The sequence below is a fragment of the Vidua chalybeata genome, chromosome 8 (genome assembly GCF_026979565.1).
Source record: "Vidua chalybeata isolate OUT-0048 chromosome 8, bVidCha1 merged haplotype, whole genome shotgun sequence".
Taxonomy (NCBI): domain Eukaryota; kingdom Metazoa; phylum Chordata; class Aves; order Passeriformes; family Viduidae; genus Vidua; species Vidua chalybeata.
This window is the reverse complement of record NC_071537.1, coordinates 13,254,302-13,521,916: the sequence shown is the minus strand read 5'-3', so window position 1 is coordinate 13,521,916 and position 267,615 is coordinate 13,254,302. Positions and strand designations below refer to the sequence as shown.

Here is a 267,615-nt window from a genome sequence, read left to right as displayed (position 1 = left end):
TAGGATCTGTGACTCATTTGGTACCTGCATAATGAAGCAGCAAATCAGACTAGTATGAAGAGCTGGATGTGATGTACTAGGATCCTGTAGACACATTCAAATGGGCTCTGCTCTTTTTTTGTGTCATCCTTCTGAACCTGACATGGGTCTCTGAAAAACCATAGCTTTCAGCATGCTCTGTGCTGTGTGATTGGATGTGGATAATGTGCTGTGAGTGGTGTCTGGGGTCTGGCCCTCCTTGGGGAAGGAAGTGTGTGAACCCTACTTGGTTAAGTTTGGGTGTCCTGGATAGGTAGAGGAGAGGTTTTTATCACAAACTAAGAGCACTCCTAGGGTGAGCCACTCAGCATGGTGCTTTGTTAGAACTTAGTACGTTCATTTCCACTGTCAAGAGGCTGTTCTTCCCTTGTGATGCACAAGAATTGGAGGAATATGTTTGCTGGAGACCCATACTCTAAGGAATTGTCTTGGTTTGAAAGCAGCCTCATCAGGGGAGCTATGTTAGGAGCCCAAGAGCAGCTCACTTGAAGGTAAGGGGTAGGCTTGTGTAGTGACTGTTCAAGTATGAACTGGGACGGAACAACATTCAGAAATCTAAGCAAGGGCATGGCTGTTGGAGGAGTTGGTAAAACAGCACTGTTGGGGTTGTCCCTTTGCAGTGAGGCTTGCAATGGTCCATGTTTGTGCCTTCACAGAAGGGTGGGCAGCTGCTGCTCCTTAGCTGGCCAGTGGCCCATCCACTGCTTCCCCTCCCTGCCAGGCAACTGGAGGCAGCTGCATGTTGGTTCCTGCCCTCTGCACAGCCCTGCCACATTGTGGATGACTGGCACTAAGGAAGAAGCTGCGTGTCTTCCTCTTTACCCTGTTTCATAGGCTGTGCCCACTCAGGTCCAAACACTGATGCTGTTTGCAGAGATACCAAAGTCACCAGAGCATCCTTCTGACTGCATGGAGGAGCCACATAACTGCACAGGAGGGAGCTGCTTCCAAGCACATCCCAGGCAAGTAACGGGTGTGAGGAGAGAGTTCTTGTTTTCCAAACATTACTGCCTTCAGCAATGGTGGCAGATGGGGAATTCCCAAGGTGTCATGTTGGATGGGGGCAGGGCTGCTGGTTGTGGATGTGGTGTGCTTCCTTTGCATACTATAGCTTCCCACAATTCATAGAAGGATCATTCCATCCCTGGAAATGTTCCAGGCCAGGTTGGATGGGGCTTTGAGCAGTCTGTTCCAGTGGAAGGTGTCCCTGCCCATGACAGGGAGGTTAGAACTAAATGATCTTTAAGGTCCTTTCCAACACAAACCATTCTATGGTTTTATGAAATGTCTGCATAAATCAGCAGGCCAGGCAGCAGACAGGTCAACTGCCCTGCCATCTTCCTGGGCTTACAGAGATTCCTCCAAATGTCTCTATTAACAACAACAACATTTTTATTAGATAAGGCAAAATAAATACCATGAAGCTGTGCCAGAGAGCTGCCCCTCACCTCAACCTCTTAGCAGCCACTGCCTACTGGGTCTTACAGTCTCCATCCCCACTGTTAGCTGCCTTTATCTTCTTCAGCTCCTTCTGCAGCTGTTCTTCTGCAGCCAGGATCTCCTTTGGCTTCTGGTACTGTAGGACACAGAGAAATGCCCTTAGCACTCCTGAACTCCTGTTCAGCCTCTGCTCCAAGCAGACCAACTGCAACCTGTTGCTGCCAGCCCAGCAAGGGCCCTCCTGCCAAGGGAGGCCTTGTCATTACCAGCAGCCTCTGAAGCCCATTTAGAGAGGTGGTGCCATCAAGCCAAAGACATTTGCCAAGTTCTGGAGTGTCTTTTACAATGCAAGTAAAACTTTCCAGTTAGGTGTGGAATCCTGGCCCCCACCAACCCCTCTGGAATATCCTGGCAAGCAGATCCTTGCTGTGCTCACTGATCATATGCTCACAAGTGTTGTTTTTATATATATATATATATAAATATATATATATATATATAATATGTTTGGTTTGGTTTTTTTTTTTTAATGCAGAGAGAAGTAAGAGTTGCAGTTCTTCTGTCTTCCCCTCAGAGGCCTCTCACCCAGCTGCAGCTTAGTGGTGGATGCAGGTGCTTTTTGTAAGGTTTGGCCAGCATCAAACAGAAGCTCAGGAGGACTCAAGGTGCTCCTCCTGGCCCATTTCCTCTGCATGTGCAGCCCAGATCTACTGCCAGGTTTCTCATGGAGGGTGTGCCCTCTGTGTAGCTGACTTCTGCATTGAATAAGGCAAACACCTGTTGCTCAAAAGCATCTGTCTGCTCCTTGCAACAAAAAGTGTGTGTCCATGTTGCTAGTCTCTTGCTTCCACCATGTGTGTGGAAGTATTTCCTCTCTGACACAAAGCAACAGGTGATTATTTTTTTATTATTCTGTTTTAAGACTCCAAGACCTCCAAGTGCAGCAGATCCTTGGGCTTTTATGCTCTGAGACAAGAGAAACTTAGTGTCACTGAGAGTGGAGACTTGCTCAGGCCTGAGGGAGGGAATACATGGTAAACAGGGCATGATAGACACTCTTCCATCTGCATGTCACCTTGAACAGCAAGCAGGGCCTCTCCTGCCACTAGGGATCTCTAGGCTAGTGTCAGCATGCCCAGTGTAATCTGAAACTCCCACCGACTGTGTGACAGAGAAGGAGCTGTATGGGTGACCCTCAGCTCTGCCTCATTTCCCCACGTGTAAGAACTTTAGCTTCTTTGTGGACATAAAGAGTGCTGATCTGCATGGTTAAAACCTCACCGTGATGATCAGAGTGTTGTTGGCATGGGTGAAGCTCAGGGCAGCTGCATCCAAGGGGAGGTGGTATCGGTCCAGATCAGGAATAGAGAACTTTTTATAGTACCTACAAATGAGAGAGGAGACAGAAATAAGGAAGGTGGGGTTTCTGTTCTGACACCAGGAGTGCTGAGACACAGACTGCTGGTCTACAAAGTGTACATGAGGACAACAGACCTCTCAGGGTTGGCAGAAGGCCCTTATCCATGTTGTGTGCCTGCTGGTGCCCCCAGGTTAGCAGGAGCACTAGAAACAAACTTCCAAACTGCAAACCAGAGCTGGCAAAGTCCTGAAGAGCTTTGGTGTGTGACAGCAGGCTTGGTCCCTCCAGCTTGCCTGTATGTGTAGTGCCAGCTATGGTTAGCCTACTCAGCCCTACCAAGGTGTTCCTTGTCTTTTTCCCTGCTCATGGTCTCTCTAAAGTAACAGCTTCCTTTAGCTTTTGTCAAAATAGCTGTCAAAGCTCTTGTGCCATATGACTTACTGTGATGCAATCCTTCCTAAACCCCTCTTTTTAACTTCTTGCTCTATTTTCTAGGTAGCTTCTTGCTTTGGTGGCACGGTGGTGCTCATACATACCCCAGGCACAGATCTCCAGGTGTAACTGCCCACAATCACCTGAGCCTCTGCTCTGCAGCATCTCCATGCAGCATCTCCTGCATGGTGGCTGTGGTGCTCCTCTGCACTTACAGCTCTCCTAGTTGTTCCTTCCCTGGTTTATATCTCAGTCTTCCAATAACCTCTCACATCTAAGCAGAGTACAGAGAGGTTTTTCCAGCTAAGAGATTTCCTAAGACTTTGGAGCCAGAACCCTGTAGACCTGTGTCTGTGTTTGCCTGAGATCTTCTGTGCTTGGCATTGCTTGCCCTGCATCTACTGCTTCTCTCTGGGGCTGCACCAAATACACTGGCTTGTGGTCCTATGCCCACCCAGAGGCATGGCTGGATTCTTAGTCTCTTCCAATACTATTGTGGGCAAGCCTCTCCAAGGAATTGGCCTGTAGCTGGTACTGAGGTGCGTGGAGCAGAGTGGGAATAGGCAGTGGCTGCTATCAGGAGGGGTGGTTCTCAATTCAGCTGTCTATGTGTGAGGCTTGGCCTCTCTAGCTACCTCTGCCCAAACTGCAGTTTATTTTCCAAGTCACGGTGAAAACAGCTACAAAGGGCAAATGGCTTTCCCGGTGCAGTGGGAGGAATGTACACGGCTTGTTACCGCAGGGCTCAAACCGTTCTGTGTTGTCACTGCTGTCGGTATTTGGAAAAGGTGGCAGACATGGATAATAAGGGAGATGTCAAAGGTTAAACAGCAGAGATTAGATGAACACAAAGACATGTTAAGGAAGTGTTAACTTCTTACCGATTAGACAAAAAAAAAAAGCAGTACACAGAAAAAACCCACTGTTTCAAAGGGCCTTGGGAGTCATCAATGAAACAGCAGCATTCTGCTGCCCCAGGACTAAGGAGAAGAGGAGAAGAATGGCTTTGGCTGGCCTTAAACTAAAATCTGTGACAAGATCAAAGGAAACCAGATCTGCCTTACCAACCCCTCCTCCTCCTAACATTACCACTGCCTCTCACTACAATAATTGAATCAGGTTTGGCGTTTGGGGAGGTGGCTTTCTAGGTTTGTTTTTAGAGTTCAGTTTAATGGATTTATTTTACAGCAAGAGGTTTTAAGCAAATCCCACTTGAGCAGCCCTTGCCGTGGCCAGAGGGAACAGAGCGACTGGTGGAAGTGAAGAGCTCCTGTCTGGGCTGGGGAGGTAGCTGATGGGTGGTTATCCCAGCCGATGCAGGCTGATTCTCTGCCCTCTCCTCTCACCCCATGGCCAAGGGGCAGTATTACACTCTAAGCCCCAAGTCCTGGCCCGAGATCCAGTTTGTATGTGAAATTACCTCTGTTATTTTCCTACTGGAAACCCACTTTCTGTAGCCCGTAGGGAAAACTGCTACTGGTATGCCGAGAATTTAGAGCTGAGCTACTCAGTAGTGACTTGGCAGCCCATCCTGCTACTTGTGCCTCTGGCTGGCGGTCAGCACAGCTCTGTTGCTCAGAAGCAGCATGGCTGACTTCCAAGGGTTGGAGAGGCTCCGAGGCTTCCTTTCTCTTCCATAGTGATGTGTGCTCTCTCTGTGGATTCCATGCTGTTGTTGCTATCTTGGAATTAGTTGCTGAGTGGTGCCTTGCCCTGGCCAAGACCCAGGAGAAATGATCTAAGATATCCTGGAGCCTGTACTAAGTGTGCTAGTGCTGGTGTCTGTCCCTGCTCCCTACTGACAGCAACGTCATTCTTGTCCTCAGTGAAGTGGCTTTCAGCTTTAATTCTAAAAGTCCTTAACTGTCAGACACAGGCCATGAGTTGCTCTTGGGTCCTCTGGCACTAGTCTGTGAGAGAACAAGTGTCAGCTGCTCATGGAAGACTCTCCTGAGAGTGGTACAAAAAAGCCAGAAGTCAGGTAGGGCATAGGTAAAGCCTCAGTGCTACATCATAACCTTATGGCACCTATGCAGGAAGTTTCCACATACACACCACTATCAGTAGGACTGCGAGTAGATAAGCATGTCTGTGACGGTATGTGGTTGGATTTAGGATCAAGTACTCCATTCCTGTCCTAGCTCCACGGATATCCATGTGTGACCGATGGGAATCTCATTCTTTTGCTACATGGGTCTCCCTACTAAAGCACCACTATTCTGTGAATCCCTCTGTGTGTATTTAGGCCAACATCTTTCTGTATTAGAGCTGTAATTGCTTGCTGTTTCTATGGGTTAACTTCCTTCTTCCCAGCCTTCCGGTTTTGAGCCCCCAGGTATGCTGATGTGCAGAGCTCCAGCAGCATTTTGCCGGGAGACTCGCGGGTGCCGCATCTCGAAGCCCTCGGCAGCAGAGGGGCCGCAGTTCTGTGCCGACAGCACCACCTACAGCCACTTCCATCACCTTCCCTTGTGCTCCCAAGGCTCGTTCCCGGTGCACTCCCCAATACTACAGCTCATCTTGGCTTATCTGAGGCTGTAGATGCTTTGGGACACAGTGTGCGTTTCATTCCATGTGAGATGCCATATATTGACACACTACAAGATGTGGCTTTAACAGCATTTTCCATTTTCTTCCTCCCATCTCAAATCTCTCTTGGTGGAACACTGTGGCACTTCCTTCCCAGATTCAGTCTGTCTTTTTTGCTTGCTACCTCCAGATCACATCACTATCAGACATGTTTATGCAGGGAGATCTGTTTGGGTGCCCACGACTTTGCTATCCATGTTGAATCCTGCAGCATTCTGAGATGCAGTGACTAAATCGGAGGGAGAAAATGGAATGTTCTAGCTTCAAGAGGCCTGCAAGACTCTTACTTTATTTTTCTAAGAAAATGACATCTGACAGTAAGAACAGCGCAAGCACCACCCTACAGGAGCCAAGATGAGTTTGCAATGGCCAGTGCAGAGTTTGTGGGGCCCTACTTGTAAATGTGTCTGAGGCAGTTGGGAGTGGAAACTGGGCAGCAGGAGACATGTGCTGCAAGGTGAGGCCCCTCAGCCCTTGCACACAGGGAACAGAAGAGGGGACAGCCCCCTGTGCAATCACTAGCCTGCTCCCTGTGCCAGCCCACCCCAAGGGACTGTCAGCACCAGCAGTGCTGTCCTTACTGACTTCTTGTTGGTGGTCCGGATGACGCAGCAGCGCTGCTCCTCCTCCACGGAGACACTGTAGACCTCTTTGGGGTAGGGAAGGTTACGGATCCGCCACTGGAAGCTGCTCAGGGTATCCTTCCTCATGAAGATAGGCTACAGCAAACAAGTACCTTTAGCAAGGCCTCTCCAGCTGTCTCCTCTCCTCCCTGTCTCCTTCCTGTACTACCTTGTGAGACTCCACATGGGAACAGCTTTTCTTTCACACTGGAGCATTAAGGAGTAACTCAAGAAGCTGCCTGAGCACCACTTTCCTACAGCTAGGGCTGTTCTGCTGTGTCTCAGGGCACTGCTTGAGGGACACTGAAAGTGAACAGTGAGGAAGCCTTGCAGTACAGGGTTACAGGGGCCTCTTCCTCACAGACAACCAAATACTGAGCTCTGCCTGCTCTAGGAACCTGCTGGACTCAGTCCTAGCTCTGCCCCAATTTGTGGTGCAGAGCTGTGCTTGTGTTTCAGAAGCACAGCTTCTGAAAAGATAATGAGAGACTAAAACAGCTGCGCCCTCAGCTAGAGGGGTGTGAAGATGAACCAAACTGTGCTCTATTAGGGAGCAGCCTGCTATGCACTGCCTGTGCCTTTCATTGCTATCACCTTTGTTTTCTATCCTCTGACTATACTCCACTGGCATTCCTGTCACCCTGCTCTTTCAAGACAGGATAGTAGTTGGCCAACACAACAGTACAGTTTCTTTACTTAAGGAAACTACAAATCTCTTGAAGACTCCTAAAAAACCTAAGCTGTGCCTTCTTTCTACTCAGCCCTGCAGTTTTGGGGTGATTTGTAGCAGAGTGCTGGGTGCATTAAGGCTGTCTCTTGGTGACCTGTGCTCTACCAACTACTGTTGTAAGCACAAGACAAAAGTAGTTTTAGATGCAGACCCTTACATACATTTGAACTGCTCTCTGTTATAAGCTCTGACTCCAGTGCTCCCAGGAGTGGCGAGGTTGGCTCTCCCACTTCCACCTGCCACTTGCCGGTGCCCCCAAGGGTGTTCTTCTCTCGCCATTTTCTACCTGAGGAAGAGAGAAGAAGGGTTTTCATTCTTCTGCTCTCTAAGAACTCCAGCAACTGACTGAGATGATATGAATATATGTATCTTAATTCCAGTAATTTTGACTTTGGTGTGAGTTGATCTGCTAGTTGGCCTATTCCTAGGTCAGAAATTCTGTGCTGAATGCCTTTTTTGCTACTTGGTGCTGAAGCCATGGTGGGGTTGCGACAGGTGCTGCGCTGCAGCTGATGTGGTTTTGGACAAGAGTTATAAACAACACTTTGTTTGCGGTAACAAAAGCCACCAAAAAGCATATTTCAGCCCTTCATGTGGTACAGACTTGGTGCCTGGCAACTGTGATGGCAATCCCATCTAGTCCATCCATGTTGTGACAGATGGGATGTTTGGGGGAAATCCTGGGCTAAAGCAAGGTCTGCTATGCCATAAAAGTCAGAGAACCCTGGCTGCAAACTGGACCCTACTTCTGTCCCTACAAAATTCTGCTACAGACATGACTGTCTCCCAGAATAGGCAGGGATGATTTGTTCCTGACCAGGTGGTCCATCTCAACACCCCAGCCCTGAGGGTACAGACCCACTGCCCTGCAGAGCACCACTTACTTATTAACTGGCCAGTCTTAATGTCGTACTCTTCGGCCATCTCCTTCCCATCCTCGAACAAGTAGTGGATCTTCCGCTTCCCTAGAGGCAAGGCAGGTGTGAGAAGAAACAGGATACACCTACCCCTGGGTGTAGGGCTGTGTCCCACTGTCTGGGGCCCTATCCCATTGTCCGGGACCCCGTTCCCATTGCCCGCGTTGATGGCCGTGTGTCCTTCCCTGGGGCCCTGCCCGGGGTGCGGGGCTGTGCCCAGGCGCGCTCCCCTCCGCGCCCGCTCGCTGCAGGGCCACCCCACATCCCGCGGCGGGGGCAGTCGAGGGCTATCCCGACCCTCGCCCGCGGTTACCGTCCTGCACCAGCGCCGTCTTGCCGGCCGCCCGCAGCCGCTCCAGCCAGCTCGGCACCGCCATGGCGGCCGCGCCGTCGCCGCGGTAACGCGGAAACTTCCGCCCGCCGCCCGGATGCGCTTCCGGCCCGGCCGAGCTGAGCGCGGCCCTGCCCGGCCGCGGCCCCGCGCTCGTTCGGGGCCCTTCCCCTCTCCGGCTGTCCCCCCTCGGCTTCTGCCTTCCCTCAGCTCCCCCGGGCACAGCCGCGAGGTCTGGGGGGGGGGTCGTTCTTGCCCCGGAGGTTGTGGGTGCTGCCAGCCCCGAGCTGGTGGCCTTGAAACCTTGGCGGCCTGAGGAGGCTGGCAAGGCAGGTTTGGTGCCCGGCGCGTGCGTTGTGGTTTATGGGAGTTAAAATACAGCCTGCAGAAACACGCTTCCGAGCCCTGGAACGTACTTGGGCACCCAGAACCTTGGCGGGCTTTTGGTGTGGGCTTTTTCTCTATCTAATAGAAAGGATTACTGTTTCCAGAGGGCTTTTTTTTTTTTGGTCAAAACGCCCTGAAAACTGAAGCGTTTCAGCGAAGGTGAGTTTTAGAAATGTAGCAGGATTTCTGTTCCCATGAAGCTGAACTCTTCCTCACAGAAGTGAGGGCTTGAGTCGAGCTCTCGGTTGGTCTTCAGAGGATTATGTTTAGTGCTCAGATGAGAAGGGGACTATAGCAGGAAGCCATGGCCCGATGGGACCATTTTCAGCTTTTCTGGGTTTGGTAGGATAGGTTTGTGGTGGACTGTATGTGAGAGCTGTAAGAGAAACAGTGCTGCACAGAGAGAAACCAAGCTGGTGTTTACTCAGCACTGCAGCCACATGGAAGGGGCTTATTTGGGCTATAAAAAACTGAGCTTCCTTGTTCCTGGTAGTTCAAGCTCCAAAGTTTGCATTTGTGAGGCTTATCATGGTAAAGCTACAGTTGTACCCACATTGAACTTGGCTAGTTAATCTTCAGTAATTTGCTATTTCCAGATGAAGCCAAGTTGGGAGTTTTCCTCTTGTGGCTGTGTGAAACCCTTGGTGTCAATCAGTGTTTTGTCTCATAGGTGACTGGATTTCAGCCCTGGCAAGAGAAGTGTTTCCCTCTTGGGAATGTGCTTAAGAAATACCTGGAAAATAAAGTTGCTTCTTTAGGCTGAACAGATAGGAGCTCTAAAATGTTAAAATAGTTGAATGTTTTCCATTGTAAGAACCCAGCTGTAGAGGCTTCTAAGACATTCAGGTAGGGTTAACTTAAGTGACTTTCTGACTTTGGTTTTTCTGACCTTGTGGGCTGCATTTCTTGATTCTGGTTGCCTCCCCTCAGGGTTAGCATTTTTGAAAGGCAACAACAAAGAACTTCAAAACAACAAAGACAGTGAGCAACGTGAGTGAATCTGGAGTTGTGGTTAGGTAAGATCTAAGCAAACTTGCTGTTTCTTATTTGTATGTAGCAATTCCTGCTAACCTTCCCACCGGGCCTATGGAACCACGAGGGATTGTCAAAGCCTTTCCCAAGAGGAAGAAGATGAGGGATGACTCGGAGAAAAGCATCCCTCCAAAAATCCCGAAAGAGGAAGGAACAGAGATACCTGAGGGTAAGCCCTGTGTCCCTGTGATGCAGGATACAATACTTATACCCAGCGTGTTAATTGCAAGTGCTGTTCCCCAAAGGCTTTTTCTGGCTCTCAGTGTGTTTTCTATAGTGGTCATAGCCAGCTTGGTTTGGTGTGTCCAGCTGGAGCCCCCCAAAGACTGCCTGCCAGGGCTGGTGCCATCAAGTCCCGTGTGAGAGATGTAGCCCTGCTGGGTTGGAGCACTTTCACTGTGTCCCTGCCCCTGTGCTTTCCTCAGCAGAGTGGCTGAAACCAGTCATCGCCTACGTGTTGCAAGCCGGCATTGGCCAGACCAGGGCTGAGATCTTCCACAGGCAGATTGTCCAGAACGGGGGTGTCGTTCACAGCCAGCTCTCCTCGGAGGTGACACACGTCATTGTGGCTGAGGACATGGACTGTGAGCGCGCCTTTCGGCTCCTCAGATTAACCAAGCTGCGCCCGGGGCTGCAGCTGGTGAAGGCAGCCTGGCTTAGTGCTTGCATTAGAGACCAGAAGCTGCTGAGTACTGCTGGCTATGGTGTCTTTATCCCTCGCAGGTATGCAAATGCAGCACTGCCATTCCTCCTTGCATTTCCTCTATCCTAAACTGAACAGCACTACAATTTGACCTCTGCTCAAAATCTTGGACTGCAACTCCTTGCAGCTCCTGTGAGCATAATTTAAAGTTCTGTGTGGTAGCAAAACATATACCAGGGCCCAGAAGTACCACCAAAAGTCCTGTCACTTGCCACAGGTGCTAAAGGCACCTCTTCCTAATCCATCAGTGATAACAAGATGTCTCTTACAAATACGGAGAATTAAATACTGTTTCTTACTTATTGCAGATGAAAGGTAGAGAGAAATTTGAAACTAGGCACAAGAGGAAATTAAGAATGGAGCAGCAGGCACAGATTAGGATCAGAATGTTTTGGCTATGTTTTGGAGAGAGAGTCTAAGAGTGAGGTAGGTAGGAGTGGAAGTTGCAGGTCAGCAAGGTAAATGTTAACTGGGGAGTTGAGCTAAAACCAGAGTAATTAATCTGTGATCTGAGAGAGTACAATTCATGTGGGTTGTTTGGTCCATCCCAAAACATGCAGAAGGATTTCTTGGTCAAGCTTCCTTCTCCTGTACTGAGACATCTGGTCCATGGCAGGTACCTGGAGGAGGAGAAATTCCAGAAAGAACAGCTACAGATCCTGGACAGAGAAAAAATCCAGCCCACAGCAGAGGAGGGAGCAGTGAAACCGAGTACTGAATCCCAGGCAGAGGATTCCTCACAGCGAGGCTTGGGCACCCTCGGGCAGCAGCAACTGACTGAGGTGAGACTTTCCTGCACAGATCAATCTCCTTGTGAGCAGATCCTGCATGCTGCTTTTCCTGGCTAAGAGCATCCCTGTAGGATACCATGTGAGATTTTCTTAGCAAAGGGAGGGTGTTTGGATTTCCAGTGAGCCAGACTCAGCCTGTGGACATGGCTACTGCTTCTCTTTGTCCTTTTTTGGTGTTAAGAATATAAACAGCACCCCTAAATTGTTAAATCAGGACATTTCCAGCTGAAACAGTCCTGGTTCTCTGATAAGGCCAAGGCTCACTATGGTGATACTCACTTATGTCCTTTTGAGGAATATTCCCTGTCTGAGAATATCTTTTTTTCAGGAAGTTGTCTCTGATACTTCATCCCATGTTCCTGCCTGAACCATAAGGACCACTTCTCCACTCCTTGGCAAACACCCTGTTCAGACACATGTTTGTACAGTGGATCAGGTTGCTACCAGGAGGATCGTGGAGGTGTCCTTAAAATACCTGTGTTGGGTTATTAGTGGCTTCTGCTGTGAGTCAGCTTCTCTGGCCTCCTGTTAGCTTTCCTGCCTTTCTCTGTATTTTTGCTCAAATTTGCTGAATTCTTCTTGGGCATTCGTGTCATTCAGATCTATCTGTAGCAAAGTTACCTCAAACATCCCCTGCAGCTGCCTTGTATTGCTGGCATCTGTTTTGCAACACAGTCCAAAATTTTGTTGCCCAAAGCCTGCAATGACTCTCTACCTGGCAGCTCCCCGAGGGCACAAAAGCCACATTTGTAGACATTTCAGTAAAATCCCTTGTCCCAAGCTTAGATCTGTGTGACTTGGGGAGGAGTAGGATATGCTTTAAAGACAATACCAACCGCTTGAGACCCAGCTACAACAATAAAGCTGAAACTTAGTTTAGAAGCAGCTTTTAAACACAGAGTCTTTTCTAGCTTGGGTGGATGTTTTTTTCGCTAGGAGATGGTGGGTGTCAGTGGTTCATACTAAACAGAGACTAATCTGGGAGTTCTGCCTTTGGATGTAAGCTCCTGTGAGGAAATCCTGTTACAGTCAGACTAGCAACCACTTTTTGACTGGCATCCAGATGCAGTAGTTGTCTGCAAGGCAGCCTCTGTAAGCAGTGTCAGTTACTCTCTGTGAACCCAGAGCTGTCACCCCAGGCTGCCTGTCTCCCTCTCAAGTAGCCTGTTGCTACTAGTTGGTTTTGCACATGTGGTTGTAAAGAGTCCATCAGCTTTGCTGATGAAGTGTAGTCAGGGGTTTAAGGGCTGTTTCACCTCTGTGACACTGCTGGCCAAGAGGATGGGAATTGCTTCCAGCTCCAGCTGCAGGGTTGTCTGTGTTGTGAATGGATAACGTGCTCCTTTATATGCTTTTAAGGGGCTTACTGACTTATCTGAGCCTTCTGAGGCTTTGCTGCCCTTAGAGAGAACAGCATCTCAAGGGAGTAGCATTTCAAGACAAACTGATTAAGTCTATCAAATCTTCAATCTTACCCAGTTTTCAGAGTTATAAAACTAAACTGCAAAACACATCCCATCTATGTGTCTCCAGACCTCCTGCCTCCTCAGCCAGCAGAACCAGAGGTTGTAAGGATGTGGCTCTTACTTAGGCTCACACTGTGCCGAAACTCATAACAGAGCATGGTGTGCCGGATGTAATTGCTGGACTGATCCCAAACAACCCTGCATCATTCAGAGTTACTTCCACAACTCAGAAGCTCTTGGATCTTCATAGACTCCCTGTTTATAAATCAGGGGAGATGGGACTCTAGTGAGCAAAGTAGTCTGCAAAGCCTCTGTGCAGCTTTCCACTTCTATCCCCTTTTCTTCATTACCTGAAGCCGAGGCTCATTGTTTCTTAAGTCTACACAGAGGCATCTTAATTCTGAGGGTATCAGCAAATGCACACATTGGTTCTTTCTTCTGTCACTGAGGAATGTGAGGTCCTTTGTGTCATTCCTTCCTCCCCCTTTTCTCTTGCAGATAGCCATGGGGAAAATTAGGGGGTTTAAATTTACTACTTTTGTTAAGATTTTGTGTCTGTAAACTGAAAACAAAGTTCAGTGCCTATCTGCTGTCATCTACATCATGGGGTAGAAGTTGCTGAGTCTGAATGTGAGAGGTGTGCCTATGCTGCCACCAGACGAGCTAAAGGTTTCCCAGTGGGAACAGGGAGTCAGCATCTCTGCTAGCCAGGGATTTTGGCATTGTCATACCTTGCTGCTGGCAGCAGTTGCTCACTTAGTGTCTTACCTCAGTTAGGGGCTTGGCTGTAAGAGGGGACTGTGTGCTTGAATCACAGGTAGACAGCAGTATAGTCTCCTGTGCAGTGTGAGATGTGCATGTGTAGCTTGAGGTGTGAGGAACTGTGGTGTGCATATAACCAGCCACTTCTAGAGGTGGCATTTGGAGCGTGGCATGCCCAGGAGGGAGGGTGGTTAGTGCTCTGGCTTCCTAATCTCAGAAGTAGCTCGTACCAAAGGGACATATGAGGCATGCACTTATTCTCACATGGCTGCTTTTTGATCTTTCCCTAAAGAAATACTCTGATGATGAAGACAGTGAAGGAGAAGATGCTGGTGTTACCCAGGGAGACCTGGAAGCATTGATTTCTGGCCACTACCCTGTGAAATCATCAGAGGAGATTAGTGACAGCTCTTACACAGTGGCCCAGCCTCCCAGCAAGTGGGTTTGTGCCCAGTCTTCCAACACCAAGAAGGAAAATCACAACCAATGCATCACAGAGAAGCTGGAAGTGCTGGCAAAGGCTTATTCTGTCCAGGGGGACAAGTGGAGAGCTCTGGGCTACTCCAAAGCAATCAATGCACTCAAGAGCTACCATAAACCAGTCACCTCCTACCAGGTAAAACACCTCCCCAGGGGGGTGGAGCAGGGAGAAGACCTTCAATGGAAGTTGTATAGCAAGTGCAAGTTGAGATTTATTGACCACACACAGTGTTTGCAGAACCATAGAAAAATGGAATCTGAGCCTTTTAGGGCCAAATCTGGACACTCTCAAGATAAATGCCTTCCTTAGACACAATGCAGGGATCATTTTCATCTTCCTTTTCATCAACAGCAACTGGCCACTGAAATTGGTAATATGTAAAACAAAATGGATATGAGTCTTAGGGGCTGTGGCAGTCCAGCAGTTCAGTGTGTTCGTGTTTCAGTCCCATTCTGCAGGCTTGTCCTTTTCCACTTGAACTGATCAGCCAAGGTAAGCCTGGGCTAGAGAGGAGACCATCAGGCAGGACTAGTCCTACCACTTACCCTTTACTCATCAAATGAATAACCAGGCTCTGAGTCAGTAGCAGCTCCCCAGCTTGTCTATGATCTTTGCTTTTCCAGTAGCAGCTCGGGTTTCTTTCTAGGAAGCCTGTAAAATCCCTGGGATTGGGAAGAGGATGGCAGAGAAGATCCTGGAGATCTTGGAGAGTGGGCACCTGCGCAAGCTGGATCACATCAGTGAGAGTGTGCCTGTGCTGGAGTTATTTTCCAACATCTGGGGAGCAGGGGTCAAGACAGCTCAGATGTGGTACCAGCAGGTAAGTTCAGTGCCTTACACAAGAGGCTTTCAGGTCATGGTTTGAAGACTGCTGCTGAGTGTAGGAGAATTACTTTCACAAATAGGTTTTAATTGTTAATACCTACAGGTAAGATTTAAATCTGGGTTTTTTTGGGAGGAACTATGAGGTTGGGTCCCATTGTGTCTCAGCACCCAGCTGAGACTTTAGTTGTGCTGGGGCAGGTAAAGGACAAAGATGTGGAGAAGAGGAATGGGATATATGCTGCTTCTGCTCTAGCATCACTTCTTGGAGCTCATGTCACACTGGTCATGGCAATGATGTTGCTGAGAGCCAGGCTTGAATCAGGGCATCTTGGCCATGAGAGCTCCTGATGCAATTGCTGGCTTTTGACCTGTAGCTGTCAGAGTAGCCATCCATCTTGTCTGGAAGTTACAAGAATCAGGTTGAAATAATTGTGCCAACAGGAGCAGCCCAGCCCACTGTGTGGGTTCCTTCTTTAAAAGCAGTTTGTCTTCTGAGCATGAGCTAATGAAGCCTGGTTTCCTGTAGTGTTTGGTTTGTGACTGGATTCTTGACTGTCTTAAAAATACATTTGTGTTCATGCTGTCAGCTTTCCCTCATTGGGATGTTGTGGGTGTTGTTCCTTTACCTGCATTACTTGTTTGTTTTCCTTTAGGGTGTAGGGACACTATGCCTTAAGAGCAGTAGCCTTCTGTGAGAGGAGGTGGAGATTAGAGGTGTGCATGGATAGTGCAATTGCCTAAATGCCTTCTTTTAGGAACCAGGCCTTGAAGTGTTCTCTACATGTGATCTCAGAAGCTGTGACTTGGCCTGAACTTGAGACAGGCTAAATACAGTCTTCCCAAATCTTGGTGGAAAGTATGTGAAGAGCAAAGTCTTGGTAGATGTCTGAATGTCAGCACATGGTCTGCACTAGGGTTTCAGGACACTGGATGACATCCGCACCAAGGCTACTCTGACCAGCCAGCAGGCTGTGGGGCTGAAGCACTACACGGATTTCCTGGAGCGCATGCCTCGGGAGGAAGCTGCGGAAATAGAGCAGACCGTGAGTAGCTTGGCTCCAGGCCCTCAGAGTGCAGTACCTGCTGGGACATGACAGGAAGGTACACGCTGTGAAAATAGCCCTCGTGTTATAGCTGAGCTCTTCAGCCTCTCCTCTGAGTGGGGTCAGTGCTTGGGGGACCCTTTTTGGGCATGGGCACACAAGGCTCCTACCTTGCCCCATAAGAAGGTTCAGTCTGAGTGCCTGGCAAGGAGGAGGATACTTCACAGGGATCAGTCCTACGCACTGCTTTGAAGAAGGCTGCATGTGGCATGGTGAGATAAGCAGGTTCCTAGCTCTGCTTTCTTGCCTCTCATCATGTCTGGAATGGTTGCTTTCAGCTGAGGTGTCCCTGGTGCTGCTTCTTCAAAGGAAGCTGTGAGCACCTTGTGATCTAGTTGTCAGTTAGAGAACAGAGAGTGGATATCCTTGGTGGAAGCAGCAAGGATATCCAGGGGGATCCAGGCTGCAAATGAGTGCTGCTTGCTGTTGGATGCTGTGGCACTCCATGACTACGGGGTGCTAAGCCAATGTATCCTAATGTGAGCAGAGAGCCTGGAGGACACGCTGTCATTGCTACCCCTGTGCTCTCCAGTCACCATGGAAGCACCAGCCAGTGTGACCCTGTCACTCGGCCACAGGGCCTGGCCATGAAGAATACCTTCCTGCCAGGCTCCTGCTGGGGTGTCAGTACTGTGTGCCGGATTAGCCATTTTGGTGGTGAGTGGTCCCTTTCCCAGGCAGGCTGGGCTGAGGAGCTGGCTCTTGGGAGTGGGTCTATTGTTATCTTGATGGGATTACTGTGCTTCCCTCCATACACAGGCGCACACCTCTGATCCAGGCCCTGGAGAGAGAATGAGGGATTAGTCACTGTCTGTGCTGCCTGTCACAGTGAGATCTGAGGAGCTTTTAGGCTCTCGGGTGGGGCTGGGAGTTTTCTAGAAATCTTCATTTAAAGCCAGAAGGGGGGCAAAAACACCAGAGGAGGGCTTGCTCCGCATGAGAAAGGCTTGTGGCTTCTTGGAGCACCTTTGGGGCAAAGGTTAATGGGTTTATCTCTTGCTAATGAAGGATGATCCCCAAGAGTGACAAGGGGCTGTGGGCACGGACACTGCCTTGCTGAACCCCAGCCTCTGTGATGGCCCCATCACTAGAAATTGCTGAGCCCCTCATTATTTGCTGCCAGCAGGGTGATTGGCACAATCAGGCCAAGAATACTTTAGGCCTGTCAGGGACTTGGGAGCCTTTCTTAAACATGTAATGAATGAAGCTGTCAGAGTTAGCACTGTCTGCACAAAACAGGAGCTGGGGTCCAGCTTGGAGAAGACTGTAATAGGGGAAGTTCTTATTATGTGTTTGAAGACTGGCAGCAGCATTTTGGCAGCCCTTTGGTCTAAAATGCTGGGACAATTGTGCTTTTTCTGGGTCAGGAAGCCCAGCTCTCCTGGAGAGGCAGAGCTCCTTCCAGGAGTGAACTCCAAGGGGTACGCACAGATTTCCTGCTGTGTTGGATCCTGCTGGAGAGACTTCACGAGCCCATCCCTGTTTTTTGAAACAGGGCCTGTGACTATCACCTGTTGAACTGATTTGCTTTGTGGGCAGAGCTAGTGAGCCTTGTGCTTGTAGGACAGCTGAAAAACCTCTTATCTCATGCTGTCTCAGAAACTGAAGGCTCTGAAAGCTTGTGCAGTACTTTGCCCCTTCATATTCCTGCTTGTCCCAACCCAGTGCTCCCAAGAGCTGATGGCCAGTCACTATATGGTGTGGCATTGTGCAGGATGTTTGCAGGACTGGGTGGAGGCTTCTCTGGCTCACTCCTTCCCTGATAGCAGGCCAGCCTTCTTCGTGGAGTAGTGTGCCATGCCTGCCAAGTGTATGCAGACTCTAGAAATGCAGGACAGGCCTCAAGGCAGGCATGAGATCCTTTGCTGACATGATGGAAAGGGCATGAAGAGGCTGGCCTCTGACTCCTCATCCCTCTTTCTCGAAGGTCAGACAAGCTGCCCTGGCCCTGAAGCCTGGCCTCGTGTGTGTTGCCTGTGGCTCCTACCGTCGGGGGAAGGCCACCTGTGGAGATGTGGATGTGCTGGTCACTCACCCAGATGGGCAGTCTCACCGTGGGGTGTTCAGCAAACTGCTCAACAGCCTCCGCAGGAGCGGTAAGAGGGCGAGGAAGCTGCTCTTAGAATGGCCAAGGCAAGGAGGCAATGAGGTGGATGGCATTCATTGAAGGATAGGTGATCACTTCTCCCAAGGGTGGGACATCTTGTTAGTGTTTAAAATTACTGTCCCTGGACCTGGCTCAACTGTAGCTTTAAGGAGGGAATATTGCTGCAGCTCACTGTGTTATACCTGGGGTCCCACAGCATGTTACGAGACATCTCTGCTGCTCTCTGGGCAGTGGGGAGTTCAGCATGGAGGTGTCTGTCTACCACTGAGCTCCCCTTGGCCTGTTCTCTCTTCCCAGGCTTCCTTACAGATGACCTGGTGAGTCAGGAGGACAACGGTGATCAGCAGAAGTACCTGGGCGTGTGCCGCCTGCCCGGGCCGGCGCAGCGTCACCGCCGGCTGGACATCATCGTGGTGCCGTACCGCGAGTTCGCCTGTGCCCTGCTTTACTTCACGGGCTCGGCTCACTTCAACCGCTCCATGCGCGCCCTGGCCAAGACCAAGGGCATGAGCCTGTCGGAGCACGCGCTCAGCTCGGCCGTGGTGCGAGGCCCTGGGGGTGCCAAGGTGGCATCTGGCCATACTCTGCCCACGCCCACAGAGAGAGATGTCTTCATTCAGCTGGGGCTGCCTTACCGGGAGCCCTCCGAACGGGACTGGTGATGCCTGGCTGTCACCCTGGGCTTGCTGTTGTGCTGCTGTTTTGAAGGATTTGATTTCCCCAGTGGTGGCAAGGCTCTGTGGTGCCTGCAGGCTGAGGAACATATCCCAGCAAACTGGGGTTTCTTGCAAGCTTGAGGCCTGGCTGCTGGTCAGAGTTCTGTGGCTTCCTCAGCAGAGGCTGTGTGCTGGAACCACACTGGAAATGCTCTCTTGGTGTGGTTACAAAAGGGCTCACTGCCCATCAGCTACCCTGATCCTGCTCTCCCCAACTTTGGAAGATTGGGCTGCAGAACCTTGTGATCCAGCCCCTGACGGTGCTTAGGAACAAAGGAAGTGGGATGCATCTTTCTCTGTATCTAAGCACTGACACTCTGAAATTTCTGTTCTGAGCTGTGAATGAAGGTAGCAGAGGTCTAGTTTAGTTCTGTGACAGGCCTTCCTCCGCACTACTGCTGGCAGCTGCTACTGCAGGAGTCTCAAGGGTTAAGTGTGCTGCTGCTGTGTCCTTCTCTCTGAGCTGATGTGCCCTTTGATGGGTTCCATTGCACAGGGCCAGGCTGCTGTTACTGCCACCAGCTTTCCCTGGTACCAGCTAAGCCTTGAAAGAGACATAGGGACCTGAGGTGCTGTACCTACTTGCTCCCAGCTTTGTGTTCTTAGAATCCTCAGATTTACTCAGAGCCCTGGTCTGGCCCAAGACCTCCTTTCTTGGTGCAGGAGATGAGCAGAGCTCACAGCTTGTGGAGCTGTGCTCAGGAGGGATTTGAATGTAATGTCACTGAATGTAACCCAGCAGCGCTGCGTTTCTGTCTGTCGGAGGAATGGAGACAGAGAGAAACACAAGGAGATAGTTAAGTTCTAATTGGGGCAAAGCAAAACCTTTTCCCCTTTTTTGTGTGGAAGCCATGGAGTCATCTGGTCTTTGATCAGGGAAAGTGTGTGTTTGTGTATACATGTACGTGTGGCTGGTCCCACGAGTTCCATGGGAGTGCATTTTATTTCTCAGGAAACATCGACTACTTTATATTGTGGAGATGAATTTCCCAGAGACATTGAGTGCTCTGTCTGTTACAGGTATTGCAGTGGTAGCTGTACCTGGCAGAGGTGCTATGGTGGGCATTTCTGTGCCGGGACCCCGGGGCTCTTGCTCCCTTGTGGGAGATCTGGCCCCATCACAGACAGTGACAAAGCTGCATGTTTGCTGCTAGGGCAGGCACAAACCAGGTGGGTTTGCACAGTTCCTGTGGCTTCTGGGCACCAACAGGGCTGGGGCTTTGCTGGGGTGGCCCACACCCCATCAGTGGCATTTGTCAACCCAGCCTTTCTGCTGGATGCCTGAGGGAAATGAATGTCTTTTGGCATGTCTTGGTGCTTTGAAATTTGAAGTGTAATAAATAAATTCCTTCTCTCTTTTCCCTTGGTGTATCTGTCTTTTTACTCTTTGCACTGTGACTGTTGGGACTTTCTCATGTGGCTTACCAGGAGCTCCTCCTGTGGTGGTCCATTTCTCTGGTTTCAGTGGAGGTGGAGAACACACAGTGGAGATACCATACTGTTGGACCAGCACTTCTGGCTCTCAGGGCAGGGAGCTGCTGGCCACCATCCTCCCATACCATCCTCTGTCCTGGCATCCAGCTGACCATGTGGCTGAGCTGGGATTGGCTGTTCCTTGACTCAGAATTCTTGAGCTCTGGGCCTTGGTTTGAGCTCTTTCTTCAGGTGTGGAGTCAGGAAAAGATTGCTGTCAGGTTTTCCATATGCATCAAACAGTAGGGCATGTGAGAGTTGGTTGCTGCTCTGTCTCCTGTTCTCTGCCTGGAACACACTCAGAGTCCTGAGCATGGAAATGCTTTGGTTATCCAAGCGGAATCTGAACATCATCCTAGAAGCCAGGCGTGCACATGGAGATGAGCAGCAGGAATGACTGGCTCGAAAAGGAGATGGAGAAGCTGGAGAAGGACAAGGGCTGCTGAGGCAGAAGCAGCCAGAACTGAGTTGAGTTACCCAGGAGCAGAAGGGAGGCAGCCTCAAACCAGGGGCTTGTCAGGTCCAGGGAGAACACTTTGACCTCAGGAGGGCTGTGCAGCCTAGGGACCACCCCTCAGGGAAAGGGGTCCCCATCCTTACAGTCAGACAGCTTTGGCTGGGCAGCACCACATCTGGCCTTGTCCAGGGCTGGGGATAGTCCTGTCCCACAGGGAGGTTAGGTGGGGAGGCTGCCTTATGTCTGACAGGCCACAGGCCTTTTTCTGCCTGGGCTGAGGCAGAGAGCACAATGCAGGGCTGCTCAGCTTTGTGCCTTGATGAGCACAGGTTTGCCTCCAGCTCTGGATGCCAGGGCAAGCTCTTCCTGGAGGGCTGTGGCTGCTGCATGGTGGGGCCATGAGCTGAAGACATCAGTAGTGGTATGGGAAATAGGCACTGCTGGCCCCCAACTCCTTTGTCACTCCTCCTCCAGGGCTGCAGTTCACAGCCAGGTAGCAAAGGGGTGCTGTAGCAGCACCTGACCCTGCTGTTTGTCCTGCTTTTATTTAGGGAGAGGCTGGACATGGGGCTGTGTGGGGCCAGGGCTCCACAGGAGCAAGACTTCATGCCCAACCCCCTGGGAAATGCCGGGGAGGGTGGCCCTAGTACATGTGTCATGTAGAGGCCACTGGGGCAGAAATCCCACCAGTCCCCTGCTCTGTGAGGGAATAAGCCTGATGTCTGTCAGTCCTCTCCCACCCCACAAATCCCTGCCCAGGAGCTTTGGAGGGGGCAGAGGGCCCTCATGTGGCTAACTGTAGCCAAGTGGGCCACGGATGGATAAGGACCATTTCTCTTGGGTGTATCTCTGGGCAGGAGATAGGGGGCAGGAGGTAAAGGAGCACAAGGAACTTGTCCAGAGCAGCTGGAGGGTGACATGCTTCTCCCTCATCCTGGTTCAAGGGGAGAAACATGAGAGGCTGGGCCGTGCCACTGTGAGTCAGCCCTGCCCTGGGCAGAGGGGACAGAGCTGCCCCATACATGCTCCTCTCTATACCTCTAATCCCTGCCCTTGCAGCAGGTCCTCACCACCTTCTTATCACAGCCCACCTCCTGCCTCTTCTAAACCACAGCATGCCCCTCTTGGGAAGAAGGTACAAGGGATGGGAGCCCTGGACTGTCTGGGAAAAGGTGGGTGCTGAGTCACCAGGATCAGTGCAGGCAGGGAGAGCAAACATGGTTTTAGGCATCTCTAACGAGGTCTTGCCTAGTTTCTGCTTCCCAGGAAGGGGCTTCAGCTATTCCCCCCTCCCCAGCATACCCCCTTCCGCTCTCCCTGGCTGTGAGTCTGATCATCCTGAAAATTAAAAATAAAACAAAATGCAGCAGCACTTAGAGAATGAGTGGAAAGTCATGGAGCTGGGACAGGCCCTCAGGTTTGCTGCAGAGCCCCTTGCTCTCATCCTGCAATCCCTATACCCTGAAAGTGAGTCTAGATTGGGGTCTCAGGCAATTCCTGTCCCCCCAGCAAGCATCTCCCTGCCTTCCTCATTGAAAAGGAAGAAAAGCTCTGGAAAAGAAAAAGCTCTGGGCATTAGGCAGCCCTTCCCACCCTGCTCCCTACCCTGTGAGAAGGACACCCATTCTTAGCTGTCCTGCTCATCCTGGTGCAGGGATGGGAGGGGGCTGGGGGAAAGGGGTGCAGGGAGGGTAGTTTGGCCTCCAACTCTGGCACTTTGTGTTCATGAGTAAATATTTGCTAATGGCAGCATGGCTGGGCGAATGTAGGGGAGCTGCTGCTCCCCCCGTCGGAGCAGGCAGGGAAATGAATATGAATTTATCATGATTAGGTGAACTCAGCAGGGAGAGCGGGAGAGAGAGGGCTAGGCAGGGAGGGGGCGGGCGAAGATGGATCTGTGCAATAAAATTAAATAAGGACACCAAATAGAGTCACTTCTCACACACTCGCCCGCCCTCCCGTGTGCAGGGCCTCTCCTGCCTCCCGTGCTTCTCTGGCTTTGCTGATTTCTCTCTTTCCTCGAATTTATGAGGCCAATTATGAAGATGAGGTTGGAAGTTCTCAGAAGTTCACTAAATGCAAAGTGTGGTCCCTGCTGTTCCCATCAAATTAATTAACCAAGTGCTATTGATGGCCAGGGTGACGTTGGCGTGGTGCGGATCAGGAGGGAAGGGCTGCTGGGGTGTAGCTGAGGAAGCCTGGTTGGAGAAGGCCTGGAGGGCAGAGCACCCTGCGGGGCATCCTCAGGGCCAGTGGGTGCAGAGTGAGCCCTGCCTGGGCAGCCAGTGGGCAACAGGAGCAAGGAACGCAGCAGGGCATGCATCAGGTCCCAGTGTGATGGTTTGTATTGCAGTCCCTGTTTCCAGCAGTTTCCTCTGTCTGGAGTAAGATTCAGCTGGGTGATGGCAGAGCTGCCCTGATGGGAACATGGCATGGATACATGGCAGGATGCTGAGCCATGTTCTGTAGAGGATACCATGTCTCCTGTGTCTGCAGGAGCAAAGCCAGGAATCAGTGCTCTCTCAGTCATCCCCCCATCTCGTGAAGGGATTGCAACCCCAGTCCCATGCGAGTGGTCTGCACAGGGGCTTCATGCTTGGTAGACAAATAACTTTCCCTATGGCTCAGCAGTGATAGTGCAGCTGGGACAGGCCTACTGCCACCTTCCCTTGCTCCCTGAGTCCCAGCAGCCCTCCCTGCCTCAGTTTCCCTGCCTTGGCTATAGGAAACAGCCTGTCTTGTAGGATCTCATGACCAGAATGTCCTGATTCTACACAGCCCCTTGGCCATCCCTAACCTCTGTGTGAAGCCACCCAAGACTGTGCAGGGCTCAGGGTGCCAGTGAGTGCCTTTGCCATGGGGCCAGCAGCCATGTGCCTAGGTCACACGGGCTCTTGTGCCTGGCTGTGTCAGTGTCATGTCACCCCCTTCCAGGGAATGTGTTTTGGGGGGCTGTCTCCAACATGACACCCGTGCCTGCCCTCTCCCATGGTTCACTCACTGCAGGGAAGGTGCTGCAGGGCTGCTGCAGCATGGGGGTTGTGAGTCCACAGTCTGCTCAGGTTCAGGTCAGACGCTGGGCACAGGGCTCCTCCTTTGCCTACCTGGGGGAAGTTCACTCAGAGGAGTTTGTAGTTGCTCAGGCTGAATCTCAGCACTGGCTGAGCTACAGCAAAATGCTTGTGGTTGTAAAAGGATTCCCCCATGCTGAGGCCCTGGCTGAAACTCAGGATGTCTCTGCAGGCCACATGGGCACTCTGGGCTTCAGTTTCCCTCCTTGCATTTCCTGAGGCTGTTTTTCCTTTGGGCAGGGTCTGTTTTTCTCTGGGTGCAAGTAGCATCCCAGTTCCTGAGCATCCTTGGTAGCATTCAGTGGCTGTGAGTTGTGGCCAAGTAAAGGGTCAGTCCTCACCCCCTAACCAGCCCTTTTTCACACCAAATACGTGTGCCATAAGGCTCTGTGCTTGCACCATGCTGGCATAGGGACTTTCCTCCGTAGTGCCGTGGACTGCTGACTTCAATCCTTTTGCAGTTACTGGCCAAGCAAATGAGCTTGTTCAAGGGGTGAAAGAAGCAGTTCATGTCCTTAGACCAGGGATCTCACAGAGGCAGAAGAGCGCAGAAGGCCAGATCCAAGCATCCCTGCCTGAGTCCAGCTCCTGGCATGGCTCTGGCTGCATGTCTCCACCATTCCAGCTCCTGCTTCTCTTCGCTGGCTTCACTCCTGTGCTGGTGATCAATGGGCTCTGGTTGGGCTGGAAAACAGCACAAACACAGGCATTTACAAACCCGCTGTCTCTCCAACAGGGCCATAACTCAGGTTCCCCGTCACCCTGGGGAATGGGAGGCAGCAGCTCCTGCTTTGGTGGCAGCAGCAGCACCGACATTTTTCCTCTCGTGGTAAATGTCTTACTTGGGGGTAATTTACCAGCTTATGTCAAGTTTTAAAAAGAAACAGACTGGCTGCTGAGCAGCTCCTGACACTTGCAGTGTGCATGGCATGAACACACGTCTACCCAGAGAAAAGAAATCACCTAAGCTGAAAGGACCTGTTTGCAAATGCCTGCACTTTGGAGCTGCAGTCTCGGCGTGGGGTCCCTGGTGTCTAGCACTGAGGCCACAGTCATCCCTCCATGGGATCTCCAGGGTCTGCAGCCACCTAGTGGTTCTGACAAGGCTGCCCACCCGCACCGGGGGCTGCCTGGGGCTGTGTCCACGTCTCCCGCAGCGTGCTGGGAGCATCCTCTGCCCACACCCCTTCTCCAGGTGAGCGGATCGGGGGCTTGTGGGAGATGCTGGTGCCGGTGCCCTGGAGTCCGTGGCTGAAGACCTTGCTGGGGACCTAGGGCGGCTGAGATGCTGCTCCGGCCGGCTCGATCAGCCGCCGTCCTCGCCGGCAGCAGAGGGAGCTGGAGGACCGGGGATGGCAGCACGGGCAGGCAGAAGGAGGCTGGACCGGGCTGGACTGGGCTGGGCTCTATTGGGTTGGGCTGGGCAGCTCAGGGAGCCCCATGGCGGGAGAGAAACTCCTCTTCACCCAGATCCTCCCCTAGCAGGGCAGCGGGAGGTGCCGCAGCCTGCAGACTGTCCCCTCAGCACCGTGGTGTCACCTCTCAGACACATGGCCCCTGTGAGTGCTCAGCTCTGTGGTGGACACCTCCTGAGCTGGCCCTCAATCCCCTATCTGGGCTTTTAGAGTCTCAGCCCTGCTGTTTCATTCTGGGGAGCCATGTAGCCTCTCTCTGTGGCACAGCCCCTTGTCCCCTCCCTGTGACACAGTGCTTCTCATCACCCTGAGGATCTGCTGGTGGGACAGCAAGGTCCCCAGGGAGCCTGGCTGGATGTGATGGAAGTAAGGCTTCCATCCCAGGGCCGAGGTAGTAAGATCCTACAGCATGTGGTGGGCACTTGTCACTGCTGTCCCCAAGTCTCCTTGCCCATAGGGAGCTGATTTATGTCTGGGCCAGCCTGCACTGACCTCCTGCTTGGGCTCAGGCATTATAATTAATGGCAGGTCAGTGGAGCTACAGCTAAAGTGAAGTGGCTGGTGTGGGTCAGGGAGGGGGGATGCAGAACAGGGGCCACTGAGGATCCCAGTTCCAATAGTGCAGCTGCCCAGAGCAGTGAACAGCAGGGGTGAAGCAGGTGTAGCTCCCAGAATACCCCCTCCACCCTATCCCCCTGCTCCTGAGCTCTCTTTCTGACCATACTTTCCTTCTGTTTTAACCACAGGATGTTCTGGGTCAGTGGTATCAAGCCAGGAGAAGTGGATCCTTGTTGGGGGGAAACTGAAGCACACATGGACTGATGGTTTCATGAACATCAACTGTAGAGCCAGGGAGGCCACCAGGTATCTGAGCCCAGCTCCTGCCCAGGACTCAGGGTGAGGAACCAGGAGGACCTGATACAGGTACTGCAGAGGGCAGTGCCACAGTTGGTGGCCTGAAATGTCCCCTTTGGTCTGTTGCTCTCACCTTCTGCTTGATCCATGAGCCTTAGGGTGCAGAAATCTCCTGTGGCGGGTACACCCCTCCCATTCCCTCGTGACAGGTTTACCTCCAGGTCCCAGAGCCCCGGTGTGAATGGGCCCTGTGTCACTCAGCCCCACCTCAGCATACTCCCTGTGTGTTTTGGCAGTAAGCCCTGTTTGTTTTCCCAGCTGGAGTGGATGACCAGCCCAGCATCCAGCCAGGCTATGGGAGCTGAGCTTTGGGGACAGCTATATCAGCTGCCGCCCCAGTCCTTGCCTGCACCAACTGCTGAGGTGAGACCTGAACATGGCTGTAAACCTGGATATTCATGTACCCACCAGGCAGCTGTTCCACATCCTAGGATGATGCCAGCCCAACGTGCCAGCCTAGGTGGTCTAAGCTGGTTGAGGGGAGCCCTTGGGGGTGCAATAAAAGACACCCAATCCACTCCTGGCCATACACTGAGCTCCCCTCTGTCCAGCAGTAAGGGACAACATTTTTGCCGACACCCTGCCTTTGCTGTCTGCTTGGGAAGGGGGAGAACAGCAAAACATATCTGAGTAAGGCATTTAGGACTTTCCCAAGGATAAGCTGTATCTGCCTGCCTGTGCTGGGACCGGCTCATTTTTGGTGAACAGTACAGCCAAGGGCTGGGCTGTGCAGGCTGCCAACCCCCTGGCTGGGCAGGCAAGGCTCTGTGAGCTTCTCCTGGCACTGCCTGGCCATCCCGCAGTCCTGTCATGCTCCTGCTGCTGGTCACAAACTGAAGGGTGTGCTGGTGTCCAGATTGACACTTGTGCTTTCCAACTGGTAGCACACATTTCTGCTCCCATTTCTCAGCCAAGGAGTATTACTGACTTTGCAAGGCTGCAGTGAGAGCTCCCATCCTTCTAAGCAGCCCCTCCCCAAAAAGTTTGTCAAGTCCTCCACACGACCCTATTGTAGGTTGTTTTTGCAATGTTACAGGGATGATTTATCATTTTTAGGGTCCTTCTTAGGGCTAAGCTGGGTTCAGACAGCAGCAGCTTGAGGCCGATGCTTAAGCATCACCCTTGAGCACTGGCCTCTGACAGGTCCAGGTGCAGCATCCAAAACAAAGCTCATCCCAGCTGGGGAAGCAAGTCCCTTGGTTAAACCTGCTGCAAAAACAGAAACTTGGTGCATTCCCAGCTGGCTCTCAGCAAAGGTGATTTGTTTAAATAATTTCCATGGCCTCTGCACTTACTTTTGCTGCTGGATCCAGGAGAGCAGGTTTAATCTAGGCTGCTAGGCAGCACCAGAGGCTGAGTTTCATCCAGAAGAAGCTATTGGAAGACTTTGTTCAGCTCTCACTCTGAATAGGTCTAAAATTGGATCTGAGATACAAAAGTTGATGAGCAACAGCTACTTTGAGTCTGGCTTCAGATTAGCAGCTTTTACAACAGAGCTGGGATGCTCCCACTGACAATGGTTGCCATTTGGGATCAGTTTTGCTCCAGCAATATTTCAAGTTTGTCAAAGTCCCTTTGAAGGCCTGGGCAGATGAAAGGAGCATGAGGAGCTGTAATAAGTGTAAGCCTTAAAAAACTTCCTGAAATGACCAAGGACATGGTCCCCTAAATCCCCTAGGACATGGCAGGAATCATTCAGAGATCTTTCCTGAAGAAACCTAGCTCTCCATTGAAAAGGAAAAGTACTTTCAAAAGCATGTTCAGAGCAGCGCAATGTGGTTCCCAGGCAGGGAGTAGCCTCTGTCCCAGCCTCGTTCTCCATCACCCAAGGATAGTGACATTCCCTGAGAGGTTCCTGTGCCACTTGCTCCCCATACCTTGCTGTGTCCTGCCTGGAATTATTAAGATGTATGGCACAAAGCCAAATAAATGGAGAACCTGAGCCTACAGACTGCCTGGCATGAGGTAAATACGTGCTGGATCTGGCCAGGACCTGCAGCAGGAGATGCTGCTCTGTGCTGTCCTGTGGGGTGTAGAGTGTGTTTGAGGCTGCATCCCCTTGGCACCACCCTCATCAAGTCTGGTGAGGGCTGGAGGTTGCCCAGACCTTCCCTGCATGTAGAAAAGATGGGAAAACTCATTTGGTGTGGCCCCTCAGCACATCTGCAAGGTGCAATCAGGGATAGGTCCAGCCACACAGAAGGGCCCCGGTGGCAGTGCCACTGCTTCTCTCTCAGGAGCTGGACTGGTGGTGCTGTTGGGTGTCTCTAAGCCCACAAATCTGACTTACATCTGTGAGTGCTCTTCAGATCTCCAGGGAGAGGACAGGGAATCAGTTGTCACTTCCACATCTCTTTCTCCCAGTGAAAGCACCCAAGGAGGCTGGGAATGTGGGGTGGGCAGAGGTGGAGAGGGGGACCAGACCTACCTCCTTGCTGGGGAGCTGGGAGGGGGTGAGGGGTGTGCAGGCAGCTAGGTGACAGTGGGGAGGTGTGGGGACAGTGGGGAAAGTGCCTGCCTGCACAATCTGGGCCCCCCATCCAGGTCGTGGGGTGTTTATCCCCACTCTGCACCCCTGCCAGGGGCTGACTCCTCCTTTCCCCCAGCAGGTGCTTCCACCTCACGGGCAGCTGTGGTCGTGTCCTTATCACCAAGGACACTGCCATCGGAGTGCTCAGTGAGTGTGGACACACAGAACTCCTGGAAGGACTGACCTCCCTCACACAGCTTCTTTCTCCCATTCCTGTCCACAAGCAAGTCGCTGCTTCCCATGAGCATCCCATGGACCTCTGTTCAGCCCCGTCAATGGCCACCTCCTCTATGTCCCCACAGGACCCGGTGATCAGTATTGGTGTCCCTGCTCCACAGCGCTGAGCCTCTTCCCAGGGTGACACTGTCCCGCCCGTCCCCTCTGCCGCGCAGCGCTCCCCCCGCCACTTCACATGCTGCAGCAGATGGTGGAGGTGACATTTGTCTCCGAGTGACGCATTTGACGGTGGCCGTGTCCCCCCTCCTCCCTTCGCGCTGGATGGGGGAACCTTGAGCCCACCTGGCAGAGGCAAGATGGGCAGGCACAGGCTGAGGGATTCCCCAGCCCCCACCTGTCCTGCGCCCCCCCAGACATCTGCACTTCTTGTCCATCTGCGTCCCCACCAAAGCCCTCTCCCAAGGCTCTGGGGCACCGGGGCAGCTGGGGGACATCGTCCCTGAGGGCGAATGCCCATCACCGTGGGGCGTTTGAGGGGGGGACTAGGTGGGAGCCGGGCACCAGGGACTCCTGTTCATTCTCCGTTTTCTGCCTTAATTAGAACCCGGAGAGACCAGGCGAAATCGCATTAGCGCGGGGCCCCGGTGCGCTGAGCCATCCATCTTTTTTTATTACAGCGTAATGGGGCTGCTCGCGAGGCGCCGTGCGATTTGTCACAGGCCTCGTTCCCTGATAACGGGCATTTGTCATCACTTTCTTCCCGTGTTAATGTCATCATCGGCGAGCTGACAGGCAGACCCGTTGAGGGAGCGCTGGCGACAGACCACATCCGTCAACCTAATATTTCCATGGCTGTGGGGATCAGCCGGGCTGCGAACACACATTAAAGTGCTTATGAGGGGAGGAAAAAAAAAAAAAGGGGGTTTTCATTAATTAAAATGTTAGTGTGAGCGTGTGAGCGTGTGTGCGGGTGGCACTGCGTGGGGATGGGGAGGCCGCGGCGCGGAGGGCGCGGGGCGGGGCGGGTGCGGCGCGGTGGCCTTTTAACAGAGCTCGCATCAGCTCCTGAAACCCATTTAAAAGATATTTGGGACTGGGGAATCAGCGGTGAGCACGGTGGAAAGGTCATTGTTAATAAGGGAGAGCACATGGGAGCACGTGGGGAGGGCGCAGGCATGGCCAGTGGAGGATGGAGGAGATTGTCTTCCCCCTGGAGCGGGGGCGTGTTTGTCCCACCGGGAATAGTTGAGCCACTTCTGTCATGAAGTGAGTGGCCTCAAATCTACATGGCAGAAGGATGAGATAGGGGGAAGGAAATCCTGCAGTGGGGTTGCTCCATAGCTGGCCAAGGGCAGGAGTGGGGTGTGGGATGGGCTGTGGGGCTGCAGCCCTGCAAACAGGGGTTTGGGACAGGGCTCTGCAGCTGCAAGACGGGCTTGTGACAGAAGTCTAGAGGGTCAAACCTGAGATGTCCCCCCTAAACAACCAGTGAGGAGACCTGCCCTGGTCCTGAGGCCATTTAGTGACAAGGGGGCTCAGGTCCCCACCTCAGAATGTATGGCTGTTGCCATGGAAATGGGTGGTGGTGACTGGGAGGAGCGAGTTGTGGTATCTTGGGTTTTCCTGGCAGTGGGAGTTTGTTTTCTGGACTTTTCTGGGGTTCCTGTGTCATATAGAACAGGAAGGCTTGGTGGGCCATTTTTTTTTCTTTCTTTTTTTTTTTTTTTTTCTTTCTTTCTTTAATTATCTTTTATGGGGTTTTTGAAGATTTGGGGATGGGCATCTAAGTCAGATCTACCCAGCTCCCATGATGTACTGGTACAACCCCAATTTGCACTGCAAAATACGACTGCAGGGGCTCTTACACAAATGAGACCAAAGATGCTGCTTCCTCTGCTCAAATCCCATCCTCAGGTTCCCTGGGAAAATCCCCTGATGTTCCTGACCTGTGGCTGGACACAGTACTAGAAGAACAGGCATGGCAGGGCGCAGGCAGGTGTGGGCAGCACTGAAACCCTGCTGAGTGCAGACAGGGGGTCACAGCTTGAAAATGTGGCTGCACAGAGCCTTCGCCCCCATGTCCCCCATCCCAGGGATGGTCAGGGGCAGACTGTGAAGAGAAACATGTCCCATAGCCCAGGAAAGCTCATGACTCTTTCTTTCATTGTTTTTCTTCTCTTCTGTCTTGCCTCATTCCAGTCACAGGCTCTGTGCCCGGGAAAGTCAGATTTGGGATGAGGTGTGGGGTGTTTTTAGAGATCTGGGTCCTTTAAGTGTGTGCACATGAACACACACACCTACACACAAGTCATTTCTGTAAGTGCACCCCAACCTTTCGCTCACTGGTGAGCACTGAGGATAGGTAGATGTGGGAGGGGGTAGTTTTCTCCAGGTGCTAGTGGGGAAACTGAGGTACAGAGCAAGGATTTGCAGTCCTCATCCACGCTGTGGATCATCCACATCAAACGGGCCATCCCATCACCCGCAACATCCAACAAGTCTGCAGACATCAGGGAAAAGGTGTGCAGGAAATTTTCTTAGGACTGCCCAGCAGTGCTCAGGCTCCCAACCCTGTGACACCCCCAACACCCCCGGCAGCAAACCCTGCCACCAAACCTCCCTCCACTCCAGCTCCCCCCCATAAATCACTGCCCTGCATTGGCCGAGGACCTTTTAAAAAGGATTTATTAGGGGGGATTTAAGCACAGGCAGCGATACGGTTTCATAAATCGAAAGGCAATAGCGCTCATCGTTACCGGTCCGCTCGGGGGGGGCACCCTGCTCCCCCCGTTCCCACGGCCCTGGAACAGCTCCTCCCCGGCACCGCTGCCTCCGCCGCTCCCCTTCCTCCCCGTCTGTGGAGACCGCGAGTGTGGAAAATCCCCAGACAGGGAGTGTAAATGCTTGTTCTTTGTAAATGAAGAACATAATTAACATTAAATTAAGGTAATACAAATGAAGACAACACAGAGCCTGACAGGATGAGTGTTTGGGGAGGCAGTAGAGAGAAGTGATTCATATTTTTAATTTACTGTACAAATAGACTAGCAGGGCTGGGGGGAAAAGGGCCATCCAAGTGGAGTGGGGATTTTTTTTTTCCCACTGTTGTTTTGCTGTGCTTTAAGCACACAATGACTATTAAAGTCAACTGCCCATATAATAGGACATCTCCTACATGACTGCTCTCCGAGAGGCAGCTTGCTGTAGCAATAAATTCTGGGAGTGCCATCTGCTGGTGTGCACCCTCCGCCGGGCACCCTCGCTCTGGCCACCCAGCCCGGACTAGTCCTGGCACCCCACAGTTGCTGCAGAGACCTGCAGAGCATCAGCCACGGGCCTGCAGGCATCCATACAGAATTATTCTATTTCTCATAGGGTAAGAAACACTTTCCCCCACCCAATTGTAAATATTTTTCATTATATATATTTTTTTTTCTGAAGTTGAGTGGGTATTGTTGATGCCGGGAAAATATTTTAGGTTTTTAAAAGATACGAATCACTGTTCTCTACCCCTCTGAAGTGCTGGGTTTCAGCTGAGTGCCTGTTACCCAGAACATAGAAAAAAACCCCACCCATTTTAGATTTTTACCTGCAGAAAGACTGTTGATCAGAGTCCATGAGAACTGCAGGCTGGACCTGGCACTGCACTTTAGGGAGATGAGATGTGGTCTCAGCCTGGGGAGGCCCTACTGAGGGATGGCTTTCAGCCACGAGGGAGCCAGGTTTACCATAGCACAAAAGTGTTCATGGGGCTGTGATACCTGGAATGGACACACCTACACTGCCTCTGTGTCCTTGTTGACTCCCTGGGAAACTCCTGAAACCACCAGGGAAAAGAAAAACAAAAGAAGGCACCAAGAGGACCCATTCCTTAAAGAAATCACCCTTCCCAGGCAGAAGGTGCCCTGGGATGGTGCTGAAAGATTCCTCTGCTATGTCAAAACAGGAGAGGAATTTTCACTGTTGGGTGGGGGGGAGGCTGTCCTAATTTTGGGCATGTAATCTTTTCCCTCTGGGTGACGTGTATCCTGGCAGTTATTATGTGAGCAGTGCCTATGGGTCCAGGGCAGCCACTTGGCCAACTTGCCCTTGAAAACTTCCAGGGATAGGGCACCCACTACTTCTCTGGGCAATCTGTTCCAATGCTTCACCACTCTCACAGTCAAGAATTTCTCTCTAATATCTAATCTAAACCTGCTTTTTGTCAGTTTAAACAATTCTCCCTTGTCCTATCGCTACCTGCCCTTCTACCACATCCCTTCCCAATTTCTTGCAGCCCTTTATCCAGTGAAACCTCCCCAGAGCCTTCTCTTCTCCTGGCTAAACAACCTCAGCCATCTCAGCCTGTCTTCATAGGAGAGGTGCTCCAGCACTCTGAGCATCTTCATGGCCTCCTCTGGACTTGTTTGAGCAGGTCCATGTCCTTCCTTTGCTGATGACCCCAGAGGTGGACACAGTATTCCAGCTGGGAATCACTGGAGTGTGCTAGAGGGACAGAATCCCTTGACCTGTTGGTCAGACCTCTTGTGATGCAGCCCAGGCCATGATTGGCTTCCTGGGATGCAGGCATGGATTGCAGGGTCATGTCAAGCCTCTCATCCACCTCCAAGTCCCTGAATCAGTCCCTGAACCCCTCAAATACATCCAGGGCCCATTTGCAAACCAAGCCGACCCAGAAAATGCTCCCTGTGTCCAGCACCCTTCTCCCGTGGCTGCTAACCTGGAAGCCTGGACAATCTTAGTGAGACAAGAGGCAGGGACAAATTGTGCACCAGCCTCTGTGGGGCAACAGGGTGCTGCCCCAGCACTGCTTTGTCCACATGGAATACGAGAGGAGGTGGAGCACAAAGGAACCTACCTCAGTTAAAACTGGTCCCTGATGGAGCTCTGCAGTCAGGTGAGATTTGTGGGGAGTAAAGGCATCCCCATTGCGGTGACAGGGACAGTTTGCTGTTAGAACACCTGGTGAAACCAGTGCAAGAAGGGTTCAGCCTCAAAGGCTTGGTGGATCCCCAGGATCCATCCTCCTGGAGCCCATCTCTGCTGGAGCCATAGGGACTGAGGGCACTGCCAGGGTGTGAGTGCTCCATGGCTTGTCTGACCACGCTTTGTGGCCACTTCCACTTCACCAATCCCCAGTGATTGCACAGGGACACCAGGGTGTGTCCAGCAAGCCTTAATCAGCTTTCCAGCTGGATGTGACCATTCACCTTGAACGAGCTGAGCTCAAGCCTAGAGAGCTTCTCTGGAGGATCTGCAGATATCCAGTGATGGGCCATGACTGTTTCCTTGAGGATCACCATTCAAAGCATCTGGAGAGTTCGAACCAGCGTCTTCTCTCCTGTTCCACATGGTCCAGGGCTGAGCCCAGCCCTCCATGTGAATACCTCAGCACTTGAACCCACCCAGCCTTTAGCACTGGGCACACCAGGAGAAGGCACTTGTGAGAGAGCCACTTTCATCTTCATTTCTGCAAACCTTAAGAGGATCAGCAGCATTTCCAGCTGTCTAAGTAATTTCTCAGACTCTTCTTTGCACCTTCTCCAGTTTTTGAAGGTCTACTCAGACACTACTAGAGAATACAGCCTTATCCTCACCAGACAGAACCAGTGCTTTTGAAGGCCTCAGTCCAGGGAGCTGGATTTCGATGTGGGGAAGCAGCTTTGGACAAGGAAAAACAGCTCAGAGCTCACCCAGCCATCCTTCCTGAGGAGCCTGCAGTGGAGCAGCTGGGAATGCCTCTCCAGCCAGACAAGCAGAGAGGAAGCCCAAATCCCTCTTTTGCAAGGGTAAAAGGTCAGTGGCATGGGGCAGTTTGAACTACAACCCCCCCAAAAAATCTTGTCTCAATAGCCTCAGAAAAAACTGATGAGTTGCCAGTGTTCCATGAGCATGGGGGTTCCTCACCCTAGGCCCTGATGGAAAAGATGAACATGTCTTTAGACATGGTACCCTCAAACAAGTCCCCAGGAACAAATGCATTCAGAAGGCACCATAAAATTTTTCCAGTGACCCCCAGTCCATGGAAAGAGGGCACTTCTGGCTCTGGTGGGGTCTGAAACCCTGACAGAAATGGGTCCTGACCCCACATTTCCCAGGTCTGCCCCATCTCACTGGCCATTTAGAGCAGTCCTTGGCCATAAGGCAACAATCTGACTCTTTAGCTATGCCAGGACCCCAGAAATGGGGGGCTGGTCCCAGGGGGGCCATTGCTTCACACAGGGAGGGCAGGGGGCATCCTCCAAGCTGCCCCACATGCTGGGTGGGAGAGATAGATAAATACCAGAATAAATAAATACAAGTGGCAAAGAGGCCTGAAATGATGCTGTCGTTTGCTGGGAATGAGAGACACAAGTGTAATTTAGGTTTTGATATTATCAAAGTCTCGCTGCTCTAAAACAGCAGGGCACTCAGTGCCTCATTAATAAAGGATAAACTTGGAGTCTATTTACAATGCACTTTTTGGGGTTATTTACACTCCATTATACATATGTAATGCTGCACATATTTACCGCTCTGTTCTGCTGCAGAGAGCAGCGAGTCGGGAGGGAGGCGGAGTGGGAAGCGCCTGGTGCTGCGGAGCCCTGACCCTGCTCTCACTGATGTCCTTTAAACGGCTCAAGATGCATGAGAGCCCCAGGCTGGTGGCTGAGGATGGAAGGGATAGGACCAGGCACTGGGGACCCAGTATGGCCCAGTCCCTGTTCCCACACACACCCAGAGGCGCCCTGAGGCTTTGCCGAGGGATGCAGGAAGGGTGGGCTCCTCACTAAGTGACCACAAACACCGAACACCAAGCTGTGGACCTGCCACAGAGAGGGAAACTGGATTTAAAAAAAAAAAAGAAAAAAAAAAAAAAAAAAAAAAGGATAAATTATTTGCAACAAAATGATGTTTGTGTTGGCATGAGAGTGTTTTGGCCACACAGCCTTTCCCACCATCTTACCTCTCACCAGAACAAAACGTAATTTTCCTGCAAATGGCAGCTTCTGGAGGGTCTGGGAACCCCATGGTCTGCCATGGTATTTCTGGGAGCTTCTGTGGGGAGGGTCCTGGGACACAGGACAGCTTCTCCCTCCCAACACAGCCCCAGGATTTAGGGCAAGGCATGAGAGAGGTCGTGCTTGGAGAGCACCTTGGAGTCACAGCAATTCATGGGGTGCAGTAAGGGGATGAGGGTGTATCCTGGATCCTTTTGTCCCCCAGGGAGTTTGGGAGTGTGCAGAGTTCCCATGGGAGCACTCTGTGGGGCCAGCACACGAGGCCAGGCATCAAGAGCTTCCGGCAGCCTGTGGAGGGGCACAGTGGCTGGACAGTCACCCCCAGCTCAGAGTTGCTCTATGTCCCTTCTGCAACAGTCTCCAGCTTTGCATGACCAACTTGGGGTGAGATGCAAGAGCCTGGGAACCATCCTGACCACCCTTCCTAGAAAATGTGGGGTGACTTTGACCTTTCCAGCCAGGGGGGAGAAGGACAAGCCCCTCTTCTCATTTTGCTCTTCCCTGGTGCTGGGAAGCCCATTCCAGTGCACTCCTGCTTGCTGCCATTCCAGGCTAAACTTGCCAAACAATGCTCTTTATTAAACAGCTCATGCCAGAAGCCCTTGCCAAGGCCCCACAGCCAGGAGCAATGAGAACTCCCTGCTTCAGGAGGTCCCCTTGTCTCTGTGGGAGCATCTCTTCCAGCATGGGGATCATGCCCAGCAGTCAGTGCAACCTTGGTGCATCAATGGGGCTCCTCCTGGGTCCAGACTGGGCCATGGAGAGTTGTCCTTGGAAACTCAGAGATGACCAGGTTGGAATAAATTGGCCCCCACATCCTTCCCCAGCCCTGAGCCTCCTCCACCATCCCCACCCCCAGCCCACTCAGATCAGGGCAGGCTGGAGCCTGAGCTCTCCAGGGAGCTGCTCTCCAAAGTCCCGTAGCCATCGAGCTTCATCATCCCAATGAGGTGGGCTGGCACGGAGAGGACGGAGCGGCGCATGGCAAAGATGTGGCTGATCTCCATGAAGGTTTTGTTCTTGGTCTCAGGGATGACAAGGTAGACGTACAGGGCCACCAGCAGGCAGACACCACAGAAAACCAGGTAGCAAAAGGCACCAGCTGACATCTGGGGACAAGAGCAGGATGAGACAGAGAACCAAGCACTCCCAAACTGGGCATGGCATGAGGCAGTGTCCCCTCCCATCACCCTTCCCTGGGCTGGCTCTGCCCAGCACTGAGCTGAGCCAAGAGCACAGGCATCCCTGCCTCAGCACCCCATCCTGGGAGAGCAGCAGGGCTGTGTCCGTTCCCTCCATCTCCCCGGGCCCCTCTGAACTGGTACCTGCAAGAAGGGGAAGATGAAGCCGATGGTGAAGTTGCAGAGCCAGTTGAGAGAGCCCCCCACAATGTAGGCAGCCGGGCGGTGTGACTGCATGAAGAGCTCAGCTGTCATCAGGAAGGGAACACCAGCTACAGAGGGAGGGGACAGATCAAGGGTATGGAGGACAGGGTGACTCAGGTATCTCTGGGGTCAACAGGTTCTGCCCACCTCAGTCCTGTGGCCATAGGCTGGAGCCCAGCAAGACTCATGGTTCAAACTGGTGGTGCTGGGAGAGCTGGAGGAGACAGGGAGTGTGGTGGAACAGTGTCCTACCCTTGGTCTCCCTTGGGATTTGTCTTGGGGGGGTGATGTCCCCCCTGGGACAAGGGCCATACCACACTGGCACATTGCTGGGTGCTGAGGCCAGTTCCCCAAATTGCATGACTGGAAAGTTTCAGACTGAGTCAAAATAAAGGTGGAACATTTCATGTGGATCCTTGTTTTCCAAAAATGTTTCTAAATGCTGATATATTAAAGCTCATAGAGATCACAGGCATAGAGAAACATCTTCCTGGCAGCCTCCATAATGCCCTTTCCAGACCCCCTTGATCAAAACAGTTTAGAAAACTTCCCTCTATCAATCAGCTTCTGTTGCCACAGTGCCTGATTCAGGGAGGAAAGAAACAACCACTTTTCTGAGCATCAGAATCTCCTGCATGACACAGAAATGCCATTTCCAACCTGCTTTTCCCATGCATAGTGGAAAAACCCAGAATGTATAGAAGTGGTTTCCCAAGCCAATTTGTAAGTGGTCTGGAAACTGGACACAGGGTGTGGCTATTTCTTCTAGAAGGACTTAGCTTCTCCAGCCAAGTGTCATTGAGCCAGAAGTCCTGGGTCCCAGGACTGTCCCTGTATTGCGGGGAAGGAGCCGAGGTCCAGAATACATTCCAAGACACACAGGAATCTGGCAAGGGATTGTTTATGATATGGTGACATGCCTGGGATCCCAACTGCCTGAAACAGGGCTGGCTGGACCTCTTTATAAATGCAGGGAAAAGATAAACCAAAAAACAAGTGTAAGAAGTGAGGGAGGAGTGGAGCCCCTGACGGACTCTTACTCACAGCTCACTCAGAACAGAGATAATATATATTTTTTGTTTTAAAACTCCTATTCATCATTGTTTGTGAACAATGAGCCATTAAAATCCTAATTAAAGATGTAATTACAGTGAATAAAGTCTGGGCTGAGGATGAATTATAGATCTGTTAAGAGCTCTGCTAATACATAACTGGGTAAACCAGTCCAGGTTTCACTCCTGGCTGTTGGAGCCTGCACTCGAATAGGGACAGGATGTTTCTCACCAGCTGCACTGTGATAGGAGTGGTGACACCTCCACAGAGGTCTGGGGAAGGCTGCCAGGGCTTTCACTCTGCTTCCTCCTGGAGTATGACCCAGGAGGAAGCAGAGGAGGAGGAGGTAGTGCCCTGGGGATATGTGGGGCTGGAGGGGTTTGTGGTGGGGTTTCACTTGGAGGTACAGCATCATAAACCAGGGCCTGACCATGGGGATGAGGCCAAGGCTCAGGTCCCGTCACCTGCCTGCAAGCCCTGCTGGTCTCCTGGAGCCCCCATTCCCATCCCACTGCTCCCCACTCCCGCAGCCCCAGACCCACCTGGTCCCATGCAGAAGCCAGCGATGATGCCGACCACGCAGGCAACGCTGACGTAGCGCATCCAGGGCAGGGCGGCCTGCGAGGGGACACCGGGCTGGGGAGGCTGCTGGGGGCTGGCCCTGAGCCTCGCACCCAGCATCCCTGCGACACGGCTTCAGGCCTGCCCTTGGCTGGGTGGCGGCTCTTGGGGACAGTGGCCACACAGGACGCACTGGTGAGATGCAGACAAGTAATTGTGGTTTGGGGTAAAGCTGGTGAGGGTCAGCCTCAGCCCAGCTCAGCAGCTCATGATGTTGCAGTGTCCCCAGAGCCATGGGAGCATCCTCAGGAAGCAGACAGCAGGAGAAGGACCCTTCACCTGCCCTGGCATATCACAGCTGCCTCCCTGGGAACAACTATTTCTGAAAAAAAGCTACCAGAAGCAGCAGGATTTTTCTCATAGGGATTTGTGTTTTCTTTTTTTTGTTGTTGTTCTTGGTGCTAAATTTACCTTCTCTTTAACTTTGCAGGGAAAGCATGACTTGGAAGAGCCAGCTCACCTCTCGTTTCTATGCACGCTCCTTCCTCCAGGATTCTACCCATCCCTCCACCACTGATAATGGCCCAGGGGGTGGCAGTGGCCAGGCCCTACCTGCAGCAGCAGGGAGATGGTGATGCCAGCTGAGCAGACACCCATGGCACAGAAGCCGGTGATGATGAGGGGCCGCCGGCCCACCCTCTCGATGGTGAAGCACTGCCAAGAGAGAGCAGAGACTGACAGGGTGTTGGGGAGCTCCAAGGTGGATGGGACCACCCCTGAACCCCAGATCCAGCTGTAGGTGGGAGAATGCTCCTGGTGGCATCTGGGGATCAGGGGCAACCCCAGCTCAGAGTTCCAGGGTTGGGCCTGGGGCATGGAAAGCACCAGGGGTGAGCATGCATGGGGCAGGAGATGGGTCCCATAGAGCAGGGGTTAGGGTGCAGGGTTGGGGCTGGCTGGGGTGACCCGCAAGCCACATTGGCATCAGTGCCAGGTGGAGGTGCTGGAGGCGTTTGTGGGGGAGTGGGCACAGCAGAGTGTGGGCAGGCAGTGCAGCGGCAGTGGGAGCAGGCAGGGTATTGACAGCAGAACAAATGCCTGTAATTTTATAACCAATCTCAGCATGTCCATCAGGGGCCATTTGCGGGGCTGCTCCCAAGCAATCTGGCTCTATGCTGGGAGGCTGCTGGGGGGCTGGGACACACCCACAGAAAGGGAAGGGGAGTAGGGGGTACCCTTCAGAGAGGCAGGGGACCCCGCTCTCCTCTGGATTGGGTTATGGGAGCGGGGAGCAGCCCCCCACTCATTCCCTCTTTTCTGGGAGCAGCCACCCCCATCCATCTCTGTAACTGTCAGGGAGTGGATTTAGTGCTGGGTGGCTTGGGCTGGCCCTGGGTGACACTTGCAGATGGGACAAGGGCCATAAATCTGCCTGGCCCAGTGCTAACTCTCCAGCTAAATGAGGGCTGTCTGGGGGGGGGGGCAGGGCTGCTAGCCTGGGGCCAGGCCAGTGCTTGGCTGGGGGTGGGGGGAAATGGGGACATGTGACTCTGCTAACAGAGGGACAATGAAAGTAAGAGCCAGAAGAAACTTCTAGTCCCCACCATCATCTCCAACCTTCTCTGCCATATCTACCCAACCTCCCTGCTACTCTAAAATTATCTCACCACTCCTAGATGTGACTCCTAAATTGAGCCTGTCTCATCCCATCTCCTATCCCCATTTTCATGCCAAATCCTTTGCCCCTCAGAAAAGGGGCTGTGCTGTGGCACAGATAATATTTGGGGGTCTACTCTGTGCCCCCTGTTTGATGGTGCTGGGAGCTGGCAAGAGGGCTCTGGCATGGAGGGGCTGTGTCCATCTGATTGTCCCTCACTCACCCCAATCAGCCCGGCAACAACCTCAATGGCGCCGGTGCCCATGGTGGTGTAGGGGATCTGGGACGCGGGGATCCCGGCGTTCTCGAAAATGGTGTTGGTGTAAAACCAGATCTGCCGAGGAGGGGATACAGCATGAGCTGGGGCATGGAGCCACGGGGCACTCGAGGAAATGAGCTGCCAGGTCTCAGTTCAGTGTCTGCACAGCCGTGTCCCAGGGCAAGGACCACGTTGGGCTTACAGCATCGATCCCTGAGAGCTGCATGCCGGCGTTCACCACCGCCACCGAGAGCGTCTGCCAGTGCACGGAGCGGTCCCGCAGCAGCTGCCAGACAGACACCACCTCCATGGAGGAGAGCGACCGCTGCTCCTCCTTCATCTCCTCGATCACATCCTGTACATCGGGGCTCCCCAGGAACTGGTGCAGTGCTGTGGGGAGAGTGGGGGCATGGACACGTGTCCCCAGCACAGGGTGGATGCTCACAGGTATGGCACCAGGTAGGGGCTTGGCTCTCCAGCAGCCCCATATGGGAAATCCATCCATAGGAAATGGGGAAAAGCATCACACAACAGTGCTGGGTGCCGTGGAAATGCTGTGGCACAACCAGGTGGGACAGAAGGGCTGAATCAACAGGACTGTGGTGGGCTGTCAGGTATGGATATGCAAGAATGCCATGAGGAAGCACCTTGGTCTTGGAAGACCTTGGAGAAGCACCCAGATCACCCAGCACCTTCCGGAGCCAGTCTGCCCAAGGATGTCCCCTCACCTTTGGTGGCCCCACAGATGTCATTTCTCTCTATCAGCAGGTACCGAGGGCTCTCAGGGAAGCAGTGCAGCAGCAGGAGCTGGAGGGAGGCAGGAACAACCACCACTGACAGGAAAAGGGGCCAGAACCTGTCCTGAGAGGAGTTGAAATGGGATATGTCAAGGGGAGGGCAGAACAGCGTCCAGCATGTGTGGGCTGGGGTATTGTGCTCACCTTGCCCAGCAGTTCCGGCAGGCCCAGGACCTGGGCAGAGAAAACCCCCAGGCAGATGAAGATGCTGGGCATGAGGCCCAAGAATCCCCGCAGGTTCTTGGGAGCGATTTCTCCCAGGTAGAGAGGCACCACACTGAGACAGATACCTGGGGGGCACAGGAGGGACTGGGATGGCAGAGGCAGTGGGGAGAAGGGTTCCTAGCCAGAGCCTAGGTCTATCTCCTCCCATGTCCAGCATCATACACAGTGGGGACCCCATGGCGTTGGAGGTGGCCCTGGCTGTACCAGAGAGAGAGCTGTACCCTCCACAGAGCCTGTGGGGAATACAAAGCCTTCTCCATCCCCCCAGGAATGGCTGTAGGGGACTGAGCCGTGAGGAAGGGGCTGTGCACAGCCCAGGAAGCACCCACCTGAGTGGAGCCCCGTGATGGAGCGGCCGATGATCACCATCTCAGGGGATCCCAGCTCCCGGCTGAAGCCCATGAAGCCGCCGGCCAGGAGGACGAGGAGAGCGCTGCGGCTCAGAGCACCATTCCTGGCAGGCACAAGCAGCGGGGCAGCTCCTCCAGTCCCACCCCACCTCTGAACCACCCTGGCCCATGGTGTGACCCCCTTACCTGCCGTACCGCTCCACCAGCACCCCCACCAGCAGGGAGCCCACCAGCCCGCCCAGGGCGAAGATGGAGACAGTCAGGGCATAGAGGAGGGTCAGGGGGGCAGGGCCCAGCCCGTGTCCGTACCGCTGGGACCACGTGGCGTTGTAGAAAGCCTTTATGTGCTGCAGGGCAGAGACACACGCAGGTACCAGATTGTTGGCAGAAAGGGGAAGACAATGGAAGGGATATTGTCTATAGGGATAATATCAAGGGTTTAACAACATTAAAGGAGATGCAGGGCAGAACACGTTTGGGGATGACTGGGATGTGCTGGTCTGGCTGCTCAGCAAGCCTCAGCACCTGAGAGGCCTAAGAATGACTTAGAGATACCAAAGAGAGCACTCAAGATTGAGCAGGGAGGTTGTGGCCAGCTTTCCAGGCCCTGCTTTCCCAAGGGGACCAGTGTGGAGTACATGAACACGGACTCTGATGTCTTTCCCATGCCATTCCTCTCTGGGTAACTGCTCAAGTAAAATGCCAGTGTTTTGATGTGGGGCTGCTGGACAGCTGTCCCTCCACCCTCCAGGGGAGGGATGCAGAGCCATTTTCCCTGCTCCCAGAGAGGTTGCCCATCCCTTACCTCTGCTGGTGAGTTCACCACAGCAAGGTTGTAGCCATAGAGCATGGAGGAGCCAAAGGATACCAGAAGGGTGACAGACAGCAGGGGGAAGGTGAGATGCTGGGAAAGAGGAGGAAGGATCAGCACAGTCCTGGCTAGCAGAGCCAGGAGCCAAGGTGTCATGAACTGCCCCTTTTCCAGCAGGGATGACCCTGGCCCAGAGCAAAGACCCCAATGCAATGGAATCCTCTGTTGAGCACTCCTTCATGCCAGCCCAGCACCCAGCTCAGCTGATCCAGCTTCCCCGTGGCTGGTCTTGTGGCTGTGGTGTGAGGGTTTTGCTGTGGTGGTGACCCAGCCTGGGTAACCTGGGCACCCCTGTCCCCTGCTGGGAGGGGAAGCAGATGGAAAGAGGAAGGTGGAAAAAGGAGGGATATCCATCCCCCTACCTCAATGGAGCAGCTGAGTGGTGCTGCTGTGAGTGGCCCAACACCACTGAAATGTTCCCGTGGAAGGTCCCAGCACACCCCAAAACGCCACATGGACCCACCTCCTAAACCTTCACCCCCTCCAACACCTTTGTCTCCCGCTCCTGCTGGGGGTCCTCACTGCGGGAAGCCGGTGGCTGCGGAGGAACAGCTACCCTGCAGCTGTGAGCCAGCCCACCCCAGGATGGGGGTGCTCAGGAGCATTCAGAGCACCCCCAGCTGCCGGGACAGCCCTGGGCGCTGCAATGAATGCCCGGAGCGATGAATGTCCCCGGAGCGACGGGGCTTGCAGGGTGCGGACATGGGACGAGCCTGCGTCCCCCAGGAGCAGCCCCGCTCCCCAGCACCGCAGCCCGACCCTCCTCGCAACGCCCCCCGCACGGTAGCCGGATTCGTAGCACCGAGCAGCTCCCGGCTCACGCACAGCAAATCCCCCCTAATCCCATCAGGAATCCTAAACCGGGAAAAAAGGGAGGGGGATGTCAGGCCGAGGGGTGTCCGACCAGGGGCTAGAGTGGGACAGGGACCCCGTAAGGCAGAGTGGAAGCAGGGATGGGGCAGCCCTCCCGGCCCGCAGGGAGCTCACCCCAGTGATGTCCCCGCCGGGCCGCGGGGTCCCTTTCCCGAGCGGCGGCGCGAGGCTGCAGGCGGAGCGCGGGGAGGGAGGAGAAGGAGAGGGGGAGGAAGGCAGTCCGGCGGCCCCGCTGGTCTCTCCCATTTTTAGATAGAAGAAGGAGGAGGTGAGGGAAGGGAAGGGAAGGCAGGGCAGGGCAGCCCGGGCGCCCCGGGGCTCATTGGAGGCGCCTGAGCGGCCGGAGGAGGAGTCCGGGAGCCTCTCCCCTGGCCGGGGGCAGGGGCAGCACCGCCGGACTGCTCAGCCCGCTGAGGGGTCACGGCCCAGCCTGGGGGCAGCGGAACCACTGACAGGATGCTCTGACACCTTTGAGAGCTCTCGCATGTCCCCTCTAAACGCGAGTGACCCCGGGAACCGTAAGTGGGGCAACACCACTGCACCATCCCCGAGGCTGGCGGCGAGGGGGCGGCCCCACATCACCCCGATCACCTCTGGCCCCTCTCCCACCGTGGGGTAGATGTGCCCCATCCCCTGCGCTCGGGAAGAGGCTGGTAGCCCACGGCCATGGCTCGAGGCAGCTGCCTTCCCCGGACACGGAGGGACACAGCCCCCAGCCCCAGAGAGGAGAGAATCCGCTCATGGCAGCTCAGAGGAATCCAATTTTGCTGCGGCCAGGAGCTGCCTCCCCTGCTGCTAATGAAGTGCCTTTAATTAGCAGCCTAATAGCAAGCTCTTAATTTGCCGAACAGCCAGTTGAAAGGATGGGACCCCACTAAGCCACGGCTGGCAACAGCTCCAAGGGCTTAAAAGGGACAGGTCCTGACAGGCTGGCCCCACTCAGGCCGGTCCCGCGGGACCAGGAGAGCAGAGCAAGCTGGGAGAGTATCATGGGCACCCCCAGGCCTGCCGTGCCAGCCCAAACCGGGCTGTCTGGGCTGTGGGAGAGTCCAGGCACCACATTCTCCCACTGAGGATGTTCCAGCTCTGGTGTCCCCCCTGCACATGAGCTTCCAGCTCTTCCTGAAAGCATTGGGCCCTCTCCCCCAGCCTGTGTCCTGCAGCCATGCTCCAACTCTGGTCATTCAGGTACATGGCTCATCTCTGGGAGCAGCACGTGGAGGGTTAATGTGGTCTCTGGAAAGAGCACTGGGAAGAGGAAACAGCAGCAGCCATCTCTCCCAGCAAGTACCCACCAAAAAACCCTCCTGGAACTTCCCAGCTTCTCTGCACTGAAGCCCATACCCGTCCCCAAGCCCCGTGCTCATCCCTGCAGCCACAGCCCCTCCTCCTGCCACACAGCCTGATGCTGGGCACCAAGCAGGGACATCTTCAGGACGCAGCCCCAAGCCAGGGGATGGCTGCTGCCTTGATTTAGGGAGTAAATATGGGTTATGGTCACTGGTTCCCAGCAGTGGCTGGGATGCTGGGAGTAAAGGCTTAGCAGCAGATGTAGAGGTGAGAAACTCGTGGTGGGGCAAGAAGGGGGAGGAGGAGAGCCTGGAGTGCCAATTAAGGCTCGCCAGAGGGCTGGGTTAATTGGAGACACTCCTGTGACCCAGGGATTGTAGCACAGGATAGACAAGGGCTACTGTGAAACAGCCATTGCTCTGAGCTGCAAGGGAGTTTGTCTCCACATTTTACAGGCGTTCCTCCCCTGCCTCCATGCCAGGTGTCCCTGGCTAAAACATTCCCCGGAGCTGGGAAAGTGGCTGTGAGTCCATAAACCACCCTGATCCCCACCCATCATCACTCCCAGAGCTCCTGTCCCACTCGTGCCTCGGTGCTGCTCCAGACTCCAGGCACAGCACTGGGGCTGTCCCTGTCGCAGCACTCCATGTCACGGGATGCTCACACATCTCCTTTCCTCAAGGCATCTGACACAGTGTCTGAGGCACACAAACAAACCCATGAGAACTGGGAGAGGCAGAGCAGCAGGTGTAGCTGGTCCCAGCACACATCCTACAGAGTGATGGCATTTGCTGAGGCCAGGAGGATGGAGAAGCAGTTGGGACACCTGAGGGCTTCCCCTGAGCTGACAGCTCCCCACTGGGAGGTCTGTCCTCTTTTTCAAGATGAGATAGAAATCCCTTGGAAAGGATGTGATCCCAGAGCTGGTTCTCAGGGTTTACCCAGCACCATCTAGTCCAAACTAGATAAATTCTGAAAGGAAGCAATAAGCAGCTCATGCAAAGACAAAAACATGCATTGCTTAGCAGCCACTGACCCCTTTCCCTGTGCTGGAGGAGAGGGAACTCAGTAGCACGGGCTGGGTAGGCAGAGCTGCTCACAGACATCAGCACCATTCTGGAGGTCAGAGCAGTTTGCCAGGGCTGCCCTTTGGGAATTGACACTGTAAAAACAGAGATGGTCTGGCAGCCTCCCCACCTCACTGCCCCTTGGAGGAGAAGCCTTCCTTGATCCACCTTGGTAAATGCCAGCAGCGTGCTTGGGGCATGGCACAAGGGGTTTTGGATACATCAGCTGTGTGATGTTAACCAGGGGCTTGAGTTTCTTCAAACCACAGGGGGCTCCACAAGGAAGTCAGTGCTGTCCCTGGTGAAAGCACTGCTCAGGCTGCTGTTTTCACCTTGTTGCACTGGAAAGCCCATCTGACCATTCTCCATCTGCAGGCAGGCTATTTACCTGGACAGGTGAGACCTTTCCAGCCCAGGTTTCCCTGGTCATATTCCTTATCCAACTTCAGTGGTCCCCAGCTGATCAGCCTTACAGCTCAGCAAACTCTCTGCAGGTTTGGAGAGTTCTAGCAGCTTCTGCCAGCCAGGTACATGTCAGCAAATAATTTTGGAGAGAAAGCTCAGGATGGAAAGATAACATGGATGTGAAACACATAAAAGAGTATCTCTCTTGGGGATATAATGAATGTGTCTGAGCTCTTTTAGGGTAAAGCAAAGTGGCTGGTGCTCACAGACTGCACTGATCCATGCTGGGCATGGATCAGCTGGCAAAGGAGTCAGGCTGAGATCTCTAATGGCTGCAGCCCACTGCATGGGAAAGCATGCAGCAGCTTAGTTTTCCTCTCTTATCTACTCCTCCAGCAGCCCTTCCTGGGACAGGGTCATGGGCAGTGTGTATGTGCTGGCTGCAGAGCAGCTCAAGCACTTGGAAAAGCAGAGCTACTCAGAGCTCTCAAGACCAGGAGTGGCATCTTATTCCCACAAAACACTGAATCATTTCTACATCCTGGGCACTGATGTGTGCCATTGCACAGGAAGCTGTGCCACACACTGCCTTGGAACAAAAGGGATCGGGACACTGCCAGAGCCCAGGACAGACAGACAGCTCACCCACAGAAATCCACGGCAGCATTACAGCACGTCTGCCTGCTCAGGGCCTTTTGTTTCCTTGGCCATGCTGCCTTCTCTCCTGAGAGCTCATCATCCTCTTCAAACCACCAACTGCTAAACTCATCCTAAACAGTTATTTTAAGAATTACATTCTTTCTAGCCTAGCTAATCTAAAGTGGCCAATTCCCCCTTTCCAAAAAGCACCATACTATACTCCTGAAAGCATGTATGTAAGACAACAATAAAAAACCACCAAACAAGAGAAGATTTCATTTTAAAGCTGTAGGTTGATCAAACGCTGTTAATTTGAAGCTATGGCAAACATTACTTTCCTCCTTCATTTGAAGTGGAAATAAGGCACACATTTTTAAACAGAAAGGGTAATTAACCACTGAATCTATTTAAGATAAGCTGTTCATTCTTTTCCAGTGGAAATTTACAACTGAGATTGCTTTTCTTTCTCAAAGACTCTCTTTAGTACTTGAGTTTTTGGATTCTAGTCCAGATTTCCTGAGAGAAGTTTTCCAGCTGATGTCCTGCAGGACAGCACTGTCCTAGTCCTAGAAATCAGGAATAAAGATGCTGATTTTCATCTTTAAACATCAAGGAGAAGGGGAAGGACTATCTAAGAAACATCTAGAAATAACCCACAAGGAGAACCTGTTTCTCATGGGAGTGGGCAGTATGTGTGTTTGGGTACACACACACAACTGGGAGTGTAGGTATGGAAGGGGTCTCATTTGTGTGTGCTGGCACTCACAGGTTGTTGAAATCAAGCTGCATTCTGTTACAGACCAATCCAAAACAATGGATGTAGCCTACCACTGCAACTCCTCTTCCAAGTCTATTATTGGATGGGAGGAATTAGCAGAGAGGGAACAGAAAAGGTTGAAGTGGTATAAATGCATATATTACATATTATATATAAATATGTATATAAAATATTTATTATATATGTGTGCACATACGCACATACATATCAACACCAAAGCCTTGCCAAATAAAGCACGGGGCTGCTGGGAACCCTGTCACAAAGAGAGATGGAGATTGGAAGTGACAAGAATCCTGCTCCCAGCGCTTCAGAAAAGCAGGAGCCTTCACAATCTCCAGTCCCCCGCTGGCTCCCCAGAATGGAGCCAGCAGGGAGAGAGATGTCGAGAGTGCAGGGATTTGTTTGTTTTCTGACCACCCCTGGAGTCAGGATCTTAAAACTGCAGTGGCCTTTGTTTTAAAAGGGGTTGTTAAGTAAAATGGAAAGATCCAAGGCTGCTATCCAAGGAGCACTTTTAAGAGGAAGGTATTCTGAGGGCGAGGGTGCTTGCGTTCTGATTTGGGCGAGCAGTAAGCGTGGAAGCATCCCCAGCCATAGAACTGCGTGGCGGTGCTGTGATATGTCAATTACTCACTCATTATTGAACAGCAGGATTCTGATTAGCTTATAAAACAAATTTGTGCTTCTCCTACCAGGATCTTGCAACAGTACCCAGAAAAACACAAAGTCTTCACAGATTTTCCCCCACACTTTTTTAATGGGCAGGATGGCTCTGACTCTTCTCTATCAGTCACATCCACTCTCTGGCTCACAGGGCAGACTCATCTGCCCCAGCCAGAGGCCATTAACTATGAATGGAGAGAGTGTTAATTAAAAAGTATGCTGTGGTTTTAGGAGTAAATGTTTTTTTTTTTTTTTCTGACTGCCAGGGCAGTCTTTTATGCTGCATTTGTCAATGAGCAGCAGCTCTGAGATGGGACTGGGTACTGCAGGCTCTGTGTCCTGTGAAGCTGCATCCACCTCAGGCTCAGGGCAAAGCTGTCCACCTTTCACCCCCAGCACTTCCAGGTGTTCACACTGCAGATGTTGTGTACAGTACATATGTAGCAGAAGTATGACTCACACACATGGGCTCAAGGAAGATACAGGATTGGTATTTTGACAGCATCTTTCCCCCCAAAAGGAAAACAGGAGAGATTCACAGCTTAATCTTTGTATTTAAGTTATTTTCTGAACAGTTAAAAAAAAAAAAAAAACACACTGTTACCATGATCCTAGCTCAAGTGAACATTAGTACATTAACTACACATCACCGTAACATAATCACAAAATTCAAAGCACTCATTACTTAAGAATCCAGATAACAAATATAGCAGAGTAACAAACAGAAAACTCTGGAGAAACCATGTTCTTTCTCACCTCTCCACTTCCACAGCCACCCCAGCCTGAGTAGGCTGGAGTGATGCAGCACAGGCTGGCCTGGGAGGCATGCAGCTCTCCTAAAAGCAGTGATGGAAAATGACGGGAAGAAACAGAACAACACACTTTGCTGAGGTCCACACTATTGTTCTGCCATGCTAAAACTGGGGCTAGGCTCAGCCCTGCAGTGCCTCGCATGATAAAGACATAGTAGCCAAAGCAAAGTTTTACTCAAAAGCAGCTCCAGATTTTCACACTGAATTGCCCAAAAATTTTCATATTAGCTCCTTGTAAAAGCCACTGCAAACAGCCCACTGACCTGCCTCCTGTACGTGGAGTTTTGCTCAGATGTAAACCAGTGCTCCAGTGCCAGGAGGTTAAAACACTTTGCCTGTGAAGGCAAGAAACTGCTCGTTGTGCAGGTATGAGCACAGCTGCTCTGTGATCAAGACTTGTATTTCATGCTGATTTTCTGGCCACAGCTGCACTTGAGCAGAAATCAAGGTATCTCTTAGGGTAAAAGACTATTTAAAAAAGGAACTTATTTAGAAGCTGTCTATAGTATCTAAAGGGCTTGCTGCACATCCATGTACATCAGAATCCCTCTGATTTTGAGAGTATTATCTTAACATCCCTAAGGATCAACCAGTGTTGCCAACTCCCATGGGTTATCTGCTGACAAGATACGTGGAAGCCCAGCGATCTTTGGGAACAAGCACAAAGTCATGGGAAGAGTTTTCTGACCAGTCAAAGGATGATCTATTCCGGCAGTGTGCCAAGGCACCCCTGAGGATTTGCTTTGGGGATTTTGCCCATTAGTTTGGCTACACATCATCTTTAAAAAAAATGGGGCAAGGGGGGAATAAAGGGGAAGCCAAATGCTCAGTCTCAGCAGGCAGCCATTCCTCTCAACCCCCTACTGGGATTTTGGAGAAGGAACACACCCAAGGGACCTGCTGCTCCCATCTCTGAATTAAAAGCGGGGGCAGAAAGACTGTAATCCTCTCATGCCAATCAATCCAGTTTCCAGCAGGATAGAGGATTTTCATATGGAGACCTCCTTTGAGGACAGCTGGGTCTCTTGCTGCTTCCCCCCTCCTTCTGGGAAGCTGCTGCTTATCCTTTTGGGGGGAACAGTAGGGCAAAGCTCAGCATATCAAATGCATCATGCATGCCACTTGGAGACCCTGGCAAAGCTCATTCTTGGCAAGCAAAGTTTAGACCATCCCTTTCTCCTTATGTCTCCACTGCATCCTAAAAGGGGCATCAGCTGGCAAGTTCAACAGTTGGAGGCCTTACTTGATCACCTCCTGATGACTTCTGATAATGGAAAACCCCAATTTTTCACAGCCAACTACACAAGCTAAAAGATCTATTTTCAGCACTGTCCCCACTTCTGTAGAGATCCATCTCCATCCCCACATACGCCTAGTTTTCAACCACTTGGGTCATCTCCTCCTTTTCTTCCCACAGTTAAGAGCAAGCCTGCTGTAGGAAGGCTGGATATTCCTTCTTGTTCCCTTCTCTAGCAAAGGAGAGCTGCTAGTATTTGTGATTTATTAAATGCAAATATTGCCTTTTCCCAGTGAATTAAGGAATAATAAGCCACAAAAGGCAGATATAAAATCATGTTAAAGAAAGCTAACGAAGTTAGGCAACAGCCCAACCTAATGAGGTGCTTCCCATTGGAGGTGGGATGCCAAAAAACTCAGAACCAAGCCTGGAGCTCTGCTCAGACTGAGGAAGGGACATGTGGAAGGGGCAGATACACATACCTGGGAGTGGAGAAATGTGCATGATACTCTCCAGCTTTTTCAGTGTCCAAAAAAAAAAAAAAAAGAAAAAGAAAAAAAGGATCCTTTGGAGCAAGAGGTGGGTAGATAGAGCATGGTGGTCCAAGTCAGCTTCCAGTTTAGAAACAAGTGTAAAGCATTTCAATGTTTCTGATGATCACAGACTTCTCAACTTGTCATCTGAATTCTTCTGTTCCAACACTGGATGTGTCTGTCCTTGAATGTTAACAGGGAGCAGAGGGAGCTGCTCCAGGAGACATTTGTAGAATTATCTCACTGCAATCTCCTTCATGCCATTTTCTATTTGCATATTTGAAAGCAAGCTGTGTTCCTCTGAGGACAAAAAATATTTGCAGCAAAACTGTGCCCTATTGCACGCAGGAGTCACACGCAGGAGATGGTGTGGCCACAACAGATTGTCCCACATCTCCAGTACTTTCCATCCCATAATCCAAGGCGGAAGGCTAGCACGAGCTTCCTACTTGTGGGAGAAGTGACGAACCCTAAGCAGCAGAGGTATTTCATTTCAAAGCAATGTGCAACACTTAAAGCCCACAGACACTTCCAGCCATTTTTTATCTCCTTTCAGCAGGCATATTCTAGTTCTTTTCATTAGAAACTCTGCAATTACTCCAATCTGGTTGAGGGATTATCCATCCTGTTCATGCTGAAACCTCTCTCTTACATGCACTCTTGAACACTCACACACACATGCACACATATCCTAAGGGAAGGGAAGGGAAGGGAGTTTGAAAAAGCCACTTTCTTCTGACATTGGGAGATCTACTTACCAGATTGCTCCTCCCTGCGTGCACAATAAACACCACCAAATGTCAGGCTGTGGCAGTTTCAAGTTCAAGTTAGATCAGTTAACTTCAGTTTCCTTCTTAGCTATCAGAAAATTTGTACAACTTGTGGAGTGGGGTAGGAATCCTTACCCTTCTGCAGTCCTGTTTGAAGTACCTACACACAGTCCTTTCCTGAGGGTGACACACCTTTCTTACCACATGCCAAAAATGGATTCCAGCAGTTGCCTGCTAAATGTACCTTAAAGAGCTCTATACAGCAGAGTACAAAGTATGGTACCACTTGAAAACCCAAAAGAATAGCAGCATAGAGCAGCAGGGCTATGACAACCAAGGACAATTTGCAGTGGTGGTGTCTCTTGTGTTTGGCCAGCCAGCCTGCCAGTTCTCCCAAATTCTCTCAAACAGTGAAAAATACAACACATCCTTGAAGGTGTTGGCCACAAAGATGTAATTAAACTATTAGGAAGTTCTGCAGCCTTCAGCAGCTGGAGTAACAGATCATTGTTTTCTACAGTAACAGAAATGGAAAAGACAGAGCATGACAAAACTGAGGAAAATAATTAATAAATCCTCACCCAAGGTCATGTAAACCCCTGCTGATATGCAGCCATGCTGCAGACCTTGTAATACCTGAACTTAGAGGGACTCTTAAAATAGTATTAACACTTGGAACTTGAATTCAACAAAGTTTGGGATGTGAACTTTGATTCTCTCTGCTCCATTGCCACTTTGGCTTTGGGACTGCAGTATTCATGATATGTAGAGCTGCCTGAAAGCAAAAACAGCCTTCCTGGACTTAAAATGAGTTGTGGATAAACACTGTGACTCAGAACTTATTTATGACTCTGCAGAGGTAAGTCACTCTGTCACTGTTACCTGAACAGAGTTGTTAACCTGTTGGACTCTTTTACAGTAATAGTTCAAACAGAAAAGAGTAGTGTCATCACATGCTCTGAGATGCTTAACACTGCTGCCTATATGCTTCAGGAAATGTACTAGGTACTACTACCCAAGAACCAACTTTGCCCTCCTTCCTAACTCCATTGCCTTCTTGTCTGTCCTAGCTATCACCTAAATTATTCAAGCCCTCTGGACTGCTCTCTGGGGACTCTTGGACCAGCTCTTTGCTAGATTTCGCTGGTGGAAAAAGCGCATCCCAAGCAATTAGAAACAATGCAGCAGCTTCCTCAGCAAAGTGAAGCTGATGAGAAAAGCTTACAAAAAAAATCCCATCTGCCAACTTCAGAGGGTGTTAACAAAGCCAGTTAGCAGGCAGCCCTCCAGCCCAGAGACAAAGGACTTCAATTTCCTACTGTGGGATTAGAGCAACTTCCCACTAAAGCAGTGGAGATTCTTCCAGACCTACAGCAGAAGATCTGGGCCTAAACCTGGAATGGCCAGGGACTGATTTACAGAGTCATTTCTGATCTAAATGCAGGCCAGCTGCAATTTGTTCCAGCTCTGTGAAGAGAGCTGTTTACCCCCAGACCTCCGTCTAGCTCAGAGACATGCACAATTGTTTCTCATGTACCTACTCTTCAGGGCTATTTTTGTCTTCTAAACAATGACAATTTGCAGAAGTCTCAGCCAGAAAGCAAAGGCCCATCTCAGCTATCAGCAAAAGGACTAATCAGCCTGTGTCCCTAAACTGCAATGCAGTACATAGGTTATAGAAGCAGACCAAAAAACTCCTCAATCCCTTCTAGCAAAGCCACTTCCAGAAATGCTGCAGAACTGGCCTAAAGTCATTGCTAAATGCAATGATTGTCCTCATGGCCAACTCTTTACTCAACCACCATCTCCAGGGTGTGCATTTGGTCATTCAAGTGAGGCAAAGTCTTATAGTCATGGCCAGAATGTTTGTGTAGTGTGTCCACTCTAGGGTGGCTCTTGAGAGCTCCATGAAATTTTTAACAGCTCCCTCTTCCAGTACCCATCTACAGCCTCTCTGAGGGAGAAGGAATGGAAAGATAGGAGCAATGTCCAGATTTCCTTCTCAGCCCAGCCTCAAACTTTCTCCAGTTTACAGAATGATTCATAAGCCATCAGAAACATTCTGTCTTCAGGGAGAACAGCAGTAGGAAGATGGTACAGACAATCCCTTTGCTAGTGAAATACTGTCCTGGGCCAACAGTTCACCTGGGGTGGGAGTGGACAGGATCTCAGTCCCAGTCCATCATGCTTGGGACTTTGGCAGGAGAGAGTTTAACTTCTCATTGACTAGCATTCCCCAGCAAAGCTGATGTTAAGGGGAGACTACAATACACATCCAGCTTCCAAAGGGTTAGCATAGCAGGCAGGAGAGGAAAGAGATGGATTTGGCTCATAATAGTCAAATTTCAAGGGTCCTCTCTCCACAAAAAATAAGTCTGCAGTCAGAACAGCCAAAAGCCGCAGGGAAGCTGGGGTTGGGGGGATGATGGTCGGGCTGTTATAAGTGTTTCTGCTGCTCTTCAGAGCTGAATGCTTTTTCAAAGGCCTAGCAATGGATTTTGATTTCAGCCTGAGAGTAGCAGCCTCCCCACCCACCCACCCACCCTGAAGTGCCTCTCAGCAAGATGCACTGTGGCTGTAAGTCTTCTGCTTAACAGCAAAGCAACACATTCTGGCAACATATTAAATATATTCATAGGACATTGGTGACTGGGCTTGGAAAGGAATCAAATAGGGTAAAGGGAAGAGTGAACACGAAGAGGGAATGAGGGAAGAAAGGGATGGAAAGGTTTAAAAATGTTAACTGTTCATGAAAGATAAAGTCATCTTCTGATATAGCAGCACTTTAGCAGTCAGCCGCGCTGAGTAGACCCTGTCTGAGATCAACCGCATGCCAACTTTGTTCCAGAAACAAGTCTGAGAGCCTCTCTCTTCAGCAAGTATTGGTTACGTGGATAGTTCTTTTGTCCTGGCATTTAAATACTGCAGCTTAAATGAGTCCTGGGAACAAAAAACAGAACAAACCAAACAAATCCCATTCATACTAAGCCTTTTAATGATTTAAAATAACATCTGATTGACCAGAGTGTTTGAGAAAATCAAGATCTGACAGGTCTAGAGCATCACTGTTCCGTTACCAAACAGGATACAGGATATTCCCCCTCAACAGAGCACTTTCATGAGGAAATGTCACTGTGGACACCCCTTTGCAGGAGCCTGTCAGCTCTTCTGCATTCTTCTCTCTTATGCTTACTGCTATTAACAGTAATTGTGCATGTACCCACCCACACAGGCAATCATGTTATGCCACTTCACTCATATGCATCAAATTCACTCTACAGCTGACCCAAACATATGAAACATTTTGTACTCCCCACACTGTGCTGGCCAAGACAAAAGGTGATGAGCAAATCAACCAGGCTCTGATATGAATAATTTAACATCCATGCTATGCCAGAGAGAACAAGGGCTAGGTCCTATCCAGAAATTATTTTGCACATTGATGCATCTCGATTTAATTTGCCTCGGCTTGTGCTTGTGCCTCAGTGTCTCCTCCCCTAGCCAAACTGTAATCTTCAATCAGCTTGCTGCAGAGTGAGGAGAATGGTCATCCCTTCAGAGGGAGGTTCTTGGCAAAACCCTCCTGCCTGGTGACAACTGCCCAGGGTCAGGCCATCTGCATCCTCTTGTTAGGCAGCAGCTGCTCTACTCGCTCTGCAGAAACCCTTCTTCCTTCTGGACAGCAGTATAACTGATTTAATTATTGATGATGATGGACAGAGGAGGAGAAGTTCTTCAGGGGAAGTCATAGGCACCACATGTCACAAATACAAAAATAATGTCCCTATTCTAAGGTACCAGAATCATTCCTGTCCTTTTACAGGACACTGTAATTACTGTATAACCAAGATGACAAAAACTGATAGACCTAGCCAGTTATTCAAACAGCAGGCTCACACTACATCCAGTGTCACCTCTGAGCCTCACCTTATTTTTAAAGATTTTTTTTTTTTACCTGTGTGAGTGTGAGGTACAGTGTAGTGTTATTTATCTGGAGATGTAGGTGTATGTTCTGGATGGGGAACGAGTGGATTCTGCCTGGGCAGCTGGGTCATTCAGAAAATCCCAGATGAGGATGGTGTCATCATGTGAGCTGCTGACAATCTGGAACTCATCAAACTGAAGTCGAAAGACTCTTCCAGAATGCTCCTGAAATGCCAGTGAGAGACAGATCATGTTACTTTGCAAACTAGCTGGCACCTGGGATGGAGTGGGGAAGATAAACTTGGGCTTGATTTTAGTGTTATATTAATTTGTCAGTAAACCCCATGTGACACACTGTGCATCACCATCACAGAGCATAAATTAAACCCTCTCTCAAAGAAAAGGGTTTGCCATATCTGAGTACTTGACTTGCAGAAAGTTTATGTTACAGTTGTCCCACTACTCCTTAAATCCCAATATTAGACACACACTGTGCAGAACAAACCAAACTCCCTCCCCATGTAATTCCATCTGGTGAGGCTGACAGGTGCACTGCCTTTCCTATTCCAGGACAAAACTCCTTCCTGAAATTACAGCATTCCCAGGTACAGTATAGGTTAGAGGGTAAGAGATGAGAATTTTGCATTCAAGACTTGGCATCATTGTCACTGCTGAAGAGGGAACAGCTTAACACTGGAGGACACTAAGGAGCCTGTTGTAAAGTCCAGAGACACAGCAGTAATTCCTCCTAAGCAGTTCTAAAAATATGATCTAGAAAGGGCATTTTTTATAGGCAGTTTGCATTCTGTTCTGAGGCTGAGTGGAAATGGCATGACGATTTGGCAAGAGTTCAGACCATAATTAACAGGAGGTAATTGCAAGATCCTGGATATCACAGAGCAAATCCACTCTGCTTTCCCTTACGTGTTGCCTATTTTCTCTTGGTGCTCATGACACTCCAAGAGCAGTGGCCTCTTCCTTGGTCATCAGGGAACAGAAACTGTGCAGTGATGGTGAGCCCTGTCTCTTCCATGAACACACATTTCTCTTTAGTGCTCACACATTGTAAGGGGCTTCTGAGGGTCAGGAAGAAAACATGTCTTAAAATACTTTAATACTGAAACTACAGGTTTCTCAAACATTTAGGCAAAAGAGAATTGCTAGTTACTAAAGGGGAAGTCTTTGTCTTCTAGCACAAGACTACAAAAATACAGCTCAGTTTAAAAAGAACAACAGATGCTTTAAAGTGAATTTCTGCATCTTTAAATCAAAATTATCTAAAAATAAATGCAAATGTAAGCCAGATTCTAAGATAAAGTTTTAGAATTTATAATCAATGGAACCTTTTTGATCTTCTAACTGAAACTTGAGTTTGTTTTATAAACACCTTATGAGTTTCTGTCTTCCCACCCATTCTTAAGGGAAGTGTTTTTCCAGATTTTGTGTTATGGCAGTAAAGAAGTTCTTCCAAAAAGTATCATTACAACAGTCAGATCCACTGATGGATTATTCACAGAGATGGTGGGGAGGGGAGAGAGAGAGAGAGAGAGAGAGACAGTGAGAGAGACAGAGAGACAGAGAGGTACTTTCAAAAGTTCTTTTCAAAACTCTCTTTTTGATCCCTGGCACTGTGGTCTAAGTAAGGCTGCCCTACCTGGACTGTTTATGTCATGAGGAAAGCTGAACCGTGAGCTTATTCTGATCATGGAAAGCTTCTGTCAAATTCATGTGGCCACTGTTCCAGCTAATGGAAGACAAAACTGGAAGGGACCTGGCATGCAATGAACATTTGTTATCTGTGCACTTTCCTCCTACTGTTTGAAAATTGAACACAAGCAGCAGGAGACTCATGATGTTCATTGTGCAGCCAGGTTTAATTTTGGAGGATGAGGGAAGAGGAAAAAAACACCAAAGCATGGGTAAGCAGGTATAAGGACACCCTGTTGTCATAAAAGTCCTAAAAGCACAGCAACAGCTTCCTCTGCTCCCCACCCTGCTTTTGGCCCCCTCCATTGCTATCAAACAGGGATTTATGAGTATCCATGTGTTGAGATTCCTACAGTGTTTCCATCCCACCGCTTCTGATTTATAATATAATTAGCTGGGGCACTTTGGCTGTCCACTGCTGGAAAATGCAGAGGAAATCACACCAGTTAAATTAAGGCTACAGGTTACCAGGCACACATTTGTCTCAGGCTGGAGCAGAAACACTACTAATACCAAGTCTTAAGTCTTAGACTCTCAGGATATGAGCTCATGGGCAGAGTTGTTCCATAGCTTGGAACTGGGTGACCAATGACAAAGGGCTTTTCTGTATTTCAGCCATGAAACTAATTTGCACTTCTATTTGGCTAACAAGAAGGTTTTTCAATAGCACCTGCAGGCATCCAAAGCTCTCATGGACTCTGATCCCATAGCTGATGGTCCAAATAGATGATTGGAAAAAGGTAGCATGACTTAATGATCTTACTGCCTGTCAGCTGAGTCCAGTAACCTCACAGCCTGCACCAAATGTGATGTAAAGTACTTCAGTGAAATCTACAACAGGAGCAATTCAGGTGGTTGATGAGCATGCAGAAGGTCAGCCAGCACAGCTCAGCTGGTGAGAAGTAACCACACTTTTAGAGAATCAGACAGCCTTGATATGATCTTGTTTTAGAGCACAGGCTACAGTCATGAGCCACAGCAGGACAAGTTCTAACATATACCTATTGAAACACTGCCCAAACACTTTCAACCTAACATATAAAAACACATAGTACTTATTTTTGGTACTGAGATTTTGGTACTGGTTTTTTATGAGATTTTGGTACTGGTTGAAATCTTGCTTTATCCTCAGCAACAGTGCCATTTTTTTGGGTTTGAATGTGGTGGAAAAACACTCATTAGAACCACCTCAAGGCCTTGGCTGTCCTGGCATTTTTCTCACAACTTTCCCACATTATTCTAAGACCAAGCAGAGCCATTTTTAAACATGACTGTGAATGTTGTTAACACTCACATAATGACATTTTAACACCATCATTGACCTGCACTAGAAACCAGTGGACAGCATGAAAAGAGAGTTGCTGTTTAAGCATAAGGTGATTTCACTGTCTGTTTCTGTCTTGCTTTTTCTTTAAGCACCCAAAAAGCAGTTAAAAAGAATCCCAAGAGTGTTTTTGTTCCTGTTCCTCAAATTTGGAACGCACTATTTTCAAGAAATTTCATGCCAATAATTCAGAGAATTTACTACTACATCATCAGGTACACACAGATTAATGTAAACCCACTAGCATATGGATTCCAAGAATGAATTAAAAAACTGATTCAGTCATTAAATTCAAATCAGAGAATAAAATTGTTGAAAAGTCCAGAGTGGAGTGAAAAGTTCAGAGATTCTAACTTTTAATGCTTGCAATTAATAGCTTGCAAAATTAGAAGAAGTTGGACACCCAAAAAAGCCAGACCCCTAGAAATTATTTCAAGATCATGCAGACTGGGGCTAAACGGACTTGAGTTTTCACAGCTCAAGACAGCTCTGAACAAGCACACTTTCTTCAACACATCTATCTAAAGCTCTTACCACAAGGGTTCGCAAGCAGAGGGTCCCTGCTGGAGCACGGGGATCCAAAGCAGCCACAAGATCCCAAACTTTAATTTTCCTAGTGGTGAAAAAAATAGACAAACACCATGGCTCCATTAAAGAGAAAAGAGCAAGCACTCAGAAAAAAAATAACTGTTAGTACAACTTAGCTAATACATCAGTGTAAGGAAAATTACAGCAATCCTTCTGCTCTTGAGACCTAGTTCTTGCATTTCCCCTTTGTAAAGCTTATAGAACTTAATGGGAGGCAAAAATATGCTGTCAGTAAAGTAAAACACACAAAAAGCAGGTGGTAATAACAAACAGAAACACATGGGAGTGCAGACAACTAGTCTGTAATGGCAAATGGTCCTGCAGACAACCACAGATTGGAAAGATTGTTCTTAAAAGTGGTTGAGCTGGAAGAAGTTTCAGGTTGAGTCAGTCAGATATTCTCACCAAGCACAAGAACTGGACCACACACATCAAATCACATGGACTTATTTCAAAAGAAGAATGAAAGTTATGCTGTGTAACATGGTCCTCATTTACTGGCCATGAAAAGGTCCTCTTAGTATGACAGACAGAGAGTCCGATATTTATATGGGAGATGCACGAAGTGGGATGGGAGACACTGAGACACACAGGAAGATGCAAAGCATTGACTGCACTGATAACCTCACCCATCATATGCCCCACTGACTATCCTCTTGTTATCAAAGCGTATGCATCTCACCAACTCTTCATGGCCTTCCAGTACTCGTAAACATGCCCCACACTCAATATCCCACAGCCTGGAAGAGAGTATAAAGAAGCATTAAGAATTTTTTATTACCTTAGCATTGCAGTGCAACATTTGGTCTTTGCTTGTAGTTAATGGAAACTTGGAAATAAAGATTATGATGGAACAACAAAGAAACAAACCACACTCATCACTCCTTTTCCCACAGTTAAATGGACACATGATTTTCCACATGACCCTATGATGTTACAGTAACACACAGGAGATGAGTCACAAACCAGTTGTGTCTAATATCTACAGCTCTAGTAACACAGGATATCTCCCAGTTATCTTCACAGTGATTCTTCAATCTGTGAAGTTGATCTTTCAGGAATCTGTGAAGGGCCTAACAGTTTTCACTTGATTACAGCACACCAGTCAAGGTCAGAGCAAGCAACTCCATGACAAAGGTCAGCCAAAGGCACTCTGGCTGGTAGAGAGCATTACATCTCTCAAGGACTGTAAACAGGACGGACAATGCCAGACATTAACTGGTGCAGAAAGGTCTGAAGAGCAATCTTGCGCCAGGAACTTTTGTGCCATGTGTTTCCATTCCTTGCCATTGATCCTGAAATTGCCAGCAGCTCTGGGAGGCTGCATCACACTAACTCAGGCCTATATTTTCAGGTCTCAGTCTGAGGTTTTACCTGGACGGGATTACAAGAGGTGATCATGTCCCTTGTCACATGGCAAATGAGCTTTCATGTACAAAGGGGATAACTGCTATTAAGAGTAGGGTCTCTTAGCAGAGTTGGTGCCAAAGATCCTTCTCAGAATTGATAAGTTTCTCTAACTTCTACTTCTTTAAACAATCAAAGAAACAAACAGTAAAAGAGCTAAACTTAAGGTTTGAGAACTAACTAAAAAAAAAAAAATCACTACAATTTTGTACGCAGTCAAAAACATTACCACTGCTCTTCCCTATAACTTTGGGAGAACTTCTGGAAATAGAGGGAGGTCTGCAATTATCTCAGCCTTTAATTCACTTGAAAGCTGAGCGGGAGATGTACAGAAGGCAGGTGAGTCTGAATCCCCACCTCTTAGAGAGAATGCTGTTGTCTAAACAGATTGGCATCAGATCCTTATGTGTACACACCCTAGAAATAGACACATGAAGACCAACCACTCATTAAAAACTTAACCCAAGATGATATTATCTAAATTTATTTTCTTGCCCTAAATTCTCTGGTTCCTTTTTTTTCTACACCTTTTGTCTGTAGCAATTGGGAACTTTGGCCCTAGAAGCCAAGATACTGAAGTGATTGGATTAAACTTGATGGACCAGTTTCTGCTAGATGGAAATTAGCACAATGATAGTAATGTCTATGTAGCTGTTGGATTAAACTTGATGGACCAGTTTCTGCTAGATGGAAATTAGCACAATGATAGTAATGTCTATGTAGCTGTGTCCTCTTATACAGGTAGAATTTCTGGCTTAAATCAAAACCTAAATAATTTTTCTATGTCTCAGGTACTTCATATGTCCTTTACGTTTGCAGTTGCAAAACTAGAAATCACAAAGTCATCTTCTCGAAAAACGTTTCCCTGCAACTGAGGAATAATGGGCTTTTAAGTTCTGTACTGAATCTGTACTGTTCTGTTCTTATGCTGTACTGAAGTCCAGCATACAATATCTGGTACTGGATTAAAATCAAACCTACAAAGCAGCAAGCCATCCACAAAGATGACTTAGGAATCTTTTTCATAATCGTCCTTCCACTGACTTGTGCCCTCTGCTAATGGCTGGGAGAAAACTGTCTTTTAGCATTGGGTAAGTCTTTTGCCTTGCTCACACTGCTGCTAAACTTGACTTCCATTAAGATTCACTGTTAACATTCCTGAAATTCTAGCACAGTTTATCTGTTAAGTACGGATTTTGTCCAATGCAAGCATAAAAGTAACTGTATTCCTGTTTAGCATTATCACTATCTTAACATTTATTTTTATTAGCATTGCATTTTTAGATCCTTCCCTAACTGCTGTAGTATTTAACTATTTCTTGCTCTACTTCTTTGGCCAAGTTGGCCAAGTTTCACAGTACAACAGCAGAGGCTTATTTTTTCTATTTGAAGTGCAGTTCTCAGCAGTGGTGCTGCTCTTACACAATGCCTGAAATACTTCTTCACTTGATTAAGAGACGGAAGTTTTAGCTCTCCTGGTCATGCTCTCAGACAGCCCTGTACTAAAATTTGGAACAGTGACCTGGTCATGTCAACCAAAGGACCACTGTTTTTCTACAGAATGCAGAGCAGGGAGAGGCAGCATGTTGCAAACCAAGTCCACAGGCAAACAATAGCACAGATAATTCTCACTGACAAAAAATTATTACTGACATGTGAAGGGTTCCTGCTTACACTGTCCAGCTTTCAGGTTTCATCAAAAGGCAGACAATTATTTTAAAAAATGACAAAGGGAAAAGGAGGTTGCTGTTATTCCCATTTCCATGACAGAGCCATTTTTCTGTATCACATAAACTAATATTCAAGCTTGTTCCATACATCCTGAAATTAGTGGGACATTCCTCTGCCAGCAGCTGCAGGATGTAGGGAGAAATTCTGGCTTGTGATACCAGAAAGAGTTAAATCTCAGACTGCAACCAGGGCAGCTGGAGAAGTGCAAAAGGCAGCAAACTGAACTTCATGCTCTAAACCAGCTGTTCCAAACTTAACCAGGTGCCAAGTACCACAAGAAGAGTTTGGCGAGAGCCCAGGAGGATTTCTGCAGAGGATTAAATGCCTCTTACTGCAAATTTGACCCCTTTAACTAGACACATAGCCCAATTAAAATATCACAAGAGGACATCGTAGGAAGTGGTACTTGCCAGCTCCTTCATACACCAGAACTGTCAGAGGAAATTCAACTTGTTGATTAGTATGGGACTCTTGAGATGTAGAGGATGAAAGACAACACAGTAAAACAGGCTTCTAATATCTCTTTCCAGTAGTTCCCAATGTTCTATACTAAAGAAAGCATATTTCAAAGTTGACAAGGGTACAGAGCACTTCAGTTGCCTAACCTCAGCATGTCCCAGGGCACCAGAGACAGCGTGCTTGCACAGAACCCTGCGATGGGGAGTTTGTCTCTCACCTGATGGTATTATCGGAAGAGCCGCTCACTACTAGCCTGTCTCTGTACTGCAGACATGCAATGCCTCGTTTGTGGCCATTTAAGGTGCGCACAAATTCGCAGGTACTAGTGTTCCATACCTGTGACAGGAAGGGGGGAGGGAACCACACAGAGACAATATTATTATGAAGAGACTAACAATAGATGGTGTCTGTATGATAAATAGATGCATCCAGAATGCTCTTAATGAAGATGCTACCATTAAGACTGGGAAAATCACCCCTCTGATGTCCTGTGATTATAGTCTGCAACCGATAGCAGGTTGGGTCACTGTACACAGAAGATTTTTGCCACACGGTATCAAATTAGCTTCCAGGTTTAGCATTCTTGGGCTATGATTTTGTTTACATGATATAGATTATCCTGAGGTTTAATGCTGCAGACTGGGATCACAGCAGTAACACTTAAGTGTCTCCTAACCACTCACTTTCACTTTTGTCCCCATGCTGCCCTCTAACAACTGTTTAAATGACTGAACAGGTTAGAGAAGTGGTCAAGTTGAAAAAGAACACAGAAAAAATGTTCTTTTTAACTGCATCTGTACATGAAACTGATTTGCCATAGGTTCTGTAAGTGAGTTGTGCCAGCTCAACTGAAGAGGGACAAGTGCAAATGAGCAGGAGGAAGAACACTGCTCCTGAAGTGCCAGGGGCCATCTTCCCTGTCTGGTCACTGTTCTTTGTTAATAAATACCCCAGAGCAGCAAATAAAAAGCCTCTGAAACACCTCACCTTTATAGTTCTGTCACCTGATGCCGATACAATGTACTTGTCATCAAAGTCCACTACGTTGACGGCAGCTCGGTGCCCTACGAGCACCCTCCTCAGGGTGATGTCTGTTGGGGAGGCCATGTCCCACACGGCGATGGAGCGGTCCTTGGAACACGTCACCATCATGCCGTTGTTGAAGCGGAGGTGCAGCACGGCCTCGCAGTGGTGGATCAGGGTATTCAGCATCTCGCCTGCATTCACGTCCCACACTCTGCAGGTTCAGATTTCAAACCAGAGAGAAGAGAGTTAACAACCTGCACTGTGAATTTTCTGCAGAGTGAGAGAGGGACAGGGAGAGGTAATTGACTCTCTAGCGATATTAGAGAAGCAAACATCACAAGTTATATCTACATCTATTAAATAGTTAATTAAAAAATGTATTAGATAAACCTGTTGATTATGTGTACATTGAGACAGTCCAGCAGCCAAAAAGCCTGCAATGCAGTTAACACCATAAGAATAATGCACCCAGGAAAAAAACATTATTTAATTAAGAGAATTTAATGCTGAGGAAAGGTAGAAGACTGATGGCCTTAAAGACTGGTGTTTCCTGGCCAGCCTATTATACACTTCATTTCCAGCCAATGTGAAGAAGTAAGATCCCTGACAGGCTTCATTTTTGACCTCTCTCACAGGACTATCAGCTCAAGTGGTAATTTATACAGAAGCAGAAGACAAGACAATTCTTTTCAAACAAATACAAGTAATTGTCACAAGTTGCATCATGATTTGCATATACCCTGTGGTGCATCTGGTACACAGCTACATTCCAAGAATGCGCTGAATACCCAAATTAAGACATAGCATTTATGTCAATTTAATGTTATTGGAACCAACTGTTTCAACTGAAAGATAATTTAAGATGCAAGTTAGACAAAAGCTTCAAATAGAACTTTTAGTACTTGGAATGAAAATTTTAAGCCTTAAAAATATTTATTTTGGGCTATTCCATTGGCAAACTTCTTTTACCCTCCATGAAGAGATTTCTTTTGGCACTATCACACCTATATCCCAGATACACTATATGAAAGCAGAAAATGGCTGTATCATCAGGCACATCAGATCTTGCAGAAGTTAAAACTTCCCGCTGCCAATAAGGCAAGATGTGAGAAAGACTTTTAATGTCTTATTTTGTAACTTAAGAAAACTAACATGCATCAACTTATAAACTCTAAATGAGAAAGAAAACCACATTCCAATTAGAAAATGCAAAGGAGAAAATTCTAAAGACCTGAGCCATTAACATATGAACAGTTTGCAGACAGGGTTGCCAAACTGAACAGGAGCTGGAGACCCACTGACTTCTTTGGACAAGTGCATCCCTGAGATCTCAGAAGCATTAAGAGCCCATCTGTACTGTCTATTGGATGAAGCCTCTCTTCCTGAGGAGACCCAGGGATAAAAGTGATGCATCCTATGTGCCTCTGGGGTCTGCACAAACATTTATAGATACAGTGGGAGACAAAGTATTCCTGGGCAAGTAGCCAGTCTGCAATTTGGCCTGCCTGGCCTGATACGGAAAATGACAGTGCTTGTTACAGAAATCAGCCTCTCCGTTTGCGATCTGTTTAGCCCAGTGCAGTTCCCACATCACCTCCAGGCGGGCAGCGTTGCCTATGAACGACATTCCTATGAATGGATTCCTATGAATGGATTCCTATGAATGACAGAACCCCAAAACCTAGCAGAACTGCAAGACTGCATGCATCACATGTCAGGAATTCAATTTAATTAGCTTAATAATACTACTATTAGTCTAACAACAGTAGTTTACACAAGCACCGAGGACCTTGCAGCCATCTGAATACATGCTAATAGCTCCAGAAAAGGCCACCAAGGCAGCTTTTTGCTGTCTAAGTTCACTACATGAGCAGTGCTTGTACTTTGACAAAAAGGGAGTATATAACAACATGGAGAAGTCAGACCTGCCCCTTCACATCCAAGTTCATATTGCAATTCATTAACTCATATGTGCCTCTATTTACACTACAGGTCTTACACTCTCTGGTATCCTCTAATATGACTAGTGGACTTCACAAATGCCCAACATGCACCAGAAGTGCTACCTTGAGGTGTCCAGCCTTTTACTGGAGACTTGAAGGAAAGCAAGGTTAGAAAGATTTAATGAAAAGAAACATCATGCTGAAATTTAATTTAAAGTCATACATATTTTGTTAAAATTAAATTACAATGGGCAACTAAACCTCCAAACTTGCTTTGAAAACTTCAAATCTTAAAAAGTTATTCTCAAAGAGAATTTATAACATTCTCAGGGAGTGTCAAAACACGCAAAACCTTGGTGAAATGCCAGATGGCCTTCCTAAGTCGTCTTGACCTTGAATGGCCTTGGCTTAGATTCTCTTTTCTCCCTGACAGCGAGTTTCATGGACATCTGATAAGGACAGCACAATGCTGGACAAATATGCTGAACTACTTCAGGGAACTGCTTGAACAGCACACATTTAAGAAGAAATCACTTCAGCAGCTTGCAAAGCTAAAATCTTAAGAGGCAAACAGAAAGGTCCAAATCATGAGCACACACCTGACTGTTGAGTCTGAAGATCCAGTAATGATCACTCGTTCATCATACTGGAGGCACAGGACAGAACCTGTGTGTCCGGTGAGAATTCGCTTGCATTCCAATGTATTCTTATCCCAGATCTAAGACAGCAAACATTCAAAACTGGACAGTTCAGTAAGGTTTTCATCTTTCAGCACTTAGTGGTTTGACTAGACTGTTTTTTACTACAGCACATCTTCCATAGTGCACTTAGGACATCTTTAGTGGCATCTGCAGAGTCTTCTACAGGCTCTTTGGTGCAATACGTTGACATCTTTGATATTACTGGCTTTACTACGAATATTGGTTTTACCTTTCTCACTAGGATACAGGGCCCAGTAATTACATAGCCTGTAATTACTGCTGGACAGAAACTCTGCTGGTGAAGCCTGTCTGTCTGAAAACAGGGTCTCTCTAGCCAGATAAAAGAGTAGCTGCTGTGCAGGTGGGAGATGGGGGAAGGGGAAGGAGAAGGCTGGGTTACTAACAAGAGACTGGGTAGGTGTCACTAAAATTAGGACACTATTATTTATGGCATAGGCACTCCAAGCCATTAGTAGGCCATGATGGAGCATTCTCACCTTAATAGTATTGTCTCGTAGGCCGCTTACTATCTTCTGATCATCATACTGTAAACAATAAACCCCTTTGCTTGTCTCACTTCGGCAGTGGATCCTCTGTAAACTGTGCCTTCCACACCGCCAGTTCGACTCTATTGTCTTGAGGAGAGACAGGAGACAAATGAGATGCAGGGGGAAAAGAAAAGCACAGAACTATCTCCCCTTTTTTTGTTTGGCTGAGAAGGCAGCAGACGCTTTTCTTTATGCTTTTTCCTGCAATCAGGCCCATACAATGACATAACTGCTTTGTAGAATACATATAATAAAAAACCAATTGAACAGACAAATGCTTGGAAAACATATTGTGGCTAAACTGGTCTGTGTTGTTGGGAATGGTGAGGAATAAGTAACTAAAAGCCTTTTTCTATCTCTAACCTTTAGCCCCTTGTGACTCAACAGCTGAATAACTGAAGAGAAAGTCTCAGTTGAGCTCTAAATGCGTTTACAAACTTGTCACAACAGTGCCCGAGCACTGCTTCTGCCCTTAGGAAACAACCAGAACATGCCATTTTGTTCACACTAAATGCAAGGCAAACATGCTCAGCTGCTTCCTGTTTTCCTGAGTCTTAGGATTGCAGACTTCAGAAATGCACTTTCTCCCTGCCTGAGTTCTTGATATCTTCCTGTAACAGCCTATTAGGTTTCATTGCACCAAGACGAGCTAAGTACCATGGAACAGAGAAAACCAAGATATGCTACTGTGATATCTGATATGCAAGGTGTGGAGACTCCACCTACAAACAGCTCACTGAACAATCCAACTCATCCTCTGCCTAAAGGAGCAGAAGGATCTTTTATAACTATCCCAGATCTACAAACTCCAGACAAATACAGACATGTCAGATTTAATGAAATATTACACTGCAACGGAATATACCCATAATTTCAGCATCATGAATACATCAGGAACATTTGAAAAAAAAACAAAACTAAAAAACCAACAGTGAAACACCACCATATCTGGCAGCTGTTTCTTACCTCTATGTCTTGTATAATTTTGGGGTAAAGTGCTCTGTAGAAGGAGTTGGGTGGTGCAGTTCCATCAGGAGGTTTATTTTTAAATAGATATTGCCCCCTGGAAGACAAAGAATGTTTCCATTGAACACAAATCATCTTTCAGCATTTTGGAGAAAGGTCCTCCTGGCATTTTACAAATGGATAACCACTGCTGACAGATTCACAGTCAAACTTAATTTACTAAGATGGGATGGTTCCTTGTTTGTTTGCCCTGCAACATGTCAGTCCTGCATTTTAACACTGGAATGCCCAAGAAAAATCTGTGTCTAGTATCTCGGGGAAGGGAAATAAATTCTCTTTTGGAGAATGGACATGGGCCCATTCAGCTCAGTAAGGGTTGACAGCAGTTCATGCTTGCAATACTCACAAACATTATCAGAGGTCACTTTTAAAATAAAGCATGCAAAGCTTTATTTTAAAACGAAAGAAGTCAAGGAACCCTCAAATTCACTATGCATTCAAGGCTAGCTTTTATCTATATTAGCAGGAACAGTATCAGTTTGGGTACATGGACATTTTACTGCTACTACTCTGTGTTGGTAAGCAACACCTCATCTGTGGTGCCTCCCTCATCTCAACACTGATTTGGAATACTCATATCCCAAGCTAGAGTTTTGTTACCAAAAAAATCTGTAAACGGCAATCACTGCCTGCTGCGTAAAAAACTTTAATTCCTCATCCTGAAGTTAAGAAGCCACCAAACACGGTGTGGAAGCTAGTAAACCCCACCATGGGCGTACTAACTGCTGCTCTGTCTGGCAACATGCCTCAAAAAATGGAGAGAGGCACAAATGCCTCCGAGTGCAATCCTGGCATCCGAGGCAGAGAGTTTACACTGGGCCAGCTCTCCACTTCTCTCTCCCTTGCTCCATTACAGCATAATTAATTGTTCAATACTTCCTTGTGCATTTCCCATCCTTTCCATGCAGTACACCTCAAAACTCATTTCAGAGAGTGTACATTAGCCGCCCTGATACACTTGAACTAGAGAGATCAAAACAATGAACCAAAATCTTTGGGTTGTAAGGCAATACCAAACTACAGGACTGGACAAGCAAAATGACAAATGCTCAGGAAAATAACTTTTGATACTTCCTTAAATCAAGAATTCGAAGTACAACTCGAGAGAAAGGTGCTTTCATGTTTAGACAGTGGAATTACCTGTTTCTTCAACAGACATGCATATGGGACCAAACACATGAAGATGGCACACATGGATGCAGACAAGCTACTAACTAGACAGATGCCTATTTACTGCGATCCAGCCTGGAAGTGCATTCATGAAAATTAGTATTACTGGCCAAGGAAGACAAAAACTTCTTTCAAGATGCACAGAATACCTCAGAGACATCCTGGAAGACTTGGGGCAGGTCTAGAAAAACCTGTGTACAAGCCTATGTGCCTAAAAACATTTTTATTCTTTCTAACTTTACTAGCTAATGTAACACAAAGTCTGGTTGCTACCTGTAAGTTGTGCCCTGCTGCATGTATAGTCAGTTGTTTACTGTTCAGCTGAAGGATTGCTTGGAATTTCCATGGCATCCCAGTAGTTGTTGTGCTGTGGCTCTGGGATAAAAGGAACTATTGTTTGCAGGTTTTGATGACCAGCCAATTCAATCAGATGGACACAAGCATGCCCAGATTTTGGCTTTCTGTTTTATATTTCTCTAAATCTGTGTAACCCTTACTGCTCCCTGACAATCTGCCAGCGAAGGCTGCCATGCTGCAGAACGGGTGGGGTGGGTTCAGTTGTAAATCATGAGCTGCAAATGCTGAAATCAGGCAGCTCATGTGCAAATTGAGGAGCTGTAAGCAAATAACACCAGCCATCATTCTGAACTGTCCAGTTAGTAATATCCTTGTGCCATGCACATAGATAGCACTGATTACAAGCTATGAAGTTCTATATGGCAGAGATGCAATTGCACGGGGTATTTCCTGTCTGCACCTCCTAACCACACAGTACTATCTGTTCATCACAGAGATAATCAGAGGACAATCTGAAAGACTTGGGCACAACTTGCTCTTGTATCAAAGTAACCTCCAGCACATAGCACAAACCTGAAGAAGAGGTACAGTAACAGGGTGACTGTCCTTGAGATGAAAAGCAAAATTTTGCACCTGTCTTTTAGAAATGTCATGTGTCTGTATGACCAGTATTTGGTGCTAATGTTATTTCTAGTGTGTGGAGGGAGCAAACCCCAGTGATGCCTCAGCAGAAGACACCCAGCTGATTACACCATACTCCCAAGAATGGAGTAGAGTAATTGGGAAGGGTCTAAAGAGAGAAAACTGAAAATAATAAGAGGACAAGACAACACATCATTATGGTTGGCTAGGGCAGCTAAAACATAGGAAATATGGCCATCTTCCAACATGAAAAAGATTACTGCAAAAAGAAGAATGAGAAACTGTCCTGTTTAATTTGCAGGTTAAATGTAACAAGTCAAACTGTAGCTAGGAAGACAGCCTAGATATCAGGAAAACCTCTCAAACACTGAAGTTAGAAAGAGTAAAAAAGTAAAACCATTGAATTTCTTTTCCCAGGCATTGCCTGGGGAATCTCCATCAGTAGAGGATTTTAAGAACAAATTAAGATGAAGATTTGGGATGACTTAAGAAAAACCTGTCTCTTCCTATGGAAAACAAAAAGGACAAAATGACCTCTCAAGCTCCTCTTAGGACTTACTGTGACCTCAACAGTAGGGAGAAAAAATGGAAGTCCTGGTGAGAATAAGGCACTAAAAGAAATGCAAAAGTTACCACTGCCATACTTGTGTTTATTTTACACTCTTTAGAAACACTGCACTATCGGAAGCAGATCAAAGTAGTATTTATTTTTAAAGAATGTCTCATAAACCTGATTTACTTGCTTTTACTTCCTGAGACAAACAGTATAACAAAATTAACCATAAACCAGGCGTCTTTGTTTGCAACTCTGTATCTTTTTCTTTTTAATAGCAACCAAAATGCCTGAGCTGTCACTTTTATCTTGTTTATGAAATATTCATACCCAGTTTCCCTTCTGCCAACATCCTAGGGACACCCTTGGAAAAGAAAATTATGTATTAAAGGGTGTACCCCTGAGAGAGAAAGTTCTAATGAAATGTTAGCAGAGCAGCTTCAAACTTGAGTGAGACCTACATTGTAGTAAGGCTATTCCAGATGATTATTAACTAATCTATCTGCATTTCTAAAGTCCCCTATTCTCCATGGTACCTACTCTCAGCTTCCAGTTTGAAAATTAAACAGATATCTAATAGTGAAAATCTGCTGAGGAAAACAAACAGACCTATCAGGAAAGAACTAATTCATAGCACATGCTCCCCCACTGCCACTCCTGAAAAAGCTCTTCTGCTCTGAACTGCTGACCGGTTTAGGGTTCCCCTGAGGCACACACAGCTTCTTAATTTGAACTGAAAGACAGCTGGGTGTAAAAATCTCAGTCTGTATATCTCACTTGTCACAGTGGGGTAAGAGCATGATCAGAAGAGGAAGTTGAGGAAAAAATCCCCCACGCTGCCACATCGCCAAATGTGGCAACTAACTCCCCAATGGCTGATTTCCCATGTAAGTAACTGTCAGGTTTGGAAGCAACATGATGTTTCAGTGCTGAATAATCCTCTTCAAATATGGTTTGAAACACACAACCCCTGCTGTCCTGAATGGGGGCAAAAGAGGTGAAGATTCAGTTTCCTTACCATCCTCTCCTCTCTGACAAACCCCTCCACAGGGAGTCTGTCCTGACCATTCTCTCAATAAGCTTCTTCCACAGCATCCCATCTGACGTCACCCGGTACCACTCCTTGCACACCAGCTCAGCAGCACACAAAGATTTGGCATCCAGGTATGACAGAATGTTCTCAGCAATGTGATCCAATCCCCGAGCTGGGGGAGAACAACAACAACAGAAAAACATTATTTGCTGGCCAGACAACTCCCCCTGCTAGTACAAAGATACATTCTCCTTCCATCTCCTCTTCTGCATGCGGATCTGGACAAAATGCACAGAAGAGCATTTGAGGCTAAGTTCAGGAGTGAGCAGTGTTATCCAACTTCCTTTGGATATAGCACAACAAGTCATTAAAAATAATAAAGAATCCAAGAAGTCATTCCAATCTACTTCGATGCGTTTTAGCACTAGGGGGATATTCTATGGATGGCATTTCCAACTCAGCAACGCAGCCCCCAAAATCTCTCTATATTAGGACCATTTCTCATCTCACTGCTACAGCTGTTCTCATGTTGCAGTGGCTCAAAAGCTGTTTTTGCTAAAGCAGTAGCTTTTAAATGTAATGAAGAAAAAAATATATATTCCCAATGTGTGCCCTGAAGAGTAGTGGTACCTTTAGACAGGGGGGAGGGAAGGATATGCAGATGCACAGGGACGTCAAGAGGGAAGGAGAGGCTGTGTAAGGAGAAAGTGAAGCAGGTTTGCTAGTTTCATTTATTTTAGTGGGTGAAGGAAAAATACGACCAAAATAGTATCATTTGCAAATATTTCCCAGTGTGAATACCAGGACTGGCTTTACTTCAGCATGACTGGAATGAAATGTAAAGCAATTGCCTGGCAAGCAGCTCAATGTAATGTCTACGTAGTGAAGATTATGCTATGTTTCTTAACTGGATGTCAGTAAAAATGTGCCCTTACCAACTCAAATTTAATCACAATCAAGACTTCAGGAAAACAAGATGCCTTTTAAATGAGAAAGCTTACAGCTTCTCTTGAAGGCTCTTTAATTCACAAGTGAGACACACCACCAAGAGATTATCTCACTTCACAGGTTAAATTTCCTACGCTTTGTTAAAATTTAGACCACATCATCCCTCAGGCATAATGTTCAGTCCAACCAAAAATGAAGCATGGCAGATTGGTATTACATGCATCTTCCCTCTGGTTCACATCTGGGACAAAGTTAAATACATGTTTTCTTGCTTTTAAAACAACAGCCTCGAAGACCAGGCCCTGCTTGTGAGAGGGTAGGAAAAGGCAGTAAGTACATTTTTACAGTCACATGTCTGGACTTTTGCAAACCCAAACTGGATGCAACCAGCTGACTTTGATTAGAGTTCATGACACAAAAATGGCCCAACCTTTTTTTCCTTAATGAAAAGATCTCAAAAGTATCTCCCACTGCATGAAAATGAGACAATTCAGCATGCATCCTCCTGCTGCTTTCAAATATTCTAAACTTAGAATACACTTTGGGTCAGACATTCTGCTCAGCATTTTATGCTTCAATCTTTATGTAGAAAAAGCATGTGAATGATACCAGGCACAACCAGAGAGTGGAGAAAGAGGTCTGACATTTCTTATCTTTAGAGATGCAAAATTAAATGTCAACCTGCAAAATAAAAGCATCATCAGCCTTTATTATGTACTTAATCTGAAAAGGTATGTACAACCACTATTAAAAAAAAAAAGCGTTTGCAAATTTAGATTGACTCCACAGCAAATTGTGGAAAGAGGGAGACAACAGTTTAGTGAATGTGAACAGGAATTTGCAGGAATTCCACATCTGGCAGGATAGACATGGACATCCTGTTGCCCTGTTCCTGAAGCTTTGTGTGGAAATGACAGATTTCCCAGTCTGTGCTGCTTCCAGTGGCCTCACAGACATTTACAGTCTCACCAGGACACTTACAAATGCCTGCCTCCATGGAATCCTTACAGTTGGCTTTAAGTCAGCAGTGTCACCCGATGAATTAATTTTATATATGGGGAACAACTGGTGGTTTTAGGAAGCAGGGCTACACTGCAACACCTGGGCACAGTAATCTTCACCCATGTGCCCCTTCTATTTCATCAGGGGCTGCACTTTAGATCTTGGCTGCAATAAGTCATCCTTTGCCATTGATACTAGACCCTTTGCAGCAAAAGAATACTAATGCTCTGGCCTCTCCTCCTCACATTTATGACAAGTGGATAGGCAGAGCTATTCTGGCCTAGTTGCAAACTCAATTTTATTATTTTGTTTCTTAGGAACAGCACAACTCACTGAGGCATGTATCTAACAAAGCATTGCTTCCTTAAAAATGGAAAACTCTGCTCACAGAAGATTTTGCTAAATGGATGTGAAACACAATTAGCCCTCCAACCCTCTGAACCAACAAGAATGTTTCAGCTATTTCACACGTGAAATACTTATCAAAATGACTTTCCTCATAAAAAATGTTAAATAGCTTGAAAATGCTAAGCAGAAATCTTATTTTTTCAGAAACTGAACAAATTTCGTTAAGTACACAGTTAAGCTGTATTTTTCAAACAATCGTAATTCTGTTCAAAGCACTGGGAAAATAATCTGAGCCAACTTTACTGTATATTAGTAACACACGCCCATGATCTAAAATTACCTTAAATTCTGGTCATTCCTTGGGACTGTGCTAGGAGGACAGAGATAAGATGCCTCATGACTTTGAAGTAAGCTTTATTGTTTTATTCACTCAAGGGGGAGAGCAGGAGAGAGAATGAAGTAGTAAAAATGAAACCAGAGCACTAAACACTTGAGAATTTCAGAAAACTAAAAAATACTTACAGAGTTTAGGGGTTTTTTTTCATTATATGACTTAATTTAGAATTTTAGGTTCATCACTTTTTCCTAGGCAGTTCCTTACCTTCCTCCCTTCCCACTCCCTTCACTAGAACCTGGTTATACTCAGGACATCCTGCACAGAATGCAGAGTATGTACCAGTGTAATTCCTTGCTATTAATTTTCTCCCTCAGAGCGATATTCACTAGGACATTTGCACTTTGTAAATATGCAAAGTGATGCACATACATTACACACACATTTCCCCCAACTATTAAAATACTCACATATTAGCTGCTTGGTTCCCATTTATTCTGCATTCTGATAGAGTAAAATCAGCTGCTTCCTGGGCAACTGTGACTAGACTAGTAACAAATATGGTATGGCTGGGAAATTTGGAATGTGTCTACAAGTATGTATAGCACCTCCCCAAAATTCTCAGAAAAAGTGCTGTAAGAAGAAATTAACCAAGTGCAGTGAGATGTGTTGATTTCATGGGGTGCTTTCATGAGGCTCTTTGGAGAAAAACCTGGAAAAACTGTGTAAGCACCTACATGTATACTTCCACTTTAGAAGTGGAGAAACCAATGCAGTTTCCAAACACTTCTATTTTTCTGAAATAGAGCAGCTCCACAAGTTAGAATGCTGCTCTAAGTACAAGAAGATTATTGCCATTGGACTACTAAAAACTAACATAAAGCAGGTACTTAGCATAACTAAGATTTTTTTTTAATGCTACAACAGCCATTTGATTACTGGGCACAATGAGCTTAAAATCTAATGAGTGTACCTATTTAACTTCCTAGCAAAACTCCTGCAGTGCCTTTATGCTTTATACAATTCACAGTTAAACATACTTTTTTTCCATCTTTTAAGGGTAAAATTTATATTTCATGTTGAGAAATCCCTTCTGAAGAATGATCAAATGACTGGATTGATCAAATTGCCAAAAGTTCAGCACTTCTCCAAAGGTATACACAGAATAAGCTTTTGGCAAGAAACACCTCTCTTCAATTGGCTGTTTAGAGACAACAGCTGTACCACTTCTTGCTCAGGTCCCTCTCAAACTAAGGACCTATGGCATGGGAATGCTAATCTATTAAGAATCTATCTATTTATGTATCTACAGAGGTATGATCTAATGGTCTGAAAAAATATGAGCTAAAGAGCCAGGAATTTCTGTTTGGTTCTGAAACTCTATTGCTGTTTATATCTGATCTCTCACCACCTTAGTTTTTCCCATCTATAAGACAGGGCTGATAGAAAACTGCATGCACACTCTACTTTTTGTGTGCATTTTATGAGATTTGCCCATCTGAGAATAGCTGGGATAATATTTTCAATGGAAAGCACTAAAAAGGTGCAAAAACCAGAACACTTCCATGTTTTGCTCTTGTGCCCTCCATTTTCTATTAGCAATTAACACATAATCAAAGCAATGGCTTCAGGAAGTTATTTCAGTAGGAAAGAGAGACAAATATCTAAATAAGAAAAGGGAAAACCTCAGCTGAGCAACCAGAAAGAGTAGTAGTTTTAATTTTAAAAATTTTCGTTATTCATGCATCATTGTGGGCATTAAGAGCACAACTACATGGTCCGTGACTTGGGATAACTACCCATACAATACACAGATTAGCTACCATTTACTCCTAGATAAAACATGACAGTGTTAGATCATGCCTTGAGTTACAGCAGGAACACAAATTAAAATATTACGACATTTCATACTGGTATAAAGCTTTTCATTCAAAAACTATTATCTGTTTTGCAAACTGACCCTACAAGAGACCTCTCCAGCAGGGTAGGGTGGAACAGAACAGTTTTTTGAAAGACAGGGATCAAGCTCCCTCTGCCTGCAGAAATACCTGGCAGTGCAGTGATGAAGTCCCTCTGTAACATGGGTTTGAGGTATGAGTTTATGTGTCCGTGCTGGTAGTGACACATCTGGGAGATGAGGTGCTCCACAAACTCCACCTGGTCAGACTCGGACCATTGTTCGAAGTACTTGACGCAGAGCTCCTTCTCCTTCTCATAGCTCGCAGACAGTTTTCTTTGCTTGGGCACAATCATACTGGAAGTGCCATTGGCAAGTTTTGTCTGTAAACAGGAAGGAGAGGAACAACCCAAATAACACATATGAGAAGAAACACAAGCAGTTGTACAATTTCTTTTAGGGGGCAGACAACAGAATGCAAAAAGCACTCTGACACATGAAAGCTGTCAGACCACACATCCCGGCTGGTGCCGTCAGCCCAAGCGCAGCCTGCGGGACAATGCACTGGCTCGTGCCAGAGCTGCACACAAAGGACTCTGGTCAGATGGGAAACCTTCAGCAACAGTTTAACATAAACAATTTTATTTAACATGTTGACAGTAAAATGCATTTGGATTCCTAATGTACACATACCAGTTACTTCAATGCACCTACAGCAAATTGCATTTGTACTCTGGTGTTTTTTTTCTTCTGAAGAATGGATTGCTGCTAAAATTCATAGGGAATGCATAAAATGGATGAAAAAAACTGAATTATACCTCGAGAGCAAAGTCAGCTAAAATACACCCTGACATTTGGTAAATAGTTCTTTCACAGAGTAAAAATATTTTCAACTTTCTGATCACTGTTAATATCTTGTCAGAAGGAGTCAGCTTAAAGAAGAGTTTCAGGAACAAAACAAAACACTGACATTTCAATTTACTACTTGATAGTAAGATATAAATTCTGCTTTCTAAATGATTTAACTGTAAGAAAAGTGTGCATTTTGCATTGCAAGTGTATCCTTTGTCAAATTAAGATGAACCATTTGCTGGGAAATTGTTTTTTCTTATGCTGGTCAAATAGTTTCTATTTCCTGCTGAAAACATGTGATTTTCTGTCTTTCATTGCAACAGTTTAACACCAGACAGCATTATAATAAGAGTAGATATTATTACATTGTTTTTATTGTCAAAATACACACAGAAGTTCTTCATTAATTATGAAATAATTAAAAATAACATACAGATATAAAAACATATAAAACACTGAGGAAGGGATGCCATATTTTTGTTCTATGATGATAATTCCAAGCATCAACCTTGCCAGGGGCCCTTATTAAATTGAAGGGGAAAAAATGAATCCCTAAATCTCTCTGCAAAAATATCTAATGAACTAAAAGAATGGCAATGATTAATCGACTTTACAGGAAAAGGAAGAACAACAAAAAAGCCTCTTTTCACCAAGTGCCAAAACAGCAGACTATATAGAGACCATAAAATTTAGTTACCAGTAGTAGATTTGGAATGCAGAAGTTTCTCATTTCTTGGGAATAATACCTCCCAATCCCAACAGGAATCCTGACTTCAGAACACCAAGATTTCATAATTTGAAAATCTACTTAACTGATCACCGTACACATTTCATTTTCTTATAGATAATGCACCTAAATACTCTTTTCAACATTTCTAGAGGGCTGGACCTTCCTTTGGTAGAAAAAGACAGTAAAGAGCTGTGATTTTTAACAAGCAGCTTTTTTCTATTTCTGGATTATAGTTTGACTTTAGTTTCTTTGAGAACACAGAACATGGTGATCACACCCTAAGTGCTCCATTCTGCAGCTCAATGTTTTCAGGTTTATCCCTGCTCCTCCCTGAAAATGTGTGGCTGTGGCTGTGCATGGCTGTGTCCAGCAAGATCGTGCAAGACAAGGACAGCGAGTTACAATTTCATTCAATCCTCACATGGACAGCACTGACTGCAAACAAGTCACAGAGCCAGTACTGAGCAGCAGGAAAGAAAAACTCTCTCTTGGGCTGAGAGATATCACTAAAGAGACCGTGGGCATCAAATACTGTGTGTGAAAGACTAGACATTTTCTAGCAAAGTCCACAGCAGTTAAGGGCCTGGCAAAAGATGATTATCAGTGGAGTGGACTGAACACCTGTGTTAAGGGATTCTGGTCATTTTTGCTGCAGTTAAACTGCCTGCAATACAGGCATCCCAGTAAAAATGCTGGATTAAGACAGTGGGGAGATGTTGTAACCTACAAGTTTGATCTCATTTCATTTTTCATTTTTTTTTTGCTGTGCATCTTACAAAAACAGGTTGTCTCTACAAAGCATTTTTTAAAAACCTATCCAAGTGTCTTTTAATTTGAGAGACTCTGAAGTCTGCCTGAGAATCTGACTCTGCTGAGCCTGAGTGGAGCATACAGCTGTTGTGCAAAGCTGATGAAGGTGCAGCTCCTTTCACAGGGTGGCACCACGTTCTGGCCTTTCCTTGCCTTCTGAACACCCTTCTCCCAGCAGCCTTCAACTCCCCAGTTACTTCTAAAACATTGGTTTGTGGTATCAAACAGAAGTTGCAACATCTGCAAATACAAGTCATGGCTTATGTGTGTACAAAGTGATGGCTTAGATGGGACAAAACAATTCATTCTGCCTGAACACAGGCTTCTTGGATAGGAATAATGAGTAAATTAAAGAATCTATTGACCAACACTTTTAACAGCTCTGGAAGTGAAACTGCAGAGTTATAAAGTGATTCTGCTAAGAAAAGCACGTTACAGTGTTTACGTCCAAATTAGTCGACATGAGAACACCATATTTTTTAGGTTCATACTTCAGCTGCATTCTTGTAATGTTAGCTTGAGACCTGGTTTGCATCTTTGCCTGCTCTGGTTTCGCACCAAAAGGAGTGAGCAGAAGCCCAGAGGTGTGCCCAGCAGGTCCTATGGTTTCTGCCAGCAGGGGACCAAGCATGAACACACCAGTTCTGCAGAGCAGAGACAGGTAAACAGATAGGGATCTCAAATCACTCAAACTATAGTTTAGAACAACAGTTCCAGAATTTTAATTTAAAGATTCCTGAAAATTATCTGGCAGTTCAGTGAAAAAGGCCTATTACAAAATAAAGCATTAACAAAACAACATCATCAAGCATCTGTATTATTGAATCATCTACAGCCTCTTCCCTCTCTTGATACAATAATCAGGCCTCACCTGAAAAAGAAAAACCTGTTCCACTTGCCATCCACACTGCTAGGGTAAATATCCATCCAAATGCACTGTATACAATCACATTTTCTATGAGCTTCACTTCCAAAAATGGCAAAGAAGAATGAGCACTGGTAGTTCATCATCTGGGAGGAAATTTGGGTATAACTACTAAGTTTGAACAGATGAAACTTTACCAACTCCCTTTTCACAAAGGCCTGTATGTGAGGGCTGAGAGGTGCCCCAGCTGGCTCTGGGCACCACGACTCATCTGCAGGAATGGCAGCGGTGTCCTCTGACAATGCTGAGCTGAGCTCATAAGCTGTGCCAGGAAACCCAGGGGATTGAGTGCCTCAGGTTGGTACTAGCTCAGGGATCTACGTACTATGCTCCAGTGCAGCCCGTAATTACAAGACCATTTCTCCAAATGGCTACATTTAACACAAAGCACATTTGTATGCCCAGTGAAGTAGAAGAGGACTAATATATGAAAGGACTTTAATCTAAATAATGGCTTGCAACTGTAAGAAGGTGTAATATTTCAACACAGATAAATAAAGACTGGATAAATCTACTGCTTTGCATATAAAACAAACCAGCTATGGTAAATCACAGCTGTAGCCCATATATGACAACCAAGGTTACTTTTGGTTTTGTTCAGTACAGGGAACCAAGGAGCCTCCTAAAGCACAGAAAAAACCAAAACCAAGCAACTTCCCTGACTGTAGTACAGTAATAGTGTTTACCCACCAATACAAGTGATCACAACTTTTATACACTTCTTTAAAAAACTACATCCTCTAGTCATTGCAGAGGACTTTGTTCAGGCACCTTTCACTGGGTAGATGAATTCATGTTTTGTGTTTCTCAATTCAAGAAGACATCTCTTCAAGTCAAGGAGAAACTGTCTCCTAGAATATTAAGAATGGCTTAAATGATCCCAGCAAGGTTTGGGACCTTCTGAACCTTCAAGACATCTTCATGCTGAAGCTCTGAAAATACTGAGAGCTTAGACCACCACTGCAAATTTCAGTTTCTCCCTAGATAAAAGGAAAGGTCTTCTCTTCCACATTCCAGTACCAACAGGTCATACTGGGCTTCTTTCTGTCCTTCCTGGACTCACTGGGACTACAGGCTCTGACACAGACAAATGTCCTTTACTGCTTCTCTGCAACTGCAGCATTTCACTTCCAATTGCTTGCACTGCCCGTTGTGGCTAAGTCACTGATCTAGACAGAGCCACCTTAACAGGAATTTTGGATGGGTCTTAGTGAAGGGGAGGAAAAAAGAGGACATAATGTTTAATTATAAGAAATGATTGAAATAGGCACAGACATACCCCGGGTGCCTCTGCACTGCAGCAAGCTCTAAACTTGTTATCGTTAATGGTTTAAATTTCACTGTGCTAATCATTTCAGGACACAAGCCTTTCTTGATAATCTAATGAATTATTCCAACATCCTTCAGCAAAAAAAATCCTCCATGACAGCACTAATTACAAGACGTTTTCCCAGTGCTTATGTAAAATATGACAGAGCAGCAGCTTAGGGAATTGCAGAAAACTGCTTCTAATTTCCACTGAGAAACTGACAAACACCTCTCTTTCATCTCTCCCAGCTCTCAAGTAAGATTTAACTTTCTCATTTAGTTAATTACCGAGTGAGGATCATCATTTTCCCGGATCGGAGCGGCACAGAGCCTTTATCGTGTTAACTTGTGAACTTGATCGATGGCTGCTGCTAAAACTTAATAACTTCACCCCCTGGCAAATTGTAAGATAAATATAATAGGAGAAACTCTGACAGTAAAAACCTGCCAGAAATGAGCGCTGTGTTTATGTTTCTTTGCAGGCAGCAAAAAAACAACCGACAGCTTATTACTGGGTGCGTGTTACTTATATTTAAAAGACTCCAGGCAGTTAACTTTCTGCATACTGTTCAAACTTTACTCACAAGATAAAAGACACTGGGGAAAAAAAACCTAAGCAATGGAATGACAAAGAAAGGAACCATGGAGGTGTATGTCCAGGGGCCAGAGAAGGTGGGGAAAGACAGGAACTTCACAATGGAAGCAAAGCCATGCTTGCCTCTATATCCTGAATATTCTTCAAGATTGACCACATTAAAAATGCCCACAACTATGAATCCAAACATGAAACTATTTTCAACAGCAAAAAAAGCTCAGGAATTCTGGATAAAGTTAGAAGCATGTGGGAAAAGCAGAGGGATTGAAAAGTACCAGCATGGCTATGGGATGATTTGGATTGATGCTCTTAACCAGAGAAGCTCAGCCCAGCTGACTTTACCAGTTACTTTGTGGCCATGGAATTGCCTGCTACTGCCCATGATGAAGTAGCACTCAATGCCACAACAATGTAACCACAGCAATACAGCAAAAATGGTGAGAGGGGGCTGAGGTATGCCAGCCCTCCATGCTAAAGGCAGAGATAGTTATTTGAGAATCCAGACAAAGGATGTTTTTTGCATGGCCTAAAGGCAGTAACACAATAATTAAGAGGATACAGGTTCCGTTTCTATGACTGGCTTCTTCTTTTTTAGGCTTGCAATTACCAAATGCTGCAGAACTGACTCCTAGACTGCCAAGGTGAAGCAAAGAGGAAAGAAGCTCCTTTGCAGCTCCTCACTGGCAGCTCCCTATAAAAGAACTCCTTTGCTTTGAGAATTGAGGGGTGGTGAGGGGATTGTCTCACCATAAAAAACATGATCTCATGAGCCATAGCACCCGAGAGACATGAGTAGGGCAGCCAGCTCCTCATTTTTCTCCTTTGCAGGATGAACCTACTTTTCCAGTGTTTGAGTTGACAGCAAGGCTACAATACTAGGTCATTAAACAACTCACTCCATTTACTTTTATTTTAAAAGCTCAGTTTAGAATCTACCCATTTCTGCCTGCCTCCATCTCACATAACAGCCTCTGTGAGGTTAACCATGGGTTTAGCTCATATATGGACTTACTCGCTCAGTACTGAATTACTTTCCACGCTGCAAAGCTCACTGAAACATTCTGAAAAACGAACATAACCCAGAAGTAGATGATCATCAATCACATCTGAGAGTCAAAAAGAAAGCACCCTGAAAGAAACCACAGCATCTCTACTGTTTATTTTCAAGAGAAAATTCAAAACACACATACTGAAATTAACAGCACCCAAGGAACTAGCAATTTTGCTTCTCTGGAGCTTTAGGCTGCTTGGCCACATCTGGTTTCTAATCACACTGCAGAAAAGCTTTGTAAGAAAGGATACATCTAGATGAAAGATCACTGGAATTACGCTGGACACAGCAGCCCAACCTGCTGCACTTTCTGAAGTCCTGAGAGGGCAATAGTTTTCAGAGGTACCATCTAAGTACCTATGATATGGTGTCAGCCTGGAGGGCACCTGGCTAAGGATATTACCTCAGATACAGAAGAGAGGGAAAAGGCTGATTTTGTTCAAGGCTAGGAAAAGCTGCAGGCACCAGAGAAGTAATGTGGGGAGTCTCTCTTCGGACTGGGGAGACAGGACTGAGCCATGGGCACTTGAACATAGGCTACACAAAGAGCAGCAATAATACCTTGCTGGACAAGATGCTCCCCTCCCACACTGCTACACAGTAAACAGCAACAGGGAGGAGATTAAAAAACTATTCTTTTAAGCTAATACTTAATGTTTCAGACAGGCTAATAAAGTTTAATTGTCTGGAATCTCATAGCTCTTACTGTAAACTTTCCTTCGATATAGGTCTCCCACCTAGATTTTAAGTGTTGACAAAAACCTCCAAAATAAAATTTCTCTGATGCCAGCAATGAATGTGAATTGGGAGTCCCTTTCCTCCTCCTCATCTCCAAGTTGTCTTTGCAAATAGCAAGCACTGATGAGAAATCTGCTTGCATCAGCACAGCTCTGGCATATGTTACTTTCCCAAACTATGATCCCTGACCAAATGCCTATCTAGACATATGGGGGGGAGGGCAGGCACCATCACTCTTAAAGAGAGAGATTTCAGAGCACACCTTTTACTAGCTGTAAAGTGATCATACACAAATTTCAAGGCAGACACTCCAGTAACAACGAATCTCTTCCAGGGGAAAACACCAAAGGAAATGATTTCTTCCTTGGCATGGCTACCAGAGCCAGAGTTGAATAGCTGGGACCATTACATGTTATTACTGTTAATGGAGGGAAGGAATATGCACATTATGACTTGGAGAACCAGTCTACTAAAGTCATCAGGTAATGGCCAGTAGCAGCAAAGCACTCATTTATGTCAGGGAGAGGCAAAAGTAAACAATGCTCTAAGCAGCAGTTTCACAGTTTTCTGGAACAGTTGCTTCTGTTTTTAAAACACTCAAGCATGATCTACTGCTTGAATGAAGTAACTCTTTATGAGTGTTACTGTTGATTTCCTTCTTGCTTCACGTGCTCCCTTAACTGAGAGAGAATGACAGCCAGGAACAGGTAGATGGACTCAAGTGATTCAAAACATAGCTGAAGTAACAGTGAAGACTGATACCACCGTGAACAACACAAAGAGAGAGAGAATGATTGTAAAAACCTGTTATCTGCTCTCAATAACACTATTGAGATTTTCAAACCATTTGGTTCTGCCTATGTAAAGCTTTTAGCACCAAAAAACACAAGCCCTCCAAGATGGCTTACTCAGTAGTATTTTCCATGAGTTTTTCCTTTGGGATGCATTTTGCTACCAACAACAAAGAGGGCATATGCACACCAAACTACTTGGCCGAGGCAATGTGAGAGATTTAGAACTGGAAGTCAGGAATACACATGCTGGGTATCGTATAATATTTCCCAGCTATAGGAGTATAGATATTTCCAGGCATACTGGAGAGATGTAACAAACAAAAACCCAGCAGCATTCTGAAGAAGCACAAGATTCATGTATGTGCTCTGCTCCCATTGCAAATGTACTCCTTGGATCTGCTGGAGGAATTAGCTACATGAGCACTCCCTAACCTATTTCAGTCAAAATAAGCTTGTTAGCAGAGACCTGCTATTTAAACTGTCTACGCTAAAACACCTCATCTTAACTGAGAGCAGGTTGCAGTTTTGCTGACAGATCCTGGAGGGCAGCAACTTGCAGCAGACAGGCAAAGGCTGCATTGTATTCTTTTCCACCAGTACAGCCAGATCTAGAAGAAGACATCTCAGCAACTCACACTGGCTAATACCAATACTACTGCTGTTAGCAGCTACCACAGAGGCAGTTGTCAGAGGACAAATCCATTAAATATTCTTGTACAATGCTAAGTTAAAGTTGGTCAGTGGTCTGCAGCCAAAATCTTGAGATTTTGCCTTGTAGCCTCCTGTAACCTCTACAAGGTCATCCAATAATCCTCTCTTGCTAATGAGCACTGTCTTCTCAAGATGAGCTCTTCTGCTCAACTTTCAGTCAAACCTTACCTTCCTGGCAAACTGGGGTGATTCCCATGGAGGACCCCTAGGATTGCTAAGGAAGATGGATGTGTTTCACCCAGAGAATACCGGGGGCTATCCACCAGCCTTCCACTACCTAAATGGAAGTTCAGAGGAAAGAGACAGAATCTTTCCAACATGTATAATGACAGGAAGAGGGGCAACAGCAACAGGCTGTAGCAAGCAAAGTTCTAGACATTAAAAGGAAGACAATAAAAATATAGGTGTACAAAGTTCCAAGCAAAATGGACTGGTTGTAAAGTAATCCTCCTCTGAATAAGCAGCTGGACCTCCAGAGGTCCATCCTACCTTGAAGTTTTCTTTGACTTTATATCTTAAGATTGTGTTGGTCCATTCTTTCATTGGTACCTGGCAAAAGATTTATGACCTGAGGAACAGACTCCAAAAATCCATGCAAAAGACAATGAATTCTGTATCTTCAGAAATTGCATTAAGTTGGGTTAGGCCAATTGCTGCTGCTATGTGAAAGCATGTGACAGAAGGAAGGCAGAAACCAGTACCCTCTGCTACAGCAAGTGACCAGGTCTAACCATAACAGCACTTCAGAAAGGCATATGCAGCTCCACAGCTGAGCAGACTTTATCCCTATCAGCTGACACTCCAATTGCATAACTCAGAAGCCCAAGTCACAGACTATTCCACTAGGGATCCCTTCTTGGCTCAGTGTTTAGCTGCCAATAATCTTTCAAAAAATACCTCAAATTAAAGGAGAGAGGAAGCCTTCCATTACTCTTCTCCCTATAGTAGACTCAATCAAAGTGGCTGCATTTGAATGTAGTATATAAACAATATAAATCCCACAGTAAATTGTGGCAAAACAGATCTGCTAGCCTCACTTGGTCCTTCAGTATACTGTATTTTCCACATAATGTTCCTCGACTGAAAGCCATAATTCTGCTATTCCTTTTAGTGAGTTTGTTAATAAAAAATGAAAATAGCATCAATTCACCTATATTTTCCTTTCTACAAATAAAAACCAAGTTTTCTCTTCTTTTTTTTCATCCCATTCTGAGAGTTACTTTCCTGTCATATCAAGAATGTTACCAGTGTGAAGTATATGATGTGAGAAATCTTTCCCATCCTCATGCACTGATGCATCCCATTTCTAAATTTATCTAACAACCACCACCATTTTCTGTAACTTCTACTATAATAATTGGCTAAACATCTAAGAACCTATTACCTGCTGAGTAAAGTAGCTTCTACTTCCAACAGTTTAAAATGTATTCTCTTTTAAATACCATTAGGTGTTCTATGGTGAGAATTTTTCTCCTTTGTGAAAGGAAAAGACCATTAGACTTTAGCACTCACTATTTGCTAAACATCTCAGTGATACCTCTCACTTGTTTTCTGTATTTTCAGGTAGCTCACAATAGCTGTATTAAATCTAATAATAGTACATTCACAAACATACTATTTGCATCTCCTCATCTAGGAAGAGCAATTTGGGCTCATGACTTGAAAAATCATATGCAACTTCCTGCTACAAAATAAAATTAAAACGTCCAAAAAAGTCAACATTTCCTACCACAGCCCAAACTCTGAGATGCACCATTGACAGCCAGTTCCTCGATCGAGGGGTTAGAGCTCCCTCTAGCACTTTCCACACAGAAAAGCCATAGATGCTAAACTGTGACTATCTGATCTCACTCAAAGCAGTCTTGGGTAGTGTTGTTTGTAATTTTTACTTGATTAACTTTTTTTTTGTCACATGCATAATTAAACAGAATTAAACATAATCCACTAGTTTATCTAAAATTCAAGAGAAACAAGTGTCACTAGAAATTCCCTCTATAGCTGATTAAAAATACTCAGACTGCTGTAATTAACTGATCTCTATTTTAAAATGTAATTTAGGACAAGCTGAAGGATTATCATGTCAGCTGTGTGTACAATGTGAGAAGTAGGAAGAACTAAATGAAAAAGTTGTTGAACATTTTCAATTTTATGGCATAAAAAAGTTCTGCTATCTCACCCCCTTTTGGCTGACGAACACCTCAATGCAGCTGACTGTAGTTGTGAATTATGTGTTTCTATTTCACATTAAATATTGAGTAATGCCGCTTAAGTAAAACTAAAAAGCTGCAACAATTCTGAGCTCTGCACAATGCTGAAGACAGAGAAACATCTCACGACAGAGAGAGTGTCAGGCCTTTTCAATCATAGGTTATTACTTATTAATTCTTGATAAACTGAAAGCTGGCAGTACAAATGTAAAAATGAGAAAGGGAAACGGGAGCCAAGTCTTTTGAGTTTTATTCCTAACTCTCCCAATCCCTTCCTATGCTGCCATGGGCAAGTCGCTCCATTTCAGAAGTCTATCAGTTGAATAGATGTGTCCCAACACACTTCACACAAATATAAAGCACTGCTTAATGCTGGGAATGAAGCCTCAGCACCAAAGGTGGTCTTTGAGGGCAATGTCACAAAGTGACACCACACCGTACAAGTGTAAACGTCCTCTCAAGTGTCAGCAAACAAATCTGTCATGTAAAAGCTAAACAAAACAGACTCATTAGTAAAGGTATGGTCTCACTTCACCAGTTAGAAAAAATGCAGCAGTACTAATTGTTTCCACAGCCTTCCAAAGCAGAACCAAAAGGTGAGTGTGTTATGAAAAAAATTTCACGTTGAGTTTTCTCAAACTGAAACACCCAGATACCACTCCAAAATCAATACAGACACAGCAACAACTCACATCCTGAAGGTAAAGGCCCTGGGGAGGATATGCTTCAGGTAAGTTTCTTTAGTCATCACAGCAATTCTGACGTGTAACCACTGGGGGACTTTAGAACATTGCCTGGGTTTAGAAGTTTGTGATTTTAATATTTGTATGTGACAGAGATGAGGAAATACAGTAGGATGTGCTAGGCTATCCACAGCTATGTTTTTATGTCTCTGACAAGTCCAATAAGAAAGACTAGAAGTAACTAGACCCGAGTAGATGACAGAAGCACCTGACCAAAACTTCCCAACATCGCCTGCCAATGTCCCTCAGTCCCATCTGACAGCTGTCCTTGCCATTTTGGGCCCGAACTCTGTACACAGTCCTGATGCTGCACCCAAATCCTGACACACACACCTTCCTTCTGCAATACAGATGGCATCCAAGGCCGTTCCTTTTTTCCCCTTAAGAGGACTTGGAGAAAAGCACTGGCAACAACTTCTCTCTCCCCACAGCTCTTGCATGTGGCAGGAAAGGATTATAGTGTGACATCTGACCTGTCCAGCAGCAGTGAAAGGACATCTCAAGTGAAAGCAAGATCTCTGCAGTTGCAGATCTGTTGGTTGGGCTGGTGACCTTCAGCTAGGTGTCTCTTGGGCTGACACCACAATCCATCTGTTCTCCCCCCACCTCCACAGAGCTGTGGCTTAGGTCTGAATGAGACAGGTAAAAGGTGGTGCTAACCACACAGCAGGAAGGCAGCAGCAGCAGTTCCCCCCACATACACAATCAAGTACTGAAACTTTTGAGATCTGCGATCATGTCTGTATATTAAGAGCAATATATCCCCCTTCCTTTTAGGAAAACAGTTTGCAGCTGTTTTTATGTCTTTGTTACATCAAGACTACATAACTTGAGGTGGACCTTGGTGCTATCTTCGGAGATATAGGCAGGCAACAGCTAGGGCAAAATGTAGCCCTTCTTAGGTAAAGCACGTGCTGGCTTCATTTCACGGCGCAGTCTGAGACCTCAGATTGTAGGCAGATGTTCTGTAGATGCAAAACCCAGGAGAAGCAGGTACCTGGCAGTGATGCTTACCTGGGAGTAATGAATTCAATATTGACTATTCTGCTGTGAGCAGAAGATTGGACCTCCTGAGGTCTTTTCCAACCTAATTGACTCTGTATTTCTAACCTCACTATCAAAGTTCATATACATTTAACAGGCTTTTGGACAGTTACAACTGTTGGATGTTGATGTATTTAATTTATCATTAGCAAAATCTGGAACTCTTTTAAAAAGATGCTGTATAGAGAATTGTTTTTTAATAAGACTTTCCAACTCTAGGGTTCACAAGCCTTCGCTGTTCATGTTTTGCAACCACTAAAGACTAGGTTCTTCAAGAGTACTGCAGATATACCTGCCCTCTGGCTTTACAAGTTGAGAGCAAGGAGTATTCATCTGTTCAGACATCCAATACTGACTTTCAATTACATCCATCCAACTATTTAATTTTTTTCAAAAACTATATATTTTTTATGACATTTGTGTTCTCTAGGAACTTTAGCTGATACTCTCCACAAATTACTAAATTCCAAACATATCTTCTCTTACGACCTGAACCAGTTTCAAACCTCAGGTTTTACAATTAATTAACTGCCTGTGAAGTCTAATCATCTGCAGTCTTCTAAATCGAACCTTGAAATACTCCTATTACAACCCACCTCAGAACTATTTGGGCTGACAGTTCTAAATCAAAATGGCAGGAGAACAACCTGATTCGGCTCTGTAGTTCACACCATTTTGTAAAATACAGAGACTTGAAAGAAAACAATAAATGCACATAATTGGCATTAATTAAGAACATTTTTATTACCTACAATCAAAGACCTAAAAGGAAGGTTTACTTGTCAGAGAGGGAGCTTTCTTTGCTGAGAAATTACAAGTCTTAGTTAATTAAACATCTAATTTTTTGTTGCATAGTTGTTAAGTGTTTTTCACTTTTATTTTCTTCTAAATGAATGTTAGTCTAAACAAAAGCAGTTGTTTAAAGTGAGAGAAGTGAGGTCAGAAAAAAACAATGCTGAAATATTTCAGTCTTGTTTTAACTGAATTCTCAGTTTGTTGTCACTTTTACAAAGGTTTAATTTTGTATAGAGAAGCAACAGGAGTTTTTCAGACTTTAATGTTATGAGAAGACAGTTGAATCTGAACCTGTGCACACACATTTAGGATAGACCTATTGTATTTCACAAATTCAGGGCATCAGGAAGGCAAGTTTGCCTGTTGGGCACAGGCAAACAGCCTAGTTACATGAGTGGTAAGGACTACATGCCTGTTAAGATTCATTATTATGGTAAAATTTTAAAATTGCAGCTACTTAGAATACTATTTTCAGGACTGTGAGCACAACTACTTTGCTGCTCATTTTTAATTTTCCTCAACAGTAAAGTTCAGCAATGTATACAGTGACTACTGCTGTCTCCCTCCAAGCTGCAGCCTCAACTAAGCCATCGGTTACAAGCAACAAGGGACTGCCTGCCTTGCTGAAGTTACCTTAGGTATGAGCTTCCACAGGCAGACTAATTCAAATCTATTTTTGTAAATTACAGATTGCGTTAAATATACATGAAGGAAAATATGGAACAGTTGCTTTTACTGCACAACATGAGTTATTTCCCATTACAAGTTCCCTCCGAGAAAACTATAAATTTTAAAATCTGCCAATTAGTGGCAGTGACTACTGATGATTCTGTATTCCAGTCAAGCAGTAGTATTTGCTGAGTACTGCACAGGGCAGAACAACATTCCAGGAAAATCAAGGGACCATGATACCTGATAATAACAAGCTGGAGGATGCAGTGATTAGTCCAAGGTGTCTCCTTCATTTAGAAGGATGCAGGCTGTGTCACTGCATCAGCCAGAAGGATTAAATCTTTACATGTATGTAAGACTGCCAATACCTGAAGTACAGTTCAGGGCAATAATTTGACAACTTTTGCCTAAGAGAAAATGATCAGAAAAGTAAACATAAATAAATTCTTCCTAGAAAACTAAGTCCTCAACCACAAATGCTCAAAAATATTTTCCATTTCTTAAATCATACAACTCCCTAAGGACCATTCAGTTTGTCCTAATAAAACAAAGTGGGTATGACAGCTCTCTAAAAACTATATGTGGATAAACATCAAAAATGGAACAAGAACTATTAAAACAAAAGGAAGAAACAAAGAACCAGTGATACAAAGTCTACAATTCTAGCTGGGGATTTCCAGTCATTAGAACAACTGGGTTCTGGAAAAATATTCTGATGGAAACAGTGGAAAAAAAGACTTCAGACCAGACCATAAGTGACTGTAAGATGAAACTTTGTAAGTTCACTAAAGGGACAAAGTAGTATCTACAAGAGGCTGGAACCAGTGATCTGCAAGGTCCCCGAAGGTGGAATCATAAAGTCATGAAGGTTGGAAAATACTTCCAAGTCTATCTGTTAACATTGCCAAGTCCACCACTAAACTAAATGCCACATATACAAGTCTTTTGAATACCTCCAGGTCTGTGACTCAGCTTCCCTGGGCAGCTTGTTCCAATGCTCCACAAAACTTTCAATGAAAAACATTTTTATAATAGCCAATCTAAACCTTCCCTGCACAACTTGAAGCCATTTCCTCTTGTCCTGTTGCTTGTTACTTGGGAGAAGAAGCTGACTCTCACTTTTTTACACCCTCCTCTCAGTTGTAGAGAACAATAAGGTGCCCCTGACACTCCTTTTCTCCAGGCTAAACACCCGCAGCTCCCTCAGCCACTCCTCACAGGACTTGTGCTCCAGACCCTTCACTAGCTCTGCTGCCATTCTCTGGACTTGCTCCAGCACCTCAGTATTTTTCTTGTAGTAAGGGGTGCAAAACTGAACATGGAATTTCAGGTGCAGCCTCACCAGTTCTGAGTACAGGGGGATGATCAGTGTCCTGGTCCTGCCGGCCACCCTACTTCTGATACAAGCCAGGATACCACTGGCCTTCTTGGCCACCTGGGCAACTGCTGGCTCATGATCAGCTGCTGTTGACCAGTACCCATGGGTCCTTTTCTGCTGGGCAGTTTTCAGCCATGCTGCCCCAGCCTGCAGCTCTGTGTGGGGTTGTTGCGATCCAAGTGCAGGACCTGGCACTACACTTTCCTCGATCTCATAGTTGGCCAGTCCAGATCCCTCTGCAGAGCCGTCCTACCTTCAAGAAGACCAACACTCCACCCAATTAAGTGTTGTCTGTCAATTTACTGAGGATACACTTAATCCCTTTGTCCATATTGTTAATAAAGATACTAAACAGAACTGGCCCCAGTATTGAGCCCTGGGGAGCACTACTGGTAACTGGTGACCAGCTGCACTTGACTCCATTCACCACCACTCTTTGGGCTTGGCCAGTTTCTCCTGGAGAATGTTGCAGGACACAACGCCAAAGGCTTTACTGAAGTCTAGGTAGACACATTTACAGCCTTTCCCTTACCACAGATCAGGCTGGACAAGCAGGACTTGCCCCTCATAAGCCCACGATGACTGGGCCTGATCACCTGTTTGTCCCATATGTGCCACACATGTGATAGCACTGAAGATGATCTGTTCCGAGCACCGAGGTTAGACTCATGTGCCTGTATTTCCCTGGATCCTCCTTCCAGCCCTTCTGGTGTAACAAGGCTGGTAATGTCTTGTTCTGCAAGAGACATTCATCACTTCACAGCTCAGAGCATACCTGAAAAGGCACAGATGCAAAGTTGCCGATTGTCAGCTAAGCAAACTGACTTAGAATGAGTAGAGAACACTGACGGGACTGCGCACTCCACTTCATTAATACACAAAGATGGGGCTTCATTCCTTTCTCATGAACGACTGGAAGAGCTGCCAATTTTCAGTTTGGCATGTGCCCAGTGAGTTTGAGCCTATCTGAGATTTATGAAATGTACAATCTACACCTTTCCACCATGTGCTGAACTGCTGAGTTGCACATGACACACAGGAACAGTACTTATTCTGGTGAAGTTTTATCCATCCATCTTGCCTCTGGGAAACTCTCAGGTAACTTCAGATTGCCCTGAGGCCATATGCACTGTGCTTGTCACTGGTTTCACAGGATATCCCTCATGGTGTCTGATACATTTATAACAAATGTATTACATGGAAACAAAGACTATCTTGTTTCATACCTTCACTGCCTCCAGGTAAACTCCCACAGGATTTGGTACAAACCTTTAAGCTCTTCACTCACGTGATGTCTGGATGTCAGATGAAGATCCAGATGTGAGTAATGCAAGTGACCTTAGAGTCCCTGATATGGAGGCAATTTTGCTGGAGGAGTTTCCTTCAAGTCACTTACTGGGAAGATCAGGCCAAGATCTCCTGGGCAGCAAGATGTTGCAACTATGAAGTCCATTTTCTCCAGGGCCAATTGTCTATTGTTTCCACAATTAGAGAAAAGTTACTTGGTTTATTTCAATATTGTTGCTGTCTTGTGCCTTTAACTGATCAGTTATGTGGGTATAGACTGCAGTGGCTATCCGAAAACTCGTAAGATTGCAAAGAGCAAAAGCTCCAGACAGGTGCCAGCTGGATCCCAGTATGACTCCAAATCAACTCTTACAACCATCAAAACCTCTCCTGCCAGGTGATAGTGATTTACTTTGAGAGAAAGGAGATGGAGGCAAGTGTCTGACCTCCACAAGAATTACTTATGTTGAGTCACTTGAGGTCCTACATAAGATGAAAAGTTCTTTAGTGCAGTATCAGGAAACCCTGAAAGAAAATGTGTCTCCACCTGAGGACAGGATTTGAAGCATATTGATCTGATTTTTCATATTAGAAGAGATTCCACCTGTCAGTACTTGATCCAAAGAAGCTACTATTGTAGTAAGTGCCCAGAAATAGAGGTAATTACATATCTGGAAGTAAACTGAGGGTAAGACATCAGGTTGTCCTATGAGAACTGCTTTACTCTATTAAGCATTACTGTAGGATACGAGACTGCAGACTCAACAGTGCTGCTCCCATTTCCCAACTTATAACTTATCTATGCAATGCATGAATTCACATTTCTCTGACCACCTTCATGGGAACGACAAGATATATTTCAGGAACTAGTACTTTAAAATATGCATTAATTTCATTAGTACAGCTAAGGTTTTACAATCTCTTTAAAGACAAATTACATTCTGGAACAGATTATATAAGTAACTGTTTAGCTAACAAAAAACCTTAATAAGAAAACTTACAAAGTTATTTATCTTAAAATAAATGTTACCCTTGTGTTTTAAAGTTATTAATAAAATGAGTTTAATGTACTTACACTTTATAGAACAGATACTATGTTCCACTACCCAAGAAATAAAATTACTATGTATCACACATTGACTCATACTGCTTATATGAGAAGGGAGAGTTAAAATCACGTGAAAATTTTGAATCTCAAATTTTAAAGTGTTTCACCCATAATAAATACTACTGCATTAAGAAAAAGAAGAATTTCTGTGGAAGAGTATTACTATATGTAAAGGAGTATAAAAACCAGAAAATAATATAGCTACAAAAAACATACAAAATCTTCTGATATATGAAATTTGCTGTTATTTTTCAACATGCAAAAGTCAGGCTAAATTGAGTCTGAAAATTGTAACTCTGTTTAACACAGTTTTTATAGAAAATTTTAAAAAGAGAGGAATTTAAAAAAATGTTGCTGATATTCTGTCAACAGCCAGTACGGTTTGCTAGCCCTCAGAGAGGAAAGAAAGAAATTATAATTGGATTAAGTAAAATATAGAAATTCAACATTGATAAAAATATACACTTGTAAAACCCAGCCAAGAGCTAGAATGAATTATTTTACTAGGTTAAAAAAGAATTAATATTGGCTCTATGTTCATTTTAACATATATATAAACATTAACAATCCCAAGGCTGCCTATTAGTTCACAAATGGCATATTTACAGTATTTATGATATTATACCCCATGTTGGGACATCCCATTACAGAGTCATGGTGGTAAGCTCCATACTTAAGGTGGATTCTGCAATACATTGCATCTTTCCAGTTATTCTCCTGCAGTATGATTACTTTGGGGCAAGAATTTACCACTTGGTTTTTGCCCACAGGGGAATCTCTTTGGAAGCTGACAAACTGATTTAAGCAGCTGTGGAATAATTTACTGGGTCTTGAGTTTTATTAAAGAAGAACAAAAAGCTTTGAGAGCTTTTGGTGTTTTATGCCACAAGAAGAAGAATGTTTGGCTTAGTTACTGTCCACTTTCTCTTTGACTTTCCTCTTGCCTCCATCAAGGATCGTATTTGACTGCCATTTGAATGCAACCATTGGTAAGTGCATCTTTCCCAAGATGCATGTCTATAACACAGCCCTTTAAAAATGCACATGGTCCTGTCCTGGGGAGAGAGAAGATGCCACAACGACAGAGCCCAAATCAACATTAGGTGTATATAAACAAAAACTGTGATTAAATACAGAACATGCTTCAACTGATACCATGTTTCTAGATTCCCAAAAGTCTAATGAGGAAATGTTAAGCAGCATATCCTTCTACAGATGAAAGAACTGAGACAGAAAAGCAGATTATGGCAAAGACAAAAGATATCTCAAAATCTGGGGTCATAATTCCTAATCTAATATTCCTCCTGTGAGACCTCATTGCTTACTACAAATAAACGACTTCCTTCCTAAATTTCAGTTGTTAAAATAACTTTTGAACTTCTCTGCAAAAAAGGCATGCTGTGAGTCCAACACTCACCCCAAGAAACACTGGAAGGATTAAGGTTTGTGAAGCACTGAAAGTGTAGGGGAAACCCCCAGGAGGCAGTCCCTATTTCTGTATTCTGACCAGGACTTGAAAGGCATGCAATAAATACAGCCTGGGGCACAGAACAAGCAATACGAATAAAATAAAATATTGAACAGCTGTTTGTTAAGTGAATACAGTTCATCCCACACACCAATTTTTTTTTCTGCCTTAGGCTGCAGGGAGTGGGAGGCTGAAATAAAATGTTACTTTGAAGGGTTAAATAGGGAAAAAGTTGCAGAAAATTGGAACTGTTTCTTACAAATGAAAATATTAAGACAACCTTTACAAGCAGAACTGCAAGCCCCACTCATTATTATATTAGAAGTACAACTGGTTAGATAGTACAAAAAGTCTGTATTTTACCAGGTTAACTTATGTGTGGAGATGCAGTGTCTTTCAGCTTATAAAAGCTATGTGGACACCACCAAACTCATACAAAGCCCTCATTTTATAAAGAGGGGTGAGAAGGAAAGAGATTACATCGCTCTTATAAAACTAGGAATGTTCCAAATACTACAGTGAGCAAAGATGGTGAGATCTGCCTGGAACTGAACCCCAAAGGAGCCAAGCTCACCCACAGCAGCTTTCCTCCCCAGCTCACTGCTGCCCACCCAAAGCAGGCAGCACGAAGTTGCCGGTGGGTGTGAGCTCACAGCTCACACAACCAGCCTGTACGGCTTGCTGGGTGCAGGGTGCTGACTTCTGCCTTCTTTTGCAAACGGACAAGAGTTTATTTGTTTTTCAGCATCAGAAAGTGGAGTACCTAAAAGTAAAGAGAGCCTGTGTTCTGACTGGAAAAATGAAAGGAAAGCAGCACAGCTGCTGCGCACAGTGTGATGGAGCCTCACTCTTCTACCACTACAACTTCTATGGGTATTACGGGGAAGGAGAAAAGAATTGCCTGAAAACAACAATACAGAGAGAGCAAGGAAGGAAGAGCAGGAACTGTGATAATCAGAAGTAGCTGCATTCCCACTGCAAATATAAATATTCTTTTCTAACACTTCTTATTTTCCTTTCCAGATATTGCTCCATAGTATCACTTCCCCCCCCCCCCATTATTTTTCTCCCTTTACAAAAATGAAGATTTTCCTAAGACTGGTATTCAGAAGTGACAGCCATTAACTCTAGTGTCTGTTTTTAGAATGCACTTGAGAAAACTGTGATTTTCTCAAACCACCAGGAAAAAAATCAAGCTGATTTTAGCAATTACAGCAGTCAAATATTTTTAATTATAATTTCTTGTTGTTAAGTGAATAAACAAAAAATACTGGGACAAAAAAAAAAAAAAACCAAAAAAAACAACACATTGGAAAAAACCCAACAAGAAGGAACATTAGGAAATCAACCCAGTATTTGATGTCTCCTCTTTTTTTTTGCTGCTGAAAGCCACATGGCACACAGTATTTTTAACTGAGGAGTCTTGTTTCAAATATATGCTGAGGAATCTTATTTCAAACATATACTAAATAAGGAGAGGAGTATTAAAACAGGCAGTCCCTTACTCTAATTTTATCCATCTCCCTCCTCTTCTTTCCTTGATGCAGTGAAACTTTAACACCAAACCCTGTCTCTCTCTCTCTCTCTCTCTTTTTTTGTAAACAGTGATCAACATTTTCCTAAATGACCCCTTGAAACGACCTACTTCGAAACTACTCATTAGTAACAGCCACGTTTGCAATATTAACCTGGATGTGGCTGTTTATTAAGATCTTTTAAGGGGGTTAGAATGAAGACACACTGCTGGTGTACAGGGAGCACAGAAGGGGTAATTTAAAACCCATGTTTTTCCTCCCCCTCGCCGAAAACATGCCCAACACTGTGCAGCTGTGCTGCCAGCTTCATCACTCCCTCCATCTCCACTCTTGCTAATTAAAAGGTTGATCACAGAACAATGCTCTTCTCATTAATTTCAGCTTTCTGATTGGGCAGGATTCCCACTCGCTCCGCCTGATCTTTTCCACACTGCTGAAGTTAATGTGACAGGAGCCCGAAGATGGATTACCCGCTGCCATATTGCCCATCACCTCCAATCAGCAGCTATCGGGGTAAACTGATTGTTCTAATTTGCTCTCATTATTTTTACAATATCAGGAGAAAATAAAGCACACAGCTCACTGTCAAAGCCGTGAAAATCAGCCATTAGTTAAACCCAGACACTGAGTGGCTTTATTAGAAGCACTGCAGTTTATTGATTCAGCTTCGGTAAACTAAGATAATCCTCTTTAAACACACTTTGTAAGGTGCACTTATGTAGCAAGAAAATATTTATTAGGATACTTTTGGAAATGCTCACTGTCTCAGCCTGTTGGTTTGATACACTGGCAGACAACAAAGATTAAGAACAATGGAAACTTGACTTCCACATAAAGAAGGGCAAAATATGCAGCATTATCTGCATGGCAGCCTGCATGCACATCTCAGCTACTCTTCTACAGTTTAAATAAAAATCATCTCAGGACTACTATGGCAGGTGAATATGTAAATACACCCCATAATCACACAAAATACATTACAACTATAATGGCAGACATGGTACAGGCATGATTGTATGAACTGTATGTACAAGGTCAGCGATTTAGTATTGGGTTTGGTTTTCTGTAGGTTTTTTTTTTTTTTTTTTTTTTTTTGGCTAAGCAAAAGAACCTGCATAGCCCAGCATCAAAACACAGGGTCTGAGAGAAGAAAGTCCAAAGAAAAGAAACTCTTTTGTATGGCTGGGAGCTATTTTTTACCCTACGCAAAGGCATTATGCTGCCACAATTTGGGAACATGTTCAGAAATGTCACTCCACACTAAAGCCTCACTGGATCCCAGAGCTAAGAAATTAATAAAGTATTGTTAGCAGTATGAAGTCAAGAATTTTTACACCACAGCAGTGTTTAGAAAACGCTGAAAATTCTGGATTTCTGACTGTCTCTATGTTGTATATAAAGGGTCCTACATTATTTTGCCTGCTGCCTTATGTGCATCTTAGTGAAGGGAAATGCTAAATAATGGGATTAACAGAAATATGATACCTTAAATCTTGCTAAACATAAACCCTTAACTGGTGCCTACGATGCTCTAACTGGCAATGTACTCCAAGAGTGACAGGCAGAGCACAGCAGACTGATTTTACTTTTAAATAATATCTAAATTAGATTAGTTCTTTGTGTAGATCTGCATGAACCAGAGGGGACATTCATCATTGTGCCAAAAAAGTTAAATTCACTGGGGTACGCTCAAAGTGAATGGTTCTAGACCTACGTTTTATCTCTCAGATGCATCATCAAGATGCTGTGCCAATATGCATGAAGCCAGCTAGGAGCTGCAAGAAAGACAACGGGAGGGTAACTGGGTAGTAGAAAAGGTTTAATTTTTTTCCTTTGTTGATTATGAATTGCTTGGGACAGGATCTGTGGTTTCTCTGTCTTGTAAGCACAGAGCCTCCCTTTCAAGAATTGAGCTTCTTTTTTAATATTTAAATGGCTTAAATATGAAGAAGGGTATTCTCCTCCCCCTTGCTCCAAACCAGATGTAATTCTAGCTCCCCCTCCTCCCCCTGATGTAATTTAAAATGCTGCAATTTTCATTGCTGCTTTTTAATATTTTTAAATCCTCATCAGCTAGAGCCATGCATTTGGGGTTTGATTTTTCCTCCCTCCTAGAAAAGCCACCTCCTAGCTTTGTTTGGTATCTCTTTTGACCCTTGCTAATGGTGTTCTCTTGGAGGGGCGTGCCATGCTTTTCCTCTTAAAATTCCTGCACTGAAAGACTGCACCACACCACACTCCACAAAACGTGCTGATGGCACAAATTACAAGCCCCCAGCCGAACACTCCAGCCCCCACCATTCGGGCAGATTTATGTGGGCTCTTGCCGACGTTATTACAAGTCAGAGTTTATTGGGAAATTGTTACATTATGCGGAGTGTCTAACAAATTGCTTATGCTGCTATAATTGGATTACAACAGCCGCTTGCTCCCACCGGTAAGATTAGGCAAGTAGGACTCCTGCCGATCTCTGAGCGTTAGCAGTAATTTTATTTGCCTTGCCTCTCTCTTTCCTAACAACATGCCTCTTTCCCTGCCAGCTGTCTGCTGAAAAGGCACAGGCTTGTTCCTTGGCCCTAACAATGCAATTACAGCCCTGCAGATCGCACTGTTTGTGCATTAAGTACAGAGCCAAAACGAGGCGAATTGATCGTTTGACTTTTGGAGGAGCCATGTGATCTCTGCGTGCGGGTGATCCGGCATGCACCAGTGGGCAGTGCTGCAGTGCGCGTCTCACGATGAACCCGCTCCTCGCTACCTCCCCTCCCCTCCCCTGCCTGCTCCCAACAGCAAAGATGTTGCAGCCCTCCCCACCTTAATCCCCATCAGGCTATAAAAACTGCCTCATTTTTGGGTGCTCTCTTGCTAGGCTGAACTCAGAACTCACTCAGCCTTCTGAAATGTGATACTTGGCCACATCAGTGGCTTCCCTGCAGTGGGCTACACTAGGAAACTGTTATTACAGCATTTCATGCCACAAGCTTTAGCACAAGAATTGGACATATTTTCAAACAACTATTTAAATTCTTGTATTTGAAAAATACTAAAAAGACATCTAATGTCATGTATTCTGTACCATCTGAGGGTGCTGTCACTGCAGGTGACTACTTAAAAAGCAATGCTTCCTATGTCTGCCACCATTTATCACCAAAGCCACCAATGACTTGGATTCCAAACTGTTTCACATTTCCAACATGAAGGATCCTAAAGTAATTTGCAAATACAAGTCCAGTTTGGTTGTAACACTTATCCTGATAAACACTTCTTACAAGCTTGATGTGATGGATCTGGAATGAAGACCTCAAGGCTGTAATACTTTATGCAGAGTACCCATCACCAAACCAGCAAACACACAGCAAGGAACAACAGCATGTGATACTACACATAATATAGTCGCAGAGGAATTTTGACTAAGGATGCCAGGTCAAGTTCTACATTTTAAAAGACTTCTATTACATCTTCACTGTCTGTACACTGAGAGGATTCCAAGATTATTTCATTTAGAAGAGACCCTGCAGTTCTCCAGCTCAGCCTCCTGCTCAAAGCAGGGTGCTTTATGAGGTCAGATCAGGTAGCTCATGACTCTTGTAAACCTCCAAGGATGGAGGCTGAAGAGCCTCCACAAGTAACCTGCTCCAGCTTGACTGTCATCACCACAAGAAAACTCTTCCTTGAAACCACTCAAACATAAGATGGAGTTTCTAACATCTATGGGGGGACCTTCCAGTTGATTTACTGAACTCAATTTGAAATGTAATGCAATTTGCTTTACCAAGATTCCAAACCATGGGGTCCAAAAAGTAGAAACATCTCCACTGAGTTGACCAAACTTTGAAAACTTTTCTTCATATCAAGATTTTGCCTATCCCCTGCCTGACCATCCTTACTGCAGAGCTTGGAGAACTGATCTCCATAATATGCTTAAGAGACCCTCAGCTACAAAGCAATGTATGAGTTAGCTTTTATATTGCTGTTTCTTCAAAGTCTCTGTTGCATTTAAAAAAAACCCCAGTGTAATTCTTTTTTAATTTGTGGTTTCATTGACATACAAAGTCATTTTGGGTGGTAAGAGAAGCAGAAATGACAACCACTCCATGATGTTTTTGCAACTGAAGACTAAAGAAGCCTGTTTACACATAGTTTAACACTCAAAAGAAACTCTGAACAGCTGAAATGCCTTATAAATAGCTCAGACCCAGAGGAAGTGCAAACGTCTGCATTGTGAATTGTAGATCTTAATTACAGACAATGGCTGGTACAGCAAGTAGCACAGAAAAAAAAAGTGAAACAGTTGCACTGTTCATGGTTGGCAATAATTCTTCAGGAAAATATTTACTATCAATCAGTTATGAGAAAAGGGACTCTGCGCTCATAAAACAGCACGTTGCTTCTCATACCAGGACCATTTTGCTTCAGCATAATCTGAATTTAAACAGCTTGTTTCCTGCGGATATAATTTTGGAAATAAATAAAACAAGTCTATCAAAATCTGGAGAATGTGTATGGTGGGGTGGAGTGGGGGGAGCAGGAATATCACATTTTTTTCTCCATCATTTGCAAAGAGGTTATTAGACCAAGATGAAACTAAAGCATAAAGATTGTCTTGACCTAAAAAAAGATAGATGGACCTAGAAAGGAAGATAAAAATAGTCTTATTTGTGACAGGAAGATCATCATTAGGGCAAAGCTTTTAGATAAAACTCCAATGCCATTTTCTACTTGTGCTGTCTGAGAATTCCCTTTCAAAGCACCTTTTGCATGTTAAGTACTCCCAGCAATGTCCCTGCAATGCCTGCCATTCACACAATTCTCATTACAGAGAGAATATCTCCAACAGAAGGGTAAAATGGCATGCTTACATCTCTATCAGCCAGTGGCTGAGGTAGTGTTTATCCAGTTTGCAACAACCTCAGAAACTGCTGTTCCTTCCTGAGAAAGGTATAGCCAAGACACAGTAGAGGATACTTTATTGAGGGATTTGGGGCTGGAAGCATGTCCACTGACAGTCCCTCTGCATCATTACACAGAAGCTAACACACTTTCTTATTAAAACAGTAGAACAAATATCTGGAAACTGAGCATTGCTAGCCAAATAATATTTGTTCATTATTAAATTGCTCTAGTTTCAATCTCAGGGACTGGAAAGGCTTCAAAATCACTAGAAAACAATGCATTATCTGAAGATGCACTGAGTCAGTGGTATATCACAGCAGAACTCTGAGCTGGTAGTGCTATTCATGCAAAGTAAATGTAGACACACACTCTGGAAAAAAAGAGCCATCAATCTGTGACATAAAGGGACTTGAGAGTACAAGAGGGACATCTTCAGATCAATTTGTCCTACTGCCAACTGGAACATCCAGCCTGGAACCCTAAACGCTTCTTTATTAAAGAGTGGTTGTGGCTGCTCCTTTAAATTCATATAAAAATTCCAGACTTAATGTTATTATTGTGCAGACTATGTTTGTTCTAAAAATTCAAAAGTAGCGATGCAGAAAGAACTGACAAAGAAAAGATTTCAATTACCAGCTACTATCACCACTCCTTGCTTTAGCTGAATCACCCTTGAGTGTAAAATGTGTAGCAATAGCTAAATAATAAGATGAATCTTTGAAAGGAAATTTCACATAACATGCTGGAAGTGCCAAGGCCTGTTCTGTGTTTCCAGAATTAAGCACAATAGAGCTCCGTCCCACCTTCAGAAGTATGATGAACACCAAAGATTCCCTAAAAGACAGAAAATGCTTAAAAGACCCTGAGAAGTCCCTTAGTTTGCCAGGACCTTAAAAAACAAGACCAGTTTTCACATGTGAGTAGCAAGCGGTGGTCTGAAAGACAAGTCTGATTTTTCAAGGGTGGTATGTGTGACTATATTTTTCTTCTTCCAGTTTTACTTAGATCAAGGTAGAGGCAGAGAACCTCTCCCAGGTGCTCTTGCTGAGTCCAGAACTAAGTAGAAACCTGGGAATGCTGCATGCCATTTTGAAGGTGTCTCGTCAGTGCTGTCTCTCACAGGGATGCCATAGGGTGCCTGTCTCTGGCACAAGTAGGAAAGAATTCAATGTGCAAAATGAAACTGAGAATGCTCCTTTGTACAGGAGATACAGATGAACTGGAACAAACTGCAGGAGTTAACAAACAGTAAGACCTATCTAATGAATGGAGGAAATGGGTATTGACTGAAGAACTCTGAGATCAGCTATACACCAATCTCCTGTTGGGAAAGAAAAGAGCACTTGGAATCAAAAGGGTATTGCTAGGATCCAGGGTAATGCAAAATCTAACGAACTCGACGCAAACAGCAAAACGCAGACCTAACACACCCCACAAAGGTGTGAAAAGGCATGACCTCTGTTTGAAAACAGGACTGTATACAATCCATCCAAGCAAATACTCAGCCAAGGAGACTGGAGACACACCAGAGCATCCCTCACCACACATCAAACAGAAAGTGTGAAGGTCACCACAGAAAGATTTCCTGGGTACAAAACAGAAGAGAAACTTGTTTGCACACCCAGGAGCATCAAAAGAATCCTAGTGACATGCCAGATGCCAGGGGACTTTTAACTATGTCCCTCTCTAATTGAGGATGAAGCACACACCAACACCATTATCTGCCTGAAGATACTGGCTTACAAAATATGGAACAAACAATAGGAACAGATGCTCATTTGGCCAGATTTCAATAAGCCTCATTAAAATCAAACACCCTGTCCTTGGAGCCCAGGTTCATGCTACATTTCTACCTTATTTAAGCACCTAGCACCAATTCCTGAGGGAGTTGTCCACTTGTGGTTGCACACCAGTAGCATCATTAAAAGAAACTTTCTTGCAGAGATTTTTTAGTATCTAAAGAAACAGAAAGAAGGCGTTTTAATACATATATATATGCCTGTGTGTGTACATACACATGTAAAAACACAATTAGAGATTGCATTTCCTTTTAGAAGACACTGGCTTGAATATACATCAGATTTGTTTATCACTCAAAGGCAAGGGGCAAAAAGATGCCAAAAAATAACAGAAAAACTCTGGCAGATGCAAGAGAAATTATGTTACAAATCACACATATGAAATCTGTCCATCACAATGTGTAATTTTTAATTTAAGATCCCAGCTATTCAGTCAAAACATACACACACTTGAAACAATTTCTAATGCTCCTTATTTGCTTTTACCCCAACAAGGAAGTCCTATCAATGGAGTTTCAGAGGACAAATACCAGAAAAGAAGGGCTAAGAACAAGACACAAAGATTCATCAGAATATTATATTCTAGCGTTATTTTAAAATGTCTGAATAAAACTAGTTAATTCATAGGCTTGCAAAAGGCACAGAGCACCTGGCTGCAGAGTCAGCATGACACTGTACACAAAACCAGACAGACAAGGTTTCCTAATAAACACAAACTTCCTTGAGTGATCAAAATACTGTGGCCCTATGATGCTTTCCACACCTGAATATGTGTATCTGTTTTTTCCTCCTCCTGTTTTAGGAAGAATGTCAGTTGTTATGTTGGTAGTTTACAGTGGATGTCCTGTCCAGAAGCAATCGTTCTCAAGAGTTTAACAAATGGGCAGTGCTCCAGTCCGAGAGAAGATACCTCAATATTGGTATGTGTGGCTGCAAGGATAACTGCATTTCATTCTTTGAACAAACTTTTAGAAATGTCAAGCACACAATCAATAAATGCCATTAATACAGTCTTAACAGAGCACAACTATCTTTTCTACAAGTAGGTGCAGAATCAGAAATTTAGTTTTCAGAAAAACCATTGTGTCTTGCAGACTGACTGACACATCTGACAAGCAGCTGATAATGCAGATGGTGGATCCTAGTCAGGGCTGATACTGCACTGCAGAATCAGAAAAAATATATAAATAGTGATTTCCAAAGTAACCCTTTCTGTGTTTCACTGCAAGTTAAAAAAAAAAAAATTGAACCCCCTATAATACATTTGTAAAAGTGCTGCAGATAATGAAAATTGTAGCAATTCCAGTATCTACCTCCCTGACAAAACATTTTAAAGTCCAAGGCTATAAAATACATCAATCATGGAAGATAAAACTCGCTGTGGGCATGTGGTAGGAGAAGGCCTCTGAACTCTCTAAATCCCACTTAAGCCCTTCACCTAGGGAACATTTAACAGTTGTGCCATTTGCCTATGCCATCACTGAACCATCTGCATTTAGATAGCTGGATTTATAAATGCTTTGAAACTTCTGGAATTTGAAAGACAAGCTTTCTTAGAACCAACTTCATTTGGTTTGTAGATAAGAAGGCAAAGGAAAGGAGTACAACAGCCAGGCAAGGTAGTACTAGAGGAATTATACCCCCAGAAAAGTCCTTATGTTTTTTTAGAGAAAGATATATATATATAAATAAATAAATCTATTTATTTATTTATATATGGTTTTCCATACATATACGATGGCAGACTGTCCAAGAGTATATATACATATATACTGCCCTACAGCATATAGAGACATGATACTTTTAAAACATACACTTTTTTTATCTCCAGGATGATGTCTCAAATTCATCCTCAATAGCATGAAACAAGTCTTGCTGTTCCTGCCTTAAGCCCTACCCACACCAAAACCTGCTGAAAACATAACTTTTGGAGAGCTTATTAGGACATGAAGTTGTTAAAGAATGTGATTTTATTTAAAAGAGGCACCACTTAAAATTAGCTGTACTTCTTGCACACCCTTGCTCCTTAGTGAGGCAATCAGGTCAAACAGGACACTGTAGAGTAGATGGGGTTGAATGGGTTTACTCCCATGAGCTTGCTGTGCACTGCTTTATGGCACTGGAACAATGCTCTGTGATGAGACAACTCAGCCAGAGCTGCTCTGCTTAAAGAGTTTCACCTAGTCTGTATCATAAAACACCTTAGGAAGCAATGTGCAAGACCAGTCATGTTAAGAATGGAAGTGCTGGTATCAAACCTTATACCAGGAATTTGTACCAGAACTGGTAGCTTCTCTCAGAAGTGCTTCTCCAGTGAAAGGTAACTGGCATGTCAAACACAGTTTATGAGTGCTAAGCCACCTGCAAGCACCATTACAAACTTCTATGGTAGCCAATTCCCTGACTAGAGTCAAAAGTAATGGGACATCCAAATTTCACCAGCAAAACCCCAGCAAAGATTTAGCTGGGAAATTATCTTAAAGGTCAGTACAAAAGTGGCCCCTGAAGGGACAAGGCACCTTTAACAACCAATCAAAGTATGAAAGAAATGCACTTCAAGAAGATCAAGGAATAATAACTGAAAGAGAAAACAGGCTTTTGAGTGGTCAGGTTTGTGGTGACAGAGGAGCAGCAAAATGCCAGCTGGTTTCAGTAACAGATGGCTGCATGCACTGATCTGTCCTGCATGCCCATTCTAAACTTCCTTTCAGTGGAAATACAAAGCTTACACAAGACTAAACGCATCCTTTATGCAGCTCTTCCACACATCATAATGGCTCAAATGTCCTCCATTCACAAACAGACCAAGCTGTACATTGTTTTACTCTAGTTATGCTGAATTCTAAGAAAAGAGGGTGGCTAATGGCACCTCATCCTTTCCAATCACATCTACTTTAATTGTCAAGAAATTACTTTTCTGTGACAGGCTAATAAATTAATTTTCTTACCATTCTGACTGTAATATCTCCCTTGTCCTTTTCCTTTAAGTAGAGTGTTTACTGTATTTTAATTGAAGAGTCTTTTTGTACCTCCATTCTGGTAGCTAAGAAAGGGAACCATGATACACAGAGCTCTCATGCAGTATTTCTAATATGTATCTGGACATTTGTCATTTGAAGTTGCCACAGCTAATTACATGGCCAGCATAGGTCCTCCCACTGGAAAAGCCTATTACTTGTATGGCAAAATGAACCCTTCAATCCTACATAGCTCAGGACTCAAGTAATCATTTCCAGCAGAGAAAAACAGCAAAACAGGATCCTACACTGAAGGACAGAAAAGCCTACCCAGTACTTACTCTTTGTTTAAATATTTTTTCCTAACTGTAATATTTAACAAGAACTTTTTGTTGACTACCAATGAACAATTTGCTAAAAATCCCTCAAAACCAAAGCCGTTCTCTTACTTACTTTGGCCACACAATTTTCAGTCTTCATAGCAGTGCTTCCCAGACATACTGTTTCCTGGTTTAAGCACAGTCTGGCACAGCTGTTGTAGGTCTGCAGAAAGATTAAAATGGTTATGAATAGAAGAACACAATTTTCTTTCAGGCACGACATTTTTGGCACAGAAACCTACACTAACTCTACTACTCTACTACATTTCCTTTTTCTAAGATGTAAATGTTTCAAACCAATATAAACTAGTTTATAGCAAAAGTCTATGTTCAGGGCATGCATGTCCTCTGAGAACCCATGTACAATTTTACAGTACAGAAACACAAAGACAAAGATTTTTCTTCTCTTTGAAAATGAAAAAAAAAATCTCATCTCAGTTTTTGTTCTTTCACAAAATGCTGCATCATGGAACAATTAAACAATTAAAGCAAGGTGATTTCTACACACTAGTTATCAGAGAGTAAGTCAAATGTGAATAAACATCTGACTTTATCAGAATATAAAATGTAAAATACATGGGACACAATGAATGTTATAATCAGAAGGGAGCAAATGCAGACCATATTCCATTGTTGTATTTTATCTTCCCAGTTATGTAAAGCTTTTAAAATTGTTTTAAAGTAGAATGCCTTTTTTTTTTTAATGCTGTCCTGACCAAGTGACCCCCAGTTGGGGCTGCAGACTTCAGAGTCCTTGCAGAACACATCACTTGTAGTATCTCTCCCTTTTGAGGGAAGTGTATGAACAATACTTACAAAGTGGGCTTACAATTAGAATTTGGTTGACTTGGCTGTTTAAACTAGTATGCCTGAAGAACTCAGGAGCTTCTAACAGAGGCTCTCCTCCTCACCCTCAGCACCTTTGCATCTAAGAGCTTCAGTATGGGATTAATACACCTGCCACCATTTACAGAAAAATGCTTCCATGCAAAAGTGGCAGCTCAAAAGCAAGCACCAACTTGATTTGTTTCAAGAGTAGAAAGTGGACCACAGAGAAGATGTTGCCACCTCAAAAATTTGTGTGGGAAAACCCCAAGAAAGACGCTGAAAAAGAATGAAATTAAACTTGTTACAAAGACATTTTCAAGAGCACTAAGTAAAGCATATAACATTCATGATATTTTAAGATTGCCTTAATGGGGAGGATGCACAAAGACTTGTAGTGAACTGCCTGTCAGTTATCTCCCTGTAATACTCACTGGCAATCTCAGGAGATGTTTTCTTTAGGGCTTGCTACGATTTCCATTTGCTTAATTTGAAATGACTTCAACCTCAAACCTGCTACAGGTTACAAAACCTGTGGACAACACTGGTATGATAAGGGCTCCTATACTTCTCCCTCTGCCCCAAAGCTCCATCACCAGAGCCAGATTCCCTCAGTGCCAAGAACCAAAAAACAATCTCCCTCTCTTGCCCCTCTGCCAGACGCTTGACTGTGTAAAATGTTGTCAGCAGCAACATAAAAACTGGCAGAGGGGCACATGGCAAAGGATGTCAGAGGCAAAAATGCAAAGAGATTAAAAGGGGTTTATGCTGAGTGATAGGAGGTGTGTCCACAAACCCAGTGTTGCCAACAGCCCCCAGCTCAGGTAAGCACCAACTGATGGGAACTGAGTGTTCTCAAGCATTTGATAACATTCACCTTAGTTCTTACCATCCTCATGAAACATTCCTTACTGCACACCATAGGAAATCAATATACTGGCTTAGGTGGATCTGTACTGGACCAGCACAGTACAAACATTCTTGGAGAAATAAAGGAAATCACAGTCCTTCCCACCTCACTTATTTACAGAGCCCCTTTAAAGTTCACCTCAAAACAGAAACAAAAGAGATCACAGAAGCCCTATCTTCTCCATTGCTTTAGCATTCATGTTTTATTTCTCACTGAGCTCTCTAACCAGAAAACAATCAGTGACAGACTGGAATGCAGAATATTCTGGCTCCAGCAGTTCTCCTTACATGTCACAACATTGATATCTGCTTTGACTAACAGCCAGCAAGCAATTTCTGTCTCTAGACCCAGAAGGAGAAACTGAAAAATTCAAACACATGAATTCTTTCAAGGTGCTGTGCAGATGAACAAAGTGCATCTTTCAGCAGGAGACATTCAGATTTAAACTGGATTAGGCCACAAGCAAACAGAAGTCTGATTGCCTCTTGCAAATATTTGCCAACATCATAAAACCATCACCCTGGTATGCATAAAACTTTCTCCTCAGAAGAAAGATCAGAATGGTATAAACTACTATGAATTGGGGCTTAGATATAGCATCCCAACTGATAGACAAAAAGTTGATACCATCTGCTTTGCACTGACATTCGGACAATACCATGCAAACTTCATTTTACAGGCATGGTATTAGTTAAATTCAACTAGATTGTGAAGGCAAAAAACCATGAAGAGTTGGTAAGATTCTTTGTTCAGTTTTCACATTTGTGTAATTTAACCAACATTTATTGTAAATCTGTGATTTTTTTCACTTGCAATTTAATTCCTAGAATTCCATATGCAGTATTTCTGCACAACTTGTCTGCTACGTACTGTAAGTTTTATGAGGAGCCCTGATTGGGGAAAGCTACTACAAACTCCACTTTGCAGATCAAAAGCTCAGCCACATAAACATTTACTGAAAGCAACAAGGAAGTCTGTGGCTCTGTGAACTGAACCATGAACTCAAATCTTGTCAGTCTTTTTCCTCCCAAGACAGGTATGCACAAACCCTGGTTGCATGCCAGCTTTTAAAAAGCTGGGCTTACAACAGGCTTTCTCCACATTTACAAATGGGAAAGGGTTGACAATCCAAACACAAAATGTGAAATACTAAATGCTAAACCTAGAGACGTCAGCATTTTCTGAGAATGAAAGCAGCTCACTATGCACTATTCAAAAGTTTCATGCATGTCAGAATACAAATACAAATACAAATAATTATTCTAGTGTATTGCTTAATTTTGATTACTTTCACCCACACATTACATCTCATAAGAACAGCACCAACTGAACTTCCAGCATAACTTGTTCATCAAATCCCACAATACCAGGACTACTGACATTTGACTATTATATCATAAATTTAAAGAACATAAAATGAAACACTTCTTCACACAGTTGGCAGCGAGCTTCTGGTGCTTCCTGCCCTAGGACATTGTGCAAAGAAACATCATCAGAAGTGGAAAAAGGGACCAAACAAACTCAGGGACAGCAGCTCCACAGATACTTAGCACAGATATCATCCAGACATCCCTGGTGGAACAGGAGTAGATGCTGCAGGGACTGGAGGGCAATGGAGTACCAAAAGAGGCCAGACTTCCTTGCTCCCATTCAACAGCACTTTCCACAGTGCTGGAGTTGGCAGTGGATGAGCTCTGGGTCTGCCTGACCTGGGCATTCTCATGCTATCAATACACCTCTCTGCCCTTTGATAACAAACCAAGGAACTCCTCCTTCCCAACCTTTTCAACCACAGAAGGAGAGAAGAACATGCTTTTACTGTAAGAGCCAACTTTTACAAGTAATTTTATTACATAAGGATTTATGTATGTGCCAAATTACCAGATGACCATTTAGTCCTTCAGCAGTTCCTTGTTTCTCAGTAGAAGTATCAGTAGAAGTAAAAGGGAAAAAGAGAAAATGAAAAGAGTACATATTGTGGATTCAACACATCAGGATGCATATTTGAGAATAAAACATAAAGTACTCTTCAGTTTGACATACATTACTGTCTTTGCAAAATTACAAAATTTATCTTATTTTCAAATTCTCACAGAAGAATGCTTTATTAGCCTTGTGGGATGAATAAAGAGGGCAAAGAAGATTCACACACATGTTCTACAATATGTTTTAAAGGGTTGAAAGCAAAACACAGAAAACCTAGTTCTCCCTTACAGTCCAGAGGAAAAAGAGGTAACGTCACTCTACTTGATAGGTCCTAACAGAAATGTACTGCCAATGTTACAAAGAAGCTGCATCTGGCTCATGAGGCCAGGTCATAAGAAGCTTGGAGAATATATTGTCCAGGCAGTATTACATGGTAGTCTCCAAATGCTTTTTTGCAGGCAGCAGTTACTGGCTACTGAGAGCCACAAAATGGCTGCTGGACACGGAGATTTGGTTTCATCTGATATTGCTCATACACTAATAGTTATTGCAAATAGGTGCAGTGAATTCTGGACCTATTCACGATAACTGTTCTGGACTAGTGAATTCTGAAAGCAGAATTAATGTCATATCATCAAGTAATAATGCAGATGATACGACCTTCATGTTAGGTGAAACATTTGAGGGTATCTAATGCTACACCACAACATAAGAGTACCTCCTTCTATTTGTTCCAACGCCCATGGGAACATTGACTAACCTGGGAGAAAAGCAGGAAAATCAAAGCCAAAACTAAGCCTTAAAAAAGGTTATTTCTCAAGTTTGCCTTTAAAGCTTGACCCTTTTACATATCTCATCTAATCTGCACCAAAACTGTTCAAGTTTCTCCTTACCTTTCATCAAAATAAGAGGTTTCTTCATCAAGGAAAAGTATTCTGAAATGGTAGCCTGGTTCAAGGCTACAGGCAGATAGCTTTGCGTTGGAGTGCTTTAATATGTTTTTATATTATATATAAAGCATGCAAACATAAACCAGTTTGTTGAAAACTACCCTCTTTGTGGAAGCTGGCTGTAATTCTGAACAAGTTTTCAATTTTCACACTGCTGCTAGGGTAAAACATTTTAAAGAGTTTAATTTTTACAGTGGCTTCAATGACACAAGATTATCTAACAAAGTAATGGTTAATCAATAGAGGGTTTAGTTGTCAGGTGAAACATATAACACACTAAAAGGGATTGATTGCAAGACTCCTCCTTATTTACTAGAAGGTATATATTTAAAATGACACAAACTTGTTACCAAGCTGCATTCCTTTAACCTTGCAAAAGCCGTTTGAGAAGAGTGTTAAGCAGCCCTATAGCCAAACAAGCCCTAATGAAAAAAAAAGAAACCTACAAATATATGGGAGCACCAAATCATGTCAGAAGCAGGGGAACCACAAAGCTGTATTCACTCTCAGCCAAAGGCTTAAAATGCCACAGAGGCACTAGACTATGGTTCACTAAAGATAGAGCTGTATCTGATCTCATTCCGTAAGTGTCTTTGGTTACATTTTTCTTTTTAAAGAAAGTATGATCCTGCTCTTTGACACAAACCCATAAACATTTCTACTCTTGTCTGTGCAGCTCTGGATGAACACTGAGCACCGGCCTGAAGCCTTGAACCCCAGTCAGAACTCCATGTATGTGCAACTTTTCTACCAACTGAAATCCATTTCTTTGGCCATTCATTCCAAGAATCCCCAGTCCCTGAACAAAGCTCCACTTTTTAATAGAAGCTGCAACCCAGGAGTTCAATAAGATTTCCCCCCCAATAGTTAGTAATTACATGATTTATCAGAGAAAGATACCACTAATAAAAACACAGCAAAAAGACAAAACCCATACCCTCCCTTCAAGTCATTTTCAGGGAGAAGATTATTAAACTGTTCTTTTTGAACAAGGGCTTTTGTAGCTAAGCACAAATTGCCAAACGGTTAGAAAAAAAAGTTATTAGACTCTGAAGAATTCAGCAGAAGTGGGAAGTTATATAAACAAATCACTCCAGCAGATTTGGAAAGATCACTTTCATCTTATTTAGAGTCTTAGGAGACTTGTATTAATTACCCTTTAAAGGTCTTTCACATGGACTATTTAAAATAAATGCAATTTATTTATTTATTTCAAATGAGGTGCTTCTTCTGAAAGAATTAAGTAATCTTAACAAATTTAAAAACGTTTTTATAAACAGGTAATTAAAAAGAAGACTAGAATTAAGTCAAGCTGTAAGACATTACCCAGGATCCTTCTCGACTATTTTCTTAAGATGAAATTTTTGTTATCCCTAGCCCAGCCTTGGGAAGGATAGTCCCCACAGAAAGTCATAAGACAAAATAAAGACTAGACAAACAAAAAACTGGATCATTTACAGGATTTTCCCTAAAGCACAGTTTGTCATATTGCAATTACACCTTGCTGACTCTGAAAGCCAGAGTCCTTAATATTGCCACTAGAGGGAAGACGTGTCTTAACACATGGCAGTGGTAGTTTGGGAGTGGGTTTTCTTGAGTAATTACCATAACAAAGCTCCCTTGGCTGTGTGTACCTTCTAATTACCCAGTACAATTAAAATGACTTACCTAAAACAAACATGGAAAAAAAAGCCCCTAAAACAAAAACCTCAAGACAATGCAAACAAAAAGCTTTAGTCCAATATGCTTGTTACCTGAACTTATATAAAAGCTGAAGATTTTTTTTTAACTCATCCATCAATGCACAAGGGGGAGAAACACAAAAAGGAGTATGCCACAATGCCCAACACCATGGGGTTGTTCAGCTACGTAAAAGCATTAAAACAAACAAAAATAAAGAGCAAGGCAAACTAGATCTCTTGTTAAAGAAAATAAGGGAAAAAAAAAGAAAATGTGGTATTTAGCCATCTGGTAGCTGCTTGAAAACAAATTGTCCTCAGAAGAGCAGAAATACAGTATGTCTTCTCGCAGTTCACTGGCTTATGAATCAGACTACTTTTTCTACGTTTTTTTGTTAATACAGGCATGGTAATGTTAGACTTCTGTGCTGCTCCTTTCACTTCCCTCTTGTCCCACTGTGCAGACATAACCATGGTCATCCCAATCAGACCCGGCTGTTCTAACTCGGATGCATTATTCGCAGTCTTTCAGGATACCTCTTGTTGGGCCCATTGTTCAAAACCCCCAGGATTTTTTTTTTCCTAACAGCTACTTGCTGATTTTTAAACCCTTAAATCTTTCATTTTATAAGGCGTATCATTAAGGGAAGATGGCAGCCAAGTGATTTTTCTTTCCATTGACAATTTGTGACATTTTTCCAGCAGCGTGCAAGGTGTTGAAAACCTGGCAGCTGTTACCTCCTGGGATGAAGATCCTTTTTTATCCTCCCTTGACAGTTTAACTCAATGGGTCAGCACCTTTAAACACTGCAAAGTACCACTGAAGTGGATAGAGGCTTGAATTACTGCTCCCTCCCTAATCAATGTAAACCCTCACTGCAGGTGAAACTCTTAATCTATAGAGGTGCATGGGGGAGGAAAATGTAATGCCCTGAGCCAGATGGTTTTCATCTTGTTTTTTAAAGAAGAAAGGAACAAGCTAACAAGGGGACAGCTACTTTTGTTAGCTTCTTGGCCTCTCTCATGGCTTTGGATCCCCAGGGTTCCAGCCACACAAGAGAAAGAATACAGAAAAACATAAACACTTAAAGAAATATAACTAGGAGGCTGGCAACATGCTGCTTTCAAAGAGCTGGGAGCCCTGTTCAGCGCTTTATTTATCACTGCCCACGTTCTTCGGATGGTAAGTGGACATGGACACAAAGGGCAGGGGGGAGCAGACAACACTTGCAATTTACTCAATTACAGAGGAATGCAGCAATGGCGGGGTGACAGATTCCTATTAGCACTAATGCTGAAAGAGCCCAGTGGCCTTTCCGCCACAAGGCAGCACTCCCATTGTAACTTAGACTCCAGCACATCCCGCTTTGGCTAGCTTTTTAACACACACTAAGTGTGTCACAAAAGAATGGAAATTATTTTGTTGTTGTTGTTGTTGTTTGAGAATAATGAGGGAAAAAAAACTTTAAAAGAAAGCATTATCTTGCAAATAAGGCTAATGGTGTACCTCTAGCAATTTCAGGGGGCTTTTCAAACAGCAACTCCTTACTACCAAGAACTGTGTAGAAGATGAGGTAACCAGGATAACTTTATAGACTAGGACTACCTGCCTCAGACAGCTCTCCAACAGAAGGCAAATCTGAAGTGCAGCGTCTTCCCCAAAGAGACAGAGGGAGCTGAAGGATCCTCTCTTCCTCCATACCATGCAACTTTCCTCATCATTCAAAAAGAGGGCTTCAATCTTGCATGGCAGAAACACTTTTGCAGAGGAGAAATACACATGGAGAGGAGCCCTAAGCAGCAGGATGAGGCTGCCAACTGAAAGTAAACCACTAACAATTGCTACTACTTGTTTTCCCTTTGCTCTACCTTCTTCAGCCACTTTCTGCTTCTCACGGTTTTCTTGAGTACTGGCATTAAACTCTTAAGATCAGACTATGCCTATTTTAACTTTGAAATAGTGCCCAGAGCATGTTTTAGGTGCTACATGTGATTTTAGAAAATTATCTCAAGTCTGTAAGAGTGAATTGAGGTAATATTCTGTGCCAAAACCGCAAGAGGGAGAATTCTTGAAAATGCTAAGGGGCTTGTCTGAATGGGGTAACAGACAGGGATTTTTTTTCCCCCGGACTTCCATCTGGAAACTTGCAGAAAGACAGCAGAGTCCAATGTGAGGTTTGCAGGAGGTACACTGTGGCAGCCTTGCTGCTGCCAGCTTTTCCCCACAAGGCACCTTCGCCCACAGATGAACCACAGCAGCAAAAGGCACTTCATTATTGCTGCAATGAAGAGAGGGGAGGGAGGGTTTTAAACAACCAGCATTGTGCTAGTCTTCTTTAAAAACCAGTAGGGTAATCAAGTTCAGGGCAGCCCTGGACAGCTGCCCTGTGACCTATTCATGTTGACCCCCACTATTCATCACTTTCCTTAGGACTATGAGGGCAAGCTCCTGGGGAGTGACCACCACAATAGACAGATACGAGCCAACAATAATATGGTTCCTGCAAAAAAAACAGATGGCACTGCAATAAATTTACAAATCTGCATTCATGGCTCTGTTAAAAACACCCAGAAGCTAAAAGGCTGGAGGGGCCCCCAGAGAGTTTCCCCTTCCCAGTTTCTAAAGGCCGGCTCTCTCCCCAAGACTATTGAGCTCATGTTCTTCATAAATGAAGGATGGAGACATAGCCCTTAAAATAACAAATGGCTGACCTAATCAATCTAGTGTTTGGGTCTAACACTAAATGATAGGCACTGAAAACTAATTATGTTTTTTGGCAAGGAAGTTGAATTAAAATGGAAACACACAGGTTAAAAATGCACTGAAGCATTTTCAAGTCCCTTTGAAAGGGCAGCACACACACACGCTCACATGCAGGGCTTGAAACAGGAACCTGATTCAATAACTCATGCATTTATTTTTAAAATGAATCAGATTAGTCCCATGTGTGACCTGCCGGTCCATCTGTATGAGCTGGACTTAATGGGCACTCTTCTCACGCTTACTTCAGTTTGAAGTATGAGAGAGATAAATTTAGTTTAATTTTCAACAGATCAAGCTATCCATTTTCCAAATGGACCATCTGGATCAGCCTATTAAAATTAATTTATAACTTTGCAGTGTGAAAATTCGTTTGTTAGCTTAAATAAAGTTGCCAAAAACTTTTGCCACTTGTCATTGTTTTTTTCTGGTCTGTTTTCATACTATGATTTTCAGTTTATCCCTTCAAAATTTAATTTTGTCAGATCAAGCACTCAACAAAACTGAACATCTGCATCCATATTCCGAAGTCTGTCATAGCTTAGACCTTTGCACTGTTCCAGCAAACAGTGTCAAGTTCATTGCCTTCTTCTGTTTCCCAGTGCTAATCTCCATGTCTTTTCTCCCTTGCTGCCCTCACATGAACCCAACAGTGGCTGTGCCTTCCACTTCCAGTAATTCAAGGACACAGCCCCACTTGTTGAGACTTCTGAAGACACCCTTCTCTGTAAACCATTTTAATCAACAGCAAAATTGTATTTCTCTTACTAAGAGTTCCACAGCACTGAGCAATGGGTGTCTTCAGCCCCTGCATACAACTTCAGATGCGTAAGTAAGCATTACACCTCCTTAACACCTCCACCTTCTGGTATGTCTGATCCACAAACCCACCTGAGAAAACACTATGGCTAAGGCTGCATAACAGCACGGCAAACAAGGCAAGAAAAGGAAATGCACCTTTACTTAAACTTGCTAGCAGCTGAACATGTCAAGACATAGTGCTTACCCTGAAGTGGTCTGATGCATCTCATTAATTTTCTAAGACTAATCAAAAAGTACTAAATATGAGGATACATTCACTGGAAAGACCATTTAAATAAACAGACTCCTACCCCTCTACGCTCAATTTCTCTGTGCATGTAGGTCCATGTTCCCCAATAATGAAATATTAAGGGAATCTTACGGGAGGAACAAAAAATACGAAACTGTTCACACAATATTTACCAAGTTAGCATCTTTCCAGTAAAATGGAAGGCAATTTTTTGTGTATTATAGCTTTGACAGCATTTACAGATCACATTTTTTTTTGGTTCTATAAAGCATGGATAGATGTTAAGACATAGCAGCTACTCTGCATACCTTCCTATAGGAGATCCAGATATTTTCAATAAGCATTACTCACTGATTGTGAGCATTTAGGTACATGGCTAAATGTGTCTGACTTCTGGAATGAGAGCCCCAGAAAACTCCCCACTGCTCCTGTCCATTGCTAATGGAGAAGAGGAGCAATCTGAGCTTCCAAAATGCTCAGACAGCTTTATTTATGTCTATGTAAAGAACAAGAATTCCCTCCATAACAGGCACCTCCCTCAGACAAGAGGGCACTTGCTTTAAGACTAAGACTACACCTTGAATTTATTTACAAAGACTGTTCTCAACACAGAAAGCAATAAGAAGACCCAAGGATTTTGTCCTGCATCCATCACTGTAAGGACTGGACATGAAGATGGAGACTGACACAACATCTCAACAGTATTGTACAACACAGCTAACCATCTTCAATGTAAACAATGTCCATTGAATTCTTTCCAATATGAAATCTTGGGACACTACAAGTGATTTTGTAATTGTATTCCTGGTATCTACTCGATTATGATGAATTGTGGGCCTGAGGGAAAAGACAGCTTTCCTGTGACACTAAGAATACTTCTGCAGATTGAAATATAACAAAATGGAAACCCAATTCAAGAAACTGCACCTTCCTCATCTGCATAATACAGTTTCCAAATATCTGTTTCCTCAATCAATAATTACAAGGAAGGACTCAGTGTGATGAGAAGACACACAAAATAAGTAACTCACAATCCTTTTAATTATCATCTCTTACTATGAATCTTCTTTTGAAGAAGAGTCATATATCTCTTCTTGCTGAACCTGATGGCTTGCCATGGATAATATAACTCTAAGATAAACCCCCCCTGATTTTCTGGCATGCTGGAGACCTTGTTTCCTATCCTGCGAATACTAGGATATTCCTTGTAGGTTTGCCCTCTTCCTCCAGCTCTTGTTTGTTGTTGAATGCCAGAAACAGTTTAAGTTTCAGCTAACATATTTAATAAATTCTGCAATGTAATCCTTTTCAGCTCTAAGTGGGACCTCAGCTATTATGCCAGCATATTGACTCATGTAAAGACTAAAATGGACTACATCTGTTAGATGGACCTGTCTTAGTCACATGTATGTTAGTCCTTTACATGACACCTCCTCCCACAAAACCAAACACTCCTATTAAAACACAAAAAAACCTCAAAACAACCACACAAACCAAACAACTCTGAGCACAAGTGCATTGCATCAAAAAGATACGTCTTCCTTTACTATGGTTCTGACCCACAACTTCTCCTGGAAATAGCTGATGAGGGACAGGATTCAGGATTGTGCCATCTTATTCCTCTGCCTGAGACTGCTGCTCCTGTGGCTGAGATGCAGAAGAAAATGCAACAATTCCTCAGCTGTTGCAATGTATGGCCTGGGGTATTCACTTAAGTCACATTCACCAATGGTTTCACTATGATACACCAGGCAGCAACCTCAGGCAGCTGAGGCATGGACGTAATTTTGCTTCTGTTGCCCGAAGGTTGCAGTGGGGAGAAAGACCAAAGTGAAAATGGATCAGAAATCACTAAAGCCAACTTAAATTTCCCAGTAAGCACATGTCAGCCTCCCTTTGCTGGCCACGGGGATTTAAAAAATGAATTATTTTGAATTGGTAAGGAATTTGCTTTACTATATATAAAGGACAAAGAAATAGTGTTTTAGTAAACCATCCTTTCTCCTTTTTATCCATTAGTAATTGATATGAATGTAAAAGAAACAAGAACAGGTCATTTTTCAGGTTATTAACCTGGATATCATCTCCAAGAAAATTTACCTTCAAGGGCAATAAAAAGTTTAATTGTTATACAGCATTTTGAGAGTCTTGATCTGAGGCAAGACAAAATATACCACAAATAAGACAGGAACAATTACAGAAGAAAAGGCTGAAGAGGTCTTGATGAACACCAACTGGAGAAAGGTAAAACTAAAGTCACAGTTGACTGAACTATACTGAAGCATACATTTCTTCAGAGTCATCAAACTCCCCTGAAAGCTAAATCTCTGTGTCTGATTTTCCTGGGTACAATGTGACTTCCTCAGACTTCAAAGAAGAAAATATAAGATTTCCATGAGCACAAGCAGACTTCAGCTTCCAGAAGCATTTAAGGATTCAAATAGCTAGAAAGTTTTATCACGTTTTTAAAGAGACTGATCACATACCTGTCTAAGTGAATTCTTCTCAGGAATGATCTTCCTAGGGGGCTCATCATTATTACAGTCTTCTCTCTCAGAGGAATTCTGTGAAAGAAAGTAAGCTTTAATTCAGTTCTTATCCCTAATATTACTCTGCGAGGAGAAAAGAAACAGAATATTTTTCCTACACAGGCTGTAGTATTTTACATATACACATACTGGAGGCTAACTTGTACTTTTATGCCAAACAGCTTGTTATGGCAGAGAAAGAATTTCTCCTCCTCAACACCACAATGCAACACTGTGCAGGTATCTATTGAAGAAGCCCATGCTTTAGGGATTTATTCTGAAACTACCAATAACAGCCACTTCCAAAAGCTGAAATGGTGGTTGAATCAGGAACTGGTGTTCCTGAACACCCCAGAATAACCATTTAAAACAGTGGAATCTGTTGAAAACAAGAGGTTGTTAATGGGTGCAACTGTTGTTCTCTGTGCTCCTATGTTTTTAATCTGCCTAACAATTATTAATTGCACTGAGTCTGCCTGGCTGCCTAAAATCATACAGAAATTATGGTGAAGCTAAATTCTTCTAAAAGAGGTTGTCAGGAAATCCTTCCAAATAAAACCCCAAATATTGTGTAGGTAGTGTATGATAATACAGCTGTGTTCTTCTCTCCTGCTGCCTGACTCCACATAAATGTACCATTTCTAGAAGGACTGAGTCTCCAAAATGTAAGCTGCCATCTCCAAAAAAAAAAGATCAGTCAGACAAGAGGATGTAGACAAGAAATACAACGGCTTTTCTAGCATGAGTTAAAAATACAACTAGGAAACTTTTGTCATGCTAATGTCATGATTGAAACCAAATATTGCTTGGTTTAAAGACAAACTATAGTTGTATCAGGGCATGAATAGTCTCTTGCAAATGTATGGTTAAAAACTGCTGGATACAGTGGGGAGAATCTTGACCTCACTGCCAAAGTCAGCTACTCTGGAAGACAGCGCTCCTTCCCACAGGTTCAGCTACTGCACTCGGGGAGAAATGACAGCCAGCTTTGAGGAAATCCCCCACACACATCTAAAATAACTTTGATCACCACAGTATTCATAGCCTTAGGCCACATTCCCACACATTCAGTAGTGAGCAACGAAACATGTTTTAAAGAGATACAGAAAAACTGCCTAGGGAGAGCTCTGCCAGGAAAAGGGTGGCTATCCAGTTACTTGCAGACAAGCTCAGAACTGCATCTCTTACAGCAGAAGTTTGCATTCTGTACCTGTCCCCCAAATAACCTGTCCTTTGCTGAGCATGGCTCTGCCTGGCTTCTCACAGAGACAGCTTCCAGCCCAACACCTCAGGAGACAGAAGTGGCATCTGTTGGCAGAGGAGGAGCGGGGCCTGCGAGCAGTGGCAGCGCAGGGCCAGCAGCAGCATGGCGGCTGCGGGAAGCCGTCAGCAAAGCAGAGCCTGTGCCCAGTGCAGTGCTGCATGAGCACGGGCTCGCTGCTCTGGGCAACGGGAGCAAAGGGACAGCCAGGACACAGGGCAGGGACAGAAGCTGCTGAGAAATGGCAGACAAGGGGTGGAGGGAGAGGAACACAATAGTAAAACCCCACTTGGGATGTCATAAACTGGTCAGGAGTATATCAAGGCTTGCAGACCAACTAGTGATTTTGAATTTTTTTTTTTTAAACAAGATATAGAACCTGTAAGGCACCATTACATTTGGAATGCTGTAACCAGGGTTTTATAATGGAAATCAATCCTAAACAGGCCTGATAAATCACTGTAAGAGGGCAGCTTTTAAAAGTTTTTGTATGAGGTCACAGTCAGGACCAAGTTATTGCATTAAATCCTGCTTTGAAAGAACTGTGATCATAAAAACATACAAGCTAGAATCGCATATATACAAAAAGGAAGGTCAGACATTAATGCTGCTCTTTTCTGCTCATCAAATTTAGTTTAGTAAGTGGTTGACTCAAATCAGGATTTTAATTTTTGTGGGGGATTTTAATTTTGGGGAAAAAAAAAAAAAAGGTCAAGAGTGAAAACTATAAGAACCTGAGGTGAGTTACTAAAGGAAATACATTTTGTTGTGGCTGTAGGGTAAAGGGGTTGTTTAGTACTTCTGGATTCTTTTTCAGCATCCACCCCCTTCACTACAGTAAGTGCCAGAACAATTCCCCTTTCCAAATAATCTCTCTTCCAACAGTGAAATCTTGCATTCTTCTCGCTTTTCAAAGCCACTAAGGATCCTCCCTCACACAAACATCACAAAGCAGGAACTGCTGGTGAACTGTTAGCCTTTATTTTGAAATTTCTAGTTACTGTAAAGCATCAAGTTATCTACTTTTTCTTTAAGCGAAGCATCTAATTTTAAGAGCAAGCAGAGGACCATTTTGCATTCATTATCTTTATAGGTGGCAAGGCTAAGAGGTTGGCTGAACAAAGACCAGACAAAGACTGCCAAGTGCATATGGTGGTTCACAGCTTGGCGTCTCACCATTCTACAGCACCAACACAGCAGCTCCGATAACAGACTATTAAAGAGGAGCGCTGCTCATGCACTTTTGTCGGCAAGTAAGTTACGCTTGGTGAAGACAGAATGACTGGAAAGCATTACACTTAAGAAAAAGCACAGATGTTTATAACTCCCGCTCATTTCTCAGGAAAAGGAAACCTATCAATCCAGGTGCAGATACAGGACCCCGCATATTTCAGGACTAACTGTAGCTGCATGGAAGTGAATTTCACTTGACAGGTCAACACTTAGCCATGGCCAAGGGAAGAGCATAACGTAATTGACTGAAACGGTACATCTATATATTTCTCCTTGCTGAACAAGGTGGGAGGAGGGATAAACATGTGCGAGGTCAGAATAAGGTTTGTCTCAGCAGGACTCCAGCAATGCTCTCGGCCACAGGAGAGGCAGACAAAGGGAGGAACCGCTCTGAGCACCCTCTCGTGGTTACTGAAATGCACATCCCGGGCACAGACCTGGAAAGAAGCATTTGGTATCCAGACGGTAAGTTGGATGTACTCACCGGGAATATTAAAGATCTGCAGCAACTGTACTTCATACATAGTAGGGAACGATGGAATTTGTTAGGGAGAAAGAAGCAAAGAAAACTAGTGCACATGGAAAGCTGAAAAGCCAAACTAACTCCCTTCCACCAAGGAAAATTTTTACTTCCCACAGGCAAGCCTTCTTGACTAAAGCTGGACTGGCTAAAAGCGTTTGTGCTAGCATGCAAGGGTCCCTTCTTTTGAACAAATACAGGCAAGATTAGATGCTGAAGTCTCCAAAGCATCCCCTCTTTCCACAGACAGGTAAAATAAATTTGTTTTTTGCCCAAGGTCACACAATGACAGGGGAAGTACTGAAAAGAAAAGTCATGAAATCAAGCTCATAGTTCTTGTAACCTTGAAAATCTGTCTCTAACAGAAGATTCCTGCAAAGGGGCTCTGCCTTCCATAGCTCATTTTTCCTAAAATGGCTACTGCCTGTAATGAGATCCTTTTAAATCTGATTTGCATTTAAAACTTCAGCCTGTAATTAACAGAATATAACTCCATGGCAGGTTGTCTTAAAGACCACTACAAAATTATTACTATTTAACTCTCCCCATGAAGCCTCCTCCACCACTAAACACAACATGCTACAATGCATACGAAATCCCCAGACTGAAGCATTTGACAGGAGATGGCATGCAGTATTTTGTGTACAGAGCCCAGCAAAACACTGCTGGGAATGAGATATAATACATGGAGAACTGCACTCCCAGGGACTACCAATTGGGCAGAGCTACCTTTAGTACCGCCTCACTCATGGTGGAAATCAAACCCCTGCCAACTGGGGGAGGCTTTCTTTGATGCTGTTCTGCCCTGCACTAATTATAAAAGTGTACAGACACAGCCTTTTTTTCCAAGTGTATGGAGGTGGGGGTGGGGGAGAAGCATGTGTCTATGTGAAGAGCACAACTATTTTTTATGCTTTCAAATTCTTAATCCTGTTTGGAGCTGTCAGTGGGGGTTAATGGAAGCCTTGGATAGGAGAATTCCAATCTGGTTGGCAGATGGATAGGTTGGTTATAGCTGCATAACTATGTCTTGCCTGCAGGCACAATTCAGAACACTGTTAAAGCAATATAAAGTCTCTGTCAAGCTGAACCATTTGGATCAGTAGCAAGGAGAAATAATAATAAAAAAGGAGTTCATTTCTGGGCCTTGCGTGTTTATGCTAGTATGCAGAAACTGATTAATTGTCATCATGTGCTGGTCTGCTATACCTCGGATTTCTACTTCTGGAGTAGATTTTGCATGCTAATATAATCATTCTCCCTCTTGAGACATTAGCAAATAATCAAATGAAAAACAGGATCATAATTTACTGAGATTCGGGCAATTCTCTATGCAAATTTGACTTGTTATTGCTGCTGCCTCGTTAATCTGAATGCCTTTGACAAACTCCTTTGATTTATGAACTCATGACAACTCCAATGTGTATATATTTTGCTAGATTGACATTATCATTAAGAGTGGGTGGACTGAGCTCACATGAATGGCTGATTTTATTCGCTGGTGTCTGCTGCTCAACAGCTGAGCATCTCCTTCTCACAAAGCCCCTGAGCGCCAGGCTCTTCCCATCTACCCATCCATTCATCATCTCGATGTTAATTGGCCCAGGCTTTAAGCAAATTTTCAACACGATTTAAAGGCACGATGACACTGATTACTGACCCTCTGCCATACGGTGCCTATTGATTAACCTGACAGAGATGATGAGCTTGAGGGAAACTAGGTGTGTGTGGACCTCGGGGAGGGGAAAAAAATAATATATTGTTTATGCAGGCAAAACACTTGTCTTTATCCCAAAGGCCAGAATTTGTGCTGCACTGGCCCTTAAAACACACTATTGCTTTAAACACCTGCATCCAATACAGAAAATGCTTGCTTGCTTGCTTGCTGTGGAAAAATGATTACAAATTTGATGTCATGTGCAGTCTGTATTTTAATCGAGTTCCCTGATAAATAGACCCCCTCAAGCCAATCAAGTCTCGCTCCAGCCATTGCGTGCGTATACATCAGTTCGAACAGAAACCTGGGTGTGCAGAGTGTGCTTTTAGTGGTATCAGCAGATCCAACTGCATGTAGGAAATCTACTTGGGTATTTTAGGTCTCTAAGCAAATAATACAGTGGGAACACAGTGTGCAAACAGTTAGAGTACAGTAAATGTTCCAAGGGCAAACCGGATGCCAGACATAGCTGTCTCAGTATTTCTGCTGCCACATTAAAATAGATGCTTTAGTACACACCAGTGAAATAGTGCATTTTTCCTCTTCCAGTGCAAACTGTTGATATGACCTGACCCTCAAGCTCCTAAGTGCATTGAATGAACACAGTATTTTATCAGAAACTGAAAATAACTGACATCCTTTTCATGTTCCTGGAAGTGTCCCTACGCTGCACTTGGTCTTCCTCACCAAGGACAGAAGGGTACTCTCTCAGTCAAGAGGGAGCCACTGAATAAAGAGGTACATCAGCATTCTGTCTGCAGACTGGTGCTGTTTGAAAGTAAAAGGAGGCAGAAGGCCTGTTTAACCCCTGCCCAGCCCCAGGTTAAGTCTGTCAATCAGGGCACACTGTTCTTCCCTCCCAATTCAAGCCAGCAGCCTGCCAGAAGTCAGGATGTTCCTCTTGTTTAGGAGGAGGGAATTTGGGAGAATGAGGGTGTTGCTCCAAGATGCTGCGAAGTTAGTTGTCTTGCAGAAAACAGGACAAAGCATCATCAGGTAAAGGTATGGAGAAATTAGCTGCAATCGCCTAATGTTGATGTCAGCCAGAGAGGACTGAAAAGAGAGAGATATGTGTGGAAATAAGTGCCAGTCTAAGACCAGAGGCACATAGAAGCCTTATGTTCCCTTTCCAATAACCTCTGTAAGTGATAGATGAGTCCAAGTCCATTGTTATCGTTAAGGGACTGTCAGCATCCTCATTTTATAAATGCTGTCTGTCAGTTTATAAATATCTCAGCCATTTCAAACAGTGCTAGGATGAATCCTGGCATAGCCAGTGTCAGCCTGAAGCAGTATTACTGTTAAAAAAAAAAAAAAAAAGGTGTTTAAGATACACTAAAAACATGTAAGGATAGCTTCTCCTTCTTCTCCTATCATGAGGTCCAAAACATTCAAATTCACACTTATTTGGCTAGTCACTACAATATATAAAACCAGTCCTTAGGATTGGTAATGCTCTTTGAGAACAAGCATGAAAGCTGCAAGTTTGAAGGCAATTCTCTGCTGTTCAGTAGATAAAACAAAAATGACAGCTATAACACACAGGGAGATCCACAGCAATGAAAATGCAGAGATAAGTATCAGACCCCATTCCTCCTCGGCATTTGCTGCTCTGAACATTCACTGAGATTAGATCCTTTTAGAGAACACCATAAATTGCAACGTGTAGGCACAAGGGGGTGACTTCAGCCTGGAATGAAGGCACAGACAAGTTTCCCAGCTCTTACAAGTTTAAAGTTAAATGGTACTTTTGCAAGGGGTTTTGGCTGAGCATTAGAATGACAGAAGGAGAGGACAGAGAATCTGCAGCCTGCCTTGCACTGACTGATAATGGAAAAAGAAAGGGAATAAACTAAAAATGAACTTTCAGTTCAATGTCTGCTCTACAGACTGGGATGCACATGTCTATTCTGTTTATTACATCTATTATCTTGTTGGCTGCACAGAATCATGGTGCTTTTTTTTTCTTCCAATACATTTATAAGTGCTCCATGATGAAGACTTCACGCCCACCTGGAACATTTACAAGTTGAAATTCATGCCCAAGCAGCTCAGGTACCTACTATAACTTAAATTCTTAAAACTGAAGATCTGACAACAGTGAAAATGGGAAGTACAACACTACATCTCTGACCAGACACACACATTCATGTTCACACAAGTCCTAATTTGATCTGCCTCCATGTTAACACTGATGATGATAACTAAAGTTTCAACAGGACAAGATTCTGGTTTTCACATCTGTAGAACAGATCCTTCATGGTTTTATTTTTCATTCAAATCAATTATTGGAAAAGTATAAATTTTCAAAGCAATGAGACTTGATAACAGAATTTCATAACATTAAGGAAAGCTTCTTATGACGTTCTTTAACTTAGTAATTACTTGTTGGCTATAAACGGTAATTTAATGGTGTGGGAAGTCCGCATTACTAGAACAGTAAATTTAGTTTAACATTAAAATACCAAAACCCAGCTCAAATATCAAAGATCTGATGAACAGATGCATTTTGAACAGCAAAAATCTAGCTTTAGCTAACAAAAAAACACTACCACCCCCCCTCCGAAATACAGATGCTAGGAGAAAGTCATTTAGAGGAATTTTAAAAAGCTAGTTTCATTTTATCCACATTTTTCAAGAGAGAGAGGGAGAGAGAGACAGAGAGCGAGAGAGAGAAAGCAGCTAATGAGAACAGGCTTTCCATGTTTCCCAGGAAGCAGCCCTGCTTAACAGTTCTGTTCTGTGAATTTAAGACAGTCAGCAGTGGCAAATTTGTTTTTAATATTCAATCTTTCAAGCTTTGCAAGCTAGTTGGCCAATGGCTCTTTCTATTCCAATGTTTGTTGGTCCCTTATTTACACACACATTACATCCGGAGAGCCTTTGAACATAATTTCATGTGGATTAAGGGAAGAACATTTGCTTCTGCTAATCAGGACATCTGGTTATTTTTGTAACTCACAGACATCTGCATTAGGCAGTTCGACTTCCCCATTCCTCATAACAAGGTTAGAGCTTAAGAAGCCTCAAGGACCTCTAGATGAATTTTATTATTTGCATTTCTTCACAGCCAGGTCTGTTTTGGAATTTTCTTTCCTAAATAGCACAAATTGATCAGCACCTTCACAGGTATACACATGTTTTTATAGCTAGCGCTTTCTATGCATGATTTTATAGCGTACATCTTGTACTCCAAAATTTTATGTAGTTCAAAGCCATCTACATCTTTTTAAGGAACAGAAAGCACACATTCCCAAAAAAGTATGGCTGAAAACATCCAATTAACCTTACAATACACATAATATGGGTATACTTTCAAATATTCAAGTAGATCATCTATGTAAGACTGGTGTCAGGACTTGTTCTGAATATTATCTCTGTGCTTTGGATTGCCTCTTCCTACTGACTTATCCTTGTACATCTGCTCCTCACATTGAACAAAACAATATTCTTCCCTTTCTATTCTTCAAGGCAACATTAGTAATTTCTCCCATCTTTTAAATTCATGTTAAAATTCCTTTATAACAGTTTCAGCTGGGGTTAAATTTTTCTGCCAGACTGCTGAATTGTGCCACACATACTTCAGGAAGAAGGATTTTGCACGCAACTGAAGCCTTTTAGAGAAGAACTGAATCAATCCAGACTTGGCTCTCACTTCTTTGCTGCTTTCATTTTGCTACATTCCTTCCGCAAAAATTCATTTTCAACACTCATCCCAGAGTGTAAAAGTACTAAAGTTTGAAATTATACACTCTTATTCACAGTTCACAGCATTCTTCCCTCCCATGCTCATGAATTATAGGCTTTTATCAGTGATTTGGAATAAGATGTTTTCTTGATTTCTTTCCCCTACATGTAGGGTGGGGGGGACAGCATAAAGTCTGTTTTTATAGGCTTGGAATATAATCCAACATTCAAAATACATGTCAAAAACATATTTCTAGTACTAACAAGAGTTAGCAAGAGCCAACAGATCCAGGGAGAGTTTTATAAAACTTTTTATTTATTAAAATTCTCTAGATACAGATTAACTTTCTTTGTACAATATTTATTACAACTTCATCTGCATGGGAGCTGAAAGTGCTCTTAGAAACTGGTTCTAAACGTGTCTAGTTTTGCTGCAGATTTCATGTCCTTGATGCCCAAAAGATAGCCTGGAAATAAATCCCCATAGGCCAATGTCTATAGAGCAGGTATTTGTTTATTGCAGTGCTGATGGTGAGGGGGATATCTCCACATGACTCACCCACCTTTGTCCAGTGCTGTGCTATACTTACACAGTAAGTACTGCTCAGTGTCACTGTGTCACTACAACATCACCACACAGGCACCAGAACTAAAGTACATCATATGAGCTCATGGTTGTTAGACAGTTCTTTTGCACTGCGCTTGCGCAGCCCCAACTTCAGGAGGTCGGGGACCTTTGATGAAGGCTTCCACGGTCTTCTTCACATCTGAACTTTTCAACTTTGTCTTTGGTGCATGCACAGTTACAGTGCTCCTTGGTCTGTCTGGTCTTAACTGGCCTAAATTCTTTGTTTTGTGGATAACTGGCTTTGCACTTGCCAATTTTTCATTAGTACTACACTTCTCTCTCTAAAGCTATCCACCTGGCAATTTTTTTTCTTCTTTTCTCTCTATTCAGCATTAAGCAACTAGTTAACCATATACTAGCCATTACATTGTATCAAAAGTTATTTATATCAGGTTATATAGGTATAAAAGTTATAATTCAGGTTATATGGGTATAAAAACCTATGATTCAGATTATATAGGTATCAGGTTATATAGATATATAAAAAGTCATGATTTAGGTTATATTGATATCAGGTTATATAGATATATCAGGTTATATTGATATCTTCTAACTCAACCTATATAAGCACCTTGTAACTTTGATCTAAGTAATATAGGCATCATCCTTCTTCAAGCACTATTTTCTAACTTTTTAAACTATTTCTTTCGAAGAACCCATGGCATCTCACTGGACTGACTATAAAACCCTTCCCCTCTCATTCCTGGTCATCACCCACACTTATTATTATAATTTTCTTTTTCCAAAACCTCTCATTCTGAGCTTTCCTCAAACAGAGGAAAAACAGAGAAAATACTTCCACTTGTCATCACATCCCTTCCTCAAAGCCCGTGGCATTCTCACTCTCAAACACCTAAATCAACCACACCATCCTCATCTCACTGTACTGTTTTATGCTTTACTTGTTGTTTTTTCCTTCCTATTTTTATTGCAGGAATGGGAAAAATTATATACAAAACAAAGGCATGAAGCACAAGTTGTCTGTCCAAAGTAAAAATGACAGCATAGGGGAACAAAACTTGTTAACTTTTTAGGCACAGTTTCTCCCCTAAAGCAGCTCACTTGTTAAGAAATGGCTATTCAGTGATCTCACTGCAGTATCAGACTGATGGGAATTCACAGCACACTGTCTACACCACTGAATGTGGAGGCACCCAGATCTTTGTCACTGTTATCCAGGTGACCCTGCAGTCAAAGCTACTTGGTTCTCAGTCTGGAACAGGTTCGAAGTACCTACAGAGTCACCATGGAGCAGTTTGGATGACACAGCTCCACCTCCCCAATGTGCCTCACAGTAGTAATTAGTCCATACAGTCAAGCTTCGGTGCTTTTTCCAGCTTCCAAAGCTATATTTATTACAAGAAGCATCAATCACACCACTGGACTATGAGGCAAATTTAGTTAGTTTCCAATACCGGGTGTGTTTACCTCCATAGAGTGCTGTTGAAAAACCTCACTGCAGATATGAAAAAAAGGTGTGATTGTTCAATCACATTAAGGAAAAAAATATTATAATCTTCTAATAAAAGAATTGAAAGTTACAGAATAGGCACTGCACATTATAATGTTTGGCTAGCAAAGCACTGCAGCCTTTGAACAGCTGCCACCCAAGAAACAAACCCTTGGGCTCTCCTGATTTGGCTAAAGCAAATTTAAATGTGGCAACAACAGCCCCTCCTGCAACTTTTAAATTTAACAGCTCACTATTAGGTTCTACCACTACAAAATAATTCCAACTCTACAACACCATTTTCTTTAACTAGAACAAGAAGTTACAAAGTATTATTTAAAATTTCATTGAATTGGGTAAGAAAGAAGAGTTGGACATGCTGTGGACACCATCAAATGGGGTGAGTAGCCAAGCAACCAAAGAATGAAAGATAAAGAGGTACATAGGTTCTCACCTTCAGATACCTTGGGGCTGGCAAACATTTTGTTCCTATAGGAAATGGTACAGCTCTAGACCACCGCCTATTCGAGATCCAGTAGTTGCAGCTTTTTTGTTACAACATGAATGGCTTATTAAACCTACAGCATATCTGTTTTATTTAACTTCTTGGTGGAAAGGGGCCAGGAAAACAAAATGTACTTAAATGCTGATTTTTTTTTCCAGGCTGAATGCCTTTCATCCAGTAAGACATTCAAAGCAGTGACCCAGCAAATGGATTGAAAAAGCAATCTTCCGTCTCAGTGCCACATTATCATTCCTATTCAGTATTCTCGGTGAGATATCTCAATCAGCTGGATGTGTGTGTAAGTGACAGCGCAGCCCATTGCTGGGTTAATTAAACATTTGACTTTAACACCCTCCCCATCATTAAGCAAATAAAAACAGATAATTCAAACTGCACTTCATCCACGGGGTACACAACATACATGTCAAAATTAAGAGAGTCCAAGGCCCTCGGGGAGTTCTACTCGGGGAGGTAATCAGTTTAAATCTTATCTGGTTTATCAATTATTCTATTGATTAAAGCAGGGTGATTATACAAAACTCCCTCTTGCCACATGGGATACATGTAAGCAGAGCAGGACAACACACAGAGGCTCAAAAACAATTTAAAGAAAATACAGACAGATGAGTAACAGTCTATTAGTACAAGCCAGCAATCCATAGCTGGAAAACCTGATACTTCAAAGCTAGTGAATTAAGTCCTTCCAAATTAGAGTACCAACGCTTTTAGCTCATCTGCTCTAAAATCAGATCTGTATGTTGAAAGGACCACATTTCTTCATTTTAAACAGGTATTTTTTTGCCTGAAATATGTTTTATTGATACAGTCCCAGAACATAACAAAGACACCAAACACCAGTAAATCCAGACTTTTAAAAGGCATCATACTTATCTATCAGTGATTCTGAAAAAGTGGATGGAAAGGGCATTCTCTGTATTTTCACTCTCCCACATACATACACGGCATAGCCAAAAGTAGAATGTTATATTTTAATGATTTAAGTGTGACAGATCAACTCAGACAAAAAAAGAATGTGCTGCAGAGTTGTGGAGGTTTTTTGCTTTTGCAACTCTCCGAAGTGAGATATTAGCAGCTGTGGGAGCTGCCTATGCCATGTACTCCTCATTTTCAAAAAGCCCTCACAGAAAATCCCACCACAGCACTCCTTATCACAACTCTTGCATACAGCCGCACTACACAAAGCAATTCCAGTTACTTCTCATTTTTCATTTCCAGCTGAAGACCTTTTTCTCTTCATGTGTCTGTATCCTGAGATTATAATCACAGTCCTACCTCCACCATCTTCCAGTAATATGATGTTTCAAGTTTCATCTTATCCTAAACTGGACTGTACAAGACCTTGCCCTACACATACAAAACAGGAACCTTTTCAAAACAAAGCACTGCAGGCTACTGCAAACAACACTTGGAAATTTTTTCCCAAAAGTTCCCTCAAAGCAATAATTAGCAGCAAAAGAAAGCTCAACTTTAAACCGGGGCCTTTTTTTTTTTCTATAGTATCTCCCATGATCTGCTTCACAATGGTCATATTGGTAACATAAATTAGTCATCTAATCACATCTCAGTTCTTAACCAGGACACAGGGTATGAACCACAGCAGTCAAAACACTGACAAGCCAGAGAGCCCCACCACCTCACCAGCCAGTGCTGTTGGAGTTGCAGGCACAGGAATTTTAAGCAACAAGGACAGCTAAAAAGCAGGTCTGAGGTGTGTTCTTGCCCTTCACCTTCAGGAGGGGATTATGTGCCGTTCCACATTGGCATTGTGTGTGCATCCAACCATACTTCAGCCTCCTCTTTGTAGATCTCTTTTCTTCTTTGGAAGCAAACTAGAAGCCTGAATTAGCATGCTGTATTTTGCTCTCACCACTAGAAATACTGAGGGTGCTATTTGTAATTGTATTCTTTTAAGAGGTTTGTTCTCTGCAGCTGTTTTCTGCTTGCAGTGTATTTTGTGTAATCAGCACATCATCATAAATACATTGGCTGTTCCCCCGAGGGAAGCTGTCACTGTTTAATTTACAGAACAACCTGGCCAATGTGAATTCTAACACTACAGCACTATGGCAAGAAGTTACCACACTCGGAAAAACAGGTTTCTATGAATTTTTATATCAAGAGCTGGTCCCAGGACAATTTAGTTTCTAGAAATAGATTGATTTTAAAAGCACTCTATACACTGGATGGAATAGATTCTTTCCCATTTACAGCCTCTTAAGGCAACACCAAATTCACTCTCACATTATTTTGAAGGTGACAATCTCACCACGACCATCTTCACTTCTGACTTACCAAAATAAGGCACTGGATATAAGTGTGTTATCCTACACGTCAATTTTGTGTGTGTGTGTTCGGGTTTTTTTAATGAACAACCACCAAAACATGAACGTGTTAAGTTTGTCCTCATTTGCACAAGGGAACGTACTGTGTTGCAAGGTCAAATGTTATTACCTACATCAATGGGTTGCTGCACACTTTATTACTCTGAAGATGTGATAGAAGAGCAAGGTATATTCCTGAAAGAGTAGAAGCGTATGCAGCTTTACTGGCTGAATGAAGAGTTGCTTCCTTTGTTCGCTGGATATATGGCTGTATTTTGAAAGAATAAATCACGGGGATTTTTTGTAGAAGGTAGGCAAAAAGCGATGGTTGATCTTGCTATGTACAGACACAATTTAGAAAATTCCACAATGGTACCAAATTATATTGGTAGTCATTTAAGAACTAGATATGAGCCCTAAATAAATATTTGGGTATGATCACTGAGTTACTTGGCTATTTCATTCACAATGACTACTAGAAGCAGTCTACCTGACTACTTAGAAATGGAGCCAAGAAGAATGACAACCTTATTTTTTTTTTTATACTTATACACACACATACACATATCTTTAAATACAGAAATATACAAATAAAATGCTAGAGAGAAACAACTATAAATATAAATAAAATATGAAAACCAGAATTTGCAAAGTATGAACTTCTTTGGGAATTCTCCTCAAAAAGCAACAAAAAACTGTTTCATCTATTTAACAAAAAATCTGCATTTTATTTCGGGGGGCAGCTGGTTGTTAAATAACTTTAGCAGCAATTTTGCTAATTCTTAGTGGTAATTAGAAGCCCTGTTTAACATGACAAGACACAGGGCAAGTATACAAACATCATAAAAAAAGTCATGCATATGACAGAGTATTGGTTATGTATTTTCATAAGGAGAGTTTAATTTTACTTAGTTTGCAGAGTGTTTTAACAAATTATTTTTATTTAAAATCTAACAAAATACAAGAAACCATTAAAGCAAAACAAACACTATCTTGTCTCTGATATGGTTTATGTTTATGAGAATGACCTACCAAACACAGATAAAACTGAGTGAAAATAGCTGAGATTTTATGGAAAAGTAAGTCATCTGGTTATCTGTAGAGGAAAGAATACAGGAAAGGGAATATCTGAGTATTTTTACACACTATGTAAGTAATAGCCAACAGAAAGCAGAGGAAATAAGAAGAAATCCACCTGACACAGTGCAGCAAAGTACTTCTTCAAGCTATGAATTTTAAGATTTAACAACCGCATTTCTACTGAGAGTGTTTGGGTTGATTCCCTGAAATTTTGCATGTGTTCACCTTATTTCAGAGAAGAAATATTTCATTTTCTTCTCCTTATACAGAATTATTCAGAACTATCTCTGTATATTTACTAAGAGTGACTAAATTCTAAGACTGGCTTAAATTTAGATGTGGGTAAGAAAGTATTTAATGATTTCTCCATATTTGTCGTAAAATTCCATATTTGCATTTCTAAATTAAAATTATTGGTGTTATCTCTTTGCCAGTTGTGTACAAATAGGTACAACTTGTTCTTGTGCCACCGGCTCCCTCTGAAGTCCTCATTGCCCGTGGAGCCATCAAATCCAAAGTGATAATGGGGCGATTTACAGGGACTAAGCTGGATCTAAACGCACTGGACCATCTGTGACTGGTGCGAGGGGCTTGGAGCCGGGTACCCTCAGAGCCTCCTTTCTCCACAGAAAGGGACAAAGATGCAGGCTTTGGAGCAGCACGGAAGAGTCGCTGAAATGTTCTTTAAGTAGCAAACCCCCGCGGCTGCGGCGCTCGGCGGAGCCCCGGGGCTGCAGTTCCGGGCGCGGCCGGGGGAGCGCAGCACAGTCCGCGCCATGGCCCGGCCCCCGCCCCGCGCCGCGCCCGCGCGGCAGCGCGCACACGCACAGCCGCCTTCTAATTCAATTAGCGCAGCCTGCAACTCCAGAAAAGAGTAATTCAATTAGTGCATTGTGGAGCTCCACAATACCTCCAAGCAGATGTTCGCAATCCTGAGGAACTGGAGCTAGCTTTAAAGATACCTGTATGCCTCCAACGCGGCGCTGCATATGCCGTTTGTCACTACGGCTTTACACACCTTCCTGACTCCTAACGAGGGAGGAAGGAAAACTCGGATGAGTTTTGTTTAATTTTTTAAACTAAACAGTCAAACTGGTGCTGGTGTACTAGAAACCTTGCCCTCACCTTAGCGGGAAAAGCACATTAGTAGTAACCGGACCATCACTACCGAGGCTGAAGGAGGGGGAGGCCGTGTAGCTACCATGCAGTTTAAATTAATCATTGTGCTGGACACACTGAGGTGGTATTTCTCAGTGAGAGATACTGTCACACTTCTTGATACTCAAAGAGCTAATAAAAGAACATGCAACTTCTGTGTATCAATACAGGTGCAGAACAAATGCCGATTTCTGTTACTAAATGTAATTACTCAATGTAATTAGAAATTAGTGATGTGCTACAAAAAACAACCAAACCCATCCTGCTGATCCACAAAGAAAGATTTTTTTCTAGTCCCCTTCATTTCTTTGCCATCTGAAAGGAGGAAAATATCTCTTGCTGTTGCTTCTACCCAAGAGCTAAGATCTTGCAGCACACCCTGAGCAACTCCCTGAGTTTGGTGGGCTCCCCAGCATCACCAAGCCCCTGCACAGGTTACACCACCAGCCAGACAATGTCACCAGATTTAAAGAGGGATAAATTCTAAATATGTTTAAGAAAGCTCTTCTGTAGTCACTGGGTACTTTATTTAAAGAAATCTCCATCCAGGCTAACCATAGTGCTCTTCCTACAGTGAAGCTCCCAAAAGTCTGAGCTGCAAGTGGGGCTGGAGTCAAACAAAAATGCGATTTGGCTTCATTCCTGCTCCTTCTTTTATCATCTCTCATGCCTTTGTAATTGCTCCTGCCACGTGGTAAAAGGAGGAAAAACAGAAAAGACTCCTGCTGAACACCTCCAACAAGAAACTTTGCTTAAAAAACCAGGTGTCACGTTGTGGCAGTTCAATATTTCATAGCCAATACAAGGAATGTGCAACAGCATTGCAACTTTAAATCTTTGCCTCCTGTGTCAGTCTATCTCCTCTCATTGTAATGCCAAAGGGAACAGCAATCAGAGTGGAGATGTTCAACGTGATAGAGGTCAGGACACCAGTGGATCAACGTACCAGAAACACGACCTTGTTTATTTTTTTCCCCAGTATTATTGTTTACAGGGTGCTTTGCTCATGTACCTTGTGGTTCTTAGCTAAAAGATGAAATTACAGCCCAGGATGAAGCGCTCAGGCACACATCCAATTTGTGTTTCCATCTCAGAAAACAAAAAGCTTCTGAGGCCCTCGGGCTGCCATTCAAACTTGGAGAGGCTGACATTTTTAACAGCATGAACCAGAGACTGGCAGAGGAATGATCTAATGCATTTCTGACTTGTCAATCAAAGATCTCACCTCTGCTGTCTTGTAAACAGTTGGGGGCCACCTAACTACATTCACAACCAGGGCAGAGCCTGCTGCCAGCCAGGGGGGTGCCGGAGCCACATGCTCTGGCTATTAGTCACCAAAATTAGGATTCTGCTTTAGAGGTGCACTGTAAACAGCCCCTGGGCAAGCTTCAGACAGCCAGTGGCAGAGCGAGAGGGGTGAATACAAAGCAGGCTTAGTGTCTCCATGCTGATGGAGTCTATGACTGGACACCCCATATCTTTCCCAGTTAGAGACAGAACTATGCACACCAGCAAACACTGCCTCCAAAGCCAATTTCCTTCAAATGTATTTCTCACAAACACATTTCTGAGCATGCAGTTTGCCCACCCCAAGACTCAAGCTCTAACCTCCTGTATAACCAGAAATGATGTACTACTACTCACATTTACACTGTATTTCCAGCAATAAAACATCAACTTCTAAAACAAAAGTGTGTGAACAGGCTGAAGGAAATTTAGAGACACAACTGTTTCCACCAATACACTGACAATGCTTCTTTGACAAATATTCTGCTTTATAACACAAAAAATATAAACATTAGGAAAAAATAATGTACAAGTAATTTGAAGAATAAGTTCATGTCTGTCTCACAAGGACAACAGACTTCCACCACTGTATACCTTTAACATTTTTTGCATTTTCACCTTTCTGCAAAAGTAATCTCAGTCCATAGAGGTCACATCCATACTGCACAGCCTCAAGTACACTCCCTTTTGCTTCAATTTGCCTCGTCCACTATTCCCATACCCTCCTCCCCAGGACAGAGCTTTTAGCCCAGACCGAGGAAGTCTCACACACATGCTCACTTGTGCAAAACCAAGCAGAAGCTCGTCCCCTTCACCTGACAAACCCTGAGGTGTAGTTCTTTATGGCCAAGATCTTCAAGTAAAACAAAATGCAAATTTCTGACATTCTATAGAGACACTTCTGTATTCAACAAGATGCTGCTACCTCCACCACAGAAGTTAATCCTCCTCTTTGATTAATAGAGCCTGTTACAGAAATAAAAGTTTCAGATTTGGCAAAATAAAGCTGACAAGACAACTCTCTTCTTTTCCACCTGTGTCTAGGCTCCATACAAAGGTAGCAAAAGAATGACTCTTGATCCAAGAAGTTTACAGTCTAAACAGGAGCTGGTATTTGTGTTGGCTGTGAATTAGGTAAAAAGGAAGAGGCGGACTGCTCTCTGAGATTATGGTGATACATAAAGTCTTTGGCAAGACTTTCAAATTCCTCTTCAAGCCTCCTCATTTATACAACAGCCTAAAGAAATGAATTCAAGGAAATACTTTGGTCTTCTGCAAAACTGGAAGGATTAATACAAGCATTCCCTTGGCATACTTGATGGATGTAATTGTAAATTTGAATTTTCAAAGTCCTCCAGCTATGAAAAGCAACATAAATAGAGCCTGGTGAGCATGCAAGGAAAAATATTTTAACAGGGAAAGTAATTATCTTCACATGGAAAATGTCATGAAAACAGACACCTGTTGGTACATCTGGAAACTTCCAAAGCACAATTTTCTAAGAAAAAAAGAGTATATTCTGCATAATTTAATTTTTATTATTAGGAGAATCTACATGCAACCTAATTTTCAGTTGCTTTGCAGACTAACGGTACCGTAAAATCTGGCATCCAAGACACTGAAAATTGAATAGCTGGCCTTTTTCTCTTGTTAAAATACCCTCTTTGACTCGACCACTTCCCACAATGCCTTATAGGAGTTCATGTTCCAATTTGCTGCCATCTTCCACCATGATTGCTATGAAATTCAGTTACACAGTAAACTATCAGTTGCAAAGCTTTGAGATATAAAAGAGATGTAAAAAAGAACAGCTTTCTAACTCCTTATTCCCTGATACATGGGTTTAGCATTAAAGCCTTTCCCACTGCAGGATGATTGCCGAAAAACAGGGTTGAGGAAACAGAAGATCCTGTTTTCACCTGTCTCAAATAATAAAAACACAAAGAGGAAAAATGAAGTTACCTGAGATATTAACAGAATCATCTCTAAATCAACTACCTGCCAATGCTTCCCATGAGGAGTCAGCAAGACTTTAACTGAGCTATTCAAAAAGAGCATCTTTCCACATTTCTCTCTGAGCATCTGAAGGCAGGCATGTAAATAACTAGACAAATTCAGCAGTGACTAAGTAGCCTTCCAGATGGCATCTTCTCTTTTGCCACAAGCAAAGAACATTGATATGCTTCTCCTGTTACTTCAAGCTTGCTACGGAAAAAGGAAAGTAACTTAATATGAGCAAATTCACTGGGCTACAAGAAAGTCTTTAATGCTTTCCTGAAGATTTGATACAAAAAAAAAAAAAAACATTAAGGAATGATGAAATACTGCAACATCACTGCTTCAAGAAGGCTCCAAATCACTCCCTTCTGCACTGGAAAATGCAGAAGCCATGCCTCAGAGGGGAGTTTTCTTCAAACCATGCAAGCTAATGAGGATCAATCAGAGCCCATTGAAGAAAATGGACTGCAATGTGGATGACTCAGTGCTGCAGAAGGTGTTGCTGGCAATGTGGTTTCTCTCTCGACTGGCAGTAAATGTATTCCTCAACACAGCAGTCAGAGCTCAGTGAAGAGTACCAGTTTACCATTTTGGATGGCAAGTAGGATATACTTCCCCAATTCCCATAGTCACTAAATGCACATGGAAACGTCTCCCAAAATCTGCAGAAATGCAAATGTCAGTCCTACCAGTATCCCAACGCAATGAATGGTTTTGCAGCTGACTCATTTGTCCCCAAACATCAATGCACTGCATTAGCAGAAAAGTAATTGTTCATATCTACCATTAGTAAGGACATCTTAAGCTTAAATAAATTAATTTCTCTTACCCTTTGTAATATATGCCTATTTTAAGTAATCAAAAATAATCCAAGTAGAAAGGAAGAAGTCTCAGTTTAAGTTTATAAATTACTTTCCATATACTGCTAAGCTGAAAGAGATTTGAGATTCATTCAACAGCCAAAAGCTCAGAAATTAGGCCCATATGATTTAGTCAAATTATGCAAATCAGGATTAGGAGTCTAAACTCTGCCTGTTGTCTCTAGAGTCCTCTTAGACTAATAAAAAGTCATGTTTCCCCCTCCCCCACAGAAAGCTCCACTAAAAGCTTGGTTCAGCAAAGGAGGCCTGGCAGGACACCTTCCAGAGTCCATCAGTGCTACTGCTGTGTCAGCAAAAAGAGTTGCACCAAAACGATGCAAGACACTTAAGCCTCCTCTGGGACTACGAGGATTATTTCCACAGCACTATCCTAACTCTGGGAGCAAGAAGTAAGACTTAAAATAATCTTCGCATGCTTTCCTTTAGAGGCGCATAATGAACTTACCCCAAAACAAGTGAAAATTTCAGAAATATTCTGGCCTATTTTTATTTGGTTTTGAAAGATGCTGGTCAATAAAACTCTCTGCCACAGGTTAGGCCAGCAGTAGCATAATCTAGCAGCATAAACCTTGAAGTAAATGTTCATGCTACAATAAGCTCAAACAAACATGCTCTCTGCAGAGATACTCCTAAAGTCCCTCAGTCACTGCAGTTCATAAAATACCTCAGAGTTTCCAATGTGACTATAACATCTCCAGAGCCCAGTCCCTGCTGTTATGTCCACATGTCATCAAAAATGCTTGCTTGTCTAGGTTTCTTGATGATCACCCAGCACTTGTCTTACTCTCTACACATGGGAGAATGTCTGCATTTTTTAAGTTCACTGGTCACCCAAAGGGTCTGAACAAACTGGTTTGGCAGAAGGCTGACTGTGACAGAGAAAAGCCTCAATCTAACAAATTCAGAGATCAAAGGGAAAAAAAGGTTTCCTTTATTTGCCTTTTGACTGACAGCTTACTTGGACAATAATTTTCTGTAGTCAAAATGTCCAGATTCCTGCTAACAAAGCTGAAGTAAAGAATTTCTGGCATCAATTATCATCATGGCAATGAACTCACCCTCTCAGTCCTTTAAGTGGCACACAGAAAATTTAGATAGGAGGGCCATCGCAAATAGCCAGAATAGCCAGATTGGAGACTGTGTGATGGATGATGTTTGCCAGATATAATTAAGTGGTATCTTTTTGACACAATTTAAAACCAATGAAAAAGATGATGGTATCAAGCCAACTTAGATAAAATAATTTTATCAAGGTAAATGGAAATGCCCCAGCTGCCCTGAATCTACACAAGATGGGTTAAAATACCAGAGATCAGAATGACAGAGGAGAGGCACAGAGTATGAACCAGAATAAATAGAGGTCAAGCAGGCAAGTAAAGGAGATGCTCACACACACAGATGGAGAGAAAAGGAGTGGGGAGAGACAGAAAGTACCTGGAAAGCTGGGAGTGCGCCAGTCCCTGGGTTATACAGGCATCGCAGCGAGGGCATGCTGTCCGCCAGGCTGGAGCAGCCCAGCCACAGAGATCTGGGCATAGAGCACTGCAGAGAAAGGACAACTATGAGATGGGACTGTATGAGACAGGATGGCACAGATTACAGGAACTTTTAAGGCTTAGCCAAATGGCATCAACACAACTGCCCTTTAAGAGAGCACTAACTGCTGAAGTATCTTTTCCTTGAGAGAAGCTTTACAGATGTCATAGTAACAAAAAAAAAAATGCACTATGGATCAAGAAAGTAAATTTTGATTAATATTCCACAACGTGTTGAGTTTTCCCAGTAATAAAACATTTCTTTCCAATTTTTCAGACCTCTTCTCTATCCACAGCAATCCTCCAGGCAGAACACAAGGCAAGCAATTTTGCAAGGAAACCAGAAAAGTAAATGACAACTTTAAGTGTAATACTTGCAAGGAAAGAAAAGGTTTGTGTTATGTCTGTAAATGGGATAAAAGGAAAAACTTATGATCCAAGGTGAACAGGAAGTTTGTGACACTTTATAAGAGTTTCTGCTTGCCTTGTTGTTTGTTAAATGAAATACAATTTTTATAATAAATTGATTCAGTTCCTACAAACTGAAATACAAAAAAGGAGCCAAAGCAGCCAATCAAGGAAAATACTAGCCATTTTGATACTTAAAGCCATTAGCCCTTGAAATAGAGAGCTGTTTATTCATTTTACACTACTACTATTAAATTTAGGGATGCATTATGATAGCAACTACTTTTACCAGACACAGAATTTTTGATGCCATAAGCACTACTGCATTTGTCTAATTACTGGCAAGGCAGGAAAAAAACAAGTGTATTTTGAATTGGCAGACAGCCATGAAAACTGAAGGATGTGATAGATTAGCTGCTAGAGATTTTAAACCCTCACATAGTCTTCTTTTTTCAATCCTGGCCCCGCTTTTTTTTTTTTTTTTTTAATAGAAGGGGAGGGGATGGGAGGAAATTTGAGTGGAAAGGGCAGCTGGAATGGGTATGAAATGACAGCTGCCTTCTGAGCCTCAGTTTCTTCCTGCTCTTGAGAGGGCTAGAAAACCTTGCGCAATCTTGCACTAAATGAGAAGTAAGAGCAACATAACCCATCTTTGAATGAGCAGGAAGGTGATCACCAACATCCATAATCTGGTCCTGTGCAGACAGACACAGAGATTAACCTTGTCTGTCACCACATTCTTTGCTGTACTTTGTTGCAATTTACACTGCTGTTCCAGAAATAGTATTTAAAGACTGCTGGGGAATATAACCTATAGAAACGTTCTCAATAGAAGTTTATGATACCTTAAAATACATTCCTCACTGCATTTTCATTTAAAAAAAAAACAACCAAACAACTCTTCCCTTTACAAAGACACTGAAACTCAAGAATTTGAGTACATCAGAGTAATACATATCACATGAACTTGCTAATTTTATGTAATGCCCCTCCTGAAGCCAAAAAAATTACACCCATAGTATTGTAACAAGCTACAAAAGTGAGCCATACTTCCTTTTCCACCATTTTAACCTCCCAAACACTTCCACATATAAAAAACCTTCCAAATGCCAGCAATCTTTTCTTTGCAATGTAATATGTATCACTACAGCTACTGAAAGCTGTTGTGACAATAACTTTTTTTTTTTTAAATTCATACATGAAATGGATATGCATAGTTAAGCATTTCATCAATTTTATTTATTTAAATCAAAGTTGCTTATTATTCTCCAAGAATGTCCCAGTAACAGGAGATTTACTACATGGTGCCTCTGATGATGCAGAGCAAATTCACTAGGTGAGGATCAGCTGCTTACTGTTATCCATTCCAGGATTCATAACATAATACAAAATAAATATGAGATGATTTTCTTTTTCCATACAGAGTTATCCAAGACTTGCAGCTATCATTTATTCCATATTCTCAAGCTTTCCCATCCCTTGGGCTGCCTCAAGTTTTCGTACTGTGATAATGAACTCAAAGAACTGATTGCCATTAAAACTGACTGACAATATAAAAAAAGAAGTTACTTTAAATATTGTAACTGACTGAAGCATGGAATGGTACAGAGGCAGGAAAAATGAGGAGCACTCTGTCAGTGGAAAAGCAAGCTCTAGTTGACTCAAGGTTTATGTTGAGATTACAGCTCAAGTCACAGTCATTACAATCTGCAGGTAGGGCACTCTATTGTGCCAGGGAACTTACAGGGCAATGAAATGTCTTCCTCTAAAATTGCCACAATAACAAAGAAAAACATTGAAGGGCTATTGTGCAGAGCTCTCTGTCCAATAGAGGATATCATTTCTCACCCATGCGCTCCTGCCACTTATTATTGTTCCAGAGTTAGGAAGTACAAAGTAAAAAACAACCAGTACCTTAGATGATTTCTGAATCTGTTCCAGTATACAACAAAATCTACATTAGTGATACAGTACTTAAAAACATAAGTGTGAAGTAGCACAGTGTGGAAGGAAATGTCATTCCCGTACTTGCCTTTTACCTATTGAAGGAAGCAAAGACTCTAAATTACTGTTGGTGACTGAAAGAGGCTTACTCACAAGCCTGAACAAAAGGCCCCAGGTGCTTCAATAGAAACAGCTTGTGTGTAAATCAGATGAGTGACCCACCAGAACAACTTCATTTAGAGCTTGATCTCTGAAAAATCTCAACAGCCTCTATCCCCATGCACTGAGCAAGCCACGTGTCAAACACTCACTTTTGTACTGTCAGCTCCACAAACAAGCGACTTGCCTCCATGTTCATGACTTGAAAGCTGACTGAAAAAAATCCTCTCCTGAACTCAAGTCAATCTACATCGATTCATCAAAACAAAGATACAGAGGCACAGTGCTTGGACTAGAGCCAAATGGGAATGCTGGTACTGCTTGCTAAGTACTGGGCCAGGATGCAGCAATCTCTTTACTTTCCTAACTCCCAACTGCATTAATACTTCGGATGTCTGCACAACTTTCAGACCCAGAGACGCAAAGCTTTTTATTTAGAAAAGCTAAGCATCTTTAATACACACTGAGTGGCATAAAATAGGGAATTATTTGATGAAAAACCCAATTTCTTTTTCCAATTGATTTTAAAATCCCACTCCCTGAACTCTGAAATGTATTTTCCCACTAAATAAATACAGGGAGCACAGTTTCAAACAAGACCAGCATCCTCCTTGTGACAGAGGCTGGTTCCAGCTGCTCCACTAGTGATTAAAATGGGTTTGCCTTACTTTGAATTAAAATAGGCTAGAAGCATTCACAGCCTCCGCCTGAGCTGAGTGGACAGTAACCATGAGCTGAAGGGAAGATGTATTTTAACCTATTCAATTATTCTTGTAATTATATTGCAAGAACATTTTTTGACTCCATCAGATATTCTGCCTCTAATAGTCTACCCTCTCTTCCAATTATCTAATGTCCTAAAGACAAATTTCAATACACACTCAATAGCTAAATTTTTGCCAGTGCTAAAAATTGGTTATTTACTTTATTTGTTACTGCATTACAAGATTATACATTACCATTTCAGACTGGGTTTTTCTTATCAAATTTGTTCTCTTCTAGTCCTTCAGCAAATACAATATACTAGGGGTAACTAATACAGTTTTAGTAAATTGTGTTACAGGTCAGAAATATATCACCTTGTCCTGTAAAACTAAGTGGCTCTACACGGGGAAAAAAAAAGTTCTTGCACTACTATACAGCAGTTCACAACTACAGTGCACAGGTATGAAAGCATAAACTGACTATACTGAGCTCACTATAAAACAAGAGTGACCAAAAGAAAAACAAACTATAGTTGAAGGATATTTTCTTTATAGTCAGTTCAGAGAAATTAATTAGACAGTAGTACAGAATTACTGTTTCTAATTGTGGCACATTTTAAAATAGTGAGGTATTACCTACTACCCCTGTATGAACCCTGCACTGAACTTTATGATAACCTGTGCACTTAAAACACCTTTGATTTACAGGCAGCCTAATATATTTTTGTACGTCTTCACAAGTTTGTGACAAAGCCAAAGAGGAAAACAAATTTTCTCCCCAAGGTGATGTTTGGTGTACTGTACATAAGATAAATTTCAGATCCTAAGCACATCTATTGCAGCCCTTTCCTAGCTCAGAATTGTTTCCCTCCTAGTACAGCATTCAGCACCTTATGCAGGTGAACTCTAAACCAAGACATGAGGGGAAAAGAGGTCCTAGAAATTCTACCACCCAAACTGGAGCAGATAAAACATATGGGATGCTCTGAAGGGTATTTGAAGTATATAAACCAGATGTGAGCTTGATATGAGAAGAGAGATCACCACTTCAGAAAGCAAATATGGGACGGCTGACAAGAACAATTCTCCCTGAAAGTATCTTTCACACTACTGTTTCCTGCATGCTCTATAAAACCTAATTCTCAGGAAATGTGCCTAAGGAATTTTAATCCTTTATCAAACACATGCTCAGATCTTACTGGGATTCCTAATATTCAGAATTATTTTTATCATACACCACAAAAAATGGGAGAACAAACCTCAATACCTTTCAATCTCACTCAGTTCCTCTTACACTTTTTTGGGCCACATACTTAACTGAGCCAATGCCAAAAATATAACATACATCACTTTCACATTGTGTTCAGTCTGCACTATTCCTGTCACCACAGAATGCAACACATTGCATGAAACAGATAAGGCAGCTGCTATTTACATTACAAACGTTGGTCTCATGAAACTTAGTAACAATTCCAGAAATTTACTTCTGGATAAAAAATCATTTTGGATCCTTTCCCTGGTCTACTTTTCATTCTTTTGACCTCTCACATAAAAATGAAAAGGTATCTCTTATTTTTCCCTCTACTGTTCTGAGAGATGTTTTCTGAATAAATATATGTAAGTATTAAAAAAAAATACTCCCAGTGCATCTTGTATACTTTCACAATTAAAAAACCTGCCATACATATTTCATTTTTTAGCTTTGGTAACTCTACTTATCTGAAAAAAAAAAAAAAAAGTATATAATACAACTTCTAAAAAAGCTGCCAAAACAGAATAAGAATATTCTTTTATTATTTATTTTAGTAGATTTTGTGGGACTTAGTTTTTTTTCCTTTTCCCCTATCCCAAAAATGGATGCAAGGCATACTAAATACATAATTACATGAGAGAGCCACACAGCTTTCAAAGGAGCCATTCAAGTGAATTGTGTAAATAATATGCCTTTAAAAACCCTAACATATGAATACAGATTTACCAGTTATGAAGTAGTTATATACCTGAGAGACAAGAATATGCATTTAAAAAAAAATTCTGCCCAATTATAAACTTACCAAAGAGACTAGCATGTCTCAGAGCAAATTAATACTTTCATAACTTTTGGAGAAAGTTTTTTGCCTGTTTTCATTTGAAAATAAGAAAAACATTAAAAGCTGTAAGTCTTAATTAAGACAAAAAAACAACAGTCAAAAGCCATACAGTTAAAATGTGCATCTCCTTGCATCCCAGACCAATTTTCCCCACTTATAACTAGGTAATTCTGACTTGGTCACTGGCAGTTTTTCTTTAAAGTCTTTCCACAGTAAGAAAATTAATTTATAAAAATAAAGAGGCAACTGTAGTAATCCTTGGAGTGTGACCATGAGAAAGATCTCACAGGACTCAACCAGCCCACCAACAGTTCTAACTGCACATATTGCACCAGAATCATGAAGGGCCAGATGCAGTTCCTGTCACAACCAGTGCTTTGCACAATTCCTCACCTTTTATTATGTTCAGACACCTTGGTCACATTTCCACAAGCATGTACGGGTACAATTCAAAGTGGTTTGTGCTTCTGCTTGGTCATAACAAAGCTCAGCTATCTCATTAAAGACCCTTGGACTATTTTTCATGAACTGCAAATCAAGCAAACCAACATTTCACTTTGGGAAAGCTGAGCGTATTTTTCTGGCACAACCAGGGTCTGACTTCCAAACAATAGGTCTCACAAATCAGAGGCTGAAACACGCTACCAGATTCAATTATAACACTCTTCCTAGATTCCAAACGTAGGTAATACTGGACTTCTTACCCTGGTACAGATCACTGACTTCAGTGCAGCAGTTTTCCCCTTCACCCTCAGGCTGTTACTACATTCTGCCAGCTTTGCTGTGCATGCAGAACTCCAACTGCTGTGAAGGGTTCTTTTTCCTTCAGCCACCCACTTTGCGTGTAATTGCTCAGTAAATTTTCCTTAACATACGTATTATGCAAACTCTTCTCTAATCTTCTGGTAACTCCCTAGCTAACAGTAACTTTTTCCAAGATATTCCAGTTCACTACCTATTTTTAAATATCAAATATAAGATACATGGAAAAGGATTTACGTATTCAGATTATCCATACAATAACTTACCTGAGTAGGATCTGGAGGATAAAATCACAGCTTTTAGGTAAATGTTTGTGAAGAAATGTTTTCACCAAGAGTGGTTACTGGAGTTCAACCTCTGTGATTTCAAGTTAACAGAAATTACATGCCCCAGCAAGGGGCCAACTTCCATCTATAAGGTGTACAAGATCCTCATTTGCCAAGTGCTTGAGGGAACTTGTATGGATCACATCTGAACTCAACAATACTAGTGTTTTCATAATTATAGCTCTTTAATGCATGAAGCTGATAAGTCTAAACCAGTGCAGCTGCAGAGCTTTAAGATTTAGGTGCCATACCCTTCTTTAAGGAGTAAAAGAGACTTGTGTGAGACTTGTAGAGACTTGTGTGTGCTTCTTTAAACAACACCACACTTAATAAGAGCTGTCTCACCAAGGTCTAAAGCATGAAACTATGTGAAGGTTTAAAATGGAGATGTTACAAGACCAAGTGCACTTGGCTCTTTGGTAAGCAAGAAAACACAGTTGCTACTAAGCTCCATTATGTCTGATGATCTTAGAAATATCTTCCAAACTTAATGATTCGATAATTCTGTGTCTAAAGCCTGATCAATCACAAACCATTCCTCGTGAGTTTGGGCAGAGTAACACAGCATACTAAGGAATGTGCTGAAACTTCTTCATCTTAGAACATTTCTAGAACTTCTCTCTATTTTCATGACACAAACTGCAGGGAAAAACCTACATTGGTGGAGAAATGAAACTGAAGTTTCATTAGATTTTTCCCTCATGTCTAGCTTTATTTAATTCCATAAAATCTCTCAGAATTATTGTTATGCACCTACCACACAAAAGTGTTTCAAGGATAAGTGATATGCCTGCATAGCACTGTGAGGACATAATGTACTATATGAGTGCCAAGTATTAATAAAGGAACTGCAGAAAGAAATCTTATTTCAACTTTCCACCCAAGGAGTTAGTATCTGAATTTTAAAAAGCATATGCATTCACTGAAAATAGATGCTTTAGAACTTAAGAAAAGGATGCTAAGTGACAAAATTACAAAACCAAAATATATCCAGAATAATTTCATTTTTCTCTCAGCAAAATTCAATTCTAGCAGAAGAATCCTGGTTTCACCACAGTCCTGGTTTTTACACCCTCTTTTCCAGCTGACTTGACTGAAGTGCAGACCATTAATAACTGGAAGTGCCTTATTTTGATTATACTGGCCTTTGCTGGTACCAATCTAGTTAAGGTATCACCAAGAATTTCCAGCATAAAACACATTTACAGGTTTATAACTTGGCTTTAAAAATCCTACTACAAAAAGACAGTGGGAGGCAGAAAGGCTCAGATGAGTGCATTACATTACATATCCTACGTGATGCATACTTGCTCAGAAAAAGGGAGGCATTAGCTTTAACTCTGAATTACCATGTTTCAGAAGCCACCTAAAAATGATACTTTTACTTCCGTTTATGTAATCAAAATAAGGTTTTGTAAGTGTTTTACCTAATTAGCTTAACTTGCCCAGTTTCATAGTTTGGCTTAAATTATAGAAAGTGTCCATATAATACAGGAATTAAAATGCCATGTCTATTGACTGTATTTATACACAAACATTCCCTCCCTTTCTCCCTTCAGAAGTCAATTGTGGCTTGTCTCCAAAGGGCTAGCACCTAGGTGATGGGATGTTACAGACTGCTAGCAAGTCTGTAAAAGCTTAAATGAAGATCAAGGCTGAATAAAACAACCGTATTTTCTACAAAAAGACAAACAGCTAAACAGGAAAGAGCTAGAGTAAAGAGAACAATGCAGGTTACTTAAAATGCCAGTCTTAAAGCAACATGCATTTCTGGCCATTGGTATTGTATTTCCTCTAGCCCACATAAGAACACAATACAACTCTCCATTACAGCACAGCAACATTAAATATAAAACCTGCCATTAAAGGGCAGAGGGTAATGACATCAGTGTGGGCAACCCATGCTCAGGTAGTGTTCAACTATTATCTCCAGTTTAAGAAGGCTGAAAATACGCAAATGCAGCCAGCACTGGTTTTAGATAAAATTGTCAGTTTTATGGATATTTATAGTATGTGTCCAGTCTTGCAGAACTCCATCTTCCTCCACCTCATCTGTAATATAAACTGCTTTTAGTCCACATTAATACAATGTGTTACTGGGATACTTCTCACATTCTGTGTAAGTCAGGCACCAGATCAATACTCAGCCATGCTGAGGAAAAAAAATCATTAAGTTAGGATCCCGTTAAAAATACAGACAACAGGAGAAGAAACCTGACACACAGCCCCCATTCCATCTGGATGCATATGTAATTATGCTTTTACACACATCAAAAGCGGCTTTCTTTTCAATACATAGTTTTAAGGAATCCTACAGGTAGTACCTTTGATAGATATCCTATACCAAACCAAACTCACCTCAAAAAAATTTAACCTCTCTCCTTCTCATGAAAGGTCTTCCCAGCCTTTCTATCAACTGCCTTACCCTTACACTTCCTGTGGTGAAATCACAGCACAAAATTGGAATAGCAAAGATATTTCCACGACAGTATGTGCTGATGACAAGCACAAGTTTAAAACTTTTCCTTGGATCAAGGAGTAAGAAGACTGAGATAGACATTAGAACTAATATAATAAACTAAAAATCAAAGGGAAAGCATGCTTACAAAAATATCTTTTTCAAAAAGTGCAAGTTCTTCCATTATTTGAGGTTGCCTAGTGTAAAGCCTCCTTGGAAATTTTACTGTGCATTTTAAGTTTTTTACCCCCTTGGTATTTTTCAGAGTTCAAAAAGCATATATCCCACGTGCATCATGGTATTGCTAATAAAAGGCTGCTTTGTTTGCCTCAGAAGTAAAAGGAAAACAGAACAGCCACACAATCCTCTTCCTATTGTTCTCCCAACCCACATAAGAAACAGAAACTGATGCCATGCCCCATAGGTCAACAAACTTGAGCTCTGTGAGACAATAATTGCAGAGTTGAGATTCCTCTGAGACACCTTGCCTCCGGCTCAGCAAAGTTTAAATCAAGAAAACATAAGCTTCAGTGTCCCAGCTGACCTTCACTAGAGTGGACTTGAGGAGAGAGAAACAGTCTCTTGGAGAGAAGCTCCAAAGCACACTTCACCCTTGCAGCACGTCACTCATTCAAAGAAATGGTTTGCAAATAAAAGATTTGATGCTCATCTTCTAATAGGTGTCAAAGCTCTGCTCAGTTTCACAGAAGTCAGTAAGTTGACAGCAGTAAGCAGCTTGCACAAGCAAGTTACTACATACTGCTTCTAAGATACTGACATAAGACTGGAGACCATCAAAACCATCCTGTTAGCACCTTCAATGAAACTCTCATATTTTAAGGGGATTTGCTGATGCAGCTTTTTATTCTCACACTCTGCTCAAGTGACTTGGCTCTTTGTTTATGTTGGGCTCACAGTACCACCTTGAAGATCCCTTCACCACCACGTTTTGTCATTTCACAACTGCAGTTGCCATGACAACAGGATGCAGGTTATCTGTGCTGTTTTCATATTTCCAGTTTTTGTTGCCATAACAACACATTCTGGCTTTCTACAGAAACAGCAACTTTAAGCCATGTATTCTCAAGGACATGGGATTCATCATCTATGTTCATCAGAGAAGAGATCTGTACAGGCCATTTGTAAATTAAGCTATTTTTTCTGAAGTGGGATTTTTCACTCACAAAAGTGAAAAGCTGACAGCAATTGCTAGAGGCAGACTGCTGAGACATCTAAAGCCTGGCCTTTAATAATAGCCAGAGTAATATAGCACCAGACCACTTCCGAGTGGGGACTCCCCACAGTGTCAGACTGTGTCAAACTGCACAATTGTTATGTGATGTGAGTAAGTGTCCATACTTGATTCACCCAGGCAGATCTGAATTAGATGCTAGATGCAATTCTCTTGAGTTTTAACCCAGTGGCCTCCCCATTATTACCAGCACCACCACCATGCAGCTTTGTGTTTGAAGGCCCATTTTAATTCTGTAATTCAAGCTGTTGCTGTAGATCTGTTTTCAGACTCTGACCCTCTTCGCTTCCAGGTGACTGCATTTTGAACTTTTATTTACAGGAAGTGCACATTCATCAGACTGGTGAGAAAATGTTATACAAACACAGCATGCATAAACACAAAACAGTGATGGCTATGAGGGGTATCAGCTAACATGGCACTGTAACTTCATTACACCCTCATTTATGTACTTCACTAATGAGACAAGCACAGGTGTCTAACACAGTCCCTCACATGAGATGAATAACAATAATACAGTCCAACCTGCTTTAGCCATGCTTGGTATCCAGAAGATATAAGTTGAAATCCATCTTTTGGCATGTGTATTCGGGGCTAGGAGAGAATAGACATAAAGAGAGACCTCCTTTTACACTGGGACCTAGCTAACCTAAGTCTAAATTCTGGAGCACTTTAAACAATGCAGATTTTTTTAAGTGAAGGTTTAGTCCCCAGATTAGTTCTTGTTTAATGCTCTGATATTAACTGCTTCAAGAACACTTTTTTAATAAAACCACTATTTTTATGTTTTCCACCATTTTACATTTCAGTTCAGTATATATAGGTATTTTTGTTTAATTTCCACAAAAATGCACTTGGATAAGCACAGCCTCTGTGGTGGGCACAATAGCAAAGACTAATGGTCATTAATGCTTTAGACACTACATAAAAAGCAAATGGTGTCAAAACAGCAGTAGTGAGGCTATGAGTGTTTCCAGTTACCATCCTCAACATGGTCAGACCAGACACTGGACAACATGAAGAGATGACAGAAAATTCCTGAAGAGGTGCAGCCTTAACACTAGGGTAACAGGTTATTATACTTACACACAGTCCTAAATTGTGTCTCAAATCAACAGACAAATATAATCTCCCCCCTATTTACAGTTTTCATGCTTTATTGGATGGAAGAAAAGGTAAGACATGAAATTGTTCTAGAAGCACAAAACATATATAGCATAACTTATATAGCAAGGAAAAAGTATGCAACAAACTCCAAAACACTGTCTGGCATGACATTTATTTATAGTTCAAAGATACTCCCTCATTCAAGTGGATTCAAGTGTTCCCCTCCCTCCAAAAAAAGGAGATGCTTAGAAATTAAAATCACATCTAAGCAACAGGACCAGACAGAGCATCTGCAAACACCAAGTCCAGAGATTTTTCTTACTCCGTGAAACTACTTCACAATCCCTTTCTTACCTCAAAGCACCTCTCCTCCGAATCAGATGTGTGCCCCTACCACTCCTTCCTCCTGGAAGGCTGGAAAAAGCTTGCTCATTTTCAGAATGGCTCTATTAAAGATAAGCTTACTCTCACTTGTTCTCCAGTCAACACAATATTTAGTTTGTACAAACTGCATCCACTTCGGTACTTGTAACATCAAGAAATACAATTTGTTGGAGATAAAAAAAGTGTTATGGCTGAATGACAAACCTTCACACCTATGGTGGGCCGCCTTGGAATTTGAAAATAAAATAAGAACTAGAGCAGACTAAAATCTTGCCTCTAAAGACAAGTACACACTCAGGATTTTACAGTATACTTTAAGCACTTGTTATTTTTGCTTCTCTCCAGTTTGAATTTAAATCCTCCTAAATCTTTCAAAGTAGAAGTAAGATTATGCCCTGGTGTCCTAGCCAATGATCTCAGTTGAACATGAATTTTAATAACCATCATTGCGCTGATAAATTAAAGTCAAGTATGTCTGGTTACTGCATTCACCTGCTGTGTTTGGACTTGCAATGCTTAACACATTAACAAACTATGTTTTAGGAGACTTCTCACACAGCTAGAAGCATCATCCTCCAAGACCTAAGCCTTCCTTCAGCACTAACGTCATGGGTGGTTAGTCTCTCTACGACTGTAAAACGGGGACAACACTCATTTAACCCACCTCACAGGTTTGCTGAGAGGAGCTCTTGACATTTCTATGTGCTTTAGAAACGGAAGAAACTATATGAAGTGCTGCATATCTAGCAAAAGCACTACAGGAATACACATTTTACCTTCTGCCTCAAGTGCTTCAATTTCTTTTTCAAAGTAGCACAGCCCAGTATATATATCTATCCAGGAAAAAAACAGGAAGTACTCATAAGCAGAAATAACAATCATTTGAAATCAGTGTCACAAGTAGAGAGACCTGAATACCAGTCTCAGATGTGTCCAAGTTCACACAACAAATTGTTGTGATGTTAGAATCAAATTGCATTCACAGTAAGTTTTGAAAAATTACTTCATTTGTTTCTGTTTCTGTCACCTAACCTACAAGGTAAAGGATAACAGTCAAGCTCTTCAGACCAGTGGGCAGCTTAACATTTGCTAGCCCATCACTCCAGAGCAGTCTGAATAACTGATTTAAAGACACTGACTTGAACCATTTAATTTGAATACCCTGGTCCTGCAAATATGAATTAACTATTAGTGTATTAACTAATTAGCGTATTAACTAATCTGTTGCCAGCAACAGGATTACTCTTCAGCAGAAGTGTTTCCAGTAGCGAAGATAACACTGTGTTTCTATTTAGACAACTCTTACCAACACAATTTTTTGTGACTTTAAAGTAAAGTTGCTTGAGTATTGTAATAATAGCAATCAGGACTTTCAGCGGACTAGCAGCTACTGTAAACCAAATTTATTTTTCAATGCTGACAGGTGAAACATAAAAATAGGAGAAAGTAAGATCCATCACTCATCCCTCAATACCGTATTTGCAAAATCCTCTCAATGAGGTATGTCTCCTCTCCTCATTTGATAAACCTACTCTCATTTAAGAAGAAATGAGAGACTACACAGAAGAGAAGCAAATTTTATCAGTACAAGGTATGTGTGTCATTACCCACATACTGCTGCTTATGCCATTAAGGTGAGATATTTGCACAAGTGAGCCCCCATTTACATCAAAATAAGCACAGCAGAAAAGCATAATTTAATTAAAATTTCTTGGATTGATGACTGGTTGTAAAAGTTCAGCCAATCTCCTAAATTCTGAATTTCTGTGGTTTTGCAAAGCACACTGTAAATGACCCCTAGGAATGCATTCTTCAGCAGAGAGAGGCAATTAAAGTAATACATCTGGTTAAAATATTCTGAATTGCAGTATCCCAATGACAGCAGACAGGACTGTAAAAGGACTGTCAATTTTAAAAAATAAAATAAAATTGCCTCTCTTTCCCCCAGCCTAAAAAAGATGTGGGATCCAGAAAACGGTCTTGTTTGGAAGCTGTATTAATTTATAAATCAACACTAAAATCTTCCTTGATTATGATCCATTCAAAGCAATTCCACCAGCAATACAATTAATTGCCCAGCAAGACCTACTCATTTTTGTATTTTCATGAGCACACATCATTTATGCTCATGGTTCAATACCATTCATAAGCACAGTATTTTCTCTTAGCATCTGCTCCAGCATTTTCCTTGACTACAAGTCAGGCTGCTAGGGGAATTTTCCTCTCTTTTTCCATAGCATCAGTAGTGATTGCTTTCCTCAAAAAGTAACTCTGAAAGCACTCTAACTGCTAATTTATATCATGCTATTTTGTGAATATTTCACATTTTGATTTAGGCGAGTGACTAATTTGTAATATAACCTAGTTTACTTCCTTTTCCAAGACATTCATGTTTATTATTGAGGCCTTGCTTTAAAAATGAGCCTTCCATTATCCCAGATGGCTTATTCCACAACCATCAGCGCCTTACTCACAGTTCTGAAATGCAATTTTACTGTGTATGAAATCTTAACTCTCTCTTTCTCTAGTCTTTCTGGTGTCCACAGAACTTGTTTTCTATATATTAGCCATATATTAAAATTATATATATTGCATCTGTCTATAAACTGGGGATCCAAAATAGCTTACTTTGCTCATCTCTTTGTTTGCAACCCCTGACTTTTTCTCCTTTAGTACTCTACTCTTCCATTTTTAATCCATTTGATTTCTGCACTCCCTAGCAAAGCCCAGAACAACAGAATGATTCTTGAGAACAAGTCAGTAATTTAAAATTCAGTGGTACCCTCTCCACTTCTCTACCAAGGCTTATTTTCAGAGGACATTTAATTACAGGCCTGAGTTCCTATTTTCTAAGCCTAAACACAACCCCTGAAGGCTTACAAGATTTGAGTCACAGCTGGAGCTGTGGTTACTATACAGTTTAAATATCAGCCTCTTTACTGTGCAATTTGTTTCGAAAATCAAATCAGATGCTGTGTCATAAACAAGTGCTAATTAAGTACTGAGCGGAAATTGGGCTTTTTTGTGCAAGAAGGGTTCTTAAATATCTACATCTTCACTTCCATAAGAAAGGATAAATATGTCAAGAATGATCATTATAAAAGGAAACCTACTATGGTACTTCCAAGGCAGTACTGCTGCTTCTGCATTTTATCTGCTTCCATGTAAGAAGAAATGAGCAGGGGGTGGGGGGGAAGTTGAGACCTGTATAAAATATATATGTACTAAGGATCTTATTAATCTGATCATATCACCATAATGCTTGCTGTTTCCTCAGAGAAGACATTCACTCTGGGTTTCCATCACATAGGATTTAAACAAGCAAACTAAACCCATCTCTCTCCATCACTGCAAAGCAATAATGAAGCTACTTATATTAACATTTCTTTTAAGTCATGATCTACACATAGTATTTATTTGACAATAGCATTGAATTCATTAGATATAACACCTTGTTTGATAAATATCAAGTGAAGAACAGGAATAATGCATTTTAATACTCTGAAGGTTGCCTCTGAGTAATAATATTCAGGACTCCATTAACTAACAGGCTGTCGGCTACAAAAGCAGAATTAGATCTGTCAGTCACTGACATGGAAGGGCATGGCCAGTTGCACTGAAGATTGTCCAGTTGAGATGACTTCCACAGCAAAGGAAAGTATCCCCTGTGGCCTAGAACTTGTAATGAGTTTGCATCCATTTCAGCAATAAACTGAATTCCTATTACAGAATATACAACTTCATGGCCCAAACAGATCCCTGACTCTACTGCCCAAAGCAATACTCAAAATAAGGCAGAGTTAGATCTGTGGACTCCAATTCAACAAAACCAAACACACGATTTCAAAATCTTTCGTTGTTTGTTATTAGGAGAAAAACCCACAAGCTATCTGATCCTAAAAGCTTAAGTTGCCAATATTTAAGTGTGTCTTTTGTGAGATTTTGTAGAAAGAATGAACAAACACTAAGTCAGCTGACTGTCAGGTCTCACAGTTTGATACAAACTCCTTCAGAAGGACACAGCACTCTCGAACAGTAGGTTCTGACTGCCTGTGAACTTAATGAGTTCACCGCACGTGGTGAACATGGCTACTCCAGCTCTTTAATGAATCTGCCTGAGCTCCTCGACCGAAATCTGCTCAAAACCAACTCCCACTGGAGAGTGTCTATTTATACAACTTGACAGATAAATAGATGCAAGGTTTTTTTATATCCTTCAAGAGCAGCAGCAACCAGGTAAACTACTTCTGTAACATGAAGCACTTGGATATTTTCTTTAGGGCTCACAAAAATACTAAGCTATAGTATTGAAAACCAAATGGAGATCCATGACAGCACTCCATTAATCTCAGAACAAAGTAACAGCAAGATACACAAACCTGCTTATCTAGCAGTGTGGAGATTCACTTTGTGCCCATGCTTGATTTGACAACCATTTGACACTTTAAGTATGAAAATCAAGTGCTATATCCAGCCTCCTTCAAGACTGCAAGATCTGTGGTGAAGACCATTTCTCATACTACTTCCTGAATTTGTGCCAGATAAGTATCCAACAAGAACAGTGACATTCACAGCACAAGAATTTATGTATAAAACAGCAGCTGGAAGCTAGTCCAGAGATCAACAAAATGAAGCTGCTGCCTTCCAAGTATTGTGTCTCCTTTTTGTAAGTCCCTAGAAAAGTCAGAGAGCTTACCTGGATTCTGATTTTTCACTGAAATTCAGAACATCAGGAATAGAAAGTCCTGGACTTTAAAAAAAATACAGCCAAGGTAAACCAAATTAAGTTTGGAAAGCGACAATCCATAATCGGCCTAAGAAACTACAGTATTAACTTTCACCTTCCCGATCTCCTGCTGAATTTTACCTAACAGACAAAAAAGCATGCAGGAGAGATGGGTTACAGGTCTGTACCAACTATCCTGGAAGGAAATCTACAGCTCACACATTAAGCAGACAAACTTGTAGAAGGAATACCATTTTTTTTCTAAAGAGCACACTTCAGCACTCCACTACATTTTCTGCTTAGTTACTGAGCTCTTGTCTTCTGAGCAGGCTCCAGCACTAGCCAAACATTTTCCTGTTCAATAAAGTAACCAAAACACTTCCTCTTTGCAGGAATGGCCATTCTATCTAAATACATTTCCCTTACAAAGCACTCTGCTACAATTACAATGCAGGACCTTTTCACTCATCAGAAGTAACTTGGACTCTTTAACTAATTGCCTCAAAAACTTACCACAATATATTAAATTTCTTTTCCTTATATAAATACCCTGTACCAAGTTCAGCTCCATGACAGTTCTCAATTCCTGGCACAGGATGCAAATGTTCCTTTGCTCGGCTTAACTAGAGCAAACTCCTTCAACCAAGAAACACCAAAGCATCACCTGCTGTCTTGGAGGACTAGAATGCCAGAATGAAGCAGGGGCAACAGCAGCAGCTGAAGACACCTAATGGGCAGCCCCTGGTAGCATCCTCACGCAGAACAACCATCTGTAACTCTAACCAGAGTGAATCTAAAATGTTGCAGAAATGGCTGGCCAAAAAAGAAAAAACCAAAGCCAAAACATAGACAAACAGTATGTCCTGTCTCCCAAGAAAGGGAATCTACTGAGACTGAGTACTGATAACTATTGCCAAAATGAAACAGTCACCATGGGAGGCTAAGTAAATCTACTCCCAATTTAGAACAAATGAGAATTAGTGCTAGACTAACCCAATCTTCTTCTTTAAGAAGATCACTGAAGTCCAGACAAATTAGAAGTAGATAAGCACATGATAGATGACATGTAGGAAGTTACTGGTTAAAATGAAGAAGATTAGGATTAATACCAGAGTTATAAGGAGGCTAAGAAACTAAAAACTGCAGAGCATCACAGGCAATTTTGAAAAAGGAACCATTAAGCTGTACAGAGAATGACCTTTTTGAAATCTATTATTATTCTTGAAATTAATGTTAAATATTCTCACTAATGGCTAAAATACTCAAGAATTACTGATGTGCTACTGAAATTAAAGAGACATAAATATATAAGACAAAGCATCCTGAAAATTTGGTAACAGGACTGACACATGATGCATATAAATCAAAAAGTTACATTGTTTCCATTATAAATTAGGAACTCAGTAACTGAGAAGAGGGAAAGAGGCTCTGGGATATGTTACTCATTAGATAATGATGGCTCACCCATAAGATGTGGCCACGGAAATGGCAAATACTACTACAGGATATTGTATCAAGTAAAAAATTCCCAGAAGAGAGGAATTAGGATCACTGCCTTAGTACAAGGAATCCATAAAATATTTCCTGGAATGTTCTGTATAGCTCTGGTCATTCATGTTCAGGGAGACTAATCAAATTTTGCAGCTGTTTAAAAAGGTCTACTAAGATGATCAAAAGTTCCAGAAATATCTTACAACAGAAGGAAAAATAAATTAAAGAATGCTGGTTTAGCCTGACCAGATCCAGCTCAGAGCAGAATACGATTGGTCTCCACAGGTATCTGCAGAGGAACACAGGGGAACAAGGAGAGCTGTTTAAGCTCCAGGACACTGGCGTATGAACTAATGAGAATGAATTAGCCATGAATGGAGTTAAGCAGGAAAATAAGAACTAGGATTCTGACTTACAAAGTAGTCAAATTTGAAATAGCTCTGCAATGGCGTAGCAAAAATAATTCCACTTAGCAACTGCTTTCACTAGTTTGTGAAAGCTTTAGAGAATACTTTGGTTGCCAATATCAGACTTGAACCCATGCTCCAAAAGACCTATTCCAGTCCAACACTGACACGTGCCTTCTCACAGATGGACCCTTTATCATCTCTACCTAAATTCTTATGTTAAGGTCATGAGATTATAGGAATATTTTCCTGTCAGTAAAAAACTTGCAGGTATTATGCTTGCTTATAACAACCGCTGTAACAAAGTACTATAGCAATATGCTTCACTGGACTCACTGTATTCAAGAGAAGGAAGAAATTACAAAAAGAAAAGGGAATGCAGATTTTTGTCCTTTTGAATATATTAGCAACAGGAAACACCTTCTGTCACATTTTAAGAGGCTAATGTTAACATTATTTGGATTTCTCTCTGTTGAGATGCTTCTAAGACTCATCTTCTGAAACAACATCAATCCATCATTTCTTGAGACTACAGCCCCTTCTCATTGTTCTAATTTGCAGGAGATGAATGATAGCTGGCTGCATTTCTCAATCATGCTGACAGTTTTGGCAAAAAAGAAGGATGGGCATTGAGCAGTCCCAATGAACAACCCCCCTGGAGAATCGCCAACATCTTCCTAATAGACAGAATTCAAGGCCAACTATCCATAAACTAAAAGCAACTCCCACATAAACACTGCTCCATTCTGTACTGCTCTCACTATAAATTACAGATGATGTGTGTAGAGAGGGAGACTGACTACATTGTATGACTTTCATGATAGACCATTTTTCTCTGAAACAACTAGAGACTGTTCTGGTTTCTGTAGGGGCAAGCATGGAAACATTCAGACTCTTTCCTAGTCAGCATACAGTCCAGCCCTGATTAGTATCCAAGCAAAGACTGCCATCACCTTTCTCTACAGTGTTTCATCCATCCCACTATATTTGGGAAAAATTCTTACAATTCTGTAAGAATAATTATGCCCTAAGATGGAAATATCATGAGAGAGTATTCCTACAAATGGAAAAATCCCATGTAGGGCACAAAGCCAGATGACAAAATTCACACTAGAGTTCTGCATTGGCTGGTGTTATCCAAATTCCCTCTCTACCATCTTCTTCAGATCTGGCTTGCTCCAGGTGCTTCTGAAGAAGACAGGTCCATCTAGACTAGTGTTAAAAGAACACACTAATTATTGTTCTGCTAACATACAACTGCACTTAAGAACTTCTTCATTCCTTTGTATGCCCCTGCAACCTTTCCCTCCTCACCATGGGATGAAGCAAATTAAACAAGCATTAGGCCTTTTTGCTGCTTCTAGTCCAAACTGGTTACTCCAATGGAATCTGCCAAGAGGTTGCATGGCTCCTGCCCACAGACTGGAAACACTTCTGTCCTTCTCTCAAGAAGACTAGAAAGACCCCTTGCTGAGCTTTTCCATTCTTCCTCATTCTCTCCTTTCTGTTGCTCTCAACAAAAGGACTGAACAAGATCCTGTTTTAGCAGTGGGGGAAGGAAAATTAAATCAGATGTTTCTCAATTTTTAGTACAGAGGAGGACTAGAAGTAGCTAGAGAGTGCAAAATTATAATCAGTCATTTGTTTCCAAGCAAAATCATTGCAGAAAAGTGAAATAATTTAAAACCATAAGTCACCATGTCTGCTTCTGAACCCTTCTGCCACCCCAGCTAACAAATCCGGCTGTGCATGGACAGCAGCAAATAGGCTGAGCACCCATTGGTTAATGGGACCACGGAACTCGCACATCGAAGAGAAAAAAAATGAATTTTAATGCAGTTTTTAGAAATACTTGTCATTGTTTCAGCATTGCCATTTAGTGAATGGGACCGATTTCTCTCTCAGTAGGGGATGATATTTTAATGATGTAACAATGTACTTCCCAGAAGAAAGACAAGCCTCATGAGGCAGATTAAAACTAAGAATATTCAGATCCCATTAAAATCAGACAGTTTCAAGCCATTTTTTAAATTAATTTTGTTTAATGATAAAATGGGTTATCTTAACAGGTGGCTAGCCAATTGTAAAATTAACCAAAACATGGTCAGAAGCATAAGGGTAGCTATTAGAAGAAGTGGTTTCTTTGTATTCTGTCTTCTATTATCAGTGTACCATATCACCCTACACAAATTCCTCCAGTCCATGACCCCTGGGAAATTTCTGAGCTTCAGCTTTCTCCTTCTGCAAGCAGGGGTAGCATTTGTCCAACACCAGAGTTCCCCAGCACCTCAGAAAAACGGGCATTAGAAAGCTCTGTTGTTTAATAAGCAGGAAATACTTAATGCAATTCCCAGGATGTTTATTTTCAACCATTTCTGTGATATCAAGAAGTTTTTCACAGCACTAATCAGTATCCTGTCAGGGAAACAGCTTCATGTTTGATTGCTTATTAATTGTATTTTGAGCACTTACTCTTTAGCTGCAGCCACTGGACGCTGCTATGCTACAATTAATTTTCAGCTTCCACAGCTGAACACACAGTGGATTCAGCCCTTCTGTGCAAAATCACTTAAAATGTATAAAGAACATACTTTGTTGAGCATCTCCTGAATTGTAAGGAATAAATGAGAAAAACTGAAGAAAACACTCAGTACTGGAAATACCAGTCAAGCTTGCTGCTGAGGACAGTTAAATATTACACAAATCTCACCAGCATGATGCAATACAAACAGACAAGGAAGTGAGAAATCAGCCTATTCCATCTGCATTGATGAATTTAGCATAAAAATTTTTATATTAAAAAATCAAGTTGCTCAGCTTGCTGGTTTTGCTGGTCTTAAATGTGACCCTAAATACTGTTGCAGTAATCACTGAGAAAATGAATATGAGAAGAACAGATGACAAAACATACAGAAGAAAAAAAATTTTAGTGGAATCCCTTCACACAATGCTTAGTAAGAATTCCTAATTTCCAGGTATAAATTACTCTTCTTGTAACCGAAAAATAAGTATCTTTCATTAACATGCTTTACAATACAAATAAACTACTAACACAGTAAAATCCATAGAAAATAAAATAATGGATGATCACATTCACCTGACAAATATATCCACTCAACATTTGTATGTCAGGAAGTACTATCCTACTAAACTACTTAAAATGTTTTTAGAGTGTGAAGTGAATTTTAAATGAGACCAGACCAGGAAGTTTCCTCAACCATTCAACTTTTTGTCTCAAGTCATTTTATCTGCTACCTCAGTAGCTGCTAGCACTGAAAATAAAGAAAAAAACAACATAACTTTATATTTCATCTCATTTATGGCCCAGATATCAGAGCTTGGGAGTATTTCCAGTGGCCAACTAAAGAGGACCATTTGATTTTTTTCTTCATTAGACACCTCTTAAAGAGGTCATCTCTGAACTCTGTACATTCCTACCTTACCTCTGGACAGGATACACAACTATGGAATAATTTTATTTTTTTCCCCTAAAATCCTCATTACCTTTCTGTATATCACAAACCATTTTAGGATACTGAGAATGTTGTGGCCATCACACATCTTGTATCTTCCAAAGTCTATCTGGGAAACCCTTTGCCTAACCAAACTTCGTGGTTAGAACAGTCTGCTTTATCTTACTAATGAGAATGATAATTTAGTACCAAATACTCAAGAGGAATTATAGCTCTGCTGACTGGCAAATAATTTGCCAAGGCAGATTAGTTTAGCTGCATAAAATAAATATCCACCTGCACATACTAGCACTAATCAGGGCGTGAAATTAAACTTTTTATTCAGTGGGAAATAACTGCTGCAAGGCGGCGATTTAGTCTGAGAAGCAAATATTAAGGTCAGCCTATTCTCTCTGATGTTTATAGTACATATTACAGTGAGGAGAACATGGTGCAACAAATTTGGCTTTTTAAGTCTATGAAACTAAATACTTCAGTGATGCGATAGCAAATTTGCCATTTGCTTTTCTAATTGCATACATTTAATGGAGCAAAGTGGCTGAAATGAAACATTACTAGAAAAGCTAGGGTGAAGTTACTGAAGTACCAAAGGCCTGCATCAACTACAGAAAAATCTACAGCACGAAGTTTGGGATAGAAGAAAATAAATTAATGTTTTCCATACGGTGCACTAGTGCCAACAAACACCCAAAAAAACAGGATGCTATTTCAGTACCATTGGAAAAACTGGTAAGTGTATGTTTAATATTCAAGCAGGATTTGCAGCCCGACATTTAAGAGGCAATGCTCTGCTATTCTAGCTTACGAAATTATTCTCATTGCTTTTATGACATCCTTGCTTTGGATATCCAAGGTTCTCTGCCACAATGTCCATGACACAAATATGTTACTGGGAAGACCGAAAGGTTCTCAAAAGATTTTTTAAAAAATAGCTAACAAATACAGATCTTAAAAATTCTGGTCCTACTGACACCATGAGTGATACAGGTTCAGTGCAAGCAGAGCCTCTTTTAAAGTATAAGCCTTTGTCCATCTGTTCCATATATCTACATGCACACAGCAGGAAAAAAATTCCAACTTTATCACCCTTCAGCCTCCCATTACACTGGCTATTTTTTGCTATATTTCCTTCCAGTTATGTGGGAGCTCCTACAAACATGCAAATATAAAAATTAATGAACTTCAGAGTTTTCCCTCATTAAAAATTAAAACAACTCACAACAAAAAATAAAAAACCCCAACCACCAAAAAAAAAAAAGAAAAAAAAAGAGGAAAAAAAAAAAAGAAACCAAGAAACAACCCAAAGATGCATCTTAAAACACAACCAGAAGGTTCTGGTTCTCCTGTGAAACCGGAAGGCCCATCAGCAGCTCCTAGAATCTGATCATCCAAAACCAAAAAGAAAATGGTATTTTGGGGATGAAACAGAAAAAAAACCACAAAGAACACGCAGACTGACTTCTTGCTATTCATGAGCCAGGAAATTAAGTGAATTACTGCAAATTAATTAATTCATAAAAAGTGAGAAAGTGGAACTCTTTTAAGTATCAAGCTTCTGCCTCTCAAATGGTCCTAGATGGGGTCCCAAACTGGTCAGGTACTGTTCCAGGCACTGCTAATTAAACACAACTGAAGTTGTCACTAGTCCATTCAAGAAAACAGATGTCGCTTCATAGAGCTTTGATATTTTTCTTAAATACCTTTCAAAATGAGGAACAAAAAATATGAACTCTTATAAAAAGGGCTTTATTGTATTTTTATAGCATATTACATACCTTGTAACAATCATTCTGTTAAGTGTGAATGTCAGTTTTATTTTCTGTCCCTTTTTTCTTGGCTATTTACAAGCTTTGTAAGAATCATTCCTTAATTAAGTCTAAACATAGTTTTATATAAATGGATTCCTGGAATTAAAAACGTTCAGACTTAAGAAATGATTGTTACAGAGACTGTAACAGGCCGTAAAAAAGAATGCCACTTTAAACAAAGATTTCTCATTTTAATTAAAAAGATAATCATCAGAACATTCGTATACTTAACAGAACCATTTGAAGCTACTTTGAAAAAATATCTACTATTCTATGCAGGCTTATGTAGTTTACTTCATATGACATTTAATCAAAGTCTCAGTTGAGCCTATCACACTCATACTTTCAATACTGTACCTACTGTTTCAAACACTTATTCAAACTTGAAAGCTACTTATTGAGCACCTCGATTTCTTATTATTTTGTAAATGACTGTGGAAATCCCATATTCCTGAATGCATAAAAGCAGAGCTCTCTGTGGCAGGGGGTTTTGGGTGAGATGTTTGTGTGCATTTTTTTTTTAGGTTAATGGGCACATTCTCCTCTCTATTTAGCTTGTGCATCAGTTTCTTATACACTGTACTTTATAAAGAGTGTATTTTCCTCAGCAGGACTGTACAAAAAAGAAAAGAGGGTGAAGTGAACTAAGACAGGTTCCACTCTGGTAAAATCCTTGCTGCAGCTGCAGAACACTGGACTATTTAATTTTAAAGATTGTCTTTAAATCTATGAACCATCTTTCATTCAAAAGAAAAAAAAAACACACCAACAAAACTTTTGAAAGATGATGTGCAGAACACATGACTCATTCACCAGCAAAAAGTCTTCCCTTGTGAGCAGTGGCTTAACATTGTGTAGTGTTAATACACAGCAATTTAATATCAGGAATAAATTATGTCTTATTAAGACACAGAGGTAAATTGAGTAAGCAAATGAAACTAAATAAATTACTTAAACCTTAAAATATTAGATTATACATATTGTACCTGAGCACAGATAACCAGGAAACTGTAGCAGATATCAGTTAAATGCAATACTGGTTCACTGGCAAGTAATCCAGCCAACACCAGCCAGTGAGAAGGCAGCTGCCTTCTACTCCCATTAAAAAGTTGCACAGACATGAGCATACAGAAGAACAACACAGTACTGTTTGTCTTTCAAAATATCAAATATAGATGCTTTAAAGCAAAATAATTTCATTCATAATATTAGCACTGGATGAAGCTTTCCCATGACATTTTTCTGTTAGAGTTGGACATTAAAATGAAAATCAAATCACCAGGTCCATCTTGCCTGGTACCTTGTGATTCAAAAGGGCTGCTCAAAGTCAATGTCAAAAATTAAGTTCTGACATTGTTAAGTGGAAAAAAAGTATTATTTTTTAGAGAAGCATAAACAAGCCACCACCTAGAGGGCTGCCTTTCAATATGAAATGAAACCTACCCCAAACATATATCAAAACCAAAACTGTCTTTCCTGCCTTTGATAATAGGCCTCATACCTCCAAAATGTATTTGAATCTTTACCTACAATGCTCCTTGGGAAGCTCTCAGGAAAAATCAATAATTATTAGCAAAGCCCACCACAAGCCAAACTGTGAGCCACCTACTAAGGAAGATGCAAATGAAGCATATCACACACTCTGATGGACAAGGTAATCCACTGTGAATGATTCAGCATTAGCTGAGAGGATGCACGAGCTGATCTGCTACCTCTGTGTGGATAACTGTACCAGTGCCACTACTGCAGTGCTTGTCCAGAAAGACATTTCCAGGGAGGACAAGATGATACTTGCAACTGATTCCTCATGTATCCTGATGTATCTATCTGTGCCACCCTTCCAGGAACACCAGAAGACCCCACCAAGTCTAACACTTCACTTCATCAGCAGAATTAAAGTAAGAGCCACGTTCTGGACTGATGCACACTAAAGCAAAAGCCTGGGATGTGCTTAACAAAAGCTTTGCTTACTCTATTCTCAACTTGTAAGCAAAAAAAAACCCAAAAAGTTCAGAATGGACAGAGAGAAGTCACATCTTTCACTGCACGTTTTACAGGCATTTTGCAAATAAGAGGCACTTTAATAAAACATGGAAGAACATGGGTTAGCTTTTAGCTCAGCGCAGCCTGGTCTTGATAATTCTTCCCTTTATCTGGTGCTCTTAACAGATGCATATCCCAGAAGAGCAGCTTCCTCTCACAGGCATGCCTCTCCCCAGGGTCAAGGGAGCGCTATTCTTGGAGTCTATCAATATCTGTTGTTTCCATCTAGATCTTCTATTGTTGGAGTCCATCATCATCCCGCCACGCCAGCTGCAGGATGGACAGGGATTCCCTCAGCCTCCAGACAATCTCAAACCACCTGGACTAAACCCTTGAACGAGAATCTTAGCACAGGGGATGAAAAAAATAATGTATGAGAAGTCAGCATAGCATGCTCACAATGCTGTCTGGCAGCAGACAAGAATGTTTCAGCAGAAACTTTTTGGGATGTGAAACTCACTATCTAGAGGCAGGTTGTAATTACCAAGCTTGGCCAAATACAAGTGCAGCAGGATCTGGGACACTCCTTTGGCCAATCCCACACCAATGATGGCTATTCATTATTACTGATTGCTATCTTGCTGATTTAGGTGTCCATAGCATTTTTCCACTTCACCTAGCTGAGACTCTATAAATCCGGAAAACTTGGAGACTACTAGCAAATGGCTCAAAAAGTCACAAGAGAGAAACAAGTTCTTCCAGATTAAAAGCCAAAAGCCAAACAAGTGCATCAAAGCTCAATTAGAAATTAAAATTTGTAGCTAGTGTTTCCTCAATTTCATTTTGGGCATATGTTCTGAAAATTTAGTAAAATTCCTTCTTCCTGGTGAGCTCAAGTTTAATTCTGTGCCACTAGAAGCACTACTCCAAAACAAACTTTTAGCAAGTGCTGCCAGTCATTTAAATTATATCCTTAGGGAAAGAACAGTTTGGGGCACCTGGAATTTACATTCAATTCAGTTGGCAACACTTTGTTTTCATTTCTAAATTTTACATTTCTGGCCAACATGCTTAGAGACATCAACAAATGAAGAAAAAAAGAATGAAACTACAGTTTAAGTGCACAATGCCTCAACTCTATGGAAATTAGCCATATTTGAAGAGCATCTTGGATGCATGTACTGTTTTCCATACCAAAGGCCAACTCGAAACCTAAACAATGTACATGCTTCCCGCAGTTCCTATCAGTGATATGCTGCTGCAGCAGCAGGTGAAACACTCAAGTGCCAGTATTTAGAGATCTCGCAGTAGAACGCGAGGAAAAACAAAATTACAGCAAGATGGTGAGTAGTACAGCAGGATAGTCTAAGGTGCACAAATGAAGAAAAAAATCCAAGAATTACATGCGCAAAGCCTGCCGGTGCCTGTGGACCCCTCTGCCAGGTCCCGCCTCACTCCAGTTTAACTTCTCCCTCTCCCCGGTGGCACCTGCAGCCGCCTCCCCCTCCTCCCAAAGCTCTCTTTGCCCGGATCTGGGGACCCTGCTCACTGCCCTGCCCGCAGGCAGGACGCCCCCTCCCCGGGCCCCGCTCACCGCCCGCCCGCCCAGCGCCCTCCGGCCCGGCCCGGCCCGGCCCAGCCCCGAGGCCCGGGTCCCCTTCCCCACTGCGCCCCGCTCCATCTCGCCCCCCTCCCCCGCAACCCCTCCATAGACAGAGGTGCCCACCCTCCCCCGCCGCCTTTGCCAACCCCCGCGGCCCCTCACCATGAACTTGAGCGCCTTTTCCTGCAGGACGGCCTCGGCCGGGTCCATCGTCCTGCGGGGCCGGGCCGGGGCCGCCCCCCCGCTCAGTGAAGGCCGCAGCCAGCGCAGACGGGAACCTGCGCTGCCCCGCGCCCCCCCACCTCGCCCCGCTGCCCGCACGGCGCATGCGCCGCTCCGCAGGCCCGCGGGAAATGGAGTCCCCGGCCACGTCCCTGGCAAAGGTCCGACCTGCCGGATAAAACTACAAATCCCGGCAGATTCCGGACCTGGGGGCACGCTGGGAGCCGGCTGGCGCACGCGTTTTGTGCAGTGCAGGGGGCCGACGGGGGTTGTAGTAACATGGGGCCGCAAGGTTGCGAGGTGCGGGCCGGGGTGGGATGGACGCGGCCGCTCGGGCGGGCGAGGGAGGCAGATGAGGAGGCGCGTCCTGCAGGTGCCGTGTGGGCAGTTTCCAGCTCCAGACCTTCCCGGGGGTGGAAGGCACGGCTGGCTCCTGAGTCACAGCCCCGCGCTCTCAAATGCCCCCCAGGAGGGCTCGGCTGCTCCCACGCTTTGCTCCGGCTGCGCCCCGTGCTCGGTGTCCGAGTCGATTGTTGCTGGTAAAGCTAACCTGAGCCCCGTGCACTGGCTGCCAGAAATGTCTGGGGAAAAGTTACCAGACCGAAGGTCCGCAGGGGATGTGAAACTGGAAAATTTGCATCACTGGAATGGATCAAGTAGGCTGACATCATTCTTGAGAGATGTTTGTTTGAAGCCATCCTGTACATAAAAAGCCTCCCGTGGTGCTTTGATGCCCCTTTTTTAATAATGTTTTTAGATCAATTTTCCCTGAAAATTGGACCAAGTTTTCTTTGCTGTACTAAGCAGCAAAGAGAAAAAAAGAATTGATCAGCATTCCTTGACCAGCAGCTGCATATAAACAGGAGAATACTTGCCATATCTCCTCTGTTTCTCTGTTGCACACCCTACAACACCAGCTCACGTGGCAACCATTGTTTTTAATCCTCTTCTTTATTAAATTTGTCTCATCTCTTTCCAGTTTTTCTACATTTTTCACAGTGCCCAAAAACTGAAGCTGTGTTGTATGGAGCAGCAGAAAGGAATTGCTTCCTCTGGTTTTAATACCAACTATAAGACCCTGATAAGTTTTTACTTCTTTATAACAAACACAACACTGATTTCTAGCCAGTTTGTCTTCTAGTAAAATACTCAGGTTCTTTTCCTTGCTGCATTTATATATTTGGCTCTGCATTTTAAGTGAGATACTCTGAATTTCTTCCTATTTAAATGCGAAGAAGCCAGCCACAAACATCAGCACTTGCGTGCCCATATGCAGCTCAAACCCATTGTTTTCATTCCCATGTTTGACACAGGAACAAAAGTGAAGCTTCAGACAGGTACAAAACCTGTATCTCCTGAGTCCCAGTGCCTTCCCTCATTTTCTTTAAACAGTCCATCTCCTCCAGATTTTCAGGCAGAATGATTAGAGAGAAAACAGAGGATGCAGAGAATGTGCCCATTACTGGATTCCTCCCAGGGCCATGTGACTAGGTGGTGCCTCATGATCCAGTGCCAGGAGTGTCTGCTGCAGCCCGTGACCCAGCAGAGGTGACAGGGAATGTCAGCCTTTGCAGGGTGTGATGCTGGCATGATCTATGCTCCCAGAGCAGTGGTCTAAGAGAAGGAGGAAGAGATAACCTGATGTTCTCCCTCTACAATCCCAGGGCACTGAAATCTCCCAAATAAACCTTCCATGTGACCAGGACAAGAGGCTGCCATTCTTGGACTGACCCAGCCATGCTCTTGGCCGTCATGCTTTAAACCCAGACTCTTAGCAGAGAAATGCCTGAAATGCTTGGCTCTAGTGGGGCTGGGCACTTTCCAGACTGCTGACAGCACTGAAAACACTCACCACGATTATATAAATAACAGTAATTATAAGGAGGGAATCCTATAATTACAAAGGGAGGGCTCCTGTAACAGCACTGAAGGCAAGCAGGGGCTGCTGGGGCTCGAGGCAGGGCTCTCCTATGTCTCCTTCCTCCAGGCATCCTGCAGCTGGCTTGGGTTGTAAATGGATCCTCCTGGTAGCAGCGTGGCAGGCTCAGGGCTTTGATTGCATGGTTTATTTGTCAATAATATCTGATGCCGGCCTAATTGTTGGAAAATTGGAAAGTGTAATGCTTCAGCATTAGACACCAGTGTCCCAAAGCCCTCCAGGCTGATTGATCTGTCTGGACTGTAACTTACAGGGGATTAATGTTCCTGAACTCTGTGGAGCCAAAACTAATGAGTATTTAGGTGCTGGACTTAAACTTGGTGGTAGAAGGTCATGGCTTGGTTATTCTGCCACTCTGCCATCAGTCCCCCACAATGCAGAACCACTGCAGAGGGACAGGGCAGGAGCCTCTACCACAGCACAGAGTGACTGAGGAAGGACTCCAAGAAACAGCACTTGGCCCAGCAGCCCTGAGCATGGAGTAACACCTTGTTGTGGGAACCTCACCTGGATCTCTGCATCTGCGGCCTGACCTTGTGGCCCCTTCCCACTGTGGGATGCTCCCTGCAGCTGAATGGCCAGCTCTGCACCCACCAGCTTCCTGAGTCCTCTGTGGCCAGAGGAGAGAATGATCAGCACACCAAGCTGTGACACCATCAAGGTGTCACATCAGACAGCAGGCAAAGAGACCAACTGGAGAGGTCTGTGGTTCATAAGGCAGGGAGAAGGCACACTTCAATAGATTTACAACCAAACAAACAATTATTTGTTTGAATTGCAGGAACTGGACATGTGTAGTCAGTGCTGTCTCTGCCACAGTAGAGCTGCCCTGACCAGCTCCTCTTTACTTTTCCTTGAAACAGCAACCATACCCCCCCACACTGCCCTCCACCCCCTCGCTGCAGAGCACTGAAACAAGCCCATATAGTGCTCAGGGGCCTCACCATCCTTCCAGATGAAGGATGCTACCTAACAGTAAAGATATTACTGTGATTATTTTTGCAATAGCATATTGCTCTGTGCATTCCAGACTCTGCGGACCACATCCACGCCTGGTGTAACGCCATGTTAATTTGCTGTGGCAGTCATTAATTGGGTAAGGAACAGCTGGTGCTTTGCTTCAAGTGAAGCTGATTGGGTCAGTAAGTATGTGGTTAAGAGATCTACAGCAGGTATAGCCCTACCTTTCTCTGCACTCCAGAGGGGTTTCACTTCTTGTCCCAGTGACCCGTGGTGGAAGCAGCAAGATTTGGCCATGAAACATTAGGGAACTTTAATCAGTGCAATTCCTTTGGGCATTATTGCCTGAATTTTTAAATTTTGAATAATAAAGGATGATTTTGAATTAAATTTGTGGAGTTGCCATCTGTGTGGGCTTGGCCTTGTTTTCCTCTACTTTGGCAGTGCCTTGGCTTAATTCTTTCCAAGTTGGAGCAAAAAAGAAGGGAAGCGAAAAGAAGGGAGTTCACTGGTGGAAGAATCTTTTGTTGTTCCCTTTGTCCTGCAAGAACTTGGCAGCAGCAGTGGCAGCAGCTGCTACTGGGGCTGTGTTTCACAGTGCTGAACACAGAGGCGATCTCTGGTAGCATAAGAGCTTGTGAGAAGGTGACAGGGACCCCTGACCCCTGCAGCCAGAAGCATCCCAGTGGTTCAGCTCAGCCTCTCCAGCCTAGCTTATCCCTGACGGTGGCATGTCTCACACAGGGCTCTGGCATCTCAGCTAAAGGCACTTGGTGTGCAGTGGCCTAGGGAAACGGAGGGCAGAATGGCTCCCTGCAGCCTGTGGGCAAAGGGTCTTTTTTAGGACAAAGGGACACTCAGTCATGCAAGAGGGAAGGGAGGGAGTCCAGGACCACACAGTATGAATTATGTTCACTGAGCAGGACAGTACTCATTACCTGGTATAAAGAGACGTGCAAGGCTGCACGTATGGAGGGGATGACCAGAGGGAAAGGCTTGTCTGCAGAGAAACCACAGTAGTGTAGGCTGTAGATTAACGTCTATGGGTTGAGCTGATTGTATCCCTTGTGCTGCTGAAAAGGGGAGCTGCATCCTCTCTCCTGTCTCTGACAACCACATGTTTCTTCTCACCTTCTGCTGGCTCCAAAATCTGTTTGCTAGCACAGTGAGCTGGTTTAGTTGACTATAGTGGAAGGAGAATTATACTCAGGAAATACTAACTAAACACTTTGTTGGCAAGTCAAACTGGCTTTTTCTTGTGACCACACAAATGGCAAAGCTACTGTAAGGGCAAGTGGATCAGGGCAGAGAAGGATGAGACTGGTCCCTCTTTGTTACTGGGAGCTGCTAATTCAGCAAATAGAAGGTGGAAAACTTCTTGTCTTCCCACTTCTCAGGATCCCCGGACCCTCCTGGGGGTTGAGAGCCATCCTTGCACTAATATCATAATCACTGGCTCTGGATGGCCAAGGCAGAGTGTCTTGGAGAGGACAGATCCTTAAAGTTTGGAATCCTTACAGGGATCCTGAGCAGATTAAACCTGAGCTCAGTTCCCAGTTTCCCATCCTACCATAATGGCTGCATGGTGCTTCTCCCCCACCAGATTCACTTGGCCACTGGGAAGCAGAAGATGCTGAAGCCCTGGTCCCAGTCTTTTCCATAGACTCTGTAGGTGCTTTGTTTAAAATATGGATTAAAATAAATCAGGGCGACAACATTCTTGCACAGGTACTATACCAACTGTTCAGCAGCCTTCCCAGTCTCAGAGGTCTTGCCAGAGGCCACGGTGAGGAGCACCAGGCTGAGGCACATACAGAAACATGCACCCCAACTCCCAGCCAGACAGGTGCCTCCAGCACAGATCTGGAAGTGCCTCTTTACCCTTAAAGCAGCTCCTTCCCTCTCTGAGGCCTTGCTACCTCCCCTGGGATGTGTCCTTTGGTGTTTGCAGCACCTTCCATCAGCCTGTCCTTGACACAGCAGCAATGACAAATTCATCTGTCCTTCAGCAAACATGAGTCCAGAGGAGCATTGCTGGGAGCTCAGTGCTGCTGCCTGAAGGGTGGCAAAGGGGAAAGAAAGATTTCTTCTTACGAGGACAAAAAACAAACCCAAACCACCAAAGCTGACCCGACAGAACAAAAACAACCCCAACAAGTACCTTGTAGTCAGAACAGCCTTTTAAAGCCTCATGAATATTTAGTTTGTCCTCATGTAAAATATATGACTTTGTGTAAGGATCAGGCAAAGGAGGTGCATGATTTTTTTCTGATTTATGGGCCCAGCAACGGATTATTCATAGCAGAGCAGCTGTGTGGAAAGATTCATCCACTGCAAAATGTGATTGTACATCAGGCAGTGTGAGGGAACAGAGCTATGACTAATGGCTACTTTACATATAAATGAGAAGGTTTTCGCTAGGAACTGTAAAAAAAATACAATCGTTCAGCTGACGGGCCTGGCCTCTTTATCGAAAGTGCTGCACAGGGGCCAAGGAAACAAGGAACTGTGGCTGAAGGCACTGCCTTCTCTCACATCCTTCAACATGCAATAAATGAGGCAACAGCAGTCAAGACTTCCAAGGGCCAAATTTGTTGCTAGCATCAATCTGCAATGGGGAAAGGCAGATGTTTCTCCTTCTACCTTGAATGCCCCTGAAGTCCCTCCTGGCCAGGCAGGGATGGACCCTGCTTTAAGCATCATGCTCAAAAGCAGAGGGGCAGCATGAGCCAGGGTGCTTGGCACAAGCCCCAGCATAAACCCTTTGCTTCCCCTCCCCACTGTGACCACAGCACCCCCCCCTTGCTCGCTCTTCTAGCCGAGACGGGTTGTCTAGACATTGCAGTTGTGGACAGATGTTGGGGCTGTAATTTATAACAACGGCCTCCAGAAGGCAATTCCAATTTGTTTCGCTAAAGCTTTAAGTTACAGGCAGCAAGATCTCCTGTAAATACTTTTGACCTACAGAGTAAGTATATAAGAGAGTTTTCCTGGCAAAAGCCCACTTGCTGCAGTGGCTGTGCCTTTCTCCATATCACAGAGGCACATTACAATGCATAGATCTAAAAGCAATTGCCCTCTGCCATGGATCAAACGAGTCCAAGAGTGACCTGTGTTCCAGGAGCTAACAGACATGCAGTTCTTAGAGGTTGCTTCTACAGCATCATTCACTGCTCAGAAGAGGAGTTTGGAATCCTGCCTGCAGAGTTAACCCACTCATTCATGTACACCCCATTCCTCATGGGGCATTTTCCTCTCATTTGGTGTCTGAAGGAGAACTCAGAAAAGGAGATTTTCCCAGCCCTTTACCCCAAGAGGGACCCCTCTCTTGAAAACAAAAAGGCCCTCACAGGAAAGATTTCCCTCTAGGAAATGAGTCACACAGCCTTGCCTCTGCCCCGGTTCCTACCAATCCTCTTCAGAGCAGAGTAGGCATCACAAGGCCTTCTCCCTCCCTCACCCAATATCTCAGACACTCCTTTTGCTGCTCTAACCTTCCTGTAAAAGATAGCCATGGTACCAGTTTTGCAAACCTGCAGCAGATACCTTGACAATGAAGAACCCAGAGCTGTGTGCCTGTAGCCGTGGGCAAAGAGGGCACCAAAGAGTCACAAGCAACTACTTTCAGCACTTCTGTCATTCAAAGCCTTCCAACCAGGGTTAGACAAGCAGGGGAGAATTCCTCCAACACTGTTTCAAGCACCTACAGTTCATCTGCTTGCAGAGTCTGAGGGGAAAAAAAAAATTGAAGCCCTTTAGCAATTGTTTGCTCCTGCAATTGTGTTTGTGCAGGTTGTTCCTAAATTGAGCAGCACAGACTTTATCACAGAGCACTGACGTGCTCTGCAGTGGCTGTATTGGTGCAGAGGTGCATGAGTTCCTATGGAGGCATGTGCTGAACTGGCTGGAAGTCCCTCCAGCAGTCCCTAATAAATTACAAAAGCTGGTACTAATATCCAGCAGCCAGGCAGGCCCCAGAGATCCCACTCTGCAGCAGATTCAATTGTTCTAGGTGCACTACCGGAGGATCACTGCCCAGGAAACTGGCAAAGTCCTGCATTTCAGTCTACGTAGATTTCCACATTTGTAAGTCTGCCTGTCCCATTCATCTCTATGGCTAGGCCATCATATTGGTGAAAATCTGCAGAAGAGCTCTGCATGAATAAAACCACTAGAAAACAGATACATGAGGTTTTATCTCATGTTCATTAGAGGTGAACATATTTGGAGACTGGGAAATAGCATACAGCTGAAATCCCACCTTTAAGAGTCCCAGCACAGGACATCAACCAAAAGAAAATTAAATCTATATATTTAATAATCATATTTAGTATATATAATAATCATATTTAATTTATAAATATATATTTGACTTATATATATTTGAAACAAAGAGCATAGAGTGTGGCTGGAGCACAGCCAGCCACTATGACGACTTCACCCATAAAGCAAGATTATGGAGAAACAAGACCCTGTAAAGTCTAGAAGACACAAAGTGCTTCAATTAGAGGACATTTGTGTGAGGTTTGGTTTGGATTATAGACATGCTCCATTTGGATTTGCAGCTGAAAGTCTGCAGCCTTGTGAAAGAGTCAGAAAGAGAAACCCACTGATCTCCCAGAGGAGTGGGAGCAGAGACCAAACCAGCACAACCACGCTTTGTAAAATGTATGTCACTTTGGTCCTAGAGTTTGCAATTAAGGCAATGGAAAACGCCAGTTTTCATGTTTCCAGCCAAATTAAAAAGTCTTACTTTCCCCAGCCCCCAAAAGTTTAATCTCAGATTTAATGAAACATTTAATTTGAAGCAATATATCTTAATTTGTGGGGAAGCAATTTATTGAATTAAAGTAAATAAAGTAATAAATTATTTATTGTTCTTTAATTTTGAATTTTTCAGCAGAGTGATCAGCTGAATTCAAGGCAAAAAAATGTCTGAGCCCCCATTTACCTTCATCTGCAAGGAGAATGCTTGATGCCGCTTTCAACTCAGCATGGTGTGGGAGAAGGGCTTGAAGGAAAGGCTTTTCTAGGAGGGAATCAGACTTGGCACTCAGCTTATTTTGCTACCAGAAAGGCACATTTCCATACCACTTTGCATACCTGTGATTATCAGTGCAGGAGAGGTACAGTGGTGCTGCAGCTCATTCTGCAGGCAGCATTCAGACCAGCCCAAGGCAGGCAGATGGTTTCATCCATGGGAATCTGACTTGGACACTTTTCTGTGCCCTGAAAGATGGTGTGGGGATTAGGATCCAAAAATGGATTTTCTTCATTTCAGCTTTAAAATGGGAAAGCAGAGCAGGCATCTTAAGTTTAGGTTACTCTTCCAAAACATATCACAGTTGCACATTGCATACCCAATACCTGCAGCCCAGCCAGCTGTTGCGGAGCCCCAGCCTGAAGTGTGCTGTCCCTATCAAGGGAGAAAAGCCAGATTTTCACGGGAGAGGACTGGGAGAGGACAGGAAGGGCAGGACCTCTGCCTCACTTGCTCACTTTGTGCCCTAAACCAGCTGCCAAAATAAAATACAGATCCAAATACTGCATCTTATGCATTTCCAGATCCCATGTAGGAACCTTAGCAACTGATGGAATAGAAAGCCAAGACTGAGGTGCACAGATGATCCTAAGGATGTAAACAAGCCAGACCCTGCAGCTTCCCCAACAGACAAGAGGATAAGGTGGCCCTGGGACTAGTCAGCTCCATGGGCATGAAGCCTGGGGCTAGTACTACTGTTTCCAGAGAGTTGGACTGGACAATTCCCTCCGCTGTTTGCTCAAGCACTTCCAATTAAACCCAGTAGAATTCAATCTCTTACTCTTAATAAACTTCCCTGTTTCCTTGCCAACTCCCCTCTGGACACCAAGACACTATTACTCCAAACACAACAGGAAAGGGCTATTTTTTTCTGCAAACTTTCTGACTGAAGAGGCAAGCACAATCCCCCCTAGCAGGATCTGAGCCATTAGAATCCATGAAAATTAACTGCAAATAAACACTGGGGAGGGGAGGGGGATTGGGGCTGCCAAGCCACAGCAAAAAGGTTGTGCACATGCTCCCCCAGACAGGTGAAGACCTGCAGTTGCTAAATAGTGTGTACCTGCACGTGGGACCCAAAATGGAATTTGGGAACTTGTGTTCTGCTGTGAGCACTTATATCTCCAAGGATGCTGCCCCTCATTTCCATGCCACCACAGGTCCATTTTCATGTATCCCAGGCATGCAGTTCTCTGGGTGGGGAAGCTCTAAAAGCCCCTTTCTTGTTGCTAACACCACTCTACAGTATGCACACATAAGGAAACTCTGCAGCCCCCCTCCTCCAGCCTAGAGTCCTCATCCCCACGTGCTACATCTCCATTGCACAGATCCAGAAGATTAATGCAGCCATCACCCCTTTCCCAAAGCCCTGGTCGAGCTTTGCAAGGCAGGAGCCTCCTTCTCCTCTCTCCTCTCCCTGACAGATGCCTCAGAGCCCGGGGCCGCAGTTAAGGTGACAAGATTCAGCAATTCTTTATGAACATTTCATTCCCGCTCGCTACACGACGTAAATTAGATGGTGTGTTACATTCGGGCAAGAAGCACGATATGTCACTGTGGCGCCGGCCCATTGGATGGAGAGGCTAATCCTGCCGTGAATTTCATTACTGCTTTTATGCCATCGGAATTAGCTCGGTGACAGCGAGCCTGATTGTCTTTCACTAGGGGTTTGCCGGGGCACAGGAAGGCTTCCTCCCTGATGGGAGCACTGCCGAGTGACCCCGCCCTGTGGCCGCTCATTGTGCCTTCCCTGGGGCAGGGAGGGAGTGGTGTCCAGCTCATGGGGAGCTCTGATATTCCTCCTCCCCATTGCTCACATAAAAAGATTGAAGGATCCCCTTGCATGGGTGCGGCCAGGATGATGACAACCCCCTTCCCTGTATCAGGAAGGTGTTTTATCCCGCCCCCTCGCCTTTATGTTCACATAGGCAGCTGTCCTGAGAACACTCTCCTTGCTATGATGGATTCCTCATTCTCCCAGCACACACTGTGTCAGGTACCAGTGCTTGAAAGCCCAGAGCCTGAGAGCCAGGGACACAAACTGCAATCCATGCTGCAGCTGGGCCAAACTCAGTTCTCATATCAGTGTCTGCTCTTGTGGGTTTCATGCCCTTGCCCAGCGTAAGAGGAGATGAATGAGATGCACAGAGACATTTCCCATCACTCAGGCTCAGTTTGGCCGAGTTTCCTCCTGAAGCATCCTGGTGAAGATGAGTCTGGGTGACTCAGCAGGTGCTGACTATAGGGAGTGAAGCTGGACAAGTTGAACCTGTCCTGTGTTTATCACTCCATCTTGTTTATCATACCATCTCTCCTGTTAGAGTGCTACTGCTAATCAGAGTGCAAAGCCAGGAGCACACAAGAGCTTTCCAAAGAGCCAGCCAGGTTAGATTGCTGAGAGGTCAGACACCCTAAGGGTGCCTCCAGTAAGAAGTGGCAGAGAGAAATCTGGGACACCTGGAGAGCCCAAGCAAAGCAAAGGTAGGGCTGGCCACATGCACATCCTGTACCCACTTAGCAAGTTTCACATTCCCTGGTGAAACAAGGGGTCTCAGAAACATGCTGTGAACTGTCCCCTGATGCTGTCTCCAGACTCAGCCATCAGGAGTCTGCTGAACCTGAGCACCTACATTTCATAAACATCACGGCTTTAGTTCTCCAAACCTAGCTTCTGGAAATACTTTCTCCCTCCCTGAAGGCCCATGGCAGGCCCACACCTGCCCACCTCTTACGGAAGCGCTTGACCTTTCTCCTGGTGCTTTTGAGCACTGCTGCCATTTACAGTGTTTAAATGTCAGTGTGATGCCCTCCAGGGGTCTAGAGGATTGAGCTACAAAACACTTGAAGGTTGCAGATGACGTTGGTGATGGTCACCAGGCTGATCTAATTGGTTCTGCACCCTAGCATAGGTTCAGAAACCAAATTGCAGGAGCAGGGATAGGGGCACATATTGATCATTACAGCCTATCATCCCAGTGCATCTCCAAAGTTCAGGTTTTGTGGTTCTGCATAGTTACAACTTCAAAGCCTCCTCCAGTGGTGGATATGGCCCCTGGAAAATGCATAGGAGGCTTCAAAGCCAGACGACTAGCAGGAAAAAATCTCTTATGACATTCATGGCTGGAAGGTCTAGGTATGCACCAGCTCCTGAAGTGCTCTGTGCCTCCAGACATTCATCCTGCTCTCCTTCTGGCCATCCCAGTGTCTTGTCCCAAGGCAGCTTTGGGTGATCCAATACTCAAAGTACTGGTGCAGGCACTTCAAAACATCCCCTGGGGGACTGAAAGAGCCCTCCTGTGCTGGGTGTTGTACAAACACTGCATGGGGGGAAAGTCCTCTTTTGTCCAAGCAGGAAAGCTGATATCCTTAACTGGCAAAGGACAGTGTTGCACTTACTGGGAGTCAAATCCACCTGGCTTTGCCAAAGGGCAAATTAGATCTGAAACCCACCCCTAAGGGTGAATCTGAGAGCAGAGATGGTCTAACTGTACAGTCTGGATATCTGGACAGAGCCAGTAATGCCAATGTCTGGAGCTCTGCTCTGTACTGTTGGACCCCTCCTCCCACTCTCAGGACAAGAGGATGCACAGCCTTAATGCACATCTATTAGTCAAAGTGCTCTCCTCTTAGGTAAGCACTTTGGGAAGCTTGCCTAGTCCCTCACAGTAATACTCCATTAGTCCTTCACTCCAATTAGTGGGAGGAGGAGTGGGAGGGGATGGGAAGAGCAGGAGGAAGTTAACAACCGATTTGGGTTGATAAACTACGTAAGAGGTTTGTCAAAGACAGGAAAAGGAATAAAAGCAGTCAAACCTCAAATGTCAAACCTCAAATGTTTGCAGGAAAAATGCTTGAAGGTACTTAAGAACAAGGTATAGTAGACAAGGGCTCCTGAACGCTCCCCAAAGGAGGGGGCAGGATGCAGCCTTTCCTCTGTCCTTTGGGATGGGGGAGAAGGTAGCACCTGGAGCTTGGATGGGGATGGCAGCCCCTTGCCAGCAGTTTGATGGATCTGTTGTTAAGTTCAACCAGGATGAAAAAAAGAAGTAAAAAATTAAAATGAGGATATAATCTGCTATTTTGTCCACAGCCTTCTTGATAGAGTTTTCCTCTTCTCCACCATCAAGTTTAATGCAAACATGCCCCCAGAGAGCAGGGCCAGGGTAGAGGACCTCAGTGCTCAGAAGAAATCGGATTGACCTTGTGACATGTCATGAGAGGTGACAGTTGAAGCCCAGAGGGCAAAGAGTGTCTTTTTTTGGGGGGATCACTGGGGTCCAGGTCCCACTGTCTGAGTAATGTCAGTTACTGCTCTCTACAGCTCGAGAAGCCTCCCTAACCCTGGAGGTATCCAAACCTGGAAAGAACTCACCTGTGATAGGGAACAGGCTCCAGGCAGATCCAGCAGGAAACAGTCATTAGAGAAAGCAACTGTTTGGGCACCACAGCATACGACTGTCCCTCAGCCCAGCTCTGTCACCCCGTCACAAAGCGCCCCAGTGACAGAAGCAAGGGCAGGAGAGGCTGGTCCCTCCCAGCCCCCAGCCCAAAACTAGCCCACCAGCACTCCGAGCATCACTTCCCTCCCCTCCAAGCCTCTCCTCTTGCTGTGCCAATCGTCCAGGCTTCAGGCAGAGCTGATTCATAGAGACAGCTCTCCCGGCAGCCGAGAGCAGTCTCGGCTGGATTTGCCCCCAGACGCAAGAAAGCCTTGGACAGATAATTCATCGTGCAGCCCGACGCAGCCGAGACAAGGCCAGGAGCTGTACAGAGCAAAAATAAAAAAGTCACCGGGACTCCCCATATCATATATATATCAGCCAGCAACAGCTCCATCGGGAGCAAAGGTATTCAAGCATTGGAAAGAGAGTGCTTAGCAGTAAAATAGGTCCTGGAAGCCCTCGGGCACTATTTACTGGGGAATGAATCTACCTTGGTGACTGATTGCAGCCTTTTAACCTGGATAAATCAGATGACAGATAAGAGCGTCTCCCAGGTAGCCCTGCCGGCAGGTACCTCCATTACAGCCCCATCCATTTCAGCCAGCTCTGTCACCCACCAGGGGACTCGTAGCCTGCTGTGTGGGGTGAGCCCTGTGCTGGGATCAGTTGGCACAGGTGCCTTCTAGTTTTTGGAGCACCTCTGCTCTTCTCTTTATGTCAGGGAAGGCAAGGAAGCCTTTTCCAGCTAGAAAAGAAGCAAAAGCAGCTGCAAAGCTAAGGACTCATCCCTCCCTGTCTCTGTAACTCCAAAGCAGCCCATACCCCAGACTGCTGCTGGGGGTGGGGAAAGGACATGCAATGCCAGCCTAGGTTTCTGCGCTACACCACTCCAGCACACTTTTCTCATCTGCAGAGGGCACCTTCCAGGCTGCTTGCAGCAGGACTCATTACAGTTTCTGAATCAGCCTATATCACATCTTAGAGATGGCAGAGACAGAGCCATCCCCAAAGCCACTTATACTGCAAGGACAGCCATCAGCTGGGAAAGAAGCTTGATTTATATAAGGACACTTACAAGTCATGAGTGCTCACAGGCAGGAGTGAACAGGTAGCCTGTCTCAGTCTTTCATTTTGAGAGATGCCCTGTCTACTACCCCATGGCACATATTAACTAGGATCCAAGGGTCTGCAATATGCACCTTCCCTGCTTATCCTGTCTCAGAAGCAAGCTGCAGGGACCGAGTCTTCCATCTCCCTGTGTGGCTCTCCAGCAAAGCAGTCAGGAGCAGTGGCAGTGATGCACAGCAGTGCCATGAACATGGCAGCCCCTGGCCATGTGTTTTCAGGCTCAGGGCATGCAGGGCTGGTTTTGCATGCACTGTCCTGCCAGGTCAGCCACAGCCCACTGAGGAATTGGCAGGTCAACAGCATCAGAGTCTGCCCCATGCTGCTCCTTTGTGTTTTCCTGCCTGTTTTTCCCCTTTGAACACTCAAAACTTGCAAGCACACACTTAACATCCACCATTTCAGCCACTGCAAAGTCTAGGCACCATCCTATCCCATTTCTGCTCCTAATGCCTTTTATTGCTGCTTCAGCCTTTGGAGGGCCCCAGTAACTCAACAGTCACCCTGCAACTCTCCTGACACAGCAAGGAGTGCTCATGAGGAACACTGACATTTCAACAGCCACTTAAGCAATTAGTACTCAATAAATCCCTTTATCTTGCAAGAAGGAGAACCAGTCCTTTCCACAATGCAGCTTGCCCATAGGCACCTTTCTGGGGCAGAGTAGCGACCCTATCTCCTTCCCTCTCCTGCTTTATAGATTTGGGGAAGATCACAAAAGGCACAAGCAGGTGTTCTAGCACCTTATAACCCAATCCTGTGCTCTGCTGCTCTCTCCAGCACAGCTCCCACCCAGGGCCAGATGCTGATGTTCAAGAGAATTAATTATCCACATGAGATAATAATCCTAAGCAAAGCACTCGGTGGAGAGGTGTTAAAGGAACAGTGCTTTTGTCTCTGAGATAGACTCTGGGGTTAGAAAACCTCACAGTGCTCCACCAGTGCTCCCAAACAAGAGACTACTGAAAATTTTGAAAGCAGACAAGTGTGGGAAGGATGCAAGGGAATTAAACTTTGGCTTTGCATGTTGGATCAGAATGGTCTGGAAAGTGCAAAATTGTTCCTGAGTTTCTGTGCCTTGGCATGATAGTTTCTGGAGTGAGAATAGGAAACAAAATCAAACTGACATATCTTGAGTCGCTCCATATGGGAGTGCTCCCTACCATGCCATTCCTGTGACAGCTGGGTGCCAGTTTCAGTTAGAGGCGTGCAGAGCAGGCACGGGATGTTTGCTGGGGCTGAATGCAGAGCAGCGCATGTAGTACAGGGACAGTGGTGCCCCAATTGCACCAGAACATGCACAGTGACACTCAGTCTGACAGAAACCACCAAAATCAGTCATGAACCCTTTCTGGCTGGTTTAAACTCATCAGGCTGCAATTTTTGGAGTTGCTGAAATGAGCAGGAACTCCTTGTCAGGGTTATTCCTGAGAAGCCTGCAAAAGGGGTTTCTTCTCTGCAGCAGCTGTTAATCGTGTTGGGAAGCAGAAGAGGATTTGATCCAGCAAGCTGCCTCTCAGTGGGAAAATCAAGGCAAATGCCCTAATGTCCTGCAACTGCTCTGCTCTGTGTAGTGGGTTGGATCAGGTACCTGATCCCTATGGGAATTTTTTTTTTTTTTTTTTTTTTTTTTTTTTTTTTTTTTTTTTTTTTGGTGGTAGGGTTGTTTTCAGTGGGATTGCTTCCCTAATCTAGCCTCCATACATCCTCAGGGATAGCAGACCTGAACGGGGTTAGACAAACAGCTTGGCTGAGCAGCAGGGGTGAGGGTGCCCTGGGGCAGGATTAATCCCGTCTTGACACATTTCCCACACACCAGAGCATTCAAACTGAGATGGAGATGCTCCAGGGAGCTGGGCAGGGGTTGGTAGGCTCCGGGGACCAGGACGTTCCCTCTACTCAGCCACACAAACTGCAGCATGTCCCTGCCCCATGCTAGGGGCATGATGCAGATGGGACAAGAAGGCAGTGACTGCGTGTCTGTCCAGCCAGGTCTGCCAGTCCAGTTCGGTTCCACATACCCAGGAGGTCAAAGAGAGAGGAAGCCGTGTGTGTGAGGACTGGAGAGCTCCGAGGATCCACACAGAGCCTGACCTCCCTATCCATCAGAGATCGCACCCTGGAAGCCTTATTCAGCCATCATTAGTATGCAAAGACTGTGATCCGAGAGGAGGGGGGGAGAGAAAGGGAGAGGGAGGGTGGGGGGAGAGAGGGAAGGGAGAGAGAAAGAGAGAAAAAGCCAGTTGTTTTATTCATGGCTGGTGATATTATAGACTGAGTGAAAATCACATTATCGTAATGGGAAAGTTAGAGTTGCCGTGATGATGCCCTGAAGCTTGTGTGCTGATTGGGGTGTGATTGCTATCTGTATTTATATGTAGAAAGCAAAGTTCACTGCCAGTTCAAGATGGTGGAGCCTGCTTCTTCATGCTACATAATTCTTCAGTAGGGAGAAACTAAGAGCAGCCGGGGCTGCTGAGCAGGCGTGGGGGCTCCCGCCGTGCGGGGCCGCGGGCAGAGATGGTTTGTGCTGCCCAGCCCGCGCCCGGCGGGGCGGGCTGCTACCGAGCCGGGAGCGGGCTGGGGGCAGTGGCTGTCAGGGGATGGGGGGTATAGGTGTGAGCACCCGGGTGCGTTTGCCTGTGAGTAGTTCTCACAACCCTGGTTGTTCGTGATGCCAGGGAAACTGAGACGCGGTTTCAGTTTTGAGGATCCAGAGGGATGAAGGGTGCAGAGCAGCGAGAGGAGGGGATCAATGTAAATGTCGTAGTGCTGTTTGCAGGCTGCAGAGGACTGCAAGGGCTTTGGGGACGTGAATTATTGATGCCTTTGGTATTTCTGTGAGATGGAGAGTCAGCGTGACATTCTGTGGACTCTGCATGCCCCATCCATTAGCCAATTTTCCCCATCAGCCCCCAAAGACTTCTTGGGTGAAGGAGCAACCTTGGACTTTCCTACTTCAAACTCCAGCTTCAGCTCTACAGCTGGGATGGTGCTGGGTCTCTGTGCGACAGCATGTAGTGGAGATGTAAGTGAGTCCTTTTGGAATAAATCCATGCAAAGAAAAGGATGGTGCTCAAAACCCTCCAACCTCACTCCTCTTCTGCCAGCCTCTCATGTCTGACTGTTGTAGATCCTGGTCCCATCCTGCCGCTGCCATCCTGGAGAGCCTGTAAGTCCAAGAACATGTTCCAGACCAGGAGCTGCTATCCATCATACAGCATTGGGAAACCTCTTGTAGGATGAGGACAAGTCATGATCACCAGCTTCCCCCAGGCAGTCACAGAGAGGAGATCCAGGGGTGGAAAGTTACTGCTCTGCCTGGAACTCAAGCAAGTGCCCTGATACTGCAGCCCAAGGCAACTTCCACTCACCAGTGTTTTAGATTCCAAAGTGACACACGTTAAAAAGATAAAACTATGAACTGTGCATCTGTCAGCAGTATCACTGAGGTTGTGCGGCACCCCAGTGTCCCTGAGTTCTCCTCCCAAGGACACACTTTCCAGCAGGCTCCTGCATCTGCAGAGATGTGTTGGCATCCAAGGGGTGCATTTGCCTTGTGTTTTTTGGGCACAGTTTGAGAGAATAACAAAAATCAAAGTTTGAGGGGAACTGAGGGTGAGTTATTAAACAACAAAAGAGGAAAATAAATATAACTAGTATTGCAGAGGTAAAGTGAGGCAGATATTGGAGAAGTGGGAAGAACAGAGAAATATGCTAAATTCTTTCTTTCAGTGGGGTTTATAGCAAGCTTAAATGTGCTCTACTCCCACTGGAGAACCTTCTTAGACAGCTCAGCTGTGTGCCTCCCATCTTGCTGTTGCTTTTCCCTTTTAAGCTCCCATGAGGACCTGCAGCGCTGTGGTGGGAATTTCCCGTGCCTCTCCAGAATTCTCACCCTTTGGTTTGCTATGCAGTCATTTGCAAACACACCTCGTGTATGAAATGCTCTTCCACACACATTTTGTACTGATGCAAATGGCACAAGGTGCAGCTCCCAGAGCAGTGTCCCCCAGATTTTCTCTCACAGTTCAGGGCATGACACAGCCTGGGAGGAGACAGGAAAATCTGGATTGTGCCTGGCTTATGTGGAGAGCTGGTGCAGAGCAGAGCAGAGGGACTGAGGGATGCAGTTGCTCCACAGGGACTGCTCAGCACCAAGGTCAGAGGGAAGGACAAGTTTTCCATTCCAGGCAGAGCTCAGACCTGGCCCTTCCATGACACATGGTGGCAGAGCCAGCTCCTGGGTGCCAAACCCCCTGTGGCCTCGGCGCACCAGATGGATGCTCATGTTCCCGAAAGAGCAGCCATTACCTCGTCCGCCTCCCTCCCACTGAGGGAGTCAAATGCAGCTCCAAAATGTGCCATGCTGCAGAGCAGAGACTGCCTGCGACCCCACCTGTCCCCTCCACCAGCCATCACAGTGTGGCTGCCAGCCAGGACACCCCGTGTGTCAGACTCGGGGTAGGCTGGGACCAAAGGACAGTGAGCTGGGATGGGCAGGAGGCAGCAAGGGGCTGGCTGGAGAAACGGGAGAGCATGAAGGCTGCCAGCTGGGCTCAAAATCAGGAGAAAAGGAGGCTGCAGGGCACTGGGAACTGGGGACAGGGACAGCAGAGCCAGAGTGAAGGTCAGGCTATGCATACAGGCAGTTGGGGAGCATCCCTGGGGAAAAATACAGCCTGGGGTACCTCATGACTGCCTGTGATGATGGCTAGTGGGAACTGCCTAAATAGCTGCTCGTGAGCAGCAGCATCAGATTCCCATGCCCAGCTCCTCATCCCTGGGCATGGCAGTACCAGCTGTGCCTGGCTCTGGCACCAGGCTGACATCTCCCCCTCTCCTCAGCTGCAGGAGAGGCTGTGCCAGGGACACAAAGAGAGAGGGGCTGCTCTGAGCTGCCTTTGTGCCATGCAAGCTCTACCATGGCCAACAGCTGGAGACCACAGCCAACTTAGCTCGTTCCTCAGGAGCCTGCATGCAGGCATTTCGTTGAACATGTGTGGGGCACACACAGAGTCCCTGCACACATGCATGTGTCATTAGGGAGAACAAGCACATACTCATGCATGCAAGAAGCAGGAGCCCAAGCTCCAAAAACTTCATTTCATCATTTCCCACTGCTTGAGACATGCATGAGACATTTTTTGCTAGTGCATGCAAACAAATAAAGAAAATGACATCTCACAGACACAGACCTCAGCAAACACCTACATAAAACTGAAGGTCTCCTCCTGCCAAACACCCACACAGAGCTCTGTCACACACAGCAATACACTGTTGTCCCAACACACCCACATGGGAACATTGCAGTCAGCATTGACTGCTTCACAAACTTCTCAGCCCAAACCTATGTGGGGTTTATTCTGTGTGTGGAGACATCACCCACAGGCTCAGGCACTGCCAACCCATGTGAGCCAGGTAGTGGGAACATGGCAGACCTAGGCTGCACAGCCTACAGTAACCAAAGTGGTACAAACATCTGGTTATTTCCATATGAACATGGGTGCGCACACACACACACACACCCAAGCTGCCCAGGCCAGGATGCCCCTAGCTCCCTGTTTCCCATGGCACCACCTCTTTCCTGTCCCTAGCTTATCAGTTTTTCACAGTTTAACCAGAATCAGCAACTTCTGTCACCTGCTGCTACCTGGTGCGTCCCTTCCCACGCTGGCTAAGTCTGTTTGAACCCACAGATGTGTGATTAAACACGGCGAGCGTTAGTGGCGAAGCACTGCTGCGCGCTCCCCGTATGGCTGATGAGCGTGCAGCTGGAGCAGAGCTCCCTGGGGTACCCTGCTGCTCGCTCAACATGCACCAGGTCGGGGGGAGGAAGGTGTCGACATGGCAGGGAGGGTATTTAAGCATTAAGCCATTTCTTTTCCCTACAAGGATTCTGAAAACTGCAGCTTTTCCTGCCTAGGTACGTCTGGCTGAGCCTCTGACAGGGAGACTGGAAAGACTTTCCTTTGTAGAAAAGCTGGAGAGAACAGGGAAGTAGTGAATGTGAAGAAGAATGTAAGAGAGTGGAGAAAACTGTGCAGAATAGCAAAAGGAGCTGCTGTGTCTTCTCCCAGGCTTGCCACACAAAATTCAAGGGGCTTCCAGGGGAACCAAAGAGCAGAGAACATGGGGGTGACACAAGGAGTTTGTTCCCCATTGCCACATGATGATGCTGAGACCAGAGAAGAATACATCACCATATGTGTTTTCAAAGGGGAAACTTTGCTTCACAGGCTCCAGCACGTAGACCACCCTCTAGCTTCTCTCATTATGTGTTCCCTAGATCCTGGGGAGTTTGGTTTCCAGAAGACTCCCCTGGTTTATGTAGCCTGTCAACCAGAAGCAGTGAGACTGACCCCAATGTGATCTGTGCTGCAGGGGAGAGGAGTGAAGAGAAAGCTGCCTTGATCCAACACACTAGAAAAACCTTTGTTGGTGACTTGCCCAAACAGAGCATATCATGAGCTCAGAGCACCTGGTCCCTTTCCCAACCTCATCAGTGGGAAGCATTTTGGGACAGATTTAAGATGCATCAAGAGCCATCTGAGGATAGATCCCAGAAAAAAGGGACAGAGAGGTTTCACATTTGCCTCAAATAAATAACAACTCACCTATCTTGCAAGTCTAGTCCAACCTACAGAAACACAGGGGCACACTTGAGTAATGCAATAAAAATCCTCTCACAGTACAGGACTGACCCACTGTGTTCTCACTGCTCCCTGCCATGGTCCTGGCCAACAGACCCTACTCAGCTCCTCTACTTCCCTTCCTAACTGGACACAGCATCAGGGCAGCCTCCCAGTGCCACAGGTCTGGGATAACCACCTGGGTCAGGATGCTGTCTGCCTCATTCCTGATGGGAGTGACATGTGTCTTACATTCAGCATGCCAGCCACTGTTGCCCACAGCAGTTCCAGGGGTGTGAAGGGTGAATTACTATGAACATCCCTTTTTGGAATGTGCTCTCTTGCCTTTTTCCTGATGAAATCAGGGCTTTCCTTGGAGAGTGGACACAGCTACATGCTAGTGGGGCTGAGGAGCAGCATGGGACAGAGCAGCCTGCCAGGCTGAGGAGCTAGCACCGTCCATGCCAAGGGACATGGGCACCAGGTCTTGCTGCCTCTCTCATTACCTCTCTCAGCTCTGTCTTTCCCTGGAGGACCCCTTCAAGACACCCATGCATAGCACAACTCCATCTGCTCCCAGCACTGCAGCTGCTGACTCTTACTCCTCTGTCTCTTGCTTATTTTCCTGCAAACAGCCTGTATTTTTCCTGTCTTCACTTCTCATTGGGTATCTCCTATCAAGCTGCATCCAAACCCTGCCTCATTGCTTCTATCTCTTCTCTGCTTGCTCCAGGTCTTGCTGGCCTCACCACCAGGCTCCTTGCATCCCTGTGTCCTCATATAATGGGGAGCAAATTGGGTGCAATGCTCTTCTCAGAGCAGGCCCTGCACCATGGAAATGCTGAGGTGGCTGTTCTGCTGCACACAAAGGGTTAATGCATAGAGAGCAACTCAGAAGCCTATAGGACCATGGAGCATCATTCCTGGGGAATTAGTGCCACACAAATCGACATTGCGCTCTGCAGCTGGTTTCCTCTGTGCAATGCCTTGTGCCAACAATTACTGCAGGCAGGAAGAAGAAGATAAATGGATGAATGGGTGGTTCATGGGAGATCCCTGGATGGACGGATGGATGAAGGACAGCCCAGATGGGTGATAAGTCCAGTCAAGGTTCCGGTCTAAATTCTTAAATTCCTTATATTAATTTACTTTTCCCATCTGCTGTAGTGAAACCAAACACCCCCAACTTTTCCTTATTCCCACTTTCTGACATCAATTTGATGCCATTCTGTTGGTGCTTTGCTTGCCAGTCCCTTTCTTCACAGCATGAAGCACTGCAGCAAAGTAGCCAGGATTAACATCCTTCCCACAAGAGCATCATTCCCTCAGGGCCAGACACTGGATACTCCTGAGTCTGTATTTTCCCCTGTCCTACCTGTGACACTGTGTAGTCTGATCAGCCACCAAGACCTCTGCACTGATCTCTGCACCCTAGAAGTGTTCAAGGACAGATTAGATGAGGCTTTGGGCAACCTGGTCTAGTTGATGGCATTCCTGCCCTTGGCATGGGGCTTGTGACTAGATGAAGTTTAAGGTCCCTTCCAACCCAAACAATTCCATGGCTCTATGAAACAGGTATGAACATTCCAGGACTTTGGGAAACAGAGAAGGTTGCTAGTACCTGTCTTCCCCAAACACCGTGTGATTTGCACAGCATCAGAAAAGTCTGTAGACCTCTGTGTTGTGGAGGAAATTTTCCTTCACTGGTCAGCAGTATGGCTGCAGTTACCCAGGGACACAGTTCATGGGCACAAGACAGCAGCAATCTCCCTCTTTACTAGATTTCAACCCCTTGGCTCGGCCCACCTCACATCTGCTGCCTGTTGCAGGAGCCAACTGGTCAGAGGGCACGCAGAGATCCTGGGAGGGTGGTGCTTTGCATTCTGCAAGTAGTTTTGGGAAAAGCAACAAGGTGTTACTTGGAAGGAGTGAGTGGAGTCATAGCCTTATTTTCTTTGTGACATGAGAGACAACAGAACCAGTGATGCTGATGTCTTAGCAGGGAAGGGCAAAGGATAACCCTGCTCATGAGCTGTGCTCATCTGCAGCAAATGCTGATGGAGCTGGGTGACAAAATATTTTTGGACTGAATGTTTTTTTAAAGCACACCAAGCCCTTTGCAGAAACTTTTCACTTCAGTAGAACTCCCCTAGTTATTGTTTAATTTATGATTCTGCAAAGTCCTTGAGTCCAATTTGGGTCTTAGCAAGACCCAAAATAAAAAAAAACCCTATAACTAGGGGTTTCTTCTAATTTTTGGAAAGCCAAGCATATTTTACAAAATCTGGCTTTGAAAGTTGATTTTGGAAGAGAGGGAGGGCAGATTGCTTCCAGCCAATACTCCTCTGGAGTATTTACTCATTGATAGGAAAAAAAAAAAAGGAGAAAAATTGAAGTCATTGGGAGTTGCACACATACTTGGAAAGGCAGAAGGAAAATGTCAATGCTATGTCACAACTCTAGCTGGTTCAAGACAGCTCTTAAACAGAGATGTGAAAGGGCTGTTTGGGATCATGTACCCTCCATTCCATAAATTACAACTGAGTTGATGGGGGTAGAGCAATGCTGGACTGGTCAGCGGTTTTGGGAAGAGGTCCCAGATGGCTCCTATTTCATCCAAAGTGGGTCACCTGCCCCACCTCCTGTTCCCTCTCCATTTCAGACCTGGTGTTGTCTAGCAAAATCTTTGTGTGGTGGTGGGCACCTTGCTGTGACCCTTCGATCTCACCCCCTTGCCTTTCTGAGTCCTTCCTTCTGAGGAGACATTTGTGGGGTGGGTAGAGCTGGGGGGATGGAGTCAGCCACCCCCTTGTCCCACATCATTCAGGATCCCATGGCATTGACTCCCTGTGGGCCAAAAAAGCACTGGCACGATGCAACAGGGCAGGCTGTCCCGTGGGCTGTAAATCATGCCTGCACATTCCTTCAGTGGCATTTTGCTCAGGACACGTTCCCCCTCTTCAAAAAGTATAGCAGGCTTGCACCCCCCACCTCCCCACTCCTGCCCAACCAAGCTGCAGCAGTCCCCATCCCAGGGAACAATACTCAGCCCCTTCTTGTAATTTTTGAGCATGAAGAAGCATTAAATTGTAATCTACTTTCTTGGCACACTTTCTCCTTCCTTCCTTGTTCTTCTCCATCCCCAGTCTCCTCATCCTTCTGGGTCCATAAATCTTAATTGTGTCCGTGGCTTGGGTTTTCATTTCCCCCTTCTCTTGCTCTCTTTCAGTCTTGATCTTTCTTTTTTTTTACGATGCTAATTAATCATATTTAGGCCTGGTCCCAGCTGTTACCATAAGGAAACTCCCTTGCCAGCCCCCTCTCCCCACCCCCAGCCCAGATGCATGTCACTTTTGGATAAATCCAACCAGTTGGGGGAATTCTTTGATTGCCCAGCAGCAGAGGCACCGGGTGATCTGTCACGCTCCCCGTGCCACCTCTGTGACGCAACATTTGCAGCACTGCTCCCCCGGGCATGGCCCACCCTACCACCATCTCTAAGGAGTTCCTGCTCCAGAGGAAGAGTCTCTCTGTTCAAAGACATGCTGAGGGGTTTTTACAAGAAGCAGGACCTGTCAGCCCAACCTTATGTGGATGTGATTGAGGGGCTCCTGTGTCCAAGGCCTCATCCTGCCTGGAAGGGATGCAGAGGGGAGAGACAGGGCTCATTGGGAAAGCATATGGGGGCAATCTTGGCAGAGTTTCTGAGAGGTCCAAATGTAAGGTCAGGCCCTGCAATCAGTCTTCCCCTGTTCTTCCATTCCCTCCCTTCTCCGTGGCTGGCGCTGCTCCCTTGGAGCAGGAGCAGTGCTTGTATCAGCTGACAGGGCTGGCACATCTCTGTGCCACATGGCATCCATCTCCAGAGCTGACCTTGTATCTGACACTCCTGGGACACATGCAGGGAGGTGGCTCAGTGTGCTCATGCTCTCCAGAGCCTGCTGCCAATGGATATTCAGTATCAAAAAAAAAAAAAAAAAAAAGATTCCCCTCAGTGTGCTACTTAGGATGGTTGGGAATCCTTGCTTTGGAAAGACAGAGGGCTGAAATAACAGAGGTGGGAAGGATCAGGCATGCCATAACATGAAGGATGCACAAAGGTCCCTGAGAAGGGGCAAGGAGGAAAGGAGGGATGCGGCAGAGCCCAAGGGTGCAGGGAGAGCCCAAGGATACAGTGAGAGAAAAGGGTGCCTGGGCAGCAGTGGCAGAGCTGGCACTGGGGAGCTTTGGGAGAGATGCAGAAGCCATGGAGGGCACCAGCAAAGGGGACAGGGTTGGACATCAAAGGCCTGGACTATGTACCCCAGCTGATGTGTGAGTGTGACTAAGGCATGGATTCAACTGGCTTCCAGCCATGGCCAGCTGGCACTGGCTCCCAGAACTTCCATAAATGCTTGCCTCTAGCGCCCAGTGCTTTGTTACTCCCCAGCAATGCACCAACCTGTCACACCAATAATCACATGGGCCAGCAATGTGAAAAGCCCATGAGCTTGCCCCTCTTGCCCCTTATGCCAGGTGTGTTCCCCAACACACATTTCAGCTCCTTGTTCAGGATGTTCATAGGTCCCAGGTGGCTTCCAACCATTGCCTGAAAGGTGTATCCCATTTCTTAATGCTCCTGGTTCTCTGGAAGCTGTCTTGAAGCTCCTTCTTTGCCTCCCTTCCCTGACGCCTGTCCCTCTAAATTATACCCTTTCAGTCCCCCGTGACTGGCTCCTAGTGCTAATACCCCTCAGATATTTGCAAGCTATCATCGTGTCCTCACTGTGCCATCATTAGGTTAAGCTCTTGCAGTTAACTCCTTCAAAAGTTCCTTGTAAATCTTTCCCTTCACACCTCTGCTTCTTTTCATAGCTTTTTCTGAATGTCTTCCAATCATGCCAATGGCTTTCAGGTCATAGGCCTGGAAATGACCCTTAGAACTCTACTTGGGCTGAAGGCAAAGCTGCAAAGGGGTTTTCTAGGCTGAGCCTTCCCTCTGTGCATCTGTGCTCAGTCCCAAATCATATCAGCACCTTTCCCATGGCAATCTCATCTTTACTGGCTACTCATGGCTGTGCCTGTGTTCCAATACCTGCTGAACCAATGTAGACTGGGAAAAAAAGGTAGCAACTTTCCATTCTGCTTATTATTGTTTGGAAGAAAGCCAGACTGTTTTCCTTTAATCTCATAAAGGAGGAGGTGGCAACTCACATGAAAAGTGGAGCAGGTGAAAATGGATCAGGATTCTTTCCCCCAGTGAGAAGCCAAGCCACCAATGGGTATTTGAAGTTTGGGGCTGCAATGAACCTGATGGGTCCATCTGTTACTTTTCCCTTTGCAGATCAGCTGTGTTTTCCCGAGCTGACCTTCATCTGCTATTTCAAACCCCAGGTCACAGTTCTCATGGGCTTCATCCAGCTCCCACTGGGAATGAAACTGGGTGCTAAATATTTTGGTGTCATTTCACTATCTGTTTCTGACTTTACTACCACCTGCAGGCTTCAGGAATGAAGCAGCCTCTTCCCAGATCATTAACAGGGAGCTTAATTAAAAGCTGTCATAACACCAGGCATCATTGCTGGAAAAGGGTAGTCCACTTTGCAGATGGGTGATGGGGTCACGCTGTTCTCATTTTCCCATCAAGAACATGCTTTTTTTATCACTGACTCCAGGACTCATTGTGACTCCAACTCATTTTAACAACTGTACCTCCTGTAACCTTTTCTGCCCTTGCTAAAGTTTTGACCAGTTTTTAAAATTGAAAATACCCTTTTGAAATGAAGAATGCAGGACTGATTAAACAAAATATTGCAGGTTGTTTCTGTCCCTTCACTATCTCCTCTGGAGTATTTACCATGGTGAGGTATTTGGGGGTTTTAAAGCAATATTATCATTAGCAGGTTTGGGGAAGGGATTAAGTGGTTTCCTAATATCCACAAAAAAACTTCCTTAGATTTAGATGTCACAACAGACAGAAATGTCAAGCACAGCCAGGCCAGAAAGTTCCATATGTTTTGAAAAAAAAGGGCTCAAAGCAGGCTTTGTTCTTGTCTGAGGCTATTTGGTTTCCAAAAGCACTTCCTCACAGTAACCCTACATCCAGAAAATTCCCTCTAGAAAAGTGAGGTGAGAATAATCAGTGGTTACTCTTGGTTTGTCTTCACTTTGTTTCACTAGGAACAAAAACTGTTGACAGGGCCATGTGCAAGATATTTTGGGTTTTACCTGACTGCTTCGCCTTCCCTGCTCCATGCTAGGCACCCTCTGTGGATTTTCATACCCCATTTTCCTGGGATTTTGCAGTCTGTGAGAGCAGCCACATCCCTGTCCCCACTGACAAGAGATGAGCCTCTGTTCATGTGCACCCTAATCCTATCCAACCCTCTGCATCCTGTGAGTGGGTAAAAGTCTTCGCAGAGATTGGTTTATGTCCCGCCCCTTGCTGTTTTCAAAGCTAAGCCCCACTGGGATCCCAACTCATGAAGATATTGAAGCACACACTCAAACCATGACCACATGAGCTCTGCCACTGCTCCCAGAGGACTTCAAAGGGTTGGGCCCACGTGCTTAAAACTGAACAGGTGTTAAATAAGCTGCTGGATCAGGGCATCAGTCATCAGCAAGGCAGGGGGCACTGGATATATCTTGCGATAATAGACCACTTTGCTACATTTACACAGGCCTTTGCAACAGCCAATAAATCAGGCAAAACAGCTGCTACTAAACTATGCAGAGACTTTGCCCTTCGACGCAAATTCTCTGGAATGATCAGCCGTGATCTGGGCAGGGGAATTTGAAGCTGGGCTCCTGCACACCCTGTAGCCAGAGTAGGGATGGTCAGGACAGCCCACCCTGCAACCCCACAGACTAAAGAGCAGCTGGAGAACAGGACCTGTGGACCCATGCACCCAGCCAGCTGGACTAAACACTGTGCCACTCTGTTAAACCAGGCAGCATAATCAGAATTGACTCTAAAACATTTTGGGATCTGCCGAGCATGAGGACTGCAGGAATTTGAGGCATGGGTCCTCAGTCTGGCTCCACTGGCTGCTCCTCAGATCCTGTGATTTCAGCCATTCACTCAGTTCTCTGCTTTGCTAAATGATCCTCTCCAATTCAACCAGCGATTTACTGGGCACAGTTCCCCAGGGTGTGTTCTCTTTGGGCTTTATCACCTGCGGCTATGAAGCAAAAGCGAAAGAAACCCCCAGCAGTCAGCGAGACCCCAGGGACACACTGTTGTAGAAACAGCAAGAAACAGCTTCTGGAGCAAGTAGCAATGGATGAAAAAGGCAGAGTGAGAAAAGCCTGAGTACAGCCTAAACGGAAAGAAGAAAAGAGGACAGAGACTCAGTTTGAGGGGAAACCCCAAATGAGATGAGTCTACAAGCTCCTCAGAGCCCACCTTGGGCATAAGGGCTACTGCTGCTCTCCATCCTGATCCCAAAGGCTCCTTCCTGCTAATGGAGAGCAGTACTGGACTCACTGCTTTCAACCTGGGCAAGTATGTCCAAGCAGGAGAGGGCAGCTGAGAGAAGGTTATTTGTGCCTTTTGCAACCTCAACCCAAGGATGCAGAATGCCTTCCAGAAAGCTCCTTCTGGCCTTTGTCTTTTTCCCTGCTGCTGATCTGCCTCTGTCTTCATCCCTCCCAAAAAAAAACCCCAACAATCCCTGACTCATTCTTGCTCCTCCTGCAAAAAATTGTACAGCAGGGGGATTTTGCTCCACTGCTCGTGCATTCTTTCACAACCATGGGTTAGAACAAAGTTTTGCTCCCAGAGATGAGTCTTGCTGCTGTGGCAGGGTCTAGTTGGGAATACAGCTCTGTAGGCTTAGTGCTGTTTGTTGAAAGTCATAACCTACAAATGGTTATTATCTCACTGTGCAGACTCTACAGGATATAGATAAACACTGGGGCTTGTTGATAGTCCAGGCAAAGTGGCAGGAATATCACTACACCTAAAGCCATTGTTTTCCATTTGTCTGCACTGAGCTCAAAGTTTCCGCAGCACAAAGCCAAACCTGGAGGTACAACTGGCCGAGAAGACCAGGTAGTGGGCTGCCAAGAGAAGGGAAGGTGGCTGACTGGCCACAATGAATATTAAAGGGCTTGTTTGTCTAACATTTACAGCTGATATGTCCAATATATTCATTTTAGTGTGACGCCCTAGAAAACTATTTGGGAATTTGGCATCTACCATCTATCTGAGTCGTCTCTGAGCCTTATTTTTCCATGTTTCAGGTAGACTGATATATCTGTCCTCCATTTTTAAATGTGGTCTGGTCAAAACACCTAGTCCCATTTTTCTCTTTCCAGTAATCCCTTCATGAGCAGCCAGTTGTCACCCCTTTTCCTGTCCATTCCCATACAGCATCTCCCTCTCCAAAGTCACAGGTCCATCTTTTCTACGTGTCTGTCTGTCCAAGGGAATAAAGGACAGTGAGTTTGGTTAGGATGGAATCAGATGGCAAAACCCAATGGCACCTTGTCCAGCTGCCTGTTCTTACAGAAGGGAAAAATTGAAATGGGGCAGGAAGCCCCATGAGACAATTTGGAAAGAAAAGCACACAAGACCAAAATTTGGGGAAGATAAAAGGTGATAAATGTCCATCTCTTCACCAAACTTTTCTTCTTAGCCTCTTGCTGAACCCAATTACCCTAACTAAAATGAATGTTCTGTCATATGACAGACTTTTCTCTTTGATTAAGGACTTCCAGGCTTCTTGCAGGTGATGCACTACATAACTCATTGTAAAGATGGCTGCATTTTATAACCAATGAGTTGCGTGGAGGTAGGGGCTTTTTTTGCCTGTCTCCCCGCTCTTCCCTGTTTCCTTGCTCTCCAGTACAGACCAAACTGGGTTTAACTAGGCCTGAATAATTTAATAGAGTCATTATGCTCCTGTGTTTTTCCCTTACTGTCAACTGTAAAATCCATACAGTAGCTTCGGGAAATGGGGCTAATTTGAATTGATAATAGGAGACTCTGGAAAAAGTCATCTATTGCCGTGCAATGGTGGAGCAGATGCATGCTAAATCTTGTATAATGAAAGAATATGCTGGTGTCAATTATGTAAGAAAACGACTTTACAGTGGTTTGAGGCAATGGGTTAGCATTCTGCTTGATATTATCACATAAAGAAACACCCATCAAAACTTCTCATAAATATGGAACGGCAAGTAAGATTACATTATAAATTTGAATGTTATGAATGTGTATGAGAGAGACAGATCGAAGCAGGATACCCACCTCTCATAACTGGAAGTACAAAAGAGCCATATTTCAACATTTACACAACACTGTCGTCAGGAGAGCGGACCAGGAGAGAAACCAGGACTGTGTCCCTCCCCTACCTGCCTCAGAGCCACTGTCACAACATTTGCTGAGGAAAAAACAACTACTGGGCATCTTCTCAGTCATGTGCCTGCATGAAACAGCTGTCATCAGGCAGGGTGCCTGGGAAGGTGATGCTGCTGCTGCAGGTGTAGGGGTGGCTTTCGCTTCAAGAGATGTTTGCACAAGGATCTAAACTTCATGGCAGTCATGAGCTCAGGGGAAGCACTGCTCTCAGCTTTTGAGGTTTGCTACTGCCAGGGAACTTGTTGTTTGGAAAGCAGTGTTATGGATACCAATTACAGTTCCAGTTGCCATCAGCCAAAATCAGTGTCACTGCCCAGACAGGAGACGACAGCAAATGGCTGAGCATGTATTGAACTGCAAAAGGCTGCAGTAGTTTCTGTTAAGCAGGTCACTGGGGAAGGGTCTGCTCCCCTGAGGAGAGAGCGGTATCAGCTCAGGTCATGGTGGTGTGGAGTGAGACAAAAAGGATTAGCCAGTATCAGAGGGGATTTGCTTCAGAGCAGATTCCCAGCACATGCTGGAGGGAGGAGGTACTTGGGGTGAGGGAATTCCAGGGCACAGAATCAATGAACCACATAACTAAATTCAATTTGTCATAAAACATGAGCTGCACTGGGCATAGAGGAGAAAAGGGAAGTCTGGCCCAAGCAGATAGCGGGGACTGGAGGAGCTCCATGGCCAGTCACACAGTTCACATCTAGCCTGGGGCAAAGTAGGTCACCCAGTGCAAACCTGCTGAGCTTGCACTGCCCACTTCAAATCCCCTTGAGACCCCAACAACGCCTGAGCCACTGACGTCACAGGGCCCCAAGCAGAGCTGTCGGTTATCCCTGCTCTGGGACTGGACAGAAACTGGACCAAATCCAGGTTCCTTGTGCCCAGCTGATGGCTGAAACCTGTCAGTTTGTTGTCCCTGGGCTCCAGCTGGCTGGCTGCAGCCTGAACACATCAGGCTCCATCAGCATGGTGCATTCGAGCTCCCAACACAAATGGGAGGCATGTGTGATACATCAATTTGCAGCCATTCCCTCATGCTCTCACAGATGTTGCTGCCCTCCGAAACCCGAGACAGCTGAACACATCATGCATCCAGCCCAGAGCCATCCCGATCCACCAAAAGCATTTAGACACCACTGCATCAGCACAGAGGGACATCTGCAGGCAGGGTTTAGGCTGTGGCACTTTGGGAGCAAATATACAGCCACTCAGCTGCTGTGCTGCAAAGGGGCATCTTTGGGTCTAGGGCCAGTCAGGGGGTCAGGGCTACGGCATCTGACCTTGGCCTACAGCCCTTCGGTTATCCCTCACTCTCCCTTGCTGGCTGCCCTGCCCTTCTGCTAGATGTTACTGTTCTTGGAGCAGAGAGGGCAGAAGAGAACATGGCCTTTACTGCTACCCCCAATCATGAATCTGCAAATTCATCTTCAGCAGTGGGTTATGCTGACCACCCCAGGGCTGGTCTCTCCAGCAGAGGCAGGGAGGGAGGCAGGGATAATGTTGCTGTGGCTCACTCAACCCAAGTTTAACTGTGCTAAATCACCTCAGTGTGGTCTTGCTAGCACAGAGAGTGGCACAGCTTAAGTTATGGCTTGGATGGGTTGGACTCCATGTGGAAAACCAAACATTTATCTGCCCTTTGGGGCTTGGAGATGGAGTGCATCCCAGTAGAGAAGCTGGTCCATCTGGTTAAGAAAGGGGGGCTCCCAGTGGCATCATCTCCACTGAGAGAGAGAAGCCAAAGAAAGGTGCCTCTCACCAGCCATACCTGACTTGCATATAAAACATTGCTGGAGCTGGGGAGTAATGTCTTGAGAACATCCAGTACTGCAGCTCCTTCATGGACTGAGCAGGCTCTGTCTTGCACAAACATTGACTTTGGCCCACTCTGGCCCTGTGGGATGCCTGTTCCAGCCTCTCTTTGCTGGCTACAAATCTGCTGCTAATTTCCAGCCTACATTTTCTTTCCTTGTGCTTTAGCCCTGTTTGCTCCAGTGCCAGTGTCCTCTTTTAGCTTCAGTGGCTCTTCCCTGCTGTTAGGCCTGTTGACGTATTTATGGACAGCAATCAGATCCCCTCTCAGCGGGTGTCATGCTGGGTTAAACAAGCCAAGCTCTCTCAGCCTCCCCTTTCCAGAAGTGATAAGGACATCCTGCACTGGAGCAGTGCAGCTGCTTTGCTTCTGCAGCCAGGTGGGAGCACATCTGGGTTGGATTCATACCCCTCCAGCCCCTATGCCTGGCTTGCTGCCTTTGCCTTGCCAGGAGTGGGGATAGATGCTGTGCCTCCTTGCCTGTTCTCTCCAGAACAGAAATGGATGTCCAGCAGTCACCCTAAACAAGACAGGCACTTCCAAGGTCTTCTGTAGGGACAGTCTGAACCTTTGTTTACTCCTGGGGAATATTAGTAGGAAAATAGGTAAAAACTGGATAAGCTAGAGTCTGTCCACCCAACAGGTGTGAGGAGGATCCCTTCTCTAGCTTTGTGGAGGAGCTTCTTGTCGTGCTTGACTTTCATATTTTCCCTGTTTTTCCCCTTGTTTTTTTGAAAAGACCTAGGCAACACCCTGATTGAGGTCAAATGAGCCAATCAATGTGTTTCATCTCAAATGTTAAGTTTTTTGGTGTTTTCCATTACTGAAAGGCTTCTTGGTAAATTATTTGGGACAACTATCTATCTGTTACGGTTTCTTTCTTCTTAGAAATAAGATTGTTTTCCACCTTCATAAGATCATTCTTTAGACTTGTCAGTAAAGTCTTACAAGACTAATAAAACAATGTTTTTAAACACACGATTTCTATGCCTACTGAAAGAAGGCTTCCTCCTGACACTTTGATCCCCTGAACTTTAAGGAAAAGGACAGAGTGGTGCCTAATTTTACCAGGATGTTCATTTGGAAGAAAATACAAAGGAAACATTTGGTCAATGTTTAAAGACCTCACTTCCATATTTTCAAAAACTACTATGTTTAGACACAGCTTTTTTGTCTTAACATTTTAGCAGTATGATGCTTTTAAACCTTGACATTAAAATGAAATTAATTAATCTGATCTGAAAGGAGTGCTCCTTGAGGACCTTCCTTTGCAGATAATTTTGAGATCAGTGAAAGGAGAGAGGGAACAAGATGGACATTTCTAATTAAGTGTTGAACATCTGGAACTCTCAGCATTCTTTCTTCCCTCTGGATTTTGCAAACTTCTGCACTTTGCAGAGCTCCGTCCAGCTCTTTATTGTGCCCGATGCTATAGAAGCATTTAAAAATGGTAGCCTCGATGTCAGCTCAAATCCCAGAGCTTCAGTTCTTACGTAGCCAAATGTTTTCCATTTATAAGCATGGATTTTCCCCTCCAAAGCTGTTTCTTGCCATATCTTTGTGCAGCATCCATTGCACTTTAGTCTAACACCCCTAGTTTCCTCCAAACATGTCCTTGCTCAGTCCTAGACCTCTTGTATAGTCCACCAACAATTCCTTGGCTGTAAACTACAAACACCTTGCCTAAGCAGAACAGTGGTTTATTAATTTTTATCTTTTAATTTGCTGAAGCTAAAGTGTTCAGTGGGCGACTTTAGATATATTTCCTATTTTATTAAAAAAAAATAAAGTCGAAACATTTTTTAAAGAGTTTACAGGCTCTACAATGAAAAATTAAATGTTTTCTGCCTAAAAGGAACTTTTACATTTACACCATAAAATAGTTTGATGAGGTGTTGGAAACTGAAAGCCAGTGGTTCAAACTGGCACAATTCATCCAGGTTTCTGACCAGAGAGTTCAGGGAGTGAGAGAGGGGCTGCTGTGTCTCCTGGTGGGTGTTGTTCTGACTCAGGGATGGGATATTTCTCAGGAAAAAAAAAAACCTAAGACTTTCTAATCTTAATTCCAGCCACATTTCAAGGCCTCAGACTGTAAAACTCATAAAGATATAGAACTTTATCCTAACTTTGTCTCTGTCCCAGCTGGACAGGCCTAGCCTAAAACACCAGAGTGAGAATGCACAGCCAGCTGGTTTCCTTGCAGTCTTTTGCCTCTTTTGCCTTGGTTTTTAAGCTAAGAATGGGAGAACAACCTCCCCAGCCGGCTGGAGAGCTCTCCTGGGGGTTTGATGGCAGGGTCCAGTGTGTGTGCAGGATGGATCCTGCGCTGCCTGCAGTCCCTGGGAGCTTTGCCCACATGCTGTTCTCATCTACAGGGGGTTATTTATAGCCGCTGATGCCAGGAATTCGGCAGGGACGCTGACGGGGAGGATAACAAGTTTCTCTTTAGGAGGAATGTTCCACCCCGGCCGGAGGAGCAAAGAACAATAAAAGATGATTGATTTCCTCGCAGCCGCCTCGGAGCACGGTGCTATACCCACACCAAGCATCCCAATGTGCAGGGTTCCCTTTCCCTAGCTGATATGTTCTGTGTCTAGCTGCAGGATAGCACCAGTGGGCAGTCAGAGACCAGAGTGTGATATCCATGTTGGCTCACCAAACTGGACATCTCCCATCATCTTCACCTGAGATGAGTGAGAAGAGGAGGGAGGGGAGGGAGGGCTTGTAAGACTGTGTCTCTGGGCCTTCAGGCTCTTTCTATTTACATTCTTTGGAGTAAATTACTGAGGCTTAGAAATTTACAGGGAAATCACTTTGATTCTTAAACTATATGAATGAAGATGCAGATGGAGAGAGTAATGGCTTGAATTTATTAGTGTGCATAAAATTGTTGATGCTAATTTTCAGCTGTACACTAAGCAAACACTCGATGGGATTAAACTGGATCCCTTATTTAAACGAACTCACAAAATGTAATTTACATCTAGTTATTGTTTCCTAATCTTCCCAGACCCCTTCCCAAAGCTCCCTCTAATGTTGCCAGGTCTGTATTGCACCCTCTGCCTCCGGCTCTTCCATCACCTCAGGACAGCGTTGAGACTGCTGTGGGACCTTTACGGAGAGAGATATATATTTAGATAGAGCCGTTCTTTCTGAGATTTGTTCTCCAGAGGAACTGGCCTGGATTTTTTCCACTCTAGAGATGCAATATTTTCCACTAGAGATGCTACTTAAGGATGGGTTTTTTTCCACTACCAATTCCAGTTATGAGTCTTTTCACCTCTCTTGCATTGAGCCATCACCAGCAGGCTCTCACAACGAAGGGAAATCCCTGTTACAGGGCAGTGCCACTGTCATGCCTCGAGGATTAAGTGTACAGCCTTGTGTCCTGCCTTGCAGCCAGTCTGGATATCACTTGTGCACAGCACCAATTATCTCCCCTGCTTTTTGACCCCTACTACTGACACAGCCATGCCTGACAGTCTCCTGGACCAGGAAGGAGACTGGAGGGATACAGCAAGGAAACAAAGCTCATTAGGACCATGAGAGATAGTCTTCATGCCAGCAGTATCCTTGTGCCTTGCTCTGTGCTCCAACACCTAAACTGACAACACCTGCCATTGGAAAGGAAAGCTCAGCAACTGCCCCTGAGACAGCAGAAAAGACTGGTTTCAATCAAAAGTGGTTTTTCTTCCTGTAAAACTCAGCAGGTCTGCTGAAGATCCTCTGATTAAGTGCAGCATGCCTGACCTCAGTGGGGTCCATAGGTGCTGCAGGGATGTGAACTAATCAGATGGAAAAAATCTGCTCAGCTTCAGCCCTGACCACATGAACTAATCTTTATTATCTAAATTTATTCCCTGCTCTCTGGTGCCTCCCTATGAGAGGAATCTGTGTTACAGAAAGTCTGGGTGTCACTGGAGGGTAGGAGGGCTGCAGAGGAATAACGAAGCTGACAGCACATGTAGTAATGCAGGAATACCACAGGAGCTCCCTATGGCTGTTAGGACCCTGCCAGCAAGACCCATGTGCTGGCATCCTATTATCTGGTAGTGGCAGTGGGGGTTACAAGAATTGGTCCAGAGGGGAGCACATGAGTCATCCAGAGGTGCCTGCCCAGGGGGCTGGCTGAGGGCAGGAAGAAGGAGAGGGCGGAGCAAGGGGTGATCAAAAGGGGCAGAGGAAGAGGTGATCAAAATAAGTGAAGGTCACACCTTCAGCACAGGGCTGCATTCAGAGATTTCCCTCCCTAATGGCTAGGCAACATCTATCCTCAAGCCCCTGGGAAGCTCCCTGTGCTGGGGTGTGTGATGGTTTATCTTCTTTGGGAGCTGAGCTGGTTGGATATGTCTGTCTCCTGTGTCCCTGTGGTGGAGCAGACACATGAATGAATGCAGGAGCAGTTTTGTGCTGCAAATCATCCTTGTCTTCTGAGGAGTGCTGAAGCCTTGCCACAGGTCTGCAAGGACAAGAAGGAGAGAGAGATTTGCAGAGAACATCCTATCTAATTGTCACATGTGTGCTTGAACATCATCTACTTGCCCTCATTCATCCTCTGCACCTCCAGCTCCCCTGGGAATGTCACTTCTTAGGACATAAAGAAGAGATTGGAGGGACCAATCTTTCCTCCCTAGAGAGAAAAGGGTATAGAGGTTAGGTCTGAAAGTGGGTGACAGGAACAGGAGCTGCTCTTCCTCCAGCAGGTGGGCTCTGGTAGAGACTGGAGAGGAGACCGGGAGCAGAGATGGAAAGCCACTTCATCATCTTCCCTCCCACTATGCCATGGAGAGCTGATCAACCCCGTGTCACCTTACAAGCCACTTAATCCCTTCCGTCATGCTTCTCAAGGAAGGGGCTGTGCGGGCCAAGGTTTAGCTGCCACCAGCTGCCCCTCAGTCATATGCTGAGCGTCTGCAGGAGCATGTGCAGGGGGACATGACTGACACCTTGCCAGTCTCCTGCACCTGGGAATTGCCCAGCCCTGAAACCCCAGACCCAGCTGGCTCTTTGATCTCTGTGGGGGCTGAAAAAAGTTCCCTTCCACTCCAGCTTTGGAAAGGATCATTCTGATTTTGTCTGGACTTCTCATATCCTGGCAGGTGTCAGTCTTGATTTCCAAGACACCATGGAGGGGGAGGTGGGAAACAGGAGGATTATAAAAATAAATAAAGTGTTTAAAACCCACGAATGTGCCCACCCTTCCTCTCAGTCCATGTGTTGGGCCTTGTTAATCTAAGTAATTGCCCTCTCCTTCCTACTAATGCCATCAGCCTCCGTAAGAGCAGCTACACAGTGTCTCCCACAGGAAATATCATCCTCAATGTTTTTGAGCACCCTGGAGGTGTAAATGTGTGTAGATGGAGGACCAGGAGACAGCCTGTGCCATGTCTCAGAACTGGACAAAGTCATCCATGATCTTTATTAAGGAAGGAAATAGAGAGACCACCAGGCACATGCTGGGTGCGAGGACAGAGCAAAAACTCATGTTCTCCTCAGCTGCCCTTCTCTGGGTCTCAGCAGCTGCTGCTCACACCATCTGAGCTGTGTGATAGATTAGTCTGCACTGTTCCCTGGAAGGAGCTGCTGTAGAAGTAAACCATTTAAAAACATGGGGCCTCTAAAACCCAGAGTGTCCTCTACCTGCAAAAAGCATCTTTCAACCCATGCCAGAAGGACTTTAATATCAGGAGAGATCTCATACTCTTGAGTACTCCAGTCCCAAACTTTGTAGAAGTGAAATAAGATAAGAGTTCCCTCACACACAAAGTTTGGTTTTTCTGTCTGTTAAGGCTTAAATTACAGACACAAAGCCATGGCTGCCGACAGCTTCAGCCTAGATGGGCCAAGACACTGCTTTGCATTGGCCCTCACCCTTCAGGATGCTTAACCTTTGCTCCAGACAGTAAATTGATCTCACACCTGGCTGGGATGGGATGTGTGAGATCTTACTGTAAACTGCCTTAAGTCCAGGGGCAGAGACTTAAAGGAAGCTGTGGCTACACAAGGCTGTGAGGCAGGTCAGCATCCCCCCACCTCAGTGTCCCACATGAGCCCAGCAGGCACTTTTAGCTGAGCAGTGTTCTCAGGATCATAGCGTATTATGCTACAGGACAAACTCCTAAATAGGACCAGTAAGTTTGGTCTGTTCTTGTGTGGGTTTCTGCAAGACTCACTGATGCCTTTTTTTCCTCTTTCTTCATGTTCCTCAGGTCTCCTCTCTTTAGCTATTGAGAGACTCTAGATGACTGAGACAGCCAAGGTATCCTTCTGACAGCTGATGCTGAACTCATTTTTTAGCAAAGCCTGTTGTTCACTACAGTAGCCAGACTTATGGGATGCTCAACAAAGACATGGTGTGAACCAGAACAGGGAAAGACTGATCAGGTCAAATCTAATGTCCACGCAATCCTGCACCATGTCTGAGAGGAGACCTAATGTGTGAGAAGGGGGTTGATGTGCTATGAGGTTTCTTCAGAATAGTTTCCCAGTCTTCACTGGGGGACTTCCTCAGTCAAACATTGTGGCTTTGTGTTCAATAGCAGCTGTTGTGAATTTTTTCCCAATAATTTTTTTGAGTTCCTTTTATCATTTCTTCAAGCAGGTAATCTCCATGTATCCCAAGGCAAGGAGTCTCTCATGTTAGCTGTACACAGCATGAACAGTTTATCTTTCTGTTTGTTCTTCTGCTGCTTTCACTTGACAGCCTTGTTTCTTACATTGAAAGAAACAGCGGACACTCATTCCTTCTTTATCTGTTCAATAACATTCACCTCTATCACCTATCCTTCCTCTAGTCTTTCACCAGCTGAAGGGTCTCAGCTCACAGTTGGCAGTGTCAATCCTCTGACCATCCTTGTAGCTTGTCTCCATTTCCATGAGGTCCTGCTGATGTCGTGTGAAGGGAAGACCAGAAGTCCACCCTAGCAGCTGATTATTCCTCTTTACTCACAGCAGGTGGGACATCCAGAGCACTTTCTGCCACTCCTTGGCACCAGTAACAAAGATAAATGATGAAAATCTGACCTTGGAAGGAAAATTGAAGGAACTGGGCTTGTTTTGTCTGGAAAACAAAAGGACCAGAAGGCAGCAAGTAAAATGTATTTCTTTATATACGGTTTTATGCAAGGATAAGGATGAATTGCTCTCCATATTCAGCATGGGGACAAGATAAGGAGAGCAAGACTCCATTTTCAGCAGGCATGATTTAGGTCTGATGTTAGGAAACTTCTCTGGCTCTGAGCTTACACAAATCCTGTAACAAGCTGTCAGGAAGGGATGGAGCCTCTTTCCCTGGCAGTATTTACCAGCAGGTTGGACACCCATCTGTTGGGAGGGTTTGGGGAGAGCTGTCTTGCAAGAATGTCTATCAGGGTCCCTTCAGCCTCACATTTCTCCCTTCGTGTTCCCACTGTCGAACCATTCGGCTAGGACAGACCGTGCCATCCGGGCACTGGAGACACTCTGCCAAAGGCCCTCAGGGGAGGAGCAGGACGAAGAGGAAATCTGTGCAAATCTATTATCTGTGCTCTGCCCAAGGCAGGGAGGGTCTCAGTATCAGGCACATCCTCAGTGGGAGCTGCCTTCTCACCTCCCTCTGCTACCCCAAAATGTCACTGCTCTCATTACAGAAGACATCACAAAGAAAAACTTGCCAGAGGCAGTGTGGATTTTGGTCATTCACAGCCCCACTGGCTTTTCTTCATCATTTTTCAGGGACATTTTGGGATCCCATGGACCACAGACTGGAAGATGTTTGTGACAATTACATGTCATGGGTTCATGTCCCTTCCAGGGTCACAGAGTCTGGAGCCAAGCTGAGAGACCCCGTCCTTCTCATCTGCCTCAAGGCAGAAGTGCCTGCTCACAGCTCTGAATCAGACCATGGAAAAATGCCTCCAGTTTTGTCACATCACAGAGCAGGGCTGCTGTTAAGGCACCCATTCCTCAGCTGCCCAGGGAAGGTGGGGTGGACAAGCAACAAACCTCCAGTTGCCCAATGGATCTTGCCAAGGATATTTTTAGAAATCTGAGCTATGAAGTTTTAAGAGTTTACATCAAAGGAGGCTGCTGATAGTCACTTGTTTCTCTGTGAGAGCAGGGTGAGTTGCCTATCAATGTGTGCTGTGATACAGGTGTGGTGAAGAGGGGGATTAGCTAGGCCAGATGTGCACAGACCACCCAAAAGCATGGTGTCCAGGCAGCCACTTCCACACTGTAACCCTGAGGACAGTCACATTCTGGCTGAAGATACCACTGAACTGCTCTGTCAACACTGCATTCATTATGCAAACCTTCTTAAGTGACTGAACTCAATTAATGTGTCCTCCATGGGCTGTCAGGACGTGTTAATGGTGGAGAATCATTCAGGTAGCAGTAACGATCCAGAGACAATGCTCAGCTTCCTCTCCAGATTCATCTGTGTGGCCAATGCTGCACAGTCACTGTTGTGTGCTCTCTCTTCCCTCTCTCCTAGCTCATGCAAGGCATGGCCACAAAGCAACCCATCTTTTTGTACTTGTAAACGCATTTTACAGAGTTGTAAATGCTCTTATTGATTCCTCAGCCTTATTATCCTTGCTGTTCAGCCAAGAATCAACTTCCATTTGAGGATAAATTATTAATCAGGCTTCTTCAGGTCTATTTCATAATCATTTCCACCATTCTGGCTGTCACATAAGAAGGATTTGCATATTTATTCTGCCACTTTTCCCCAGAACAATACGTGGCAGCCCATGTTTACCTGCAGTCTCTTAAATCACTTTCCCTACCTTATAAAAGCTTTGCTTTTAGACATAGCAGGCCCTGCACAGTTCAGTCCACATCCTTCTGACTCATTTGCTGTGTAGCATATTTTTGTAGGCAAATACTTTTCCTTTTCACTTCTCTGCTTTTTCATTGCTTATTTATGATACCCTGTGGGGTAAAACTGTGTGGTTTGTTCAACAACCCATAACAAAAATACAGAAGCTTCCAGCCTGGTACTGACTGTCTTCAGTCCCAAACCCAGCTTGCACAGAAGAGTGTGTTGAGCAGATATTTTGGCTTTCAGCACTGTTTTTTTTTCCCAGATGGTCACAGATGAGCAGCCCTCATGCCTCATTCAAGGCGTGGCTGTGTTTCTGTGACAAGGGAGCACTGCACAATGGGAATTGTTTTGGGAATGGTGGGGAGGAGCAGGGATGGGAACATGGTGAAGGTGATGGCACCTATATAGGAAGGGACAATGTTTACACTCACAGTAAGTCAAATGGAGGGGACTGAGCCACACCAAAGGTTAGTGTTTTAAGTAGCAACAGGGAAACTGAGGTTTCAGACCAAAACAATGCCTTGTGCCAGGCTCTGGAGTAGGATGGTGTCGAAGTCAAGGAAGCCTCCAAAATTCCTGGCTTTAAACAGCCCTAGGAGAGATACATGGGTGTCCTGGTCCCTCTGAACACAAGGTGGGAAGGCAGAGAGCAGGCAGATTCACCCCAGCATGGCCCTTATCCTTGTTCTGTCCATGGTCAGATTCACTACAGGACTGCCCTCGTCCTTGTGCTGTCCATGGGCAGATTCACCCTAGTGCTGCTCTTGTCCTTGCACTGTCCCGTTACGGCTCCCAACAGAGCTTCCATGTGGCAGGCAAGTGCACAGGCTGATTCCTTCCAGCAGATGGTAGCAGGAGTAAACAAGGGGATGGGCATCCATACTGGGATCCCCGGCTGGACACCGCACTGTTTCTCCTCATGTCCAGAGAGAATGGCTGCAAGAAAGCAGCACCCAGAGCCAAGGCACCAAGGGCGGCTGCGGCCCTTCCTTATTGATAAGGCCATGGACACCATGAGTTTAACAAAGAACTCACCATTCCTACAGTGAATTCAGACTTGGAATGGCAGGGGGGTGTGTTTGTAGACTCGGTGGCCAGTTGGGGTGGGTTAGCCAAGGTGACAGCCATGGCATAGGCCAGAATGGTTGCCATGGCATCGGGCAAGATGTCAGCCATGGCTCAGGCCAAAACAGCTGTCACAGCACTGGGCAGGAACTGATTTACAGCCCCATTTTTCCCAGCTTGCTTTTGGACTGTGGTTCTTCCACTTGAGACCTTGCAACCCTGTTCTCTCAGGGGTGACAATATAGCAGACCTTGACCTTCCCCACAGCTCTTCAGATTTACTCCAGCAGCCCTCGCTGTTTCCTTCCTTTGTTCTTTCTCCTTCCCCCACATACATCCCTGTGTTTATCCCTCCTCTCCTGTTTTCTCACCTGTGGTGATGACTTTCTGCTGGCCTTCAAGACCCAAATTCTTAACACCAGGACACTGCAGGGAAATTCCTGTTCATTTTTTTGGTAGAGGAAGTTTCAAAATGTGATGTTAGTGTAACGAGAAGAGCGGAGGCCAGTCAATAAGAAATTGAAAGGAGCTATAAAGCACTCGGTTGAACAGAAGGACTTGGATATTTGAGGTGTGCGTAGTGCAAGGAGACATGGCTGTAGCGTGTCTAGAAATGAAGGCAAGAGACATTTTCTCCAACAACTCAGGCTGTGCCCTGGCTCCCGTAGAGCTTGCAGGCTGGTTTGCAAAGCTGTGTTGCTACATCCTGTCTTGCCAGCTTCCCACCTCCGAGTGGTCCAGTTCCCAATAGTTGGCTCACTTTCCCCAAGACCCCAGCATGGGACTGGATGATTGGGGTGCTCCTCCATGCAGGTGTGGAGTTTACAAATGTTGAGTGCTGAAGTCTGAGGAGTTGATGGCACAGTGCTGGGAAGGGGAGACCCTGTTTCTGCTGCAGAGGGACCCATGGGGCAAGTTCTGCTCTGTGTGACATTTGACAGGTCTGCAACATATGCTGCATCCCCCTGCAGGCTGAGGCTGTCCTCCAAATCATCTTCCAGCCTGTCTCAATGTGAGGTTAAATCCTTGTTCAGGATAAAGAAAGTAGAGAAGCAGCAAATGGAACCAATCAATTTGCCATCTGAAAACTGATCAATTTGTGGGGACCCCTTCCCATCCAAAGACAGGGTGGGAACAGGGTCCAGCCACTCTGTGCATGCAGGAAAGATCAGTGGGCAGCCCATAATAAACCCTAAATGTATTTCCAGCCATAAAATGCTTGATATGCCTTCAGAGAGGCTGTTGAAATCCCTGATTTGCAGCTGGCACTCATTTTCCATTGCAGGTAATAAAAAGACTGAGCCAGAGTGCTCAGATATTTCATCGTTGGGGTCCATTGCCATCCCCCAGCCTAATGGCCAGATCACCAGGACTCACACACCTCCTCCTCTTCCTTCTCAGGGCTCTCCTTTCCCTTCAAACAGTATCCGGGCCCTGCAGGTGATGGGAGGGTGAGATAACAAGCAGGAGTGGTGATTTCAGGAAGTGGTTGGGACTTGTAAATCCTCACAGGGGCTTCCTCTGTCAGAGGAGCTATCCGGGCAGCGGGGCATGTGCTGGCTGAAGTCATGCCTGTTAGGGAGGTATTTGTTCTTCTGGCCCCCCTGGCCCAGGCTGGTTGCCGTAACATCCCTCGAGCCGGGATCTGGTTGCAGCAATAAAGTTGGGCGGGTTGGGTTCCTGGCTGGACAGGAAAGAGTTATTGATCAATGCCATGGATCCTTCCCACCTTCCTCTTGCCCACGGGTGCATACCAAGAGAAGTGAGGAAAGCAAAGCTCAAAAGATGCTCTCTCTGGGAGTAAAGGCTGGCATGGCCAGGGCAAGGACATGGAAAAAGGTTAAACACCAGCTGAGCAAAGCACAGGACATTTTAGCAATTTGAAGACAGTTCTTTTTGCTCTGGGGATGGAGAGACAGGCAGGACCCTGATACAAGGTGCATATCTCACCACAGTAGGGTAATACCAAGAAAAATTAAGTAAAGTAACAACATGCTCGTGTCTTGCATTTTACAAGATCTCCAGGGCTTATATCCTCTCCTGTGGTGGGGCTGGGATCATTGGTGGAAAATCACTATGTGCCCACCATGGAAATGTGGCTTGAGACCCAGCATTTCACTCAGCTAGTCAAGCTTCATAATTTCTGATCCTGAGCAGATATTATGTCTATAATAAGGTTGATATTAGTAATACCACTAACAATTATGGTCTTGCTAATAAAATAATGTTGGGCTCCCCCATCCAAGGAGCTCTAAGCTTTTAAAGGAAGTTAAATCTCATGGCATCCATCCCACTTCAAGAAAGCTTATTTAGCAGCAAAGCCTTCTCACCACTTCTGTGGCATGCAGTCTCCTCCAAGGTGGAGCACAGCAGCTATTTCTGGGTAGGTAATAACAGTCCAGAGCAATCTAGGTGAAGTAATGAAAGCAAATGCCATATTCAGGACAATTACAGGGGTTATAGAGGAGACAGTGTACAGGACACCCAGCTCAACCACTAGGCTTTTAGATGTATTAGGGGACTTTTTGGAGTGTTCAGAACCTACAGCAGTCAATCACTAAGACAGTAGTGTGGTCTCTCATCATGCTCTGGGTTCCATATGCTCCTGATTTTGAAAGCAGGGAAAGCAGGAGCCTTGCTGTCTCCTCTGTGTGACTCAGCACAGCCTCACGCTGGCACTCTGCAGGAGGCATTTCTTTATGTGCTGACTTGAGGTTGTCCACTGGGACCAACACCTTGGAGCTGGAAAGCTCACTGTCTTTTGCAAGCCATGTTCCCTCCAGAGCTTTGTCAGCACAAGCCTGTCAGGAACCAACAATCCCCAGGAGCAAATCACATCCACAAGAAAAGGTTCTTGATGACCAAGAAGACTCTTTGAGCCACCTCCTTTTCTTCTGTGGCCTTGAAGGCATAGGCACCAATAGCCCAGCCTGAACATCTCCAGCGAAAACTGCTTGGGGACTTAGACCTGGGGGTGCTGGTGGAAAAAAATCCGAGGCATGTGCTGAAAATCCAAGGCATTTGTGCTCATCAGCACACGCTGCTCTGCCCCCTGCTCCTGCAGGCTTTGATGAATGTAGAACTAGTTAGCAGCACTGGTGTGAGTGGGTCCAAGAGGTCATGCTGAAAAATGGCACTTTGTCAAAAATGTCATTTCAGCAGCGTTTCATTGCCTTTTTCTTTAAATGAAAAAATTCAGAATGAAATGAAGCCAATGTGTTATTTCACTGTGATCTGAAATTTTTTGCTGCTGATTTTTAAAATTTCTTCATTTTCTCACCCTCTTTCAGTCTATCATTTGCAGCTCAAAAAGCAGATTTTTGTCATTCTTCAAAAGATGCAGGTTAGGGTCACATCACTCACTATTTTCTTTATTCAAAAAAGATGTGCAAAAATCAAGATGAAAATTTGAACTCCACAGGCTTGACCCTGTGCCTTTTTTTTTTTTTCTGCCTTTTTTTTTTTTTAATATGAGCTAGTTTCAGAGAGCTTGGCCATCTCTTTCTACAGAACCTAGATGACTGCTTTGGGGTCCTGTTTCAGGAGGCCAGACCTTTTCTCATGGCCACCACTGGAAGCCCAGGACTGATGCAGTATGAGGGCAAACACAAAGCCTTACTTGTCCTGGACCTCCTCTCCCCATCCCAGCCTGCCAGTTAATGCTGGGAGATTTTGGGTTAGGATCAGCCACATCACTTGTGCTCAGCTTCCCAAAAAACATCCCTCCCAGACTCAGGGATCTTGAGGAACATAACAGCCATCACTGCCTTAGGCTTGAGCTCCAGCAGCTGATCTCCTTTCACTTAAAAATGGGGATTTTGTTGTTCATTCAAAGCCATGTGGCTTCGTCTCCAGCTCTGCATTCACTGCCAGAATAGGCAATAGGCTGTGGATGGCTTCCAGCATCGTGGAGAGAAGAGGTGTGAGGGCTGGGGGAGCCCATCCTACCCCCTCCTCACTGCCCTCCTCCTCTGCCTTCTCGCTGTCTGGGGAAGAGAGAGCAGGACCTCACCTAGGACCTTGGAGACAGACTTTCAGCAAGGAAGAGTCTGCCACTGTGCACGTCAGGAATGATTTGATCAGCCAGAGAGATGAGCACCTCTAGCACTGACATCAGGGGACAGACAGAGGAGAGTGCGAAAAAGCTGGTGATGGACAGCGGGACTGCAGCACATGGCAGGGTGCGGAGACCCAGGTCTGCAGAGCAGCACCCATGGATGGCACGAATCTCCGCTGGGGACAGCAAGGGGCTGATGAGACTGCCTAATGCTGTGCTGAATTTCTTCTCCTGCAAAACCATCCCTGCTGCTTCCATCTGGGATAACAGTTTAAAAGCTGTTGGTGCAAAGCTGTGCTCCCACACATCCTGAACTGGCTGGGAGTAAAACCAATTGGATGGTGCAAGGACCTTTGCTCTTACCCACATGCATGAATATTTACTCACATGTGCAAACACCCCACATGAAAAAGTGGTAGCTATGAAAGGGTAACATAAAATATGAAAAGATGTGTGAATTTCCCTAAATGGGGAATGAGTTTCTTCCAAGAACTCCCTGGCAGACCATACTTTAACCTGCTATTCTTGGGAAAGTAGTCCCTGATCAGACACATCTGCCAAGCCTTTCTGAGGGCCACCCCACAACCTTCCTGTGTGCTCACTGAAATTGTCAAGGTCACCAAGACTCTCAACACCCTTCTCTGGCCTCCCTGGCTCAGCAGTTTCTGAGGGCAAGGGTACCAGCTGCAATTTGCTTTGAAGGGCTGGATTGCCACCAAGCTCAGCCCAAAGCCTGGCACTGCAGTGTGTATGAAAGGACCATGGGTATATTTTTGCTTCTCATATAACCACTCACCTCAAGGTGTAATGCTCCTCAGGGATGCTGATGGAGAATAGGCCTATGGGCAGTATTCCCGGCCTGAGAGAATTTCCTCTCTTTTCAGAGCCAGACAGTTTCCAGAGCTCTTTTAATACATCTTGCTCTCCTCTGCCCTCTCATCTTCAGAGCATTTTGATCTCTCTTTGCCTTTCTTTCCTTTGGGAACAACTCCCTTTAATTTTAAAATTCCAGGGGCAAAATGTAGCCAAATTGCTGCAGGTGGACATAGCCTCTCAATCTCCACTTTAAAAAACCCTTGCAAAACATGAAAAAAAATATAGAAACCTGAAAAAAAAATTGAGATCAGAAATTCTGCAGAGGACCGCCAAATGATAGTACCACCACATCTACAGCCAAGCCCCCCTAGCAAAACCTCACCCTACCCTTCTGCATGTGATTCTCACCCATACAGTCTGCTCGTGTCTCCTTGCCTCTGTTTATACTAAAGCCCTTGTAGAATAAAACATCCATGTAAAATCCAATTTCCTCTGAATCTCTCTCTGAGAAGAGGCCTCGAGATTGAGTAGATAACCTCTGCAGTAATTGCCTGAACCACTCCTGTTTGCTGGAAAGGTGAGATCCATTTTTCAATTATCTATCTGCAGTGACAGCAGCGAGCAACGGAGCTAAGAGGAAGGGGAGAGAGAGAGAGAGAGAGAGGAAATCCAGCCAACAAGAGCCGTCTGTGTCAATCCTGGCAAACGGGAGGTACGATAGATGTGGTCACAGTTCCTGCCATCAATATCCTCTAATATAAATGTCAGCGATGCCATTTTACCCACAGTCATTTCCCACAATGCTGATTACATTATCGTATAATAGAGGGGCGCCAGCCGCACCGCTTTCTCTCCTAACCCTCCTTGCGGTAATGTGTCAATAGCCTGCCTCCATGAAACAAGTCAATTTTCTGCAGGCTTGGCAGCGGAATAAATCTGCCGACTATCTAGAGAGCTGGAGATATTTATACACACCGTGTCCTCTCTCTCTTTCTCTCTCTCTCTTTCTCTCTCTCTCTCTCTCTTTCTCTCCCTCCCCCTCCCACCTTCCCTCCCTGTGTGTGCAAGCATAGATGTGTGTCCTCAGCAGAATTGAGTGATTTTCAGCCGAGACTCAATAAGAAGAGAATTTAAGGCAGTCCTACAGCTTGGCTTCCAGTAACAGCCCTACACGTTTATTTTCTTTAGCTTAACAGGGAAGAGAGAATTATGTTTAGATTTATATGACAAGGGCAGTTCTACCAAAACGCTTGTGATAAGCACTGTGGAAGGGGGAGGGAGGTGTGTGCACGTGTGACAAAAACCAGGCAGGCCAGTGGCAGAGAGGGATTGCAACACCTTGCAGGTCACACCAGAGGGATCCTCTGGGAGCTGGAAAAGCAGCTCTCACTTTAACTGACAGCTCCTTTTTTAGTGTATGTTTGAATCAAATGCCAGTGTAAGATGGAGGAGGGGGGCCATGGGTTCCTCCATCCCTGCTGATGGATGAGAGTGAAGGCATTTGGCTCCAGTCTCTTGACTCTTGTAGGTAAAGAGGCTTCCAAGGACAAGATGCTCTGGCCACTGCAGTGTTGGTTGTTCTCTTGGGGATGTCCCCAGAACACCCTGTGGTCCACTGCCCCATACACCCCCACTATGACATCTCCCTTTCTCCAGCACAGGTGGTCCTCCCTGAAGACTCCAGTGGCTCCCTCTGCCAGCCAACAAAGGCCACTCAGGCCATTCTGGACTCCCAGGCACTGGTGAAAATGGCAGATACTCCTCATGCTCACAAAGGAGAACTTTGCCATCTTAGTGAGGCCCAGCAACAACTCAGAGTGCTCTGGAGAGTTGCTGCTCCCTCTGGATGCTGGACAGACAGACAGACTCTCAGCAGATCTCCAGTCTCTCTTGGACTAAACCAAGAGAATGTGAAGTGTTTCTCCTTCCTCTCATCTCTGCTCAACACAGAAGACTTTACACTTAATTCTCATTGGGGGAATTTTTTTTTTTTTTTGTGATGGAAAATGTTGTCAATTGTTTTTTGCCAAGAGGGAAAAACAAAGCCTGAAAAAACTAATAGCAAATACAAGATTGCTTTCAAATTTTTGGGCTTTGATTTTTTTTAATAAAAACCTGCAAATGTTCCATCTGTTTTCATCAAATTTTTTGCAAGAGGCAAATAATGCTTGGATCATTGCTTTTGGCTTGATTTCTCCATCCTCCTTCTCCAGAACGTGGCAGTTTCTGGGCAAGGAGATTGTGTGTCCTCCACTAGCCCTGGGAGGAGTGAGTCTACCACCTCCCAATGATGGGGAAGGCTCCATCAAAGACACAGTTTGCAGTGAAAGGTTTTCCTGCTGGCTCCCTAGTGTCACTCCTGTCAGCTTTCAGAAAGTAGGTCTGGGAGAGGATGGTGACCTTCTACCATCATAAGGAGACCTCAGGGACCTCATTCAATCCCTGGGCCAGTACAGAGCTCTGCCTGTGTACCCCTAGCCTTGGTGAACATCACATTCTTCCTTGCCCACCTCCACTGTGGCATTGTAAAATGTCATGTGTAACCTACACAGTCACCGCAAAGTTAATTGCAAACACAAATCCCCTCTGGGCAAGAGTAGGCCCAGAGGAAGCAGAACATTCTCAGCATGGTGAGGTGACTTGGCCCTGAGGGAAAGCCAGGGAGTGGGTACATTGCAGGGTACTGGGCTTGGGCTCTGGTTCCTCTCCACAAGGTAAGATATCCAACTCCCCACCCATTGCTCTGCTTGTGTACACACCTTCACAATGATGCCAGCAGCTTTGATTTTTGCCCTGGCAGCTGTGTCAGAGATTGACAAGAGCTTTATAAAATTGGGAGGGAAGTGGGGCTCCGTGTCTTGATGAAAGTTTTATTTAGAAATCAATGAAACCCACAGCTCCATCACAAAATCCGGTCCTTCTACCCTTTTCAGTCCTGTCTGCCTGGGCTGCAAGTCATCAGCACCTGTCAGAAAGAGAGGCCTGTGGTGAAGGTACATTAGAAAAAACAGGCACCACCCAGAGGAACCTAAAATTCCTTCCATGCTCTCTAGAAAAGACACTTTGTCTGGTAAAGGCTTGTATTGGGTCTTTGCTGGGAAAGGCTCTCCCCACATCTGGAAGGGATAAATCTGTCCCCGGTGGAAAAGAGCCAAAGTTGGAGATAGTTGGGACTGCCCAGTCCAAGAGCCATCAGTGCCAGCAGGAGCCTTTCTGTTGACACAATCAGACTTCAAATGAGTCTAAAATCTGGATACATGCCCTGGACCACATCCTTCAGAGGTAGGTATTGGGGCTGTTTCACTGCCAAGGCCCAAGACAAACTGCAAAGGAAGGCTATTGCATTAAGATACATTTCTCCAAAGTGAGGAAGTGGAGACTGACTCCAGAGCTCTGATTCAGATCCTTGTCTGCATATGTGGAATATCATTAAAGGAGAAAAGCTGGCAGCAAGCTTCAACTGCTTACTACTACACTGGCAGGAAAGACAAATGCAGAGCATAAGATAAATGAGGCACTTCCAAGTGCGAGAAAGTCAATACTGTAGAGACCTTCAAACTGGAGTCTGGGGAGCAGCTTACAATTCAGCTTGCTGGTACAGACAGGAAGACATCTCTGTGAGCTGAGAGCTTAGCAGCAGTTCTTACTGGGCTGGGTACATCCCAGTGGGGTGACAATACAGGTGGCCACATGGGTCTGGACTGCACAAGTCTGCAACAGCCCACCGGGAGAGATTGCTCATGCACCATCTGTGTTATGGAAGCTCTTGAAGGAAATCACAGCCCTGCTGTGTACCATAATGTTCCAGTAAAAGAAGTATGAATCCTGGTTCAAAACAATCTCTAGGTGTGGCCAGGCAAAACACAAGATGGAACAGAAAATAGGCTTGCCCCAAAATTTTATTAAAAATTCATGCTGATCTCCCTGGGACTACTCTTCAGGATGCTCAGAGTCACCCTGGAACACTGGGTACCCAAAACACTCTGCCACATCAGACCAATGCTGTGTTGTTCCCCCTTCCCTGCTGTGGTTCACTGAGGGGCCAGATCTCCATGGCACAGCAATGCTGAGCCATGCTGGGTACCAGCTTCTCTGCAGCACAGCTGTGTGTGAGGCTGCATTAAATATGGCTCTGGGTGCATATGCACGTGCTCAGTCCCACAGCTGAAGGAAATGCAAACTGATCTACCAAGGAAAGAAAGGAAGATGCTGCCCTCCTTTTTTCAATTATATCCAGGTCCAAGGTCAGCAACCTCTTCCCTCCTGCTCTGCAGTATCTTGTCACACAAAACCCAGAGAGAAAGGGAATGTGATAAAGATGAAAGTGATATGGCAGGCTCGTATGTGAAAACAATCACCCTTCAATTAAGTGTGATTGATTTCCCAAATCAGAGATGCATTCAGCTTCCAACAGATAGATATGGGCGAAGGCCAAATGCTGGGGAATTCAGCACACGTGCTTGGTCTAGGACATCACAAGGAAACAAAATGGAGATGCTGTAAAGTACCAGGTGCTTTGAGATGAATCTGAGATGGACATAAAGCTGAGCCAGGAAAATTTTCCCCCTCAAAGAAAAGCTCAGTGCTGAGAAACAAAATGCAAAGAAAGGTGGTGTTTTTCTAAGCTTTGGAGATTTTTTTTTTTTGTATCAGACCAACAACCAAGGGCAGCCCAGAAGAGAGTTTGCAGGGATTTTGCAGATACATAGAAGAGTCTTGCTGACATAAAGCTGTTTCAGTACAGGACAGACAAGGGATATAGCCTGTCTCATGGGGGAGGTGGGTACAGAATGGGGCAAGGCTCTTTAGTGACATCTCACAGTGTTGCTCTAAAGCCTTTGACAAACAGCTGAGAGGTTCAGAAACTCCATTTGGTTCTTCTAATGTCAGCTGTTTCCCTTTTCTCATTCAGATTCACAGAGAGCCCTTCCAGCTGTTTCACAGACCCCTGATGCTTTGTGAACCAAACCTGCCCACCCACATCCACACTGCCACTGTCGTGGCAAAGAACTCAGGGTGTTTCACAGCAGGCAGGCAGTGCCACAGAGGATATCAGAGAAGACACTTTGCCCAAAGAGGAGAGGAGTCTGCTGTGTCTGCAGCAAGCAGACTGAAGCACTGCAGTGAGGCAGAGGAGCAGCATCCAGATAACCAGCCTCTGTTGATATGGCCATGCACACCAGGGCTGGCCAAAATACATGTTATGCTTTAGGGTAAGTCTGGGTACTCCAATGCTGGTCGCCACAACTACTCTAGCTAGCACTTCTCATCAGCATTTTTTAACCATGAAAGGGGGCTTGCCACCCCCTCAAAAATTTACCCCTTCAGTTCCTATATGAGCCCCCATCATTGCAGCATCTGGTCACACCATTCGACAGAGATCCCTCTTGCATTTATCAGAAATAGGCAAGGGCAAAACTGGCAGCCCCAGTGAGGTGTTTGGCTTGAGAGAAAGGAAGGCAACATTGCAGATTTAGTATAGTTCGTGGCAGGAGAGCAGCTCCTCTATGTTAGTCTGGGCTGTTGTCCTGTTTTCCCTATCACAATCAGCCCCATCCATCTCCCCCTCTCTCCCCCTTATCCCTTTCAGGGATGTCACATAAAAGATCTGCACTTGACCCCCCTCCTCCCTGCAGGGAGAGGGGAAGGCCGTGAATAGAGGGACCGTCATGTTTGCAGAAGTGATTTTCACATTAATGGCAGCATATGTTTGCATCGATTCCAAGCTGCGGGGCTGAGCGCGTGTGTGTGCCTGCGCTCGCTGCGGCCGCCGGCTCCGCGCGTGGGGCACCAGGTGCTCGCTGTCAGGCTGAACAAAAAGAAGTGTCAGCACTCTGCGCCGGGAGGCTGTGCTGGCAGCTCCCCCCTGCCTGCAGCCCTGCGCTCAGAGCGTCCTGCCTCTGACTCGCAGTGGCATCCTCTCGAGTCAGCTCCGGAGCTGCCCTCCTCGCTCCCCAAATCGCACGGCACAGCCCTCCCTCACTGGGGGATGTCTGCTGTAACCCATCCCTGCTGCCCAAAGGCTCCCATGGTGATTTTGGGTGAACGGTGGTCATGCAGAGGGCGCTGGAACATACTCTGGAGGCTGCTCTGACCCTCTGCCAGACTGGTACATCTCAGAGACCATGTAAATTCCTGCTATACCCATAAACAGATCAGTGAGGTCACTTGCTGGATTCACATGTCCAGCTCATGGTTGATGCAGCCTGCTGCCTCCTTTCACCCTTTTTTCTGATGCACCATGGGGCTGATGAATCATCAAACTCTTCAGGCCATCCTGGCTGGCATCCCCAAGTTTCTCTGGGTGAGGAGAACTTCTCTGTCCCCAGCATTCCATCTTCAGTGTGAGTGGCACCCACACTCCCTGCATGAGGCTGGACCCCCTCCAACCAGCATCAGCAAACCTTCAGGTCTGCCCTCCCCAGAACAACAGGGAAGCTGGAGTTGCAGCTTAAGAGCCATGGGGATGAAAAGCAGTTTGCACATCCCGGTGCCTATCCAGGATGTACTAAACCCAGGTGTTTTCCAACGACCATGGAGTCAGGGATTGCAAAGGGGGAGGCCTGATGCTGCTTCCTGGTTCACTCATACCTGGGGAATTTGCCAGTTCATGGATACACTCAAACCTTCATCAGCAAAACTTTCTGGGGGAGTCCAGGACTTAATCTTTTTTTTTTCTGCTCCATTTCTCCTGCCTCTGAAACAGGAGTCACTGTGTTTCTTTTTGCTGCACTGTGCATCCATCTTCTCTTCTTAGATCCTGATCTGTCTGGTGCCCTGGAGACATGCAATGGCTCCAGCAGTTGGGCCAGCATCTCCCTGGGGTCGTCCAGGCACTGCTGCAATCACAGTATATTAATGAAGAATAAGAATTTGGTGTGATTCTGTGTGGACTGTGAGGACCCTCAGAGGCATGCTGGAATGAAAGTGCTGCTGCTCAGCACCTGATGACAAGTCTCTTCTGTTCCCAGGTAAGCTCAGGCCTATGCCCTGTGGGAGAGCTGCCTCATGCCCCCAGATGAGCTCAGCTGCTGAAGAATCCCACCCTGAAACAGTAGAAATTACTCATCTTGCTGGGTAAGCCCACCTGACCTCAAGTGTGGATGTTGCAGACTTTACAGCCTGTGCCAGCTATTTGACACCTGATGAAAATTGCATTTCTACCTACCGTGGTTTAATCTCCTTTGCAGGTGGCAAATGAACAGTGATACTTGTGGGGTTTGCAATCTGGAAATTGTTCATCTTCTGCAGAACAGCCCTGTGCCTTTGCAACAAGATATTCTGCAGGCAGAGTTCCCAGGGAGAGCTGTTGTGGTACTTCCACACGCTCACAGTGCTCACCTGGGACAGAATCAGGGCCTTTGAGGCAGCTAGCACCAAGAATCAACGTTCATACACAAAACCAAGACATTCTGCCTGGAACTTGGAGTAACTTCTCTTTACCCTCTGTCTTGTCAGCCAAGCAGTGCAGGAAAATAAACAGAAACTTCCAATTGCTGGAAGTCTTTCCAAATCATGCTCAGTGGGAATCAGAAGGAAAAGCTGAAATGTCAGAAAGCAAAAGGAAAAAATCTCAAAACTGCAGATTGCAGCTAAATCATGAATCTAGAAAGTGAAAACACCAGCAAGAAAAATCTCTTTTTCCATTGGAAATGTAACTTGGGGAGAGGAAATTTCTTGTCATATTTTAAAATGAAGCCTGCTGCTCAGTCTGGGAATTTGAAGCTGGAATGATTTGTATTGTTGCTTTGATTCTCCTGATCAGAAAATAAAAAACCTGTACCAAAATATTTTCCTCAGAAGGATCTTGATGCTGGAATAACCACATTTTTCTCCATAAGAAGTTCTTAAGCAAAACAGATCAACTCTGACTATTTAGATGCATTTGGACTCTAATCTTAAATTTTTCTTTCTGGTGTCTGCTTTGTTTTTTTCCAAAAAAAATCCAGAGCTGACCATGTAATCCCAGAATCTGGGAGCCAGGGCTTTAGAGAAAACACCTGATACCACAAAGGGGCTGATGCTATACATAGCCCAGACACTACACTGCCATAGACCGGAAGACAGGGAAGAATTTGGTGGGTGCAATAGCTCCATGCCTTATTTATAGTGTGAAGCTGTGAAGCAGTGGTGGGCTGAGCTCCGGTTGCCATTTCCTTTGCTGTGCTTGCACCCAGCAAAACAAACACATGTGAGACAGGCTAAGCTGGTGTCATCCACTCTCAGAAGGATATCTCCAAGGCAGGCTATTTTAATCTGCCTGGGCATACTTTATCCCCTGGTGTAACCATTCTCCTTTTTTTGCTTGTGCTTTACATAAAAATACCTGCTTCAGATTAATGATCAACTCTTGTGTGTACAAACCCATTTGAGTTTCTTTATTTTCTCACTTACTCTGATGGGAGGGGTTGCAAAGTTGTTCTTGATGTACAAGAGATCTGCTAGCAGAGCTTTGTAAAACTGCAAGTGAAGTGCCCAAGCCAGGTCTTGTTAATGAACCAAAGTCGTTTGCACCCTTCCAGAGGCTAAGCCCACTGACTGCGAGAAGAGCATGGGTTGTAAACAGCTTAAGTGTTAGAAGTACTGACTACAGCAGTATTTCAAGTCTTGAAGACTGTACCAGGAAGCAGATGGTCCTCCAGATCCACCAACAGTAGGTTTGGTGGACAGACATCTACCAAGTCAGGATATGGGAAGCAGACAGGTGGCCTCATGGCATGGAGAGGTTTCCTTTGGTTGTTTTGTGGGTCAGGAGGGAAGGGAGAAAAAGTTAAAAGCATTTTGCCTTTTTTCCCCCCATGCAGTAAAATTGACCACTCATGAAATGAAGGGTCCCACACAATTTTGAGCATTAAATACTCAGATGGGGCCAAAGACACGTGCAAAAAGCCCCACAGCCACTGTCCTCTCTCTGAGACCACACTGCAAAGCCCACTGCTCCCTTTCTCCAGGATAAGCAGACACTGGGAATCACGGACTGCTGAGCAGAGCAGGGCTGCTGTCACATTCACAGCAGGGCACAGCAAAGGGAAGCCCCATGCCTTCAGGGGAGAGAAATCCCTTTGGCTTTTGAGAACTTTTAAGATCTCAAAGCAACCAGCAGCCCTGATGTGCAGCCACTCCAATCAGGGCAGAGGTGTGAAGGTGTCTCACAGGAGGTCTGCAGGGCATAGCTGACTTTAACCCAACAATCACAAATGTCTGTGTAAAATTCCCTTGCTGAGCACCTTCCCCCCAGCATTCCTGCATCATGCTGACAGGATCACGCATTCCCAGTACATCCCTCATGCAATAGCAGGGCTGCAGGAATGAAGGCTGATGTGAGGGCTTAATTAATCAGTTAATTAATCCCAAACATTTTAACCCTCCAAATCCCTGCTGCACTCTAGTTTGGCAATTTGTTCATTAGTGGAAGTTTTTTTGTTTTTTTGAACCTGGATCATTTGACTTCTCCTCCAAGACAGAAGCAAGATATAATATTGTCATTAGGAGAGTGAATGTGGTTTTGTATGCGTCTGTGTATGTCTCCTGTGTTAGAAGCAAGCTCTGTTTGGGACTTTTCTGTCCTGCCTCTATCCTCTCTTTGGGTTTTACTCTGCACTGGACGTTGAAAGGCACAGGAAGGCTGTGCAGGGGTAGGAATGTGCCTTTGCTCTCTCTGCACTGTTTAAGCCACACCAAATACTCAGGCTGTGCTGATGTGAGCACTTTTGGGTCTTTCTTGGGAGATAGGCTTGGTGGATCTCATGCCCACATTCAGCAGAATCGGAGCACTGACTTCCCTCCCTGTCAGTGTCAAGGCCACCCTACACAGCAGAGGTGTGAAACACAAATCCTAGCTTCCTGGAGAAGCAGCAGTTAAACATGTGGTCTCTGACTGCCACATGAAATGGAAACCCACCCCACTGTAGTGCTGCTCTGCTTGTTTTGTGGTAATGCTTTCTAAAGCACCAAGACACCCTGTCCCATCCCCTGGCAGGTTACATCCCCTGGATGTATCTTACAGACTTCCAAACCCTTGTTTCAACCTTTGTCCTGCTTCCATCCCTGTCTCTGGCTGAGCTAGAGAACTGCTGTCTTACCCAGGCTGTCAGTCACACCTCTTCACTGACACTGTTTTCAGTTTTCATTTCTCTGCTGTCCTCTGCTCCCCGAGTAAACACACTCACTACCCTTCATTGTGTTTGCAGCATCCCATTTTGAGACAAGCCCAGCAGCTCAGTTCAGGTGCCAAGCTCCAGCCAGCACCACCCAGGAGAAGGAACTCTGGGCAAGTGAGAAGATTTACTGCTCCAGGTCTTAAATATGCCATCAGTGTTGTCACTCTGCCGGTGCACATCCCTCTTCCCTGGGTTTTTACAGCACATCTTTGTGCCACTTGGTTACAGTAATGAGACCCCAACCTAATTGCTATTCAATAAACTCCAGTTAAATTAACAGCTCCATCCAATGATCACCAACATCTGCTGTTCATCAGGCAGCCTTCCGTCCCCTCCTGCTCCCTGCGTCTCCTGAAATCCCAGCGCCCCAAAATACAATGTGTCTGTGCTGGGCATGAGTTAGGTGTAACAGAAACACACTGTCTCTGCTCTCAGCTGTGCTGGGCCTGTGCATGAACCCACTCACTTGTGTGGGAGCACACACTTAGCTGCAATGATGGGACTAGATGAGCCAGAGCAAGATGTAACCCCACAAATGCACAAGCATCCCTGTGCCTTTGTCTCACAAACACCTGATATCCGAATCTCCGGATCCTTTGCTGCACTGGTGATTTATTTCCCCCAGATTGCATGTGGAAGAACTGATGAGGAAGGGAGGTGACTTGTGCAGCAGACACTGGCAGGGACACTGACTACACAGAAGCTTCAAACTCCTTTGACTCATCATTTCTGTCTGAGGATTTAGTCCAATACCAGCACAGCTCTGGCTGAAAATCAGGTCCTGACTCTGGCTTCTGTAGGTAGGTTCAGTCTGTTTGTCCATAGATTTGTGAAGCCTGTGTGTACCTCACAATCTCCAACAGCTCCGCAGTGCTTGGGGAGAGGGAAGGTCACCTCTCTGATTCAGAGGTTAACAGGGTCACGCTTCACTTGTGGAAAAACCTCCTGCCTAAAATTAAGCCTCAGCCTTGCAGAAAGCCAGGCCAGGCAAGCCATTAAAAAAAGGTCAAAGATATTATCAGCTCCTAATCCAATTAGGTACTGATTATCTGTGAATTCAGCACAGCCTCACTGTTAGAGCTATGCTTAGGAAAATGAGCATCTCCAAAAAACCAGCTGGAGATCAAGGCGGCTCTGAGAGCTGAGGCAGCCTTGTGAGAGATTATGCCTCTGCCTGCGGAGCACCGACTGTAGCAAGAGCTACGTTGGGTTTTCATTGCTATCTTTCTTCGTACATGTCACTTGGTGGGTGACATTACATTGCTGGTGAAGGAGGCAGACAGATCTGTAACCATCCCTGCTCCTAAATATAAGTTTAAGACAAAGGGAAACGAGAATTTCTAAATTCTATTAAAATCAGTGATGCAGCAGCCTGACTTGTTGGGAATTCTCCAGCAAAACATTTTTAATGGAAAATATCATTCTGGCTAACCCAACAGTTTCCATGGGGAAATAAGTTTTACTGTTTACTTGTTGGGGGGAATGTTATTTTTTATTTTTTATTTTTGGTCAGTCCAGCAAAACCAGCACATTTTAAGGGGGTTTCCTCCTAGTGGTGTTCTGGAAAAAAAACGTTCAGCGAGGTATAAATCTAAGTGGTTTTTAATCTGGGACTTGATTTCTTTATTAAGGGGATTATGTGATACAGTCCTGAGATACCAGGGGAATGGATTTGCTCCCCTGGCAGGTGGTCTGACTTTGAGAAAAGAGAGTTTGTGTGCTGAGTGGTGGCTGAAAGAGTTATGGAAATTACCCCCTGTGGTTCAATCCCCCTTGTCTCTAGACAAGAAGGTCTTTGAGGTTTGTTTGGTTGGTTTTTCTTGCTGATAATAGGACTGAACCATGGCAGGTTTCTTTCCCTAAATGGAGCATCTTGCACATCTTGCTGTGGCAAACTTCCTTGTAAATGTGTGAGTAGCTTGGGGTAGTTTCTTCTTGAAAATAGGGAGAGGTATTCTGGACAGGGCAAATCCTGCTATACCAAGTCCTGGATTTGTTTTTAATTGTGATTAACAGGATGGATTTGGGGAATAACTCCCTCTGCCCTTTGTGGGCCTCCTTCCTTGAAAGCAACATCAGTTTGGTTCCTTATTTGTAAAAGGCAACAATTCTAATATCTTCCCATGTGTTTTACAGTCTCCCATGCCTGGCTGGGCAGAGCCAGACAGGTTTGCAATACCTAGCTGAGCAGCTCTATGGATTTCCACTGTTGCTGTTTGGCTGCAATGACATTTTAGCTGTAGCTTCTGCCTTGGGAAAGTGATTCTCCTTCACAAAGAAATCTTCCTGTCAGCAGAGCCACCCCTGGGTAGGGGCTTGCAGATGCTGACAAGTGGGGATCAGACTGGAAGGGCAGCACTCCTGATGGGGCTGAACTGTGGTACCACTTCCTAACCTCCAGGAAGAAGCAAGTTCTGATCACAAGCTGGATCTGCCAAGGGTATTGGGCTCTGCAGGAGGTGAACCAGTCTGGATCTGAGTGCCAACAGTGTTTCTTGCTTCTGACACAGATTTGCTGCTCAGCCTTGGGAAGATGGAGTTCCCTTCCATATTTTAGCTGTGAGAGCAGCTTTTTGGCCAAAGAATAGCAGTCAGAATCTGTGCTTTGGGTTTACATCTGTGGAACATCTGGGCTTGAGGGTTTAGCCATGCAGCAATGGTCACCAGCATGCAGTTGTAAAGGGCATCTATTACGCTGCATTAACCCCACGTGGACACATGCAGGCAGGATTAAGAGGCCATAATCACATTCAGCTTGGTGGGCCTTTGAAAGAGAAATCAAATGAAGGCTGTGAACAAGGACATCCCTGTGGGAGCTTAACACAATTTGGCTAATCCACTTGGCGTGTAAATGGTTTGTTCAACTTCATCTTTCCTGCCAGCATGTATAGACAACATGGGAGTGAGAACACGTAGGCTTGAGACACTCAGGTAAGCTGAGTCAGGTCTTCTGTGGGGGTCTGGCTCTGGGGTTCCTGTTAGAGAGGGGCCCTTCCTTGAGAGTCTGGAACAAACTGGGGGGAAAGCACAACGGGCACAGCTGAGGACAGGGCAGCTTCTCAGGCTAAGTGAAAGACAGAGGAGGAGATGTTGGTAAATAGTCCATTAACATCCAGTGTCACTCCATTAATTTCACTGAATAAATCTGTCCTCTTTTCTTCCTCCCGTCTCCTATGGCCCAAGCTGGAGGCTGTTTGCTGGACTGGAAGGAGTACCGCCAGAGACCCCTGTAGTTGTAACCATGTTAGTTTAACCCTTCCTTCCTTTCTGGACCCAATAGGCTGGGAGCCAATTGTCCCTTCCTGAACAGGAGGGTAGACAATGCCCTGGTCCTCCATTGTTCGTTCTCTTGCCCACACTCTTTCCTCTCTTGCCCACGCTCTTGCCTGCTCTCTTTCCCTCTTCCTCCTATGGAATAAATGTCTTTGACCACATCAGGGTAAGAGCCTCTTTTGGAATCTTTTGCCTTAACCCCGTAATATTTTCCCCCAAAGCTCTCTCAGATCTGGGCTAGCCTTGTAACTCCAGAGGGCTGCGGGGGAAAGTATTAACACAATGGCAAGTGTTCCTTCCATGAAGAAAGTTGGAATTGAGTTGTATTTTCTGTCTTCTTCCCTCTGGTGGAAAGGCAAGCAGATGCCTTCTAGACAGAATCTGTACAGCTATGCCCATCCTGCCGAGAGGGCATCTTTCCCTCCACATCTGCATCTCCCCAGTGAGGACAAAGCCCACAGAGGATGGGAGGAGCAGCTCACCCTGTCACTGAGACAAGATCTCTGCTGATGGAGAGCTAAGGCTCGAGGCAGGCAGGTGTAACAGCTCCCCAGGCTGAGCTGGGACGTCATGGCCAGGGAAAGAGTTGCAGGCAGTCCCCAGCTGGAGCAGCTTGCCTTTTACCCAGAGCCTGAAGCACTGAAGCCCAAGGTGCTGCCACCCGGTTAAAGAAGCAGCTCTTCTAGAACATCAAGTAAATAGGGATTTTGTTCTGTGCCACTCTTGGAGCGATAGCACACGTTATACTGCAAGACTGTTATCGGTGTGGGAGACACTGGTGAGGCCCCCACAGCCCATGGTTCTTCCATTCCCTCCTGCCACTGCAATGGTTCATGCTATTGGTAGCTTCAAAGACCATCAGAATCTGGGCATTTTGTGATGAGTATTTCTCTTGCAATCAGTACAATCAAAGCAAAGAGACTGAGGAGGGAGGAGAGGTAAGAGGTGAAGCTGGTGCAGGGACTACAGCTGCCCTGTAGGAAAGTTCAGGTGTAAGGACATCGAGCCTCTCTCCTCTGCAAAATTGGCAGTGGATGTGTCCCTGTCTCTACCTTATTCACATGTCTGGGTTGTGGCTGTAATGAATTCATACCTATAAGAAGCTACTTAAAATTCCTCACAAGCTAGCATCAGAGACATGGATCAGAGTGTGACTGACCTGCATCCCTTCACAACAATCCCAGACCCTGTCTCAGACCTTCCCAGACCACGTACAAGCACATCCAGCCCTTATCTCCATGGATCAGTGGAGATTTTGGTTGTCAGGTAGAGATCTCATTGATCGTTTTTTTAATTGATGTTGCTATGGCAGAAAAGAGTTTTGCCCTATTGGAGACTGCATGGCTGCAGGTAAACACTGCTACAGTTTGTGTAAGGTTTAATTACAGAAGATGACTTAAGTGACCTATCTCTAAAAAAGGCACTAAAAAAGCCCTGTTAGGACCAGCCTTGCCTTGGCAAGATGGGCCAGTTTGGCAAGCACTAGCAGGAGGGAGCTCCCCATCTCTAACCAGCCTTGCTAACCAGAGTCCCCAGCAACTTGTCCTCTAGTATAAGGCAGCTCATGACTTGCTTTCTAAACAGCTGCTGAGATAAATACCTTTCCTCATCCCTTTGCCAATGCAGCCAGAACACTCCTGCATGACTGGGGCACTGCTTCCTTTTCATGCCACAAACTACCCCACAGATCCTACTAAGGGGGCAATAGGTTGTGTGGGGTGACTGAGTTGGAGGGTAAAGACAACTAGAGATGCTTTGGTTTCAGTTATGCCTTGTCCCGTGGGAAGGCAGGGAAAAGGTGAGAAGGGACCCTTGCTCTGGCATGCATCCTTCACATCCCCCTTCCCACTGACTCTTGGGCAGCTGCAAAATTCACTACTTTCCCAGCACTCACCCAGGAGGGAATAACGATAATAAAAATGAAATCAGAATTATTCCCTTCCCCTGACTGGGGGGGACGGGAAGGGAACAAGCTCTTGGGAACGTCTTGGATTTCACAGCCTCCCCTGGCAAACGTGACTTTTCAGAGAGAAAGTAGCCGCCACTGGCTTGTCCTTTATGCCTGCAGAAAGGGGGTTCTCTCTCAGCTTTTCCCTTGTTATTGGATCTGGTCGGAGGGGCTGCAGTCCTGCCACTTCCCCCATGCAAAAGAAACAGATTTATCATCCCTGATGGGCTCTGCTTTCCCAGCCTCTCTTGCCTCGTTTAAAGAAAACCCCCAATCCCTCAACAATGTAGAGCTTGAAATCTTTTCTTCCTACTTGATACTTCGTTACTGTGATTGCTTTTTATTGATTGACAGAGCTGCCTTTGCAAACACACGGGACCTTCAGAGAATTGCAAGCAGCCGATACAGTCCTGCTCTGAAACACGTGTGTGCAACTTCTCCCACTGAGCATGATGGAGCTGCACCTTCCCCTGCTCCTGAAACACAGCTTCCTTGGAGGGACAGTGGGAAGACTGGGAGATGGTTTCTCTGACAGGCTGGGAAACACAGAGCTGGGCCATCAGGGAAGGCACAGCTGGGCAAGAGGCTGCCACCAAGATTTTTTATTAATAATGGCCAAAATTATCTTTTTCTGGTCTCCAAGGGCAAGCTGTGACTCTATGGGAAATCACTGCACAGAGAGATGTGCCACTGCATCAGAGGTCCTGGCAGGAACTTTGGTTTACTTCTCATGAAAATCTCCCTGCTTCCTCCACAGCCATGCTGTGGCTCACCACTGGCTTCATGTGAATAGTGCCTCTGTTTTTCCATCCATGTTCCACCTATGAGGGGTGTTGTTCAGTCATCCCAGCCACAAGAGACCAAACTCTTACTATGTACAATGCAATGGTCAGGGCTTGCTAATGTTAGGTCTTGGCTTGTTTCATTCCTGGCTGCCAGCAGGGGAGAACTTGAGTGGAGGAACAGGTAAAACAGTGAGACCACACAGCAAAGCAAAGCACTGGCAGCCCTTGCTACCCCTTGATAGAATTTAGGAAGACAACAACTCCCAGCAACCAGATCTCTCGAGGTAGCCTGGAGGATGTATCTGCCTGCCCTGGGTCTTCAATCAAACCTGAGGATACTTTTGTTTCCTGACTTTCTGAGGAAACATTGCTCAGAAAGTAAGAGACAAAATGCAACTGTCAGAATACAGATCTTGGCCATGATGTATGGGGCAGTGAGATGGGCTGCTGCTTGTTATCCCCTGCCCTGTTGCAGCAACAGACAAGGGGGTGATGCAAAAAGTCATTGCCAGCCAGCAGGCAGATCACAGGGAGCCCAGCCATAAGAAAAAGATGACCTGAAAGGATCACTTGTAAAGGTGAGGAGAGCACTAGCTATTAACCTGCTGCAGACACTGATTAAAGACACACTATCCTATAGCTTACATTCAAGGTTTTCTAGCCACACTAGGAATAGCAATAATTCTTAACCAAGAAGTGCTTCCAGTGCTGTTTCCAAGTGTTTTAAATTTTAAAGCAGGTCTTTTCTCTCCTTCCTGGAGGCAGGAAGCTATTGGGCTGCCCCAGCAGTGCTAAGCCAGCCCTCACTTCCATTAGACCAGCACTTCAGCACCACTCGCTGAGATGGCTTCACACAAGCACAGGCTGGGGTTGTCTTGCTCTGCCTGAGCAAAACACTTAACCAAACCAGCAGCATAAAAGCTGGGGATGTGAGCTCAGCTAGCTCACAAGGCAGCCTGCCCTCACGTGCCCCAACATGTCAGGGATGCTTTTCCTTCCTGCCTGCTCTGTGGCACCAAGCAGTGGGTGGGATCCCTTCCTAACGGCAGATACCAAAAGCAAGGGAGCTGTCTGTGTTGGGAGCAGCATTTACCAGTGTACACACTGGCACTGCTCTGGCCACCAGCTGCCTCTATTCCCACCCCATCCTCTCTGCAGCAGTTTCTACCCTGCATCAGGTTATCTTTTTGCTGGCAAAAATTTTGGACACAACCAAGAAGTCTTTCTGCAGCTGCAGTGTGGGCTGTTTGGTACTAGCATACAGCCCTCTATCCCCAAATTTGCTTTGACATGAGACCTTTCTGAGCCTCTCTGGTATCTCCCAGCAGAGGGAAACATTGGCAGGAGGACATGACCAGCTTACAGCAATAGTTTGTGTAATGCTACTGATGGACATTAACGCCCTACTTCCCTCCTGGGGGCCAGGGCACTCTAGCCACATCTGGGAGCATGGAGGAGCCCCAGGGCAAGTGAGCATGTATCAGCTGCCAGGCTTCTGTGTTGGGGATGCCTGGCAGCTTTGCCTCCGGGAAAATCTTCCCTGTAGTGAGGGCAGCTTTAAGCAGTGCCCCAAAGCCCTGACATCTTGGAAGGGCTTTTCCCTTTGTCTCGTTTTCCTTTTTTTCCAGATCTGACTTAAAACAGAGATCGAGATGACTCTCAGCAAGCAAAGATCCCATGACTGTTTCCCCAAGAGCCAGTATATTAGTCCTTGTATGCTGGCCATATTCCAGCTCGGGAAATTACCTTCTGCCTCCCTAAATCCCCCCTGCGGTTTCAATTGGATACGGGCTTCTTCGCTCTCTTGCCGAAACTGCTGTGCCGGGTTGCTGTGCGCGGTTAAGCAGCTGCTGTCGGAGGTGGGTGACAGGATTGATCCCGGGGGTGCTGGGGTCAGCGCTGCGCGGGGGCAGGAGCGCCGCCTGCCGAAACACCGCCACTCCCGGGGGCTACGCTTGCCCCTGCGGGCTCTGTTCCCAGGCTTAGCCGCCCCTCTCTCTACCCCCTTGGACTTGCAGAACCACGACTTGCGCACATTGAGATGGATTTTCCTTCATTTTCCAGCATGTCAGCTGCCTGGCCGAGCACCAGCTGCTGGAGCATCGATGTGCTCACGCTCCTGGAGAACACGTGCTCTTCTCACAGGCATGTTGAGGCACAGGATCCCTCTCCCTCTGGCTAGTCCTCGTGTCTTTGCAGAATAGCTATGGACTTTTGGCCATTCCAGGACCTGTGCCTCTGGGAACAGCTCTGAGGCTGCATGTGGTGTGGTATGCCTGCAGTATGAGATTCTGAGCAGAAAAGCATTGTGGACCCTCCCCAGAGGAAAGGTCCTGTTCTGCCCTCAGCCCAGGGCACAGCCAACAGTAGGACAGGTCCTGTTCTGCCCTCAGCCCAGGGCACAGCCAACAGTAGGACCCCTTTCACTGGGCCTTGCACTGGGGAAGGCACCAGCATGGTCCCATCTACAGAGTCACCAAATGCTGGAGCAAATCCCAAGTGTCAATAACCCTGGAAGAGGAATCCCAAATGTCTTCAGACTGAAGCTGTTCAACCTCGAGTTAAAAATGCAACACTGTCAAGCAGCCAGACTTTGCGTTGTTCTTGTTGCCAGAATCTATATAAGCAAATTACTTTGCTGTCAGGAATACAACAGGAGACAGAGAGAGAAATCCCCTGCTCGGGCACTCTGGAGACAGGACTGCAATATTCTGAGTAATGCAGCCATATCACTGACATCCCCTGACATCCGGGGAATACAAAAAAAACCCCCAACAACCTAGCAGAAAACCTTTAGTCATTTAATAGATGTGATTTGTGGATGAACTATAATATACAGTGAAAGGTGGAGAAAACAATGGCCTTTAATGAAGTGTCTTGGAGGAAATCTCACATGTTTGCGTATGCGTGACAAGGGGAGATGTTTATATAAATATACACACATTTGCACACACATCTGTTAAACAGTCTTCGTATATGTCCTATGTGTGCACATAAAAATGTATACATCTGTGCGTGTGCCTGTGCTGAGGACAAGAGAGCTGCCAGCGGCAGTAAAATTTCAATCCGGCATGCAGAAAGCGGTGGGGCCCGCGGACAGGAGCTCAGCCCTCCCTTCTCCCCATGAATCACAGCCCACGGATGAGGATCAGTGCGGACGTCAACTCTGGTGCCAGCTCTTCTTCTCTGGCTCCTCCAGGCTGGATTCCCTTCCCTCCTTGCCCCCCCAACCCCCCTATTCCCTACCCCCCTTTCCCTTCCCAGCAGGATGACATTCATCCATCATCCAGCATTTTAAGTGCTGGCATGTCATTGAGGCTGTCAGCCGCCCTCTTTGCTCAGTGCAAGGAGCTCCGCTTGGCGGCTTGGTGCAACCGTTTCCATTTGGAGCCTGTAATCCTCCTATTCGGCTTAGTTCCACTCGGTTTCCCAGAGTGCAGAGTGAGGGAAGCCCGGTGGGATAGCAGTAGATTATATCAAATAATAAAGAGAAGGCTTGGTCTAATAAATCCAACCACGGGATACTCAGGCACTGCCAGGGGTCGAGCACTACAACCTGCCACGGCAAATCCTCTATAGACTTTACCCCTTCTGCTCCCAAAGCCAGAGACATTCTGGGTCCCACCTCAGTGCCACCGGGTGTAAATCTGGAATTAACTCCCCTGACTTCAGTGGAACTACTCCAGATTTATGACTGAAATTGAGCTTGGGATCTGGCCCCAGCTCAAATCCTGTGGGTGTAAACTGAGCTGTAGCAACTTGGCCCCACAGCTGAAAAATGGATTGACATAAGGAGAAGAAGGATGGAGACAGGGTTACTTAGGAAAGTCAGCACAAGGTGCCAGGGAAAAGTCATTTCACTATCCCTTGCCCAGAGGGCTGGCATTCCTCAGAGGTCTGCCTGTATTTCATCTCAACAAATGAACACGTCCTGATGTCAAATGTGCTCTTCAGAGAAGATGGACTGTTTAGCAGCAGGTTCTACTGTGGGCACACTCTCTCTCATACCCCATAATCCCACTACACTTCCAGCAGATCCCCTTTGAAGCCCACACTGCCCTAACCCACAGGTGTGCTTGCCCCAGCTGTTCCAGGTGCCATTGCACCAAAAGGTAGCCTGAAAGACGGCGCAGCTGCCAGCCCAACCCCGCTATGTCATGCTCGGCTACTCAGGTTTAAACTGGGAGTTAGAGGAGATTCTTATTTTAGAAGCAAGTTGTTTTTGCAGCATGCTTAGTCAAAGCAAAAGTGGGAGGGAAGGCAGGGGGATTATTTAAAGGGAAAACCCCTGAGCATGGACTCAGACTAATTTTAGAAGTCAGACTATCCTGGAGTCATGACAAGGGTCTCAGTGGGACTTTGAGAAGTGGGCAGCACACCAGAAGAAAGTGGGGTCATGTATGGACTGGTGCTGAGAGTCTGTGCGGATACACTGAATGAGCCACTTTGGCTGTAGCAAGCAGCTTATGATTGGTGCCTCAGTTTCCCCATCCCTGTGTGGGGATACAGCTTTCATGTGAGATCACTAAAAGAAAGAGTCAAGACTTTGGGTGTGCAGATGGCAACTAGAAAAGAGCCATTTTTTTCAATCACTAAGAAAACATAAAAGCAAATCTCTGAGGACTGGTTTGTCTTCTTGGTATTTTTATGCCTTCTTGCAAAAATGCTGGGATAAAGGCCCCCAGCAGCTTCCTGCCAGAGGTGTGGGCATTTGCAGGAAGGATGCAAGCCAAGGGGCCAGGACTGTATGCAGCCAGCTGATAAGTTCTCATTCCACATCTGCAGATTCAAGACTGGGTTATAACATCATCTCTGCTGCTTCTGAAGCCCTGCCCAACTGTCCCAACAACTGCAAAACCCAGGAGCAAGCATTCACCTGCCTACAGTGCCAGAGTATGGCAGCACTTTGTAGGGCAGCAGTCCCAGGCCTGCAGAGCCCTGACTCATCCTCCTCTCCTTGCTGGGCAGTAGTGGAGCATGCTGGGGGATGTGCGTGTGTGCATGTCTGCCTGCGCTCCTTCCCTGCACCTGCCAGCCTGCTGATCTATAAGCTAATCCTACCCCAAGCTGATCTATAACTAATTCACTTACAACACAATTGCAATATCGATTCCCAAACTCCTTTGCAGACAGTGCTAAAATGTGTGTGTGTGTGAAGCAGGGACAAGGGAGCCGGCTGACAAAAAGCCAGCGCATGGGGAGGGCTCCACTCTTCATGGGGGAGATCAGAACATGCTGCAGAGGCAGCTCCATGTGCACCTTTCAAGTCCTTCCCTTTGTCTCCGCTGCCACCAAGGGCTATGACAGCTGTGGAGAGGTCTGAACATACCTTTCTACCCAGACATCCTGTGGATCCTGTGCATCCACCACCCTTGCACCTGTGTGTCACCAAGGATGGGGTGCTTTTTGTCTTTCCCCACCATTTCAGCAGAGCAATCCTAGTCCCACATTCTCCCCCACTATGGGAGCCAGAGCTGCACGAGCAGGTGTGGGTGCTGGACATCCATATCTGGAGGAGAAGCACATGAGCAAAGACCAGCTTCTCCAAGGTCACATCTAATGCAGAAGATGAGAAAGGGGCTGTTTCCAGCCTGCTCCAGATCTCTCTGGAGGTAGGTTGAAGCAGGAATTGTGCTTATCTGGGGAAGTAATGGCTCCCACAGTTCCTGGTCCATCCCCAGATGACAGGGAAACTTACCACAGCAGAGACAACTACCTGCCCTCCAGTGTATGGATCAACAGCATCTTGAGGGCAAGCTTGAGCTCAGTGCCTGTGCACCTGACCTTGCTCACACCAAGTTTGGGATCAGTCTAAGAGGTAAAAAACCCAGCACAACCTGACACCAAATGGTCTTGGTATCTTCTCAAACCCTGGGGCAAGCAGATGTTATTGCAGTGTGTTCCTCCTGCACTGAGCAACTGGCAGAGCATGCAGGGGCAGCACAAAGCTTAAAACTCCACCAACTCCTGCAAGAGGCACCTAATTGCTGTGCTTCTTCACAAAGTTTGTACCATTTACACCAGCAGCACATGATAACTCTGAAGCCACCTAGAAAAGTTCTTGTTTTGGTCAGTGGTCACTGAGATCAACTCTTTACTCCAGGAGCCACGTTTGAAAGGTTGATTTATGCAGCACAAAGTAAAGAAGACATATTTAATGATGAATGGAAATGTCATATTGATCCTATGGGCAGGCTGTGAAATATGGTTGTACATGGGCTGTCGCCGAATCCACTGAGCAAGTGGAGGCATTTGACAGCAGGGCAGTCAATATAGGGATCAAGCTGCCCCCGTGCATCTGCCTCCCCGATAAGCAACACTAAACTGGGATGGAAATCAGGAAAAAGCTCCTAGGCTTGAGTGGAGAGAAGATATTGAAGGATTCTCCCATCCATCCAACCAGTACTAATACTATCAGTACATCGGGGATGTTTGCAGGCATGCACGTGCAGGGTGACAGGGCTGCCATCACATCGTGCACAGCACGGTGGGGCACTGTCTGAGGCCATGGTAGCTCCAACATTAAATAATACTGACAAGAGGCAAGACTGTGTGTGCTGGAAGGACAAAGACGCGTCTCTCACCAAACACAGCTCAGTGATGGATGTCCCACACAGTCTGTAGCAGAAGCAGCACTACCCAATGCCTGTGAAAGGCAACATCCCCAGGGTTGCCAGAACTCAGGCTGGAATATTGAGAGACAGTGCTACTGCTCAGTCTAAGGAGCATCTTTGGTCCCCTTTGGAAAAGGCACCCCACAACCACATGGCCACTGGGGCAGCCCCAAAGGGACTTTGGTGGCCACCTTCATTGCCCTGCCCTGCTCGCATTGTAGCCATGAAGACCTTTGAGTTGCTGTAGGAGAAAAGTTCCACTTGGACAGAGCACAGCAGAGGAGTAAAATGATCTTAAACTGGCAAAAAAAAAGAGCATCAGCCTCATATAATTTCTCTGAAAACAAGATTTATTGAAGTTCTGTCTGTGGAAATCACTGTAGTGTGGAACACTCACCATATAGATTCGATCACTGACTCGTACCCTACTACATTTTTCATTAGGAAAAATATTGGCTGGGAAAGTTTGACCCCATAATCTCTGCATTTTAAACAATAACCAAGGAAAATAAAAGTGACGGGCTAAGGAAATCTCTTCCACTTCAGCACTCCCCTAGGTAGGAGCCAGGAGCTGTAAATCACTCCTCTGGGCCAGAGCTACTTGCTATGACCCTTTGTGTCCAGACCCTTCCAGATCTGACGTATTTTGGCCACAGAGACCCCCAAGGGGTCTCTGGTGTGGGCACAATGTACATTGGTACCTGCTGGAGGACTGAGCCACACCACTGTGTGCTCAGAGGGCAACATTTCAGAAAACAGGACTCTACTCTCACCATGATTTGGGATCCTGCTATGCCCAAGGAGGGACAGTCTCCACTGTAGGGCAAATCAAAGATAACACTCATCTGAGACTCAGCTTCTCATCTTTCTGTAATAAGATCTCCTTGGTCTGCACAGGGCTAACACAGACGACAGGCAGAGTTCTACAGAGTCAGTAGAACTGTGGTCTCCGCCTTCAGTTTGGCCAACCTGTCCCTGTCACCCCACCAGCATCACACAAGGGATGGCTGGAGTCTCAGCTGCTGCTCCACCACAGCCCCTTTCAAATTAATTCCTGGTTTATGGTCTAAATAAATTAACTTTCATCGATTAGAGGTTCACAGTGCTTTTAATGTCAGTGTCATAATCAGATATCATAATGGATTTGCCTTTCTAAATCATAGCTCCAAAAAGCCTTCAATCTGAAACACTATTTTATGTGTGGCCCAATTAGAGACCACAAGGCTTTGGGCCCTGGTCACTTCTGACAACCTGATTTACACATGCTGCTTGTTGGTGGCCTTCAAGACTGGAAGGAGACCTCACCCTGGATCCCATTCCTTTCTGCTTCCCACCACCTGCACTCCTTGATGCTCACCTTCTGACAGCCACAAACACACTTTGCAGCAAAAACCAAACTCAAGAAAGACAGTGCTGCTCTGTCTTTAATTCATGAACTGGGTCTACATGGGAAGAGGTCTCCAAATCATTTATGAAGATGGACTCACCTTGGTGAGTCAGCAACAACACCAGAACTCCACCAAAGCCCTCACATTCTTGTTGGGAATCTCTGTGCCAGCCCAAAGCCAAAGTTATAGGATCTGGTTATTCATGGGTGTCAGTCTCTTCTCCCATGTAGCAAATGACAAGCCAAGAGGAAATAGATTCAGGCTGTGCCAAGGGTCATATTTAGATTGGGGAAAATTTCTTCACAGAAAGGGTTGTCAAGCATTGGAACAGGCTGCCCAGGGCAGTGGTTGTATCACCATCACCAGAGGTATTTAGAAGATGTAGGTGTGGCACTTTGGGACATGGTTTAGTGGTGGACTTGGCAGTGCTGGGTTAGTGGTTGGGCTCAATGATCTCAAGGATCTTTTCCAATCTATATAATTCTATGATTCTATGATCTTAAAACATGCATCAGACAGAGCTGAAGTGATGATTTTGGAGGAATTTGTCTCCAAGTGCTACCAAAAAAAACCTTTTGCCCACGTAGAGACAAAAAGGTGCATCACAGGCAGCCTGATCAATGTGGATCTGTGAGAACAGCCACCAGCTTTCTAGGGAGGGTTCCTGTCTTTCCCTTTATTGCTGTTATCTTGGGGCCCTTTCTAAGCATCCATCTGATACCGGAGAGGGAATTCCTCTCCACCTCTTCTCCTGTGTTCAGCATCTCCCTTGTAACTTCTCAAAGATTCTTTGGTTTGATTTCCAAGTTTTGACATAGCCATCAGTTACAAAGAGCAATTAGTTTCGTCGTTGTTGTTGTTAAGTCATTTTTAAATGGCTCCAGGCAGCATCAGAGAACAAAGAAACAAAATACCCATGAAAAGAGTTAATCACAAATTACTAATTATTTGCCCCCCTCCCTCTGCACTCTTTCCTCCCCAAATCATGAAATATTATCCCCATGAAGAAAGGAAAAGGTCTGTCCGTTTGTGAGCTCTTCACGGATTTTATACACCTAATTCATCAAATGAGAAACACTTCCTGATTGTCCAGGATTATTTTGAGAGGTGAGCTCATGACCCCCGACCTCACTGCTGAGAGCCACGGCGAAGGGCAAAGGCTCTGATTTACGTGTCCCGAGATGCAGCCCCGGGCTGTGAGGTGGGGAACGGCGGAGCCTCACTGGCTCAAGGAACGAGCCCTGATACCCCGGTGAGGGGCAGCCGCTGAGCCGGGCCCTTCATCTGGAGAGATCCCGTGACTCCAAGTGTTTCTGAACCCATTCGGATTTTATGGGGCTGCTGATTTCAAACAGGCCGAGCTCTTTGAACAAGGCACTGTGCATGCCATTTGGAGGTTTGTATTTATTTACGGTGAGGTCTTTTATTCCTCTTTCCAGACAAAATGTACGTGCCAGAAAACAGGTCTTTATCTCAAAAGAGCGCAACCAGAGGCACAATCTGGAAGCAGTGGAAGTCTGGGCTCCTACAAATTTTATTCAAAAGGAAAATTTGTAGGGTGATAAAAGTTGATGAGTCCAAGCTATGGAGACATCCACTGCTTCCAGGTCTAGATCCACTGGGACATTCTTGTTAAAGGTCCCTGGTTTGCTTAGAGTCAAGACAGCAAATCTGAAGAAAGTATTGTTGAAAATAATGACTCTTGCAAACACCAAATTCCCTGCTTTCTCCATTCTTCCTATCGCACAGTACCAAGTATCTACAGTTTGACTGGAGATAGGCCTTTGACTGGGTTAGGGCAAAAACTACTGTTGAAGAATCTAATGCATAAAACCTCTGTTTCAGATGCCCATGCTCCTCTGCTACCCTTTGTCTTTGACCATCAGCAAAACAAGTGTGTTCATATCCCCAGATCCACACCAGAGCTTCTCTCTGGGCCTTGAAGATGTTCATAATTCAGCTACAGATACATCTAAATACTAAAGGTGTCCTTACAAACAGGCAACGGTAAAATCAAGCATCTCCAAGAGATGTGATTTCCAAATCTGTGCCAGCAGCCAACACAGAGCAGAAAGCAGCAGTAATACTGGGACCTCTCTGCAGTGGAAGTCTTGAATATATCTGCTAGCTGGCAGGTATGCAAATCTCCACCTCCCAATATATTTGCAGCCTTTAGGGCTGGCTCCATTCACAGAGACATTCTGAATTGCACCAACATCACTTCAACAGGCTCAGATTTTGCCCTTTGCATGGTTAAAGCCCTTTGACCTTTTCTGTATGCATTCAGAAGTACATCCTATTTTGCGTGAAAATGAAGCTATTTGTCTAAATAAGATAGATAAATAGATCTGAGTCTCCCAGAACAAGGAAGGAAGTTTGGGAGAAGCATGCTCCCAAGGTAACAATTTTTTCCAAGACAGAAAAAGCCCATCCTGTTTGCCTAAAAGCTGAAAGTGATGCAAAAGAGGACCATAAGGGAGTATGAAAATGCATTTGAATCAATAGGATAAAGTTAACAGGATCAGGAATAAATAGAATGAATGAAATAGGATAAAAATGCCAGAGGAGATAAAAATGCCAGACTCCACATCGCCTCAGAAATCACTGCTGAAGGAGCAGCAGGGCCAAGTTCATCCTGGGTGTAATTCACTTGGCCGTTTCCTCCTGCCATATTAAGGCTTGGTGGATTTAGGAGCTTTGGGTTGTTGGGGTTTTTTTGCTCCCTGTCAATGATGTCTCAATTCAAATAATGTGTGACATTCTTGGGTTTGCTCCACGCCTGCCTGGCACAGCTTAGGGTCTGGCTTCTATAAATGGCAGCTTCCCATGACCCAGCAGCTCTGCTCTGGCTACTGGAGCATACAGAAAGGTGCCTCCATGTGAATTTGGGTGATGAATTCAAAGCAGCCACATTTGCAAAACAGTTTTTCTGCTTATATAACAGACTCCATTCTGATTCAACAAGCATGCTGGCAGCCAGGCTTCTGTCCAAACGTGTTTTAATCTCTCTGGCTTTCAAGGAATTTATGCTTGTGCTTTAAGTAAAGCAGGTGTTTTGTGGATTGAGTCCTGAATCCTTTTCACAGAAGCACCATCTTCCCATGGTCCCTTGAAGACAGCAGTGAGAGGCTTTAGGAGAGATACTCAGGTATTTGCTGGTTGTTTTTCCCAACAGCTCACTGCTGTGCCACAGAGCAGGGCACTCCAGCAGCTCCCCCGGTGTGCCTCGCTCCCACACACCCCTTGCTGCACCACCAAAAACATAAAAAGAAAGGAAATTTAAATATGATGAAAAGCATCTTTTCTCCATTCTTGTTCCCAAGGCACCTTGTGAGCAGGTGTAAGTTCTGCATCTCAGCAAAACCATGGACCTGACTCATTTTCTGTTTTATAGAAGGAGAGAAGTGCCCCTTCAGAAAGCAGCAGTCCCACTTAAGCCTCATTCATAGGTGAGCGAGCTGAGGGACCCCAGATCCTGCAGCATCCCCTGCAGGTGCCTGCTGGGGTCCCCTTACTGGGACACCACACTGAAGCTCACATTCCCATCATTGCAAAAACAGACAGAGAAGTCCCCAGCAACAAAGCTGCATCAAACACCGTGTTGGAAATGTGATGCCCTTGGAGGTGGCAGTGCCCTATAGCCCTGTGTCTCATAACACCTGGCTCATTCATGGTGCTGGTCTGGGATGACCCCTTCATCCCAACACCTTGGGTTTCCGACCCAACTCCCAATCCCAGGATAAATTTTGCTTAGTTTAGGAGACTTAAGTGCACCACCCGAGGCAGGATGGCTTCAGGCCATCAGCTAAAATAGTTGCTTGTCATCATCTCCTTTGTCTGGGCTTTGGACTGACAGGACCTGTCTCCACTCCCTTTGAGATACTTTTGCACCCAGCCTCTGAAGGTCTGACTGACTCCCTTTTCTTTGCTACCTGGGTTGGTTATTTTCACCCTGTGCCTTTCTGGGGTCTTTTTCTCTGTTCCTCATTTTCCCCTTTCTCCCTCCATGTATACTTTTCCTACCATCTTGGGCAGAGTAGACTCCAGAACAGCCCTGCTATGATTTAGGGTGTCATCCAATCCACTGCTGTGTTTGCATGCTCTGGCATAGAGAGATGTGCTGGTGACCGTGGGTCTCAGTCTGTGGGACCAAGCTGGGACCATGTTGTACCATGGCAGGAGAGAGCTCAAGGGGTGCTCTCCTTCAGCATCCTCACCCATTAGTGCTCACATCCTCAACCGTGGGGCAGGTGAATCATATGAACCTCACCAGCGTCATGTGGTTGTACCAGAGAGGGATGATCAGAGGGATGATCAAAGGAGACACGCCAAACTGCCCCAGGCTGTGCTGTGGATTCCCTTCACAACAGGCTGCCCCCAGAGTCGGGTGGCCAGTGCAGCCCAGAGCACTCTGACAGCACAAACAATTCCTCCCGGGTCAAGGACCTGGCACAGTGCAGGGTATCACTTAACTCCCAGACGTGGATGGCACAAGCTGGGGGGGGGGGTTTATTCATGTCAGTGGGCTGGACTCCTTCCCAAGGAGCACAGAGCTCCTGAGCTCGGCCACTGATGGGAACAGCATAGGGAAACACAGCAAGGCAATGACTGGCCCTGGCACTGACTGTGCCTTGATTGTCATATGCCCCAGACTGTGGTACAGGCAAAGTCAGGGTGCCAGGTCTGTTCTCCACCATAGCCCTTGGGGGATGATCTTCCCACCAGGAAGGTTGTTAAGCTTGCAGGAGGGAGATGCTTTTCCTTAAAGCTACTTTGATGCTGTCTGTATCTGTAAAATCAAGACTCTAGAGCTCCAGGAGTTAAATTAAGCAGTGCTGGCGCAAAAGGGCAGCTCATGCTGGAGCATCATGCACAGCAGTCGCCTTCTGCAGATGGGTGACTCATGCTTCACAGCAAGGACAGCGCCCCATCCTTGCCTTGCATCCTTTAAGCAGGGCTGATGTGCACCCTGCTGTTTTGCTGGGTTGCCCCTTGTAGTGGGAAAGCCCTCTAGCCCTAGGGAGTCCTTCTCCCATAAGAAGCAGAGTCTAGGCGTGCATACACTCACAGGTGAGAGACTGGGGCTGGAGGCCAGGCTGGCATCCAGCCCCCCACCACATAGGGTCCTGCCCCAGCCCTCTCCTGCTGAAGTGGCTCTGACCTGGATCAGGAGAGAGGATCCAAGCCCAGCCAATATGGATGGGTTGAAAGAGATGACATTTCCTAAAGCTCTTAAAAGGGGTGAATGTCAAATGCAGGCTCATCAGCAACACCATGCTGCTGCCCCCTCAAACTCATTGTGCAGGAGCACTTCCTTTGCAGGTCTGGGAGTGCTGGATTCAGCCCACCAGGAGGTCTACAAGGGAGTCAGGCACAGTGGTCTGTGATCACACATCAAGCAAAGCTCAAGACTTGTGCTGCTGTCTTCTCCCACAGCAGGGAGATGGACGTCAGCAGGCTCTATCAGTGTCATCAGGTCACTCTCTTTTCAGTTAGAAATGAGTTGTTACACTGAAAATAATTGACCCTTAATACCAGCTGCAGGGACCAGAGCATGCATTGCCACGAGGTTATGCTCCTTCCAATCCATCTGCTGTCCCTGTGTTGAGCTCAGATGTCTCTTCTTCTTCCCCAGCCCCCAGCTCTCCTCTCAGCTTTCAAAGCCACTCTGGCTTCTGGGATGTGCATTTAGCATTTCCCTTCTCCCACCACCCTCACTGCCCCACAAAGATGAGCAGGGTTAGGGATGGCTGATACATCACTACCAGTCCCTCTGGTATAATCCAGGAGGGACCTGTAATGCCTGTAATTCAGGAGAGACCTGGAAGAAGACTTGGCTACCCAATATCTTGGGACATCACTCATGTGGACGTTGCAATGGGGACATTCTTCTCACTTCATCTGAACTATGGCTCTAGTGAAAGCATCAAGAGACCAGCATTTCCAGAGACAGTTACTGACACTGATGGGGGATGCTGCTGCATTTTGAGGGTCCTTATCACTGATTACTCCCCATTTGTGAGCTTCAGCAGGCTGGGAGATTTGCTTTCTCTCTGTCCTGGTCTTTCCAAAAGGAACTGCCCCATCACAGCAATTCAGCCATATGTTTTTGTAAAAATAAAGGGTCAAGCAAATGGTGCAGTGATACAGTGTTATAAATGGGCTGGAGCAAACTAATTCCTTTCCTTGATTCCAATCTGTTCTCTGGTCTTGGCAGGACCATTTCCCACCCCAGTGCCTCTGTTTGTCCTCTGCTTCTCTGCCTTATTAATGCGGCCACATCTTCCTTGGAGAGAAGCAGGAACAGGGGATTTGGGCTGGGATATCTGGTACCTCAGCAATGGCAACAACTGTGGCTGTTGCTGCACACATTTAGGTTTTTCTCCACCTTACAGGTGCTAAAGCTCTCCCTGCCCACCCATATCCAACATAGGTTGGATACTGAGCCCAGGCCTCAGCAGGAGTCTGTTAGATGCTTCTGTGGATCTCTGAGCATGGACTTGCTGGTGGACATGGAAAGCCACAGCAAGGACTTGGAGACAGGGTGGGCAGATGTAAAGCGGCTGCTGCTGGAGTGCAGCATGGCAAACAACTTTATGCCCCAGCAGTATTTCTCTGTAGCTTTCAGGGAAGGGAAGTCTCAAAGATGTGGAAGGGCGGGAACTGGACAGCAACACTGGAAAAGCCAGAATTCTTCTGCCCATGAAAATCTCCTTATAGCCATAGCAGTGTCTTGTTGTACCCAGTATTTTCAGGGAGGAGGCAGTGGCTCAGCAGTGTTCCCAGCCCACTCCCTGCCTTCCCCTTCTGGCAAAGCTGCACAGGCCCATGTTGACAGGGAATGAGCAGCACGAGGCCAGGCTGGCAGCACAGGTCAGGGATGAGGCAGGTGGACTGTCCAGACCTTTGCAGGTGCAGGGCTATACAGACAATGCATCTGCCATGCTCACCTCCCACTCTCTGAGCTATCTCGTATGCTGGTCCCATCTTCCCACGTCTGCTGCCTGTTTATCCTCAGTGCCTTTCCTCGATGGGAACACCCGGCTGAGGCTCAGCGATGCACTGCCATTTCCACCTGCATTGGTGATGCAGCAGGTACAAGGCAGCCTGGCTGCCAGCCTGGGCAGGGCTTCCCATGCAGAGCAGGTAGCAGGACCAGCCACGGCCAGGGGTAAACCTGGAGCACAACTCACTGCAAAATTGACGGTGGCCTGCTACAGCAGAAGAAGGAAAGGCTGATTTACGCCCCCACCATCTCCACGCTGCTTGGCTCCAGCAGAGCTAAAGTGCTGGTTTTGCCTGTACTGGGCCCATTGTGGTGCAAGATCCTGCCAAAGTGTGAGAGGGATGTGTGGTGGAAAGCGTATCAGGGGTGGAATTGTCTACACGCAAATGCTCAACTTTATGTACTTTTAACTAGAGGTGTAACAGATGGTTGCATTTCGGTCCAAGCAGCGGAGAGCCATGCCCATTCCGGCTGGAGCCAATCAATCCCACCACTCTGGGGAAAACGGCAAGCTGGGTTTGGAAGCACGGCTGCCAGCAATCCAGAGGAAGGCTTTGCACAAGCAAACATGGGCCGCTGCCATGCGAAACCAGGGAAACAGGATTAAAGAGACATCGAGACACACAGCAGAGAACGGCGCCGGTGCCGTGGGCTGTTCCCAGAGCAAATGGCAGCAGAGACAGCAAGCAGCCAGGGCTCAGCAAATGCACATCAGCCCAACCCTCCAACAGGGAGGGAAAAGGAAAGAACACTCCTGGGGAGGGGACAGAAGTTTTATGGGATGGGGAGGGATCTGCTCCCATGCAGTGATGCAACAGTAAGGGGCTGCCTGCAATGCTCTGCCTGCCCCTGACACTCTGCCCAACACCCTCATTTGTCTCCACACTCCAGAGTTGTTTCTGCATGGGATGAGGAGTGTCCCCCACTGCCACAACTCCTGCTCTTTGTGGCCCCACAGCCAGGGCAACATCCCTCCTCTGAACTCAGTTACCATTGGACAAGTAAGTCTGCAAATGCTACCTGGCACTGCTCCCAGGGCAACACAGCTTGGCGTCCAGGGGAAGGACTAGCCCTGCAGGGGAAAGGTGGCCAACCCACACCAGGAGACCAGCATGGAGAGGACTCAAACAGGTCCTACCTCAGGCCCCACAGGGGATATTTTTCACTCATTTCTGGGCAGGTTTTGAATTGATGAAAAAGAATACAGTAGTGTAGAGCTGTTTCAGCTGGACTATTTCAGCAGTGCAGTTTCAGGTCTGGGGTATAAGCTGTTAGGTGATGGAGAAAGATTATCCAGTGCTGGTTATGAGAAACTGAACTGGGAGATTACAGTGAGGAGAAGTTTTTGGTGTAACTGCCTTCAAAATAACCAAGAGCTGGGAAAGAGCACAAAAGGAACACCAGTATCATCACCTCTCTGTGTCTCAGGGTCCTCACCTAAAGCAATGGAAATCACTTGCTGGGAAAAGTGGTGCATTTCACACAAACCCCAGTATGACTAATTACCATTATAGGATGAAGGGCTGGATAAGCTCATGGATTCTTCTAGGTCTTCCAGACCTACATTGTGGGATAAAACATCTGCACCACATTTTTGCCTCTGGAGCATGCAGATTTGCTGCCTTCATACTTCACTCTTCATCAACAAGGAGCACATCAAATACAGATGAACCCACAGTTCATTTGCAAGGTGCTCAGCAGAGAGATGAGGCTTGGAAGGTGCCCCTTGGGATGCAGCCTTTGGAGCTGTGTGTTACAACACTGCAGGTCAGGAGCTGTAATGGGAGGTCACAGGAAGTAAAGTTATTTTGTTTAATGGCTTCTGAAGACTGAGGGATTTGGGAAATTCACTAGAACTCTGGATCCTGGCAGGAAACCTGTGCTCTGTTTCTGCGCTGTCAACACCAAGCAGCCAAAAAAACTGGGAAGCAGGTTCAAAATCATGAGAGAATGCTTAAACCAATGAAATACATGGTGGCTTATCCATGTCCCTTGTCCTGAGTGATTTGTTCTTAATATTCACTCACCTTCAAGGGTATCTCTGTCACCACAAATCTCAGATGAGAAAACCCACATGTGCAAGTTGAACTGTCCCCAAGTGACATTTTAAGTGAAATGTTAAAAACTGGCAGAAATCCAGTGAAGCAGTGAGACTGGGTGACCCAAAGAGTTTGCCCAGCAGGGCAATGGTCAGGGTTTAAGCCCTAGAGGTCTGTCTAAACAGGGGGAGATACCTACAGCAATGACATTTTGGCCCTTGCCCATCAGTGGCACCATTCACCAGTCCAAATGTCGCATGCATATGATTGAGACAGAAACACATCCCAGCAAGGCTGTGGGGAGACGGCAGGCAGCCTTCTGCAATTAAAATGAAGTATTTCGAGCAAATCTGGCTCTTTCCTTACTCCTACCACATTGCAAAAGCCTCAGGAAACCTCCCCAGGGGCTCCCTCCTCAGCCTGGCAGGGTTTGTGTCCCCCACAGCGCCATTGAGGCTTTCACATCACCCCCACAGGGCTGGCGGCTTTCACCTGTTTTAAAGACCTGTTTTAAAGACCTGTTTTCCTTTCCCCTTTCACCTCCTCATTCTGTCTCACAGTCACGTTCCCAGCTACCTCTCAGCAGATGTTTATGGTGCTTTTGCAAACACTTCCACTTTCTCAAGCTTACCAAACTCTTTCTGTCTCACAGGTGCTCTTGTCTGGAGAGTGCAATGTCATGAAATGACTGCTCTGACAGCAGGCATGTCCTCCCCCAGCTCCTCTCCCTCCCCAACAGTGCCATGTCTAGAGAAAAACCTTGTGAAGGCTGAGCACACTTGTCCTTACACTTTTGCTGTAACGTCCCAAAACATAATTTCATAGCAGGGCCAAAAAGTCCCTTGGATTTAATTTTACAGCTGCAAAACCCTCCCAACCCTGAGAATGTGGGGTATACAGAGGCACCAAAACCTGGGTGGGCAAAGGAACAAACCCAGAGCATTCCAGGCCATGGTGGGGTCAGGCTGAGGGACAGTCTTTTGTCCAAACAGTGCTGTCTTGGGTACTGCCAGTGGATGCTCTCTGTTCAATGCAGTGATGCCCAGCTTAGGTTCATTCCAAGAGGGAATGTGTGAACCCCAAATTCCTGGTCTGCTTTTTCCTAGCTACTCAGGAAGCTCTGGAGATTTTGACTGACTGGGTTGACCTCCTTCCCCACTATTTCTGTTCCACCACTGCAGCTCCACTAGCCAACCCTTCGCATTGACTGCTATCAACCCCATGTATCAGCCAAGAAACTTCCTCCAACTTATTGTGGTGGTCCAACACCTTCCTCAGGTATTTGCTCAACCAGAGACACCAGAGGCTACCCCATTGCCCACCACACCATGAATGTCATCCTCCCTCTGAGGTGCATCTTGACTTTCCTTGGTCTTCTCCATTGAGTACTCAGTCCTGAATGACAGGAGATTCACCTCTCCCACGCCAGTTCCATGCAGGCTGACAGGCTCTACCAAAGAACTTCTGTGCTGTCAGACAGGCTGAGGAGTGGGTGAGCAGGGATTAAGTGTATGCCACTTCTTCCTGAACAAGTGCAAGCAGATGTAGAGTTATCAGGTGGCAGATTCATAACAAACAAAAGGAAGATCTTATCTGCATAGCTGGTAGATCAGCCATGAAGCACATTGCCCTAGGATATCATGGATACCAAAAGATTATATAAGTGGTTAGATCCATTCATGCAAGAACAATCTATCTGGGGCCACAAGACATGAAGGTATCACTTCTGGCTCAGGAGTCTCTGAACCACAATCAGCTGAGGGCTGGGAAAGTATCCCTGCGAAGCATGACATATACTTACTAAATTTTGTATGATAATAATATACAGAATTATATATAATACAGTTGGGCCTTTTGCTCTCTCAGGATGACCAGAAGCAGCAGCAATGGAGTCAGGATATGAGGCTACGTAGAATTTCATTAAACCCTGTATGGCCTTCCTCAGCCTCTCACATCCAGTATGGATCAGTGCCAGGCCGACTGCCATTAGCACTCCTGCAAACACGTAACACTCACATCACTGGACTGCCTCCTTGCTCTTCCAAGGGATGAACCATCTGATTCTGAGAGGATTCACAGAGCCACACCTCCAAGTCAGACCCCTGCCTGTCCTGGGGATAAGCTTGGTGTTAAGTTGTGTGATTGACTGAGCTCTGGGTCTAAAAGCAGACTCTCTGAGTCAGTCTTGTCTTGGGTGTGGTTTCCAGTCTTTCCTGGAAAGTTATCAATTAGGGAAACACTTTTCTGAAAGATCTTTCTCCTGTTTCTGTTTTGCAGAAATAGATTCTTATTCTTTGCTCATCTCTTCTCACCTGATGCAGTAATATTGACTTTTCACTGCTATTTTGCATGATTCCCTGAGTACCCCCAGAAACAGCACCATCTCCTGTGCTCCTGGTCTGCAGAGAGCCACCCCCATTCCTGGCACAGCCAAGTGCCGTGATATGGAGGTCTCAAAAAGTGCCCTGCTCCGTGACCATGAGCAGGCATAGACCCTCTGCCCCTGACCACCAATTTGTAAAGCAGAACAGGCCTAGCCTACCTCATGCAGACATTTTTGGCTATGAATCAGCAGCTTTGGGACAGGAAAGCACCTTGAGCATGACACAAGCAGGTCCAGGTTCAAAGAGCAACCATGACTATCTTCCTATTAGTGCCCTTCCCCACTTGTCTTTGCCCAAACTCTGCCAAAACTCCTGCTTGGGAAAGAGACCTGGGGATGAGGGCCAGATTTGGCCCCTCCAATCTCAGGGGAAAGTTTTGGGGAGAAAAGAAAAAATTTATTTTCCATTCAAATACAACTAATAATAAAACTAGGGAAGAACAATGCTAGAAATATGCTAAATAAGCAGAAATCTGGCTAAACAGAAGTTTTCCACAAGACATCAAGAAATCTCTGAATTGCTATGAGTGCCTTATTTAGTGGTGTGTGTGCTTTTTGTCCACACAAGTTCCAGTCACTGCAGCCATCAAACATTTTTTAATAGGAGCATTAACTTAAAAACAGCTAACAGTAATATTCCTAGCTGTGTGGAAACAGCATTTTATTAAATGCTTCACACAGATTTTGTATAATAAAGATGAATATATTATATCCTCTGCCTCCCCCAGAGTGAAACAATAATAGGAAAATAAAAAAAAAAAAAAGCCAATAAAGTGAAACATAAATAGAGCATAATGGGACTAGTAGCAAACTGAACTGACTATATAACATCTGCTATTGTTTGCCTGGCAAATGCAAACAAGGGGAAAAACCAAGAAAGATTTGAACAGCCCTAGCCTCTTTCCCCTGTGCTGCAAGGAAGCAGCACTGATATCCCAAGCAGATTAGAGCTGGCAGAACAGTACAAGGGTGACTTGCAAATTTGTTCTTAAACAAATGTGTGAAATTCCCTTTGCTTCTGTGCACGAAGCAATTTTCACGAGTCTTTTGCTGCCAGGCAGTTTATGTGTGAAAATATTCCTGGGTCTGGTGAGCTCTTGATGCAACCATTCATTCATTTCAAAGCTCACATTTTACCATGTGTTTGCCCCTCACTATCCTCTGGTTTCTGAAGTTACCCTATCAGCTGAGCCAAAACAAAGCTGGGCAACAAATCCTGCCAACTGATGGCATACAGAAAGAGGGGGTATCTATGACCAAAGCCTCAGTTGGTTTCTGTATATCATAGCCAGGGAGCCTGTATCCATCACCTTTGGAGAAATCAGGATAACTAAAGGATCACACTGTGAGCAGAAGGGGAAAAAAGGAGGGATTTTTGCCAGACAACTCCTTTGCAGATAGTGATCTGGCCAGCTCACAGGTGTAGTCAGCTCACAGGGCTCTGCATCTGCAAAAATCCAGTCTGTGTTTGTGACCAAACTTAAATCATAGCCATCCTGACTGAAAACAGAACTAGTTGGAAGCTGAGGGAAGGAAAGAAGAGCTAAATGCCTATAAAAGTCATTTTCTGTTTTATTTGTTATCTTGCTTGTAATGATCACACCATGTTTCCTCTCTATTTTTACAGTAAGTTGTACTCTGATCTCAAGAGGCCCCTGGATGACTTATTATTAACGATGTCTTCTTATTATGGATGGTGATTTATTATCAGAATGATTCTATTTGTACTGGGTATGTTGTTCTGCTGCCAGCACAAGGCTGTTGCCATCTTCAGAGCAAAAGGTCATGTTCTTGCAGCACAGTGTGCCCAGCTCCACTAGGCTGAGCTGGTGAGATTGCAGACTACAATACAGGGCAAAAGGACAAAGACCAAAGGGAAGAGAGTCCCTGGTGTACCCACATTGCAACTGCCCCACAGCTGTGAGGGGCACAGATTATCCACTGCTGGACTTCACACCTCCTTACCCACTGCCTACACTCCTTGTGTGTAATGAGGTCACCATTTAGGGATCTGTACACATCTCAGTAAAAAAATCCTATCTTCTATAAATTTTACATTGCATTACCAGTCAACAAGTGTTTATTTAGCATTGGGAAATTAAAAAAAAAAATTCTCTCCTGTCCTTGGAGTCCATGTACTCCAAGATTCACAAACGTTCCTTTCACTGTAAATAAAGGTCCATCTGGAGTTTGGCAGTAAGTTCAGAGGGCACGGGAGACTTCAACACCCATTGCTTCACTGAGACTGCAAAAGGCATCAGGAGCAGGTACACAGCTTTCCAAGCAGAAAATCCCAAGATTTAAAGTGAGGGAGAGGGGCTGCTTCTGGGAAGTTAACCTGTGCTCTCAGACAGACTGACCTAGCCCCTCCACGGCTGCCCTCAGTGCCCTACCTCTAGTGGCAGATCCCTGGCCAGGGATCTCTCATGCCCCACCACTTCCAGTCTCTCCCAAGGGTGAGAGATGCCCACAACAGCCAGCCAGAGCCTTTGCACACCCCAGACCAGGTTATTTCTGCTGTGTGCTGCCTTAATACCTCCCTTGCTCACCCTCTTAGCTCTTACTGAGAAGCACTGGCAGGTCTTAGTTAAATTGTAACACCGACGCAGGCAAGTGCAGAGAACCTGACTGCTTTTTCCATGTGCAAGCGGAATCCAGACCCACTGTTGCTGCATATTTGGCATTAGTAAAGACCTGCTTTGCACACCTGTAAAAAACAACGCAGCTAAACAGACCCCAAAGAGATTTCAAGCAGAAAAATTGAATCAATCTTGAGGCTATTCACTACACAGGCTTTACTCAGTGCCCAGGAGAAAAAGTCCAGGCTGTAAAGTTCCACAAGTCACAAGTTATTGTACATCAGCTGAAAAAGAGTCCTGGGTGCCAGGCCAGATGACATGGGAATTTGGTGCCAAGAGATGTCACAAACTGAACAAAACAGAGAAGGGAAGTGGACAGGATTCCAGGGTGCTCAGAGGCAGAATCATAAGAGAATGTTGTAGTAATATTAAACTTCAGAGGTCAGAGTCTGAATCTGAAGAGTGGTAATCAGGAAGGTGCCCAACAAGAGAGATTTTTTTTTTCACTCCAGCCTTCTCCAGGAAGCTCTTTTCTCTCTTTCCCTATCGTACCTCCATGCAGCACTGGAGATAGGGAGACAGCCTGATCTGACAGTGGTCGGTACAGAAACACTGTAAGCTGACAACAGCTATTATGCAGGATGGGAATGCCAGTCACCATTACAGGATACTAAAAGTACCCATAGAAAGAGCCCTGCCTGAAATATGACCAGCTGAGGAATGTGTTTAAGGTTCCTGAAACAGAAAGCAGAATAAAATAAACATGTGTGTAAAGCATCTCATCAGAGATGTCTGCTGGTCATGGACAAACTCCTGGGGAAAGGCTTCTTTATGAAGCAGGTCTGAGGATGCAGAGAGCAGCTTGGCACTGGAGAGCAGTGGATCCCTCTGTCCAGCAGCAGAGGCTGGGAGAGGTTGGAGAATCATCTTTTGAACCCCAGCTGGAAATGAAGGCGATGAGAAGGCCTGCCTTTGGTGAGAGGAACAGGGTAATACAGAAGAGGAAAGTTGCAATACCCTGGCTGGGTCTGGGGATGTGTCTACTGCTAAATGCTGCTGCAGTTTGGAATAAAAAGAAGAAGAGTTGTCTGAGGCCTTGCAAACTCACCTCATGTGTGAGTTGAAAGACAAGTGAACTGTTGTTTGATCCTACCTCTAGCTGCTACCCCTTCATAACAGGACAAGAGGAACAAACATGGCAAGTCTAACATGAAGAGATGTATTTTAGGGAGAGTTTTCTTTCCAGCAGCACTTCTCTGAGCTTGGAGGGCTCCTCTGTGGCCAGATGGAGTAGGATGAAAACAAAGGAGGGATGAAAAAACAGGGGGACTGAAAGAAAGAAGTGAGAAGGAGGAGCACCTCGCAGCACTGAAAGTTGGAAGACATCACAGTCAAACTGTGGCTTTGCGTCTTGGTGCTGCTCTTGCAATGGATGGAAATATTAGTTTTTAATTAATTGTCTTACTGCAGTTGTTGGAAGGGGAATCACCTTCAAAAAAGAAATACAAATAACTGCTTTAACAGGAAACTTTTGCTGCTGTAATTTATTGGAAGGCAAAATGAGCTCCGATTACATTATCCACCCGCACAGTGCCAGCGACGTGTACTTCGGATATTGCACTATAATCCAATGACTGCTCCTGAATTATTAACACCAAGTTGTTATTAGAAGAAGTTGCCTGCCTTATTTCCACCATTGTCCCCCCCCAGTCCCTTTATTAAGTTTCAATTGATTCCCCACACCTCCTCCTGCCCCCCAAAAATGAGCCTTCGCCTCCCCAGCTCTTTCATAGCTGGCACAAACGTTACTTGCTTTTGGCAGCCTGGTGAATTATTCACGCATGCCGGGAGCGGCAGAGATATTACAGGTCTCGGAGGAGCCAGCATGGCTCGGCTGTCACAGTCCTGGGTGGCTGTGTCGTTTGTCCCCCTCGCCGACCAACCAACCAAAGTTTTGTGGAGCCCCGAGTCCGGAGCGCAGTTGCAGGGCAGGGAGAAGTCTTGCGGCAGACCCTTTGCAGCTTCTCTCCCGAGGGAAGTGAGGGATACCCAGGACTGGGGTGAGATGGGCATCGCCTCGTGTCTCGACACCCCCAGACCAGCCCCGCGGAGCCCAGAGGTGACAGGGGAACCCAGCGCTGTGCGCTAATTCCAGCCGCCTCCAGGCCCAGCTGCACAGGCCGGCTGCCGTCTGCCCCCGCCTCCCCAGCGCCCAGCCCCGCCGTCCCAGGGTCAGCTCCGTGGCCATCTCTTCCCCTTTTCCATCCTCTTTCCTGGAACAGAGAAGGACTGGAGAGAAGACAGCGGCTGCTCCCCGACCCAAAACGAAAGTGGCCCAGGGGACAAACAGGCTCTGAACAGGCCGGGGCTGCGCTGATCCCCTCTGAAGAGTCTTCCGCGCTTGCCCTAAGGCCCGGCCTTTTCTCTCCTAGAACTGGGACGGAGCAGGGAGGGTCCGAGAGCTGCTAAATCTCTGTCATGCACAGACCCTGACACGGCCAGGAGGCCTGAAATGCCCCCGACAGTCTCGATCCCACCTCCCTGCCCTCCAGAGGAGTTGTGCGGATGGCATTTATCGGAATATTTAGGGGGTTTTAAAACTATGAATTGATAAAAATCAAGCTCTCGCCTTGTATGGAGCTGGGACAGGCACGTCCCGACTGTTTTTCCCAGGAAGCTTGAGTCCTACTGGATTTCTTGGACTAGAAAATAAAATACTGGAATGTAAAAAATTAAATACGTTCAGACGCTTCTGTTGGCCCTTCTCTCACGAGAACTCCTGGAACGGCTACTGGAGACTCTGTTCCCAGGGGAAACCCAGGGGTCTGGCTGGGGAGCCATCAGTGCAGATTGGTTCTCTAGCCCCAGCAAACCCCAGGGAATCCCTAAAATCCACCAGGAATGGTGGGACGAGAGGGTCCCCGGCTGTGCTAAGAGGACTGACAACGTACTGGTTCCGGACATTAGGGATGGGGGCACCCCCACATTTCTTCCCTGCTATGGGAAATTCTCCCTGGGACCCCACGCAGGTTGATGAGGTGGCTGGAGGAGTTGATCCACCGAGTAGTTCCTTTTCATTTGTGCTCTAAAACGGCTTGTGGGGGAGACGGGCTCCCCTATTTCCTTTACACCAGCCCGAGAGAGTGCTTGCTTACACCGGGCCAGGGGCTTGCCTAAATTGAGGCTCCCCCTCCTCACGGCCCCACAGCGGGACGTCGAGAGTGGTGCGAGCACTGCCGTGCCAGCTCCATTATGCGGGGACTTTGCGGGTGGGGAACAAATCGGTCGCAGGAGTGGGCAGAAAGTACACGGACCCTGCAGCTCCGCTGATCTCGGAGCCGCTGAGTCGCCCCGAGAGTTGGTTTGCAAACGAAAATCCCCAGGTGGAGTCGGGGAGCTGGGCACCGCACCGCCCGTCCGCCCGAGGGGGGCTGTTCCTCGCATCCCGCTTCTGGTTGAGTTTCTGGGCCCCGCGGGTTTCGTCCCTGGTCGGCCCCGTTCAGGTCCCGGCCCCGCGGCCGAATACCTCCGAGGGAACGGCGACCTCTCCATCTTTCTCTGCCGGGGAAAGTTCTGGGCTTCGCGGTGCCGGTGTGTCCCAGCCGGCCCGGGCCGGGCCGACCCGGGCCAGGTGCGTTGCCCCTGACTCCGTCTCCCAGGCCGGATGGGAGCGCTTTGGTGCAGAGAAGTTTCTTCCCCTGTAAGGAGGTGGTTGCGAGGGAAGGAAGGATCGGCCGATAGCTGTACAACGAGCTCCAGAAATGGGCTCTGCTGGGAAGCTTCTTCCCAACCCCACGGCGCTCCCCGCTACCCCAGTGCCCCCTCCCCATCACAGCTGGGAGCCGACGGACGCCCAGCTCGGGACGGTTGTTTTCCAAAGAGAGCAACGCCGTGCAGTGCCCGGCAGCGGCATCAGGGGATACCTGTAGGTACCTTTTACCGGCCGTTTTTAAAGAGTGGACTGGGACAGGGACCACAGACCCCGCCGTGGCTCTCCGTTCTTCACCGCGGGTCCCACCGGGGCCTCTCTGCCCCTCAGCCCTCGCAGCCCCAAACTTGGAGGGGTGTTCGAAGACTAAAACAGTTATTTCGTAGGTTCCCGGCTCGCCCTCCCCCCTTTGAGAGATGCTGTGCCAAGACTAGCTACTTGCTCGAGGGCACGGAGTTTTGCTTCTCTCCCCGCTGCTAACAGGGAGTGGTAACGTGTTTAGACCACTTAAACTAGGCAGACATAGCTGGGAGCCATGCACGGCTCAGCTATGCCTGGAAAGGAGGTGTCATTTGTACGCAGTTACTTTGGTGATCAACACTTGAATGATATATGCCGCCTGCTTTAATTATATTCCTGTGACATTTTCCTGGACAGGAGCGGACCGCACACAGCCAGAGCCGGGCAGCCCCGGGAGCGTCCCGCTGCTGCCCGCCGGGCCCGGGACTCTTCCGGGGAGGGCAGCTATGCCCACACCCCGAAATACGGTTCTGGAGACGGCAAGAGGAGAGGCTTGCAAAGATGCTACTCGTAGACTGAGACTTGTTTTTTTGGGTTGGTTTTTTTTTTTTTTTTTGGCGTGTGTCCCCACTCACTAGGAGTTTTGATTTCAGCGGCAGTTTTCTCCTCTGTGAGGAGGAAACGCCGCAGGTTTACTCGCTTTTCTTCCACGATGGAAGGCAGGGACCCAGACCGACACTTCCCCAAAGGTTTCAGGGGAAGCCCTCATCCATATCCGGGGACATCCAAGGGCTGCTGTACTCCCCAGCCCCGCTTCCCCCCGCCTCTCGGCAGCAGACTCGACTCAAACTTCTGCCTGCACCAGGAGTAGGTGAGATCCAGGTCCCACACAGAGGGGCTGTTGCAGGCAGAAGCGGGAGGGAAGGAGGATTTTGAAGCGCATTGGATGAGGGTGATCTTTCCCAAACGACCTCAAAGTTGGGACACACGACTAGCTGCTGCGTCCCTGCGGGACGGGCAGAAGAGCCCGGAGGGATGCGAAGTTCCCTGGCGGTGGCTGGAGCAGGCCCCCGGCTATCGCCGCGGCTCCCTTGCTCTCAGGAGCCCTCCAAGAACAGTGAGATTCAATGGGACACGCCGAGGGGCACTGAGAGTCCCTAATTCGGGGCGGGGTGCCAAACAGGCTGCCAAAAAAGAAAATTAAAATAATTAAATTCCGAAGGATGAGGAGGGGAGATAAAGAGCTCTCCCCCTAAGCTGGGCTGGGGGCAGCCCACCCCCGGTGCGCAGAGTCGTTTGCGAGGAGGGAGATGCAGCGGTTGCAAAGGAAAAGTAAGCGCAGTACAAACGAGCCCAAATCCGCCATAGGCAGCACCGGGCAGCCGAGAGCACAGCGGAGAAGGCTCGGTCAGACCCTGCTGGGACAACCACCGAGAACCGGGGGACTCGGGGAAGGGGGCCGGGATCTGCCCCCTTCCCTCTCAACCACCCTTTTTTTCAGTGAGATGCTATGTAGGGAGGAACGCCGGGCACAAGGGCAGGCGACAGGCCTGGAGCCGCCGGGTTGAGCTATTCATGCAAAGCATGAACCCGGCTATCCCCTAGCAGGCAGTGGCCGAGGCAAACGAGGAAGGGTCCCTCTGTGTCGGGAAGTCTGTACTGAGGCTGCTGTCCGTCCTCCCCAGGGCTCTGCCCCTATTAGGCAGCCAAAAGCAAAAAAAAAAAGCAGAGTGTTTTGACAGCCCTGTCCTCCCGCGTAGGAAGAGAAGGGAGACGCAGGCTGGGGGGACAACAGGGTATCCAAAACGGTTTGCAGGATTTCGCTGTGTCTGAAGCACTTTTGCCCGTGACTTGAGAGAAACGGGCTGTGCTTGAGATGGGGGAGTAAGCTGCTCCCGTGTCTGCACTCCGCTCTGAGGGAAGGGCTGCAGCCGGTAACCGGCTGAGCCTCAGAGCATCCCGTACGCCCGCCAGCCCGCCCAAACTCGCATTCAGGAACGAGGCTATTTTTGTTTCGTTTCCCCCCGTCTCTTTTTTTTTTTTTTTTAATTTTATTTCTGTAATTATAACACCAGAACCCCGGCTGAGTTCTCAATAAAACCTGGATCCTGACATAAAACGACACGCTGGAAAACAATGCGAGGGGACACAAGGGAGAGGAGGAAAGTCTCTAATTGGTTAAAATATGTTTAAATCACTTCATAAAACCCAAGCAAAGCGAAGCAAATAATCCACCTAGCAAAGCAAAGAAGCTGGGCGATTTAGAATCAGTGTAATTCGCTCCCCCCCGACCGGCTCCCCCCCATCTCCTCGCAGTATTTGATATGATGAATAACCCAATATAGGCCTTTAAAAATAGGTCACTGCATAAAGAGACTCCCAGAGAGCTATAAAAAATGGGAAGAGGGCGCTTTAAGGAGAGGAGCCATTTGCTTCTTTTGTGCTTGTTTGGTACCTAGCGGCCTGGGAACTGCCAGCCGTCCTCCTCTTGGCCCTCAAGGTGAGGAGGGAAAGTTGGGGCCGGATCCAAGCCCCTGTCTCTCTTCCTGCCCCACCACCCCTCCAGCCAGCGCCCGTCCCGTCCCGTCCAGCCCCAGCCCGGCCCGCGGCTCGTGTCCCGGCCGAGGTCCCCCCGGGGACTGTGGGGGGACCGTTCACGCCCGCAGTGGGGGCCAAGCTGTTCACCCCGGCTCTGGGCTTTGTCTCCGTCCCTGTGGAACGGCGAGACAGAAGAGGGGTGGTGATCCCCGTTGAAATACTAAGGAGCGGGTCTGGCCCTGCGGAGAGCCGGGCCGGGCCGGGTTCCCCCATAGTGGGGGGCACAGCAACCCTCGCCACCCCTGCCCCTCTCCAGAACCACCCGTGGGCTCACAGCAAAAGGACTCGGACTAGAAACCGGCCCTCCCCGACTCTTTCCCCCCGCGCTGCACCCGGCCAGGACCACCCGGCGCCACTGGAGCCCAAGAAGCCGCCGACATCCCCAGAGCACTCCCGGCCCCCGCCACACAATCCCTCCGTGGGCTCTCCCGACACCGGAGGGGCCCTGCTCCCGCCCCGGCCCCCACAGCACGCTCCGACACTGGGCGCTGGGAAAGAGGAGCACGACAAATTCGGCGGAAACCTTCGGGTTTTATTGGAAAGGAAAGGTCTGCCTTACCTGAAACCAGGCTCTCCCCTTCTTCCCCTCATAAAAAAAAAAAAATTAAAAAAAATAAAAACGGCTCTGGGTAGAGCTGAAGAGAGACATTTTGAATAACCTGGTAGCCGAAATTAGCAGGAGGGAGAAATAAAAAGAAAACAAAACAAACAAAAAAATCTCAGGGGGAAGAAAAAAAAGATAGATACAGCCGGATATTTTTCGGTTTGTTTTGTTTTCGCTTATTATTATTTTTCACTATACTGTATTATCCTGATGCAATAAAGGCTGGTTTGTAATGTAATTTAAAAATATATATGTCCAAACAAATAGCAGGGCCAGAATATGACAAGTGCATTCAGCATTATAATTCAACTGGGCTCCACCTCCATACCGCCTCCTAATTAATGGGTCTCCGAACTTGCAAAAGCCTGCATTGGACAGAGAGAGAGAGAGAGAGAAAGAGAGAGAGAGAGAGAGGGCGAAAAGTGTCATTGAAGATAATTGATTACCTCCCAATCAACAATAACTTGTTAGCAATAGTCAATTACCCCATCTCTTCTCGCTTCTTTCCCCCTGGTCCGAGGTCTCGGTGCGAGGGCTATTCTTCCCCTCGACGAAGTCTGCTTTTTCTTTTTCTCTTTCTTTTTTAAAAATTATTTTTCAAAATTATTTTGGGGTGGGTATTAGCTGTGGGGGGGGGCAGGGAAAGTGCTGTGATTTGGTGTGTTTCTTAAAATAGCAACTAGAAAGAGAAAGAAAGAGGAGAGACAGGGGGGGGAGAGAGAGAGAGAGAGAGAGAGAGGAGATAGACAGGAGGGGGGGAAATCTCCGACCCAAAACCCTGGGACAAGAGGTACGGCAGGACCACCTCTCGGCGAGGGACCGACGGCAGCTCTGCTCCGCTCCGCGCCCGCCCGCCGCCCTGCCCGCCCGGCCCGCCGCCCGACGTGGCTCTCCCCGGGAGGACCCGGGGCTCCTCCGCCGGAGTTGGAGGTGGGCTTCAACTTTTGCTCGCTGTCTTCGCCGCCGTCACCCCGCGATCCCGCCGGGGGCTTCTCCCCGCGGCAGCGCATCCCCGTCGCGGGTGGGGAAGGCAGCCCCGTGCAGCCCGGCCCCACCATGACTTCCAAAGAAGAACCCAAGCCCTCCTCGGGGGAAGAACGGCGGCGGAGCCCCTTGGATCACCTCCCACCGCCGGCCAACTCCAACAAGCCCCTCACCCCCTTCAGCATCGAGGACATCCTCAACAAGCCCTCGGTGCGGAGGAGTTACACCCTCTGCGGAACGGCCCACCTCCTCTCCGCCGCCGAGAAGCACCCCCCGGCCGGGCTGCCCCTCTCCGGCCGGGCGCTGCTCTCCCAGACCTCGCCTCTCTGTGCCCTGGAAGAGCTGGCCAGCAAGACCTTCAAAGGGCTGGAAGTCAGCGTGCTGCAGGCGGCCGAAGGTAAGCCCCTCTCAGAGTAGGGGGGTCCTCCAACGGGTGGGTGCCCCGCTCCTCCCCACGGCCTGGTTTGCCTTCTCTCCTCGTCCCCCGCCATCTCCCAGGGTGTCGCATGGGGTGGGATGGGGGTCCCTGGGCGGCCCGTACCCGGCCGGTACCCGGCAGCATCCTCCCCCGTGGCACTCGGGGTGCGGGAGAGGGGGCTCTGCCTCGCTCCCTCCAGATACCGACGGGGCAGGGGTGTGGGATCCGGGGACTCGGGTCGGGGTGGACACGGGAAAGCGGGGACAATCTGGCGGCTCGTCGGCAGGCCGGGACGGGATGACCATCTTCGGGCAGCGTCAAACGCCGAAGAAGCGTCGGAAGTCGCGGACGGCCTTCACCAACCACCAGATCTACGAGCTGGAGAAGCGATTCCTCTACCAAAAATATCTGTCGCCGGCGGACCGGGACCAGATCGCCCAGCAGCTGGGGCTCACCAACGCCCAGGTCATCACCTGGTTCCAGAACCGCCGCGCCAAGCTCAAGAGAGACCTGGAGGAGATGAAGGCCGACGTGGAATCGGCCAAAAAGCTGGGCCCCAACCCCGCCGTGGACATCGTGGCCTTGGCCGAGCTGGAGCCCAGCGCCGAGGGAAGGGGCAAGGCGCGGACCGGGTCCCCGCCGCCGCCCCCCGCTGCCGCCCGGGAGCCCGGCGCTCCGCCGCCGCCCCGCCCCGCCTCGCCCCCCACGGAGCGGCCCCGCAGCCGCCGGGACAGCGAGGAGGAGGAGGAAGAGGAGGAGGAGGACGTGGAGATCGACGTGGATGACTGAGGGGCGGCCGGCGTCTCCCCCCCCATTTCCCTCCCCCCCATCCCGACAGCTCCAAACCGGCACCCTCGGCCCACCATCCCGACCCCGGCAGCGCGGCGGGGCGGCTGCTCCCCTCGGTCGGAGCAATAAGCAATAGAACCCCACCACAGACACACACCCCCCGATTAATTTAGGGTAGAGTCGATATCCCTCCGCCTGCCACATCTTCGGAACGGTGCAATTACGGACGGCTTCTGTATAAATATTTAAACTTATATATTGGAATTTTTTTTCTTCCCCCTTCTTTTTGAGGTTTTGATTATTATTTTTTTCTATTAGCTATCAGTGATGATTATTTTATCTATAAGGGAGACACGTAACCTTGGAATAAACCTGGCTTCCAACAGATGTTTGGGAAAGCAGTTGTTTTCAAAGACTTCCGAAACAAACCACTTTAGAGAAGATTTAAGTTAGGCTTAAAACGGCAACAGCAAAAAATTAGCCGCTTTCCTTTCCTTGCATGTTTCAGATGTGCACGAACTAATTTTTTTCCTTTTAAAAATATTTTTTTCTTTCGCAATCTTGGGAACTTGGGGCTGGGTGATAATGCAAGTTGAAAAAATATATACTTTCTTTTTTTCCTAGAGCATAGAGATTTGTCTCCAATGCAATTTCTGCCTCATTTTACCAATTAAAAGCTATTTTTACCATTTTCTGCTAGTGTTGTGCTTTTATTAAAAAGCTGCCTTTCGTATTTTTGATATGAAGGTGGTAACAAAAAAAAAAAAAAGGAAAACTAAAAAAAAAAATCCTAGAATTATTTTTTACTCTTTTTAGAATTTTTTGCATGCTATGGAAATAAAAAAGGACAAATCCCAGAATCAAAACATTTAAATATTACACTATAAATTTAAAAAAAATGTACAGATTTAAGACCTGGTTTTGTTTGAATTGTACAAATTTTAAAAGGCCTGCTATTTAAGTTCCGACAGGGACAATGTCGTTTTATTTACTGTCTCTTAGAATTGTACAGATAGCTCTTTTTTTCCGATACAATAAAATCTTTACCATTTTAATATACTTTTTAACGTCCTTCATTTGTGACCGAAAAAATACCCCGCCGGTCCGAGGCTACACCAGACTTTTCCCCCATAGGAATCTCCCATCCCGTTTGCATTTAAAGTTACTCTGAGAGCAGTACCTGCGAGAAAAAAAATGACGGGAAAGGAGCACACGAGCTAGACCAATATTATTATTCAATTTTTTTTTTTTTCTAAGTCTAACGCCAGGCAGAGTTTAGCAGAGGAAGAATGAGGAGCATCAATAAGGCTGGAGGTGCGGGCAGCGTTTCCCGGGCATGGGGGATGCGCAGCGGCGGCGGCGGGAGCGCGAAGGGGCGAGCGGAGCCACCCGGACCCCGGGGCCCTCCCGCTGTCAGCAGGGCATTTCCAGCCTGAAATTGCAGGGAAAAAAGAGGGGCAGATGAAAAAAAAAAAAAAAAAAAGGAAAGAAAAAACAAATCTGAGCGGCTGCAAGAAGTTATCAGCGATTTGGACAAAAGGAGCGGGGTGTGCTGCGGGGGGAGCTGCCCTCCGCCCGGCGGGCCAGGCCTCCCGCGTCTGGGCAAAAGCTGCCACGGGGCCACGGGGTTGGAAGATGCTTCGTTTCCTCTCTCCCTTTAATTATTTTTCTTTTAATTTCCTCCGTCTTTTTTTTTTTTGTTTTGTTTTGTTTTGTTTGGTTTTTTTTTTTCATTTATTTTTTCTTTATTTTTTTCCAGCCAAAATTAAAGCTCTGGTGAATGTGTTTTCTCCTGGCACCGTGACTTGCCTTTGGAGTCGAGCAACGTGTGTTTCTCCCTATTCTTTGCAAAATTTATGTGAGAAAGGCAAATCTGGTGTACAGTGGTGGAGTCGGCAGAGAAGTGTCCAGATAAGACAGGGTTGGTTTGTGGGTTGGATTTTTTTCTTTGGTCCAGTTTCTCCGAGGCTAAATAAATCTTTCTCCTATTTGAGAATGGATGGGGTTGTAATTTTTAGCGTAAAGCATGAAAACTGGGGACAAATGAGCCCTCTTCTCTGAAGTGACAAGCGACAATGGAGCATATACAGCCTCCTGCGGTTCGCCATGCTGAAACAAGCGTGCCCCTCCGCAGCAGAGAGAAGGCGAGCGCTTGGAGACCATATGGTTTTTGAATTTTCTTCACAATTTCCAGACAATTTGATGGATTAGGTTAACCCTCCCTTCCACTGTTTAACTCCACAACAATGGGAGCAGAGCTGTTCTCCCTTCGTCGGGGCATCTGTGCGCTTCTATTCTTTTTTCTTTCTCTCTTGGTATTTGGAACAAGCCTATGAATTACAATGAAATTCACTTTTCTTTAGTATTATTTGGAAGAGCACTTGTTTTCCGCCACCTCCCGCCCCCACTCTGCCATCCCCTCTTTTTTCTTTTTCTTTTTCTTTTTCTTTTTTTTTTTTTTTTTTAACCTCCGAATGATAGCTTTGACTTCTGTCCAGATCTCTCGGAAAGCCTTCAATCTTGTCCTTAAGTGTTTTTATGCTAAACGGGGAAATCGTAAATGCTGAGAAACTGTGACATTTATGTGAAGATCTAGTTAAAGGGCTTTATTTGTTTTCTTTATCTGTTTTTTTTCCCCATTCCCTCTCCTGTTCCCCCTCCTCTCCTGTCCCCTCCCTCCCCCCAGTCTTTTATTCTTTTGTCTTGGAATGGATTTAATGAGGCTGCAAACAGTACAATTCACTATAAGCAAGGAAAAAAAAAAAAAAGTGGCTGGGTGTATGGAAAATAGGCTGGGAGTTAATTTGGGTTTCTGATCTATTGGCTTCTGAGTGCAAAGAGAAGAGATGCCGGGCCGCCTTGCACCCACAGAAGTTTACCACACGTGGCTGGGGCGGGTTAGTAAATAAAGCCTCCTCCTGAAGATTTGTAGCCTGTTAATTTGGCTAGCCCCCTATTTCCAGATAACTGTGATTTTGGCTCTTTAATCTTCGTTTTGACAAACAAAATATTTTTTTTTTAGCTTAAAAATGAAGCTCTGGCTTGTGCCCTTCGTTTGTCATCCAGTTTGAAATGTGCCGTTCCCTGGGATCACCTACATGAGTAGATCTATTGCTCGGGATTTACTTTTCCTCGAATTTTAGATACAATATGGGTTTGTTTTTTTTTTTTTTTCTTTTCGGTGGTATGTCTGTTTTGGTTTTTTTTCTGGTTTCTGTTCTTTTTTTCGGGGGGCGGGGGTGGGTGGATGTGGGAGTGGGACTGCTGTTTGTTTGTCGGGTGGTTTGGGTTGGTTTTTTTTCCCCGCAGCAGCAATAGGGACGCGGTGACAACGCTGAATCGTGCCCTCTGGGCTGACCCAGCCGCAGCCCTTCCCGTCCCACTCAGAGGGCTGCTGCCATGGACACGGCATGGAACCCCTCCTGCCCGCCCCAGATTCCCAGATTTACCCCAAATTAGGGATCTCTGGATCTGCCTCGGCGACCCAGAGGCCGCCGGCTGCTCCCTTCCGTGCCCAGCGCTATCCCGGAGAAGGAGGGCGCTGGGCCGAGACCCCCAGCTGGAACTTCTTTGCCGGGGACACCTGGGACAGCGGTCCCCTTGTCTGGCCTTCAACTTGCCCCCAGTACTTCCTGCACGGATTCACAGCGAGGGGCACAGTCCGTCCCGTGTCCCACTCCCGGCAAACCCGCAGCGTTTCGGAGCTTCTTGCCCCCAGCCCGGTGCTCCGTGCCCTGGGCACCGGCTCACCGCGGTTCGCCCTGGGAAAAAGTGGGCACGGGGCAGGGGGAGACACAGGCCTTTCCCAAGAGACTCCCGACAAGAAAAATAAAGGTGTTAATCCACTTAAACACCCCAGGTCCTGTTCCGGAGAGGTGAAAATTCGCAATGGGCAAAAGGGTGTGTGGGAACATGGAAGTGCCTTGCGGGAGCGAGCTGGAGGCCCAGAAGTCGCTCATCACCCGCCCCGTCGGGGGCTGCGCTGCCCCACGTCCCCCGCGTCGGGGCGGGCGCAGGCACCGGGCTCGGACAGGTGCGGGCAGAGGTAGCGTGGGCGTGGCGACCCCCGAGGGTCTTGGTCCAGCCCGCACCTCGACCATCGCTGTTCCATCCCCGGCAGAAACCCCATTTCTCAAACGCAGGAGCCGGACATGCCCTCCTGCGTGTCCCCCCGCTCCCGCCCATCCTCCCGCCCCTGCCATACCCATCCTTCATCCCCAAACTTGACACTGCCTTAGATTTCGTTTGGAGGTGTGAAGGGAGCGGGAGGGGAGGAGGCGGTGGGGGGTGTTGTCTGCTTGGAAAAGCCACTGTTTCGTGTTTGCGGAGGGGGAGTTAAGCTTTTTTTTTTTTTTTTTTTCCCTGAGGGGGGTGGAGAAGATCCATATTTGATCTTGTTCACTTCACACAGGGCTCCCAGACGGAGAATAAAGCCCCCTTCTGAATTATCCAACAGGGTTGAAGCAGGTTGAGTCAGTGAAATTCAGTTCCTTATTTTATGAGGTGTCAGAGCTGATGTCGAATATGGCAACGATAACTAATACTACAGTCTGAGGGACCAGAACGTGGTAATTAATCCCAAAGACTTAAGTGTATTTTAGTTCAGGAGAAAAAAAATCACTAATTCAATCGTCCGGAAAATTGAAGTTTGATGCATGAGTCTCTGCTGAAAGGAAAGGCTTTTTCTTCCCGATTCTGGGGTTGGGGCAGGAATCGCAGCCTGTCTCCTCCGCTCCCCGGAAAGGCCCCTGTACAGGGCCGCTGCCCGCCCGCCCCCAGCCCGGGGCACACCGGGGACCGGCAGGCTGAGGTGACACAGAGCTCCTCTCATTTCCTCTGCGTGTCACACCGTCTTTCCCGCCCGCGCCCCGCAGTAAACACTGGACATTCACGGCTGTATCGCGACCGCTCCCTTTTATCGCGACAGTGAAAGGCTGTCGGGCAGCGCCGCGCGTCCCAGCAGCTCTTGGCCTCCCACTGTCCCGTACCTTCGGCAGTGGGTCCGGTGGGTTGCCAGCACTTTGCCTGCCTGCCATGCCCACACCTACTCCCCACACCTTCCCCCCGCGGTCTTCGGCCCCAGGGCAAGGCCCTTATTTGCTCCCTCGGCTCTGCGGCACTCTGGGGGCCGCTGGGGACACCGGACCCCCCTCCTGTGCCCAAGCGAGGAGACGGGCACCCTGGGGCACCCTGGGGCAGCCCGGGCAGGGCCGGTGCCGCTGGGAAACGGAAAACTCCCGGCGCCGTGATATCGATGGGGCCGCGCTTGCCGCATTGAGCCCCACGGCCGTGAGCAACCTCCTGCGCGCCGCTCGGCCGCGGACACCTTTCAGCCTTCTTAAACTCCGATCTCTC

At 45.7% G+C, this 267,615-nt stretch overlaps 5 protein-coding genes across 10 annotated transcripts; 2 read left to right on the top strand and 3 right to left on the bottom strand.

Moving 5' to 3' along the window:
* Nucleotides 1-1,413: 1,413 nt before the first annotated feature.
* Nucleotides 1,414-8,549, bottom strand: DPCD (deleted in primary ciliary dyskinesia homolog (mouse)). The gene is made up of 6 exons (XM_053948799.1): nucleotides 8,444-8,549; nucleotides 8,098-8,178; nucleotides 7,375-7,499; nucleotides 6,446-6,579; nucleotides 2,761-2,863; nucleotides 1,414-1,615 (listed from the first exon to the last, which is right to left on the bottom strand). Exons 1-6 carry the CDS (start codon nucleotides 8,505-8,507, stop codon nucleotides 1,511-1,513), a joined length of 612 nt encoding a protein of 203 aa, XP_053804774.1. The 5' UTR covers nucleotides 8,508-8,549; the 3' UTR covers nucleotides 1,414-1,510.
* Nucleotides 8,550-8,571: 22 nt separating this feature from the next.
* Nucleotides 8,572-20,195, top strand: POLL (DNA polymerase lambda). 3 transcript variants are annotated; one of them, XM_053948793.1, is made up of 9 exons: nucleotides 8,572-9,007; nucleotides 9,906-10,049; nucleotides 10,306-10,603; nucleotides 11,200-11,365; nucleotides 13,895-14,218; nucleotides 14,730-14,903; nucleotides 15,823-15,951; nucleotides 17,939-18,107; nucleotides 18,416-20,195. In XM_053948793.1, exons 2-9 carry the CDS (start codon nucleotides 9,935-9,937, stop codon nucleotides 18,778-18,780), a joined length of 1,740 nt encoding a protein of 579 aa, XP_053804768.1. In that variant the 5' UTR covers nucleotides 8,572-9,007; nucleotides 9,906-9,934; the 3' UTR covers nucleotides 18,781-20,195. The 3 variants fall into 3 exon arrangements, with proteins under 3 accessions (XP_053804768.1, XP_053804769.1, XP_053804770.1); XM_053948794.1 differs by lacking the exons at nucleotides 8,572-9,007; nucleotides 15,823-15,951 and having other exon boundaries at nucleotides 9,948-10,049; XM_053948795.1 differs by lacking the exons at nucleotides 8,572-9,007; nucleotides 9,906-10,049; nucleotides 10,306-10,603 and adding an exon at nucleotides 10,902-11,009.
* A 16,246-nt stretch (nucleotides 20,196-36,441) lies between these two features.
* LOC128791536 (solute carrier family 2, facilitated glucose transporter member 9-like) lies at nucleotides 36,442-44,449 on the bottom strand. The gene is given in 13 exon segments (XM_053949261.1): nucleotides 36,442-36,982; nucleotides 37,199-37,326; nucleotides 38,854-38,929; nucleotides 39,485-39,586; nucleotides 40,753-40,863; nucleotides 40,991-41,178; nucleotides 41,517-41,649; nucleotides 41,730-41,875; nucleotides 42,140-42,264; nucleotides 42,347-42,507; nucleotides 42,966-43,064; nucleotides 44,019-44,275; nucleotides 44,278-44,449. Coding segments are annotated over 13 exon segments (1,938 nt in total). The 3' UTR covers nucleotides 36,442-36,742.
* Nucleotides 44,450-54,707: 10,258 nt separating this feature from the next.
* On the bottom strand, nucleotides 54,708-168,770 carry BTRC (beta-transducin repeat containing E3 ubiquitin protein ligase). 4 transcript variants are annotated; one of them, XM_053949556.1, is made up of 16 exons: nucleotides 168,646-168,770; nucleotides 152,027-152,095; nucleotides 141,298-141,405; nucleotides 120,075-120,152; nucleotides 107,560-107,649; nucleotides 76,858-77,089; nucleotides 72,163-72,349; nucleotides 68,423-68,519; nucleotides 67,406-67,543; nucleotides 66,807-66,925; nucleotides 64,226-64,475; nucleotides 63,456-63,574; nucleotides 60,271-60,381; nucleotides 59,588-59,666; nucleotides 56,054-56,247; nucleotides 54,708-55,038 (listed from the first exon to the last, which is right to left on the bottom strand). In XM_053949556.1, exons 1-15 carry the CDS (start codon nucleotides 168,691-168,693, stop codon nucleotides 56,086-56,088), a joined length of 1,887 nt encoding a protein of 628 aa, XP_053805531.1. In that variant the 5' UTR covers nucleotides 168,694-168,770; the 3' UTR covers nucleotides 54,708-55,038; nucleotides 56,054-56,085. The 4 variants fall into 4 exon arrangements, with proteins under 4 accessions (XP_053805531.1, XP_053805533.1, XP_053805532.1 ...); XM_053949558.1 differs by lacking the exon at nucleotides 141,298-141,405; XM_053949557.1 differs by lacking the exon at nucleotides 152,027-152,095.
* A 92,159-nt stretch (nucleotides 168,771-260,929) lies between these two features.
* On the top strand, nucleotides 260,930-263,263 carry LBX1 (ladybird homeobox 1). The gene is made up of 2 exons (XM_053949351.1): nucleotides 260,930-261,450; nucleotides 261,758-263,263. Exons 1-2 carry the CDS (start codon nucleotides 261,126-261,128, stop codon nucleotides 262,258-262,260), a joined length of 828 nt encoding a protein of 275 aa, XP_053805326.1. The 5' UTR covers nucleotides 260,930-261,125; the 3' UTR covers nucleotides 262,261-263,263.
* Nucleotides 263,264-267,615: the final 4,352 nt, after the last annotated feature.

Bases quoted from the DNA above. Each gene is read 5' to 3' on its own strand.
- POLL (XM_053948793.1), top strand. From the start codon at position 9,935: ATGGAACCACGAGGGATTGTCAAAGCCTTTCCCAAGAGGAAGAAGATG. The intron at 10,604-11,199 runs GTATGCAAATGC...GGTCCATGGCAG, and splicing joins GGTGTCTTTATCCCTCGCAG to GTACCTGGAGGAGGAGAAAT. The intron at 14,904-15,822 runs GTAAGTTCAGTG...GGTCTGCACTAG, and splicing joins CTCAGATGTGGTACCAGCAG to GGTTTCAGGACACTGGATGA.
- LBX1 (XM_053949351.1), top strand. From the start codon at position 261,126: ATGACTTCCAAAGAAGAACCCAAGCCCTCCTCGGGGGAAGAACGGCGG. The intron at 261,451-261,757 runs GTAAGCCCCTCT...GCTCGTCGGCAG, and splicing joins CGTGCTGCAGGCGGCCGAAG to GCCGGGACGGGATGACCATC.
- DPCD (XM_053948799.1), bottom strand. From the start codon at position 8,507: ATGGCGGTGCCGAGCTGGCTGGAGCGGCTGCGGGCGGCCGGCAAGACG. The intron at 7,500-8,097 runs GTAAGTGGTGCT...TCTCTTCCTCAG, and splicing joins TAAGACTGGCCAGTTAATAA to GTAGAAAATGGCGAGAGAAG. The intron at 1,616-2,760 runs GTGAGGTTTTAA...TGTGTCCTACAG, and splicing joins ACAACACTCTGATCATCACG to TACCAGAAGCCAAAGGAGAT.
- BTRC (XM_053949556.1), bottom strand. From the start codon at position 168,693: ATGGACCCGGCCGAGGCCGTCCTGCAGGAAAAGGCGCTCAAGTTCATG. The intron at 77,090-107,559 runs GTAAGTAAGAGA...TCCTGTTTACAG, and splicing joins CTGAAAATTGTGTGGCCAAA to ACAAAACTTGCCAATGGCAC. The intron at 63,575-64,225 runs GTGAGGTGTTTC...TTCCTGTCACAG, and splicing joins CAGGTGACAGAACTATAAAG to GTATGGAACACTAGTACCTG.